Here is a 235,364-nt window from a genome sequence, read left to right as displayed (position 1 = left end):
TCTTTTTTTTGAGAGAGGGTTCTCACCAGAAGTAATGTGTGACTTATGGGTATAGGAGTGAAGCAAGTAACTTTATTCTTGGACCCACTGTCCTTAAGTCAATGATGTAGCAGAAGCCTAGTAAGGAAATCAGCTCTATCTAAAAATTCCCATCCTGTATTAGCCTACTGTCGGAGCACTTCACAATCACGAATTCCCCAGCAGGAAGAACACTTTGACAAAGAACTGCAACTTCTCCCTTGTGTCCTTAGGGCTTAGAGCCCTCCACCAGGGGAGATGGCCTGCCACCAGAATGTTACAGCAAAAGGGCCTCATAAACCATTCCTTTTTTTTGGAATGGGACAGTATGAGCACAGATGTGAGGATCTTGGAGGAAAAACGAAAGTCTTACAAAACAAGAGTTTATTAGCCATCTAATCCAACTTTCGGCGCTCTACTAAAGAAGTGTCACTGTTGAATTTACTTTCAAAAAGTATAAAAATTCAGAAATCCACTCCAGATTATAAAAAGGTCGCTCATTCAGGATGTAGCAGTCATTTTCTCTACAAGGCTCTCTGGTGAGTCATAGTCTGTGTCCTTAGAAGTGCTGAGTTGATAAGAAGTGCTGGGGAGCATAATTTCTTATATGAAATAGGAACCCTAGAGCTTTTCTCATGGTAAAGTTTAGTAATAAACTTGTGTCCAGTGTGTCCACATGGGCACCCCATGGATACAGAGGGAAAACTCAGGAAAATCTCATCTTAACAGCAGGAAAAATCACCTCTCCTTTCCTTGGGAAATTTCCTGATTTGAACTCAGGACTCCTCTAGACAAAGTGAGTAAAGCAAGAAAAAGCAAAACAGCCAACTGGGACTCCACGTGTTAGAGAAATCCTTCCCTGGCCCTCCGTGCTTGCTTCTCTGCATCTAAGGAAAGTAAGCAGGCTCCCCAAAAGGTAACCACTGGAACATAGAACTACCCCGTTAATACTTCAAAGAAATTGGGGGTAATGACTGGGGGGCATGGTGATGAAGTCAGGTGTGTCTCAAAGCCAATAGTTCTTCATGAACTGTCCCCATCTACAGGGCAAGTGTAAGTAAAGCAGATTGCAGACATCAGGGTTAAACCACACGGTGCAGAAAATAAGGGACCAGTCAGAGCACGATCCTCTCTGGAGTGTAAAATAGAGACAGAGTGGAGGCCAAAAGATTCCAGAAAGACGTCATCGAGGGATAAGTCACAAAAGGGGATTGGGAACCTTGACCAGAAGATAATGCAGGGTCTGGAAGCACCTGAGTGATGCAGGTAAGAAGGAACCTAAAGACTTGAAAAGCAGTAGTGATGGAAGAGGATGGGGCCCCAACACTGGATTATCAGGGAAGGTGGATGCCCACTGCATCCTGAAGAGCATCTGAACACGACTCCCCAAGGTCCGGTCTGATGTTTGTAACTTGAGAATGAACATCTGTGCTCGCTACCACCGTTCCCCTAGGCTTTGCGGAGCAGAGGACCTACAGAGCCATTCTCCTCAAGAGCCAGCTGAGAGGCTTGAAGGAGGCCTCTGGTCTTGCCTAGGAAAAAACAGCTTGGACGTTTGCCCAGCTGAACTGTGTGCTGTTAGTGACTGAGCCGCCAATGTTGGAACAATTTGAGTGGATTTCCTCAGGGTCCTTAACTAAAATGAACTGATGGGACTATAATCCTTGCAAAGGAGAAGCCCCCCTCCCCCCTAACCTCCTCAGAACTGGTGGCACCAGACTCTATGGTAAAGGTGGAGGCACAGTTCTAGCAACCCTCTCTGGTACGTAAGACTTTGTGGTGTGTGTCCAAAGGAAATGCCCTGCTGTGTTGCCATGCCAACAGACAACCAATCCCAGCTTTCTCACCAGTACAGCCAGGCCACTGGGCAGGGGACTGAGGTTGGTGTTGCATAGATGGAAGGGGAAAGAGGGAACACACATCCGCTGGAAGGGTGAACAGAAAATCATCATTTATCTAAATAGAATAATAGAAATGAACAAAACCTTTTAAAACAATCACAAAATTTACAAATAAATTGGTACAAAATAAATAGGAGAGATTGTAAATCTACAACATCATTTGAATTATAAAATGCATTCATTATGACAATCAGCTCATGAAACCTATACATGTCATTTGTGCTTCTTTAGGCTTATGTACACAGCTCTGAATACTGTGTTCGGAGAGCTTCACTGCTGAAAAGCATGAAATGTACACTATAACACAGTAAATGCTGAGGAGGATGAAAATCAGACACAAAGCAGGGTCTTACTTGAGGGCCAAGGCAATGCAGGCGTTGGGCCTCAAAACCATGAAAAGGTCTATAAGAAGCCCAGATGGGCAGGCAGCTTCCATGGTCCCGAGAGACGGATTCTGCAATCCAAGGTAGGAATTTAGAGGCCATCACTATTGTGGGGCCAGTTTCCCAACCTGGCTTGGGAGGTGGAAGTGAGGAAGAAGGCTCTGGTCTCACATCCATGCTGTACCGTTATACAGAATAGACCCAGTCACCAGGAAACCACCTCTCAAGCATGTCGCAGATGTACTTGAGACCCCTACCATGACGGAGACAGGCCTCCATCCTCATCCCAAACACTAGTCCATCAGGAATATTGGTGAGCCCAGTAAAAGGGACCAGGGATGCTAGGGTCAACCTAAGAGCAGCAACCTCTTTATGGCAAAAACAGAAAAAAAAAAAAGAAAAAAAACCCACTGCTTTCTCACCCCTTTAAGGGACAAGAGAACCCTAGGCTCCATGGATGAGGGGCTCTAGAAAATATCTCGTCTTAGTCACAATGTACTAACAGTAGAGGCATATGTACATAATAAATAATAATATAAAATAAAGCATATACATTTGTAGATTTAAGACTCCAGAAATAAGATAAGTCAATGGACTGATACACTCCGCCTTCACAGTAGACTTCAGACATGGGGAAGAATGAATCAGAAGCTAAGCTGGGGCTCTCAGGGGAATGAAAGTCCTGATGCCTTACTCCTTCCTACTCCAGGAGCCTGAGACCGGCTAAGCATACCAAGGGCCTGGGCCTCCAACAAAAAGGGAAGGCACACCCAAGCCCCACCAGGTCTGTAAGAATTCTTCCCAGGGTGAGCCTAAGAAGAATCTGGCCCCAAAAGAATCACTTTCCAAGTGAATCCGTGTTGGGTCAGATGTGGGCAAATACCAGAAGATACCCTGCCAGGCAAGGCAAGCCATTCTTCCAGTTTATGTTTAAACTCAACATAAGTGGGTATTCGAACTCAAAGATGTGTACTAACTCAAGTCTTTCGTATAGTATGTGTTGGAGCTGTGTACATAAAAACCTTGCTATACAAATTCCTAGAACTTTACGCTCTTGCTACTAGAACCTTTGTTTCTAAATGTTGCTTCAAGTACAGCCTGGTATTTCCCATCGGAAGATATTTACAATGAGTCTAGTGAAATGTCAGTGGCTCTAGCATACACAGAAAGATTACTTGTGTAGAGCCAACCACAAAGGTCTAAGAAGCCGAGAAAGTCCCCAGCCCAAGGCAGGAGGAAAGCTGCTCCAAGGTCTGCAATTGCTATGAACTGCCATTGCCTCCTTCTGTCCTTCGGGCTGACCAGGGACTCTGGGAATCTTCAGACAGGGCAGAAGGAAAACCAGCAGGTAAGCACTCACTGCAGGAAGAATGCCTGCGAGTGTTAGAGGAAGAAGGCCCACTGCCACAGCCTGGAGGGACGGTGACATCAGCAAGCTCGCCCTCAAATGGAGGCAAATGAACCTCATCTCAGAGTTCCCTGAACTCATCTCTCTTATCAGCCCACTTGAATACAAAAGAAATATGAAAAGATAAAGATCTGTAAATGGCCCTGAGATATAAAAATCCACTGAGTAGGTTGCTCATTGATAAATTTACATCGGAAAATTTCTGAATCACTCCAAACCACTTTCGTACTCAGTTCTCTAACTCCCTCCTAACTTTGCATTCATCTACAACTGACACAGACGTCCTTCCTTGCTGGATGGAAGCACCACGAGCGCAGAGCCTACAGTGGAACCAAGCCCAGCCCAGAAACCATGTCCTTGGAAACTGCACCGGCGCCCCAGAAGCCCCCACATCCTGAATGGCCAGCTCCGTCAACCCCCTGCAAGAAAAACCTGTCTCTGGGGTCAAAACTGGCAGGGCAATCATTCCTGCTGTTCATGCCACCAGAGAACTTGAGGCGTGACATGTGCCACGTCAACCCTCCCCTGGCAGCTGTTTCCAAGTTGAGGACCCTTCCTGTACTGGCTCAGAGGAGTCTTTCGTTGGTGATCACCCCTGGCCAGCCCTGGAGGAACCTTGGGATCTTGGCCCAGGATGAGTGAAGAGGGCCATAGATCCCTGGCTGGTTTTCAGAAGATGATAGGGTTGGGGTTTGTTCTTATTTTTGACCAGCCAGGACAGAGGCTCAATCAGCCAAGGGCCTCCTGAGGTCTGCTTCTCAACCTGAGAGAAGTGGGGGGCGGAAGCTTGTGGTCCCTGCCCAGCCCAATTCCTATTACCTCCACTCCTAGGGAAAATGCAGTTCTACTTGTACCTACCACTACTTTCCTAGACTTGGAAAGCTGATCCTTTAGTGAGATGGTACTGGGGATAGCACAGGGAAACATATTCACAGTTAATGTTCCATATTGATGTGAAGTTCTTCGTTCAACCTCTGCACAGAAGTTCCTTAAAGTTACATTAGAAAGTGGCAAGGTATCCTACTTCCTCCCACGTGGGGAAGCCAATCTTGTCAGCGTGGGCAAGGAGGGAAGTGAAGGTGAGGAAGGAGGGAAGAATGGGGTCAAGTGGTATGAAATTACGTGAGAACCATGGCTTAAACTAGTTGACTGGCACCCCATATCCATGTACATACAGATCTTAATGTTCTGTTTTCCTAAAACTTTAAATACAGGATTTTGAACTTGCCTGATAAATATGAACAGAGACCAACAAAGGGAAAGAACCTGTAGGGTAGTAGGGGGAACAAAACCCTCTCATTTATAACGACAAAGCAGACTGTCCTGAGAACATCCAGATACTAGGGATCCAGTTGCAGGTGGAACCTTTGGGATGCTACAGTGGCTAGAATCAGGAGGAGGCCCTGTCTGGTCCCACCGAGCCAGGGCCGCAGAAGCCACGGCAGACGGGGGCTGGGCCCGATAGCGAGGGCTCCAGCAGCATTCGAGACACCAGCACCCGTGTCTGCTGCAAAGCCCACTCCCCTCTACACTTAAAGCCGGCAGCCCTAGGCAAGGCTGATCTACTGGCGCTGCATTCTGAGACCTGGCCACTGCACACGGAGATCTCAAATACTCAGTGCCCTTCTCTGCCGGACTCTCCCCTTTATAGACATGACTGCACAGAACGTCTAAGCCACAATCATCCTGCTGCCCAGTGAAGCAATGAGCCAGCGCTTCTCCTTCAATAGCCTGAAGTTAGTTTCCAGAGGGAAAGCAGGGCCCGGGGCAAGAATCTGCTCACTCAAGACTGAGTGTGATCTGAAGGGTCTTGAGCTTTTCCCAAAGCAGATATTTAACTATAGCCAGGAACGATTTTCAATTCTCTGTTGTTACAAAATATGAATAATCAAAGGTAGAGAGTGGTGTACAGAAAATAAATACCAACTCGAAAGACTAAAGTTTCATCCTCTGGGCGTAGGAGCCTCTGCTGCAAAGCCATCCCTGCCAGCACTTTACAGCAGACTTTTCAAAAAGCCACCACACTGAGTAGGGATGATAGTGATGACAAGTTCTTGGTTTCTCTCTGAAGTCAAGGAGCCAGCAGCTGGAATCCCCGGCCTCTCACAGAGCTTTAGGATTCACAAAGGAACCGTGGGGGCTCTGAAAAAGACCCAACACATTAACCCTGCTTCCAGCAGCTCCTTCCAGTAGCAAGGCACCCTGAGACAGGCCGCATGTGGAAAGGCAGATCAGCAGGGACTGGGCCAAGGGGGCAGAGTTCCGAAAGTCAGAGGAACCCCGGCGTGGCAGGGCCAGGCTCCACCAACCCAGCGGGGAGGCGAGTACTGTCCAGGCCGGGAGTACGAGCGTGGTGCTTGGAGGGGGGCCGCTCCCCTTGCGAGACCCACGGTTCACTTCCTTATGGGGATAGTCCCAGTTCCCACGCCACACTGGGGTTGTGCTTGGCTAGATGCGTCTTAGAAACAGACCTGCTCTTGGATGGATCTGTTTATAAAAGGGGATACTCGGGGTGCAGGGTCCCACTAACATGAAGCTACAGAGTGGGGGCTCCATCCCATGGCGGCAGGTTGGGTGCCAGTAGTGGGCCACTCAGCCCCCTTAGGGGGCACCCCGTGACCCTCACCAAGGGGCATGGCACCCTATGAGGAAGACCCTCCGGGCGGACATCCCAGAGGAAATACTGTGATAAACGTGCCTGTGACACGGGAGCCACCACACTGCTCGTCGGGAGGCAAGCCTGGCGTGCTGCTGGGGGCTCCCCAACCCCAGCTCGCATCCTCCCAGAGCCCTACCTTGGGGGGGGGGCACACTCCTACCTTGAAGAGGGAGGAGGAACCCGCTGCCGGGCCCAGGCCTTCCCTTCAGTCAGCGGGACCCAGGGGAGAGCCCTGGCTTCTGGGCTAGGGCCTAGAAGCGCGCGGGCCGCCCTGCGGTCACTGCGTCGGAGGAGCCCAACTCGGGGTGCGGCGTGGCCCACAAAACGCACACGCCCCTTGGGCTGACACTTGGAACAGATAAGATAGTTAGGAACCCAGTCACTCAAGGAACATCTCCTGACACTAATTTCACTACGCGGGATGAATTTGGTATTAAAATAAGGCGGAGACACACGTGAAATGGCCACAACACACATTTGGCTTCTGAATCCCTGTTTGGGGCCACACCGGCCCTGGCGCACGGTGGAGGGGGCGCACGGGAGGCGGGGCACGGCGGTCCTGGGGCGAGGAGCCGGGGAGCCGGGGAGCCCAGGAGCCCAGGGGCAGGGGCGAGGAGGCGCAGCCCCGCGGAGCCCCCCGGCCCCGCCCCGCGGGCCTCCCCCGTGCCGCCCCTCGAGGCCCGGGAGGACCGCCTGCGCCCTAGGGCGCCCTGGCTGCGGGGCGCAGGGCCGGGCGCGGGGCGCGGGGGCGAGGATCCAGGCTGCAGCAAGGTCGGTCGGGATGCAGCCCGCTTGCCTCTCGCCAATGATAAACCGTGGCCTTAAAATTCATGAACATTCATTTTGGTGATAAAAATTCCTTAGAGGAGCAGAAATCACATTCCAAGCAAATGTTAAACCTCTCTGAGGGAAAGGACGCGGTTAAACGTTAACTTAAAACAACACTGAGCTCGCGGAGGCGGAGGCGGAGGCGGAGGCGGCGGAGGGGGGCCCCGGGGAGGGCGCCGTGCCGGCCCCGCCCCCCGCGGCACAGTTTTCTTCATTCATCCTTCAAGTTCCACAGCGACACGGCCGTGGGGGGGGGGGAGGAGGAGGGGGAGCAGCCAGTCCGTTGGGCTCAGGTCACCTCACGGAGTCACGGCAGAGTTTCAGACACAACAATGTACAACTCTGCAAAAGACACTGTTTAAAAACATCATCTCTTGGGAAAAAAATAAAATAAACCGCAACAATTTTCAACTTCATGCAAATTGAGGGAGGAGGAGAGTGAATAAAGATAGAAGGTACAACTGAAAAAATAAACATGATTCTATTTGGGTGGAAGAAGTTCATCTCCAAAATCTCGAATGCCATGTCCTGGCTGTTGGCGTCACACCTCTAGCTTCTGTGCCCGCCCTGGCCATCCTCCGCGGCGGCTTCCGGGAAGGGGACAAAGTCTTTGGTCTCAGGATGTTGCAGGACGCAGCATGGCACACAAGCTCACGCTAATGGGGTTCGTGGTCGGCGGGCCTGGGGCCTCGGGAGTTGGGGGGCGAGGGGCAGCGGTGGGCGCTCTAGATGGCCCCTTCACTGTGCAGGCTGTGGTTGGCCTTGTTGTGTGTCACACAGTTCTGTTCATTGAGCAGGTTGGCGGTCTCGTCTGGCAAACCGTCGTGCAGCTCCGTAAGAGTCAATTCAATTTTAGTGTTTTCACTGTCTGAAGACTGAGGGGTTTTGTCCATCCGGGATGCCATCAAGGCATTTTGGTATTGCTGTCTTGAGATCTGGGGCCAGAAGATGGTACAGAAGACAAACGAAGACAATGCTTATTTTTACGTGTTCCTATCTCGACTTCGTATTACATGTTAAAATCTCCCACCCCAGCTCCCCCAGAAAGGCCCCTCAAAGTTTTTCTAGGAAAATATCATCCTCATGTATAAACTGAGTCACCTTGCAAGTTCAAGTGAACTCTGGCGAACAAGTCAGTGTTTACTGATCTAAGCCATTTCCAAATTTTCGTCTCAAAATTTCAGAGACTGGAAAATGGAGATAGGCTTCCACCAGTGGAAGTTGGCTCGTTCTTCAGAAGACACCTTTATTTCAGACTGAGACAAGAACCCTGTCTGGGGCAGAAGAGAAACAGAGGGTTCTTCCCACCCCATCTCAGCAAGTCTTCGGAGACTCCGACCTCAGCCCTTCTGTGGCCACCCGGACTCACTGGACTCACGAGCTCACGAGGACTTGCTGAGAGAGGTTCCTCCTTTTTCTGCCTCTGGCTCTCACTCCCTGAAAAAGCCACATCTGACTTGGCAGCTCTTTTGACAGAGCCAGGGAGATAAGTGTTTTCCGGAGCCTAAGTCTCGGTTGGGCACAGGAGCTGGAGGTAGGGCAGCCCAAATGGGCCGGGGAGCCAAGCCACCTGCTGCAGCAGGTCCCCTCCGGCGGCCAGGCCCCGCCAAAGCACGCGCTCCCCTCTCACCTTAACGAACTGAAGGTCAGAGAGGGCCCGCACTGAGTAGTCAGGGATGTAGACTTGAAGGAACGAGGAGGTGAGCTGATTGTTGCTGCTCCCCAGTGTCGGCGTGACTGCGTCGATCCGGTCACTTCGGCTCAGAGAGTCTGAGTGATTCAAGCCACACGGGCGAGGAGGCGACTTGTTTTCACCTAGACACGGAGGAAAACAAACAAACAAACAAACCACCCATAACCTTTTAAGTGAGGTAGACAGAACCAACACAGTCAGCTCTTTATTTTCCAAATAATAGAAAGTAGTAATTAATAGACCAGTTCAATCAGCTTAACCCAGACGCGAGGGCTGTACAGCTCACCACCTCGACGGCGGCCTGCTGTCTGGAGGGTTCCATCAGTTCTGCTGCTCGGCCCGTTCCTGCAGGCGCACATCCTCTCTCTCTCTCTTTCTCTCTCTCTCTCTCTCTCTCTCTCTCTCTCTCTCCCTCATGCACACACAATCCCTCCCGAGTGAGTCTCTGACAGCGAGGTTCCCAGGCTGCACACCTGCGTCAGGAGCATCCCCTGGGGCTGCGAAATGCACAGGCCTCAGGCCGACTAGGCCTGAATCACAGAAGCTGCTGGATATACCACACAGGGCACAGGAGGGCAGCCCTTCGTTACTTTGCCACGAGCAAAGTACTCGAGAATGTTGGTAAATCAATACGTGTTTTAAAGGGATCAAAATAGTTCTGTGTGCTCATACCACCCCCTCTCCGCAGCCGAACCTATGATCTTTGTCTCTGACCCCAGTAAAATCCCCCTTGGGCAGCCCAAGGGTGTCTCGGTGTTTCGGGAACACTAGACGACACCAAACTCTTCAAAGGCCTGAGGGAGCATGGGTGCTGTGCTGTAAGAGGGGGTCTGCGAGGAGATGGACCGGACTCGTTTATTAAAATAAACTGAAGAGGAATTCAGCGAGTCTAGTGTTGCTGCTCTCAAAAGGCAAGTTGACCGGAGCTTCGAACGTACGTTTTGTTGAACATAACCCACCCCGCACCCTCGTCGGAGCTTCCTCCGTTTTTGCTTTTCCAATCAAATCTACTCCACAAATATTAAGTGCGTGTTCACAGAGGACAGGTCCTGACCTGCGTCGTGTCGCAGGACTGGAGGGGACCCCTCACTAGAGGAGCTGCCCTCCGCTGGTCCTGCTCTTCCGCATCTGTCATCACGCCCAGCAGCCCAGCAAAATCCCCCGTCTCGGGCTGGCGTGGCCTCCCTCGCCCCGTAGAGCTCCACCGAGGGGCCGCCATTCCTCTGCTGCTTCAAACAGCCCTTAAGTGTCTGAAGATGGTTGCGTTTGCCTTAAGCCTCTTCTTCTCCAGGCTAAACACTTCGATGTCCTTCATGCCACATGTTCTGCCACCCCTCACCCCCTTCCTGACCACCATCTGACGAATATTCCTTCCGCTCAATAAATGTCCCTCCTCAAAATAGGACCAGGACAAAACACGGCGAGTCTTCACTGAACCTTTAGCGGGCGAGTTTACTTTCTCCTAAAACCGTCACAGCACACTTCCCCTACGATTTTATCAAAACCCATTTTCTATTGTTCAAATTAAACTCAAAGTAGCCGTTCCTCTGGTTGCTTTCCCGTATCCTTGAACACAACAGGGCAAATGAATAATTTATCATGTTTTCTACTTAGCAGAAAGGAACTTTGATCAGATGACCCGATGTCGTGAAGCCTCAGATTAAAAGATGGATAATGGTTCCCACCTCATAAAGTCATGAGGATTCCAGAGGAGATAATGTATAAAGTGCTTAGCACAGCATCTGACACCTAATAAATATCCCATCAATAAGCCTTGTTACCAGTACTCTGTTTCCTGTTGGCCTCATCCCAGGCCTCTCCGCTCTGCGCTACCCACAGGACTGAGCCTTTCTGTACTTGGGAAAGTTTCACCTGGGCTGACAGATCGAACCCTCAAACCTGTTTTTTGAAACAAGGGATCCCACTGTAGCCCTGGGCTTGAGCCCCAGATCGCACCACCATTTCTATAGACAGTATTTACCCTTGGGTGTGATGATTTAAAGGTTAAGAAGGGGCACCTGGGTGACTCAGTGGTTGAGCATCTGCCTTTGGTTCAGGTCGTGATCCCAGGGTCCTAAGATTGGGTCCCGCAACAGGCTCCCTGTAAGGAGCCTGCTTCTCGCTCTCCCTCTCGCTCTCCCTATGTCTCTGCTTCCCTCTCTGTATCTCTCATGAATAAATAAAATCTTAAAAAAAAATTAAGGATAAGAAACCGAGACATGCAGAGGGCACTGTGCTTACTGATCCAACTGGGTGCATCAGCAGTTAGAGGTCAGAGGCCTTCCTTCTGAGTCTTCTGTTCTTTCCTCCTGGGGAGGATTCCAGGGCAATCTCTCGGCTTTCCCCAGGGTCTCTAGACTCCTAGTCAGCTTTCTCTCAACCCACTGCCCTTGGTTCTTGTGAGATGAGCCCTCGCTTTCATCAGGAACTCACTGCCTGGGTCCCAGTCCCAGTCTGAAGTAGACCCTGTTTCCCGGGACCCCTTCTGTAGCAGTGTGACAGGGACCCAGTGCAACCAGTGGTTCATCAACACGCAGTGAGAAAGATGAGTATTCGGACCCAGGGGAATAAAGAATTTAAGTGGCCAGCTCCCAGCTCAGGTCATATTCTGTTGCCAAATTTATGTGCCAAATTTTTATAATTATGATAAAATCTTTCCATTTTTAACCCTCTTATGCCTTCTCAGCATTGTTTTTTCTGCTTTGTAGTCATTTCGCCTAGGAATTCTTTCTTTTTATGAGTAAGCCAGAAGGATCCTATACAGAAACATTCCCAGCCTCCTCCCTTGGAACTACAAAGCATTTTGGAATAGGCTGGAAATCACTGGTTTAGCTCAACCTCCACTTATTTGGTATCATATTATTGTAATGCCAGGATCCTGAAGGCCTGGGCCCACAAAATGAATTTTTTTTTTTTAATTACAGGATCAGATAGAGTAGACACAGCTAAGAAATCTCTAAGTTTTGCAGGGAAAAGTGAAATACAAATAACATTTCATGAGCTTCATCCAAAAGTCACTTTACCTCAGCATCTGTGACATTTTGAACAGGTAGCAGATGCCAGCAAACAAAATGGGGAGAAAAAACACAAAAATACATACATATCCACAAATACATATTTTTGTGCATATGTATGTGTGTATGTGTGTGCACATGTATCTCCTGCCAGCTGGTTTGAATCAAACAGTCCTACAAATAATACCTTATCCCCAAACACCTCAAGCTTTTTCAGAGCAAAAACTTGAGGGAACGTTAGCTTCTTTCTAGGACATGTATTGTTTCTTTTACTAAATATCAGCGTTTGAGAGTTTTTGCTGAAACTGGATTATGAAAATGCCAATTTCATCAGATTTTAAGATATAAGCTGTGTAGAACAAAATAAATACAGAAAAATTGTATTACCAAAAGCTCAGCAATTTTAATTAAAGAAAGATTAAACTTTTGCCTTTCTTTTTTGCTGCTGGATGTATTAGCCAGGCATGACCAAACTCTCCTGCAGGGCAGCGACCAGCAGCTGGTGAGGAATGTGCACGGCACTAATTCAAAAACAAAGAGAGGGCCACCTGCCTGTCAGAGGGCGGAGATGCATGGGCCCCATTCACGTGGAGGCTGGAAAAAATGAACAGAACCAAGAATGCCCAGGTCTCTGCAGACAGGGCTTCTGTTCACTGAGAAAACTTCACAGTCCTTGAGGCTTTGGGGTGCATGTGTCCCATATAAGCATCCTCAGGTTTTAAGGTGCTTGGGGCCCCAAAGAACCCCCTTGGGCTGCCCTGAAAACCCTAGGTCAGCAATGTGGGCGGGAGTGGGGGGGTGCGGGGGGCAGGCAGGGAGCAGTGATGCTCCAGGTCAGAATCACCCTCACTCTGTGCAGGTCAGCATTGCTCACGCCACGGAGCCCCTGTCAGTGTCCTGGATCCTTTCCACAGCTGCTGTGGGCTTGTATTTCCCAGGACAGCTCACTCCTGAGTCAGCAAACGTGGAGTTTGAGAACTCAAAGAGAAACTGCAAACAGCTTTGACCAAATCAAGGGAACAGATCTGGCCAGCCAGGCTTTTGTGGGGGGTCAAGGGAGGCAACCGGAAGAAGTATGAAAAGGAAACATGCAGAGTTACCTGGAGAACCTGCTGCTAACAACTCTGTTCTGCTGACAACAAAGGTACGAGACAGGGACAAAGGAACTGGAAAATGGAGAAAAACAGGGTGAGACCGTATCACTAGGCAAGAAAGGAGATCTCTGCACTCAGGGCACAGGAGCAGACACCTGTTCTACTAACATGAGCGTTCACGTCCAGAAATACAAAGCCCATACGATATTAGGGAAATTAAAAAGGCATACACGCTGCTTTCCAGGAAGTGGTATACAGGGAGCCTGGAATCAGAAGAAATCCTATTCAAATGCTTCTCTACTAACCTAGAAATCTCTTAAGCCATTAATGCCCTATCGGGGTTTATAGCTCAAAATGTGCTCTTCTTAAGGATTTAAATCACAATGAGCCCCACGAAAGGCGGGGGAGCTCCATTAATCACCTGCCCCAAGAGCATGACCCAAGCCGCCTGCACCAGCAAAGCCTACAGCATCCCTACCTATGGCAAGCAGTAAGTTATTCGATTCACTGACATCTTTTGTGTCATGATAATTTTGACCTGATATTTTGAATTGTTTTGGAATACTCTGAACGTTCAAAGTATCAGAGGAAAGTAAATCAAGAGTGCTATACACAGGTCTGCTGGGAATTGGCAGACCAAAGTCATCCTCATCACTGCTTCCTCAGAGAGCCACAGGTCCATTTGATTGAAAAGTCCAATCAGCACTGCCCTACCTGGCAGGAGTCCTATTTCCTGGGCAGGGTTTTTTGTTTCTGTTTTTAAATTGCAGTATAATTGACATACAACTGGGCGGGCCTTGAAACTGATTACTGTAAGATTTTTCTAGGCAATCAACATCAATAAATAGAAATATTATCTTGAGATTATAGCACTAATTGTATCTCTCAGTGAATATACAAAATCCCAAATCTTATTTGTGAAGTCATACACTGGGCTTTTGCATTAAGATGCTATTAACGAGATCCCCTTCCTTCCTGGCATTTCCCAACGAGGCCAGTCTGCTGCAGCCCCACAGGCTTGCTGTATGCGAGACCTGCCTCTCAACATTTCTGAATGGCATTTGCCAGTATGTGAATCCACAGTTCAGTATAAATTGGGCCAATGTTTAGGTTTCAAGAAACAGTGATCAATAAGATGGTACCCTTACACTTCCTTCTTTTCAAAGCCACCTTCTAAATCTGACTCTGCTAACCCAGGGCTAATTTGAAGTTGGCTGCCAAACAACAGTTACAAGCTCAACACCCAACTCTGACACCGACATTTCCTCTGTGCTTTCAAACTTAAAAAGCACTCACATTGTATTCTTCTAACAATCACACGAGGTAGCCTTATGGTATCCTGTTAATAAGGAGGAAGCTAAGGACCTTTCTCAGAGGCAGCCAACCATATACAGTGGTCCTCCCAGACTAGTTAGGAACCTCCCTGCCTCCTCACTAGCAGTGAGAACAGAAGATCACCTTCAAGTTTACAGCAGACATGATTAAGTGGGGTTAGATAGGCCCATGTTCACACTGGTGTTAGTCAGCAGTTGACAGTGGGGAGGCTGGCCGATGTGGCCAAGCACCCTAGGGTGGGATAGTGAGAAGATGCGTCTGGGGCAGGGGAGGCTGAGGGACATGAGAGAATCCTGAACACCTCCTTGGCTTTTTAACTGTAATGTAATATCCTTGGATGCCTGGGACACTGTGTGGCCTGGTGACTGAGGTCACAAAAAGAGATCTGCCTGGAGGTATCCCCTCCCCTTTGGAGACTGGTTTCCAGAAGTGGCCTAGGTTGTTTTAGGATGGGTTATTTCTAAGTTTGGGGTTTGTAAGTTTCCTAGCATAGCATGTCATTTGGCACTGTGGCCACAAGGTGGCACTCCAGCACCTCTGTTTACCTGTCCACACTGGTCCAGCCAGGGTAAGGCAGCAAGCACATGCACACCGCAAAGCAAGCAATGCCCCAAGCCAGAGGTATTTGTGCTCCCTATTCCTACTAGGGCAGATACCAGTTGCTGGCATCTTGTGCTCAGAACACTTAGTTGACACCCTGTGGCATACCCATCATTAGCTGGCTGACTCAACTGACCAGCTGTCTAGACAAGACCCAGCTCTAGTCAATAAATACACATTTACAGCCTCATTCATCTGCAGGAAAATGCAAACTTTAAAATCTCCAGAACAGTTAACATTTTAAAGGCTCAATAACATTTAGCAGTGGAAGTAGAGCAACTGGAACCCCTGTCAGCAGAGGCAGGCTAGCAGTGTGGACTGCTACGTACTGTGGCAAACTGCAAGGCAGGAGCTACTAAAGCTGCAGATGCCATGTGGGAGCCCACAATTCCACTCCTACACATATGCCCAAAAGAAACGCACACACACTCACCAGAACACATGCACGAATGTGCACGGCCACCCAATTCATGGTAGCCCCAAACAGGAAACTACCCCCATGTCCATCAGCAATGGAAAAATACACTTCACATGATGTGACACTGCACAGCAATGAGAAGAAATAAGGTATAAAGCACACACAGCAATAATGATGAATGTGACCAGGACAACACTGGGTGAAAGAAGCCAGGCTTGATGTAATATGTCCTGTAGAAGTTCATTTACACCAAGTTCAAAAACAGGCAAAACCAGTCTACTAGCTTAGAAGTCAAGGCAGTGGTGTGGGGAACAGTTCCTAATACAGTGTGGTGGTGGGGAGGGTGGTTTGTGGGGTTAGTGATGTTTGTTTCTTGAACTGGGTGCTGCTCTACATGGAGTGTTGGCTGTGTGAAAATTCATGGGGGCAGAGACTTATGATTGGGCAGGGCAGGGGGGCATCTGGTATATGCGATATGTTTCAACAAAAAGCTCAAGAAGTTGATAAATAGGGCTAGCCGGCAGGTACAGAAAGGGGACAGGAGAAGAGTATTCTATCTTAAAGCACAACCCCGCCCAAGGGGCTGAAAAGGAGAGCTCACCTGGAGAGGCTGTGAGGGCCATCACACCATAGTAGGAGAAAGCACTGGCTTCGAATTTCATACCTTCTTTCCCAGCTTCTACTTCCACTTTCCCCTGTGAGAAGAAAAGGGGGAGGAGTGTTTTCAGTCCAGTTCCAGGAATCTCTCTGCAAATTCAATGCAAGATTTGTCCTTCCTCAGATTTTTGTCTAGAATTCCTTTCCCAACCAGCTCTGGGAAGTAAAGCCTCAAATGCTCTTTCCCACTTAGAAAAGAGGGTTAATTCATCTTAAACAGGACAATTGGATTTGGCTGGAAATGCAGAGAGAACAGTGAGGGTGTGAGGTTTCATTTCTGTGAGTCCACTTAGTATTTTCCCAGCATCCCTAGTTCATGCATGGATCCTTCAGGAGCTCTCCAGTAATAAAAACATGGTGCTCTCTCCCCATCAATTGGGACAAACACTGGGAAAGATGGGGTCTTGCAGGAGCTCAGAGCTGGAGCATCATTGGGTCTGGGTTAACACTGTTTGTGGCCATGGGCTCCAGGGATGGAGCTCACTCTGGTCTCACAAACACAGTGTGGGGTGTCTGCAGGCAGGACCTTTATGGCCCAGACCCCTGTGGGCACCACTGCACCTCTCAACTTCCACCTCACAGTCTTGGGAAAGCACCATAGCAAGCCCTTCTTCCATCAGGATAAAACCTCTCCCGGAAGTCTTCCTTTGCCTTCTCTTTCTCTAAGTTGTCTAAAGCCTCACTCGTCGGTTCCTCCAGGGCAGACTGCAGATGCCTGACTCATCCTGTTAGCCTTCGGGTCCACTATGACCCCCGCATGGTGGGTGCCCAACATGCATTTCCCAAGCCACTGGAACATCCTAGTAAGTGAGCTCCAGGTTGGGATTTCCAAGCCAAGGGCCAGAATGGCCTTGTTCACCATACCTATAGCTGCCCCTCCAGTGACAGGCTACCTTTATGGTACTTCCTTTATGATGGGTAAATAAAAATAATGGCACCATTTATTGAAGAGGAACTAGGCTAACAAGTCAGGGCTTTATTAATTCACTTAGATGCTCATAACTCATGAAACAGACACAATCACCCTCCCTTACACATCAGGAGAGGGGCTCAGAAGGATTACATGAGAGAACAAGCCCTTGACCAACGCCATGGTGCCCACTAACGCAAACTATTATTTTGATCATTCCCTATTATTATATACTAAATTCCCAGTTATGAGAGACTCTCCTCAAAGCACTTCTTCAGAAAACGCTCTACTGTCTCTCTTTTAGGTTTTCCTTCATTCAAAATACTAGTTTTATCACTCCCGGCCAACTCTCTCACTGTAGGAAGGGAACTGACAACTCCACCCATAATGTAAAATCATCCTGCAAGCAAAGGGGTGCCGGAAACCCTGACCATGCGGGGCCCGGGGCAAAGATGGTCCAGGCCACCTGTGAGTTTCCAGTGCACAAGACAGAGGGAAGCAGGGGAAGAATCAGTGGGACATGGTGGTCAACAACAAAAAAAAACCCTGTGGGGAAAAAGATCACAAGAATGTAGGAAATTCAGAGAAAAAGATTACTCCCTGTTCTTATACACATTTTGTACAGGAAGGAAAATGCAAGGAGTAAGAGTTGAGGCGAGAGAAGGGAGGGCAGGGGAGAAGTGGGGAGACAGCGGGGCCGCCAGGCTCCGGGGGTTTGCACAGGAAGCCGCGGGATGGGGCTGGAGCAGCCTGGAGAGCAGGGCAGGCCGAGGAGCTCCCTATGTGGTGGGCCAGCGAGGCAGGAAAAGGGAGTCTGGGCTCATGCTGGGCTGGGAGCCATGCAGCTGCAAGATGGCTAGGAGAGAAGCTACAAGAAGGGATCCACAGTTTGGTGAAAGCAGGAGGAGAACAAAGTGTAAGGAAGAGAGGAGGAGTCACTAATTATGACAGATGTTTGCTCTAAGGGACCCGAAGACAGGCACCATGAAGATGGATAGAAACTTCAGGAAGGCACTGCATTGGTGCTGGGAACTGGGAGTGGGACTGGGGGCAAAAGGGGACAGAAGGAGGCCTTGGGGGAAGAGTCCATCAAGAAAGGCTAAAGTGGAAGAATGAAGGTTAAGAGGAAGGTCAGGATGGAGATGGAGATGAGGGAGGGGAGGAAGGGAGAGGGAGGAGGGAAGGAGAGGGAGCGGGAGTGAGGAGCAGAAAGAGAGAAGAGGTGGTCACTAAGTGAGCCAAAGCAGAAGGCTGGGCAGCAAAGAAGAGGCAAAGTGACCGGCCTCAGAGGCAGGGTCCCTTAAGAGGAGGGGAAGAAGAGGACGGGGAGGGACAATCCTCAGAGCCGGTGAGCAATAACGCTGGACGCGCCGGGTGGTACAGATCTTCGCAATTACTTATCTACTTCTTGCTGCGCTAACCCCTGACCTCGTATCCGATAGTTCATATATACATATGAGGCTGTCTCTGTAGTCGGAAGCTCAACAGCGACATAACCCAAATTTCTACGCAGAAAATCAAGAGGAAGCATCAAATGCAGCAGAGCCTCATCATGACTCCCATCTTTGTGGGGTTCTCCACTGATCTGGACCATTTGTTTTACAAGCTACAAGACCTTCTGTATTCTGTGTGCCTGCACAATTCTTTAGAATTATCATCAGAACCAGCAGGGTAACACCCACTCCCCCAAAAGACTGTAAATAACAACTCGGGGTCTGCCTCTGGGGGAGGAGCTCTTCCGGGGGCAGTACCCACACGAGCCACGCTCGAACCCCTGCCAAGTAAACTCAAAGGCAGAGATTCCCAGCCCTTGCTGTACACTGGAAACTCCTGGGGATTTAAAAAACAAACAAAAGACCTGATGTCTGGCTCCCACTCCGAGGCATTGCGATTTAACTCATATGGGTGTAACCTGGGCATGAGGATTTTAATAAAGCTTTCCAGTTGATTCTAGCAGGCAGCAAGTTTGGGAATCCGTTGCTATGAGGCTCTATGGACAAAGGCCCCAGCTCTGGAGCTGCGTGCCCTGGCCTCTTAGGAAACTCCCCTGTAGTCACAGAGGCTGAGAGCCCGCAAATTGAACAAGGATAGCCGCATAAAGACTCAAAGCGCTGGATGCTAGCCACCTTGGTTCGTCTCCCTCTGTCCTTCGGGACACACCTGCAGGTGGAGGAGATCAGGCATCTCCCGCAGCCCGCCCAGCTGACCTTGACCAGGTTACGTGGCGGTACACAGGTCGATGCTTGCTGGCGGAGGAGTCCCAGAATTAGTGAAATCTACCTTCAGCCTCAGAGAGGAGGTTGCCAAATTTTTATTTCATATAGATATTTTGAAAAACACACCCATCTATCCACTCTAACCATCATTCTGCATCAGACCAGACATCTTAACCCCCCAAATACAGAAAATATATAATTTCAGAACAGACAGGTCTTTAAACTGAGTACATGTAATTTTATGAAGACTTTGCAGCAGCTCTCTATTTTTCACATTTGGTCTCAAACTAGTGAAAACTTTGTCAAGCAGTAGCATGAAGGAACCACGGCGCCAGACTCCTTTTACTCCATTTATAAAACTGCAACAGATTAAAGGATCCTGTGGTTCTTTCGATTCTAACTTTATAGGATTCTACAATTCCAAGTTCTGAAAACTGGACATCCCTGTATTCCTCACTACATGAGTGAAGCTTTTCTGGCAGGCGAGTTTTAGAAACATCCAGTAAACATTTTTTTATTCCTCTGTATGTGTCAATGGATCCCAAAAGTGACCCAAGTAAACCTACCAGTATGCAAATTGAAGCCATCCCCATGAGGCAATGGCCTGGCTGGCTCACGACCAATCTGGTGTCTTTCGATAATGATTGTTTCCATATACGGAAGGAGCTACATATCAATTTTACTTTTGAAACATCCACAAATTTACCAAACTCTAGCATATTGCACACACAAAAAAATCAGCACAGGACATGACGGGCTCCCAAAGGGAATTATGTCTTCATGTCTAAATCGATGAAAGAGGGCAGCCCAGGTGGCTCAGCGGCTTAGCGCCACCTTCGGCCTAGGGTGTGGTCCTGGAGACCCGGGATTGAGTCCCATATCGGGCTCCCTGCCCGATGGAAGCCTGCTTCTCCCTCTGTCTGTGTCTCTGCCTCTCTCTCTGTGTCTCTCATGAATAAATAAAATCTTTAAAAAAATAAATCAACGAAAGAGAAGGCAGGCCTCATGATCTCAGGCCAAGCTAGCTTCCCAAGTAAACTTACCAACACAAGTGCCCTACCTTTCTTTGGAAGAAGGTTATTCGGTAGCTCTCCTCTCCTCGAAGTTCCTAAGCATCCAGAAAGTACTAAAAGCAGTCTTGTGCTACACCTGGCCACAAGGTAGAAGCCTGTGCTACTCTCGTTGGCAACAAGATCAAGTGGTCAGCAGATGCCATGGACGCAGGGAGACCAAAGACTTCCTTGGGCACCATATGCTGAGCATCCACTAGGTCTCCTGCTCACCTTCAAGTTCTTGTTTTGTTTTTGTTTTTTTATACCACCATCACAAAGTATTCCATGGGGCTTGACACCTGAAGGAAGGTAACTAAATCCTGGGGTGTGAAAATGCCAGGTTAAGGTCACCAGCACTACCCCATTAAGAGGGGAAGCATGACCCCAAGAGAGTCTATTCTGCTGCTCAAACATTCCCTAGCAATTGTTTTTTAACCTGGAGTCCAGAGATGTAGTCTTGGGACTGCAAGTTCCCTTGAGGAATGTTTGTTAAATTTTTTTTTTACAATGTTGATGGTCAAAAATCAATTTACACATATTTGGGACCATCTGGTTGACCATCCTCTAACCAAATGCCATCACCAGATGTCAACCAGAGCCTTCAGGCTCACAACTGCATTACGAAGGAGTTGTTACTACCTGAATCATCATGGCTGAGCCTTGCTGCTCAATCAACTGGGAGCTTGTTAGAAATAAGCAGCATTTCAAACTCCACCCCAGCCCTACTGGATCTGCAAGTGATTCCTCTGCACATAAAAGTGTGAGGAACACTGAACTGGAGAGAGAGACACGAGAGAACCAAACATAAATAAGGACCAGTCACACCCAGTGGAAGCCAAATAACAGCACAGCATCCTGCACAAATAACTCAGATTGAATAAAGGGCTGAAGGGTCAATCATTGCTGGGCCCATGGAGACCCAAGCATGCTGAATGCAAAAGAGCCTGCATCAGAGCTTTGCCTCACTGGGACCAGTGGTACTTTCCTACCAGGCAAACAATCAATGACACATTTAAAATATCAATCACGTATCTGTTTTGGCTTATACAAATTCTAACTCAAAGAGTGCAAAAGGAGCTTATATCTAGTTTTTTTTTTTAATTTACACATATCTAAGTATAATTTGTTAAAAATAGGGTCAACAATGGGTATCCAAGTAATTTATTTTTTCTTTACAATGGGTGCTATCTGTACTTGACTCAGGATTAAAGATCTATTATTTACAGGGAAACACAGACCCTACAACTCCCAAATCCTCAAAAAAAGATTGGTACTGAAGGCTTAAAGTCTCTTCCAGTAACAGGTGAAATGGCTCTAAGTAATATCAAGGGATGTGTAAACTCCAAGATGCTACCTGCCACCTTCACAAAGGAAAAGATTTCACTCTACAGGGAAAAACCTCTTTTGACTCTATGTTAGAGGCCCTGAAAAAAGAGTGGGTGGGACAGCTGAACAACAAAAATATTCTGAGGCATGAAATCAAGCAGGAAAAGTAACATCAGAAAAAAAAAAAAGTGTTCCTTTTATTGATTCTGTAATGGGCAAAGAAAAGAGCTATTTGTTTTCCTACTATTCTTTATAGTTACTAAAATCATAATCTGGTTATGTGCTATGGAGGAGCAATCTTTTTTTTTGGCTTATTTAGACATTTTACTCCCCTCCCCCCCAACCCAACAAATCCTTCACTGTAAAATACCAACTCTATGAATTAGAAAAATGGTTTATAGTGGTTAAAATTATTGTGTACACACTCTTGACATCTCTGTATGTGCTTTCTGCTTCTTTCATGACTATATTATGGTCTCATCATATCAAAACAAGTGGTGGAGACATAAGAACTACTACTACTTTATAATTAACCAATTTGCTATGAATGTGTTTGCATAGGTAGCTTTAGCAAATAATTTCTTTAGATGCATGTGTATAAGGAGGCTGTTAGTTTAAGGATATGATTGGTTTCACAGCACTTTTTCTTTTTTGTTCACTATTCATCATGGATTTTTACAAAGATTTTTGCGGTTTTTTGTTTTCTAAAATAAAAAATGGTTGCTTAATTTTGTCAGTTGCCTGTCTGCTATCTATTGATATGAGCATGAGGATTTTTTTCCTTTACTGCTTTTCTAATTAACATGGCATATTTTGTTTTTGTTCTTAAATTAGCCCTGCATTCCTCAATAAAGCTAATTTAGTTGGTCAGTGAATAACATGTAGCTGGTCTCCAACTGTTACCTTTTTAGTTAGGAAAGCTGATGGATCGTACCATCTTGTCCCATTTGTATTATACAGAAAATGAATTCCAAGTTTCAATTTTTTTTCAAGTGATTTCTTTGAATCTAGCTGTTTTAAAGGAGAAGAGAGAATTCATTTTGTTGTTTCCCTCTTATTAACTATGCCAATAGAATACTGATTTTGTTAATCTTTTAAAAGAACCAAATATTGATTTTATTATGGACTTTAAGGCTTTCTCATTAACATTTTTTTCATTACTATCTTTATTATTTAATTTGTTCTTTTTTCAGATTGCTATTTTGTTATTTTTCTGGATAGATTTTTTCTTATTTAAGTACTCAGAATAAAATTTCTTAAAACTCTGACATACTGCATATAAAGTATTATTTAATAATGTCTTTAATGGGGACGCCTGGGTGGCTCAGCAGTTTAGCGCCTGCCGTCGGCCCAGGGCGTGATCCTGGAGCCCCACGTCAGGCTCCCTGCAAGGAGCCTGCTTCTCCTTCTGCCTGGGTCTCTGCCTCTCTCTCTCAATCTGTGTTTCTCATGAATAAATAAATAAAATCTTTAAAAAAATAATAATGTCTTTAATGAGGTTCTCTGTATTTTATGATATTCTATATATTTTCTAATTCAGTTGATACTTAGGGTTTATCAGTTTGATATTAATTATATTTTCAGCATTTCTTTAAATAGGTAATAGTATATGTGGTAATAAATTCAAATTCAAAGGGAGAAATAAATCTCCCTTTCATACTATTCCCTGACCTCTGAGTCTTCCTCCCTCCTTAGAGGCAACCACCTGTGACCTGAGTAACCTTCCAGAGAGATTCATGATGTAAAGATGTACACGAAACACCTGGGAATACATTATACACTCTATTGTGAGCCTTATGTGTAAACCTTTCTAAGAGAACTGGTCACCATTTAAAAATGGCTTAGTACTCTTCAATTATGTATTTTTAGGTCCAATTTTATTTCATTATGATCTATACGTGGTGGTTCTAGAAATTTCTACCTGAGTTTAGGAGAACATATATATGACATAGCAAATCATCTACTTTATGAAAGTCACATAAAACTTCTTAAAAAATGTATTTCCCTGCCTTTATATTCAATTTTCTCCCAATTCCTGTTAATTTTATTAGGTTAAAATATTTTTTCTTGGTATGCTTACTCTTTTATGATGGTGAAAATTATTTTCCACCAAAATTATATTCTTTTCCATTTCCATGGATACACCACATCCGTGAGTACTTGGTAAATCCTATGATTTACATGAGTCCAGAAAGGTCCCAATTATCTATAGGATAATTAAGGAGGTTCTTTTATTTGAAAACAACTCAATAAAAGGTATGATGTATTTTGTTATTTAAGACACATAGGGACAATATGCTTTTCTTTCAATGTTTATTGTGTTCTTACCACTGTCCTTATTGATTATTCCCCAATAAATTTCAGTTTAAAAATCTACTTTTTCAGATAAAACTTTAGGTTGTAGGCTTTTTATACTTACGTAGTGGAAGGTAGGTGCCCAGTAACTTATAATAGAATTATTCTTTTAATTAAGCTTACTTAAATTGCTTACTTTGAATAGACTTTATTTCATTTAGTGTTTAAACTCAGAGTGATGTGTTTCTATTTATAATTATATTCCAAACATCAATTACTTAATAAAAGAGTTTTTTCTAGTATCTGCAGAAGAGGGCACTGGGACCAGGAATGGAAGGCAGATACTACAGCTTTCTTCTGATTTAATGCTTTAAAATGCAGCAGAACATGCCCAATAGCCTGCCATGAATTGCCCAAGTTGGGTTAGTGATATTTTAGAGTGGAATATACTTTGTTAAAGGTGACAGCTGTGCTAGATCGACAGGGATCATAGTATTTCATTTTGTTATATTCCGGCACCTCAGGTAATTGGCTGGCACACAAGAACCTAATTTTCACTAAACTCCATAGTTTAAACACCTCCATAAATCCTCTTAATCCAGCAGATACACAATTTATAAAGAAACAAACAAACCCATGACATGATCAGTTCAACAATTCAAAAAAATTGTCACATTTCTATAAATACTTAACATTACGTAAGTATTTAAACACAGGTACATATACACAAATGCCTTATCAAAAATATCTTTAGGGATCCCTGAGTGGCGCAGCGGTTTGGCACCTGCCTTTGGCCCAGGGCGTGATCCTGGAGATCCGGGATCGAATCCCACGTCGGGCTCCCGGTGCATGGAACCTGCTTCTCCCTCTGCCTATGTCTCTGCCTCTCTCTCTCTCTCTCTCTGTGTGTGTGACTATCATAAATAAATAAAAATTTAAAAAAAAATCTTTAAAGATGCTTGTAAATGAACAGGGAATATGAAGTCCCTCTTCCATAAAACTCTGTTTTTAGATTTTTCAGCCAGGAAATGGCTTTGTTATAGACCAACAGAGGATTCCTGAATCGCAACTTCATACAGGCTAAGTACATAAAAATCAACAACTGAGAGACACTTAATCTCTAGTTTTACTCCTGAAATTCACCATGTCAATTCTCAAAGTCCTAAGTGAAATGTAACCCAAGGCTTACAGTGTCATTCAAAGTTTCTCTAGGTTTAGGAATATTCACATCTAGCTGTTATGAGGAGCACCAATGTTTTACTCCCTCACTACAGGACATTGACCCCCTAGAGCCCCGAGTTTCAAGTGTGTATATATCTCCAGAGAAAAAGAAAAACACAATTCAGGGTTGAAGGAGATTAAGGTTATTAGAAGAATCAGGGTATTGAATTAGAAAACCTGTAAAAAGAGGTTTCCAAGAAAGAACATATGAAAGTGACACATAACTAGTTAATGCATGGACTTTTCTACAGTTCCTTATTTCTGCCTCCAGATATCACAAGAGCACCCGAACATGGAACACGAACACAGCACTCTGCCAAGTTTCTGACATCCAGACATCTGATAAGAGTTTTCAAATAAAAAGAATCTCCTTAATTATCCTTTAGATAATTGAGACCTTGCTGGACTCAGGTAAATTGTAGGACCTATCAAGTACTCATTATACTCTTCGAATGATACCTCCAATTCATACCTAGGAAATAACCAAAAAGGAGAATGCTTAAGGGGGTAGGATTCTTGTACTGAATAAGTGCAGATGTCCTGTAAAATTAATTCTTCAGAGTAAGGAGGTATGAGAAGTCAATAAAACCAGAACTTTATTCATTGTACGGTTCATGTTGGTCTCCATGTCAAAGAGAGTGTTCTATAAAATTAAACTGTGATATAATGAGGGCCACCTATCAACTCAAGCACCAAAGCCTCTCCAGGAGGGTACAGATTGGATGGACCTTCTTACCTTATATAGTGGATTATGTTATTAGTGAGAAGGAAAAAGGTTTCCATTACCACAAGAGGCTGTGATGATTACATCAGTTCCTCTGTAGTTCAGTCTGGTTAGTAACCAGGAATAAAAATAATAAATGGATTAATTTGATGGTTTTAAGGGAAGAGATAGTAAGTTACCTCTAGGAAGTTGTAGAAGACCAAGTCCTAATGAAGAGTGGAAAAAAGAAAAGACAATAAAAAGAGGACCCCAGGAACTCATGACACTTAAATTTCAAATGCCCAACCAAGACTTGGATGCATACAGGTAACTCTCCAAACTCTTCAAAAAAACACAAACAACTGAATTCACCATTCTTTAAATGAGTGCTTCTATGCCTCAGCAATCAGTAAGTCCCCTTCAGTATTGAAAATTGAGTAACTAATGACATTGCTTTGTACTGATATAATTTTACAGAGATGAAAACAGGGGGATGAAATCCTCCCATGTATAAGGCTACCCCAGAAGTTAAGTGTATGAACCTTGACACCCATTCACCTATAGCAAAGTCTCCTCAGAACCAGAAGGATGGGTACTCAGTGAGATCAAACAACTATTGAATAATTCTTCTGACCTGCAAAATGAGAACGAAGTAGTCTACAGGTTTGTTTCGCTGGTAGAGGTAGTATTCTGGGGCTTTCTTGTTCTTCTCATCATACTTCAGTTCCTGGATGACATTGGGGTGCTTTAGCAGCCTTAGAAGGATCTTCTCTGACATCTGGGATGGGCTAAATGCTTCTACTTCTATAGATATAAACACAACTTGATATTACACTTCAAATGGATGGAAAAAAAATTATACTAGTGATTAAGGTGTTTAGAATATAAGAATACTTGGAACCAAAGCAATACAATATGGATTAACGACACTTCCATTTGGTGATCCACTGGGGGCAGATTACCTGGGAGAAATCAGAAAATGCTGAAGTCTCATATTTAAATTTTTCCTTTTCAATCTGTCATCGGTTTCAGTTCTTATAAAATTACCCTAATTTTCTGATACAAATCAAGGTCAACCAGAAGCAGGCTCCTGACTGCCAGGACACCCTTCAACAGGCCACAATAGTCTGACTGTCCAACAACAGCCAAAGGAAGAAGCAAAGGTCAGGAAGCATCTAGGTGTGGGTTAGTACCAGGTGCACAGACGAAGTGCTCCACCTCTCATTCTCCCACTCCACTACCCTGAGAAAGTCTGGGAACAAAGGAAGGCAGAGATTCAGAATAAAAGCAAGGCACGTGCACACATCAACATGCACTCCAACTTGCTAACTAAAAAAATAAAAAAATGTTTATCTGTATTTACAAGATACCAATTTTATTTCTGATAACAAAACTCAAAATTCCTGGCGTGTGGTTGGGTCCGCTGAAACTGGACTTCATGGTATCTCAGAGGCAGAGTAGGAGAACATTTAATTTTAAATTATGGTTCTTAAATGATGAACAATATTACCAGAATTAGAAAAATGAGTTAAAGATACTGTTTATATGTTTAAAAACTGTTTTAATTAGGTGAAACATAAATTCTGTGTTAGCTTCTGTGACTTCTTTGTAATAACAAAATAAGGTAGTACATTGTAGAACTTTTGGAAAATAAAGAAGAAGATAAACAGGAAAAAATAATTATCTATAAACCCACCACTCAATCATTCTGAGCAGTTGGTGAGTACTTTTTCCCAGGACCTTGCCTGCACACGTGTGTCTGTGTATATGTGTGTGTGCACAAACACAATGATAATCTTACATAATGATAAGTTTTATATTATTTTTTTCCTCACCTCACATTAAATTATGAGTATATTCCCATATCATAAATATTATATTATGAGCATTTCTATGTATCTGAACACATGTTCTTAAAGAATATGTAACATTCCATCGCACAGCTACTGTTAGTCTTCTTTTCAAAATATTTTAAGTACACTGCATGCAGCTGAAGGGCACTGGATACCCATCTTGGACACAGACGTCTTCTACAGGCCACGGGGTACTTTCAGATTTTCTCACATTCCCCCTGGCCAACAGAGCTCACCCTTTACCTAGAGAGCCATCTGGGGATGTGAGAAGGGTTAGTCACTCTCTTAAATCCATTCAACCTTGACCTTTCTGGAGCAGTCAGTGCCGGCTGGATTGGCGGTTTTAATAATGTGAACACTTGCCTCCTGGAACGAGCCCAAGTTAATCTGACTTGAAGAGGCCATCAAGAAATCCATGTCAAAGCTCTGAGAATTTCTGATTTCATTGAAATCATAAAAGATAAAGATTTAATTCTGAAAATCTATTTTTCTTCTTTCCAAATCAGAGCACCTATGTTACGACTGATGTCCAACTGTTCTTCCAAGGCAAGCTGGAGAGAGAATTACTCAACTGTCCAACACATAATGAGGTGGCGTCTGGTTTGCACTGCCAGCCTACTCCACCAGCGGCCTCTCCCCGGGACTTAGCTGGAAGCAGATGACCTGGCCTACTGTTGACATGCAGTGTGGCACTAACATTCATCCTTACCTTTCAGACCAATTTTAAGTTACTGGTCCACCCCTGGTAAATGTCTCAGAGGGTTCATGCCGACACTGAACACAGGAGAGGAGAGAATTTAAAAAGAAAAAAACAAAACAAAACAAACAAAACAAAAAAAAAAACAAAAAAACAAAACACAAAAGTGGCATTACTTATCACCCCATTTCCCAGTCTCCACCCCCAGCCCACCCCAGTCAGTGGTGGGTGAGAAACACGGTCCAGGGTTCATAGAGATCTCAAACTGCGATAAGCTGCACTTGCCTGTTGCTAGGAAACGGTGCATGGCCAGGAGAAGCTGTGGTGATATTTTAACCTTCATCTCGCTGTCTGTCTGCTTAAAGGCGGAAAAATCTTGCTTTCTTTCACGATGGGCCACTTTCTTTTTCGTTCTGTTATCAGCTGACAGAAAAGCAAGAAAAGACAAAAGGAAATGCATTCTATTAGATCAGGACTCTTTTTGAATGAAACGATAAAATCCCCTGGAAAGGCAGGACTACCTCTAGATCGCAGGCACTCTACGCATGAGTGCCACAGGGGAAGAGGAGGAGGGAGATTCCTCATCAGATCAGTGCAGCCCAGTCATGACCCAACTCAAGGTAAGGAGTAAGACGCGAGCTGACTAGCAGCAACAATAAGCATGCTTCATGAGGATCTGTAGGGCTCTTGCAAGTACATTAAGGACCAGCTGTGGACAAAACCCTCGCACAATCTGTGCAACCACACGGCAACGGTGTGCAGCTTGGAGTGCACATAGTCTCCCACTACTCGAGGTCACACCACAGGGAAGAACCACCACCGAGTGACAGATGACACAGGGAAGTGTGTCCTGCCTTTCAGACGCTCCTAGCCTCTGCTGAAACAGGGAAAACAAACACCTGAACAAAACCTCTTAAAAGAAACAAACAAAAAGGACACTTTCATAGAAAGTTTTAACAATACTGTTAGCGTCGTCGTTTCTACCCCAGACCATGAGATCCTCAAGGTCAAACAAATGTGAGGAAGGTCATCCAGAAGAGAGGTTGGCATACTTCCTTTGTAAAGGACTAGGTAATATTTCAGGCTCTGAGGACCATACAGTATCTGGCGTAACTGCTCAACCCTGCTGTTGAGCAGAAGCAACCATATGTAAATGAATTAACATGGCTGAGTGCCAATAAAACTTTATTACAGACATGAAATTTGAATTTCATGTTATTTTCGCATGCCACTAAGTAATTGTTTTTTTGATGTTTTTCAATGATTACCAAATATAAAAAACAGATAAAATTCTCAGCTTGTGGGTTCTACAAAAACTGGTGGCAGGCACTTGTGGGCTTGCAGTTTGCAAACCCCTGGTCTAGAAGGTGTCTGAAGAAAAAGAAGAAAAGAAAGAAAAAGAAGAAAAAAAGAAAAAGAAGGCTTTTTTCCCGTATTTTTCTCAACAAAGAAGTGATCAAGAAAAAACCTGGTGAAAGACAAGACCTTAATCAACTCACTCCTTTCCCAAGATTCATGGTCTGTACATTATTACCATTTCATGCCTAGGGCCAAAGAGACTAATTACCAGGCTTGTCCTGGGGAGAGGGCAATTGTAACTTATCATTTCTTCTGTCTCAAATTCTTTTCAGAATCAGACGGCATAAATCACCAAATCTCAAAAATAATTTTCTAATGGCAGATGTAGTCATCAGCCCTGATTACCTATCAGGCAATATACTGAAATATACTTTAAATATATTTAAATATACTTTAATATATTTTAGGTATATTTAAGAATATACCTAAAACCACATGTTTAGCATGTCACCCCAGTTAGGCAACACGTCTGTGTGAAATCAGTCTAATCAAGGTTTAAAAGAAGTTAACTGAAAAGCAAACATAAGATCTTATAGATGTCTTAATTATCTTTCTTATGATGAGTACTACCCCTGAGGAAACAAAAAAATATAAAGAGACACACTTGGTATTAAATAGTCATCGTAAGGAAGGATGAAAAGAATGTAAACACACAAGTAATATTCTTTACTATGTGACCTCTGACTACTCTCCAAGTGTCAAAAGGATGAAACACACAGGAACTGGTGATTTGAAAGAATGCACTGATATATATGTGAGGGAAAAAAAGATACATTTTCAAAAGCAAGTCATTACCTAAATATAAAGTTTATCCTTTGAAAGGTACATGGAAGGCTCTCATTTCTAAAATGAGGGACACTCCCTTCTAGCAGGAGTGAATAAAAATCAGTGTTTTATGCAATGCAGGCCTTGTCCCAGGTGCCCCAGGCCATCTGAACAACCCTTTTCCCTTCTAAGTCATGTTTTAAAGTCAAACAGAACAGAGCCCAGATACTCTTCTCTGCCCCACTTCTGAAAGCCCCAGATATCTTCAGGCATTGGGTCACCTTCGGCATTATCAATCTCTTGAAAGAGTCTTGCTTTCCTAAGTGAGGCTGAAGAAGAAGGCTTAAACTCCATACTCCAACAATCCAGTTGTAGACTTCAGTGAGACAAAATTCGGTTCAATACTCAGCCCAGGATCAAGTTTAATCCTTAGCAAATGCCAGCGAATCCTTCTCTCCTCTGCCCTAAGCCGAGTGACTCCTACCCCCTTCACCCATTTCTCCCTGCCCCACAAAGAAGACAGAGAGTAGCAGAGAAAGGGAAAAACACATTCTTATTGTATACCTGACCCTGTCCCGCTTCCTGTACCTACAGCTCACCACCACGGCCACAGCAAACCTACACTCACAAACCTCACGTCTATCTTAGCCCGTGGGTTCTGGAACAAGGACATTTAAACAGCTGCAATCCATCAATCTAACAAATCCTCCCCACAACAACCTGAAATATGACCTTAAGCAGAAAAATAAATTTATCTGAACAGAGCTGCCTAGTTGTGGAAAATAAAAAATTAGTAAAGAACAATTCTTTTTCCACATGTAGAATAAATGTAAAAACCAAGAATGGAGTTTTCTGTTTAGGGCAAGTAATGACCTGATCAATGGGTTAGAAGAAGCTGGCTTTTCTTTTAAAAAAATAAAAAAATAAAATAAAATAAATTTTTTTTTTAAGATTTTATTTATTAACTCATGAGAGACACATCGAAAAGCAGAGACACAGGCAGAGGGAGAAGCAGGCTCCCAACTGGGAGCCTGATGCAAGACTCGATCCCAGGACCCCGGGATCACAACCTGGGCCAAAGACCACAGGATCACAACCTGGGCCAAAGGCAGTCACTCAACCACTGAGCCACCCAGGAGCCCCAAAGCTGACTTTTCCCAAAAAACCCACAAAAATAAAACACTGCCATTAGACATCACAGGACCTGCCTCCTCTCTCCCCCTCTGACGAAGGGCCTAGAACACACTGCTAAGTGGCCCACAGCCTACACACGCAGCACATGGTTAGAGACAGGCAAATGACCAGCGAAGATGTGTGAGGACCCATGAACAAGAGGATAAGAAACTGCCGAGGTTTCAAAAACTCACACTCAGGCTACTCACTGTATAAATCTGTTTCGTCTAGAATCTCGGATTTGATGATTTCTTCAATCACGTCTTCTAAGGTGACGATTCCCAGAACTTCATAAAATGGGTCCCCTTCTCCTTCATTGTTCACTCGCTGCACAATAGCCAGGTGGGATTTACCTTTAAAGAAAAGAAAACACAGTTTAAGAAGGAATTTTCTGACCTTCCTGAACTAAGCCTCATATGTGATGATGTTAAGAATGGTGGTGACGAACACAGATACCAGGTGATCGGAGTATGCATTTGGGCATTTAAACATGGTGCGGAGATGCCACAGACAAATGGAAAAAGCTTCCTGGGCTGCTGAAAGCACGAGCGCCAAGTGGGAAGAGCCTCAGCTTCTATATACCTTGGCCTGCGCCATATGATCATCTGCTTCCTCTCAGATTTGGTCTTCAGTCACTTCAGCTCTTCTTCTCCTTCTAGCAACTGCTCCTTTACTTACAGGGAACAGTTATTGAAGTGTGGTCCGTGGACCTTTTGGGGTGCCCAAGACCCTCTTAGGAGGGGGAGGGCAACAAGGTCAAACTACTTCCAGAACACTAAAATGTTCTAGGCCTTTTGCACCGTGTAGAGATTTGAACCAATTGTACCAAGGCGTCTGAACACAAATTGAGACCGCAGTGGCAGACCATTTCCGCTACCACACATGCCCTGGGAAAGGAGGGCAATAGTTCATTTCTCTTCAGAATGTCCCAGATGAAGATGTAAAAATTGATTTAATTAAATCTTGTCCTGGAGTACTTGTTTTTTAATACTCTATGTGGCAAAATGAGACCCACCATGAAAGGCTTTGGTGGCATTCTGAAGTACAATGAGTGGCTGTCTTGAGGAAAGGCACACACACAACCGTTTGAACTGCAGGCTACTAGCTGCGTTTTTCACTGGACATCATTTTCACCCGAAGGATAAGTGCCAAACTGAGGGTACCTAGACTTGGATATTTGGCAAATACTTTCGTGAAAAGGGACAAAATGAGCCTGCAGCATTAGCTTATGATAAAATTTGAACTTTCAAGGGAAAAATCAGAATTTTGGGAAACTTGTATCCACCACGGGCTTGAAAACTCAACAAAGACCCTTCTGATGAGATAACAACTGTGATTTTTAAAATACTGAATAATGAAAGGGGTCAGCATTCCAAAGATCTGCATAACTCAGTGAGCCAGTATTTCCCAAATGATCCTGGTAATGATGTTACCAAACCATGCATAGGTAAACCATCTATTCAGAGTACAAGACTCTGATTTGTAACATCAGATTTTTCCTCTCATACCCTATTTTTAAATTTTTTAAAAGAGGTTTTTATTTAAATTCCAATTAGTGAACATACAGTATTGTAGTAGTTTCAGGTGTACAATATAGTGATTCAACAACTCCATATATCACAAGTTGCTCATCACAAGTGCCCTCCTTAATCACCATCACCTAATTCCCCCATCCTCTCACCCACCTCCCTCTGGTCACCATCAGTTTGTTCTCTATTGAGTCTCTTACTTGGTTATAATAACAGATTTTTTAAAATAAACTTTTTATACTTTGGCATAATTTTAGATCGACAGAAAAGCTGTAAAGACAGTACAGAATTCCTGTATAGCCTTCCCTCAGCTGCTCCCACTGTTAACATCATGCATTACCACAACCTGTTTGTAAAACTAAGAAACTGACATTGATAGAGCACTATTAAGTACATTCCAGACTTATTTGAGATTCCACCAGTTTTTCTATTAATGCCCTCTCTCTGTTCCAGGATCCATTCCAGAGCACCACATTGCATCTAGCTGTCATGTCTCTTCTAGCATCTGACAGTTTCTTAGTCTTTGCTTGTTTTTTATGATCCTGACAATCGAGGAGTACTGGTCAGGAATCCTGTAGAACGTCCTTTGGTTTGGGTTTGTCTGATGCTTTCTCATGATTAGAGTGGGATTCTGGGTTTTCTAGTTACATCATATCGAGGCTTAAATGATGGCCACATGACATTCTCAAGTTTCTCCACTGTGAAGTTATTAATATTTCTTCTTTTCTTCATTCTATCCTTTGGAAGCAGGTCACTAGGATTAGCCCACCCTCAGGGAAAAGTGAGGGATAGAAGTTAAGCTCTACTTCTCCTGGTGGGGAAGTACCCACATATATTATTCAGAATTTTTCGATAAGAAAGATTTCAGACCAAAGGATTTCAATTTAACAGTGCACCCAAAGTCCACTGGTATGGTTTCAGATTCTACACTGCAACTAACCTTTAAAAAAACTAACACTTGGGGAGTTTCAGCATCGTATCAAAGGAGAATATTCCCAATTGCCCAAAAAAGCTGTTAAAATATCCTTCCCCTTTCCAAATACATATCTATGTGAGGTCAGATTTTCTTCCTATATTTCAACTAAAACATATACTTCCTATATTTCAACTAAAACATCCACAGACTGGATGCAGAAGATAGGAAAATCCAACCAGGTGATAAAGATGAGGAAAGATAACACAACAATTATTGGTCATATAACAAAGGTTATTTTTGCTTTGGAAAAGTCACTTTTTTTGGAAAAGTTATTTTTAATAAAATGTTACTTATGTTAATGCAGTGGATCTATTATAATTGTCCTTCAAAAATGAATTAGTAAGTCTAGATGTTTTATATTACTCCATTTTAACATCAAATACAGTAAATATCAAGAGATAGAACCTACATAAACAAAAGTTCAAGAGTCTTCAATGATTTTTAAGAGCTTAAAGGGATCCGAATACAAGAAAGTTTAAGAACAGCTACTGTGGGAACGGCCACAAGGGCCAGGGAAGAACAGGTGCCCTGAAGTTGACCAGTCCTAGACTGGAGCCCCAGCATGGCCACTTCCTAGTCATTACTAGCTGTGTGATCATGAGGAAATCACAGAACTTTCCTGAGCCTCAGTCTCCTCATCTTTTAAAACCAGGCTAACAAAAATTGCTGTATCAGAGACAGTGTCGAGATCCAGCAAGGACAATGGCTAGGAGCCACTGAGCCATCAATAAATGGTAACTCTTACTCTCTTTTTAACATTCTTCCTCAGTTCTAAGGCACTGTCGACTTCTACCAGCTTATGTGGAGACAAGAAGAGCCACTATATTAAAAGTACACCATGATTAAAAGATGCATTTCTCAAAAACCAATATTGGTTTTCCTAATCCAAGGCACGTGAGACATCTGAAACAGATCTTTGAATTAAGCCAAGAAGAAATGATCTGATAATTTCATGACCAAATAACATTTATATTCTCTTTTTTTTTTAATTGACAGGGTGGGAATTCTTTGGGGGAGGGGTCCTTTAAATAATGTTTACTTAAAACTTCAAACTGGGGGAGTTCACTCAAACACAACCAGCTAGACGAACCAAAAATATTCTCTGGGGGCCACGTCTGATCAAGTTCCCGGCACTTACTCAGAAACTGGCTTTGATTCTGTAGGTTTGTTGGCCTTCCTCGGCTCTGCCTCAGACCCCTTTACAGGCATCAAGGTCTGAAAGCCTAGAAGTTTAGATTGTTAGACAATTAGGCATCCTAACAATTTTCATCCTTAGTGTGCTCATGTTCCAAGAATGAAAATATTTTGAGCAAATGAGACTAGGAGGGAAACTTATCAGCAAGAGATATAAACACGCATCAGGTCACGTCAGTGCTACCCTGGTCCACTCAGGCCGGTCAGTTTCTCACATCTGCTTTCCCAAGGACCCAAACATAAGCAGTTAAAAATTCTTGGTGAATGCTGTCTGTCGAAAGTTAAATTCTTTTGCTATTCCCAGCTTGTGATCATTTAAAAGGAATTTTCCAAAGCAAGGTCTAATATTAGACTTAAAATGAAGTTTCCATTCCACTGAGGCGCTATTCTCACCAAAGTAACTACCGCATAATCAGATTGTCTTGGAGCAATTCGTTTAAATGCAGATGGACATACTTGAAATACCAGCTCGATAGCACCAACAGATCTGACTGGAAAGGGCCATACTGGACTAGAAACTACTCATGTGAGTGAGGTTTCTTAGACTGAGCATTACTAGGTTTTCTTCCAAGCTCACTTAATAGGCTTTCATCCCCCCCACTTCCAGTGTTGAAACTTCTGCATCTGCCCCAGAGCCACATTCTTTTAGCTTTGCAATTTCTGGTGAGAAGTCCTGTTTTCTGAACCTTCTTCCAGGTAAGCAGTACAAAAGAGGGGAGAAAAAAAACCACCCCTCCAATGGGATCCCGCTTGGAGGAAACAGCTACACAGGGCACGTAACCCCAACCCTAACCATTTGTCACGGTGAATGCAGTCTTCAGGCTCATCCATGAGTGATCTCAAGGAAAAGGCAAACTGTCAATAAAGAGATTTTAAAAACTGGGCTCAAAAAACATCCTTTTTAACCTGAGTGTAGGAAGAATTAAGTCAGGATTAAAAGTAGAAAAGCAACTTTGGGGAAACTAATGAGAGATGGTGTCAAAAACTAGAAAAGACTATGAACTAATGGATACCTAGCTTCCAGAGACAAAAATACAGCAATCAGCAAAATATGGAAGGACAGGCATTAAATAACACCAGAACTTTTTAATATAGATAGATAAAATAAACTTGATAAACCGCATATAGAACAAATAAAGCATACAAAGGCTGTCACGATTAGGACTTGGAGAGAAAGGAAACCTTTCTGGCAAGCTGGGAGAGGTCTTGTGGTATTCCAGTCCCTTCGAACCGCTCTGACATTTAAATCCCTAGCCTCTCTTCCTCCTGTCTGGTCCTAGAAATGGAGGAGAAAGGGATCACTAAGTCAGGCTTAAGAGAACCTAAGCAGGCCTGTTTTCAGATCATAGGGTTCTATGAATACATCTCTTCTCAAATCCAGAATCATAAGCAAGTTATTATACAGTAATGACATAGATTACTCATCTTTCTTTACCTACTGTGTGCTCAAGGCAAGGTACTTGCACAGATGAACTTAGAAGAACATGTCTCCATAATGAGATGGGCTAAGTAGCTAACAATCTATCACAGTAAAATTGGCATTAAATATCTGCCTCTTCCTGCTTCCACCACCAACCAGTTTTTTATTTGAATGTGCTCAATGAATTACTAATCCAAGCCTAGCAGGGTGGCAGGATGCCACAGTGCATCTTTTAACCTTGCCACCATTCTGTGCTCCAATTTTAAAAGACAGGTACCATTCATGTGTTGATGGGAATAATGTGGGGGGGGGGTGATTAGGCTGACAAAGGGTACCTGATGACAATATGAACTCATTTGCTCTCCTACAAGGTGATGTCAGTGAGGGGAAATGGAGCAGCAGACACAATAGTTGAAATAGCTAAGGAAGAAAAGCCAAGAGAGTTGAAGTAGAATGGAATCAAGAAAAACCTGACACAGTTGTGCTAATAGAAAGTGACAGCAACCACAAAAGCAAGCACAAAGCAAACAGTCCGTGGAGTCCGAAAATACCACTCCAAAACCAAGAAGAGAACAAACAAGACAATTCAATGAGGATAAACTCTGGCCAAACACTGTATGATCATCATCACTGCTTGTTGCACGACTCTAGGGGTGCGATCAGCAGAGAACATGTGACCTGATGGTTCCCCTGAAGCTATGCAATGCTGCAGCCCCTCGCTCACCAAAGCAGAGCCCAAGAAGCATTTTGCTAGGCCTTTGTTTGTAAAGGATTCTCAGCGTAGCAAATATAAAAGTTGTAACAATTCATTAGGCAGGAATCAATAAAAGTCTGAAGAGTGAGTTCTCTGGAACTAGTGACAACAGAAATACTCTAGAAGGTGGAATTCAGGTCCCACAAAACCAAACCAAAATGGGATGGAAGGTGTTGGAATGGCCATACTGAAGTTCCCCCAAGGACATCAGTTTTTTGTATTAGCAGTGAAGACATCAGTCAGTACACTTGAAATATAAGCAGAATGAGCCTTGCTTTCCAGAAAAACAAACAAACTGATTAAGTGAGATAATGTCTATGAGCATAGTCTGTAATCCATAAATCACAATGCTGTATAAGTATCTAGTGGGGGAGAGAGACAATAAGAGGAGGAGACAATAAGACAAGAATGTCTGATTGTGTAAAACGAGCCGTGGAGAACAAAAAGCAGGGACAGAATGATTTAGTGCAGGATGGGCAGGGAAGAGTCTCACTAATAAGGGGACATCTGAGCAAAGCTGCAGGACACTGAGGAGCCAGATGAAGCAGATAAGGGGCCAGGCAGGGTGTGACAGGCAAGAGGAGTAAGAGAGGCCCTGGAGAGTGAGAGGCTGGAGGAAAAGGTAGGGAGGCCAGTGTGGCTGGAGCACAGCGAGCAAGAGGGAACAGGTGAAGAGGAGGTGCAGGTCGTGTAACTATTATGAAGACATTAGCCTTTGCTCTGAGGCAGGAGGTCACTGGAAGTTTCTGAGCAGTGACATGACCTGTGCTGTTTTAGTAGGATCTCCCTGGCTGCTGAGGTAAAAAGAGGCTTGGCAGCTGGTAGGAGGAGGATGGCAGTAGGGAATGGCTGAGGCAGGGTAAAGGGAGAGCCAGAGAAGTTATTTCAGGAATCTAAGTGAGAGGGGATGGTGGCTCGGAGCAGGTGGTAACAGTAGAGGTGACAAGTACTTAGATTCTGAGTATGTCAGATAGAGGCGGCAGGTTTTGCTGATGGACTGGATGTAGGGCAGAGGAGAGAAGAGTCAAGGCCAGCTCTAAGGTGTCTCAGCCCAAGCAATGGGAAGCAGGTCATCATTGCTGAGGAGGGCTGTGGAAGGCCCATGTTTCAAAGGGTGAAATCAGTTCCGTTGCAGACAGGTTAGGGGAGAGATACCAGCAGGTACTCAGAGAATAAAGAGAATGGGGTTTGGGAAGCCAAATTTTAAAAAATGATTTCAAGAAGCAGAGAGGACTCAAAAGTATTGAATGCAGCCAAAAACGTCACAAAAACCAATTTCAATGACAAAAGACACTCAAGAAAGAAGAATCTAAGGACTGCCACATAAGTACCATGACCAAGTCCTTGCCTGGTGTGACTTCTACTCTGACCCCTCTTGCTAACAAGTGGCCCTAACCAGAAAGGCCTGTGTCACTACAATAGAACTGGGTTTGTCCTCTCCAAGATAACACCTCCTTCTCCAAGTACTCACTTCTAGAAATGATACCATATGTTCAGTCTCCCAAGCTTAAAACTCTGAAACTGCCTTTGCCTCTTCCCTCCCTCACTTCTCTCACCTTTTTTCACTTCCTTTTTCATGAAGAATGAATTCCTAAAGTACCTAAGATGTACAAATCAGTAAGTCTTTTCACAGATATGCACACCTGCAGAACTCCCACCCAGGAGGACTAGCAGGGTCATGTCAGAACAACAGATTGAAGCAGGTGAATGAGGCAGGAGGCTGGGGTGGGCAGCCCGGAGTAGGGAATTGGGAAGTGCCTACCTACATTGAATGAACAGACACTGGGTTCCAAGGCAGGTACAGACCCACCTGTGGCCTCCCTGGTAGGACCTCCTTTCCCCAACCCCTTCTCTTTGAAGTGGATCTCCCCAAAACAGAGATCATAGTGATCCAGGAACACGTGAGCTCATGACGAGCAAGTGGCTATACCACCTCAGCACAAGAGAAGAAACGCTCCTACTTTCTTCAGCCATGGGTCTGCGTTCTGTATTTTACCAGAAGCAAACCTAGGACAGAACTCCCAAGGTCCTGTAAGATGTATAAACCATGCCACGTGAGGACAAATGAAGACCCGAGACAGTTAGCTAGAGGAAATACCTGGGCAGGGGGGGTACTTGACAGAAGTCTTGCAGTCTCCGACATGGAAAACCATCAGTGATGCCTGTCCCCTCACCCAACAGCTTGTTAACCTGCACTTGTTCCTCAATTTACCCCAAGGTTAACTGTCCCCCGAGGAAACCTTAACCCTCTCGACGGCAGTGGCCTCAGCTTTATGCATCTTTGTATCTCTCCCCTCCCAGCCCCCACCAAGCCTAGCACATCCCCTAACACCTCCTCTTCCCTGCTCCTGCAAGCCTAAGACTCACTTGGTCACAACACATGTGTCATCCCGTTCCTCGGTATTCACTTCCCATCACCTGCTGGGTGAAGGAGAAACTCAGCAGAGGAGGGCGCAGAGGCCACCAGAGCTTGGCCCTATGGCCCCCTCCTTCCACCTCTGTCTCCACACTCACCACCCAGCAGTTGACCCGGTTTCCTCCCGCCGTAACCATGATGGCTTAACTCCAGCTCTCCTCACAGTCCCAATCCTGGAGGTCCTTGTCATCGCTGCCCCAGCTTGGAATGCCTATCCAAATGGCATCTTTCCCGGGAAGCCCTTCCTGGTCCCTAAAGGTAGAAGTGAGATTTTCCATTTGTCAACTCCCACAGTGTCCTCTGCATTTCTCATAGGGCACTGTCATGTGCTGCCTCATAGTGTAGGCTGTGATCTCTCCTACTAGACTAATACTCCTCATTTCACCTCCCTCTCCCTTGGCACCTGGCTGGTGCCCACCCCACCCAACCCACCCAACAGGTAGGAAGGAGCTTCCCAGAAGAAGTGTCCACTATAGTACCTCAACCCCTGCGCTCACTGCCACAGCACACCTCTCTGGGACTACCATGCTACAGCCCCCACCACCCCCAGCCCGAGCACCTGTGTCTCGGCACTCATGTTATTTTTGACTGTAGGTAGGTCCTTCCCTTCTTTTCCCCCTGAATTCAATACCTATGAGAAAAAAAAAGAACCCTGACTTATAAGCCATGTTAGACAAACATAAGACGTTTCTCAAAATTTTTTAAGTACAACATGGGTGAATTCTTACACATGTCCTGTACATCTTCTACTGACTAGTGTGGTGACAGATACCATGTAATGAGAGGGCAGTGGTTGAACCTAAGAGGCAGCAACGTAATTTCATTTAAGGAGCTCTATCACTTAGCTATTTCTGTACCATTTAAAGCTAAACCAAAAATAACACATTTGTGTAAGTACTTCTTTTACCTTACCATCCCCACCAGAGCTAAATGCATTTTTTCCAATTGAATTTTCCCACCATAAAATACATCAGAAAAATGTGACACTGATCTTAAAATAGGCCTATATAAACAATACATGAGTATATATATAGAAGCACTTGCTGTATATAGAAATCACTGGTTTTAAGTGATAACTGCTGCTATTCTGGGAGACAAAAGCCCCCTTTTACCAAAAGTTTTACTACTTCCAAAAATTCCTGTGGCCGACCAGTAAGCAGCTGCCTAAAATCTCTCTGGAGGGACAGCTCCTCCACCCCAGACTTGTGGGGTCATCTCAGTCACCAACAACTTACTCCCAGTTAGGTCATGTCTGCCGGGCGTTGGGGGTTGGCTTACTGGGGTCGAATATGGAATTATGGTTCCCTAAAATAATCTCATGTGGGGGCTGAGGGTAGGGTTTTATTTGACATAGATAACATTTCCTAATAGGACCATTTCCTAGATAGAACTCTGAAGCTATCTACTATCTCAATAGATTATAGAGCTTTCAGAGACTGCGCCTACCATTCATTCATTGGCCACTCAAACTCAGAGTAAGGAGGTTACCACTTACTGAGGTCGTCAGCCCCTAAAGGACTTTTTTTTTTTTTTTTTTTTTTTTTTTTAAAGCAGAAGCAAAGCAAATGGCTTCCCAGAAGGTGACTGCAGGGTCCTGGGCACAGTGCAGAGCCCCCAGTAGTCAGAGCACTCAGGCCAGATTTGCCAGGGCCGAGGTCCAATGCTGCACCTATAGCTAACTTCCCTATGTGCTATTAGGATCTGCTTAACATTTAAATAGAGCTTGGTTCGACCTTTCCATTCAAACTGTAGTTTCTTATTCTATATCCCTAAAATATCTATACCTAAAAAAGAGGAAAAAAAATAGATTGAAAATATCTTTTAAGACAATTTTAAAAGGAATTGTGTCTGTAGATATCTCTACAGTATTGTTTAATTACTGACTGGTTGGATTTCACTTCTCCATACCAATCTCTCACACAGTAAGATCAGAAATAGCATAGGTTGAGAAAATCCAACCTACATGGTTCTCAGATCTTGACAGCTGTATCAGTGGAGACTTGGAGAAGGTATGGTTGCCTCGAAGAACATCCACATTCATATGTTAGGACAATTTCTGAATTATATTAAAGCCACAGATACCTGCCTGGCCAATTATAGGCATGCAAATATTTATAGAGTAAATCCACAGATTTATCTAAAACCTTTGGACATATATATTTATTTACTTTCCATACATACAAATTTCTGGGCTAAAAAAATGGTATTTCATCTGTCCTGCAACTACTGCTTGCACATTTTTAGAAGCATCTTCTGGATTCAGATTTTTGTCTGGCATTAGTTTTTAAGTTATAACTGCATCTTCTCTTAGTCATCATCATTGTAGAGACTCCATCTGTTTACAATATGCCCAATCTTATTTCTTCTGAGAATTTAATCTTGATACTTGACAAAACTTTTTAATATTAAACACCACACTCTCAAATGTGACCTACAATTTTCCCATCAAGCATATGCTCTTCCACTCATGAAATCCACATTGAGTAGAGGTTTTATTCCTGGCAGAGGACCAAACATATTGTGGTGTCTACCTTCTTAAGGAAACTATTTTTTTAAACGATAGGAAGATGATTCTTCCCATTATAAAAGGATTATCTGCTTTATAAGATGGATTATCATTATATTAGGATTTTGAGATAGCTGTACATTCATACACAGTTGTAAAAAATTATGTAAAGATCCCACGTATTTTTACCCAGTTTCCTCAATGGTAACAATTTGCAAAACTATAGCACAGTGTCACAACCTGGATATGGACACTGACGCAGTCATGATACAGAACGTGTCCATCCCACTAGGCTCTCTTGTGTTGCTCTTTTACAGCCTCACGGACATCCCCTCCCATTCCCACAAACAAATCATTTTAATACTTTCTCTGGTGAATCAAGCACTTAGTTTTCTACTGGCAGTGACACTTAAAATTTAGCTTAAATTTAAGTTTAAGCAAACGTAAAAAAAGTGGTAGCCAATAGGACAACATTTTTCAGCCAATAAAAACTTGTTTTACAAGCAACTTTTGAAAACTTAAGAGCAGGGGATGAGGAGGGTCTAATCCTGATAAGATTAGCTAACTATGCTTCCTTGGTTGAGGCACACAAGTAGGCAGCTATGGAAATGTGAATGCTCAGGTAGGACTGTTTTTTTAAGGTTAGTAGAGAAACAAGCCTGGATTTAATAAATGTCTGCACAGACACCTCTACAGCAGTATCATTTTCTAGCAGCTCCTCTTTGGTTTCTCTCAATGTGATGGAATTTTGATGTCTCAACTTGGATAAGTTAACAGTCTCCAGTAATTCAATTAAAACTAACCTAAGTTTTGCTATGAAAGGATTTCACAGATACAGTTAAAGCCCCTACTGGGTTAACTCTGAGGATGATCATCCTAAGTGAGCCTGACTTGATTAGCTGGAAGCCCTTTAAAGCAGGGTGAAGGACTTTCTGAGGACTAGGAGAAGTTCCACTTGTCAAAAACAGCTGCAAACCATGCCTCTGTGTGATCTTCCCAACTGACGATGGACTTTCTTAGCCTCCATAATTACATATGCCTGTTCCTTCTAACAAACCCCTTAATGAATATTGTGAGTGTGTGTCCATCTGTCTTCTCCCAATTCTGCTTGTTGGACAGACTCAGGGACCACACCACAAAGGGATTTAGAAAGCAGATACCAAAATAAAATTAGGATTAGACCAAGTTTTCATTTACCAAACCTGAAACAATGGATGATTGTCTATGAAGACAAACTAATATGGATGCTGTACCAGAGAGAGATGCTCAATAAACTTCCTGGTAGAAATAGCAAGTCAAGTAATCTTTTGGAACAACAACAAAAAATTAACCTAGACTAAACTGTAGTTGTATATAAAAGAAGCCAAATCCTTTCTTTCAATCCTTCCAAATGGACCTTCCTATTAAAGACAGCCATCTGGTCCTCCCACCTAAGTTAGGATTCCAGGCTGAAAACAATAGATGGGCTTTCATTCCCATACCACCACCCACTTGGTTTTCTTTTGCTTGTCTTCAGTTTTGCTGCCAGATGCTTTAGCCAAAAACCCAAAGTAAGGCAATTAATATAAGATTCCAGCCATTCTGTGACTTAATGGCCCATCCAAATGATTTGTGAGAAACTCTCGTGAATCAACAGAATAGAAACTGAAGAGTTTTTTCCATTATTCCTCTCTCCCAGAGTATTTAAAGACTTGGGATTTTCCCATCTTTTGGGGAAATATTTTTCTTATAAATAGTGAGGCATGCCGGGCATCTCCACTTCATCTTTTTTGGTGGTAACACTCACTGTACACTCACTGGAATGTTTTCCTAGTAAATGATCAGCAATGGAAAACATAGCTAAGACAAAAGATGGCTTTCAGGCAGAGATGATGGGAACCTTCTCATCTTTCCCAAGAGACAGGTAGTTTTTCTATAGAACTCTGCTATTTATTTTAGAACTAATGACTCTATTTCTGACTTGTAACCTTTGGATGATGAGGACTGACTATATTAGTAAGGTAATAGTCCGACAGATTCATAGCAGTCCATGAAACTCACGGGAGATTGCAAGAAGAGAAATATACTTCTGCTGCTAAGGCCAAATATCAGTGTTTTAATTTTATAATTTTCTCTTCTGTTCCTTCCTTATGTCTTATCTTTTTGGACCAATCATCATTTAGAACTCTGTTTTGTAGTCCAACCCTCTTGATTTCATCTCAGCTAAATTTCCTAGATGGTTTCTACAACACAAGTAGACAAGACTGGTAATGACATGAAATCCTATATAAAAATAAAATCCTCCTGTGATGTTCCTAGTGAACAAAAATTATCAAAGTCTAGACAAAGTGCAAAAACACACTGCAGATCAAGTCACACCATACATCTGCATTAGGAGCAGGCATTTTAAGGAAAGGGATAAGCAGACACCTGTTCTTTTTAAACCTGCCTAAAAAAAAAAAAACCCTGCTTAAAGGGAAACTAAAGGATGATTTTGTTAAAGAGAAACCCATCCCCCTTTTTCATTCAAGTGTCTTTTCAGGAAGTCCTTGCTGAAGACCTCAAGTAGGAATGAGGAGGTGGGCCTGCTATCACACTGTACAGTTAATATAAGTTAATAATTACGTATTATCTAGTTAATAACCAGGTGACCTACTCAGTGTGGAGTCTGTTTAGGATTCTCTCTCCTTCTGCCCCTCCCCCCATGCCTGCGAGTGCTCATGCATACACTTTCTAAATTATCTTAAAAAGAAAAAAGGAACCAATATTTTCTACTATAAATTCCTTCACGATTTCTCCTTTTCACTGTTCCCATTATCTATCTCTGAAAATTGTGTTAGAGATTTTTTTAAAGGTTTTCTTTCTTTCTTTCTTTCTTTCTTTCTTTCTTTCTTTCTTTTTTTAAAAGTTTTTCTATGAGGAAAAAAATCACCAACTAAATATTTGCCAATAGAAGCCTGGTTAAATGAACTCTAGTACACCCACACAATGGAATTACTATGCAGCTATTTAAAAAATCAAAGTAGATCTAAGTAAATTATTATGAAAAGTTATCCACAATGCATTAAGGGAAAAAACCTGAAATATTATCCAAGGTATGGTCCCACTTGTATAAATAGTGTGTATATAGAAAAATTCCGGTGAGAAATAGGTAACAGAAGCATGCTGTTCATAGTAACGTTACAAGTTTGTGTCCCACAAACAGTAATTCTGACAAAGTCTATTTTGTGTAATTCTCATCAAAAAGGAAAAAGAGATTTAGAATTGCATATAGTACATTACTGTATGTAATCTGAACAAGAGAGAATGTTTGACTAGGAATGAAAGAGAATAGAATCTTTTGTCAACATTAGATACCTCTTAAGTAAGCATCACTTCACTATTCTGCAGGCCCCAGTGCTTACTCCATCCGCTGCCTGAGTGGCCAGCTCCACCCAGATCTGGAACTGGCTTTCTGCTCCTGCAATCCATGCAAGCAGACATCGTGTCGTGCTATGACTTCTGGCACAGCCCAATGTGCTGCCCACTTCTGCCATGGGACTTCTCCTGAAGCCTATCTCTAGTTACGTGCATGCAATCCAGAATGGGGAGAAATTAATGCTCATGGGAGGATACTTTTGTATACTTTTGTATACTTTTGATACTTTTGTACTGGAGCACAGTTCTAGGAGCATTTCATAAGCTTCTCAAAATGTCCTCGGTAGGAGAGAACACCTGCTGCCTGGAGCCATAGCCAACACACTATCTCGTCCTTGAATTTCTTTCCATCCCTCCCATTTCACTTCCTTTGTCCTGAACTCGTGGCTCCCTGGGATCCCATTCCAAATAAACTTCCCTGTACACAAGCCTTTGTATTGGGCCAAAGTTCAGGCTAAGACATCATCAGATGTTAGTGGGAAGCTTTCCTACCAATGAGTTTCTGGCTTCATACATTTCATCCTCCTCTATTTCCATGATTCTAGTGCCAGGTGTGTTAGGACACATTCATACCTTGACACAATGAATGCTAGTCCTGCATGTTTGTGTCACAGTGGGCAGAAGTATTTCCCCACATCATTCCTACCCTGGGTTGGCTAGTAGTAACTTAAACATTGGAATGACCGCAAACCCAAACTAAATGTATCTGCAGCCCAACCTCCCCATAGGTGGACTCCAAAAAATGCCTGGAACCACTCCAATTATCATCAGATGGGAGAGTGAGAGAGGGTAATTCAAAGAGGCAAGAGAACAATCCCAACAAACTGTAGTTAAAATATCTGGATTTTCCAAGCTTTACAAAAACAAATGATCACGTAAACACATTTGCTACAGCCCTTCCGAGGACCCATGCATGTGAGAAGCACTTAACTCTAAGCTTTATGAGCTTAATGGTAAAGCTGCTTTCTACTATCTAGTCATCAGGTAACGGTAACAAAAGTAGACTTAACCCACAGACTGAACACTTTCTAATCTATAACCTACCACCACCCCCAGTCTAGTCTTCTCTCCTCAACTTCAGATAGAGATATGGAAATAACCCCAATTGCCTACTTGATCCTCTTCACTTGTCCTACAGACATCTCAAGTTCAACACATCTAAAACTGAATCAATCACCTTCTTCAACAACCCATTCCTCCACTTCCATTCCTCTTGTTGACTATCGGCACCAGTTTCTATCAAATGGAAAACTGTCGGTGTTGTCTTAGACTCCTCCTTTTCTGCTAGTTCCACCCTGCTATATAATAGATCGGTTGCCAAACACTGTGCTAACTTCTAAATTTAAGATTGCCTCTAAATATCTACTGAATCTCTCCCACCCCATTACCAGCTCACCTGAGTTACAGTCCTCACTACTGGTCTTTTGAATCACCTTCAAATACTGGTCTGCGACCACTTTCAAATGTCTCATACAAAGCAAGTTTGCATACATTATTTTCCTGCTTCAAATCTTTAATGGCTGCCCATTACACTGAGGACAGTTTAAATGCTTCAGAATGGCCTACAGCGCCCTCGATGACATGATTCCCAGCATCTTCTCTAGCCTTATCTCATAACACCTTTTCTCATTCTGTGCCAGAGCCCTGTGTTTGCCATTCTCAAACTAGGTGTGTGGTTTCACTGTTTCCTCTGCCAAGAACACCCTCTTCTCCCCTTGGCTACTTTCCTATTACTCTTCCTCCAAGATATAATGCAAATATCCTCTCCTCCTGGAAGTCTTCCTCACCTCGCCTATGCCAGCTGGGTTCAGTTATCCTGTTTCCACAGAGCCTTCACTAGTTCTGTCAGTGCATTTATTTTCCTGTATTTGAGTTCTCTCTCCTCTACTACACTGTGAGATTCTTGAAGGCAAGGGTTTTCTTTCATATACAAAGCCTCAGAAGCTAGCTAGCACAGTGCCTGGTATATAACACTTTCAATAAATGCAAAAAAAAAAAGGTATAAATTAATCATAAGAAAATGGGAGGGAAATGAATAGGATTAGGAAAAAATGATATTGTCTTTGCAAGCTCTTGTCGTAAGATAGTTTTTCTTCCTAGGACACAGTGGAGCAAATGAGGCCACTGACCGCTAGTTGATTGTAATTTTAGCAACTGTTTCCCAGAAGAGTGACCAATTGTTGCTAACTGATCTAAGGCCTTGTACATAAAAGACTCATTTCCTATTTAATTTAACTGAACTGATTTTATTATTTTAACTCCTATTGGCACCAACTTCTAGAAAAGTTACAATAGAATTTGTCCCCAGATAAAAGCCAGCTTTAAAAACAGGTAGAAATCAAGCCCTGTGGAGTTTGAGAATCTCTTCAAAGAATTTTCACTGTCTTCTTAAACATATGATATGAATTCAGCCTGGAAACCAAGACTCATATTCAAATATGATGGTAAAAAAATATATATATATGCATTTAGCTTACTGAATGAATGTTTAAAAGAACATGACATTCATTTGCTTAAAGATCTTCAAAAATAGACCATCCTTCTGAGGGATCTGTTCTTCAGTAAAAATAGCAATAAACATGCCTTAAGCTTTCTGGGAGAAGGTACTATAACTGCCTAATATAAGAACATCGCCTTGCTTCCTGATATAACATTCAGAGTATCTATGTCACCTTTGGTCACTGATCCTGCCTATGAAAATCACAGGTTTTACGGTTCAAATATGTATGATGGGACCCCCAGAGAATCCCATCAGTACTTAAGTGTCTTAAACTAAAATTGGACAGATCTGGGCTTGGGTCCTTTAGTTCTGGTGTGATTAACCATCTATAAGATACATAAATCCTAAGTTCACTATGAAAATTGAATGGTAAAAATGTAGACTCTAACACAGTGCTTGGCACATAGTAAGTAATCAATGAATGATAAGGACTGTGTTACTGATGAGCCTTCTGGTTCTGGAAGTTAAAAATTATCTCAGACGTACCTGGTTAATACCTTTTAATATCTATAGAAACAGGATCTTGGGATCATTGGGATTATTCAGCTACAAGTGGCTTTTGAATTATAGATTATAGGCGTCTATCAAAGAGCATAACGTATATCACCTGAGCATTCAATCCTCTGTGGGCTTGTTCTGTCTTAAAGTTCTTCAATGTAGCAACTCTACAGATAGTTCACTCTTTCTCAAAACCAAAATTTTGCAGCTAGGTGGATCAAATGGGTTACGGAGATAGTCCTCCCTCCCCTCTCACCTCTAGAAGTAGTTGCTCCCGTTTACTGGATGAGGCAGTGGGGAGGGCGGCCCATGAAGGAAGCTTGTACAGCCACTGCCTTTGTCATATTTCCTCTGTGAAGAAACAGAAGACTTCAGTTCCTGGGATTGGTTAAACTCTAGATTAGAGAACTAAGGAACTACTTTGTATTTTCCTCAGAATCTCCTCTCGCTTTGTGCATAGCGTCATGGCAGCAAAACCGTCATACGTTTCTGCATCTTTGTCAGGAAACTGGAATGATAACAAACACAGGTGGCTTGCAACACACAATCAAGTCAAGGAAGCTGGCACAGAGCAAAGAAAGACTCAAAGACTGAGGGAATGAGAAGAAGAAAAACCAATGGAAGACTAAATTATATGCCATGACGACACCAACCCTGACGTTTGCGAAGATACTGCCAAGATTACTATGTGTAAGGTCAGAAGTCGCTTAAGGTACCCTCTGGTGCTGGCCACAGATTCATTCATCAAATATTCTTACTGAGGGACACCTGCGTGGCTCAGCGGTTAAGCGCATCTGCCTTCGGCTCAGAGAGTGATCCTGGAGTCCTGGGATCAAGTCCCACATCGGGCTTCCTGTATGGAGCCTGGTTCTCCCTCTGCCTGTCTCTGCCTCTCTCTCTGTGTGTGTCTTTCATGAATAAATAAATAAAATCTTAAAAAATATATATTCTTACTGGGCACTCACTATATGTGAGGCATTATACTGAGCACTAGGGATTAAAACAAAAACACAATTTAAGGCTGTCAAGGAACTGGAAGCCTAGCAGGGAAGACAAAGCAAGTAAAGTTACAACATGGTAAATGCTCCTCTTAAGTTGACCTCCATATAACAACTTGCTGATTAGTGGACTCAATCCATTCTCCCTGTGACACACACTGACTGAGGCCCCTAGCACACTGAATGCTTCTGGCTAGTATACTACTACCTAGTACTCTACATACTCTACTGCCATAAATTAAGAAGAATGTTTACTAAGAATTGTTTATTTTTGCACCTAGACCTATTTATGACATCTGTACTTACTTGATGCTGCAACTATGTAATTTAAAAATTATAGAAACTGAGGACAACCAAAGGAGTTGTTGTTTCTATGGCAACTATGATGAACCCTCTGGAAAGAATCTGCAAAGCAGGTTGCTTAAAAAAAAATACTAGAACTAAAATAAAATTAAAAAATAAAGGAAAAAACCCCCTCAAAAACTGAGAGTGAATTATGAGTGGCCAAGAGAATTATAAAACGTGAGGAATAACCTAGAAAGATTCTGCATTAGTACAGTTTCAAAAATGCTTTGTATTGATTGTTCACTTAAAAAAGAAAAGTCAAGTTTAGAGATTTCAAGAATTAAGATATATTATAGATGCGGTTCATACACCATTCCAGGAAATACCAATCAGTGAACCCACACCCAAAAGAAGATGCCTTGGATATGTACAAAAAGAGCAGTAGAGGCACCTGGGTGGCTCAGTCAATTAAGTGTCTCCCTTTGGCTCAGGTCATGATCTTAGGGTATTGGGATGGAGCTCTGCGTCTGGCTCCCTGCTCAGTGAGGAGTCTGCTTCTCTCTCTGCCCCTGCCCCCTGCTTGTGATCTTTATCTCTCAAATAAATTAAATTAAAAAAAAAAAAGAAGAGCAGTACTGTTTTCCAATGCATGCTGCAATAAATTGATTCAGGCAAAGAACACTAATGACTGCTTAAACCATTAAGGGGAAAGGTTGATGGAGAACAGAACATTCATGTGGTGCCAAAGCACTGTTCCAAGGATTACTGCTAATCCCAAAGGGGAAAACCTATATTTATAATGGAGACAACTGACAGTCGCCACCTTAATCAAGTGATCAAATTTAACATCATTAACGGTGGAAAACCAGACTCTATGTGCTACCTGATGTGGATGCACTCTGAAGTACATTTCATTCTCTAAAAACAATCTGAATCTAATTTCCAGTATATAGGAAATATAGGATGGAGAAATTAAATGTTATCATGAAGACGCAATCATAGAAAGCCAAAATTCTTTGGACACTACCAAAAAAACTAGACTGGTTTCTTTAAAAAGTCAATGTCATTATTAATTTTGTCTGGTGTCTTATAACAACCAATTTGGTTACATAGGAAAATGTATTTTTTAGAGTTACCTGTGGTAACTCTAAACAACTGGATGTCCTGAATTTGGTTTTAAAATATCCTAAGCAAAGAAAAAAATAAATAAATGAAGCAAATGCGGCAAAATTTTGACAGTTTACTGAACTGGTGTTAGATATTTTGTGGTTCATTCCCTAATTTTCTCTCCTTTTGTACATATTTGAAACTTAGAAAAAATGGAAAATAATCAATGTCAGGAAAAAACTGGTTGGGAGAAAAGGGTTAATCTAGCTCAAAAGAGAAAAGAAAACAACCAAATCCAATACACAAATCTTGATTGAATCCTTGTCAGAAAAGAACTATAAATAGGGGCACGTGGCTGGCTCAGCATAGGACTCTTGATCTTGGGGTCGAAAGTTCAAGCCCCATATTGGGTGTAGAGATTACTTAAAAATAAAATCTAAAAAACAAAACTGTAAACAACATTTTTGGAAACTGACAACTAGAAAAATATGAGTATATATTGGGTAGAAAAATAATTTGGAGAACCATAAATTTCTTAGTGATGTCAGAATTAGGATTATATAGAAAAGGTATACTGAACATTTCAGGGTGAAGTGGTTCAGAAAAAACATTTGGAACTATCAAATCTAGGAAATAGGCATATGAATGCTTGTTATAGTAGTCTTTCAACTTTTTTGCATTTTTGAACATTTTCAAAATCAAAAGTTTTATTTTTTTTTTTAAATTTTTTTCAATTTTTATTTATTTATGATAGGCACACAGTGTGAGAGAGAGAGAGGCAGAGACACAGGCAGAGGGAGAAGCAGGCTCCATGCACCAGGAGCCCGACGTGGGACTCGATCCCGGGTCTCCAGGATCGCGCCCTGGGCCAAAGGCAGGCGCCAAACCGCTGCGCCACCCAGGGATCCCTCAAAATCAAAAGTTTTAAACAGTTTGTCAAATGACTGCAAACTTAAAAAAAATCATATATTTCAGGTATGTCTATGTGGTTTTAAAAAATTCCATCTTTCAGTTACCGTTAGTTGGTTCATTAAACAACAAAGTTAAGAGGGGAGAGGATCCAGTGGTGTGTTGATAAATATTCAACCACCAGCTCTCTGGAAAAAAGAGCCCTGACTTGTGGTATTTGCCAGTTCCCATTGTGTAAATATTCCTACTATGACTGAGTCCAAGTTACTAACAGGATGCCCCTGAACACAGAGTTGGAAAGAGAGAGTGCCACCAGTCTTTCAAGATGATAGGAGCCAGTTTCAACACACCACTGGACCCAGATCCTAAGAGAGGGACATTTCAGTGGTTACAGGGTGGGAGGAGAAGATGGCCTGCAGAAAACAAAGCCGCAAAGTTAAAATTGGCTGACAAGAATGGAGCAGAAAGAGATTTGAAGACAGAAGACAAAGTATGATAGAATCTTCCTCAAAGGATTGTTAGGAAGATTAAATAAATTACATGTAGAATATTCAGCACAATGCTTGGCATACAATGATGACTTTTTTTTTCAAGGTTTTATTTATTTATTTGAGAGAAAGTGAGCACAGAGGAAGAGGGAGAAGCAGACTCCCCGCTGAGCAGGGAGCCCAAGGCAGGGGGCCTGATCCCAGGACCCTGAGATCATGACCTGAGTCGAAGGCAGATGCACAACTGACTGAGCCCCCAGGGGCCCTGATAATGACTAACCTACCTAGCACCTCCCATTATAATTTTCTAACCTGGTTCCGCATCTGGAAGGTCATCTCATGTTTTATGAAGTCATACCATGGTCGCCTGTAGGGAGGGAGAACTGAACAGCTAGCCAGGCAACTAGCAGACACGGGTGGGAGGGGTCAACTTTCCAGTTTTGAACCTTCTAATTTTAAAGAATGTGGAATGTGAATGTATTGCTTGTCCCAAAGATAAATGAAATTAAAAGGTCTGGTTTTAGGACACGAGTCTCTTGAAAATGCTCTATTCTTCTCTTACCAGAAGCCACTACCTCGACATGTATGCCGTCAAGCACTCTTCCTCATCATTCCTAACAGAAGAATTTCCAGTTGACTTCCACAAACCCAGTAAGAAAGGTTCCAACCCAGCAAGCTGGGTGGATGGGGCAGAGGCACAGTCTCTCAAGCCCGTATGTAAGTCACAAGCTTGGGGGCCACAACAAAACTCACATGAAGGCTTCAATCACTCACAATGCCACATTTCACCTGAAATGCATTGAATCAATGAATCTTTACTGAGCGCCTTCACTGCATTCAGGTCACTAGCACAGAGATGAATGGAACACTCCAACCTTAAAGAGTTCTAATTGGGCCTCAGAAACTCTCCTTTACTAAGAATTCACCTTAGTCAACTATCTTTAGGCTGAAATTAATACTAAAAATATGTATCTAATATATACATATATAAAAATACACCCACATACACATACATACATGTAAACAGTGGAAGCAATTCTTAAAGGGAACAACATTTTCTAGGCAATTTGCTGGAAAACATATTCTGTTAAATGAATTCTGTTTTGAAACCATAAATTAGAGGTGTATTCTTCTGGGGGAAAAGGTCCCTAGGAAAAGGAAAACATTAACATGATTCATGGAGGGTAAGGCCAAGTCCCCATAGGACTCCATGTGTCCATCAGCAGGAGTCAAGTGAAGCAGCAGGTCAAGGGGGAATTTTAAGTCTTGGGAGTAGGATAATCTCCTTGCAGACCTCCTCCACCATCGAGGTCAAGTGGGTCAACTCTAGAACTCTTAGAGTTTTGGCAAGACGCTCATACTGTCTGCCCCACACAAGATGCACACAGCCTCTCCACAACTGTGCTTGGAAATCAGCAGGACTAATTCCATCATGTTCTTTATGCAAGTCACCACAAGAAGCCCAGGACTCCAAGATCATCCCTCATTTTTCATCAGTGTTGAGTGACTTCCTCACACAGGTACATTCAATAGTACTCTACTGAAGACTCAGGAGAACCCCCAGCCAGTCTCTAGAGCGCTCTCAATTTTCCAATAATTCTGTGATTCCTGTCTCTGACTTCCTTGAATTCTCAACTCTGTTGAGAGTTGGGGAACTCAGGGAGTTTGCCAGGCCTGTTTAGATTGTTCCTTCTTGTACTATGACCTCCAGGTAGTCAGCTAGGGTAATCACAGGGCTCACCTTCTCTCAGGAATCATTTTTCTGTACTATATGTTGTCTATCACCTGTGAACGGTCATTTCCTCGTACCTCGCATAGTTTTCTACTTGTTTAAGGAAGGAGGGTGGGGGTACCTGGGTGGCTCAGTCAGTTAGGCATCTGCCTTTGGCTTAGGTCATGACCCCAAGGTTCTGGGATCGAGCCCGGGTAGGGCTCCCTGCTCAGTGGGGAGCCTGCTTCTCCTTCTCCTTCTTCCCCTCACTCATGCTCACTGTCACTATCACAAATAAATACATAATAATTTTTTTATTTTAAAAAAGGAAAGAGGGTAAATGTGGTCCCCATTACTCAATCTTTCTCTGTCCTCCAATGTTCTTATTGTCCATCCTAACTTAGTCACTTTCCTCCATAGCCACTCCCTTATATTTATCTTTCGCAGTTACTGCAACCCTGCCATTATCTTAATTCTAAACATATCTTCTCCAATCACCACCTCCCACCTATTTACACCACTGTTAGCACCCCAATTCCAACAATTCTTTGCCTCATGTCTAATCCAACATACCTACTACCCTCATGCCCATTTCCCCCCTCCAATCTAGCTTTAGTTCATTCCACTATCAATCATTTTAATTAGACCCTAAACTCCCAGGTCCCTCTCACTCCCTCAAATTTGCTTGGCTAAACCACAACCTATGTTAAATCCAACTCACTAAGAAATCGTATACATTTAAAATTTTTTATTTTGTTTATTGTCTTCTATACAGTCCATGAAGGGAGGGATTCTCATCTGCTTTGTTTACTGCTGTATTCCCAAAGCCGGAAAACAGTCCCCAACACATAGAAGATACACATTAAATATTTTTGAGTGGTTTAAATCAAATCCAAAGCTCAAAATAAATATCCAAATGAGAATGCTAAAAATGAAATATATCATCCTATCTAGAAAAGCAAACTACTCCTTGCTGTGGAAGAGGCTATCATTAAAAAAGAGATGTGAAATATGTACACACTTCCATCCCCTAGCTTTTTAACTTCCTTTTAATGATTTCTTTTTAAGTGTTATACACAGTTTCAACAAGAAGGCAAACTAGAATGGGCTTCCAACATAATTTTGTAGATTCCAGACAGGTTAATGAAACATAAAAGCTGTGAGAAAAACATGAGGCAACAGAAGGCAGCCAGATTTCAGCTGGGAGGAGAGGCCCTTGCCGGCTTAGAGCAGGGGCCATGGAGAAGCCTAGGGAGGGGAGTGGAGGTGTTGCTTTCTCCAGATGGCCACTGCCGCTCACAACATTCTAGCAACAATAACAGACTGGCATGCTCAAGTGGGCTGCACTAGGGAGCAGTTATAAATATAGGTACAAACAACTGCAAAACCCTGTGTATACCTTCCACTCCCCACCCACCCTCACAGCCAAAGTACGATGATGACTATTGTCAGAGAAAGCTCTCAAGAGGCACAAGCTAGGAGAGTCCAGGGAGCCATCAACAGAGCAGAGAACTAATGCTCCAGAAAAAAAGGAACTCACAGACAAATGGATGAACTTATACCAGGGGCATAACCACTATAGAGAAAAACAACAAAAATCAAACCATCTCTATCAGCCAAAAATCAAGTTAATGGATCAGCACAGAAAAGAACAGATGAACAAAGAGCTTCAAAGAGGGACCATACTTGGAAACATGTCGCAAGAAGAAGTAGCATTAAAATAAAACCCAAGTACAAGTTAACAGAGTTAACAGTATGTGAATTTTAAGAGCTGAGATAAAGAACCCAAGAGCTGGGCTACACAGCAAAAGATCCGGTTAAGAAACTCTCCTAGAAGACAGGAGGAAGGTACAAAATAATGGAGCATGTAATGAAACACTAACAGGCAAAGGATGGCACTGCAAATGTCATTCCATCTGTGAGGCCTGGAGGTGGCGGTGGGGAGACAAGAGGATAGAATACCTAGTGAAATAATAAAAGAATTTATTAACAACAACAACAACAACAACAACAACAACAGAATTCCCAAATTTAGAAAGAGATTCAGGACTTCAGATTGTAAGGATTCAAAAAGCAAACAGAAAACTGTGGAATAGGCTTTACAACTAGTTACAGTGTAATGAAATGAAAGAATAACTCTGAGTTTTTAGGAAAAGTAAATTGTTTATAAAGGACAACCAAGAATCACACTGACTCCAGAAGGCTCAAAAGCAAATGCTGGTTCTAAGAAACTGATGGGTATTTTTCAAAGGTATGAGGGGGGAAAAAAACTTCAAAACTTACAATTTATACTTAAATTATCGTTTAAATACAAGGGTAAAATAAGTACAACTCAAGCATACAGGGCCTCAGAAGTTTTATCACATAGAGGCCTTCTCAGAAATGTTCTAGAAAGAAAACGTATTTTGGAGTAAGTAAGCCTAAGTAAATAGTATATTAAGTTTACTATTGTCTAAATAAGGTTCAAAATAAAACAAAAAGGTAAATCCCCATCAGTTCCAGAATTGAGATTATTTAGAAATCAAAGTACTTTTATTGGTAGTGGGGGCATGGTGGGGAGGAGGTTGTAGAGAGGAAGGGGAGAACATCTAAGATACTTGTCTTTTTTGAAGAATGTCAGGGGTAATACATACATCTAGAGCTTTAAAACAGGAAAAAAGACTTTCAATAGGAAAAACACAAGTATGTGTGTTATTAAATTAGGAGTGAAGGACAGCTACCAAAAGAATATAAATAGGGGTTTATAACAGGGTGGCTCTGTTAGGCATCTGACTGAATTTCAGCTATGTTGTGATCTCAGGGTAATGGTATCAAGCATGTCAGGCTCTGCATTTAGTCTGGAGTCTGGTTAGGATTCCTTTTCTCCTTCTCCTTTTGCCCCTCCGCACCATGCTCACTCTCTCTAATCAATCAATCTTAAAAAAAGAAAAACAGAATGTGTAACTTTCAAACTAGGGCAAGACTGGATTTATCCAATAGATGATAGGAAAAGGGAAAAGCAAAAATCAACAGAAAACTTGAAACAAAATGATTAAAGAGTCAAAATATAAAAATATTCTATGACTGATAATAAATGGGTTGAGCTCACTGATGTACTCAGAATGACTTCTAAACAAGATATAAGTAACATATACTCACTGTAGAGAAAACATGAAGAAGTTATTTGGGAAACAATTAGTCTAATGAATTAAAAATCATCCATAATCTTACTTTTCAGACAATGTTTTCTACCAAAATATATGTATAACATTTTGCCACAAAAATACTTTTACATATGTCTTAAAAATCTCTCCATTTTACCCAAAATATACAAAAACAATTATTTTTTTAAATTTATTTATGATAGTCACAGAGACAGACAGAGAGAGAGAGAGAGAGAGAGAGAGGCAGAGACATAGGCAGAGGGAGAAGCAGGCTCCATGCACCGGGAGCCCGATGTGGGATTCGATCCCAGGTCTCCAGGATCGCGCCCTGGGCCAAAGGCAGGTGCCAAACCGCTGCGCCACCCAGGGATCCCTACAAAAACAATTAAAAGGGATACAATTCAAAGAGATACATGCACCTCTATGTTTATAGCAGCATTTTTTTTTAAGATTTTATTTATTTATTCATGAGAGACAGAGACATAGGCAGAGGGAGAAGCAGGCTCTCTGAGGAAAGCCTGATCCGGGACTCGATCTCAGGACCCCAGGACCACGACCTGAGCCAAAGGCAGCCGCCCAACCACTGAGGTGCTCCTGTAGCAGCATTTTCTACAATAGCCAAACAATGGAAATAGCCCAAGTGTCCTGATAGATGAATGAATAAAGAAGATGTCACACACACACACACACACACACACACACAGTGTAATATTACTCAGCCATCAAAAAGAATGAAATCTTGCCATTTGCAACAACATGGATGGAGCTACAGAGTACAATGTTAAGCAAAATAAATGAGATAAAGACAAATACCATATGATTTCACACATGTGTACAATTTAAGAAAACAAATAAAAAAAAAAAAGGAAAGAGACAGACAAACCAGAAACAAACTCTTAACTACAGAGAACAAACTGATGGTTACCAAAGGGGAGGTGGATGTAGCGGGATGGATGAAATAGGAGATGGGGATTAAGGAGTGCTCTTGCCAGGCAGCCAGGGTGGCTCAGCAGTTTACCACCACCTTCAGCCTGGTTTACCACAGCCTTCAGCCCAGGGTGTGGTTGTGGAGACCCAGGATCTATTCCCATGCCGGGCTCCCTGCATGGAGCTTGCTTCTCCCTCTGTCTGTGTCTCTGCCCATCTCTCTCTCTGTGTCTCTCATGAAGAAGTAAATAAAATCTTTAAAAAAAAAAACAAAACAAAACAGGAGTGCTCTTGCCATGATGAGTACCAGGTGATGTATGGTGTTGTACACTTGAAACTACGCTGTATATTAATTATACAGGAATTAAAATTAAATCTCTCCATATTAATGCATAACCTTGTAATGATTTTTAGTGGCTAAATAGTTCTATGTTGGATAGCCATAATTGTTATATATCCATTAATCCTAATATTTCAGTGCTTCCCAATGTTTCATCTTTCATATGACATTTGATATTTCCTCCTAGTAAAATAACCCTTCCCAGACTGTCCCCTCCACAGGACATAGAGGAGGCCCACAGAGTTGATGCTGTGGTAAGGCTATCTCCTCCATCACTGGGCTCTCCCTATCTTCTCCCTATCTACTGAACAACTCCTTTTATCACATTAAAAGCCTGAAATACTTCCCACCTTTTTTTTTTTTTGTATTACTTGATTTTATTTTACACTAGGTGGTGGGCACAAAGCAATCCTCCTTAATCAAGATGACAATTAGTTTCACTCAGAACACTTTTAATAATGCACATAAAGGGCAGCCCTGGTGGCACAGCGGTTTAGAGCCGCCTGCAGCCCAGGGAGTGATCCTGGAGACCTGGGATCGAGTCCCATGTTGGGCTCCCTGCATGGAGCCTGCTTCTCCCTCTGCCTGTGTCTCTGCCCCCCTCTCTCTCTGTGTCTCTCATGAATAAATAAATAAAATATTTTTTAAAAATAATGCACATAAAAAGTATTCATCTTACAAATTTTTCTGCAATCCAAATATACAATAGCTTGGAAAACAACGTTTAGAAAACAAAAGCCAATGTAAAATGACATTAAAACAACTAGAACAGTACAGGTTTTATATGGCTCTGATTTTACAGTTTTCTTACTGCATCATCAGTGTCAGAATTCTGTTCCTTCAGTTGGCTCCATTGCTCAGGATTTAAAGAAATACCTTTTCTTCCAGGTTTCATTTCACCTTCTGGATCCATCCAGTATTCTCTAATATCAATTAGGACTTTCCCTTTAAAGTCCCGAACACTGACGTACCTCATTTTCCCAATCTGAAACACGTTATCATCTCTACTGCTGCTGCTCTGCTTAGAGGATGACAGGGCTCTTGAAGTTTCACCAGTCTTTTGGTTCTTCACAGGTTTTTCTGGCATAAACTTGCTTTTTCCTCTTTAACTTTTTGTCAACCTCACTGTCAGAATCACTGCCAGAAGAGCTTGAAGAAACAAGTCCCTTTGATTTAGGCATTGCTCCACTCTCGCCGCCGAATTGCCTTCTGCTCACTTGCTTGCAACTACTTCCCACCTTTAAAACCAAGAAACTTCTCCAGATTCCCTCTCTGTTTTGCTATCACTCCATTTCTTTGCTTCTTTTCACAGCAAAACTCTTGAAAGAATGGTTTCCATCTACTGTCTCCATTTCTTCTTCAACATGCTCCAAATCAGTCTTGTCCAATGAAACCACTCATGAAGATCTCCAATGACCTCTCATTTGGTTTAATTCAATGATCAATTCTTAGCCCTCGTCTTACTTATGATAAGTAAGTAAGTTCTTGATAAGTAACTTCTTTCTTGAAACAATCTCTCCACGTGGCTTCTACCATAACTGCCCCATCCCCACCCCCTGGCATTTAGCTCAATGGCCACTCACCCTCATTCTCTTTTGCTATTTCCTCTCATTCCAGTGACATCTTGAAGCCAGAGAATTCTTGATCTTCATTCTTAGATCTCTTCTTTTCTCCTTGGACATTGGAATAATAATCCCATTTAGTCTCAAAGCTTTAAAAATCATCCATATGCCGGGATCCCTGGGTGGCTCAGTGGTTTAGCTCCTGCCTTTGGCCCAGGGCATGATCCTGGAGTCCCGGGATCGAGTCCCATGTCGGGCTCCCGGCATGGAGCCTGCTTCTCCCTCCTCCTGTGTCTCTGCCTCTCTCTCTCTCTCTCTCTGTCTATCACAAATAAATAAATAAATCTTTTAAAAAAATTATCCATATGCCAATGATCCCTACCTGTGAATAACCTGATCACTCCTCTGAGTGAACTTCCAGATTTACATATCCAAATGCACACTTAACATCTCCACCAGGATATCTACCAAGCTTTATATAATTCTCAATATCTGTTCCTCCTTTACTGGGGTAAAGGATGCATCAATAGTCACCCAATTGTTCAAACCCAAAGCCTAGGCAGCCTTCATCCTTAACTTCTCTCTCACTTCCAATCCTCTGAAAACTAACCAGAGTTAGATCCTTTCTTTTCACCTCTCCACCCTTGGTGCAAGCCACTATTCTCTCTGACCTGAATCGCTATAATAGCTTCCTAACTGGCCTTTCTGCCTTACTCTTCCATGATCAAGTCCTCATAGAATCACCAAAATAATCCTTTGAAAAAAAAATTCTGTCACTTCCCTGCTCAAAATCCTCCAAAAACTCCCCTATCATACCTAGACTCAAAACAAATACCTTACCACAATCTGCAAGGCCTTACAGATCCCTGCTGATCTTTGGGACTTTATCTCCCACCATTCCTGGCCTGGCTTCCTCCTCTCTAGATAGATGTTGCTGATCCTTAAATATGCCAAACACATTCCTGTCTAAGGATCTCTGCTCTCCCTGCTTCCTCTTGTGGCTCATTCTACCCTGGATTTTCAGGTTACTTACTCTCCCACCTCTTTCAGGTCTTTGCTCAAATGTCACCTCCTCATGAGGCCTTCCCTGCCCCATCCTATCTATTTTTTTTTAAATGATGTATTTTTAAAAAGATTTTATTTATTCATGACAGAGAGAGAGAGAGAGAGAGAGAGAGAGAGAGAGAGAGAGGCAGAGACACAGGCAGAGGGAGAAGCAGGCTCCATGCAGGGAGTCCGATGTGGACCCAGGATCACGCCCTGGGCTGAAGATGGCGCTAAACAACCTAGCCGCCCGGGCTGCCCAGCCCCATCCTATTTAAAATAGATCCTCCCTATCCCAGTCCATATGCCCTCTGTGCTGCATGGGGCACACTTACCAGTAGGATACTATATTTCATATTTATTTGCTTAGTCTGTTCTCCACTTAGCTACAGAATGCACAAAGGCAGGGACATGATCTTAATGACACTATGGCCTCCATGCCTAGAACACTGTCTGGCACATAGTAGGGGTCTAACCTTCTTTGAGGAACACTGATTGAGTATCCACACACAATTACGCATCTGTCTACTAAGGGCTAATGATCTATCCAAAATTCAAAGTATTCAGACAAAAATATAAAAAAAATTACAAAATATTTCAGACCTAACAGTATAAAAATAAAACATCCATCCATTTGCCTACCACTCATTTTAAGGATTAAAACATTATATAGTTGAGTCTCATTAATACCCACGCCACCAAGGCAACTTAATATCAGGTTTACAAAAAACCTAAAGGGCAGAAAAATGTTTTATGATTCACTCATTATTTTTCACCTGAAAATAAAATTATTTCTGAAACAGAAAAATGGAAACAGAAAATAAAATTTTTGAAACAGAAACAGAAAATAAGGGCAGCCCAGGTGGCTCAGCAGTTTAGTGCCACCTTCAGCCCATGGCATGATCCTGGAGACCTGGAATCAAGTCCCATGTCAGGCTCCCTGCATGGAGCCTGCTTCTCCCACTGCCTGTGTCTCTGCCTCTCTCTCTCTTCTCTCTCTCTGTGTCTCTCATAGATAAATAAATAAAATCTTTTAAAAAATTATTTTACAAAGTACTCTACTAGACAGAAAATAAAAGTTATTGGACAAAGTACTTTACTAAACAAAAACCCATGGTGCAATGAAATTCAAGTTTTGGGCTGGAGAAAACAAAAGAAAGGGAAGAAGCAAACACTAGGGAAGTGGGCAGAAAGGAGAGACCTGGTGGGGTACGTACACACAATGATCCCAAGAGGAGTGAACAAGGGAACGCTGGTAACTGGGTGCTCATCATCTATCTTCCCTACTCAACACGATTGCAGAAGGATTATGAACAAAGCCTGGTTGAGGTGGCAGGTCCCAAGAAAGGACATATCCAATGACATCACAGGATGTTTAGACAGCTCTAAGTAACAACTGAGTTTGGCCTGGCAGCGTACATCAAAGTTGGTAGGAAATGTGGTATGTTTAGGACAGAGGAGCAATGAGCTGGTGGCTCTGACAGTAAGATAAATGGGAGATCTTTTCTATTAAAATAGAATAGGATGGAAAATCTTTTCTATTAAAATAATACTTAAAAGATATAATAAAGTTAAACTGGAAATGCCAAGACTCAATAAAAATAGATCTTCCAGAGCTTTATTAGCCTAAACCCCTTTATAGTAATGGGACCATAGATTAGTATCAGTAACGCAACAGAACAATTTCATACACCGTCCAATCTCTATCCTGTCCATAGTATCTAATCTACTCTACCACAAAAGCAACTGGCTTTAGAAAAAATATCTGATTCCAGTCTAAGGAGCAAAAAATAAAAAATAAAAGAATCAAGATGGGATTGGAATATCTTGGTTTTGCCGGAATGTTTAGATAGGAGCCAGATTAAATGGCCAAATAGCAATCTGATCATTAATCTGTGAAAATTCATGAGTCTTAATGGAACTCCAAAGTTGGGAAATCTTCTGAACTATATGGTACCTGTGGTGAGGAGGGCAAACGGAGGTTAAAAACTAGCCAGGCTTATCTACTTGGCCTGGGGCCTTTTTCTCATTATTTCATCTACCTAGAGAGGCATCCTTCTCTTCATTCACACAAAGATACTGTTTGTGCTAGAGATGGTCTGTGGTAAAGGATTACCATGCGTGTGATTTTCCAACAATATTTATAAAAAACATTCTATCAGCCAACCTAAATTACAAGCTATGACTATTGGACAAAGTTCCAGCAGTACATATCATACAGAAGATGCAGTTCAGGTGAAGTATGCAGAATCCTGTCACCTCTCAGGTAAAGCAACTATGGTCAAAAACTGGATAAACACTACATACAAAAAGAGGCATAGGCTTGAACTGTCTTATTACTATAAAGGGGTTTAGGCTAATAAAACAAACCTGGAATTATTCATCCAGACCTGTATTTCCAACCTAGAACCCTGCATTAGGTTTGAAATGGTAACTGTCTATTTTGGTTGAGTAAATAAATTTGTAACCCTTGAATGAAGAGAGATCAGTGATATTTTTGTGTAAGTCATATTTATACAAATGTAGTAATAGCTTTTATAACCATTATGCTCATTAGCGTATGCTCCTAAAATGTTCAAACTTCTTGGGCAGCCCGGGTGGCTCAGCGGTTTAGCACTGCCTTCAGCCCAGGGCCTGATCCTGGGGACCTGGGATTGAGTCCCACATCAGGCTCCCTGCATGGAGCCTGCTTCTCCTTCTGCCTCTGTCTCTGTCTCTCTCTCTCTCTCTGTCACTCATTAATAAATAAAATTTAAAAAAATTTCAAACTTCTTGAGACTTATTAAAATCATATCCCCAAGGCGCACCTGGGTGGCTCAGTGATTGAGCGTCTGCCTTCAGCTCAGGTCGGGATCCCGGTCCTGGGATCAAGTCCCTCATCAAGCTCCTCGCGGGGAGACTGCTTCATCCTCTGCCTATGTCTCTGCCTCTCTCTGTGTCTCTTACAAATAAATAAATAAAATCTTTAAAATAAAATAAAATAAAATAAAATCATAACCCCAAAACTTAGAAGTTTGAAGCACTTGAAGAAATCAGATATATTAAATTTCTAAGTATGGTTTGAAATGTTTAAGGAACTCTCGTCAAGTTCATAAATGGTATTAGTAGGAGAGTTTCACCTGTTAAATATAAAAAAGCATTTGAGCATCAATTTAAAAACTAGCAAATGTTAAAAAATATTTAATATTTTTTTTCTTTCTTCTTTTTTTTTTTCAAGTTCACAAAAGAACTCTTTATTATTTCAGGCAAGAAGTCTGGATGAAAGGGTTACCGTTCCCGGTAGCCAAAATCCAGGTGTTAGTGGCACTATTTCAACTTTGTAGATTCAACTTAGTCAGAAAAGGGTGCCAGGGTCCTACATTCCCCAGCTGGACAAGAAGAAGGGCAAAACTGGAAGAGACTCTAACCTATTGATACTGCTCTTGAGACCCAACACCTCATGGGCCCGTCAGCAGGTCACGGACCCACCACCGAGGGGCAGAGGCCACACTACGCTAGATATGGGAGGAGGGACGTAGGGCACCTGGGGGGATAGGCACCGACAGCTTCAGAACTCCTCAGTGAATGGATAGTCCTTGTGGGAGGCACAACTCACCAAGGCAAAGACCCTCCAGTTCCGGTTGTAGCTGAGTAAGGTGGTCATGTCCACACTGCTCAGCTCAAAGTCAAAGACCTGAAAGTTCTCAGCAATCCGTTCGGGTGTCACGGACTTGGGAATTTAAAAACTAGCAAATATTTTTAATATTAACAATATAGTAAATCCACTACAAATACTTGTAGGTTATATTTTTTTACTTTTGTTTTGCTTTTAATTTTATTTATTTATTCATGAGAGACACACAGAGAGAGGCAGAAAAATAGGCAGAGGGAGAAGCAGGCTTTCCATGGTAGATACTCAACCACTGAGCCACCCAGGTGCCCCTGTAGGGTATGTTTTAAAGGTATGAAGAATAATAAGCTTTTGACGTCATAATTTTAATAAGCTAAACTCTGACCAAAACATAAGGAACTCACGGAGCTGTCTAGCATAATAGAATCAAAGAGCCTACAAATTCCTACCCTGCTAGCTCACTTTGTGCCTCAAGGTCTTTATTTGCAAAGCCCTTGGGAGGATTGAGTTGATACATATAAAGCACTTAAACAGTTATACAGATTTCAAGTTGCTCTATAAATGTTAGCTATGATGCCTACCATCATCATTGACTGGTATCACCTGACAAGACTATGAATGCTTTGATGACAAGAACATGTCCTATTTGTCTCTATGTTCCTAGCATTTAGCTCATTGCCAGATACCCAACAGGTACTCAAATATTGTCTGAATTTAACCAACTAATCTAAAATCCTGGCTATTAGGTTGTGGGTTGCAAACTCTAATACACTAATAGAATCAATGATAAATGGCAGGAACAAAAATAAAAGGGCCAAGGGGCAACTAGGTGGCTCAGTCTGTTAAGCTTTTGCCTTTGGCTCAGGTCATGATCACAGGGGCCTGAGATCAAGCCCCAAATCAGGCTCCCTGCTGAGCAGGGAATCTGCTTCTCCCTCTACCTCTGCCCCTCTCCTTCCTTTCTTCCTTCCTTCCTTCCTTCCTTCCTTCCTTCCTTCCTTCCTTCCTTCCTTCCTCCCTCCCTCCCTCCCTCCCTCCCTCCTTCCTCTCAAATAAATAAAACCTTAAAAAGATAAAAGGACCAATAAAAGCAAAACCACAAAATTTTATCCAGTCAAAAAAATACTGTTTCTTGACATTTTTAAGAACTTACTCCAGGAGTTTCTCAAGGTCAAAAATTATATTAAGAGAAGTTCAGTTGGGACTGGCTAGCGATAGCTGATACAAATCTAGACCCTAGATCTAGAATTAGAGATTCTATAAAGAATTTGAGATTTCTCCCTAATAAATTTAATCTAACACAATTTACTGCAGAATTAATTACTTCAACTTTTTCCAACCACCAAAATTTGTTTCTGAATTAAAGTACTATACATTCTTAACCCATTCAGGACAGGCACCCTTTGAGCATTTTCCATTGCTCTTACATTTTCCAGTTTAGACTCATCTGGGGTAATTACTAGCAGTCTAGATGGAAAATTTTCCTGGCAGGGTTGTTCCACTCACAGCCATTTAGAAAGCACTGCTTGCGTCAGACTCTTATTTTCTGCTTGGATAAGGGGCTGTTACTTCAGACCCCAATTTTTCTTGGTGTCCCATAGTCACACTTCATTGAGTACAACCTGTGCTTGCTTCTACTAATAGCCTTTCAAAGTAAAAGTTTTTATCTACCCATCAAGTTAGCAGATTCACCTTTCCTTAGAGCACTGAATAAGGCCAAAGAGGCTGTTATGCCATCAACAGACATCACATGACTGCAGTAATAGTAACAGTAATTTATAATTATTGAGTGCCTATGCATGCCAGGTGCTATTTGTGTATCTTATTTCATTATTCAAGAATTCCACCAAAGAAAATTAACTCCCATTTTATAAGTCACAACACGGAGACTTAAAAACACTAATGAACATTCTCTGGGCATCTGTCTTCCCTTCCAAAGATTCTAGCTTACCCAAAACAGTTTCCTCTTACAGAATAGGGCCTTCTGAACTACTGTCCTCATTTTCTAAATTAAAAAATTAAAGGCCAAAGATTACATAGCTAAGAAGCATAGAAACAAATCTGAATTATAGTTCTGATCTCCAAATCCATTTGTTATTTTGCTAAGCTATCTATAGTTTTGTAAGGTCTTTCATAGAACTCCCTTCCACTCCAAGCTAAGGATGGAAAAGTCTGCCTGAAAAGACTATTTTGTATTGTATTTCTCGTCTCGTGTTTGAAGAAAGATAGGGAAGGAAAAAGAAGAAAGGCTATGGTAATTCTTCTTTATAACAGCAGAGCATATCAAACTCACAGGAGTCACAGTGAAAGGTTATTAAATACTGAGCCCTTTCTGGAACATTCTCCAATGTTTTCAGAACTTCAGTACACTGCTTGACTTGTAGGTAAATAAATTCAACCATTTTTCTGCAGTTCAACTCGAAATTAAAAAAAAAAAAAGATGTATTAGGGTACCCATGTGGCTCAGTTGGCTATGGATCTGCCTTCCACTCAGGATGTGCTCCCAGAGTCCTGGAATCGAGCTATACATCAGGCTCCCTGCTCAGTGGAGAGTCTGCTTGTTCTTCTCCCACTGCCCCTCTCCCCAAATCCCCCTGCTCATGTTCTCTCTCAAGTAAATCTCAAAAAATAGATGTATCAAGTGGTCTTTTTCTCTTAAAACCCAATTACAACGAGTTATCCTATAACCTGTATCAAACGGTGGTCTACTCAGCTCAGTTTGGATTGATGAACTTGCACTTACTTGTTTTAAGAAGTTCTTGTTCTAGCTTTTTTTTTCCCCCACCCAGCACAGAGCCCAGCATGGGGCTTGAACTCACAAACCTTAGATCAAGACCTGAGTTGGGATCAAGAGTTGGACACTCAATAGACTGAGCCACCCAGGCACCCCTCTCAGTCTATAATTATTTTTTTTTAATAAATTTTTATTTATTTATGATAGTCACAGAGAGAGAGAGAGAGAGGCAGAGACACAGGCAGAGGGAGAAGCAGGCTCCATGCACCGGGAGCCTGACGTGGGATTTGATCCCGGGTCTCCAGGATCACGCCCTGGGCCAAAGGCAGGCGCCAAACCGCTGCGCCACCCAGGGATCCCTCAGTCTATAATTCTTACTGGTAGGAAATACCTTCAAGAATCAACCTAGTATTCAATGTTCAATTTAACTCACTTTGAATAAATTTATTTATATCAGATTATTTAATAATGCTATCTTTAGCAAAATTTCATTTTGCTAAATTTAAAAATTTCATTTTTAAAAATGAGCTTAGAATTTTAAATGGGAACTTCAAGGAGCATTCATGTATTTAGAAATTACTAAACTTTCTGAGTTCAATAATTTAACATCAACAACTAGAAAATTTTGTTACTTGTATTTTGTATCTTGTATTTGAAACCTACAACTAAAAAAAAAAACCTACAACTATACCTTGCAATCTAAATTTATACAAAAAAGTGCAAAAGTATCCTCAAATTTACAGCTTAAAAATGTGTATAAAATAGAGCCCAAATAATGTCCTAATCAAATGAATCAACATCTTCCTAACTCAGGAAAGTATTAGGATGAGATTTACTAAGCAAATAATGCACTTAGTATGTATTAATAGTATCAATAAATCTACAAATCTATTAGGAACATTTAAAATAAAGAGGTTTATTTTATAGTTTAATATACCTGGTACCAAACTGCTTTCCAGAAAGAATACAAGACAAGGTCTATTTTTCTATACCCGGAACACTGGATTTTATCATCTTTGCATTTCCTTTAATGAAATGGATAAAACAGGTCTTGTTACATCTACTAGATTAGAGGTAACAGTTTCACATTTACTAACTACTGATATTTCTTTTGTTTATATACTTTATTTTTCTACTGGTGTGCTTATCTTAAAAAATTTAAACACTTGGGGATCCCTGGGTGGCTCAGTGGTTTAGCATCTGCCTTTGGCCCAGTGCGTGATCCTGGAATCCCGGTATGGAGTCCCACATCAGGCTCCCTGCATGAAGCCTGCTTCTCCCTCTGCCTGTGTCTCTGCCTCTTTCTCTGTGTCTCTCATGAATAAATAAATCTTTTTTTAAAAAATTTAAAAGCTCTTTATAAATTAAATATGGTGTGCATCATTTGTTTTTGCAAATATTTACTCCAGTCTGGTTGCCTTTTAATACAGTTTATGGGCTGCAGCCAAGTCTGTCAATCTTTATAAATTCTGGATTTTATGTAACCTTAGGAAGGCCTTCCCCAATAGACAGTATGAAAGAAGTATATTTCTCCTACAGTTGACTCATCTGGAATTTGCTTCAGCACAAGAAGTGGCATTGGTTTCTTTTGAATACCTTACATGCCCCTCAAATTCTAACACTCTGAGACAGGATGATCAAAAAGTTTATATGCCCCATTTGTATTTTTATTTTATAATCAAATTTAGTTAGCAGGGCAGCCCCGGTGGCGCAGCGGTTTAGCGCTCGAGTTCCCCGTGGATCGAGTCCCATGTCGGGCTCCCTGCATGGAGCTTGCTTTTCCCTCTGCCTGTGCCTCTGCCTCTCTCTCTCTCTCTCTCTCTGTGTGTGTGTCTCTATGAATAAATAAATAAAATCACTAAAAAAAAAAATTTAGTTAGCAGTCATTTGTTTTTCCAAATAGGAATACTTTTATTTTAGCCCAAGTCATCCTTCTAACTATTTGTTATCATCTGCCAACTCAATCATGTTTTTCCTAGATTACTGCATCCAAAACTAAAACTGGTATTTCAGATTTAACAATGTGAGATTTTGGGGCACCTGGGTAGCTCGGTCAGTTGAGCATCCATCCGCCATCAGCCCAGGTCATGGTCCCAGGGTCCTGGTACCAAGCCCCAGGATCTAGCCCCACATCAGGCTCCCTGCTCAGCAAGGAGTCTGCTTCTTCCTCTGCTCCTCCCTCTCCACCCACAATGCTCATGAGCTCTCACTCTCAAGTAATAAAAAAAAAAAAAAGTAAGATTTTAATGCATAACAAGGATGGTGCTTCTGCTAGGTTTCATGTTCCCTCCTAACCATGTCTAGTACTTTATTCAAACGATACTGAACCACTGTTTTTAGAATATGGTTTACAATAAATCCAGCTCTTATTCCTGATAAAAAGAATATACTTTACTCTTGTTTACATGACTCTCACGTGTCAGGGTTGATCACTCATGTAGATACACGCACAAAATTTTTTTCAAAGATTTTATTTGAGAGAGAGAGAGAACGAAAGCGCATGCAACAAGCAGGGTAGAGGGGGCAGAGGGAGAAGCAGATTCGTCACTGAGCAGGGAACCCAACACAGGGGCTCAATCCCGGAATCCCAGGATCATGACCTGAGCGGAAGGCAGATGCTTAATTAACTGAGCCACCCAGGTGCCCCCACAAAAAAATTCTTAAACATTTTCAATGATACCTAGGAAATTACAACATAAAATCTCTCATTTATTGCTGAAGTGTTAACTACTTTAACGTCATTGGAGAGCAATCTGACCACATCTACCAAAACTGCAAACGTGGACAGGCTTTGATTCAGCAATTCTACTAGGAATTTATCCTACAGATAAACTTAGACAAGTGTAAAAAAGAGTGAACAAGGGAATTCTTTGTGTCATTATTAACATTAAAAGCTTGAAAACAACTTAAATATCCTTAACAGAAAAGTAAACCAATTAGGATATATCCATACAATAAATACTGGACAACCATAAAAAAAATCCTCATTCATTTTTTTTTTAATGTACCAATACAAACCTAACCCTAAAACATATTGTGAGGAAAAAAAGGCATAGCAACATGCATGCAACATGATATTAAATGTAATAAAAAGGGGCAAAACACATTTGTGTATTTATGGAAGGATATGCAACAATTAATAGCATTGATTGCCTCCAGGGAGAAAGTACTGGCAGTAGGAGAAAGGAATTTTATTACATACATTTAAAGTTTTATATATACTGTGAATGTACTTCTTATGCAACAGAAAAAAGTAAACAGTAACATTTACCAGTTTTTTGAATGCCCTCTTTAAACTTATTTTTACTTGACAATAATGCTTTGTAGGCTTTTCATTTAATACTCACACTTTTTCATAACTTCTCTTTGGCTTAAAGTAGCTTATTTTACTTTGCTTAATAAAAGCATTCCATGACCATTGGCAAAGAGGAGATACTTACTGACCCACACCTTTTCTAAGTATGTGCAAATATTAACTAGATGTCTTCCATGTGCCAAGCATTGTACTGGATGTTAAGACATGAGATATATAGTCTCTGCTCAAAGCTATGTCACTATTATGATTTCTAAAATGAAAATCGATTTCATCTACTTGATTACAAACAATTTTGACTTAAATTGCTTATAAAAAATAGAAAACAAAATGAAAACCATGTTTAATTCTACTATCAAGAGATGATATTTATTTATTTATTTTTCCAAAGTTTTTATTCAGTTCACATTTAAAAAAAAATATTTAAGTAATCTCTGCACCCAACAAGGGGCTTGAAACTCATGACCCCGAGATCAAGAGTTGTATGGTCTTCCAACTGAGCCAGCCAGGTGCCCCCACACATTTTTAAAAAAATAAAAGTGAAGCAGTGCCTGGGTGGTTCAGTTGGTTAAGCATTTGGTTCTTGGTTTCAGCTAAGGTCATGATCTCAGGGTTGTGGGGTCAAGCCAGGTCTCTTAGGCTCATCACAGAGTCAACTTGAGAGCATCTCTCTCCTTCTCCCTCCCCTCTGCCCCTTCCCCCACTCCTGCATGTGTCTTCTCTCAAATAAAATCTTTTTTTTTTTCAAATAAAATCTTAAAGAAAAAAAAAAAGTGAGGAGGGGCACCTGGGTGGCTCAGCTGGTTTAACATTGGATTCCCAACCTCTGCTCAGGTCTTGATCTCAGGGTCTGAGTTCAAGCCCCCCACGGTGGGGGCATGGAGCCTACTTAAAAAAAAAAAAAGATATTATGTACATTATTTGGCAATACATACTGTCCACTTGAATATGTATGAACATTTTCCTATTTCAATACAGTATTAAAGTTTTAAATTTTGTTCTAAATCAAAGAAAAACGTGTATGATTAAATATCCTCCTACTTTTCTCTTACAAAACATTCCAACACATTTTTTTAGTAGTTTCTTTTGTAATTACTTCTATCTCTAATGGTTCCACCACTAGTTTTGAAATTTTGTAAGATTTAAAAATAACCTTTATCAGTGAAGGTCAAAGAGATCCTTATATTTCATGTGTCTCTTTAAAAAAAAAAAAAAGCAGCTCAAATCTCTTCTGTTTGCCTATGACAACGCCAAAGCCTGACCACAGGTGTGCTGAATATAGGACACAACAAATACCTTGAGATGAATGGCCGTAAACAAGTGTAAGCTTCCAAAAAGGTGAACAGCTCTGGTGACGATTTCTTGACTTAGCCCCTTTGGACACGGTCTGTGGGCTTCCACTCACCACGGCCATTTTCATTGCCTCCCACTTCCAGTCCTCCCTTCTCCCCATGTACTTTCTACATTCTTTATGGGTTACATCTTCGTAATCATGAGCAATGTTAATTATACCCTCATTTTTTTTCTATTAATTATAGGCCATATCCTTTTGCTTGCCACTTAAAAGATAGGATACTGACAGTCCTTTTCTAGTTAGTTCTCTCTCCCTCCTTTCCCCTCTCAACTGCTAGAATCTAAATCCACTCTTTTGTACAGGAGAGTTAATAACATTCTAATGGCTGCACCAATTTCCATTTTATGGACACACCATAATTTATCTGATTAGACCTTTTATGGAATAGATAGAAGTTGTTTCCAATTTTGCACTCTTAAAAGCTACTCTGCAATAAACATTTTTATATTCCCCTTGTAAACTGCTCCCATTTCGTCTTTAAAGATAAATTCTTATAAGTGGAACTTTCTGGGTGAAAGGTACTTTGTTAAGGCCAATCTTACAGAAAGATTTACCTGTATGATATGTGGATTACTTTTAAAAACTAGTTTTGAAAATTGATCAGAAAAATAATCATCCGTAAACTTTCATACTTCTTTTTCCCAAAGTTAAGTTTTATTAAAAGGTCTGGTTCCCATCAAGTGTAACATAGCAAAATTATTCATTACATATATGTACATCTGAGTAATTCCTCTATTCTGGAAACAAACCACAGAATTTTAAGTATTTGGATATATCTACATATTCACAAAATGGTGTTATTTATTGACAGTTTACATAGAAAAACCATTCAACTCTGCTTAACATAAACCAGTTATATTTATGACCTAAGGTATAACATGATTATTAATGCCCCAAATCAGTCACTACAGAAAGCTAAGTGAATCATATACTTCTCTAAATTTCAAAGTTGATTAATTAAAGCACACATGCACACACCCCTAATGAGACCATGGTTTGCTTTTTTTTTTTTTTTAGCTTAATATGTCTATTTTCCCCTCAGGATATTTTTTCTTTAAATGTTGTCCCTAAAAATCTAGTTACTGAGCAATACACTTTTCTTGTTCAATCCCAGTTTTTAAAAGTCTACTCAGAGGTCATAAAGCAACATGAAACTTGTCTTAATATTTTTTTTATAAGTTTGTTGGATTTTTAAGAACTTTCAGAATCTTCCTATACTTGAGTATATCAGGTTGTCTAAACTGACTGGCGTTTAGCTAAAGTTATAAACTATTAGAAGTGGAAATCTGAAAAACCAGATTTTTCAAATGCTTGGGAATATGCATTTCAGAGCCCACACTTACAGAAGTACAAGATACAAAGTACAAATTCCTTTAAGCATTTCTCATTTAGGGTGCCTGAGTGGCTTAGTTGGTTAAGCATCTGCCTAGGGCTCAGGTCATGATCCTGGAGTTCCAGGATCAAGCCCCATGTTGGGCTCCCTGCTTGGGGCGGGGGGGCAGCTTCTCCCTCTGACCCTCCTCCCTCTCGTGTTCTCCCTCTCTCTCCTTCTCTCTCAAATAAATAAAAAATCTTTAAAAAAGCTTCTTGGGCAGCCCGGGTGGCTCAGTGGTTTAGCCTTCAGTCCAGGGCATGATCCTGGAGACGGGGGATCGAGTCCCACGTTGGGCTCCCTGCATGGAGCCTGCCTCTCCCTCTGCCTGTGTCTCTACCGCGCTCACGCTCTCTCTCTTATTCTCTCTGTCTCTAAAATAAATAAATAAATAAATAAATAAATAAATAAATAAATCTTAAAAAAAAAACTTCTAATAGTTCTAATTTACAGCTAATGTGTATACAGTGGTGACGTGACCAGCAGAACTGACTTCATGAGCATAGGACCTATTTTGCTGCACGGGCCCTCATGCTCTGTTCAGTGCTCTTCTGTTACAGTCTTAAAACTGTTCATTTCTCAGCAAAGTATCCCACATTTTTATTTTGCCCTGGGTCTCACGAATTATACAGCTGGTCCTCATTGATGGTGAGGCCCATTCCATTAATATGAAGCTAAGAGAAATAAGGTTTTTCTCTAGAATGAAACATGGAAAATAGTAAAAACTAGCATCTGCCTAGGGACTGTACTTATGTAACCAAAAATATCTGGAATGCACAAAACTAATAACCAGCATTTAGAAGCAATCTCAGAGAAACAGGGCAATAACGTGATTGTTATTTAAGAGAAATTACATTATATTCAGATGTATGGACATATCTAGAAGGGTAATCCCTTAAAAAGGAATGAGAAAGAAAAAACACAAAACAGATATTATGCATACCATATCAGCCATGGATCACAAGCAAGAAATGCCCCTACCACTCTTATCCCTATCTTTGAGGAATCATTGGTTCATCAGAGCTTAAGGCCTCAAGAATCAAAATGATAAATATCTATTTTTTTCAAGAGAAAATGCAAGAGCAGGGGGAGATTTTTTTGTTTTTTAGGGGGGGTAGGGAGGGGGAGAGAGAGTCTTTTTAAAGATTTATTTTTGAGAAGAGAGAGCAGTGCTGGTGGGTAGAGGGGCAGAGGGAGAGAAGCAGACTCCCTGCTGATGGCAGAGCCCCATGCAGTACTCCACCTCACAACCCTGAGATCATGACCCAAGCCAAAACCAAGAGTCAGACGCTTGACTGACTGAACCATCTAGGCACCCCATAAAAACACCTATTTAAAAGAAAAAGCTAATATGCCAAATAACAAGTTTCAATAAATTTCAAAGGGCTAAAATCTGAGTAGTATTTTCTCTAATCACAGTGGCATGAGTCGACAAAGCAATAACAAAAAGATAACTAAAAAATTCCAAATACAGTTCTGAATTAACTATAAAGGAAACCACAAAGAAGATTTTAAAAAAGACACACACACACACACACACACAAAAAAAAAAAACCTGTAAAATGCAGCTAAAGCTGTGTTTTAATGGCAAATATATAGCCCTAAGACAAGTGGCTGAAAGATCAGTTCAAGTATCCATCTCAAGAAATTAGGAAAAGAACAGCAAATTAAACCCAAAGAAACAAGTAGTTGAGAGCAAAAAAAGAAATAGAATACAACATGCTATAGAAGGGTTCAATAGAATCCAAACTGGAAAGACCATGTAATTGGTTAAGCGGTTGGGCAAGATGAAACCAAGGAGGGGTGGGGAGGGCTGGAGAGAAACACTACTAATGAATACTAGGAAAGAAAAGGAATCCGGGGATCCCTGGGTGGCACAGCGGTTTGGCGCCTGCCTTTGGCCCAGGGCGCGATCCTGGAGACCCGGGATCGAGTCCCACGTCGGGCTCCCGGTGCATGGAGCCTGCTTCTCCCTCTGCCTGTGTCTCTGCCTCTCTCTCTCTCTGTGTGACTATCATAAATAAATAAAAAAAAAAAAAAAAAAAGAAAAGAAAAGGAATCCCAAATATAGGTCTTGCAGATATTAAAAAGATACATAAAAACCTGTTTTGAATAATTTTTAAAAGATTTTGTTTATTTATTCATGAGAGAAATAGAGATAGGCAGAGACCTAGACAGAGGGAGAAGCAGGCTCCCTCTGGGGAGCCCAATGTAGGATTCAATTCCAGGACCCCAGGATCATGACTTGAGCCAAAGGCAGACGCTCAACCACTAAGCCACCCAGGTGCCCCCTGAACAATTTTCAAGCACACATTTCAACATAGTTTCAAAAGTATATTCATTTGTAAGTTTAAATATAACAGATAAATTCCTAGTAAAACATCAAAACTAAGAAATAGTGTAGTCCTGGGGAATCTGGTTGGCTTAGTTGGTAGAGCATGCAACTCGATCTCAGGATCTTGAGTTCAAATCCCATACCTGGCAGAGAGCTTACTTAAAAATAAAATGATATTGAGGTACCTGAGTGGCTCAGTTGGTTAAGCATCCAACTCTTGATTTCACCTCAGATCATGATCTCAAGGTTGTGAGTCTCACACTGGGCTCCAAACTGGCCATGGAGCCTGCTTAAGAGTCTCTCTAGCAGCACCTGGGTGGCTCAGTTTCTTAAGCCTCCGTCTCTTGATTTTGGCTCAGGTTATGATCTCAGGGTCTTGAGATGGAGCCCAGCATGGGGCTCTGCCATCAGCAGGGAGTCTGCTTCTCTCCCTCTCCCTCTGCCCTTCCCCCATACTCACACCACTCTCTAGCTCTCGAAAATAAATAAATCTTTAAAAAGACTCTCTCTCCCCTTCCTACCCCCTCTCTAAAAAAATAATAAAACAATTTTAAAAAAATAGTATAGCCCTATAGCTATGAAATACATTAAACCCATTACTAAAAGCCATCTGCAAAGAAACTCTAGGCCCAACTGCTTCACCAGTAAACTTCCAAACATTTACACAATAGGAACTATCTTACATGAACTACTCCAGAGACAGAAAAAAAAAATTGGACTATCTCCTTCCCATTTTATGAGGCCAGTATAAAATTGGACAAGTTAAAACGAGGAATAACATACTCATCTCCCTCATTAGCAAAATATCAGCCAAAGATTTATATAAAAGGGATAATATACCCCCAATTCCAAGGATAAAAGGTTAGTTTAACAACAACAAAAAGATCAGTGTAATTCATCATAGTAACAGAATAAAGGAGAAAAGTCACATATAATCACACAACAGTAGAGATCACATTTTATAGTATTCAACATCTACCCATGATAAAAACAAAACCAGGAGCTCCTGGGTGGCTCAGTCAGTTAAGCATCCAACCCTTGATTTGGGCTCAGGTCATGATCTCAGGATCATGAGCTCCAGTCCACATTGGGCTCCTCATTCAGCAAGGAGTCTACTTGAGATTCTCCCTCCCTCTTCCTCTGCCCTGCCCCCTGCCCCTGCCCTCAAAATACATAAAATCTTTAAAAAAAATCAAATTTACAATAAGAAGGAATCTCTTAATCTGATAAAGATATCTACACAAAATCTAAAACATACATCATACTTCAAGGTGGAATAAAAGTCTTCTCTGTGAAATTGAAAAGATGACAAGGATACCCACTATAACTTTAATCCACGTTATACTGGAGATCCTAAGCAGTACATTTAGGCAAGAAATGACAGAGTATAAGGTTTGGAAAAAAAAGAAAACAGTCATCATTCGCATAGGACATGACTGTGTTCACAACAAGGATTTATGTACCAAAAATAAGAACTACCAAATGAATTCACCAATTTGCTGGATTAAAGGTCAATATACAAAAAAAAAAAATTATACTTCTATATTTTTATTAGCCACTAACAATTGTTGAATAGAAAACTAAAAAACAAAACCATTTACAATAGATTTAACAAATGAAACTCTTGAGAATAAGTCAGCAAAATAAAATCTCTACAGAGAAAAATAAAACCTCCACATACTTATTGAAATTCAAGACCACATCAATAATGGAGGGCTACTGATATGCCATGTTCAGAGATTTGGACATTGTAAAGATCATCAGTTCTTCAAGTTGAGCTATAAATTCAATAAATCACAATAAAAACTCCAGCAGATTTTTTTGTATTTGGGGAAACAGATACTAATTATAAAATTTAGATTAAAATGCAAAGGTCTAAGGAAGGCCAAGACAATCTTGAAATACAAAGTTTCGGGACTTATATTAGCAGCTATCAAGTCTTATACAGAACTAAAGTAATTAAGAGTGTGGCACTGGTACAAATAGAAATACTGACCAACTTCCTAGAACACAAAGTCCAGAAACAGACTCACACATTCATAAAGGAATCTCATATGTTGCGGGAGAGAATGTACACTCAATCATTTTGAGAACTGTGCAGATTTACTGAAACAATGAAAATATCTCCCTAGGACCTTGCTTCTCAAAGTGTGATCCAGAAACAGTACAACTGGCACCCCGTGGAGCTTGTTAGAAATGCAGACTCTCAGCCCATCCCAGATCTACTGAAGGAGAATCTACATTTTAACAAGACCCCAGGTGATTGAAGTGCACTCTATAGTCAGAGAAGCATTGCCCTGGAATCCAACAATTTTACTCCCTAGTATACACTTAGCAGAAATGCATACAAAGGTCTACCAGTATTGTCTATACAATATATTCACACTAAGACTATTAATGATGGCCCCAAACAGAAAACTACCCAAATGCTGAACAAGAGAAAATCCTATGACCACAAAATGGAATAGCATTCAGCAAGGAGAAGGAACATTCTACAACTCAAAAATATTATGCCATATAAAAGCAGTAGCCCAAAAGAATAGATCTTTTATGTTTTAATTTACATCAAGTACAAAAAAGAGAAGAAACTATCAGTATTAAAGTCAGGGTGGTGGTTACTACCTGTAGAGGACATAGTAACAAGGAGGGAATAATGCTCTTATTTCCCAACGGGCAGTTTCACATGGATGGGAAAACCCATCATACTGTATACTTGCATCTTGTATATTTTTCTGTATACACTATACTCCAATAAACAAGCGCCAGAAGGCTAAATGGATGGATTATATATTTGTGTTTCAAAAAATCTATACTAGAATGAAATACACCAAAATCCTAAAAATAGTTCTCTCTGAGAGAGAAGATTTATAATGCTTATTTTCTTTTATTCTTCTGAGTTTCTCATTTTCTACCAGTAAGGACACTAATCTATTAAATTATTTTACAAATTTTTGTGGAGGAAAATGGACAGATTACGCTTAGTGGTAACCTCCCAAGGGTTTCAGAGAAACTTTAAAGGACACTGGGGAACCACACAAGAACTAAATTCTTAGTATAACTGAATATAAACTTTTTTTTTTCCTAAAAGCTAACTTCTAGCACCTACATATGGGGCAAATTAAAACAAAATTTATTCTGTTAACTACCATAATGTTTTCCAGTTTTCAACGAGTGAGCCCACCTAGCTTAGAGAAAATGCAAACTTGCAATGCCTCAAGTTGAGCTTTGTTCAGGTTTGGGAAGAAAATATAACAGGAAATAAAAATTCCTTTTAGGTCATTAAACTACAGATATGTCTTTCATGTCAGTATTTTTGATGACCTTATTCCTCCCCCTTTTTAAACTGAGTTAACCTAATTCACATACCATACACTTAACCCATTTAAAGTATGTAATTCAATGGCTTTTAGTATATTCAGAGTTATCTATCACCATGATCTAATCCCAGAACTTCATCACCCCAAAAAGAAACCCTATGCCAATCAGCAGTCTCTGCATCTCACAGCCCCTTACCCCCACCCTTAGGCAAATGCTAATCTGGTTTATGTCTCTATGGATTTGCCTATACTGGACATTCAATAATTTTTTTAAAGACATTTATTTATTTATTTAGATTTATTTATTCATGAGAGACACACACATACATAGAGGCACAGGCACAGGCAGAGGGAGAAGCAGGCTTCCTTCAGGAAGCCCAATGCCACACTCAATCCCAGATCCCAAGATCACACCCTGAGCCAAAGGCAGACAGACGCTCAACTACTGAGCCACCCAGGGATCCCCATTCAATAATTTTTTTTTTGGAGTTGGCAAAATACAAGTTTTACAATTCTTTTTTTTTTTTAAGATTTTATTTATTTATTTGAGAGAGAGACTGGGAGAGAGCACGGAGAGCACACCAGCACAAATGGGGGAGAGGGAGAAGCAGGCTCCCTGGAGAGCTGGGAGCCCGACACGGAGCTTGATCCCAGAACCCTGGGATCATGACCTGAGCCAAAGGCAGACACTTAACCGACTGTGCCACCCAGGTGCCCCTGGTTTTACAATTCTTTTGTTAAATTTACTCCTGAGTATTTTGTTGTATTGTATATTATACAGTTTTCTAAATTTCATTATCACATTTTTCTCTGCCAATGTAATGGAAATACAAGTGGCTTTAGTATATTGTTCTGTAAGCTCCATGTCATCCCGCTGAACTCATTTATTCTAATAGTTTTACAGTAAACTCTTTAGGATTTTCAATGTACAAGAGCGTATCATCTTGCAAATAAAGTTTTACTTCTTCCTCTCCAATCCCAGTGCCTACCTTTAACCCTTTTTAAGGGTTATATATTATTCATTCTGTTATAATCACACTGAGGTGTTAAAGACTATTCTGCCTAGAGACAAGCAAGTGTTTTCAAGTTGCTCAAATTTGTTCACTCATTTTGAGTTAGTATATATACATGAGGGATACAGGTCATTTTCTGTGTAACAGAATGTACATATTTTTTATAACAAAACGAGAGCCAGAGAATAATATAGTATAATACTTACATGGAGTTACATTTGATAGCCAAAGAAAAGGGTGGAAAGTACTTATCTTTTAAAGTATTAAGTAACTTGTCAATTATGCATATTGATGTGGTTAGCCAGGCCATTCTAATTATCTTTGCCACTACAATAAATAAAACCCAGAGGGGCTTCCTTGCTCTAGATGCAAGTAAAACTATCCCCCTAATGTAAGTAGTATGCATTCACTGAGCTCCTACCCCATTGCGGGAAGCACATTTACATCAGGAAGAAAGCCACAAGCATGGCTTTGGTATAAATAAGGGACTAACCCAAAAGCTGGGTACAAGTGCCTGTGAAAATGTTTGTGTAAGAGCCACTTAAGAGGTTACAATATAATGTAGCTTCAACTTACAGGTGTAGAGCACAGAGACTACACTGTTAATAATATGGTATTTTAAACTTGAAAGTTGAGTAGATCTTAAGCAACATACAGTAAAAAAAAAGTTAACTATGTGAGGTAATGGATGTGTTAATTACCCTCTCTTGGTAATAATTTCACAGTAAATAGGTCTACCACATCATCTGGTTGTACACTTCTGATATACCAAGTATATTTGTCTATCATTCCTCAACAAATTAAAAAAAAACGTAAAAGATTATATAAACTCTAAGTCAAATATCCATCAATGGGAGTGGGGGAGGGAAGACTTTGAATGCAGACATAGGACTATAAGCATGCTATGTGTCCTGTCTATAGAAGTCATATTAAACAATTTTTATTCTCAAGGAGATATTTATTCTAACCTTCATGATGTCTAGAGGTAATATTTTCATACTAGACATTATTCTTTCCATGTTTTATTCTTTAGGCTGCTACACATTATGATACACTCAGTTTTTGTTTTAAGAGTTTATTTATTCATGAGAAACAGAGAGAGAGGCAGAGACATAGGCAGAGGGAGAAGCAGGCTCCCTGTGGGGAGCTTGATGTGGAACTCGATCCCAGGACCCCAGGGTCAGGACCTGAGCCAAAGGCAGATGCTCAACCACCACTGAGCCACCCAGGTGCCCCCTACTCAGCTGTTCTTAAAGGGAAAGGAAATAACTATAAAGTCATGTTTAGAAATCTAATGGGGGTACCAAGAAAAAAAAAAGATGTATCCTTCTTGCTTCATATTGTAGCTTTACCTCTGGATAAAATATATATTACATTGAAATATATTGAAAAATACATTACATTGATTTTACTCTCTTTTAAAAAAAAGATTTATTTATTTATTTATTTATTCATTCATTCATTCAGAGAGAGAGAGAGAGAGAGGCAGAGACACAGGCAGAGGGAGAAGCAGGCTCCACGCAGGAAGCCCAATGAGGGACTCAATCCAGGGTCTCCAGGATCACACCCCAGGCTGCAGGCACATTATGGTAATGTTCATGCAGGATATTCAGGAGCCCCAGTGTTCCCTCCCACCCCCCAGAGTGCTTTTCATATTTCAGAGTACCCATACTATATTTTTTCAAATGGTATTTCAGGGACATCTGGGTGGCTCAGTCTGCCTAGTATCTGCCTTCAGCTCAGGTCATGATCTCGATCTTGAGGTCTTGGGATTGAGCCTTGAGTGGGGCTCCCTGCTCAGCAGAGTCTGCTTCTCCCTCCCACTCATGCTTGCTCTCTCTCTCAAATAAACCAGTAAAATCTTTTTTTAAAATGGTAATTTAAAGTCAAATATAAAAGAATCTCTATTTGAGGATATAGAAAATACCAATGAATTAGTTGTATGTAGTCAAACTAAATATGTTCACTATCATGAATACATTCATCTTCCTTACTCTGAAGACAATTATTTGCCAGTAATTTTACATTTCCAAATGCTCAGTGAGGTTTTCACTCAGGTGACAAGACTTTCACTCATCTTTGATCTTGAAGAAACATTAGGCATCAAAGAAAGACAACAGAACCTGAAATCTATAGCACAATCATCACTGACGTTAAGTAACTTAGAGTTGCCTTGGTAAAAACAGGCTGAGGGAACATGGTGTAATGTTCCTTAAATGAAAGAGCAGTTCTCCAGGCCAGGAGCAAAGGTTTCTTTGTAGGGCTTGTGAGCATGCTCTGCTCCCTCTGACCTATGCAGGGACCTACTGCTCCCTGCAGCCCTCAAACCTACTTCCCCACAACTTCTCACTATACGCTCAAAATTATTTTCTCACTCTTCTCCATATCTAGCCTTCAAACCCTTTATTGTTGGTCCTAAATGAACATTTGATCATCTAAGTTTGTTTATATTTTACTACTGGTTGTTTTCATGAATGGGCTCTAGAACTAGAAAATACTCTGCAGATATAAGGACTCACCTAGAGGTATCATCCAAATTTAAATGTTTCAATACTGCAACAAGTATTACTTTTCACGTGGTTACAAGAGAAGTTCAGCACTGTCCTGTTTATCTCCTTTGTAATGGAGTGATACGGAGTCTAATTCCTTTCCTCTTGGGTCTGGGCTGACCCTACTAATTCACTAAGAACCAACAGAAATGATAGAATTTCTAAGACTAGGTCAGAAGAATGCTAGCTGTCTCACTGTGCTCTTTTGCGATGCTTCAACTCTGGCCACTCCATCTCCAAAGTCTCCCTGTTCAGATTCTCCCTCTCAAAATGCAGCCACTACACTGTAAGAGTCAAGTTACACAAAGGCCACGTGCAGGTGTTTTGGTCAACAGTCTCAGCTGAGGCCAACCTTCATCTCGTAATGCCCACAGATTCTATGAATTTCCAACAGGGCATTGTAGGGATGGCTTGCTCTGTACCCTCAAGTTTAGGGCTCCTGCTCAGAGCCCTCAGAAGGCTAGTGATGACTCAAACAGCTAGGGGCTAGAGTCTGGAGACTTCATTTAAGTATCTGATAACTGGGCTAGGATGAATTGAAGGTTGGCCTCAGCTGAAAGAAAACAAAAAAGAGAATACTATCAAAGTAATATTTGGAAAGAACACTGGTCTTCAAACTAAAATGGCCCACCTGTGACCAATACAATGAATTTTAAAAAGTCTATGTCAAGACATATCACTGTAAGCAATCTTCCAAAATACTAAAAACAAAACAAAAAACAGTCACCTACAATGGATCAAGAATTAAGGTAAGACTGGTCTCCTCATTAGTAAGACTAGATGCTAGCAGACAATAAACCAATCCTTTAAAACTCTCATAAAATTCTTTTCATCCTGGAATTCCATGCCTAACCCAAACAGCCATCACATGTGCTGTCTGAATAAAAGGACCCAGAAAGTGTATTTTCTTCACATCCTTCCATACAATGGTCCTGAAGTATATGTTCCATTCAAAATCTGCGAATATGGCAAGAAAGGAGAGGGCACGGGATTTAGAAAACAATCTAACATGGGAAAGCAATCACAGGAATTCACAGGACAATAGCTATGAAAAAGGTCTACAGTACTGAGTCCAGTTTGAGGCAAAAATGGGCTCCAGCAAGATTTCAGGGACGGGAGGGAAAATAGAACTCAACAGATTATGTAACAGGGAGTCCGAAAATAATTGAGGATAATAAAAGGCAAAGACCTCAAAGAAAAGCAATTAGGAAAAAAGCTGGGGGGGGGGCACCTGGGTGGCTCAGTCCATTAAGCTTCTGCCTTTGGCTCAGGGGATGATCCTAGGGTCCTGGGATTGAGCCCCAAATAGGATTGAGCCCCCAAACAGGGCTCCCTGCTCTGTGGGAAGCCTGCTTCTCCCTTTCCCTCTCCCTGCCACTCCCCTTTTTTGTGCTCTCATTCTATCAAATAAATAGAAGAAGAAGAAGAAGAAGAAGAAGAAGAAGAAGAAGAAGAAGAAGAAGAAGGAGAAGAAGAAGAAGAAGAAGAAGAAGAAGAAGAAGAAGAAGAAGAAGAAGAAGAAGAAGAAGAAGAGGAGGAGGAGGAGGAGGAGGAGGAGGAGGAGGAGGAAAAAGGAGGAGGAGGAGGGAAGAGGAGGAGGGAGAGGGAAAGAGGAGAAGAAGGAGAAGCAGCAGTGGCAGCAGGTATATAAGAAAGGACATGTAATTAAGGTATAATACTAGGATTAAGTAAACAATATTTATATAGCCATAATGTGAATTTAAGATATTATTTTTAAGTGATCTCTACAACCAAAATGGGGCTTGAACTCAACCCTGAGATCAAGAGTCTCATGCTCCACAGACTGAGCAAGGCAGGCACCTCCTATCCAACGTTTAGATTCAACCTATACACAAATTAAAGTAATAAAAGGTAAAAAGAAAAATGTCACAACTTTGGAGTACAAGAAGGAGAGGAAATAAAAAGGCAGCACTACTGTTCTAACTACTGAAAACAGAAAAACAATAAAGAAAAAAAATCAATGAAACCAAACTTTGGCTCTTGAAAAGGTCAATGAAATTAATAAATCTGGGATCCCTGGGTGGCTCAGTGGTTTAGTCCCTGCCTTCGGCCCAGGGCGTGATCCCGGAGTCCTGGGATCCAGTCCCATGTCGGGCTCCCTGCATGGAGCCTGCTTCTCCTTCTGCGTGTGTCTCTGCCTCTCTCTCTCTGTGTGTGTGTCTCTCATGAATAAATAAATAAAATCTTAAAAAAAAAAAGATAAATCTTCAGCAATATGAGGAAAAAAAGATCTAACACAAATTATAATATCAAGAGTGAAAAAGGATTTCATTAAAGAATCTTAAAAGGATACTAAGATATTAAAAGGGTAAGAGAATACTACAAACAACTCCACAAATTCAACAACTTAGATGGACCAATTCTTTAAAAACTCCAAACTATCGGGGATCCCTGGGTAGCGCAGCGGTTTGGCGCCTGCCTTTCGCCCAGGGCGCGATCCTGGAGACCCGGGATCGAGTCCCACGTCGGGATCCCGGTGCACGGAGCCTGCTTCTTCCTCTGCCTGTGTCTCTGCCTCTCTCTCTCATTCTGTGTGACTATCATAAATAAATAAATAAATAATTAAAAAAAAAAAAACTCCAAACTATCAAAACTCATCTAAGGTGAAATACATAACTTGAACAGTCCCAGAACTAATAAAATTGAAAAATCTCTAGGCTTAGATAGTTTCACTAGTGAATTCTACCAAATGTTTAAAAAGGAAATAACACCAATTATATATAATCTCTGCTGAAAATGAAAGAGTAAGGCACACCTCTCAACTCATGTTATGAGACCACCATTCACCTGATACCATAGCCAGAGAAAAACAGTAAGAAAACTACAGACCAGTATCCCTTATAAAAATATATGCAACATTCTGCAAAATATTAGCAAATCAAGTCCAGCAATAGATAATATACTCTGACCAAGTGGGGTTTATTCCAAGAATTCAAGATTTATTCAATATTTAGGGGGAAAAGTACCATATTGACAACCAAAAGAAAAACCACATGCTCATATCAGATGCAGAAAGAGCATTTGATAAAAAAAATCCAGTAAACATTCTTGATTAAGAACCCTCAGCAAACTGAATGTAACTGAGAACTCCAGGAAGGGCATCTACAAAAAACTTAAAATTAACATACTTAATGGTGATTGATTGCTTTCCAAGGTGCAAGACAAGGCAAGGATGATGCTCCTCTTCAACAGCATCCTAAAGTCCTACTCCATGCAGTAAGGCAAGAAAAACCAAGAAGCACAGACTGAGAAAAAAAAATTTTTCCCTATTCATGACAAGATTATCTGCATAGAAAATTCCCATTTTAAAAAACCAGAACAAAAACAAACTAGAAGAGATCACTGGTCGCCAGGGGTTGGGATGTAGGATATGACTGCAAAAGGATAGCACAAGAAGATTTTCAGGGTGGTAGAATGGTTCCGTATCTTGATCATAGTGGTTAACCAAATCTATATAGTATAGTCAGTACACCAAATAAAGTCAATTTTACATATCTTAGAAAAACAATTCTATTCCTTCTTCAATGTTATTATTCAATCATGCTGTCCTAAAGAGATCAATACAGTGAGTCGTGTTCCAAAAACTTAAAAATCAATGTAATGCCTACCATTTCCCCAACCTTCATTCCCAATAGATGTGATACATTTCTAACAAATTACTGAAGAACATTATGGTAAATTAGTCGTCTCAAGGTAGGCACATCTAATTCTGACAATATATAGTATATATAACCTGCCAATTTGCTTAAAATTTTCTGCCAACAACATTATTTTAAAGGCATAACTTAGTTAGCAAGGAGAGTAAGTGCCAGAAAGAAAAGCAGAGGGATGAAATGCCAGATGTACATGAGCTATGTACCACCACCACCAAACCCCTCCCCCAACTGGGATGATGGGTATGGAATAGGGTTTCAAAAACCAAGTGGGAACAAGCAAAGTATGCTTGATGTGGTGGATAAGTATTCAATATCCATTCTACTTCCCTTGTAGGAGGTCTACTCTGCACTATAGAGACTGGAGAATTAATGATTTCCCAGACCCCCTAACAGCTAGAGGTTCCTTTTTTTTTTTATTTATTTATTCATGAGAGACGCGGAGAGGAGAGAGAGAGGAGAGAGGCAGAGACACAGGCAGAGGGAGAAGCAGGCTCCATGCAGGGAGCCCGATGCGGGACCTGATCCCAGGACTCCAGGATCACTCCCCAGGCCAAAGGCAGGGCCACCCAGGGATCCCCCCAGCTAGAGGTTCCTGATGTCATTTAGGTTCCACAGATCATGCGCACTAATATGAATTTGAGAAGTGAAATAGAGATGAAAACAAGATTCTGCTTCTTCGGCAATGGACACAGTCAAGCCATTTGATTTTTCTGCAGCACCATTAGCACACTCTCTTAAGTGTCTAGTAAATAGCTTCACAAGTCTCAAGAGGTAAGGCATGAACCCTGGTGTGAATCCAAGAAGATGTGAGATGTCTGGGTGGCTCAGTGGTTGAGCATCTGCCTTTGGCTCAGATTGTGATCCCAGGGTCCCGGCATAGAGTCCTGCATGAGGCTCCTCACAGGGAGCCTGCTTCTCCCTCTGCCTATGTCTCTGCCCCTCTCATGAATAAATAAATAAAATCTTAAAAAAGAAAATCAAAGATGAGCATGGTTCTGGAATCAACAGCATTAGCTGAAGCTTCCTGTCCTGGTGGCTTCCTAGCCATGGCACTATGGTGCTGTTGTGTGGTCTTTACAACCCCAACTGAGCAGCACTTTTGTTGGCCCAATTTTGTGGTGTGGCTTTGGGAATTGTTCCTAAGGACTCAACCCTGCTAGCTCCATAAGGGTGGGTAACCTCTGTTTTGTTCATCAATGTGTCCCCCAAGATCCCAGAACAATGCCAGCGCACAGATGTTCAGTAAGCATTTGCGGGTTGAATGAACACAGCTAGAATCTATTTCTTCAAATCTTCCAACAATTTTGCAGTCATTTAATGCTTTATAGTAAATAAAAAGTCTTCTATTTCAGCTTGCTTTATAGTAAACCCTCTCCTGCTTAAACAGTTCCAATTTTATGTCTGCAAAGTCATAACTTACATAAAGAGGGGAGTAGCAGCTAATATCTATATAAAGTCTGAACCTTCAAAGAGACATATCTTTAGGAAGAGTCAAATGCAAAAAATCTGCCCATTAAGCAAAGTGAGATGCTAAAGACATTTGTCTGCCTCTAGGCTCTATACAGGACAGAGATCTACCCTAAAAATGTTTAAGAATGGGACCCACACTCCGTACAGGTCTGAAATTTAAGTTTTTATTACCTGAGTGGTCCTGGAACCTGGAAATCAAGCAATTAACAACAGAAGACTCTTCCTCAACCAAAGCTACACAGGATTCCCATAAAGCTCTCCTGCAAACAACAACAAAAACTCACAAAACCATAATAACAATAGACAAAACAATCTATTTACAAGCGAGAGGCAATGTATGAGACAAAGTTAGAATTCCAAAATTCAAATAATAGATTTCTCTTCAGAAAATAAACAAAAGCTGCAGTAGTCCTAGCTTTTGACCAATTAAAGGGTGAAATCAGATAAACTAGCCCCTGCTGGTATAGAAAGACCTCATCTCTCCTAGGTAACAACAAAAGTCTTAAACTTCTTTCTAAGAAGGTTTCAGCTTTACAAAGTCACATGGCAATCCTGAGGAAGTTAGGCAACAGATGTCCAGCCAAACCAAATCAACCAAACCACTCTGGCCAATGGAAATGTCTAAGACATGCCATCCTACCAAAGCTTAAACTGCATGAATTTCTCAATGTATGTAAGAAGGAAATGTAACCATCAGAAATCTAAATACTATGGTAGGTTCAAAAGGAGTATGCATAATCCATTCATTCAATGATCATTTTCTGAGTATCAAGTTTGATAAGCTAGTTACAAAAATGATTAAGACAAGGACCATGTCCTAGAAGAACAAGATACAGGATATGGGATTTACTTTTAGTCAAAAAGACCTTTTTCATAAAGACTGATTATCCTCTATCTTGCACAAACTGATCTACCCATTGGTAGGGCAGGAATCACCTGTTCTCCACTATCAAACATCCTTCCTGGAGCACATATACCTGGGGAGGCTATAATTATGACTCCCATTTTCTAGATCAGGAAACTGAAGCTCAGTGAGGCTAACTTGATTTACTCAAGATAGATCCCACAGTTGGGTAATGATAGCACACACGGAGGATCAAACCCCAGACTGACACCAAACCCTTTGCTTCTAACTAGTGGCATCCATAGGGCAGGCCTAAGAATCTGGGACTGGCAAGGAATCACACTCCTGCTCTCAAGTAGGTAGACAGTATACCACTTAACCTCCCAGGCCACCCCTCTGCACATACTCTCCCCCCTCTCCAACCTCACTGATTACTATTCTAAAAAGGAAAGGAAATGGGAGTTTGTTCCTTATTTAAGACTGCCCACCACAAAGCCTGGTACTTGAGCAAAATCTTTGATGAATAGTTTATTCTGGGAGCAAGAATGCTAAGGTATGTGACTCTTGCCCTCAGAAAGCTTAAGTTTAGTTTATGCCCAAAGAGGACTTGCTCAAATTGTCCCCATATATGTAGCATGTTCAGGGATTGCAACACAGATGCACATACATGTCAATGTGTGTGGTAGATCTAACAGCCATGGAAATGCACATATACAGAGAAAAAGCTGTAGAATTTCTCAAAAAGAAAAAAGTCCTAGTAGTTTCAATCTGCTTATTAATAATGTAATAATTCATATACCTGAGCTACATGTATCTTTACTTGATCTAGGAGGAAAAAAAATAAAAGTTTTACTAAATACAAGTAGCAATATAACCAAGACATCAATGGTTACTGGTTCAACTATTACGAACTCTTTCAAAGTAGCCTCAAGCACTTTCAAGTTATCATTTACATGCAAAAGCAAGGCTCAGGTAATTGCAAATTCCTTAAGGATACTAAGTAACACATTATGGTTCAAGTGTTTAATGTATATATGTGTGTGTGTGTATACATACATATACAAATGGTAATATACATTGAAAAAATACTCATTTTTAAAGCTAGTTTAGACTGGCCTTCCCTCTGTTCTCTCAAACTTTCCAAATTAGTATGGCTTTATTATGCGTAATGTAATTTAAGAAAAAAGTAATCAAAATTCTAAGAGTTCAAGCCAAATATAAAAGAGTGGGAGACCGGGACGCCTGGGTGGCTCAGCAGTTGAACGTCTGCCTTTGGCTCAGGGCCTGACCCCGGGTCCGGGCATCAAGTCCCACATCAGGCTCCCTGCATGGAGCCTGCTTCTCTCTCTGCTTGCGTCTCTGCCTCTCTCTCTCTCTCTCTCATGAATAAATAAATAAATCTTAAAAAAAAAAAAAAAAGAGTGGGAGAGCAACGGAATGGAGAAAATTCGATGGCACAGTTCCAATCCTGACATCACACAGCACCATTTAAAAAGTGAGGAAGTAATCCAAAAGAAATATTAATAAATATCCATTTTAATCAAGGTCTTATTTTCTTCCATTAATTCTTTCCATCCTGTTTTAGTTAGGAAGAATTTCATGAGGGGGACAAAGGAAGGAAAAGGAACATACTCTTTTATAGTTTCAATTTCCTAGAACCACAACAGAAAATATAAAAATTGGGTCTCAATCCTGGAGATCTCTTTTTACTCCTCAACTGTAATGAAGGTTCTCCAGTTCTCCATGTAGCTTGGGGGACAAGGTAAAAGAAATGAGAAAGTGGATTTGTACAAAAGGTCTTTAAGGCACTTGCACATTAAGACGAAAATACTGGGGGATCCCTGGGTGGCTCAGCTGTTTAGCACCTGCCTTTGGTCCAGGACGTGATCCTGGAGTCCCGGGATCGAATCCCCCCACATCAGGCTCTTTGCATGGAGCCTGCTTCTCCCTCTGCCTGTGTCTCTGCTGCTCTCTGTCTCTCTCTGTGTGTGTGTATGTGTGTGTGTCTCATGAATAAATAAAATCTTAAAAAAAATAAAAGCCAAAAATGCTCCCTTCACACCTCACAAATCAAAAAAGGCAAAGAGAATAGAATATCAAAATTACACTAAAGATCACCCTACTCCATTACAGAAATCCATATAAAAAGATCAGTGAGCAATGTTCTGGATGATAAAGTGGGCTCGTTCTTTCCTCAACTCTTTCACTGGCCTTGTGCCCAGTCTACCTGAAAGCTTAAGGGACAGGAAATATAGGGGCTGTTATGATTGTCATCATTAAGGTATACTGTTCTTACAATCACAAATTACCTTTTGTGAACCAGGAGCCCCAGAGTTTAACAAATCAATTGAAGAGGACATTAAAAAGTCCCAAAGTATTCGTTAAGTGTTTCATTTTCTTAGTGTAAGTCATGACTCACTTCTATTTTAAGAACCCACATATAGCAGATATTTTTTTTCTCCCCTAACATCTCAGGTAAGGCTAAATAAAAAGGTTTTATTTGCAGAAGTAGCCTCACAAAAAAAGGGAAGGAGGAAGAAAAGAAGGAAGATCACAGTTAAGTTTTTAGAAGACATAAGAGTCCCTCACCAAGTGAATACTCTTCTTCAGGAACTGTTCAGAATGGCTAAAGATAATGGAAGGTTTCCCTGCTCATCCCGACCATTTGCCTGGGCTTGAGCAAAGGGTTTTGTCTTACTTATACTGATACAGGTGAAGGGGGACTGTTAAACTTACTTTTATTAGGTTTACCTAGTAAAACTCAATATTCAGAATTAAATTTGGACCTGTCTAGTGCATGAAAAAAGCCAAGAGAACAAGAAGAGAATCACACTGTACAAAATGAATAGTATTTTTCTATAAGAACCAATGTAATTTGGCAACCAGGGTTACTATAGGGAATTTCTTACTCTAAATCCTATACCCAGGACCCCTAATCTTTTTAAATTTTTAGGAGTCAAAATCATCCCTTTTGAAAGGACTTATTCACAAGGGACTCCTGGAGCAGCTGAAGAGAATGAGCAAGTTCAGTCATAAAAATCATGAAACCCACACTTCTGGAGTATAGTCTCATTGATCAAAACTCCATGATGGTTATGATGCCGGATTCAAGAGTCTTGTTTCTAATTATGGATGGAACGATTGCTTTCCTGAATGCTATTTTTGGGTATAGTTAACAATTGCTGGAAAAAAAATAGGGAAATTAACGATCAAAAAGAATTTCAATGCAAAATACTTCAGTCAAATTAGTAAATAAAGAGCTGAAGCCTCTGGAAGCTCTAGGTAGGCTGCTGAACCTAGAAATGCCCGAAAGCTGTATGCCAAATTATATGTATCATATGAGCATTCTTCTGGGGGGAAAGTCCATACTTTTTAATAGAATTCTCAGAAAGATATACCAACTTTTAAAATAATTGTAGCCTTAGGGGATTCCTTTGAGGTCAAATGAAAGTGCTTTCATTGTATGTGTCTGTTAACTGTTATTTGGATTAGTAAGTATCCACAGGTTTTAGTCTAAAAGTTGTTAATGCCACTGACTACAGTAAGGGCTCAGAGGCCTTCTGTCCAATGCCTTTTCAATTTTCTAAGTCAATTAAGTAATCTGGTGCACACAGTGGTTCATAGCAATAGAGGCTCCAGACTTCTCTACTGCCATAGTTCAGACCTTCACACCAGTGCCTCACGGAGAAGCCAGGAGAATCTACTAGAGCTTCAATGTTGTTTATAATTTAAGAGGGAAAAAAACGATACTACCTGTAACACACATTTCATAATACAGCTGTTGGGAGTGACAATGTTGAACCAAAGAAGCTAATATTCACGATATACTGGTGCCATTTTGATGCCAGTTTCAGTAGTGATGTAATAACACTGCCAACACCTTGTTCTCACAAAATAATAACATTAAAAAACCCCAGCACCTCCCACAGGAGGCTTCTTATGTAATTACAACATGGCTAAGGACACCTGTACCTAGAAATGTTCCTTATAGAGCACCATCTCATCTCTCAATCTCTTTCCACAATTCTACCCCAACTAATCTATCTCCTCCTCCCCATCAGCTTTTTTCCCCCAAAGTAAAACACTCATCTCCCTGTTTTATCCACCCTCCTTTTCTACTAGTTCATTCACCACAAGCTAGGTCTGAGATCACTTCTCTAGGTAGAAGAAGACAGGAAAGAAAGACTACTATAGACTAATAATTTTCTATTTTTGTTTTTCACCTGTCACATGTATATGGCAGTGATCTTCGTAAACTTCTAAAATACTACAGAATTATAGTAAGGTAAACAATCACCAGTTAACTCACGAATCCTAGTAATGAATGGCCTTCCACTGAGACTCTCCTTCCTTATCATAAATACAAAAATTTAGTACCAAGTAACCAGAGTCTCAAATCCAGTCATCCCATTACTCACATTTAAGAAGCTAGAGGAGGCGGTCCTTATCATTTATCTGGTAAATAAATCTTGCAGCTTATTTTCAAGACTCTGACACTCTCTCTCTCCCCCCTCATCTTTTTCTAGTGGTTCCTTCTGCTCAGCCTTTCCCCCTCAGTTCACACTTGCCTTACTCAGCCCCATCTGTGTGTACGCTCGTGCTGAAGCCCTCCTCTATCATTCCAAGAAAAATCCTCTCTTTTATATTTTCTAGCACTTGTTTACCTGGAGATGTCTATATCCCCTTCCTCAAGAGAAAGTCTCTATCTTTGAAACTCCAGCACCTGGCAGGTACTGGAGACAGATACTCTACTACATAGTGAATAAATGTGTCCACCCACCTCTGAGATACTGATTCATATTCTCACCCTTTTTCAAGACTTTGCTCCAGATTCTGGTTTTCTCTGAAGACTTCTCTGATGCACCTCTTCTATACAATCTGCTGCTACTCTTACCATCTTAGCAGTTTTTCCTTCCTTCAACAGATAGTAGTCTCAGAGCTTCTATTACAATCCAGGCACTGCTCTTAGGCCTGGGAATAAAGCACTGAATGAAACAGATAAAAAATCCCTGCCCTCGTGGAACATACATTCTAATTGGGGAATGGTGGGGGTACACCAAACATCTCATTCAATTTGAACTTTATTATAATTCACTTCTTTTGATTCTATATTGATTCACTTGACTGTCTAGAATCCTGTGGTAAATCATCTGCAAAAAAGCCACCAATAATCCCTCCTATCCCTGTAGGCATAGTACTGCTCCTTCTATCAAAAAGGTAGAGTTTACTTCCTTTCTACCTGAACCTGAGCTGACTTGTTTTGATCAAGAGAATCTGCAGAAGTGACTGCTGTACTAGTTCTGGGCCTAGGCCCTAGGAGCTCTGACAGCTTTTACTCCCTTGGAAGCCAGATACCATGTAAAGAAGTCCAGGCCATATAGCTACTCTACAGCTAGAGAGAAAGAGTCTGAGGATGAGTAACCACATAGCAAGAGAGAAGAACCATGGCACTCTAGCTGCCAGTCAGCACAAAACCCTCAGACCTTTCAGCCCTGTCCAGCTACCAGGTCAACACAGCCACATAAGCGAGCCCAATTAAAGCCATGTGGAGCATTGGAGGAGTCATCTCTGATAAATTCCTTGCCTGCCATATCATGGCCGATAAAATGGTTGTTTTAAGCTTCTAAATTTGGATGTGATTAGGTAGCAATCATGAAGAAACTGCATTAACAGGACTATGCTCTTAACCACAGTCAAAAACACGAGTTTCTATATTTTATGACCTTTCATTAGGTCTATTAGGGTTAGGTAAAAAGTAAACATTAAGCCAATATTTGATGAATATATGTAAAACTAAATAGAGAAGATTCTAGGAAGATGGAAGAGCAACAAGAATCTATCTTCCTGGGATCCCTGGGTGGCGCAGCGGTTTAGCGCCTGCCTTTGGCCCGGGGCACGATCCTGGAGACCCAGGATCGAATCCCACGTCGGGCTCCCTGCATGGAGCCTGCTTCTTCCTCTGCCTATGTCTCTGCCTCTCTCTCTCTCTCTCTCTCTCTCTCTCTCTCTCTCTCTGACTATCATGAATAAATAAATAAAATCTTTAAAAAAAAAAAGAATCTATCTTCCTGGTAACACTTGTGGTATACAATATATAAACTTGCTGAACACACTATGGTGTACACCTGAAATTTAACATTGTGCTAACTAGACTCAGAAAAATTAAGTCATTTTTAACGTTAAAAAAAACAATTTTCAGGTACCTAGATGGCTCAGTCAGTTAAGTACCTGACTCCTGATTTTAGCTCAGGCCATGGTCTCAGCATTCTGAGATGGAGCCCAAAGGACTCTGCACACAGCACAGAGTCGCCTAAGATCCTTTCTCTCTTCCTCTTCCTCTCCCTCTCTTTCACCCTACCCTACTTACCCATGCAAAGTCTCTTCTCCTTCTCTCTAACAAATAAATAAAGCCTTTTTCTAAAAAAAATCTATTTTCCTACCTGGATAACAATTGCATCCACAGAATGAAATCTGTCTGATGTTACTATTACTATTTTGGAACTCTAAGTCTTTTGAAAGCCTGCAACTTTTAGGCAAAGACTCAAATGGTAAATTGCCATTAGTTTCAGTCAGTTTTAGCTCTTAGTACAGTAATACCTACCAATCCTCCACCCCTAGACCCTTGGCAGGCAACTCTGAGGGTTCTTGGAACAGCACACATGCAGCTTATGGTAACAAGGGTGGGCAAGAAGGACAGTCTTCCAAGGATCAGGAATCTCTGCTCCAATTGCTGAATGCTGCCCCACATCACAGAGTATAGACTCTGTGACCCCCTTGGGTGAGCAGGCCTCATAGTTGCAACCTCCCCTCACTGCTGCAAGCCTCTCCCCTTCTGGCTGAAGTGGATTGCCAGGGAATTTAAAGAGCCCAAGCCCCTTTCTCCCCTTTTGGGAGCCAGGCATTAAAGACATTAAAAAAACAACTGCATATATGGAAAAAAATAGAAAGTGACTGTGCATGTGTAGGCAAAGGCTCAGAAAAGACCTCAGCATACCTCAAGTTTATACCTCTGGCTGATCTTCAGCACAGAGACAGCTTACAATTTCAAAAAATAAAAGAACAACCAAGAAAAGAGAGCACCAGGAAAGGAGAAGAATCTACTTTCCAGAGTTACCACAAGTGATGATTCAAATGTCCAGTGTTCAACAACAAAAATCACAAGGCATAAATAGACAGGAAAGTTTGAAAGTTTGGCCCAAACCAGGGGGGCGGGGAGGAGTGGGTTTCAACAGGAACTGTCCCTAAAAAAGACTTATTGGCAAATATACTAAATATTTTAAAACAACATTCTTTTTTTTTTTTTTTTTTTTTTTTTTTTTTTTTTTTTTTAATTTATGATAGTCACACAGAGAGAGAGAAAGAGAGAGAGGCAGAGACATAGGCAGAGGGAGAAGCAGGCTCCATGCACCGGGAGCCCGACATGGGATTCGATCCCGGGTCTCCAGGATCGCGCCCTGGGCCAAAGGCAGGCGCCAAACCGCTGCGCCACCCAGGGATCCCTAAAACAACATTCTTAAAAGATGTTTAAAGAACTAAAAGATGTGGAGAAAGTATAGAAAATGATATATGAGCAAAATGGAAATAAAGAGACTAAAAACCTAAGACCACCAAAAAACAACAACAAATCTACAGCTGAAAAGTACAGTAACTGAAATTCAGTAGTGGGATTCAAAGGCAGATTTGAGTAGACAAAAGAATCCACGAACTTGAAAACAGGACAATGGAAATTATCAAGTCAAAGAACAAGAAAAACGGAAGAAAAGCAAAGAGAACTCAAAGGAACCATGGGATACCATCAAGTGGACCAACATGTGTATTATGGGAGTACCCAGGAGACTTCCCAAATTGGAGTAACATGAATATGAACATCCAAGAAGCTCAACAAACTCCACATAACATGAACTCAAAGAGATCCACACCAAAACACAGGATAATCAAACTTTCAAAAAAGAGAAGACAGAAACTCCTCAATGTAGCAAGAAAGAAGCAAATCTTCACTTACACAAAGGGATCCTCAGTAAGATTATTAGATTCCTCACCAAATTTTGGTGGTTAGCAAACTGTGGGCGGATAGAATCAAAGTATTAATATAAAAAAAAACAAAACAAAACCCTATCAATCAAGAAATCTATATCCAGCAAAACTGTCCTTCAAAAGAGAGATATGGAGACATCCCAAGATAAACAAAAACTGAGAGGACTCAGGACCACTTGAACTGCCCTGTAAGAGTCCTGAAAGCTGAAGAGGACACTAGATAATAATTCAAAACCATATGGAGACTATCTCAATAATGGCAAATACATGGGCAATTATAAGACCTAGTATTATTGTTGTGTGTTTTTTTTTAAGACTTTTTATTTATTTATTCATAGAGACACAGAGAGAGAGAGAGGCAGAGACACAGGCAGAGGAAGAAGCAGGCTCCATGCAGAGACCTGATGTGGGACTCGATCCAGGGTCTCCAGGATCAGGCCCTGGGCTGCAGGCAGCCTAAACCGCTGAGCTACCGGGGCTGCCCAGACCTAGTATTATTGTAACAATGATTTGTAACTGCACTTTGTTTTATACCTGAGTTATGAGACTAACACATTTAAATAAAAGACAATTTGCAGTGTATTACTGAATTTTGGTTTGGAACTCCAAATTTTGGATATATCATGTCATTTCCTGGTATCTACAAAGAAAATAGCGATTGAATATACAAAGGAAGTGAGAAAACAATTTCAGTACTTGAAATACACATACCCACACACAAAAGTATACATGTGCATGTACACATGTGTGGAAGTGCATACATGTATATACACACACACAAATAAACACAGAAGACAGTAATCCAGGAAATGAAGGACAAAAAGCCCTAAGGCATACAGAAAACAAATAGCATAATTATAGAAGTCTGTCTTTAACAGTAATTATTTTAAATGTAAATGGATTAAACTAGGGCACCTGGATGGCTTTGTGGTTGAGTGTCTGCCTTTGGCTCAGATCATGATCCCAGGGTCCCAGGATTGAGTCCTGCATCAGGCTCCCCACAGGGAGTCTGCTTCTCCCTCTGCCTGTGTCTCTGCCTCTCTATCATGAATAAATAAATAAAATCTTTTTTAAAAGAATGGATTAAACTCCAATCAGCAAGACAGATTAGCAGAATGGATAAAAATAGATGTTCCAACTCAATGCCATCTACAAAAGACTTACTTGAGATCCAAAGACACAAACAGGTTGAAGGTAGAAGGATGGGGGTGCACCTGGCTGCTTCAGTCAGTAGAGTGAGTGACTCTTGATATCAGGGTTGTGAGTTTAAGCCCCACACTGAGGATAGAGATTACTTAAAAATAAAATATTAAAAAATAAAAATAATAAAAGGAGCATCTGGGTGACTCAGTTGGTTAAGCATCTGCCTTTGGCTCAGGTCATGATTCCAGGGTCCTGAGACTGAGCCCTGCATCATCAGGGAGTCTGCTTCTCCCTCTCCCTTCACCCCTCCCCCTGCTTGTGCTCTCTCTCACTCTCTCACAAATAAATAAAAACAGAAAGAAAGAAGAAGAAAGAAAGAAAGAAAGAAAGAAAGAAAGAAAGAAAGAAAGAAAGAAAGAAGGATGGAAGATTATCCCTTGCTAATAACAACCAGAAAAGTGAAGATGTGGCTATACTACTCTCAGACAAAATAAAATAGACTTTAAATCAAAAAGGTTACAAGAGACAAAGGATTTTATCTATTAACGAAATATTCAATGTAGCAATAAGATATAACTATAAACTCTTATGCACCTAATGACAGACAATCAAAAGCAGGGGCACCTAGGTGGCTCATTCGATTAAGTGTCCAACTCTTGGTTTCAGCTCAGGTCATGATCTAAGGGTTGTGTGATCAATCCCCATGTTGGGCTCTGTATCTAAAATAAACAAATCTTTAAAACAAAACAAAAACAACAACAAATGAAACTGTAGTTTTTTGGCCTCTGAGAGCCATTCACTTAGGAAGCAAGGGACCACAAGGACTTCCTGTATCTAGCTCTGATGATGAGGAACTTGATGGGTAAAAAAGCTTTGAGAATTCTCAATGATGTTTTAAGAAGAATTTTGGCTTTATTAGACAAAATAGGCAGATTTAGAGGAAGAGTCGTAATTAAGTTAAACATGAGGGTGAGAAGAGGAATAACATGTTTCAGATAGAAAGGAAAAAATCAACTATTCAAATTCTTTTGGGGAAAAAAACCCAAAAAAACAGACTAAACAATTTGGAGCAATTCAGAATTCAAGGTCTGCCAACATTTCCTACACAAAGCAGGAATTTGGTTCAACTGTTGAAGAAAGAAAAGATTCTCTTTCATGTTAGAAAATATTAGCAAAATTTGGTCTTTTTGTGTTAACAGAGGCTATAATTCAAAAGAGAATAGTGATAAGATTATCACACAATTATATTTAAGTTATATTCTGGGCTTAGACTATTAGACATCTCGTTGTAGAGATTTCCTAAGCCTGTTAACACATAGGTCTTCAAAAATCACTATTAACATCAAAAAATTGTTTCCAGCAAAAACACTGTATGCAGAGACTTGGGGCCACTGCTATAGCTTAAAAGATAATAATTCCCCAACTTAATGGCTACTGGAAATTAATAAAAATCTGGGATTCTGAGGGCAGCCCTGGTGGCGCAGTGGTTTAGTGCCGCCTGCAGCCCGGGGTGTGATCCTGGGGACCCAGGATCAGGTCCCACATCGGGCTCCCTGCATGGGGCCTGCTTCTCCCTCTGCCTGTGTCTCTGCCTCTCTCTCTCACTCTGTGTCTCTCATGAATAAATAAAAATAAATAAAATTTTTTAAAAATCTGGGATTCTGATCCTTAATATATTAAGATGTCTTTAAAAGATTTTATTTACTTGAGAGAATGAGTGAGCATGAGAGAGAGCACAAGCAGGGGGAGAAGGAGAGGGAGAAGCAGACTCCTTGCTGAGCCAGAAGCCCAATGTGGGGCTCAATCCCAGAAGCCTGAGATCATGACCTGAGCCCAAGGCAGATGCGTCACTGACTGAGCCATCCAGGTGCCCCTATATAACATTCTATTTAAACTCATCTTACTGTTCAGCTTTCTTAACTTGGTCAGGTTAGCCTTGGCTATCCCATTAATTGTATGAACACACAAAATTTTAACTGTCTTCACTCTATCTATAAGGTACATTCATTTATTCATTTGTTCAATCAACAAGTGTCTACTGAGCAACAAATGCTAGTCAACAGCAGTCTGAAAATTTACTAAGTGTTGTATAAAATGACAAGGTTAGATAAAAGTGCTGTCCCTTTAAGGTTAACGTATCCATAATTACATAATAGAGCATGTACATCTACTACTTATCTGGAACATTAAGGAAAGCAAAAAACAAGTTTGTCACTGATAACATAAGAGGGACCTGGCTGGCTCAGTCAGTAGAGGATGTGCATTTAGATCTCAGGGTCGTAAGTTCAACCCCTACATTGGGCATAGAGCTTACTTAAAAATATCTATTTTATATGTGTTACATATATCATACATTTTATATATATATCACATATATATTATACACACACACACACACACACACACACACACACACACTTGAGCAAGTTTCAATCCCAGCAGCAAATTTCTAGCTCTGTTGCAAGTTCCTGCCCTACTGATTAAAGTCAGTATCTGTGTTAAACAAAGGGACACAAAAATGTGAATCTCTCTGAATTATGAAATGCCTGAAATGGTTAAATAGAACACCACAGATTGGTTATTTAAACTTAAGTAAGCTCATGTTTGAGAAACAACATTTTATGGTAAGCTTATTTGTAGAAGGCTTTCTATAACTTTGGTTTAATTAATGTTAATTTTCCATACACTCAGAAGTTTATACTGTAGTATATGTTTACTGAATATAATGCCAAGCACAAAACTGTACTGTAACTCAGTCACTGATGAGATTAAAAACATGTTCTCCAAACACTTGCCTGAAATAACAATGAAAGTATTGTCATCTAATTCAGAACTCAACATAATACATTCATATATACCAGTAGGAACACCCTTGTTTCCAGCTGCTTACAAGTTCCAGAGTCATAATTAATACACTGATGAAAACAATTACTTATATCTGAAAGCCCTAAAGCCACAAAGAACTAACTACTAATCAAGGCTTTACAGTCTTGATTACACAGGGGAATGCAGTTAGGCCTAGCAAATAACCCAAAGGGGAGCCAGTTAATCTCTCCTGCAAATTGGTAATGTTTTTCCTCTCTTCTCTGCCAAATCCTTGAAGGAACACACTTCACATACAAAGATTCATTAAAATAGCCCTAAAAATACCTCATATTCCTGAGATTTAATCATTTTCATTTACCTAACATTCAATATGTACTTACCATTGCAGGCCCTGTGCTGACACTATGATAGACTGACTGGTCCCTGTCCTTTAATGAAGGTTACGGTCTAATGGGAGAGATTCATCTAAAATAACTAGTGTAATAAATTCAATGAAGGAACCTAACAGTGCTAAGAGAGACTCAGAGAATTTAATCTAAGAATGCAAGGAATATCTTCCTGAAAAGGGGGGCATCTAAATAGACATCTGAAGGATGTCAAACAGCTTAGATTTGTTTTCTGCACATTTGCACAGCTAAATTTTTGGAGGGGTCACCAAATCAGTTCAACCATAGTTCCAGAATAGGCTATTGTAAAATACTCAGCTGGTGTATTTAAAATATAAGAAAAGCATTTATGTACCTTTGCCCTATACAATCACCATGTGAATAATATACATTGGCTGGATCGCTAGTCCCTAAAAGAGAAATTACATTAAACAGATCTAGGTCACCCCAGTCATCCCAACCAAGACCATCCTAGATCAGCCAATAGCCAACTCCCAACCAAGGTCAGCAAAGCCCCAGCCAACCATCCAACTACCACATGTGACCAAAAATGCTTACTGTATGCATATAATGTTTCCCAGGTGTCTCTTATGCAACTATATTATGGCAATAGAAAACTGATACAAAAAAATAAAAAGAAAAAACTGATACATGATTTTTTTTTCTTTTTTAACTATTCTTTTGTCTTTTCTCTGGAGACTAATGAAGGATCTGTTCTCCCAAGTAAGAGAGTAAACCAAAAAGGACTCTGATCTGGGACCCAGAAGTGAAGGCTTTAACACAGGAAAAAAAGATGAAGAAAAGTCTTTTGGTTAATTTGTGAAGATTCAAGGCAACAAGCCAATTCCGTTCTGGGTTTCTCAGAAAGGCCTCCAAAAATCTCTGAAGAACTGACAGATAACTTGATGTATTTTCGAATTCTGGTGAAGAATACAGGGAACCTGGGTGGCTCAGTCAAACATTCAAATATTGATTTCAGCCCAGATCATGATCTCAGAGTCGTGAGATCAAGCCCTTGCGTGGGGCTTTGTATGGGACATGCATGGAGTTTGCTTAAGATTCTCATTCTCCTTCTGTCCCTCCCTCTCACCCTCTTTCTCTAACAAAAGAAAAAAAAATTAAAATAAGCTAGTGAAGAATAGTAAGCAAACAAAAAGACCTATGGAAAATTCCAGGAAAAAGAAAGTCGTACTATGATCATGAGTCTTTTCTCCCGTTATTTGGCGCACAGTGAACAATCTTTACATGTTCACATTAATGTAAACACTCAACATATTAGTTTGATATAAAAAGTTAGGGAACACTTCCAAGAAAGTAACATCTAAAGACATCTGAAATCACGTCCTTAAGTTTTTGATAATTATATTTGGAGGATAAGAGAAGAGAGAAGTGTATGTATGTGTGTGTGGTGGAGAGAGGAAGTTTAAGGAAGGAAGAGCCCATCTTCCAGCATAAGAAGCCATTAAGGGCAGCCCAGGTGGCTCAGTGGTTGAGCGCCACCTTTGGCTCAGGGCATGATCCTGAGGACCCGGGATGGAGGCCCACATCGGGCTCCCTGCATGGAGCCTGCTTCTCCCTCTGCCTATGTCTCTGCTTCTCTCTCTCTCTCTCTCTCTCTCTCTCACTCTGTGTCTCTCGTGGATGGATGGATAAAAAAAAAAAAAGAAGCCATTAAGATCTGAAATGGAAGTGAATCACAGTTTAACACCAAATTTTAGAAATATCACTTTAATAGCATAAGAAACACCTCAGAGTTGAAAGTAGTTAACTTTGGGGAATGGAAACTAGAAGGAGACGGGGTTATTTTTAATTGTCAACTCTGTATCTTTTTAGGCTCTATTAATCTTGATATAAGTTAAAAATTTTCTCAATTTTTAACCTCATTAGCCTTTCTGTTCTCCCCAGATTTCTATTTTCACCACTTAGGTCTATGACAACTACTCATTTTATCCATTCATTTGTTCATTCAACTATTTATTGGGCAACTACTAATGTCTACTGTTTTTGATAAGGATACAGCAATGAACAAAAACCTAAGTCCCTGGTTCAGTAGAGGAGACAAATTAATATATCACACAATATATAATATTTTGGATATATTAAACATATAGATATGTCCAGGAATAAGTGAGAAGAGGAAAAATGTAAAATAAAAGGGACAGAGGTAATAGAGCTATTTTACCTGCAATGGTGACATTTAAGCAGACATTGGAATTCAATAAGGGAGCAGGCCATTGAGATATGTGGCAGAACAAAGGAGGTGGAGGGAGCATTCAGTACAAAGGCCTAGGCTGTAGGTGTGCTTAGTATGTTCAAAGAAAAGAAGGGAGACCAGGTTATATGAAACTTCACATACCACTATAAAAATTTTAGCTACTATTCTGGGTGAGTTGATAAACTACTGATAGACTTTCAAACAAGGAGTCATAGGAGCTAACTTATTTCTAGAAAGTTCACTTGTTGGGGTACAACCATTTCGGAAAACTGTTTGCTGAAGCTCCATGCAAGTCCCACTTGTAGGTAGGTAACATAAACGCATATGTATACTTGCCAAAGGACAGGTACCCATACATTTATAGCAGGATTCATAATAGCCAAAAGCCAGGAACTATCTGAACACCACTTAATAGAATGGATTAAAAAATTGTGGTGTATTAACACAAAGGATTAGTATATAGCAATGCAAAGAAACCATTCACCATTTCATGAGGCATCACAGATGATTCTCATGTGCACAAAGTTGCATGAAGTCAGTTACATATTGTAGGATTCCATTTACATACAGTACAACCTCAGACCCAACCAACCTGTGTTCCTGAAAGTCAAGACAGTGGTTATCCCTTGAGGACAGCGACAGGAAGGAAACGTAAGTGGCTGGTGACATTCTTTCTTGTTCTGGGTGCTGGTTATACAGGTGTGATCAGTTTCTGAAAATTCAAATTCCTAACATGTACACTTTTCAGTATGTTTGTAATGTCAGTCAAGTTCTTTTTTAAAGCTCAATCTGACTGCTGTGTGGAAAACGGGTGCTAAGGAGGCATGAACAGCAGAGGGTAGTTAGGAGGTTAATGTAATCACCCAGTTGAAGATGAAGGGGACTCTCAGGCAGTCAAGGCAGAGGTAGGGTGGAGTGGCCATCTTCTGGAAATACTCTGTACTGGAGTCAGTAGGATTCCCTGACAGATTTTAAGGGTGAGAGAAAGGAGGGAAAAAGAACACCGACATTTTTACCCCAGACAACTGGAAAAACAGAAGTGCCTTCACTGAGATGGGGAAGACTGCAGCAAATACTGATTTGGAGGACACAGAGAAACCCAACAGCTAGCTCTGAACAACTGCCATTTGAGAAGGCTCCAAGCAGAGCTGTTCAACAGAGACTGGATATAGGAATCAGGAGTTCAAGAAAGTTGGGGCTGCAGAATCAACTGGGAGGTGTCGACAAAACCACACAGATGGTATTAAAACCAAGGACTACTGCAGCCAGGTGACTAAGTCACCTTGACAGTATGTGCTCTTGTCATGGGGGGGGAGAATGACATCACACTTTGTGGTCTTCTTCCCCAAACCCTTAACATCCTGACAAATCACTCTATAAACCTGACCGGCACTCCTTCAAATTGTCAAGATGATCAAAAACAAAAGAGTCTGAGAAATTGTCACAGCCAATCAAAGCCCAAGATGACACAGGAATACTATACAGGATGCAATATCCTGACTAGATACATTATGTAAAAGCTAATGAAATCTCAATAAAATAGGGATGTCAGTTAATGATCAAGTGGCAGTATTGCCTCATCAGTGTGGCAAGTGTACTGTTGAAGAGGTTGATAAGCAAATTGTGTGCAAGGACAGGTGGTGCCAGGATGTGGGAACTCTGTATTTCTTGACAATTTTCTTGTAAACCTAAAACTCAAATAGTTTATTGGAGAAGCAAAATGGGCCTGGAGGAGATCACCTACAGGGGGAGGAGTGCAGGCAAAAAGGAGGTCAGTAGGAACCAAAGACCAAGGAGTGTTCTGGAGACTATTTGTATCATTCCTCCCATTCCCCTGTTTCTCTCTCTTATTCTTTCTTATCACACTGCCTTTTAACTGAGAGTGACCTTATTTCCACTATTCCCTCTAGAGCAGCACAGTCCAGGTAGACTTCATGGACAATGAAGAGAAATGATCTATATCTGGGCTGCCTGATGGAGTAGCTAGTAGGCACATGTGGCTATGGAGCACTTACAAAACATCTATTGCAACTGGAGAAATTAATTTAAAAAAAAATTTTAAGGAACTTTAAGATTTTATTTTGAGAGAGAGAATGAGCTGGAGGGGCAGAAGGAGAGGGAGAATCCAACCTAACTCCCTGCTGAGCACAGAGCTTGAGGTGTGGCTTGATCCCATGATCCCAAGATCATGACCTGAGCCGAAACCAAGAGTCAGTCTTCCAACCAGCTGAGCTACTCAGGTGCCCCTTTATGGGATTTTTAAATTTATATAGCCATGTACGGCTACTGGTTATGACTAGGACAACAAACTCTAGGTCCAGTATCTCTTTATTTGATCCTTTTTCCTGCCCTTTTACAAGCAACGGTATTTCTGACTCTGCTCTTGATTATCTTGGCTCCAGAACATCTTTAAACAATGTCTGCAGCCAGACTTCACTCAGTCATGGTCCCTATCTTTCTATACCTACACAGTAGGACTGTAAAAGAATAGAAGTCTCCCAGTTGAAATGACCGCCTGTAATTCACCTCTGCCTGTAATTCAGGCCTCAAAGGTCAGAGTCCTGTGATTTAAGAAAAATTCTTAAGTGTGAATTTTCTAAACAAGAGAAGGGGGGGAAAACTCCTGGTCTTAATTATAAAAAGAGCTATTAAGGGCAGCCCCGGTGGCCCAGCGGTTTGGTGCTGCCTTCAGCCCAGGGTGTGATCCTGGAGACCCAGGATCGAGTCCCATGTCAGGCTCTCTGCATGGAGCCTGCTTTTCTCCCTCTCCCTCTGCCTGTGTCTCTGCCTCTCTCTCTCTCTCTCTCTGTCATGAATAAATAAAATCTTTAAAAAAAAAAAAGAGCTATTAAAAACTTACAAATTGGGGCGCCTGGGTGGATCAGTGGTTGAGCATCTGCCTTTGGCTCAGGTCATGATCCTAGAGTCCCAGGATTGAGTCCGGGTCCCAGAGAGGAGCCAGCTTCTCCCTCTGCCTATGTCTCTGTCTCTGTCTCTCTCTCTCTGTCTCTCATGAGTAAATAAAATCTTTAAAAAAAACCTCACAAATTAAATACAAAACTATGAAAATATTCAAATTAATGATTGAATTAGTGAGATAAGTCATGTCCTTCTAAAACTAAACCATTATTCACTATATGAATGTGGTCCTAACTCACAGGTCCTACCACTTTCTTCTATTCAAGCAATTGTAAAATGTCCATTTGTACAGTGTGTCTTTATAGCCATTAGAAATAAAGACAAGATTCAATTAAGTTCTTTTCTCATTTTTGTCATGGTAGTGTAATCTATTACTGCCCACCCCCAATTAAGTGATAGGACTTCCGTAATAATAATAATGTAATAATCCAGAAGATCTAGAGTACACTTATATTTAATTCTCAAAGGTGACTGAAATAAATACAATTAAAAAAAAAAAAAGACCCACACACAGGCAACTCAAGGACCCAGAGATAAAGTCCTCAAAGCATTACAGAACTCCACTTTGAGAAACAAACTACTCCCAGTTGAAATACAAACATCCATGAGAGTGTAACTGATAAGAACTTCTCATAATTTAGCTATCAGAGGCTTTCTACCTTGCAGTCACAAAAGAACAGCTCTTAACAAAATTGCTTTCACAGAGGTTAGGGTCTTTTTAAAAAATCTTATTAGAAAGAGGGACACCTGGGTGGCTCAGTTGATTAAAGGTTAAACGTCCAACTCTTGATTCGGCTCAGGTCAGGATCTGGGCATTGTGAGATGGAGCCTCGCATTGGGCTCTACATTGGGCATGGAGCCTGTTTATTTTTTTTTCATAAATTTTTTTTAAATTTTTTTTTATTTATTTATGATAGTCACAGAGAGAGAGAGAGAGAGGCAGAGACACAGGCAGAGGGAGAAGCAGGCTCCATGCACCGGGAGCCCGACGTGGGATTCGATCCCGGGTCTCCAGGATCGCGCCCTGGGCCAAAGGCAGGCGCTAAACCGCTGCGCCACCCAGGGATCCCCATGGAGCCTGTTTAATAAAAGTCTGTGTCTCCCTCTGCACTGCCCCCTCACCAACCCCTAACTGCTGCTTCAAAAATCTCATTAGAGGGCAGCCTGGGTGGCTCAGCAGTTTAGCGGTGCCTACGGCCCAAGGCGCGGTCCTGGAGACCAGGGATAGAGTCCCGCTTCAGGCTCCCTGCATGGAGCCTGCTTCTCCCTCTGCCTGTGTCTCTGCCTCCCTCTCTTTCTCTCTCTCTCTCTCTCTCTCTCTCTCTCTCTCTCTGTCTCTCTGTCTCTCATTAATAAATAAATAAAATCTTAAAAAAAATAAACTCATTAGAAAAAGAATCCTATAATGAGTCTCCTGATACGAATACCTACCCTCAACCTTTGCATATTGATAACTGGTCAAGTTTTAATAGTCAAGACAAGTCACATGATGAGGTTACCAGCAACATCTCAGAGTAGTGCCAAGCAAGGAAGTAGTGCAATGAAAGAAGTTAAAAGGGGCCCCTATTTATTCAGCCAATAAACATTTATTAAACCCTTACTATACAGCCAAGCCTAAGAGTCCCAAGACACAAACACAAGCTTCTTCTGAAGCTTAGTCTAGTGGGTTTGAAAACTAACCAATTATACAGCAGTGTAACTCACTACATAACAGGCAAGGTCAAGCCCCAAGGTAAGCACCTAACCCAGACTTGAAGGCTTAAGGCTGAAACATGAAAGCTGAGTAGCAAGTTGCCGAGGGCATCTTGCACTGCTCTTTGATCAACTCTATTGTCACTAATCCTAAAATTAATCCATTATCCCTCCAAAGACCTTGCAAATTTGAAATAAAATTAGCATAAGCATGACTTTTTAGTTTATTCTGGACACAAAATGCTTTAAGATTTCTCTCTTCATTTCTAAACCCTTCAGCCTACTCACTGACCTTATGCTTACCAAATATTTTCATTAACCATGTTCTTCCTAATTTCTCTCTTCAAGAATTTTGAGGTTTCTCAATTTAGAGGACCTAGTGAGTTTCTCTCAAGAGAAGGGAGAATTTTGGGATCCTTGGGTGGCACAGCGGTTTGGCGCCTGCCTTTGGCCCAGGGCCGATCCTGGAGACCCTGGATCGAATCCCACGTCGGGCTCCCGGTGCATGGGGCCTGCTTCTCCCTCTGCCTATGTCTCTGCCTCTCTCTCTCTGTGTGTGACTATCATAAAAAAAAAAAAAAAAAAGAGAAAGAGAAGGGAGAATTTCACTTCAAACTAGAAGTGGCCCATAGAGTCACTAGAGGGGTTTAACACAGGGAGATGCTCTTGTCCCCCATGGTGAGAACATATTTCAAACTGCTGACTTCATTGTAATTATAATCCCCAAAGCTGTGGCTAAATTCCAGAGGGGCCAATTATAATCTACCTAAATTTTCTCATAATTTTAATTGGCTATGCCTCTATTACTTTGTAACCCTAAACTACTGCCTAACATTTACTACAAGATCACAGACCAAAGAATTTTACAATTGGAAGGCATCTTGACAGATCATTTAGTGCAGTGGTTTGCCAAGTGTTCCAGAGAAATGCTTCACAGGCCGTGCCAACAGACACTCAAATTTTAACCTGCTAAAGAATTATTAATTTGGTTTTGAGACCTTAGCATAAAGCTCCTCCTGCCTTTTCAGTGCATGTGTATATTCACAGGTTATTAGAATTGTGTCAATAGGGCAGCCCCGGTGGCTCAGCGGTTTGGCGTCACCATCGGCCCGGGGTGTGATCCTGGAGACCCGGGATCGAGTCCCACATCGGGCTCCCTGCATGGAGTCTGCTTCTCCCTCTGCCTGTGTCTCTGCCTCTCTGCCTCTCTGCCTCTCTCTCTCTCTCTCTCTGTATGTGCCTCTCATGAATAAATAAAATCTTAAAAAAAAAAAAAGAATTGTGTCAATAATGAGAAAGGCTGTAACTGATGGAGGGTTTTTAAAAAAAAAAAAAACCAGCCCACACAATCCACTCAAGTCAACCTGCTCAAGTAGGCGAGTTCTCCAGTTCAGGATTCCCACTCTGCTTAGTTCAATCCCAAGGAAAGGTGAAGTGCATCTGCTTGGCTCCTGCTCTCTCAAAGCATTACTCTGTCGCAAATTATGAATGAATTTAATAACATGTTTGGTCAGGACGGTATATTACAATTGGAGTGCCAAATCAAACTTTGGAGGTGTAGTGCCTTTTCAATGTCTAATGAGGGAAAAGCAAGCAATTGTTACTGATTCGATGTAAATCCCCTAAGACATGACTGTCAAACAACTGGTCAATTAATGCCCACACTCCTTCAGCAACAGGACATTTACTATCATCCACTCAATCATTAGACAGCTTTTATAGTAAATTATTCCTTAAATCAAACTAGGTCTTTCTTACTGGTGCTTCCATCTATTGGACTTAGGTCTAGTCCTAGAATCCTAAAGTACAAATACTTCTCCTTTACAAATATTTGGTTGTAGATTCCGCCATACCCCAAGTTCCATCATCTCCAAACCAAATATTCTTTCAATTATTCTTCCACAAGTGGCTTCTAATCATTTCACCATCCTGCCTACCACCACTAACATATTTCAGAATCTGTATCCCAGAATGGACCTAGATTCTGTTTGTATCCACTCCAGTATAGGAAAAGACCCTCATCTCCCCCAGTTCTAGGTATGGTTTTAAAATATATACCTGAGGGATGCCTGGCTGGCTCAGCGGTTGAACATCTGCCTTGGGCTCAGGTCACGGTTCCATGGTCCCGGGATCAAGTCCCACATCAGGCTCTCTGTGTGGAGCCTGCTTCTCCCTCTGCCGATGTCTCATGAATATACAAATTAATTTAAAAAAATAATACACTGAGATTTGACTTTGTTGCCACACCTGACTCAAAGTCAGCTGTCAATCAATGTCCCAAAGCACTCTCTACACCACATATCCCTCATTATCCTGTGTTTCCTTAGGCAATTGGTTTTACGGATCAAAACAGTTAAATTTCATCTTATTATAACCACCGCATGATCTTAGTTTGACAAGATGACTGAAGTCCAATTTGGACATGTACACATCCTCTAAATCTTAGATCTATTTGGGTTGTGCTTTTCTGTCGCCCCTTCCACATGAAGTAAAAGCCTGAGAAGATTACCTCACTTCAGGCTCACACATCCTAACCCTCACATCCTTCTAACCCCTCTACCTCAAGCCAAAGAGAATCATTGCCAACACACCTTCACCTAGAATTTAGCTCTCCCAAAATCACAGTCAGCAATAGGAAAAAGGAAACGTTATTGCCTGGTCTTAAAAAAAGATTCATTTATTAGAGAGAGAGAGAGAGAGAGAGAGAGAGAGAGAGAGAGAGAGAAGAAACCACCAGGGGAAGCAGGGCAGAAGGAGAGGGAGAGAGAGAACCTCCAGCAGACTCCTCACTGAGTATGGAGCAGACAGACACAGGGCTTGATCTGCAAACTCCAGATCAGGACCCTGAGCTGACCCCAGGAGTCAGACACTTAACCAACTAAGTCACTCAGGCACCCCTTACACCCTGGTCTTTCTTAAAACCCCAGAGTTCCTACAAAATTTCCCTGCTCCTTTTTTTTTTTTTTAAACTTTATTCATTTATCCATGAGACACACACAGAGAAGGGCAGAGACATAGGCAGAGGGAGAAGCAAGCTCCCCATGGGGAGCCCAATGCAGGACTCAATCCCAGGACCCCAGGATCACTCCCTGAGCCCAAGTCAGATGCTCAACCACTGAGCCACCCAGGCATCCCTCCCTGTTCCTTTTTAATAGTTCTTTTAGCTCCAGTACCATCAGCAGCAACTGCACAAAGGACATTGATGGCAGAGAAGCTCAGCTGTAAAGGGTGGTAGGACTGAAGCAGGCAGAGCCATGGGGAGACATGAGGAGCGATTCCAGGTAAAGATTCAATAAGCAAATCTACAGAAGATGGAAAAACAGCATATATGAAAGATACTGTTAGCTTAGTGACTACAAATGGGAACATGTGAATAAAAGAATGTTAGAGAGGTACACCAGTATCGCATTCAAAATATCTAAAATGCCATGCTAGAGCATCTGAACCCTGTTACAGTTGTTTGCTATCAAGTTATTGCATCAAGTTGTGATTTAATCAGAATCCTACCTTGAGAAGATGAATCTGACAACAGTGTAAGAGACTAATTAGAGGAGGAGAAACACTAGAGACAGGACCACTCAATAAATGAAAACCAACACAGAAAAAGCTGTACTGCGTGCCAGAGATACCAGTGACAACAGACCGTTACCTAAGTTCCACAGAATCTAGAAGGATTTTAAGATGCACCATTACTTTACGTGGAAGAAACAAAAATGCTGCCAAATACACTCTGGCATACTATCATCCCAATTCCATAGATGTTAAAATGTGAAAAATGTGTATTTTACAGTTAATGAAATATAGTCAATAGTTTTGGGTTTAACACAATTGGCTCAAGAGCAAGAAATCTGGTGACTTTCAGGGTATTATATACAGCAGTTTTCCTTCTTATCAAATGCATGAAATCTCTTCTTACTAATTCTCCAGACCTGTCATAGGAATTCAATGAATGCAGGTGAAAGTAACCAACTAACACTACTCCTTACATTCTCTTTAAAAAAAAAATTAAGGGGCGGGTGGGTGGCTTAGTCAGTATCATCCAACTCTTCATCTCTGCTCAGGTCCTGGATCTCAGGGTTGTGGGTTCAAGCCGCACACTGGGCTCCAGGCTGGTGTGGAGCCTACTTAAAAAAAAAAAAAAATTAAGAACAAGTCTGTTTTACAAACTATGATTTTTAACCAGGATTTCAACAGAAGCTTCTTCTCCCCTCAAAACACAGAATTGAACCCCCACACCTGATCTACCAACTAAGAATAGCTTAGTCCAAAATCACAGCATCAGTATTGTAAAAATATTTCCTAAATTATTCTGATGAACCTCTGGGTAGGAATCACTCAAAAAAAGTTAGATTCAAAATAATTAAAGCATGGGAACTTTTTCTAAGGATAACTCTAAACCAAAAAGCTGTAAATGCTTGGCAGATTTGACATGATGAAAATATAAAACTACCATAAGAAAAAAATTCCACCATAAATACAAAAAAAAGGATCAATTAGTAACATACATTAATTATAGGGACTTCTGATTAATCAGAAGATAATAAACTACCCAAAAGAAAAATCTAGGCAAAACAATAAGCAATTCATAAAAGCACAAATGGAAAAAAAAAAAAGCACAAATGGATAAAAAGAAAAATACTCAGTTTCACTAAAGTGCAAATCAGGGCAGCCCGGGTGGCTCAGCGGTTTAGCACCACCTTCAGCCTAGGGCCTGATTCTGGAGACCTGGGATTGAGTCCCACGTTGGGCTCCCTGAATGGAGCCTGCTTCTCCCTCTGCCTGTGTCTCTGCCTCTCTCTCTCTCTCTCTCTCTCTCTCTCTCTGTGTGTGTCTCTCATAAATAAATAAATCAAATAAATAAATAAAATCTTAAAAATAAAAAAGTGCAAATCATACCAATGAGCTATTTTTCACTTATCAAATAGGTAAAAATGCTAACAGATGAATAATCATCAAAATTAATAAGGCTAACTGAAGGATATGAGCATTATTTATACAAGGAAGAACCTAAAAACTCACCAGAAGTAAGTTATGGTAGAATCAAACAATGAATGCTATGCAGCTGCTAAATAAGGCAAATCTATATGTATCCATGTGTGAAAAAGGTCCACCATATACTGCTCCCAAGTTAAAAAAATTTTTTTTCACTTTTAAAACACATACACTATAATTTTATTTTTGTAAAAAACAAAACACCACCTTGCAAAACCCAACTGGCTATACTTCTATGCATACAGAAAAGGGTCTAAAAGTAAATAGACCAGGTTCTTAGCAGTGATGGCCAGAGTAGAGGGAAAGGTGGGTGATGGAGACACTTAACTCTTCCTTGATACACTGCTCCACTGTTTTAGTTTTTACAGTGAGCAAATTATTTAAGATTTCTCAATAAATTAAGAGTACCAGTTGTACACCATCACTTTCCAAACTCAGTACAAACTGTTAGCAGGACACCTTCACCCCCAGAAGTTCCACTCCCTTCCCCTCGTCTTCTGGGAGCCTTCCCAACTAGGTCCCAGGGACTAAGTGAACCCTTCTCAGGAGAGCTGCCAAGCCAGGAGCGAGTGCTGCTGCATTTCAGTCTCCTCCCTGCCTAGGAAACGGTTTGCAAACAGACTTGGGTTTTTCAGTAACAACAAACTGGAGAACCAATGTGTAACTGAACCAAATGGACAGTTCAGTAGTAAAATATTTTCTGAGACTAAGGCAACACCTGGAAGAGGTGAGAGAGAAATAAGAGCAGGAGTCAGCAAAAATTTTCTATAAAAGGATCAAATAGTAATCTCGGGCTTTGCTGGCCATATAGTGTGTCTCACTACACAACTCTTGCCAAGATAGCACCGAAGCATACATAGATGATATATAAATGACTAAACATGGCTATCTTCCAATCAAAATTCATTTGGGACACTGAAATTTAAATTTCATGTCATTTTCACAAGTCACGATGTAGTATTTTGATTTTCAACTATTTAAAATAAATCTTAAGACTGCAGGCATATAGAAGCATGTGGCATGCCACAGGCAACAGTTCACATTAATAATTTTATAAATCTCAGACTGGAAAAGAAACACAGAAGCGTTCATAAAACAATGTCTGGACTCAACATACAGAAATTCTTTCACCAGCTTTAAAACTATGTATTTAGTGAACCACAGTACCAACTGTCACTATTTTTTTAGAGATTTTTTTTTGTTTTATTTTTTTTTAATTTTTTTTTTTATTTATTTATGATAGGCACACAGTGAGAGAGAGAGAGAGAGGCAGAGACACAGGCAGAGGGAGAAGCAGGCTCCATGCACCGGGAGCCCGACGTGGGATTCGATCCCGGGTCTCCAGGATCGCGCCCTGGGCCAAAGGCAGGCGCTAAACCGCTGCGCCACCCAGGGATCCCCTTTTTTAGAGATTTTATTATTTATTCATGAGAGATACACAAAGAGAGAGGCAGAGTCATAGGCAGAGGGAGGAGCAGGCTCCATGCAGGGAGCCCAATGTGAGACTTGATCCTGGCACCCCGGGATCATGCCCTGAGCCAAAGGCAGACGCTCAACCGCTGAGCCACCCAGGCGTCCCAAACTGTCACTATTTTTAAAAGCATTCTCTCAAATAGCTGATAAAATTTACGATATTAAAAGGGATCCCTAGTGTTTGGAGAAGTGTAAATTAAAATCACAATAAGATATCACTACACTCCCACCAAAATGGTTATAATGCAAAAACTGGTGATATCAAGTATTGAAGATGTGGAAAAAACAGAACTTTCAAAAACTACTAGTGGATAAGCTGGTAACCCACTTTGGAGAACAGCTTGGTAGGGTCTTAAAAAGTCAAACATAAACAAAAAACAGACTCTTAAATAGAGAACACACTGGTGATTGTCAGAAGAGAGGTGGACAGGGGACAGGGGATGAATGAAACAGATTTTTTTTTTTTAAGTTAAACATACACTTATTATATGACCCAGCAATTCCCCTGCCAGGTACATACCCAAGAGAAATGAAAACATAGGTCCACATAAAGATATTTGTGCAAAAAAAAAAAAAAAAAAAGATATTTGTGCAAATGTTGATAAAAGTATTATTTACAATAGCCCCAAACCTGGAAGCAATACTGATATCCATCAACAAGAAAATAGATAAACAATGTGGTTTATCCATACAATAGAACACAAGTAAAAAACAGAACACAGGTGCCTGGCTGGCTCAGTTGGTAGAGCATGCGACTCTTGATCTCAGGGTTATAAGTTCGAGCCCCACATAGGGTATAGAGATTACTTAATAAAATCTTTAAAACAAAATAAAAAGGAACCAACTACTGATACGTGCAACATAGCTGAGCCTCAAAACATTCTGCTAAGGAAGCCAGGCATAAAAGCCTATATATAATATTCTGCACTCAATTCTAATATGTGGTCCCAAGCTGCCCTGATTTTGGGACCCCCTACTGGGGTCCTACTAAACCTGCCTTCATCAATCTAGAGAGAGCATTAGATTTCTCAGGCTAAGGGCTCAGTCCCACAAGACTGCACCCAACCCCCTCTGCCATTTCAGATGCCAACCACAAGTCCAGGTTGTTCCCTATTCTTCTAACCAAGAGGGTATAAATCAGAGGTTCCTACCACCCCTTTGGGGGTTTTATGGAGGCTTCATTACATAGGGCTGATTGATTAAATCATTGGCAGCCAATGAGTAAACTCAATCTCCAACTCCTCTCCCCTTCCCAGAGGAAGGTGGAGGGGTGGGACTGAGAATTCCAACCCTCCAATCACAGAGCCAGTTGCCCTAGCAACCAACCCCATCCTTAAGTGCTTTCCAGAAGTCACCTCATTAACATAAACCCAGGTGTGGTTGAAAGGCATTGGTTCAAATCTTAGACACCTTTGTCGCTCTTATCACGGAGGAAATTCCCAGGATTTTAGGAGCTCTGTGCTAGAAACAGGGAAACAACCAAATATATATTTCTTACTATATGTCACAGCATCACATTATGTGATTCCACTTACATGAAAAGGCAAATCAGAGTCAGGAGATCAGTGGTTGCCTGGGGCTGGAGGCAAAAAGCAGGGATTGACTGTAAATCAGCAGGAGGGAACTCTGGGGAAGAAAGCAAATGTTCTATAACTAGACTGGGGTGGTGGCTAAACGACTTTATAAATGTACCTTAAAAATCATTGATTCATATACTTACGATAGGCAGATTTTATGGTCTGTAAACTATACCAAAAACTATTTTAAAGCAGGGGTAGGAAGACCCCAAGTAGCTCCCTGAACCTACCAGCCTGCTAACAACTCCACCTGTCCAGATGCTTCCCTGTTCTGTGCCTTTGCTCTGAGCACTCCTAGAAGGCCTCCTTGACCGGGTACCTCCTCCTGGAAACTACTCCATCCCATCTCACTCCCAGGGAGACTGCTCCTTCCTTTGAATCTCACCAGCACTTTTCATCTTGCACTAGCTTTCAGCACTTCTTCAGTCCTGACCTTCTAATTCTGTGATAAATCCCTTAAGGAAAGAACTATTCTTTACTACTCCCTATAGATAGCAGGCACTGACTCTTCATAACACTGAGCTACAAAATCTGTGAGGTTAGGCACTAAATACAACCCTCTTCTCATTGACATGAAGAGTGGCAAAATTCTAAATCTTTAAAATTTATACTACCCCATTTCCCACCTCATGCTCCCACAAGCCATGATCTGAATACCTTCTAATTTTTCAGAAAATATTTCTGATCTATTCATTCCAGATTTTTCCAACTTAATCAAGCAAATCCAGAAATTACAAACTACATTTCAATGCTGAGCACAAACTTTTGAAATCCAAAAGTCAGAAAGACAATGGACCTTAATGAGACAAAATATGCTCCATCTACCTCAACAAAAGCCAAATCTCAATCAGCATAAAGTTCCCAAACTGGTGGGAATACCATCTCTAAAAACCTCTCTGGTAAAATCCTGATTGAGATGAAGATCCTCAGCTGTGATAAAGGCTACCTTTTAAGATGTGTTACTACTGGTCACAGACAACATGGAGACCTAGATGCTTACAAAGCTCTAGCAAATCCCAAACTTCTCAAATGCTGGACTTCAGGGGGGTGTTATTTCTCAAACAAGTGACTTCTGAAAATTATTCGTTCTTATTTTCAAAGAAGGTAAAACAATGCAATTTCTTTTTGAAATCACAATCTGCGTCAGCTGGAATTTAACCCTCCCCAAAATGATTCACGGAGATAGAGTACATAAAGGCCAAACACTGATAAGGATAAGAAAAGCTGACTCAAGACTTCAGAAAAACAAGCTCTAAAACATTGAAGCGGACGCTATAGGGGATTAAGAGCCACCTATCTACTGGTAATCTTCAATGAAGAAATCACTGAGATTTTAATAGATTCAATTTTGAGTGAAACACCACGTATTAACTATGAAAAATGCCTGAACTGAGTACACACCCTTGAGACAGAGGCTTCTGCAGCTAGGGAAAAACGGATTTGACACTTGTCTTTTGACTCAGACCTGCAAATAATAAGACATCTATGTTAAACATCTATGATTTTATTAAGTATAAACCCTCTGGTATTCAACATCTATGGTTTTATTAAATAAATATAAACCATCCCAATTACAGAGTAAGAGGTTCACCTTCAAGAGGAAAAAAAAAAGAACAGGGCATTTGTAACTTCTCACCCTTAAATGGTTGACCCTCCAAACAAGCCCAGATGGGGCTGGGAGCAGGGGCAGTGACAAAAACATCATTTTGTCCAGAGCTGCCTATGTGTCAAGTGCTTTCCATAGAAGATCTCATTTACTCCTTGCCAGAATCCTCTGAAGTGTTTTAAAGATGCAAAAACTGAGGAACAGAAAAGTTAAGTCAAATTTAACGGGGCCCAAAAGCTAGTAAGCAGCAGGGCCCAAGCTGACATTTTCCTCCTGTATCATACCACCACCTTAGGCTGAGCGGTCCACCTTGTTAACTACCTCTAACTGCCAGTTAATTAATTACAGGCCATCTGACACCAACACTACTCTATTTCTCCATTAAGAACATCCATACAGCCCAATTAAGTGAATCTCTAACTTTGAATATTACTTTATTTTTTGTATAAACTACATTACACTTGGCAAACTGCAATCTCCTTGAGGACAGGCTCAATAAATATTTGTAGAATACTTTTTAAAAACCATTAAGCCACTCTGAAGTTCATTACTTGGTATCCAAACATTTCCTTCTTTCCTTTCCTCCATTTATCCTCAAGTAGGATAAAGCATATAAACAAGGGTACACTAGTTTAATTTCTAAAAGAGAGCTCAAAAAACATGATTCCATAACCAGAAAAAAGTGCTTCCTTTGAGTTTCTACACACTTTGTCTCTTTAAGTATTTATATGTGTATTAAAATGATTTCTGTACATGCTTTATCTCCTCTATGAGACTTTAAACAACTTTCATGTGCCCATGGCATTTAGCACAGCAGATGCTGAATAAATGTTTAAATGAAGAAAATTACTATTTTTCTATATGTCTGTCATATAGATGCTCAGAACCAGTGTGGTTAATAAAAGAAAAGATTCCTACAATAATAATGAAATTCTCAGGGAACAATCAGCCTTGAATCAAAGTTGATTTCTGTCATCAGGTTCTAATTAAGAACGGCAGATAAAGCAGATGGAGAACAGCTTTAATCTTCATGCTAAGTTGATCCTACTCTGGTGAAAACACAGAAAAATTGTTTGGACAAGCCAACTGAACAAACATGATATTGGATGTCTAGAGGAAAGTCATTCTTAAAGAGTCTTCTTTCCACTAGATGGCTATCTGAATTTTTACCAAGAGAGTTAGTCAAAGGGAAAGGATCACTTAACATTGTGCATTCCAGCTAGGCCAGGGAAAGGGGGGGGTGGTAATGGGGGGGGGTCAAACACAGGGAAGGGTTTTTCCATTTTTAAAATGTTTCCCCTTTTGGAACTACTTACTTAGTCCTCTTCCCATTTTACTTACTTATATCATTTACTAAACAATGTAAAAGTATTTCCACTGAAATTATGGAATTGTGCCAAAGTTCTCATCAAAGTAGTTTAGAGTCCACTTAAACTGATTTGCCATTTAATTTCTGGTGTGAACTCTTAGGACTCCATTTTGCCCAAATAAATGTGGAAATTAACCTGCTTGAAATATTTTTTTAATGAATACCTTAAGATAAAGGTAAACATTAGTTATAAAATGCTACCAAATAATTTCTCCATTAAAGTATAATGTGTTGTGATCCATATAGTAAAACTCTATCTGAAATGACCCACTTAAGGCTATTTGTTCAAAATCATTATTTTCTACTAATGTTTATTCACTTCTGTCTGATTACAGAATAAAAAGCCCATTAAGAAATTCTGGGAAAAAAAAAAAAGAAATTCTGGGAAAATCTGAAAACTTTTTTTTGTTGTTTCTCTCCAGTCTTCTTTTTTTTTTTTTTTAAGATTTTATTTATTTATTCATGAGAGACAGAGAGAAGCAGAAACATAGTCAGAGGGAGAAGCAGGCTCCCTGCAGGAACCCAATGGGGGACTCGATCCCTGGACCCATGATCATGCCCTGAGCTGAAGGCAAAAGGCAGATGATGCTCAACCGCTGAGCCACCCAGGCATCCTTGTTTTCTTTCCAGTCTTAAAAAAAGACATTTTTTTGCACAAAGGTATTATTTAAAAATTGGTATAAAACTGTAATATATAGGGGCGCCTGGGTAGCTCAGCGAGGTATCTGCCTTCAGCTTGGGTTGTGATCTTGGGATCCTGGGATGGAGGCCCCTCTTCCAGGAATCCTAGCTCAGCGGGGAGTCCGCTTCTCCCTCTCTATATGCCCCTCCCTCACTTATGCTATCAGTCTCTCACTCTCAAATAAAATCTTTGAAAAATATATACTGTAATATATAATGTACATCATATTGTGAGAACTTTCTCATGTTGCTGATTATGCTGTGGAAGCATCATTTTAACAACTATATGATATTTTGTCACTTGAATATATCCTGTGGGACATCTGAATTTTCAATACTTTTCCGGCATGAGTAATACTTTGATCAATGTCTCTGGCCATACTTCTACATCTGAGTTAGTCCATGTCCTCAGGAAAAATAACTAGAATGGTCACAAGAATCCCAAATAAAAATGTTTATCAGAAAGGGTATATCAATCCCCACCAGCCAGCGAGAGTGCCCATCTCATACCCAGGTCAACACTGAATTTTATCAATATGAATTTTTTTCCTAATTAGTAGGCAAAAACTGGTATTCTGCTGTTTTGTTTTACATTTCTTTCATGACCAAGGTGGAACTTTCCTTCACTTTTTTTTTTTTCCTTCACTTTTTAAAACTTAAGTAGCGGGATCCCTGGGTGGCGCAGCGGTTTGGCGCCTGCCTTTGGCCCAGGGCGCGATCCTGGAAACCCGGGATCGAATCCCACATCGGGCTTCCGGTGCATGGAGCCTGCTTCTCCCTCTGCCTGCGTCTCTGCCTCTCTCTCTCTGTGACTATCATAAATAAATAAAAATTAAAAAAAAATAAATTTAAAACTTAAGTAGCTCAGGGCATCTGGCTGGCCCAGTTGGTAGAGCACACAACTCCTGAACTCAGGGTTTTAAGTTTAAGCCCCATGTTGGATGTAGTGATTACTTAAAAATATAATCTTTAAAACTTAAGTGGCTTATTTCAAGTCAGAAGTCTGTTTTTCATTACTATAATTAGACAGCCTTCTTTTAAACCTTGTAAAATTTTCAGTTGGCTCTCAAAAGATTTTATTCCTCACCACATTTGGCTATTCTTAGAGAGATCAACACTGCAAAGAAAGAGTAATATCTTTAAAACACATAAGTTTCACATAATCTAAGTTAACTTAATTTTTAAATTTTACCACTCAATTTTATAACTAAAATGTGAGTTATACTGCATCAACAAAAAAATAGTTAATCCTTAAATATAATCCTTGTGTATAAGTAAATGTTCTTTCTTTTCATATTACCAGCTTCTTGATATTATGAGAGAGATTTTCTGGCTTATCCATGAGCATATAAATATCAGTTAAAATAGTCGAATCAAATTATTCGATGTTGGGCAGCCTGGGTGGCTCAGTGGTTTAGCGCCGCCTTAAGCCCGGGAAGTGATCCTGGAGACCCTCCCTGCATGGAGCCTGCTTTTCCCTCTGCCTGTGTCTCTGTCTCTCTCTCTCTCTCTCATGAATAAATAAATAAAATCTTTATTAAAAAAAATTATTCAATGTTATATTACCAGAGCATGGTGTTGCCTATTTTGGGTTATATCATTAGATGGAGAAAGGACAATAAAAAGGTAAGATCTGGTCTGATTTATTTGCTGGGATGTTTCTGTATAGCTATATAAAATCATGTTGAGTTTAAGACATTACATTAAATGGGGAAGAAAAGATACAACACTGTAATCTCGATAGTGTTATAAATGAATGAATGAATGAATAAATAAATAAATAAATAAATAAATAAATAAATAAATAAATAAAGTGCTCTGCAGGAAAAAGATGTCAAAATGCTAACAGTAGTTTTATCTCTGGGTGAAAACAAAGATGAAGAAAAATGACATTGCTTTCAATAGTTATATAATGTTTTTTTATTGCAATAACATTATGCATTAATGTAACAACAACAAGAGATTTCAAAATAGTTTAGTTACTACACCCCCCCCCAATAACTTTTCAGTCATGATCTGCATAGTATGCAGCAGGGCACAATAGTATTCACATCACTCCTGCAAAGTAACTCTCAATATACAAAGCACCCACCAAGTTTTAAATGAAATGCAAGTAAAATTAAATGCAGGGGGTTTTTTGTTGTTTTTTTTTAAACTACTTTTACTGAGCCATTATATGTCAGGCACTGTGTTGAGCTCTTCAAAGGGATTAGTTCATTTTAGCCCTCACTACCCTAAAAGATATAACTACTCTCTCTCTCTTTTTTTAAAGATTTTATTTATTTATTCATGAGAGACACACAGAGAGAGGCAGGGACATAGACAGAGGGAGAAGCCCAATGCAAGACTCGATCCCAGGACCTCGGGATCACTACCTGAGCCAAAGACAGATGCTCAACCACTGAGCCATCCAGGTGCCTGAACTATTCTCACTGTAAAGACGAGGATTCAGAGGCTTCCAGATAAGCTAAAATCACTTGCCCAGTGTCCTACAGCTATGAAGCAGAGGAGCCAGAGTTCAAAGTCAGATGTTGGCATTTCTTCATTAATACTTCCTGAACAGAAGTAACATATTTGGTTTATGTGCAAGTTATATTGGTAAGTGTACTCAAATGAGCTCGAAACTTAGAAAAAACAGGATAACCATCTTTGCCTCTGAAAGCACACATTTAATTCTGACTATCATCTAAAAAGCACCAACCTGAAATAGCTATCACAAGCCAAAACACAAAGTCCAAGTAGTGAAGAACAAACACAATTTGCTGGAATTCAGAACAAGTCAATTCAGATTCAACAGTCTACACAGGAAAAGGAAATTGTTTTAAAGATGAGGCCATGCCAAAAATCATCCAACTTCAAAATATATTCACTTTGATTTCTTTGCTCTCCATTTAATATTGCTTTCTGAAACTAACTGTATAGAAGAATCCCAAATTCAATGTAGGAAGGAAAAAATGAAAAGCAGACTTTCTATCTTCTACCTGCATACCGTCAGTACATACCTGCAACTCTCTGTCCAAGAGAAACTATTTAGTATTGTATTCTGGATATAGCCCTGTAGCCCTAAAAATGATAGTTTTCTGACTTCTGATTGTGATAGACTAAGGATTTATTTCAAAGAAGCAAAAAGTAATGTCAAGGTGAGCAGTCAACCAGTTTACACAGCCAGATTAATTACTATGTGGCACCTTAAACCATATCAAAACTGAGCAGAAGGGGCTCCTGGGAGCTCAGTCAGTGAAGCCTCTGACTCTTTGATTTCAGCTCAGGTCATGGTCTCAAGGTCCTGATATCTAGCCCGGGGTTGGGCTCCACACTGGGTGTGGAGCCTGCTTGAGATTCTCTCTCTCCCTCTTCCTCTGCCCCTCCCTACCCACCCCCGACCCAGCTTGCACACTCTCTCTAAAAAAAATTTTTTTAAATAAAGAGAAATTAGAGAAACCAGTCAATGCTTTAAAATACGGTTTTCTTCCATTACTGCTTAATTCCAAGGACAAGTCAAGACTTTAGACCTGTAAGAAATCCTGACTGAAATAAAGGTTATCAAAAGAGCCATCTTAACTGAGAAGAAAAACCTATAACCCTAAAAATGATAGTTTTCTGATTTCCTAAAAACAGTGACCGAGCATAACTGATGATAAATGTTAATGAAAACATAATTTCCTAGTGCATGGAGTTCATTATCACTCATCCTAGCACTCAAAAACTTTCACTTCTAGACCAGTTTACCTTTCCACCCCCATCCCCCGCACTCTCTCTCCCTGGCCTTTCTCACACTCCTCCTCTCAAGAGGAAATGGCCTCTCCCACCTCTATCTCTACCAGCAGATATCCTACTCATCTTTCAAGGTCCTCTTCAAATAGCCAAATACTCCTTGAAGTCTCTTCCTCCCCCAAGTGGTTTTTAATAGCATTCTTTATTCTAAAACACCAGCTTCCCCAATAATAATTGGTAATGTCTTTCTCCTTGGCTAACACACTGCTGCAAATCCCCGAACCAAAGAGGGGGCCAAGATGCCCTCATCTTTGCACTGTCCCTGGAAGTATAGCAGCTAATATACAGCACACACAGCTCCATAAGTATTTTTCAGTGGATGTGATAGGAGACATCTAAAGACTGATTTCTATCCAGTCCCTCACTGTCTTATAAATATTTGTGATTTGTGAACTTATTAAACCCAAATTGTTAAAAAACAAACAACTTTACATATAAAATAGCACAGGGGATAAGTGTCTTTCAGCAGTTGGAGATTCAATTCCTGCTCTGTCACTTACAGAGTAATCTTGAGCAGTAATTTGGACTTTCTGAGCTTCAGTTTCCTGACTTATAAATTAGGAGTTCTAAAATCTATTTCATCGGACTGCTAAAATTAAATAGCACAATACCTGGCATATGGTAAACACTCAACAAACACAGTGATGGTTATTATTACAAGAAAACTCTCCCTTTGCTAAACCAGTTTTAATTCACAATCTAAATAAAATCTGAAACAATCACTTCTTAGTTTTAGAACTTTTTTTCTCCATAAATCTTCCATGAAAAATCTCATCACTGTCCATAAAGTTCCAGAATATAACTGGTAGGATATTGACTCAATAAACTCAATAAACTGACTCAAGAGAATAGTCAGTTAATTCAATACATACTAAAGTCATATTTTCTTCTTCACACTTACCAGTAGGAAATAATTCCATGTAATATACCAGTTGACCTTACAATGACACCACCAACATATAGAGATACTGGCCCTGTCAGCACACCCTACCCAGCACAGAACCATCAAGGCTTTATGTTCAAGTATAGAAGCAGAAGCATTTTTAGTTTCAGCACTGATACATGTAAGAAAGATACACATCTCCCACAGGGTTTCTACCAGGGGGCATGGAATACTATGATGCCCGAACACAGGTTCCTCAGGAAAGAAGTGTAGCGTTCCCTAGCACCAGGCTAACAAATCCTAGCAAGCTTACTCAAAACAGTTCTTATTTCATGTTTTCTAAAAAGGGTATTAAAATTAGTATCTCGAAACTGTAGACAAATAATCATAAAATGCACTGCAAAACATAGGTAGATTCAGTTTGGCAAGTTATTAAAAGCATGTAGGCCTATTCCAAGCCCACAGAATGATACAAACTTAAAAGAAATAATTTCCTATTGCTCCCAGGAGGAACTAATATTACAGAGGGAGAAAAAAAGGCACAAGTGTATCTTGCTTAAAGGAAGAGATGTATTCTTTTTTTTTTTTAATTTTTATTTACTTATGATAGTCACAGAGAGAGAGAGAGGCAGAGACACAGGCAGAGGGAGAAGCAGGCTCCATGCACCGGAAGCCCGACGCGGGATTCGATCCCGGGTCTCCAGGATCGCGCCCTGGGCCAAAGGCAGGCGCTAAACCACTGCGCCACCCAGGGATCCGGAAGAGATGTATTCTAATAAAATTTCTGTGAAACAAACTGCTAAGACTTTTCTAACTCTTGCATTATAATCATTTTATTGAAAAAGAGAAAGTGGCCCCTTAAAATTACTTTTCCCACATCAGTTTCAAAGGAAAATAATTTTCTGATAAAATATTAATACCATATAAAATAATTATATGGAGTTAACTTTTAAATACTTAAAAGTTAAGTATTAACTTTAAAAGTACACAGTAAGGGGCAGCCCTGGTGGCTCCTGGAGACCCTGGATCGAGTCCCACGTCAGGCTCCCTGCATGAAGCCTGCTTCTCCCTCTACCTGTGTCTCTGCCTCTCTCTCTCTCCTCTCTGTGTATTCTCATGAATAAATAAATAAAATCTTTAAAAAAAAAATAAAAGTACACAGTAAAAAATATGGTAAGACTCTGGTTTTCATATTATTTCCATAAGGTTAGGCCTAAGGCAATTTATTTAGCTAAGTTCGTTACCCGAAACTTGAGCCTTTATAACTTAAAAGCTTTTCACTGTTACCTTAACTGTATTTTCCCCTACCAAATTAATCAACTAACTACTTTCTGGACACATTTGCCTGACAACAGCTATAGTCTCTTCTTGTTCAGGAAGAATGACCATATAATGAATGAAATAACAGCACTGACCTCAGACTGACTCTTGGCCCAAAGTCCTTCCTCTGGGCTCCCACAGAAACTGCATACTTCTCTACAATAGGATTTCTCACACTGCAATCACATGCAGGAGTCCTTTCTCCCCTTCTACAGTGGGCATATAGTAGGCATCTTTCTCCAACTAAAACTAAGTTAGTATAGACTCAATAACTAAATATTATCAAGCAGATTGCCTATATTAGTAGGCCTGTTCTCAACCAAATAGTTGGAATGGATGGGTTCCCTCATCAGAAGGTACAAGTGACTAAAGTGATATACCAATGAGCCAAAGCACCACTCAGTGTCAGGTGGGAGTTTGTTGCCTATATTTAGATTTAATTCACAAGAACTGAACATTGTTGCTGGTGTGGTGTTGGTCAGAGGACAACTAAGTTCTCCAAATAGAGAGAGCAGTGGGTTTTTGCTCAAACGCCTACTACTTCAGGTCCCAAGTATGCTTCTGCTCATTGATCACATAGCCTTTGACTCTTTGGGCCTCAGTTTTATTTTTTATTTTATTTTATTTTTTTTAAAAGATCTATTTATTTATTTATTCAGAGAGAGCAAGAGAGAGGCAGAGACACAGGCAGAGGGAGAAGCAGGCTCCATGCAGGAAGCCCAACGTGGGACTCGATCCCGGGACTCCAGGATCACATCCCGGACTTCAGGCGGCGCTAAACCGCTGCGCCACCAGGGCTGCCCTGGGCCTCAGTTTTAGAGAGAGTCCCCATATTTTGCCTGTCTGTATCAGCGAAAAGGAGTTTGGTAAAGTCTTGCCTTCTTCAGCATCTCCAGAATCAGTCCACCTCTCTCATCCCAACCACCACCTCCACAGGCCCAGAGCACCAGCTCTCACCAGACTTCTGCAATAGCCACCTAATGCTAGCCCCTCTGCATCCTTTCTCACTACTCTCCAATGGATTTTCCACATAGACGACAGTGATTTTTTTCAAAATGCAATTCTAATCATGTCATATTCATAAATCCTCAATGCTTCAAAGGCAATTGACTACTCTTAGAAGAAATGCTAGAACCCTTAGTATGGCACTCATGGCTTGACTGATGCTTGCTCAGTCAAGGGATTGCTTGCTCAATCCTCTGGCTGCATTTTTGTGCCACGTCCTACCCACCAACACACACAAATTCTGTGCACACAAATCTTTCAGTTCCTTGAATATGCAATGTTACCTCCCACATTATAACATCTCTCTGTAATATTCCCTCTTCCACACCCAAATCTCCCCTCCTAACTCCTACGTATCTGTCATATCTCAAGTCACTTCCTTCCCTCACTCCCACCTGATGTGCTCTCAAGGCACTAAGCACTTTCCTCCAGAGTACGTCCCGTGATGGCAAATTGATTTGTGTGACAATTTTAAATCTTGTCTGTCTCCTCCACTAAACTGTAAGTGCCAGGAGGACTGTGACAATCTTGCTTACCAATAAGAAATAACAGTACATTTCAAAATAGAAGAGATCTTTCAAAACTTATTGATAAGAGAAAATTCTGAAAGACCAGTGTTTTTAATTGTGTATTTTCAGTGTAAAGTATTTTCAGTATTTCAGTATTTTCTTTATAAATATTTCCAAATATTTTAAAACTCCTAGCCTGTATGTAAAATCATCAGCATGTGAAACACCGGAAAACAAATACATTTTTCTAAAACACAGAAACAAAGGCATTCTGCATCAAAAGCTTTTTGCCTGCCTGAACTTAGTCACAGCTTTAGAGTACGGTGAAGCATGGCTATCAAATATAAAACCAAACCTTTTATTGGTTTATTTTAAAACCCAGGAAACTATAAAGGGATTAGTGCCTATAAAGCAGTAAAACAACGATTAAAATGTATGCCAGAGAAGGGATTACAAAACATATGACTGGGGAATTTATGGCAATGAGGTTAGTAACTATAAACTTGTTCAGAGTAAGCCAATATTTATAAGAAAAGAATCAGTTCTTTAATGGTTCACATTTCCGGTCTTAGCAACATTTACTGTAAGCAAAAAATTCTGGCATTTGACTAAGAGTTATTCGAAATACAAGCAGGAATAGATATTAAAGAAAAAATGGACACTAACACATTAAAAATGCATGTATTTAAAAACAGACAGACACAGAGAACAATCTGGTGGTTGTCAGAGGGGAGGTAGGTGGGAGAAGAGTGAAATAGGGAAGGGAATCAAAAGGTACAAATTTCCAGTTATAAGACAAGGGGATGCTATGTATAGCATAGGGAATATAGTTAATAATAGCTAACAACTTTGTGTAGTGACAGATGGCAGCTACATTTATTATGGTGATCACTTCGTAATGTATATAAATGTTGAATCACTATGCTGTACACCCAAAACTAATATAATATTGTAGGACAACTACATTTCAATTAAAAAAAAAAAAAGGAAAGGAAAGGAAAGGAAAGGGAAAAAATGTATGTGTTTAGTTCTTTCCCAGAAAAAAATATTATTTTCCCCAAGTTGGTACCTTATATTAGTATGTTGTCGGGTGTTCTTATTTGAGAAGTAAATAGCTGGAAAATAAAACTTATGTTGAGGTCCCTGGCCCTTTCTCTGTGGCATTTGAAGTCCTATCCCAGGGGTGAACCAGAGGAGTTAAGTCACACCCTCAAGCTACAGAAGACACTGAAAATTCATAACTGAAGCAGTAATTCCTCACAGGTTTTCAATTATTAATGTACTTCTGAGGCTTAACCTATCTAACCCCAGACCACTGCACAGCGGCAGAGAAAAGACCTTTAAAAACAGCACTTTAGTTGGAACATCAGCTACACCACAACTGCTTTAAAAAGTCTTCCAAGGTAGAAACTGCCCCAACAAGAGACTTTTCTGGTAATACGTATGTTCAATTAGTATCAATAAATGTCACCTAGGTATCCCTAAAAGCAAAACAGAAAACACTAAGGACAGCAATCAATACGTACAAAGAACAATCTGTGCATACTATAGAGAGGAAAAAAAATCCTGAAAGCCAGTCAAGTCAACAGTTCAAACTCTCCCAAAACACAGTATTTCTGATTCCCATACCTTCAATATTGTTCCCTCCAACTGAAATGCTCTGACCCCTACCTCAGCCTTTAGCCTTCTCCCACACTGCCCTAAGAACACCTCCATCCTCTCATTGTTAAAGCACTTCAATGTTCCCTGAAGCACCAACTAACTCATTCTTCTTCTTTTGGAGAGAGAGAGACCGCACATGTAAGCAGGGAGAGGGGCAGAGGGAGAAAGAGAATCCCAAGTAGACTCCCCACTGAGAACAGAGCCTGACATGGGACTCGATCTCACAACCCTTGACCTGAGATCATGACCTGAGCCGAAACCAAGGGGTGGATGCTTAATTGGCTCAGCCACCCAGGCGCCCCTTCCCCCTATGTTTCTAAAGGACTTATATAACATATGAAGTAGCTTTCCACTTTCTACACTGCCCTCCCTATTAGATGTCAAATATTTATGGAAACTATTAGAACTGGAGGGACATGGAGTCTGAGTCTCAATCATATCTTTATGGTAAAGCAATCAATGACCACAGAGCTGAAATGGCTTCACTAAGCAAATGTTGACTGAGCACTCAAAATGGCAAGCCTAGAGATGAACTAAATACAATTCCTAAAAAAAATAAAAAATAAAAATAAAATACAATTCCTGACCTCAATGAGCTCACAGTCCAGTAGAGGAAAATATAACTGTGAACAACAATTATCAAAAGAAAAAAAGAGATCGACGTGGTGATATATGAAGTATGAACAGGGTCCTGTAATAACAAAAGAGGGCACCTAGCTCAGCCTAAAGGTAGGTAGGTAAAGGCCTCGTTTGCAGAACTCAACATAGTTTGCATATTAGTCAAAAGAGAAGGTAAGCAGGGGAAGGACTCCTTGACTTTGGTCTTGGCAATGATTCTTTGGAATTAACACCAAAAGCACAGGTGACAAAAGCAATAATAAACAAACAGGACTACATCTAACTAAAAGGCTTCTACACAGCAATCAAACAACAAAATAAAAAAGCAGCCTATGGAATGGAAAAAAAAATAAAAACATTTGCAAACCATATATCTGATGAGCAATTAATAATCCAAAATACATAAGGAACTCCTATAACTCAAGGGCAAAACCCAAATAACTCAATTTTTTAAATGGGCAAAGGAGGCAAATAGACATGTTTCCAAAGAAGACATAGAAATGACCAAGAGATAATGAAAATGTGCTTGACATCATTACCAGGGATAAGAAAATCAAAACCGCAAGAGCTATCACTTCATGCCTGTTAGGATGGATAGATCAAAAAGTCAAAAGATAACAAGTATTGGAGAAGATATGGAGAAAAAGAAAATTCCTGTGCACTGTTGGTGGGAATGAAAATTGGTACAGCCACTATGGAAAACAATATGGAAGCTCCTCAAAAAATTAAAAATAGAAATACCATATAATCCAGCTATCTCACTCCTGGGTATATATCCAAAAGAAATAAAATCACGATCTTGAAGAGATACCTGCACTACCACATTCACTGCAGCTTTTTTCACAGTAGCCAAGATATGGAAACAATCTAAGTGTCCACCAACAGAGAAGAGATAAATGTTACACACACACACACACACACACACACAAATACTAGTCAGCCTTTAAAAAGTAGGAAATCTTGCTATTTGCAACAACACGGATGAACTGAGAGGATGTAACGCTAAGTAAAATGAGCCAAAGAAAGACAAATCTTCCATGATTTTATTTATATGTGGAATCTAAAAAAAAAAAACAACAACAACAAAAAAAAACAAAGTAGAATGGTGGTTACCAGAGGGTGGGGAGTGGTAAGAGAAAGGAGATGTTAATCAAAGAGTATAAACTTTCAGTTATAAGATAAATAAGTTCTGGAGGCCTAATGTACAACATAATGACTATAGTTTCTATCTAGTCTATACTGAAATTTGCTATGAGAGTAAATCCCCGGGGTTCTCACTACACATACACAAAAAAAGTTAACTACAGGAGGTCATAGATATGTTAATTAGGGGCCCCAGTGTGGCTCAATTGCTTGAGTGTTTGCCTTCAGCTCAGGTCATAATCCAACAGTTCTGGAATGAAGCCCCACATGGGGCTCTCTGCTAGGTGGGGAGCCTGCTTTTCCCTCTCCCTCTGCCTGCTGCTTCCCCTGCTTATGCTCTTTCTCTCTCTGTCAAATAAATAAAATCCTTTTTTAAAAAAAGTTCTTAAAAAAAGATATGTTATTTAATCTGATTGTGGTAATCACTTCACAATGTATATGTATATCTAAACATACTATACACCTAAAACATATGTAATACTTATTTGTCAAAAATAAAATTTGTCAATAAATAAAAAATAAAATACATTAAAAAGAGGATTACTGTTACCAGCCAAAGGGATAGCACATAGAAAAACAGAGGAGATAGAGGATAGAGCTCTACCTTAGTATGGCTGGAGCCTGAAAGATATGGGAGGGACAGGCTGGGAGAAGAGGCTTATTTGCCTCTTATTCTTTGGAATAAATCGGGGGAAAAAAAAAGGATGCAAAAGAAAAATCAACCTATGCTTTCTCTCTACTTGCAAAAAACTTCTACTCTATTTGAGGTAGTACATATTGGTTTTATGTTTTGTATTATTGACTAAGTGTCAATAAGAGGCAGGTAGAAAGAGGACTGGATTAAGAACCAGAAAATCCAGGTTCTAGTCCTAACTTTGTCACTACACAATTGCTCTTGGGCAAATCACTTAATGCTCATCTAGAAAATAAGATGTTTAGAGGCACCTGTATGGCTCAGAGGTTGAGCGGCTACCTTTGGCTCAGGTCATGATCCCAGGGCCTTGGAATCAAGCCCCACATCAGGCTCGCCACAGGGAGCCTGCTTCTCCCTCTGCCTAAGTCTCTGCCCTTCTTTGTGTCTCATGAATAAATAAACAAAATTAAAAAAAAAAAGATGTTTGAACTAGATTCACTACAACCTCTTCCTACCTCAAGCATCTATGTTCATGTTAGAATGGAAGAAAGAACAGACTACCATAGACAAGGATGGACAAAGGTGAAGGTGACTTTGCAGAATAATACTCTTTAAAAGGAGTAAGACGCCGGGCACCCCCGGTGGCCCAGCGGTTTAGCGCTGCCTTCGGCCGAGGGCATGATCCTGGAGACCCAGGATCGAGTCCCATGTCGGGCTCCCTGCATGAAGCCTGCTTCTCCCTCTGCCTGTGTCTCTGCCTCTCTCTCTCTCTGTGTGTCATGAATAAACAAAAATTTTTAAAAAATAAAAAATAAAAGGAGTAAGATGCCAAAAGCCCATGGATGAAAGTCTTTGGGGGTCCAGGATATGTATACAATCTCAAAATATCACCCCACAAATTACTCATTAAATATTAAATGGGGAAGGCACTTTACAATGCTGTGTTCTTGTTAAAAAAAAATTCACCTTGATTCCTATAAGGGGAAAACAAAAAAATCAGACAAACCCAGATTATAGAATATTCCACAAATCAACTAGCCTAGACCTCAAAAATGTCAATGTCATGAAAGAAAAAAAGGAAAGGGAGCTATTCTAGATTAATGACCACCTAAAAGGACAATTAAATGACCATGAACTGAATATTAAACATGTTTATATTGACATTAAGTTTCTTCAGTGTGATAGTGGTATTGTGACTTAGGAAACTATCCTTATACACTGAAGAGATACATGCTAAAGTACTTAGGAGTGAAGTGGCATGATATTTGCAACCTACTTTCCAATGACTAATGGTTCAGTAAAAAAGATACATATATTTGTATACACACACAGATACATATACATTCACATATACACACCTATGTACATACATATACATAAAAAAAGAAACACGTGGCAAGATATTAACATGGTGAATACAGGTGAGGGGTATACAGCAATTCATTGTACTGTTATTTAAACTTTTTCTGTATTGTGCTCACTTCGGCAGCACATATACTAAACTTTTTTTGTGTTGCAATTCTCCAAAATAAAAAGTTGCATAGAAAAAGATGAATTTTCCATTACTTAAGCAGAGAAAAGTAAGGTGAATCTTCCAGACAGGCAGTTTAAGAGATACAGAGGTAGCATTAGAGACTGAAAAGAAGTAAGAAATGAGATATTAATTGTGGCACATAATTATAACTGGCATGAGACTTCAGAGATCAGCAGAGCCTTAAGAAAAAAAATGAAATTTTAACTAGGTGTTACAGGCAGAGAAGAGTTTTAGATAAGCAGAACTGAGTATCATTTTATTTTATTTTATTTTTCTGAGTATCATTTTATAGGAGAGGAACATGAGCAGAAGTATTGGCCATGGTACATATACATATAAACATTTATACATATGCTGATACAAACATATATGCACATACATATACATATGTTACATAGGCAGTTATGAGATTAGCTCTTTCTGACAAAAGGTCAGATATGGGCTAGAGCCAGAGTATAAAGACCTCAGCAAATTCTGGAAGGGCCTGGATTCTATACAGTAGATATGGGGACTCTTGGAGGGTTTTCTTGTATTTTCCCCCAAAATCATAAGAGTAATGCCTGTGCAATTTAGAAAACACACCAAAAAAAATCCTATTTTTATTATTAACATTTTGTGTATTTCCTAACAATTTTTCTGAAGTTTTCAAAACTATTTGAGACCCTGTTGTTTTTTTCACTTAAATTAACCACTTCCCCATGTTTTGTAAAAACTTTATAAACAAATGTTACTCTAGTGGTACCTGGCTAGCTTAGTAGGAAGAGCATATGACTCTCAGTCTTAGGGTTGTGAATTCAAGCCCCACACTGGATGTAGAGATTATTAAAAAAAAAAAAAAAAAAAAAAAAAAAAACTTAAGAAAACTTTAAAATGCAGGGGCACCTGGTTGGCTCAGCTGGTTAAGTGTCTGACTCTTGATTTTGGCTCAGGTCATGATTTCAGGGTTGTGAGATTGAGCCCCATGTCTAGCTCCCCACTCAGCATGGAGAGTCTGCTTGAGATGCTCTCTCTCTCTCTCCCTCTGCCCCACTACTCCTCTTATGGTTGGTGTCTCTCTCTCTCTCTCTCTCTCTCATAAAAATGTTACTCTAGATGGCTGCATCATATGTACATACCTAGATTTGCTTAACCATTCCTCAATACTGGATTTTTAGATCATTAATATATATATTTTTAAACATTTCTTCTTTAAGGAAGGGGACAAGGGGCAGAGGAAGGAGGAGAGAGAGAATCTTAAGCAGTCTCCACACCCAGCACAGAGCCAAGGTAGGGTTTGATCTCACAACCCTTAGATCATGATCTGAGGTGAAATCAAGAATCTCAAACTTAACCAACTGAGCCACCAAGGAGCTCCTAATATTTTGCTGTTTTAAAAAATATTCAGTTACTTAAAAAATTAAAAGCGTAATAACCATATGATCCATCAATTGTACTTTTGGATATATAACCTAAAGAACTAACATTAGGAATTTGAATGACTATTTATACACCTATATGCACAGCTGTATTATTCACAACAGTAAAAAGGTGGAAGCAACCCAAGTGTCCATGGATGTATGAATGGATCAAAAAAAGTTAGTACATACTAACTTTTAGTACATACACACGATGAAATATATTCATCCTTAAAAAGGAAGAATATTCTAACACACACTGCAACGTGGATGAACCTTTGAGGACATTATACTAAGTGAAATAAGCCAGTCACAAATGACAAATACTATATGATTCTACTCATCCAATGTACCTAGTGTAGTCAAATTTAGAGACAAAATTGAATGGTGGTTGCCAGGGCCAGGAGGAAGGAGAACAGGAGTTGTTTAATGGGTACAGAGTTGCATTTTTGCAAGATGAAAAGAGTTCTGAAGATTGGTGTGTACAACAATGTGAATATAGGGACACCTGGGTGGCTCAGGGGTTGAGCATCTGCCTTCGGCCCAGGGCGTGATCCTGGAGTCCAAGGATCGAGTCCCGCATCAGGCTCCCTGCATGGAGCCTACTTCTCTCTCTGCCTATGTCTCTGCCTCTCTCTCTCTGAGTGCCTCATAAATAAACAAATAAAATATTTTAAAAAAAAAAGTGAAAATAATTAACACTCCTGAACCATTCACATAAAAATGGTAAATTTAATGTCATGTGTACCACAATTTTTAAAAATTAATATGTTTAAAAATTAAATATATTTACACAAGTATCTCTACATTTTAAGTTTTGCATGCATTTCTGATTAGTTCCTATGGTCAGATTCCTAGAAGCAGAGCTACAGGGGGACACAAAAAAAAAGCACCAGGTTCGGGCAGCCCCGGTGGTGCAGCGTTTTAGTGCCGCCTGCAGCCCAGGGCGTGATCCTGGAGACCCTGGATCGAGTCCCATGCCCACGTCGGGCTCTCTGCATGGAGCCTGCTTCTACCTCTGCCTGTGTCTCTGCCTCTCATTCTCTCTCTGTGTCTCTATGAATAAATAAATAAAAAATCTTAAAAAAAAAAAAAAAAGCACCAGGTTCCTGCCTGCCAAATGACTTTCCAGGAAGATTATACCAATGAACACTATCACCAACATTATAGGAGAGTGGGGCACGTGGGTGGCTCAGTCAGTTAGTGTCTGCCTTTGGCTCTGGTCATGATCCCATAGTTCTGGGATCAAGCCCTGAGTCAGGCTCCCTGCTCAGTGCAGCACCTACTTCTCCCTCTCTTCCTCACTCCTTCTCTCTCTTACTATCTCTGTCACTATCTCCATATCTCTCTCTCAAATAAGTAAAATCTTTAAAAATATATATATTATAAAAGAGTATTTGCCTCATGCCACACCCTCAATAATCTTCATTTCAATCATTCAACAATATTTATTGAGCACCTATACCAGGTCCTATTGTGAGAACAAGACAGACAAAAGTTCCTGCCCTTGTGGAGGGAGCATGAGTTTTGATGGGAGAAGCAGGCCAAAAAAAAAAAAAGTTTTCTAATGTAATAGTAAACAAAAGATACAGTATAGGGCATTCAAAAAAAAAAAAAAGAAAAAGAAATAAAGGGAAAACAGATAAGTATTGCAGGGGACAGACTGAAATTTCAGATAGGAAGCCCAGAGCCAGCCAGCCTCAATGACACGGTGAAATGTGAGTCAAGATCCAAAGGAAAGAAGAATACCACAAAGCGTCTGGGAAAGGCCATTCCCAGAAGAGGGAACTGCAATCAGCGAGGCCCTAAAGGCCAGAGAATGCCTAGAGCATCTGCAGCACTCAAGAAACAGCCAGAAGGCCAGTATGGTTGAAGCAGAGTCAGGGGGAAAGTAGTAGGAAATACAGTCAGAGAAGGTCCACATTTCATGGGATCTTGATAATTGTACACTATCATTTTTTCAATTTTATTATGGTAAGAGTGCTTAACATGAGATCTACCCTCTTAACAATTTTTTAAGTGAGAATCCCTGGGTGGCTCAGTGGTTTGGCGCCTGCCTTCAGCCCGGGGAGTGGTCCTGGAGTCCAGGGATCCAGTCCCACATCAGGCTCCCTGCATGGGGCCTGCTTCTCCCTCTGGCTGGGTCTCTGCCTCTCTCTCTCTCTCTGTCTCTCATGAATGAATAAATAAAATCTTTAAAAAAATAAAAATAAATAAAAAATAACCACAATTTTTAAAGTGTGGAATACAGTACTGTGAACTCTATGTATGATGTTATTCAGCAGACATCTAGAACTTATTCATTTTGCTTTTATCAATTGTTTTATCCTGGCTATTTGGATAAGTAAAAATACCATAGATGGATGGTGTAAACAACAGAAGCTGTGAAGTCCAAGATCAAGATGCTAGCTGATTCTGTGCATGGCCAGAGCTTTCTTCCTGGCTTAAAGATGGGTGCATTCTCACCATGTCCTCACATGGCAGAGAGAAAGTGACTTCTCTTCCTCTTCTGACAAACCCCAATAAGCCCTACCCTTATCACTTCATCTAACCCTAATGACCTTCCAAAGGTCCCAGCTCCAATACCATTACACTGGAGATTAGAGCTTCAATATAGGAACTGGGGGGGGGGGGGCACACAGTTCAATCTACAGCAGATAATATTATTTTAATCTTATGGCATTTTTTGATAACCTGGTAAGATGAAAGTTACATTTAAGGAAGATCAACTTGGCAGAGGTATATTTGATGAAATAGACTAAAGAAAGTCATCTTGGGAACACCTGGGCGGCTCAGTGATTGAGCGTCTGCCTTTGGGTCAGGTTGGGATCCCAGTATTTGGGGACCGAGTCCCCCATCAGGCTCCCTGTGAGGACCCTGCTTCTCCCTCTATGTCTCTGTGTCTCTCATGAATAAATAAATAAAATCTTTTTTTTTAAGTCAACTTGGAAGTTTCACAATAATCAAGATGGAGAGACTGATTTGATTTATTCATTCAAAATGCATTTACAGAACATCTAAAACACAGCAGGCACTAAATGAGGTATAAATTAAAGGGACTAAGGGCAGGAGTAGTAGCAGAAATGGAGAGGAAAAAAGTGTATGAGGAATTTTCAAAATATGTCAATTAAGTTTGGTAACAAGATACAGGGGGGTAAAGAGCAAAAATATGTATTGCAAGTTACTTGAGAGGAGACATAACTAATTCATCTTTGCATCCCACATAGTCATTTATACTATGACACTCAAAAAATGCTTATGGACTGAAGATGAGTCAAAGAACGTTTTCCCTTTTTTAGAGGGAGAAGGGGCAGAGGGAGAGAGAATCTCAAGCAGACCCCCACTCCCCCAGTGAGAGAGAAGCCTGACTTGGGGCTTGACTCAGATCATGACCTGAGCTGAAATCAAGAGTCAGATGCTCAACCAACTGAGCCACCCAAGTGGCCCCAAAGCAAGTTTTCTAAAGAGGGAAAAAGACCATGGAAGGCAGAGATAAAGGCAAACTCTTGGGGAACGCTGATTAGAAATGGAAGGAAGAAACCAAGAACCTAAAATTAAAAAGGAAGAAATCAAAGAAAGCCAGGAAGAGAATCAAGGCTGGGCTGTATGTATCATGCCACCAGAGCCAAGCTGGAAAGAAGAGGGGTCCTCGCCTCAGCGCCAAAAACAGCAGGGAGACGAGGAACTTGGGAACAATGACAACCAAGACATGGATCCAGCAATACAGGAAATCACTGGTGTGACAGTTTGAAGCCAGACTGTAGATCAAAGATGAATCCATCAGGGACAAGGAAAAGGAGATAAATACTCTGCTTTAAGAAATCTTGCAGGGCAGCCCGGGTGGCTCAGTGGTTTAGGGCCGCCTTCAGCCCAGGGTGTGATCCTGGAGACCAGGAATGGAGTCCTACATCTGGCTCCCTGCATGGAGCCTGTTTCTCCCTCTGCCTGTGTCTCTGCGTCTCTGTGTCTGATGAATAAATAAATAAAATATTTTTTAAAAAAGAAATCTTGCAGTAAAGAGCACCTGTGTGGCTCTGTCAGTAAGCAGCTGACTTCAGCTCAGGTCATGAACTTGGGGTCCTGGGATCAAGCCCTGCATAGGGCTCCCTGCTCAGCAGGGGGCCTGCTTCTCCCTCTCCCTCTGCCCCTCCCCCTATTTGTGTGCTCTCTCTCTCTCTTCCAAATAAATATATAAAATCTTAAAAAAAAAAGAAAAAGAAAAATGAAATCTAGTAGTAAAAGGAGAAAAGAAAAATTACCAGGTAATGATTTCCTTGGCCAGAAATGCCTGCGTTAGCCCTCTGAATGTGTGTGGAGGCAAGGCAAGCCTTATGGGAGTTTTTTATGAACATTCAACCTCACTGGGAGCCTCAATCAGGTGGGCTGAATGAGCACAGGAAGATTCCACTGATACCATGCACAAAGAAGCAGCAAATCTTCACATTTGCTACAAATTGCTGGTTTGGTAAGTGGCCTTAAGAGGTCACTGAGAAAGTAATACCCATAGAAATAACTGCTGGTCTGTCGGATTTTAGGCTAATGTGAGCTAAACCAGCTTAAGTCAATTAAGATTCTTTTTTCTGTTTGTTTAGTCTCACTATGAAACTACTGGAGGCTCTCCTCAAACATCCAGATATGTTTGGCTCTCCATTCATATTTAAGAGGCTTGTGCCTAAATATTGGTGGGAAGTTTTGTGTCAAGTGATGAGCTTCACTGAAGAAGAAACCTATCAATATGTGTACATATTTTTAAGCATCAAGGAACTGAGTAAATAATAGATTTGTCTAATGTGCATGGGACTATTTAAGAGCAAAATTGTTTCTAAGTAAAGCAAACATCAATTTCTCTTCCTAAAATGCTTCATTTTCTTGGGCAGTCAGGTAAAAAGAGTAGAAGCAAAATCCACTGTCATTATTTTACGTCATTTAAAAACAGACTTCAGGGGCGCCTGCAAGGCTCAGTCAGTTGAGCGACCAATTTTTTATTTCAGTGATCTCGGGGTCATGGGATAGAGCCCCATGTCAGGCTTTTCATTCAGCAGAGTGAGGGGTCTGCTTGAGATTTTTCTCTCTCGCTGCCCCTCTTCCTCTCTCTAAAATAAATAAATCTTTAAAGATTAAATTAGGGGCACCTAGGTGGCTCAGTAGGTTAAGCATCTGCCTTGGACTCAGGTCATGATCTTAAGGTCCTGGGATCGAGCCCCATGTCAGGCTCCCTGCTCAGCAAGGAGTCTACTTCTCCTTCTCCCTCTCCCTCTCCTGCCACTCATTCTCTAATAAATAAAATCTTTTTAAAAACTAAATTAAAATTTAAAAACTGAAAATAGGCTTTAGGGGATGCCCAACTAGCTCAGTCAGAAGAGCAGGTAACCTTGATCTTGGGGTTGTGAGTTCAAGCCTCACGTTGGGTATAGAGATTACTTAAAAATAAATTATTTAGGTCAGCCCGGGTTTAGCTCAGCGGTTTAGCGCTGCCTTCAGCCCAGGGCGTGATCCTGAGGACCCGGGATCAAGTCCCGCATCAGGCTCCCTGTATGGAGCCTGCTTCTCCCTCTGCCTGTGTCTCTGCCTCTCTCTCTCTCTCTCTCTCATGAATAAATAAAATCTTTAAAAATAAATTAATTAAATAAATTCTTTAATAAGTAATAACATATAAACAGACTTTAGGAAAGACATCCAAATGATAGCTAACTTATTCTATAAAGTTTCTGTATACATTCAGAAAAAGAAAGAAAATCACATCTTTTTATCTGTTTGAAATAATGATGTATAATAGGTGTTCAATTTTACAGGAGTACAATCAAACCCGAAAAACAAAAACAAAAATAAAAAAACCTTGATCCTCACCAAAGTTAAAATGTCTTTTTATTTTAGCAAAATGTGTAAGACTGGAAACGACCGAGTTTCAAGCGTGAGTGATTCCAAAACATTCCTTTTATTTTTTTGGCTCCTTTTAATGATCATCACTGGATTCACAGTGATGATTTCTACAAATACAAGGAAGTTTCAGTTTTCAGAATCAATCTCCAAATGAGAAGTATTTTGAGATTACAGCTTTACATTAAAAGCACAAATTTGGCTAAAATTGAACCACTTCATCAATCTTTGATTTAATAAGGACTACCAGTAAGTATCAAAAACAGCTTTATTCCAGGCAGTCCAGACACAAATCAAACTACGTTTTGTCACCTAATAACATGTTCTGAAAATAAATGTGATACAAAGTTAATTTTACTAAGCTGTAGTGCATGCACGTGTACACAAGCGTGCATACACACACACACACACACACACACACACACACCTTATGAGCTTTAAAATGCTATTCATCTTTCACCCAAATGCTAAGGATTCTAATAAGGGGGATATATAGCACAAAGGACAGCATAATTGCATTAAGACAAAATATTCCATATTTCCTAAGGGAAAAAAGCATGAAGTTCACCCAGATATACTGAGTATCACTTAATACCTACCTCAGTGGTTCAAGTTACAAAAGTTACTTTTAATAACATTTTAATGGATTTTATTTCTCTCAAAACATTACAAAATACACGTTTTAAAAAATGGGAAGCAACACAGAAAAATAGACTTCCTCCCTTAAAACCCACCATCAAATGGTAGTCATTGTTAACACTTTGGCAAATGTTCTTCTAGTCTTTGCAGGTAAATGTGTGTATACTGAACAAGGAAATAAAAAGTTCAAAGAAAAAAAACTTATGCAGATGGCCCACACACTATGATTATAAAAATACTTTACTGAACTAAGTTGCTTCCAGCTGAATCTCACCACCCTATCCAACCAATCCTATGCCACTAAAGTTTAATAATCACTGGAGTAAGAAAAATATCTCTGCTCAGAAATCAACTCTAGAGACCAAATTATTCCTGCCACACCATAAATCAGAGAGTTACACTAGTGACCAAAGGAAACAAATGTTGAAGGAGATGAGAGAGCATGCTGTCTTATTCTAGCTGTTTTTAATGTTACCTCTTAAAACCCGCTCAAATATTTCCATCCCTTGCATGATTCTCAGGACTGCCTAAGCCCCAAATGCCATTCTGCAGAGGCTTCAAGTTGAGTCAGCACATTGTTTTTATGATTGCAGATGGGCAAATGGAAAAACTGAGGCTTTGCACACTCCCATAAAGATCAGATGATGCCCTCAGTCTGTCTTTGCTAGCATGGGAAAACATTCTCCCTCTCAGATTACCAGCTCCTCACCCCACCTCAGCACCTTAGAAAAAGAAAGAAAAGAAAGAAAAGAAAGGAAAGGAAAGGAAGAAGGAAAGGAAAGGAAAGGAAAGGAAAGGAAAGGAAAGGAAAGGAAAGAAAGGAAAGAAAGGAAAGAAAGAAAGAAAGAAAGAAAGAAAGAAAGAAAGAAAGAAAGAAAAAGAAAAAAGAACAGAGTTTCATTTTGTTTCTTCTGGTTACCTGGTACCCAAAAACCTCAAGGATTATACTGATGATGGCAGTATGAAATGCAGAGTGACTATACACCAGGATTCTCCCTAGTCTCTAAAGCTGACCCTAAGGAAACCCTTGGTAAAATGGCCTAGAAAAGAAAGGCACTACAAAGCCCCTTAGATATTAAGCAAACAAACAAAAACACTCTTTTCTGTGCTCATCTCCTAGCTCAAATCCTAAATCTGAACCCAAAGCCACCTAAATATTAGATTGATTAACTTTTAAATTCCCAAGCTCCAGCCAACTGTATCTTTGGTCTCTTTGACACAATTCATACAGCCTTTTTTCCCCCCATATATCTAATTTAAAATAGAAAATTTAGCTTTTCTTTGCAAATTTCCCCAAGAATCACATTGTCAATAACCAATAGCAGGTTCTTCACTCTATACATATGAAAGTGCAAGTAAAAATGACAAATTTTTTTTAACGGAAAATATAAAATTCACAACTGTTGAATGCAACAAACAGAAAATAACCCCAAAACACTCACATGTTTTTAAAAAGCACTTTTATATTTTTCAAAAGATTTGCTTATTTGAGAGAGAGAGCATGCAGGGAAGAGGGGCAAAGAGAGAGGGAAAGACAGAGAATCTTAAGCAGACTCCTGCTAAGTGTGGAGCCCAACACTGTGCTTGATCTCACGACCCTAAGATCATGACCTGAGCTGAAACCAAGAGTCAGACACGTAACTGAATAAGCCACCCAGAAGCCTCACTTTTATATTTTAAGAACAATCTGTTAGCCAATAAATGAGTTCAGAAAGTTGCAGGACACAAAATAAAAAAATGAATCCTATATATTAGCAATCAATAATCCTGAAAATGAAATAATTAAAACAATTCCATTTTTAATAGCATTGAAAAGTTAAATTTATTCCTAAGTGTTTTGTTTAACAAAAAGATTGCAAATACACAAAACATTGGTGAAAGAAACTAAAGAAGACCTAAATAAATGGGAAGACATCCCATATTTATGGATGGAATATTTAATATTGACATTGCAATATTCCCAAAATTGAGCAACAGATTCAATACAATCTCTATCAAAATTCCAACTGCCTTTTTGTAGAAACGGACAGGATCCATGAAAAATTCATATGAAAATGTTAGGGATCCTGACAACCAAAACTGTAATGGAAAAAAAAAAAAGAACAAAGTTGGAGAATTCATACTTCCCAATTTCTAAACTTACTATAATGCTACAAGAACCAAAAACAGTGTGTCACTGGCATAAGGAAGATATACAGATCAGTGAGACAGAATGTAGAGTCCAGAAATAAATCTTCACATTTATGGTCAATTGACTTGTGACAAGGATGATATGACAATTCAATGAAGAAAGAACAGTCTTTTCAAGAAATGGTGCTGGAAAAAAAAAAAAAAAGAAGTGGTGCTGGAACTACTTGATATCAACACACAAAAAAAGTTAGTTGGACCCCTACCTCACACCATATACAAAAATTAACTCAAAATATATTAAGAGCCTAAATATAAGAGCTAAAACTATGAGAATCTTAGAAGAAGACAGAGGCATAAATAAATCTTTGTGACCATGGATCAAACAATGGTTTCTTAGATATGACAATAAAAACAAAATCACAAAAGAGGGACTCCTTGTGGGTTAGCAGTTGAGTGTCTGCCTCCGGCTCAGGGCATGATTCCAGGGTCCCAGGATCAAGTCCCACATCAGGCTCCCTGTGAGGAGCCTGCTTCTCCCTCTGCCTATGTCTCTGCCTCTTTCTCCCTGTGTCTCTCATGAATACTAAATAAAATCTTTAAAAAAAACAAACACACACACACACAAAAGAAAAAAAGAGATTAATTGGATCTCATCAAAATTAAAGACTTTCCTGCCTTAAGGTTACTATCAAGAAAATGAAAAGACAACTCAGAATGAGAGAAAATATTTCCAAATCATATATCTGATAAATATATGTGAGGTAGTACTCAGAATATATAAAAGAATTCTTACAAGTCAGGGGCACCTGGGTGGTTCAGTCAGCTAAATGTCCAACTCTTTTATTTTTTTTTTATTTTTTTTTTTTTTTAATTTATGATGGGCACACAGTGAGAGAGAGAGAGAGGCAGAGATACAGGCAGAGGGAGAAGCAGGCTCCATGCACCGGGAGCCTGATGTGGGATTCGATCCCAGATCTCCAGGATTGCGCCCTGGGCCAAAGGCAGGCGCTAAATCGCTGCGCCACCCAGGGATCCCTAAATGTCCAACTCTTGATTTCCACTCAGATTTAGAAAATCTCGGTGTCCTGAGATCAGACTCCACATCAGGCTCCACACTCAACAGGGTGTCTGCCTAAAATTCTGTCCCTCTGCCTCCCCCGGCTCACGTGTGCACATGCACTTTCTCTCCAAAATAAATAAATAAAATCTTTAAAAAAAGAATTCTTACAAGTCAATAATAAAAAGACAAATAATCCAATTTAAAAATGGGCAAAGGATCTGAAGGTATGCAAAGGGCCAATAAGCATATTGACTATTTTCTCTATTTCCATGTTCCCTTTTAGTCCATATACCTGAATATTTCTGCATGCCTATAATCCACGCAAAATAATCAGTATAAAATTTCCCATATTGCTTTATTGTTTCAACATTATCATTAAATGGTTATAATTAGTTGACATCTATAGCTTCTTTTTTTTTTTTTTAGACTTTATTTATTCATGAATGACACAGAGAGGGAGGCAGAGACATAGAGAGAGGGAGAAGCAGGCTTCCCATGGGGAGCCCAATGAGGGACTCCATCCTGGGACTCTGGGATCATGCCCTGAGCCCAAGGCAGACACTCCCCCACTGAGCCACCCAGGTGACCCCACATCTATCATTTCTTAATTCCTTCCCCTCCATGCCCTGCCTTGAAGTGTCAGACATTTATTTCCTATTGTTCATTATTTATAATGTTGCAATATACATGCAACATAAAAAGCCACTGTAGCTTTTTTTCTCTTCTTGAATTATTCAGCTGAATTAAGATTTTCAGGGGACAAAATTACTAAACCAAAGGGTAGGACATTTTAATGACTCTTGGTTGCCTTCCAAAAGTATTACAGATTTACAGTGCTATCGACAACAAAAATTTGCTATATTAGAAGCTACGGTTTTTTATGCTTTTGATATAATCAAAATTAAAAGATTTTATCAAAGTAATGTGGGATCAAAAAAAAAAAGTAATGTGGGATCTTCCCTTTAGGCTTCAAACTTTGGTTATTCAAAGCCTCCAAAATCCATGAGTACTTGCTCTATTTCTTTTAAACTTTGTTGTCTTTCTTAGTCACTTAGTCAAGGAGATTGGAGAGTTTTATTATTACTGAAATATTGTTGCCACACATTACCTTAGTTTCAGATGTAAAACATAGTGATTTTACAACCTATACGTTGCACTATGCTCACCATACAATGCTATTATAATAACACTGACTATATTCCTTAGATGTTACCCATTATGCCTGTGACTTACTCATTCCATAACTGGAAGCCTGTACCTTCCACTCCCCTTCAGCCATTTTGTCCATCCTCCCAGCCCCCTCCCCTCTGGCAACCACCAGTTTGTTTTCTGTATTTATGGGTCTATTCCTGATTTTTTGTTTGTTCATTTGTCTTATTTTTTGGATTAAGACATTGGATTAATCCACATAAAAGTGAAATCATATGGTATCTGTCTTTCTCTTATTTCACTTAGCATTACTCTAAATCCATCCATGTTGTTGCACATGGCTGAGTAGTATTTCATTACATATATTCCAGATATATAAATATATACCAGATCTTCTTTATCCATTCATCTATCAATGGATACTTGTGCTCGTCCATAATTTAGCTACTGTAAAAAATGCTGCAATAAACATCAAGGGTGCTTATATATTTTCAAATTAGTGTTTTCATTTTCTTTACTTTCTTTACTGATAAACACCCAGTAATGAAATTAATGGATCTATTTTAAATTTTTTGAAGAAACTCCATACTCTTTTGCACAGTGGCTACCCCAATTTACATTCCCACTGACAGTGCATGTAGGTTCATTTTTCTCCACATCCTCACCAACATTTGTTATTTCTTGTCTTTTTGATACTAGCCAAAATGAAGGTTTTTTAAAATTCAGTATCCTCACTCTAAGGAGGGTAGAATATGTAATTGTTCTGTTTTCCTTCAAAATATGTATGCATGTGGGTATCTTATCAAGTAACAGCAACTATTAAAACAGTAACAGAGGCTGGAATTCAATCACAAGAAAAGAAAAAAACCTGCAATCATTAGCCACTTTCAAGATTTTGACATCCATAACAACTATGAACACATATGGCTCAAGGTGTCTCTTGACTAGTAGTATGTAGTCTAAAGTAAGACCAAAAACGGAAAAAAAAAAAAAAAAGAAAGAAAGACCAAGAACAATAAAGACCAATAGCATCACCATGACAAAAAATAATGGTTAACTGAGCACTAAGCGCCAGGTACTACCAAAGCATTTTTAACATTTGTTACCACATTAATTCTATTAGGTACCCTAGGAGTTTGCAAACAACCCATTTTACTATGGAAAAAAAACTGAGGGTTAAAGAGAATAAGCTACTTGTCCAAAGTAGATTTAGGAAGAGCCCATTTTCCTTAACCTTTGCATTAGTAAGTGGTATCTTCCACACCCAGGATATAAATTCAAAGACAGAAATATTCCCACCCAGGTCTGACAGCAAGGGGGGTGGTTATGTATGAAGAAATGACGATCTCACCATCATTGCAGCAGTACTGATAGTCAGTGATAGCATCACTGTAAACGGGGGGAGAGTCAGCACCCCCATCATCTCCATCAATCCCTAAGCCAACCTAATAAACATATCATCTACAGGAGGTGCTTGTTATGAGTCCCCTAGCTCCCCCTCCAAAATGTACCACTTGAGTCCCCTCTGTATACACACTCCACAGCTGCCAGTCTGGTGAAAGAAAGAATGCTTCCTAGTGTCTTTTTCTTTTTTTAAGATTTTATATTTTGGGAAGGGGAGCACCTGAGCGACACAGTCAGTTGAGCCGCGGACTCTTGTTTTCAACTCAGGTCATGGTCTCAGAGTCATGAGATGAAGCCCCATGATGGGCTCCATGCTCAGTGCAGAATCTGCTTGGGATTCTCTCTCTTGCTCTCTCAGCTCCTCCCCTTCACTCTCTCTCCCTCTCTTTCTCTCTCTTTCTCAAATAAATAAATAAATCTGGGAAAAAAAAAAAAAGATTAGGTAGCCCTTTCTGCCTGCTCCCTTTCTGGCAGGTCCTGTCCCTGTGCTTTAATAAAAACACCTAAACCACCACCACCCCCCAAAAAAAACAAAACAAAACAAAACAAAGTTGTTTGTTTGTTTGTTTTTTTAAGTAATCTCAATACCTAACATGGGGCTCAAACTCACAACCCCGCAATCAAGAGTTGCACACTCAGGATCCCTGGGTGGCGCAGCGGTTTGGCGCCTGCCTTTGGCCCAGGGCGCAATCCTGGAGACCCGGGATCGAATCCTATGTCGGGCTCCCGGTGCATGGAGCCTGCTTCTCCCTCTGCCTATGTCTCTGCCTCTCTCTCTCTCTCTCTCTCTCTCTCTCTCTCTCTGACTATCATAAAAAAAAAAAAAAAAAGAGTTGCACACTCTACTGACTGAGCTGTCAGGTGCTCCTGATGTCTCTCTCTTTCAATGTTGGTAGGATTGGGGGTTTCTGGTTTGTGTCCCGAGAAAAAGCAGGTGAAAAGAGAATACTAAAATAAATTGTATTCAATCCTAGTCATTCATTTTCATGTATTTAGCTTAAAAAACATTCTTTATGTTCCAAGCAAAGCCTACTGGAATTGAAGTTTACTATCAATAATATGTGTTCAGGAGATAGGGCCCCTTAGAAAGAAATATACTACTTTATATAGAACCAAAGGAAATATCTAATTGGAGTCCAGAGATTTGTTTTTTAAAGTCTAATAAGCATTTCAAGAACAATAAAACCATTAATATTATGTTGGCTCAGTATATTTTGTGAGTTTTCCTGGTAACAATATTTTAAATTGTGTTTAGATTTGCTAATAATTAAAATTAACTGGTCCTTCCCAGGAGTTTGGAATGTTTCAAAATTTAAATAATTCTGAGCCCTTTGTGGGGAGGGGCAGGTAGTGTGTAATCCCCATGAAAACCAAGAGAAAAGCAGAATAAGGTCCTATTTCATCCAAAACCACACTAAGTCAAAGCCAGCATTCAACTATGGTGTCTTCTGACCTAAAAAGCTATGTTCAAGCTTCCATGGTCCTATTATCACAAATAACCTCCCCAAATCAGGTATGATTCTCTGTAAGAATTTAATTTCTATTATTTTAAATTAAAAAAAAGACACCTAGCATAGATAGATGCATGAATGGGGCACATACTTCAAATGCTTTGATGAATATTTCAATAGAAAATTTATAGACTTGTGAACAAAAAAGAGCCAAAGATGTTTCGCCCTACAGTCCCAAATTCAATTTTCCTACTCTCATAGAAGAAACAATCAAAAAGAAAACACATTTGTGGACACCTAAAACAAGTTAACTCCAAAGAAACGCCTTATATTTACCTACTAAGGCTTCAAGCAATCTCAAGACCCCTTTCCTAAAATACCCTCCTAGGCTGACCTCAACAAAGTAAAAAACTCAATCAAAGCAATAAGCTAAAATAAAATGAGCCCACATGTTCAGATTTATTTTCTGTGTAACAAAACCAGGATGTCAAAAATATTGACATCAAAATCACAGGGTAATACCCAATGGCAAACCTGATTATCTGCTTTTTCAATGACAAAACTACCGTTTACTCTGACCAGAGTACCTTTAGCTTGGGATCAGAAGGCCTGCTTGAGAGAGTGGAAGAGCTCCAGTATAGAAACAGAGACATGAGGCAGCCTGGGGGCTCAGGGATTTAGTGCCACCTTCGGCCCAGGGCATGATCCTGGAGACCTGGGATGGAGTCCCACGTCGGGCTCCCTGCATGGAGCCTGCTTCTCCCTCTGCCTGTGTCTCTGCCTCTCTCTGTGTGTGTCTCTCATGAATAAATAAATAAAATTTTAAAAAAAACAAAAAACAAAAACACAGACACATGGATTCTAATTCTATTGATGCTACTAACTAGGTAGATAGCCCTTAAGCAAGTCACTTAACTTTCTCCCCTTCTCAGGGTTTACCTTTCTTATTTATAAGGTTGACTAGACCAATGATTTTTCTAAACTCACCTAACTATAGGGTAACTGTTAACAATATGCATTTTAAGGCTCCTTCCCTAGATTCTGTTTTAGAACACCTCTGACTGAGGACTAGAACCTTATTCTTAATAAGTGATCCAAGTAGTTCCTATCATCTGGTAAGTTTTGCAACACTGGAGGAGATGATCTTCAAGGTACCTGCCTTCCACCTCTGATTCTACACTTGCTGTACTATTTCATAGTGATGATCTAAAAACACAGAATCAGGGGATCCCTGGGTGGTTCAGCAGTTTAGCACCTGCCTTCGGCCCAGGGCGTGATCCTGGAGTCCCAGGATCAAGTCCCACATCGAGCTCCCTGCATGGAGCCTGCTTCTCCCTCTGCCTTTGTCTCTGCCTCTTTCTCCCTCTCTGTGTCTCTCATGATTAAATAAATATTTTTAAAAATAAAAATAAAAACACAGAATCATAATAGTTTAATACTGTTACTGTACAAAATTACTAAACATACAAGATCATATAAGCAAATATATTCATCCATCCATCCCTGACATCATTCATACCTTTAAACACCAATAAAAACATTCTCCTAGATTCTAGGCAAGTGGAACGCTTTATTTGGTGATGAAAATAGTTTTTAACATTAAACTCTCAGCATACTGATATGGAAAGACTGGTGTTACAGGAGGAGAGAAAACTGCACACTGTACTCTCCTTTAAAGTTATCTGGTGACCCTACTTAACTAAGTACATTAAGAAAAGGCTAGAAAATAGCCTGGCTACCCCTAGCAGCTATAGAACTGCATGCTCTGCAATACTGGAATGCAATTGTTACAAAGCAAAAAGAAACAAAACAAAACAATGATAACTGGTTACTAATTCTTCAAATTCAACCCCAGTAGAGTCAACTAGGCAGCCAAGAGTCCACAGTATTTTATAAGGAAGGCTTTGTCAGGTCAGTAGAGAATCTCTTATGTCTTTTCTGCAGACAAAGGTAGCAACCTTCAATTTATCTTTTCTTCCTCTCCACAATTTTGCTTCAAGACAGTTTTTCTAGAAGTCTCATAATCTTCTAGTGGGGTTTACCTTTATTCTCTTATTTAGATTTATAAGTACAAAAGTAGCAAAAGAAAAAGAGAAAGATTGCACAGAGGGGTGGAGCTGTAAAGGATGCTCATTAGCCATTATACAGGTGGCAACAAAAATGCAAATAAAATCAAGATTAAAACACAAAACTGAATTTGAGTCCTCACTGCTAAGCAAGAGTTAAACATTACTACATGCTTTGCTATTAGAAAAACAGCTGTAGAGTATTTCATTAAAGTAGCACACTACTTACATTATAATGTAAGTATAAAACATTTCCAAAATGAAACTTGATGCTTGGCATGGAAATAGAATTCTTTAGATTTAGAATCACAGTGACCAAAAAACTGATTTGTTTTAATGGCAAAAGTGGGGAAACCAACTGTTATATACAACATCACAGAAGCACTGGCTTTAAAACCATCTATGTTTCAGTGCATTTCTGTGACTGTTGCCCAAAAAGTTCTGAAGCAATGTTTTGATAAAAGACCAAACTTCACACTCACTCAAAGCAGAAATGTAAGATCAGAATCAAGGGGACCAACTTAATGATTAACCACAGAGTCGTTAAGAGCTCAAGTTTGGTTGTCACAGACCTGAGTTAAAACCCCAAATCAACAAATTACTGTGTGACCTTGAACAAATCATGTAACCTGAGCCTCAATTTCCTCATTTGTAAAATGGAGAAAATGCTTTGCAGGGCCATTATGAGATTTAAACAAGGTAATTCATGTAAAACATGCAGCTCTGTACCTGGTACAGTAAATAAATAATAAGCTGACTGTAAAATTAGTATAATTACTGTCTTCCAACCTCAAGGAAAGCTGTTTCTAAAGAGTCAGGCAAAGTGTTCTAACCAGTAGAAAGAAGACATTCACACACACTTCTATAAAGGTAGTTTTTCATTTCTTTCCACATTGCGAACCTTTCCCCTTGTTGGTAAAGCATAACTCACACTGATGATGTCCAGCTCTATGTAGAAAAGACTTCAAGGCTGACATTCTTAGTTGGGAAGGGCAATTTTCAATGAGATCTGGATTAATGACCTATCAGTCTGAAGGAGTTACAGTTGGTATTATTAGGAGAAAGAAGGAAAGAGAAAGAAAAAGCCTTCAAACCATCCCACGCAAAAAAAAAAAAAAAACCATCCCACGCACCATTATTCAATAGAGAAAAACAAAAAACAATAAAAGTTGACTGTTCACATTATTTCAAACTGAATTGGAAAATAAAGAAAACAGTATCTGGTGAAATAGCTTAACTCACAGGAAGAAAGAATTAACACAGCTGCTAGTAAGGTTCAAGTGGCCAAACTCATCAAAAAAAGATCAAGAAAGAGAAGGTGAAAAATCAATTGTTCTTACAGTTTAAGTAAGAAACACTCAATCCTTTTTTAAGATCATGGCTGAAATTTCCCATTTGCAACCAAATGTCTTTGCCCGCTCTTCCAAACATACCGCTAACTTGAGTGTACCTTAACCTTTACTATCTTCTTAACCAAACACATCACTCTGGTTAAGGACAGAAATAAAGTCCTGCCTGTGAATTACTATTTTTCAAAAATTCATGGGAAAATACTAGTAATTCGGTTATCTAAAGGTAATGTGAGAGGTAATATTGAGGAGAAAAGGTTCCTCCTGAAAATAAACCACAGAAAATACACGGGAATATTGTTCAAGAACAACCAGAAACAAGTTTCAAAATAATGCAAATTTTGAAGTTTTGAGATAGGGGCAGGATTAATGACTTGTAGGTGAAGAGTTAAATTCTCCAAGAAAAAAGATATAGAAATGAAAGCCTTCTTTCAGCAGGGAGGACACACTAGTGTTTCAATCCATCAGTAGATATGCAAAAATTCTGAATAAAAAATAATGGAATAAATTATCCGTCTCAATATTGCAAAACCTTGCAATAGAAAGAAAACAATGTATTTCAAAGGCATTTTCAAGCATCCCAAGGTATCTTTCTGTACTAGAAATATTATTGCAAAATGAGAGAAGAGATTGGTCAGATGCTCTAATTAACAACTTAGCAGTGAAAGGATAATGACACCCCCAAAAGAAGCTCTGTCACCTAGAGATAATGGATATTTTCTTTTTACTGTTTAAGAATCCAGAAGAATCTCCTTCTGCTTTTAAATGCAAATTACCAATCTCTGAAGCACATTCTGCTCTATTCCTTTATCTGAAAATTACTGCAATGTGATCCTGTTCCAGAGAGGACACCATTCAGCCAGGAGAATGGAATTAGGGCAACCACACGCTCTGTGGGGATGTTCAGATCGCCACGTCCAGTGAGCTGTCACCACTTACACACAGCCTTTTTCCGTGGAGAAACCACTATGAGCGCTCAAAATTCTATCTGAAGAAGGAAAACTTAGTTTTGAAGACTATCAGGTCATTAAAGGTCACATACATATTTTAATACCTACACTAGCACCACAGCAATTAAACAGCTCGGCCGCCCATGGTTTTCAAATAGCAACACTAACTATTTACTGGAAACTTTTTTTAAAGACAGAATTTCAGTTAATAATAGCATGAGTTGCTATTTGCCTGTTCATTACATGGTAAAACAAACAAAAAATAACCACCATGCGCGGAAAGGTGAGCACATCAGACTCTGCACGTAGCTTCCCTATTAAAACTCCCCAGAGCATTGAGAACTGACTTGAAGACACACTTCAACTTAACATACCAAGCGATCAAGGTCAAGAAGAACACTTATAAACCAGAAAAACTCTAGCGATAAATAAACCACAATAGAGGGCGTCATCCCATTGTTAAATGTTCAAGATTTCTGCCAAAATCACACTTGGTTTGGGAAATTTATTTGTCAAGTAAATATAAACAAATAGTGAAGAAAGCTAGACAAGATAGCCTAATAAAAGGTTAACTCACCTCCAGTCTTTCCAAGTTATATATTAATAACTCTACTTTGAAAAAAAAAAAAAAAACCTCTTTTCTAGCTAAGGCAAGTCACACCCGAATGCATAAATCTTTTTGGTGATATTGGCTTAACCCATCCTCTATCCTCAAAAGGCAGAGCCCAATCTGCCCCACAGGTGGCCTGACAACCAGGAACAGAGCTACCGAAAATGCACTTCCAATCTCTGAAATGTCAGTGAATGGTTAAGGAGGAAGAAGAGGATTGTACTGAGTTTAGAGAAACTATCTCAATGTTTTTCCAAACGCCTGAGATTAGTACATGTCAACCAGATGGCACAGCATGGCATTAGCTGGCCCCGACTTGCACCTTACCCACTCAGAACTGGGGCAATGGTATGCAGCAGACCCCTCAGGACCAGAGGGCCAGCAGTATCATGCACAGAAAATAGAAAGCCTGCTTTCTGAAATGCGAAAAAGCGAGTGACGTTAGTCTCGTGCTTTAGAAAACCTAGAAGCGCCTTCTAGTTCAATCCATCCCCCAAATCCATGCCACCCTTTCAACTTTGCAATTAAGAGACAGGAGAAATTCCGGTCAACTCGCCTTGGGGGGTTGATCTGAGGGTAGAGGGCTCAAGTAGGGAGGAGGATGGAGAGAGAGAAAAAGCAAGCCAATGAAAGATACCAAAATTTCCCACCTTTCTTAAATTCTTCCAGCATAGCGTCCAACTTGGTGTCATTGAAAACAAAGTGCAAGGGGTGGTTATAAAATTTAGTGATGGTTTTCAGGGGAGTACAGTCATCTGGATCCACGAAGGCCAAGTCTTTGACAAAGAGAAGGTCCACGATGTTGGAGCGCTCCCCCTCAAATACTGGAATACGGGTGTAGCCGCTCTCCATGATCTCCGACATGGTGTTGAAGTCCAGAATGGCTTCGCCCGTGATCATGAAGCAGTCCCGGAGCGGAGTCATCACGTCCTCCACTGTCTTGGTGCGGAGCTCCAGCGCTCCTTGGATGATGTTCAGCTCCTCCTTAACGAGGTCGTTGTAGGGGTCGGTGACCCGGAGCATCTCCAGCAGTTTTTCCCGGTTATAGACAGTGCCTATCTCCTGGCCCAGGACGCAGTCCAGCAGCTTGCTCACCGGGTAAGAAGCGGGGAAGGTCATCATCATGAAAAACTTGGTGAGGAAGATGGTGTTGGCCCCGACAGCCAGGCCGTGACGGGAGCAGATGGCCTGGGGCACGATTTCCCCGAAGATGACGATGCCGATGGTGGAGACCACCACCGCCACGAGGCCTGAGCCGGCGATGTCGTCGAGCAGGATGGTGAGCGTGGTGTTGACTAGCACGTTGCCCAGCAGCAGCGAACACAGCAGGTAGTTGCCCTGCCTGCGCACCGGCTCGATGCGTTTGGCATAATTCTTCTCCTTCTCCGTGCCGCAGTTCTGCACGATGCGCAGCTCCATCGGGTCCAGGGCCATCAGCCCCAGGTTGAGGCCGCTGAACATGCCCGACAGGCACAGGAGCAGCGAAATGAAGATCACCTGCAGCCAGAAGGGCAGCAGGAACTTCTTCTCCTCGCCCACGATCATCTTGGTGTCCTCGCCGTCGTGGTAGATCCAGGTGGTCTCGGCCCACGGGGGCGGCGGGAGCCCGGCCACTCCCGAGCCGCCCTTGCCCCCGACGGCGCCGCCCGCGGACCCCGGGCCGCCGGCGCCCAGGGCTGGCGTGGAGAGCGATGTGCACAGGTAATAGGACTTGCTTTTCTCCATCTTGCGCAGCGGTTTGATCTCGATCTCAATGATGCCCGAGGTGCGGCGGTTGAGAATGATGTGGGGCAAGATGATGATATCGGAGGTGCGGATGCCGCAGCGCTGGGGGCCGCTGTCCGGCTCTGGCGGCGCGGGGCCCCCCAGCCCGCGCTCGCCCGGGCTGTGAGGCCGCCGCTCGTGCTCGGTGAAGGCGATGCGGGACCACGTCTCGTTGTTGATGTTCTGCCCGTACACCCGCAGCTTGACCCGGGTCCGCTCGCTCACCCGCAGCGCCCCCCCTTCCATGAAAGACACGTCGTTCGTGTCCTCCAGCCGCAACCCGATGATCACCGTCTCCTCGCTCTCGCCCGCTGCTGCGCAGCCGCCCGCGCCGCAGCAGCAGCTCAGCAGTAGCAGCGGCAGCAGCCGCCCCGCCGCCGCCTGCAGGACCCCCCGGCCGCGGGCGCTGAGGCTGCGGCGCGCCGCCATCTTCCAAGTGGGCAGTGCGGCGGCTGCCTGCCCGCCCGCCATCTTTACTTCGGGTTCACAAGCGCCACAGCCAATCATAGGGTGGCTGCTCCAGCTGCGGCTTCATCCTTCCCACCCGGCGGCGCGAGCGCAGCCACCGGCCCCTGGGCGAGACTGCGGCGGAGCGTCCGCTCACACAGTTCAGCACTCCGGCTCCCTGACTGACACTGACCCGGCCTCTGCTAGCTGAGGAACCTGGAGACTCGCGGGAGGGGGAAAAGGGAGGGGGAAGCGCCAGCCGCTCCCGCGAGAGGCAGGCGGACCAGCCAATCACGCGCGGGTGCCCGCCCTCCCAGCCAGGGGGCTGGAATGGGGGCGTGGTCATGAGCGGAGCCGCGGGCCAATGGCAAGGCAGGTGGGTGGGGCGATGAAAGCCACCGTCCCCCTCAGCACGCCAAGTTTCCTACTGAAAGGCGCGTGACTCTTGTGTATGTGCGAGGGGAGGAGGTGTGGCCAGCTGGGGCCCGAGAGCCACTCACAGATGAGAGCTGTACGAAAGGGGGCGGGGCCTCCAGTCGGGCTACCAATGAGAGGGGGCCGTCTGCGGGCCTGGTGCTCCCGAGGGCCCTCGGTAGTAGATGCCTGCGCCTGGGTAGGCAGTGTTGGGCTGATGTCCTGGGGCCCTGGACGGTCGGTTTTCGCGGCACCGCATTGCCGGCCGCCGCAGTGCTCAATGTGCGTGCGAGGGAGGCTGCCCCAGGAGCCCGGGAAGCCGACTGGGGAGGTCTCAAGAAGCGCGTTTGCCTGAAAGGCCGGGACACCTGCTGCGCCACCCTCCTCTACCCGTCGGCGCCGCTCTGCCCGGGATTAGCGGCGACTGGGTGGCCCCACACCTAGCGACCTGCCTCTTCTGGAGCTTCTCACTTCTCCCAACGGGATGCTCTCACGCTGCAGCTTGCGGTCGCGTGGCGCCACCTGCCGGTGACGTTTGCACCCTGCAATGCTTTCCAGGTCTGCAAACCCCAAAAGCTTTGCCGGAGAGGTGAGAAGGTTACAGTGAAGCAGTTTCCCCACCTTCCAAGTCAGGAATCCCCTCACTATACCACAGAGCTATAGTAATCAAAACAATACGGTATTGAAATGAAAAAGGCATACGGATCAATGGGATGGAATAAAGAGCCCAGAAATAGACCCATACATATATGGTTAATTTAGGAAAAGGAGCCAAGAGGAAAGGACAGTCTCTTCAATGAATGGTGTTGGGAAGACTGAACAGTTACATACAAATGAATGAAACTAAATGCCATCTTACACCACATATAAAAATTGACTCAAAATGAATTAAAGACTTGAATCTAAGATCTGAAACCATGAAATTCTGACAAGAAAAGGTAGCAAGCTCTCTGACATTGGTTTTAGTTATTTTTTTTTTTAATTGTGGATCTGACTCCAAAGGCAAGGTAAACAAAAGCGAAAATAAACAAATGAGACTACAACAAACTAAAAACTTGAAGGAAACCAACAAAACAAGAAGACAACTTGTTCAATGGAAGAAAATACTTGCAAATCACATATCTGATAAGGGTTTAGTACCCAAAACATAAAAAGAACTCGCACAACACAGCAACAACAACAACAAAAAAAGCAATTTAAAAATGGCCAGAAGGGGCAGCCCCAGTGGCTCAGCGGTTTAGCGCCACCTTCAGCCCAGGATGTGATCCTGGGAACCAAGGATCGAGTCCCACGTTGGGCTCCCCTGCGTGGAGCCTGCTTCTCTCTCTGTCTCTGCCTCTCATGAATATATAAATAAAGTCGTTTTTAAAAATAAATAAAAATGGCCAGAGGGTCTGAATAAACATTTTTCCCAGATGTTCAACATCACTCATCATCAGAGGAATGCAAATCAAAACCACAATGAAATATCACTTCATACCTGTTACAATGGCTATTACCAAAAAGACAAGAAATAAGTGTTAGGATGTGGAGGAAAGAACCTTCCACACTGTTGGTGGCAATCAACTTAGTGCAAACGCTGTGGAAAATAGTGTGAAGATTCCTCAAAAAAAATTAAAAATCAAATTACCATGTGACCCAACTATTCCACTTCTGGATACTTAGCCAAAGAATATAAAAACACTAATTTGAAAAGATATAAGCATCCTTGCATTCATAAAGGCATTACTTACAATAGCCAAGTATGGAAATACAGTGGAACAGAACTGTCATAAAAGAAGAAAGAAGGAAATCTTGCTGTATGCGACAAGATAGATAGATGTTGAGGGTATTATACTAAGTGAACTAAGTCACAGGACAAAGAAAAATACTTTGAAAAATACAAAGAAGTATGAATTCACTTATATATGGAATCTAAACAAAATGAACAAACAAAACAAAAACTCATACATACAGAAAATAAACTGATGGTTACCAGAGGCAGAAGAGGTTAGGGTTGAGCAAAATCGGTGAAAGTGCTCAATTGTATGGTGCTGATGGTAATTAGATTTATGGTGATGATCATTTTGTACATGATACACATAACATTGTACACCTGAGACTTATAGAGCAATTTTACCCCAATAATTAAAAAAAGAAGGAGCATCTGGGTAGCCCAATCAGTTAAGCGTCCAGCTCTTGGTTTTGGCTCAGATCATAGTCTCAGGGGCGTGAGATGGAGCCCTGACTTGGGCTCCGAGCTGTGCATGGAGCCTACGTGAGATATTCTCTTTCTCTCTTTCTCTCTCTCTCCCTCCCTCTCTCTCTCTTCCTCTGTCCTTCCCCCATCTCACTGGCACCCTCAATCTCTCTAAAACAAAATGATGAATAAATAAAATAATTTAAAAAGAAGACTTCTCAGGACACCTGGGTGGCTCAGTGGTTGAGCATCTCCCTTTGGTTCAGGTCGTGATCCCGAGGTCCTGGGATCAAGTCCCATATTAGGCTCCCTATGGGAGCCTACTAATAAGTCCCTTATTCCTCTGCCTGTGTCTGCCTCTCTCTGTGTGTTTCTCATGAATAAATAAATAATTTTTTTAAAAAAGACTTCTCTCATATTCTCTCTGAAAGTATATATCACTGGGCCCCATTCCATACTTACTGAAGAGGTAGGACCTAGGAATCTGAATTTCTAATAGACAACCAGGCAAGTTTGGGAAATGGAAGGGGGTAGACATCCTAAGAGACCCATAAAGGCCGCTTCTTCTTTTTAAAAGATTTTATTTGTTTGTTAGAGAAAGAGCACAGGGGAGAAGCAGAGGAAGGGGGACAAGCAGACTCTGGGCTGAACGTGGAGACACATACTGGGCTCCATCTATGCCTCCAAGATCACAACCTGAGTTGAAATCAAGCTTTGGATGTTCAACTGACTGAGCCACTCAAGTGCCCAAGGCTTTTTAATCACACTGACCAAACCCTAGTAGGTCCATGGATTGCTCAGGAGAAAAAAAAAAAAATCCTGAGGGCACTTGGCTGGCTCTTGTGAGTTTAAGGCCCATGCTGGGCATAGAAATTACTTTAAAAAATTAAAAAGAAAACTTAAAATTCAGGAGAAAAAAAAGTTCTGAAGACCTAGCTCCCTAGGACTCCCAAGCCACTGTGTCTGGAGGAGGCACTGTAGCAAAGCAACTGCCAAATTGGTCTTTTTCTTGCAACTTAAATATCCAAAATATAATTGCTATTTTCTTTTTTGTATTCTGCAAGCAGATTTTCTTCCCTTTTAGTAAACCAGTCAGACGTTTCTGGTTAATTTCTGGTAGAGGTGATAGCAATAGCCTCCTCATGGCTCCTAACTCTTCCACACCTGCCCCTTTCCCTTCTCAGCCCAGCAGCCAGAGAAGTCTTTTAAAGTCAAATCTTGTTGCTCCTTTGTTTGAGGTCGTCATCTGGCTTCCCATTTCATCACAGTAAAAGCCACAATACCTACAATACCCCACAAAGCTCGAGAGGGTGTGTCTTGCCTCCCCTGATTTCTCTGACTTGTTCACCTGCTGCTCCAGCCAGTTACTCATTCACTCCCTAGGGATGCTCCCCTTAGAGCCCGTGCATTTGCTATTTGTTTCCTGTCCCTGGGAGTCTCCTCCCCCAGATGTCAGGGTAGCCCATCAGTCTCCCTCCAAGACTGCCCAAAGGCCATCTTTTTTTTTTTAAGGCCATATTTTGAAGATTTATTTATTTATTTGAGAGACAGAGTGAGCACATGAGTGGAAGGGACAGAGAGGGAGAGGGAGAGAGAATCTGAGGCAGAGTCCTCACTGAGCACAGAGCCCAACATGGGGCTTGCCTTCGGGCTCGATCCCATGACCCTGAGATCACCACCTGAGCCAAAACCAAGAGTTAGATGCTCAACCGACTGCACCACCCATGCACCCTGAAAGCCGCCATTTTTAAAACTCACAAACACACCCTACACTCCATCTCTGCTTTATTTTCCTTAATTTTGTTTATTTGTCTCCTTCCACTAGAGCTTGAGCTCCATGAGGACAAGGATTTCTTCTGTTTTGTTCTCTCCCGTGTCACCAGGGCCTAGAACCACAGTAGATGTTGAAAATAAGAGGTGCCTGGGTGACTCAGTGGTTGAGTGTCTGCCTTCAGTTCAGGTCATGATCCCAAAGTCCTGGGATCAAGTCCTGCATCAGGGAGTCTGCTTCTCCCTCTGCCTATGTCTCTGCCTCTCTCTGTGTGTCTCTCATGAATAAATAAATAAATAAAATCTTAAAAAGAAAAAAAATATGTGTAGAATGTTTCTGGCAATCTTCCCCCTACTCCCAGTTCTTTTACTGCTATATTTGAAAAATAAGTTCAGATGAAAAAATAAAAATAAAAACCTTATTAACAGACTTGGCATGCATTTATAAATATAGCATTATCAAAATTTAGAAGCAAAAAAAAAGTTGAGATTTTTAGGGATGTCTCACCAAGATTATGGTCCTTCTAAGTCACCTGATTGAAAATGAAACTGTTTTAATTTCTTAAAAAGTGTGAGTTCAAGTGTGTTTAAGGGAGCTAAGAGGGAAGACCATTAAAGGCTTGCAAATGCTGAATGTACACTTTCAAAACAAGTGTGGAGGAGGAGGGCAGGGAAAAGCTGGCCAAAACTACAGATATTTCCTGGGCATTGTAGAGAAAGCTAGAACAGTCAGAAAAGTGTGGCATTCAGCAGTTTAGATATAAGTTAGAAATTCGGGATTTGATAGCAAAAATATAAGAAAAGACCCACTGGGACAGCTTACAATATAAAATTAACCAAGCTCAGGGGCGCCTGCGTGGCTCAGTCAGTTAAGCATCCGACTCTTGATTTCTGCTCAGGTCTTGATCTCAGGGTTGTGAGACCCAGCCTCAGTCGGGCTCACTCACTGGGAGTAGAGCCTGCTTGGGATTCTCTCTCTCCCTCTCTCTCTCTGCCCCCTCTTCTAAAAAATTAAAAAAAATAAACCAAGTTCAAATTGGGGATCACTAAGTGATGCTTACCCTGAGTGGTACCAGGGTGTGTGGGGGGGGGGACAGTCATATTCTCCATGTATACCCAAGACACAGAGCAATCTAGATATCTAAGCCAAATAAATTTTCCTTGGAAAGAAGGATCTTCCTTCAAGTTTGGGGGCTTTTTAGCTCAAGGAGTTACCCTCTCTTCAGTGAGGGACTTCCAGGGCTTCCCAGTCTGTCCATCTGCATGAATGGAGGAAAGGGCAACACTTGCTTCTAGAGATCTCTTTTTAAATCTGGAGGAAAACAAATCAATAGAACTTTGAATCCTGATAATATTTCACTTCTGGAAAGGGCTACAAAAGGCCTGAGATGGCTAAGTGGGTGCCTGACTTTGACCTTAAGCAAGTTATTCTGGTAAAGCCAGAACTTCCTAGCAAACACCTTCCCTACCTAACCCCCTCTTGCCAGAATCCTTCACTGGTTACTAAAGGGGAAGAGCAATTACACCATTCTCTCAGCTGCAAAGGATAAGTGCCCGTGTGTGTGGATTCTGGGATTTGGGACATCACTCCATCCAGACCTAAAAGTCTTTTTGAGTCTGATTTTCTTACAGATTGCAAGTAAAACATTAATAGCTCCCTATGCATTTTGTTCTTCAACATAAAGACCTAGTTTGGTAGAGAAGCTTTTTCTTTACCCCCAGAATGTTGCCTGGTTTTAGAAAAGTATTCAAAATTAGTGCTTCAGCAGCAATCTTTTAATTGCACCAAAGTAGCAGGTCTTCTGAGGAAAAACAGGAACCGGGAAAATACTGCAGTTACCTAGAATTTCCCTAGAATGAAATCTGTTCCCCCTGAAGCAAAATTGTTCACTTGTTTAAATACACAGGGGTCTTTAAGTTCAGATGAGAACCTGTCACTACAGTGGCCGAAAACAAACACAGAAGCCAGAATCAAAAATTGCATCAAATGAGCAATGCCATTTACCTTCTCTAGAGGAGAAGCTTTCTTCAGGATTTATTTCCCTCTTTTTCCAGATATTTTCTGGATGTAAACAGTGGGGGGAGGAAGAGAAATGAAAAAGTAGCTTTTTGATGGAGTTGTGAGAAAAACTTCCTCCTTTGATATGAGCCCAAGTTCCTTGGGTGTAGCCTTCCCAGGAATCCTGAGTCTCCAGTCAGGCACTCAGGTGGGTGCAAGGGAAACTCCAACTGCCCTGCCCCCTTAGCCCCAAAAAGCTCTGGGTCCCTCCACAATGGGGCCTTCAGAGCTGGACAACACCCTTTACCACCATGGCCCTTTACCCAGGGAGCCTGCCCGTCTTGATCCTTCTATGGGGCAACCCCAAGAGGTCTCCTATGCTCTGCATGGTCACCCACCTCCTTCTTCCCCTGGACCCTTGAGCTGGGCTCTACTCAGAAGAAGGTGCTTCTGGGCTAGAAGTCCACTGTTTGCTCTGCTCCTAGACCCCTATCTTCCTGACTGCCAGGCCTGCAACTACAGGATTTTCTAAAATCCTTTAGAATGTCCTTTCTCACTGCTGCTCCATCTCCATTCCAGCCTCCAGCCTGGTCTTGGACAAAGGTGAAAGAAAGATTCTGAACTTGATTATCCTTATCACTGTGTCTAAAACACTCAACCCTGGTTGTGATTTGGGGGATTTCATTTCTATGATTTTTAAATGTTGACCCACGTAAACATCATCTATTCAAATATCTGAATTTTACAACTACAGTTGGGGAGTGAGGAGGAGACGATCGATAAGGAAGAATGACATGAGGAGGCTGGTAAGTAGGAATGGGAGCTCAGGGGAAAGAATGGATCCCAAATGTACGATTCTGAGCCATCCCATGAGATTCAGACCAGCATGGGTCTGATGCTAGAGCTAGGACTTTATGATTATGACTCCAGTCATAAAATGCCAGTTTTCCCATACCAGCAGAGCTCATTCCCATGGTCTTTTTTCCATATCCTCTGAAGCTGGAGCAAGAAATCTACTCGGATAAGTCGGACCCCGCATGTATAGAAAAATAATATGCCAGACCTCAGTGGGAAAAAATTCCATTCTTATTTTCAGTTCCTCTGAGATACCTATTTTTTTTTATTTTAAACATCACTAAAGATTTATTTCTTCTTATTTATTAATACCGCATCTCAATTCTGTGTCCTCTTTAAATTTTATTTTTTTTAAAGATTTTTATTTATTTATTCATGGGAGACAGAGAGAGAGAGAGAGAGAGAGAGAGAGAGAGAGAGGCAGAGACACAGGCAGAGGGAGAAGCAGGCTCCATGCAGGGAGCTTGATGTGGGACTCGATCCCAGGACTCCAGGATCATGCCCTGGGCCCAAGGCAGTGCTGAACCGCTGCGCCACTGGGAATGTCCCCCTCTTTAAATTTTAGCTAAAGTTTTATATCTTACTTCTTACCTCATCTCTTTATTACTCTTTTACTCATTCATTCATGCATTCAACTAAATATGTTTATCTAGTAAGTTCCGGACACTGTACTAGGTGTTATGAAGATATATTACTAAATCAGAGGTTACCTTGAAACCTTACCAGTAAAGAGGCTAGGCAACATTTGCTACATAATGACCTATGCAGGATAGATCATCAAAAGTCTTAAAAAGAAGTAGAAATTGGAAAAAAAAAGAAGAAGAAGAAGAAGAGAAGAAGAAGAAGAAGAGGAGGAGGAGGAGGAGGAGGAGGAGGAGGAGGAGGAGGAGGAGAAGGAGGAGGAGGAGGAGAAGGAGGAGGAGGAGGAGGAAGAAGAAAAGAAGAAGAAGAAGAAGAAGAAGAAGAAGAAGAAGAAGAAGAAGAAGAAGAAGAAAAGAAGAAAAGAAGAAAGAAGAAGAAATCGGGCAGCCTGGATGGCTCAGCGGTTTAGCGCTGCCTTCAGCCCAGGGTGTGATCCTGGAAACCCGGGATCGAGTCCCACATCAGGCTCCCTGCATGGAACCTGCTTCTCCCTCTGCCTGTGTCTCTGCCTTTCTCTCTGTGTGTCTCTCATGAATAAATAAACCTTTAAAAAAAAAAAAGGAAGAAGTAGAAATTAAGTGGAGGAATTCAGACTTCATGGTCTTTGAGTTGGTCCTTGAAGAATAGATAGGTTTTTAGATATGTCCAATGTAAGAGGCAGTACAAGAAAGATGTGCTCGGGCTGCAATAACAAAATATCATAAACTGGGTAGCTTAAAGAGCGAAATGTATGTTCTCACAGTTCTGGAAACCTGAAGTCCCAGATCAAGGTCCTGTAGGGTTGGTTTCTGGTAAGAGCTCTCTTCTTGGCTTCCAGATTACCTCTTTGTCCACATGGCTTTTTCCTCTGAGTTTGAATGTGAAGAGAGAAAATGAGCTCACTGGTGACTCTTCTTTTAAGGACCCTAATCCTATTGGATCAGGGCCCCACCTTTGTTACCTCCTCTAACCCTAATTACTTCTTTAGAGGCCCCATCTCCAAACATAGCCATCTTTGACAGGACATCAACATATGAATTGTGGGGGTGGTGGTGGTAGAGATACAACCATTTAGTCCATGACAAAGGGATTGATAGAGAAGAAAGAGGGAAAGGCATTCTGATGAAAAGTATGACGTGAGATGGCAGAGGGAACAGCATTTCTGGAAAACCAAGCAGTTTAATTTGGTTCTAAAGCCCATCAAGGGACGCCTGGGTGGCTCAGCAGTTAAGCGTCTGCCTTCCGGCTCAGGGTGTGATGCTGAAGTCCTGGGGATCGAGTCCCACATCGGGCTCCCCGCGTGGAGCCTGCTTCTCCCTCTGCCTATGTCTCTGTTTCTCTCTGTGTGTGTGTCTCTCATGAATAAATAAATAAATCTTTAAAAAAAAATAAAAATAAAGCCCATCAAGAGGAACAGCAAGAATAATGTTGGAAGTTGATTGGGCCAGTTCGTGGTAGACCAAATGCCAACTTTAGAATTTTAGATTTCATTCTGTAGGCACTCGGAGCTACAACAAGTTACAAGCAGGAGAGCTGCACTGCAGAAGAGTAATGGACGGGATCCATGTAATGATGCTGGGGCCCTGCCAATGTAGGGATTTCACAAACTCCTGCCACACCAAGTAGAAAAAAACTGTCATGGCTTACAAAGCACTTTCCCATCTGTTATCTTGACTGACCTTCACAATTATAACTAAAAGAAACAGCATTTCTCTAACCACATGTAGGACAAAAAAAAAAAAAAAACCCAGATATAACTGTCTCGTGCCACAGGAGTCTCCAGAAAATGGGACACCACAGCCTCTGTTCTGAAGTCCACACCTGAATCACAGTGGCTGCTACTGTGGTTTGTCCGGTAATTATGAATCTTAGAGCAAACATAAGTTCTCCCAGGTTGACCTAGATTCGTGATTGCAGGGGAGACTTCCTGATATATTTTTCAAGCTTCTAAAACATAAAATGTTGACATATAATAATCACACATACGAGTGCATAACACATAAATGTAAAAAAGCTGGCCATATAATTTATCATCCAAAACAGAACCCATTTGAGAGTGAAAAAAAGGTACTATTAATAATTAACCTAGTTTGAGGCTCAAACTGGGACAGTCCCCAGCAAAGATTATGTTCAACTTGTAATAAAAGGAACCACCCCCAATTGAGAAAGACCCTCTAGATCCCTTCTAGATCACAGCCCTCTCCCCCAGCCTACCCGTAACCACTATCCTCACTTTTATAGTCATCATTTCCTTTTTCAGTTGCTATATATTTTTAATTTGGGAATTCCCAAAGGAGAGCTTGGACAAGCCCTAGGATACAACAGTATTTTACTCGACCGAGTTCCAGGGTTTCTTCCAACACTCTTCAGGCTCTTACTTCCATCATGCAAGTCATTTTAGTATCCTCAGCTTTGGATTTATCTTGTATAAAATTAGAAAAATCAGCATTGTGAAGGTGGTAAAAGGGAGTTATTTTCAGTAAAGAAACAACTCGGGGCATTTGACCGGGTTTATATCCACAATGAACCTTCCTCATTATCTCAAGAAATCACTGTTTTTAAAGGATGGCATCAGCTTTATTGGATCCCTTTACATTATTTAGAAGCAAAAATAAAAATACCTCCCTCATACCATTCCCCTCGTTAGATCCAAATGAAAGAAATCCTAAGGTTCATAAGAAAAAGAAAGTAAGGACAGTCAATAAAATATTAACTACTAAGCCTAGAAGCCCCACAAATCCTTCTGCACTTGCTGTGCAAACCTTTCCTCCCTGGCAACCTGACATTTTGAGGCTTTGCTTTCCAGGGGATGTTCATTTCATATTCACAAAGAAAGTTGTACGATGGAAGCTTGTTAACTCTGGAACAGAGAATAAACTGTCCGGCCCACCTCACCTGACACAATTAGGCCCTCAGTTATATGTCAAATTACCATAAGCAGCTCCAGCACTCTGGTTCCCTCCTGAGAGTGCCCCTGCCAGGCTCCATGTGACCTCCTTGGCTTCTGCTTGTAATGAATTAAATATATAAGTCAGATTCCTAGATTAGGCCAGAGATCTGCCATCGTTTGAACAATCATGGGGGAAAAGCCCTCACTTATAACTTTGCTGAAAATGTGCTAATTCTAGTCCTCCAACAGCCCATAACCTCAAAAGCCTCCAGGGGTCAGTAAACTTGACCAGATAGGGAGGGTGGCAAACAGACTAAAGGGACACACTCTGTGTGAAGGGGAAGCCATCACTCACTCTGGCCCTGGCAACCGTGCAGAAATGCAGGGTTCATGTGGCCAACATTTCTAATTTTCCAATAGAAGTCAGAAATTTATATTTTATGTAAAATCTTCTGATTTATAAATGTGGGCAACTAATTCGAACAATTTTAAAAGCATCTAGGTGCATAAATCTCTTTCTAAGCCCAGAAGGGAAAGTAGACTATACCAAGTTCAATACCTTTCTTTGTTACAGTTGGGGAAGGTAAACCACAAAATGGACACATGATTTTCCTATGGCCATGTAACTAGTTTGGCAGCAGAGCCAGACCCAGAAAGAATACTCCTTGCTCTCTCCTGCATCACTTCTCATTCCACAAACGAGAAGAGCCTGTAGGTCTGTTTAGGTCTGGCTTAAAATGCACCCAGAACAGTATCGATTTACTGTTGTGCTTTACTCTCTCAGGCTTCTGGATCATGTGCATGAGGCAGGGTACTATCATGAAGCAGTGGAGTAGCATTAGGGCAGAACATTTTTGTGCCAAATTGATTTTTCCCTCACCTGGAGCAATACCACAGCTACGTGGCTCTGCTCCATGAAAGGAGGGGCTAGGCTGTTCCCATTGGGGAAGGGGATTGGTACGGTCATCAGTCCAACACAAGCAAGGCTCACTCAGCAGGAGAAGATTAAGCACAAAACTTACATTCACATAACACTCCCATTAGCCTCAGTGGGAGCTGTGCTTGCAGAAGTTGCAGAGTCAGCAGTCGAATTGAGACTGGAATGAGGCAGTAAAGCTCAAGTCATAGGTTATTATTAGGATTGTACAATCCCAGCCCCATATTTGCAAAAGAGTTCATTTTTATTATCTAGTGAGATCTCCCTCTACTGACTCTTCCAGCAGGGTCTTCAAAAGGACCCTTGTTTAGACCTCAATTGTGCTGTGTGTGCAGTTGAAGAAACTTGGCAAATCTCAGAAGTTAGGACAGGTGCCAACAAAGTTTAGAAAATAGGCTTAGCTGTTTGGGTCCTGCTGGTTCACAGGGTTCAGCATATTTGATCATTAGTGATCTGGGCCTAGGACAGTGCCAGGTGGCACACAGTAGGTACTTAATAATAGTTGGTGAATAAATGAAAGACTGGATGGATAGCTTCACATTCCTTGCCAGGCTCATGTAGCAGGCCTCTCAACTTAGTAAGGCAGAATGAATCACTGCTTTGCTGCTTCCTAGGAGCCATCCAAGGAAAGGCCAAGAATCAATAAGAGAAGCAGGCTCTGCTGCTGTCTTGGCACAGAGCCATACCCTTTCCAGCCCTGTGTAGCTGGAGATGGATTGGGGGTGGGATCCTGCTTAAGCTGCCGCTGGGCTCCCTCCAGTAGGTAAGCTGAAAAGCCTCTGCAGGCTTACCTGATTTTTTTTGAAATAAATATTTGCTTATTTATTTTAGAGATAGAAAGAGAGCATAAGAGGGGGCAGAGCAGAGGGAGAGAGAGAATCCAGAAGTAGACTCCTTGGCTGAGTGAGCATTGGGCCTGACCCAGGGCTCCATCCCAGGACCCTGAGATCATGACCTGAGTCAAAATCAAGAGCCAACCACCCAACCGACTGAGCCAGCCAGGCGCCCCACCATAAGTCCATTATCTTTTAAAAAGTGTTTGTAGCTACAGAAGAATTAAGCACCTGTTTCTGTGGCTCTGCTGTCATGAAGTGTAATGTTAAAATGTAGGAAATGATTGCCAAAGGTTAACAAGTAACCTAGGTGGTAGGTAAATAGGCAGTCCCTACAATGTTTTAAACTTTTCTGCACATTTGAAAATGGTTGTGGGCAGCCCTGGTGGCTCAGCGGTTTAGCGCCGCCTTCGGCCCGGGGTGTTATCCTGGAGTCCCAGGGGGATCAAGTACTGCCTTGGGTTCCCTGCATGGAGCCTGTTTCTCCCTCTGCCTGTGTCTCTGCCTCTCTCTCTCTCTCCACCTCTGTGTGTGTGTCTGTCATGAATTTAAAAAAAAAAAAAATCTTAAAAAAAAAAACTGGTTGTAGGGATCACTGGGTGGCGCAGCGGTTTGGCGCCTGCCTTTGGCCCAGGGCGCGATCCTGGAGACCCGGGATCGAATCCCACATCGGGCTCCCGGTGCATGGAGCCTGCTTCTCCCTCTGCTATGTCTCTGCCTCTCTCTCTCTCACTGTGTGCCTATCATAAATAAATAAAATAAAATAAAATAAAATAAATAAAATAAAATAAAAATTAAAAAAAAAAAAACTGGTTGTAATACAATGTTGGGGGGAAAGCTGCCTGATGTCAAAGAGCTACAGGCAGCTTCCTAAACCATGCTGACAGCAAAAGAAGCATTGGTCTTCAGCTGTCCTGATGTCACATGCTGGTAGCAACCAGAAAGATCTAAACTAATAACAATTTAAACCATGTGTCACCTGCCCTTTCAAAGAACTCCATGCAGATGAGTAAATTAAGGCACAGAGATGTTAAATAATTTTCTCAAGGCCAAAATGCCAAGTGGAAAAGAACTATCAAGTTTGGCATCAGCCGGGGAATCCCTGGGTGGCTCAGCGGTTCAGCGTCTGCCTTTGGCCCAGGGCGCGATTCTGGAGTCCCGGGATGGAGTCCCGCATCAGGCTCCCAGCATGGAGCCTGCTTCTCCATCCTCCTGTGTCTCTGCCTCTCTCTCTCTCTCTGTCTGTCATAAATAAATAAATAAATAAATAAATAAATAAATAAATAAATAAATAAATAAATCTTAAAAAAAAATTTGGCATCAGCCTTCTGCTCATCATTCAACACAGCCTCTCTCATTTAAAGGAAAGGTAACCTCTGTGATAAGGGACGTACATTCCTAGTTGTCTATCTCACCTATTTTGAATATTTAAATAATCATGTATGGCATTTTTCTGGACAAAACACATCTACTTCATTTTATATTAATAGATATTTTGTCTAGATTCTAGACCAAATACAATTCTTACGATGTATATTTTTGTTGGAAAATAATATATAAAGTATGTTATCCTTTGGAAAAACACAACATGAATATCTACATTCCAGTTTAAACTCATCCCTCAACATCTTTTGGGGGAACTGAGAATTCAGAATGACAAATGATTGCCTAAAACCTCCTCCCTCTAAATTTAGAAAAGCCTAATAAACCAAATAACCAGAACTCTTTCTTTCTATCCTTTCCCCTCTGGCAGGCCCACCTTCTGCTCATGGATGGTGAAATATGCTTAATCCCACCTGTCCTACCTATACCATTCTAACTAATGCTGTCACTGAAATAGGTTATCCCTGGGTAGCTAATGAACTCTAGAACCACCAAAGCACTGTTTAGAATCAAGGTCACAGAGATGAATAGAACTTAAAAGATACCACTCAGTCCTCTCCTTAGACTGTAGTAGTAAGTCAGGTCCTATGGATGAACCCAGTCAGAAATCTGAGAATTTCTCCATTTTTAACAGCTTTATTAAAAGAGGACTTTGGACTATAGAATCCATTCCAGCATTCTATGAGGCATTACAATGTTTTATAAATGTTCTCATACCCCTAATAAAATATCTCTTGGGTCATGTCAGCTCCCCCTCTTGTTTTTTTGCACTGAGGTCAGAGCAATTGGTTGGGATTTTTCTCATTAAAACTCTTCATCACTTGAAGGCTGTTATTAAAGAACTGATCAGCTCCTGATGACAAGGACCATGACTTATATAAACTTACACCTTTCTATGTCCCCCTGACAAAGCCTTCAAATGTAATTGGACTTCAGTGAAATAATGTTCTCATTTCAAATGATAACATCATCCTGAAACATTCCTCAATCTCATTCTTTAACCATGGAAGCTAGAACTAAATCTAATACTTCCCTAAAAGTTTAAGCAGGACACATTATAAAGGAAAAGAAAAGGGGTAGCCCCAATAGTTCAGCGGTTTCGCACCACCTTCAGCCGAGGGCCTGATCCTGGAGACCTGGGATCAAGTCCCATGTCGGGCTCCCTGCATGGAGCCTGCTTCTCCCTCTGCCTGTGTCTCTGCCTCTGTGTGTGTGTGTGTGTCTCATGAATAAGTAAATAAAATCCTTAAAAAAAAAATAAAATAAAGGAAAAGAAAACCCACCGTGTTTACCTCTTCTACCCCTCTTTAAAAATTAATCATTCTTTTCCTCCTGGGTGTTGTTCTGTATGTTGGTAAATTGAACACCAATAAAAAATAAATGTATTATTAAAAAAAAACAAAAAGAAAAAGAAAAAAAATTAATCACTCTTTTCCTGATCAGATTTGGATTTACTACAGAGAATCACTATGTTGTCATTCTTTATGATCCAATGAGGTCAAAGAGATTCATTATTCACTTGTTTTCTTCATTCAATTGCAAAAAAAAAAAAAAAAAGTGTTTGATTTAGACCAGTTACCTTGATAGCGCTCCTACCAAATATGATTTGGCAATTTTTTGGGCATGATTAGCATAATTTCAGTAGGAGCTTTGTTTTATGAACAAACATGGTGAAAGTCCAAAAGGTGCTATGCAGGTCAAAAGGAGGATGTTTTTCCTGAAACCCTCTGCCAACTGTCATTCTCTTTGGCCAAGCCTGAAGACGGCCTCCCAGTTCCACAGCTGACCACTAAGTGGCACCAGAACTTTGAATTAGCAAAGAGAGAGAAAAACCTACTTAACCAGCCTTTAGGTCATTTGCTATGAACCTTCAATTAAAATCTTCTAAAAATAATTATTTTTTATCAATGATCTACAATATAGTGACTTTTCACTATGTATTCTTTATTATGGTCTGTGCTATGGGAGAGAGTAGATTTAAAAGACATATGTAAGTCCTTAGCCTTCTGCCCCTTCCAGTCAGCTGTAAGTTATGCCACAGCAGCCTCCAGCAACATCAGGGGAACATCTGGACTTCATACTGTCAGACTGTCCTGCAAGCGTGAATGGATCTGTGATGATACCCTGTCAAAAAGCAAACCAAAATGAAAGGACAAATTAAAGGTGTTTTGATGTACCCCAACACTCATATTTCAGTTTGACTGAGGTTGGCTTACCTGGAAGGTAGATAAAATGTTATAATTCCATGGAATCTTTGGGAGTCAGCTATCAAGGTGGCTGTCTCGCCCTGAAACTTCTAATTAAGTTTTTACTACATTTTTTAAAAGATTTTGTTTATTCATGAGAGACACAGAGAGAGAAGCAGAGACATAGGCAGAGGGAGAAGTGGGTTCCCTGTGGGGAGCCCGATGTGGGACTCGATCCCAAGACCCGGGAATCACGACCTGAGCCAAAGGCAAATGCTCAACCACTGAGCCACCCAGGTCCCCGCCCCCGCCCCATGTTTTTACTACTTTCAAGGTAAAATTCATTTAAAGCTTCTTAAAGGTGGTGCCTAGGGGAAAGTTTATTTGGTTACATTTTGTTTTATGGGAGTCCTATGTGTACATGCTCTTTACCCTTCTGGCACTGAATACCAAAATGTTGAATGCTAAATACCAAATCTTTCCTTCCCTTATTCTCATCTCCAGAAATATGTATACAAGACAAGAAGGCAAGTCCTAGATACCAGGGCCATCGTTAGCAATTGTTGATGTTCAGATGTTGAGATTGCCAACAATGGCCAGCAAGCTCTCAGGGAGAGTGACTGGAATTTTCAGAAGACAAGATGGCAGACTTTATTTTTCCTCCTTTCACCTCCAAATGAGATATTCCAACAGCAACACCAAGGGGGCCAGAGACCAACCAGGCACAAAACAAAGGCAGCAAATCAAAAGCATGGACAAGCCACCTCAAATAATGATGAATTCATTAAACATAAATGTACTCTCTTACACTTGATCGTTGGTCACTGCAAATAGAAGGTAGGACAAGACAGGCATGGGCCCTACATTCATAAAGGACAGTCTAGGGCAGCCTGGGTGGCTCAGCAGTTTGGTGCCGCCTTCAGCCTAGGGCCTGATCCTGGATACCCCGGATCGAGTCCCACATTGGGCTCCCTGCATGGAGCCTGCTTCTCCCTCTGCCTGTGTCTCTGCCTCTCTCTTTCTCTCTGTCTGTCTCTCATTAATAAATAAATAAAATCTTAAAAAAAAAAAAAAGGACAGTCTATGGACGACTCCCTTTAGTGAAGGAACCTCCCTGGCCCTCAGTTTTCACCTTTCTAGAATGAAGACGCCTGCCTGGGTCTGGGTTCCCAGAACAGGTAAGCTAGCATCCAGCAGGGGATCTCCACGCCTGGTAGAGGCCTAGCTATGCTTGTTGCTGCTGCCATGCCCTCCTGTTCATTCTTTCCTCTTCTCGCTACATTGGAATTTCTGGTCAGAAGAGTTAGCCTCTCCTCCTTTTCACCCAGGAAAATGATTTTCCGCTCTTCTTGCCATCCCAGGTTCTCTCTATGAACAGGAGATAGTGACATCAGTATTTCTTTCTAATGTACACTCTCAGTTCTAAAAGATCCCAAGACTTAAAGGGAATAAAGGTGAGATACTTTGATAAACTGTACTTTCCAGCACCAACATCCTGTGATTCTGTGAAAAGTCTAGATACAGAGAGGCAGGACAGCATACTAGGTAAGACTATCAGCTCTAAAATCCAACATGAGTTCAAATTCACTGCTTTCTAGCTGTGTGACCTTGGATTAGTACATTAATCTCTCTGAGTCTTAGATTCTTCATCTGTGAAATGAGGATGATAAAGGGTTATTGTGAGGACGAAATGACTGAACATCTTACCTGTTCAGTAAAGGCTGGTCCTCTATATTATTCCTAGTGTTGCTCACCTTGTTATTACCACCACTATGAACTGCAGCAAGACAGTGTGTACCACAATCCTGGTACTGCAGTGTTTTACTAATGTAATCCTTTGTTGTTATTGTTATTGTTGGCTACGTGCCCAGTGTGGAGCCCAATATGGAGCCTGAACTCACAACCCTGAGATAAAGACCTGAGCTGAGATAAAGAGTCCCATGCTCAACTGACTGAGCCACCCAGGTGCCCCTAATGTAATTACTTTAATAGCAAGATACACTTTCCTTGTCAAGATTAAAAGAGAAGAAGGAAGAGGATGAAGAAGAGGAGAAGAGGAGAAGAGGAGGAGGAGGGGAAGTGGGAAGAGGAGGAGAAAAGGCAGGAGGAAGAGGACAAAAGAAAGAAAAGAAGGGCTCCAGAAAGCAGTCATCACTGAGACAAACCACAGTAAGCAGCATTCTTCTGTGGTTGCAGCTGTCAGAAAGACGCAAGTGCCAGCAACCCCCACATGCTGCCTGCCTGTACTGTGCTCTAGGTCTTTATCGGAAAGGTCTTCCATAAAAAAGATATGAATGTCCTCCTCCAACTACACAAGGTTATATTTCTAGGACACGCAGCTGTCTCATTCTTTAAATCTTCCTTCACTGTCAATGATTGCCTTTTCAAAACCTTGGAACTGATCTAAAGACATTGGCACATCAGCAGGCCGAAAGAAATAAGGCAGATGAGAGAGGAGACAGTTGGGATAAACTAGTTCAAGTACATGGCACATTACCATTGGTATCTGAGGTCAAGAGTTCTCCTGTGTGCCCCCAGTGCACACTAAGAGAGAGGTCAAGGAGAGGCAGGCTGGAAGAACAGGGTCTTTGCAGAAGCCAGCCCGATTAATGGTTTTTGGTTTTTTTTTCAGCCAGAGTACACTGGAAGTGTTGTGGTTGGAGGAAACACTCCCTTTACTTGTAACAGTAATCTGCTGCCTGCTTTTCTAATGAGGATTCAGGAAACTAGGTTCCAGGAGAATTCGAATGGTGAAAACATTTCAAAATACACATTGATTCTCCCCAGCAAGGTTTTGTTATCAGTGAACTTACCAGAGTTTCAAAATACCAATAACACATTTGTGAAAGGTTTAATAGACTGAAAGTCCAAAGTCAAATTTCTCTACTTTCCAAAAAGGCATCTTCTTGGAAAAAAACAGAAAAGAAACAAAACAGAATGCTCAAGAATTTCATAAAGCAAAACCTGTCAATCACTCTTCAGCTCTAGAGGTGGCTTCTATACTTAGCTTGGGCTTGATTCATGCTAGTAATGGTGGCCAAATAAGAATACATTCAGGTTTTTGGCTCCAGAATTCCTGTCTCTTGGGAATTAAATTTTCCCAGCTACAACTTTACAGTTTTGGAGAGTGATCTCTAAATAAACTTTACTCTTAAAGACTGCTTATAATGTAACAGATGGAGGAGAAAAAGGCATAACAGTTACTTGTGTATCAATGTATGCTCAATGTATCCAAAGTTACTATAAAACCCAAGCAAGAGAAAGCAAAAATTCATGGCAAAAGATTAGAAAACCTCTGAGCCCAGGAGAAAGGGTGTGTGGGAGAATGATAAATCCTAGAACACAGTTCCAAGTGACCAAGGATCTTAGTACAAATCCACAACTGTAACTACTTCTATTTCTTGAGTTTGCATTATGTGCCAGGCATCAGGCTAACATCAGGCATACATCATTTCCACTAATCCTCACAACCTGAGGGAAAAAGTGATTATCACCCTCCTGTTACACATGGGGAGACAGAGGGTGCAGGGAGGTTAGGTAAGGTACCCAAGATCACACATGCCTGATAGAGCCAAGATCTAAACCTAGTCTATCTGATTGCAAGGCCTGTGTACTTAAACCCCATGCTCTGCCACTATCCTGCCGTGGCAGCATCAGTGTCTTCTTTCCTGGGGCTTCCAAAATTCAGTGCCTGGAGACACAATATTGTTATGACTTTGGTGAATGCTGAGAGTTGTCAGCCAAAAGAAACTTGAAACCCATCACTAAGCCTCTTCTAAATACAATATTATAAATTAACGAATGGATCAATAAAACAATTGTGATAGCATGAATACGGTGAAATGATTAAATATATAAGAGAGAAAGGCAAAGAAACAATTATACTGTCTAGTATAATTACCTATCTGCCTTCTTCATAGGGTAGTTGTGGAGATGACATGAGATAAATCGCAATAAAATGCTTTAAAAAATACTATACCAATATTTCAGATACTAGAATAATTTCAAAAATGAAACCAAAATATTTTAGAAAATGATCATTTTTGAATATAGTGGTATCCTGGCTCAGATATACATTCAGGAAATTAAGATATGATAAAAATCAGCTTTTCAAAATAGTGGAGAATTGATTTAATAAATGAAGAGGAAAATTTGAACTAGTTAATATTTGGAGAAATAGTCACACTGTACCTCAACATTTATGCTGAAATAAATTCCAGATGGTTAAAAAATTTTAATGTGAAAAGCAAAGCCTTGAAAGTGCTAGAAGAATCTGCATGACCTTGGATTAAGCAATGGATTCTTAGCTATAACACCCAAAAGCACAAGCAAACAAAAAAGAAAAATGCAACTTCACCAAAATTAAAAACTTTTGTGCATCAAAGGACACTTCCCAGAGAGTGAAAAGACAACACACAGGGCACCTGGGTGGCTCAGTGGTTGAGTGTCTCTTTGCCTTTGGCTCAGGTCATGATCCCGGAGTCCTGGGATCGAGTCCCAGGTCAGGCTCCCCAGAGGGAGCCTGCTTCTCCCTCTGCCTATGTCTCTGCCTCTCTCTCTGTGTCTCTCATGAATAAATAAATAAAATCTTTTAAAAATAAAAATAATTTAAAAAAAAGAAAAGACAACACACAGAATGTGAGAAAGTTTTGGCAGTCATATATCTCATAAGAGTCTAGTATCCAGAATATATAAAGAACTCTCACAGCTCAACAATACAAAGACAACCCAATTAAAACATGGGCAAAGGAGTCTGGGTGGCTCAGTCAGATAAGTGTGTCCAACTCTTGATTTTGGCCCCGGTCATGATCTCAAGGTTTTAAGATCGAGTTCTGTGTCAGGCTCTGTGCTAGGCATGGAGCTTCCTTAAGGTTCTCTCTGTTTCCCTGTCTCTCTGCTCCTCCTCCCTCCCTCTCCCTCTATCTAAAAAAAAAAAAAAAAAAAAAAAAAAATGGGTAAAGAATTTGAATAGACATTTCCCCAAAGAAAATATACAGATGGTCAACAAACATGTGAGAAGATGGTTAACATCACTAGTCACTGGGGAAATGCAAATCCAAACTACAATGGAGGCACTACTTCGCACTGACTAGGATGGCTGCAATCAAAACTAAAAAGAAAATAAAGTGTTGGCAAAGATGTAGAGAAACTGGAAACCTATACACTGCTGGTAGGAACTTAAAATGGTGCAGCCACTATGGAAAACAGTTTGGTTAGTCTTCAAAAAGTTAGATGTAGAATTAACATATGACCCAACCATCCACTACTAGATATAGACCCCAAAGAATTGAAAACAAGTACTCAAACAAGTACATGATTTACATGTACAGGTATGTTCACAGTAATACTACTCGCAAGAGCCAAGAGTAGAAAGAACCGAGCTGCCTGGGTGGCTCAACGGTTTAGCACTGCCTTTAGCCCACGGTGTGATCCTGGAGTCCCGGAATTGAGTCCTACATCGGGCTCCCTGCATGGAGCCCTCTGCCTGTGTCTCTGCCTCTCATGAATAAATAAATAAAATCTTAAAAAAAAAAAGAGAGAGTAGAAAGAACCTAATTATCTATCAACTGATGAATGAATAAACAAATGTGGTATATCCATGCAATGGAATATTATTCAGACATGAAAATGAAGTACTGATACATGGATAAACCTTGAAAACGTTATGTTAGGTAAAAGGATCCAGACACAAAAGGCCATATAGTGTATGATTCCACTTATATAAAATATCCACAATAGTGGATATTATAATCCAGAGACAGAAAACTGATTATTGCCAGCTTCTCCCAGGGGGAGAAGAGATAGCAGAAAGACTGCTTAATGGATATGGGATTTCTATTTGGGGCAACAAAAGTTTTCTGGAACTAGATAGTACAACTTTGTAAATGTACTAAAAGTTACTAAATTGTACATGTGATTAAAAATGTGAATTTTATGTTATATGAATTTTATCTCAAAATGTCTGAAGTACTAAAAGAAAATATAGGTGGGGCACCTGGCTGGCTCAGTCAGTGGAGCATGTAACTCTTGATCTTGAGGTTGTGAGTTCAAGCCCCAGGTTGTGTGTACAGATTACCTAAAAATAAAACCTATTAATAAAATTAAAAGAAGGGAATCTCTGAGTGGCTCAGTGGTTTAGGGCCTGCCTTTGGCCCAGGGCGCGATTTGGAGTCCTGGGATTGACTCCTGCATCAGGCTTCCTGCATGGAGCCTGCTTCTCCCTCTGCCTGTGTCTCTACCTCTCGCTCTCTCTGTGTCTCTCCTGAATAAATAAATAAAATAAAAAGAATTAAAAGAAAATATAGGTAAATTCATAACGTTCACACAGAGCAAGACTTTCTAATCATAACATAAGAGGCAGAAACCATGAAGGAAATGACTACATAAAAATTGAAAATGTGTATTCAGGAAAAATAAGCAAATAAAAAGATGACATGCTAAGAAAAAATATTCACAATATATAATAGACAATTTTTTATAGAATAATTTAAAAAGGCAAATACCACTCTAAGAGCAGATGGTTAAAGGAATTATATAGGAAGTTCAAAATGGATGAAAACATAACTGGCCAACAAATATACCAAAAGATTCAATATATGCAAAATAAAACAACACATTATAGTTTCTGCCCATTAGACAAAAAAAGGTTTTATTTTTTTAAAGATTTTATTATTTATTTATTTATTTATTAATGGGAGACACAAAAACAGAGGGAGAGACACAGGCAGAGGGAGAAGCAGACTCCCCAAGAGGAGCCCAGTGTGGAACTTGAACCCAGAACCCAGAGATCAAACCCTGAGCCAAACGTAGACACTCAACCACTGAGCCACCCAGGCGTCCCAAGAAAAATTTTTAAAAAATAATAACCAATATTAGTAAGAGAGCAGGGAAAAGGTATTATCATATATTGCAAGTAGGCATGTAGATTGGTACAGTCTTTCTGTAGCACAATTCAATTATCTTAATTTAGACTTACAATTATTTAAGGGGCACCTGAGTGGCTCAGTCAGTTAAGCATCTGCCTTCAGCTCAGATCATGGTCCTTGGGGTCCTAGGACTGAGTCCCCGTGTCAGGCTCCCTGCTCAGCAGGGACTCTGCTTCTCCCTCTCCCTCTGCCCCTCCTCCTGCTTGTGCTATCTCTCCTTCTCTCTCTCAAATAAATAAATAAAATATTTTTAAAAATTATTTTCAAAAAAACTTACAAATATTTGAATAAATTTTTCCAAGGTAGCTCTTAACCTTTTTTGTATCTGGACTCCTTTAAGAATCTAATGAAAGTGGGCACCTGGGTGGCTCAGTGGTTGAGCATCAGTCTTCACCTCAGGTTATGATCCGGGGAACCTGGGATCAAGTCCTGCATCAGGCTCCCCGCAGGAAGCTTGCTTCTCCCTCTGCCTGTGCCTCTGCCTTTCTCTGTGTCTCTCATGAATAAATAAATGAAATCTTAACAGAAAAAAGAATCTTATGAAAGTAATAGACACTCTCTTGAGAAAATACATACACACACATATAATTTTAAGGGGTTCATGGATGCCCTGAAGTCCATTCATAGGTGCACCAAGTTAAGAGTCCCTGGCTTACTGTCCAGATTGGAAAAATAAAGTTATGAAATTAATTCAAGTTATTTTATAGACATAAATATACTAGAAATTATCAATAGTGGCCAACTAAAGGAAAAATGATTTGTTTCTTGCTTTAGCAGTCTGTGGCAAGGTATGGGATGAAAGCCAAACAAACCTTTGATTCTAAAGCAGAACAGCCACTACATGTTGGCAGCGTCTCTCCAATTGGTCTGATCAGAAAATCTTGGGCAAATCGTGAATTTTTCAAGATAGCTGCTGTTTCTTTATCCACTTCAATGATTTCACCTTCCTGAAGGGTAGTAGGAAAAAAACACATATTAAGAAATGCCACTTTAGGGACACCTGGGTGAATCAATCAGTTAAGCCTCTTTGCCTTTGGCTCAGGTCATGATCTCAGGGTCTTGGGATGGAGCACCCACCTGAGGGCTCCCTGCTCAGTGGGGAGCCTGCTTCTCCCTCTTCCTTTGCCTCTTTCTTCCCTGGCTTGTATACTGTCTCTGTCTCTGTCTCTCTCTCTCTCTCTCTCAAATAAATAAATCTTTAAAAAAAGAAAGAAATGCCACTTGAATCTCAATAAAAGAAAAACATGCAAAGGTTTTACTAAGGAATGACATTTCAGGATAAAAGACTATACCTGGGGATCCCTGGGTGGCTCAGCAGTTTAGCACCTGCCTTCAGCCCAGGGAGTGGTCCTGGAGTCCCAGGATCAAGTCCCATCAGGCTCCCTGTATGGAGCCTGCTTCTCCCTCTCCCTGTGTCTCTACCTCCTCTCTCTCTCTCTCTCTCTCTCTCTCTCTCTCTCTCTCTCATGAATAAATAAAATCTAAAAAAAAAAAAAGACTATACCTTCTGACACAATATTTTCTTATATTCAGATCTTGCTGCTATTTCATGCTTATTACAAAATGGAATTGACCAGTGTCATAATCAGTTTTTCTTTGGTAGCAAAGAAAAAAGAAAAAAAAGGGGGGAGGGAATACTCATTGCTCCTGTATTCCATTTCTCCTCAGAGACAGATGTAGAAAACCATTGTTATCTGGGTTTCACTTTATTCGTCATTAAAATGAGGTTTTAAATTAAAGTCATCATTTCTAAATAAATAAATAAATAAATAAAGTAATCATTTCTAATGTGTATTCTGGTGAGTCTCAGGGTGCCTGAGGGGTTATAAAGGGCCCATGCCTTGGGAACCAGGAGTGAGCACAGGAGATTCTGGGCTATCTAATCCCTGTTCCCTTTAGATGAGCTCTGCTTTCATCCCTTCATATATATACTGGAGTTATGTAAAGCAATGTATGACACAGGGTAAGTATTGGTTTCTTAAATAAAATTTTGCTTTAAAAAAGAATCTACTATTAAAAATAGGGTGGTTTTTTTTTTTTTTTTTTTTTTTTTTTTTTTTTTTTTTTTTGAGAGCCAGTGTATCGGAGCAATGAGTTCAAAGGCCCTTCTCACTTTGATTCTGTGACTCTACAGAAGCAGGCAGGACACCAAGGGGCAGTGCATCAGTGAAAAAGCATTAACAACTCCACTGCACCAAGGGGTAGTTAAGAAACTTGAAGATGCTATTTGAACCCAAAAAATCAGGGGTGGAAAACAGTAAATCCTACTACCTTTGGAACAAATCATGACTGCATCTTCTATTTACTGAGGTCCCAGTATGTACCAATGTTCTGCTATATTATTGCTAATCTTTATTAAGATTTTATTTTTTAAGTAATATCTACACCCAATGTGGGGCTCAAACTTACAACCCTGAGATGTAGAGTCACATGCTCTACTGACTGAGCAAGCCAAGTACCCCTGTGTTATTCCTAATCTTATAGAAATTCTACACAGTAAGTGTTATCACCCCTACTCTTGCAGTAGAGCAAACTATATCTCAAAGAAGGACTTATTCAAGTTTACCCGAGAAATAATAGAGCCAGAATTTGAACCCAGGTATCTGATTCCAAAGGCTGTACTTTTCCATTTTGAGAAAATAAAGCCTGATCTGCAAAGAGTAGTAGAAATAGCACTGTGTTGTCATTAAACACTAACAGCTCCTTAATTCTATGATACAAGTGAACCACTGAAATACTGTTGCACAATACTTCTTTTCTTTTCCATCCTGCTTTTCTGTAATTCCACTAATCTGATGTCCGAAGGATGCTTCCTGTAAAAATTTTTCTTAAGGGGATGCTTGGGTGGCTGAGTTGGTTAAGCATCTGCCTTCGGCTCAGGTCATGATCCCAGGGTTCTGGGATCGAGCCTCACATCAGGTGCCTTGCTCAGCAGGGAGCCGGCTTCTCTTCTCCTGCTCCCCCTGCTTCTGCTCTCTCTCTCCCTCTCTGTCAAATAAATAAATGAAAATCTTAAAAAAAAAAACTTTCTTAGGTGTGATAGTGATATTGTGATTATGTAGGAGAATATTCTATTCTTAGGAAATGCATCCTGAAATATTAAGGGTAAAATGTCATGACGCCTGCAACTTACTTTTAACGGTTCTGTGAAAGTATATATACACACCCATGCGCATCCCAAAAGCAGAAAACTGAGAAGCAATGAAAGGTTAAGAAAAGGTAATTGGAGCAAGGGTAAGAGTTTAAGAGTTCTAGAATGTCCGAAGTCATGGAAATGTTTATTTACCTTAAATGTGAAATTTGCATCAAATATTAGTTCTTTCTCATGTCCTGTGATTCCTCCATTGTAAATCACTTGGCATCTCTCGGCTGGCCCTGTCTTAGGGAGTTTGAAGAGGCGAAATGTTGCAGAAACAAAGCGACAGTCACCTAAAACAGAATTTACCCATGGATCAGCTGCAGCACCCAAATGACTATTGGTTTGCTTAGCAGATGAAGAGCATATGTATCATAAAGGTGATTTTCTTCTTTGCAGCCATCAGTTATCTTTCTGGGCAGTTCACTTTATTTACTGAATAACTTTGAAGTGCTTTATTAAATACCAAACTTTGGGAGGTTGCTATTAAGCAGAAGACAGGATGGGTGATGACCCAGATGACCCAAAGTCTCCTTCAAATGAGACTCACTCAGTACACACTTGTTAATCACCACATGTGAACCATTCAGGGAGCAATTTTAACAATCCCCACTGCTATTTCTTACCAATCACTCTTTCCAATTCCTTGTTTTGAACTGTAATGAGATTGGCAGTGACCAAACGTGGAGGGCAGAAACCAATTTTTTGGGCAAGGACGGCAAGGTCCTTCCAGTACAAAGCACCACCGAGGCACTCACCTAAAAAAAAGAAAAATCACAGGCTAATCAACTAGGCATTCAAGAAATTACTCTTTTTTTTTTAAGAAATTACTCTTCTATAAAATTGATTAGGAATGGTATTATTAGTTGGGGCACCTAGCTGTCAAAAAAGCATGAGGCTCTTGACCTCAAAGTCATGAGTTTGAGTCCCATGTTGGGTATAGAGATTATTTAAATAAGCAAACTTAAAAAAAGGATATGGTATTAGTTAAAACATAGACCCTAAAAATAGAAAAAGGACCTGAGTGCCCCCAATATCTAGAAAGTCACAGTTAAAATGCAACATGCTAGCTAATGGCCCCTGGAAACCATTCTTCAAGACAGTCACTAATGTACTGTTTCCACCAACCTGTGATCATATTCTGGATGGATTAAGTCACATTCTGAAAAGCACTATGCTATGTGAGTAAAAACATATAAAGGATAATTTACACAGTTGTCTATTAGCTCCAGATTATCAAAAATGATGTGCTACTAGAATGATTACTACTAATATTCATAAGGCATTTTATAGTTTTTTTTAACTTATTACATCAACACATTAGAAACAACCCAAATGATTACCCATAGAGAAATTGTCAAAGTACACAACTGTACAATACAGTTGTAGGATACATACATTTAAAACATATTTTTAAACGTTTTAGGCTTAGGAAATATCCCAAAAACAGTTAGAATACTAAATTCTATATGTAGCATGCTCCTAACTTTATTATACATACATACACACACACATACACACATAGACACCCTAAAAGGATATCTACTAAAATGTTAGAGGTTATTGCTAGGTTACATGATAAGCAGTAATTTTTTCTTTTTCTTTTTGTATTTTCCAACATTTTAGCAATATTCATTTATTATTGTATGATAAGAAAAAGTTAACATCACTTATTTTTAAAGAACTGTTTTTTTTTAAATGGGATTCTTCTTTTCTTTTCTTTTCTTTTTTATTAATCTCTATACCTAATGTATGCTTGAGCTCACAACCCTGAGATCAAGAGTTCACATGCTCCCCGCACTGAGCTAACAAGGTGCCCCTAAAAGTAAGAACTTTGGATTTCATAGTCAGACTGACTACACGCATGCATTCATCTCAACTTCCAGAGACTCCGTTAAAATGACAATAACGGAAAAAACAATACAATAACACTGAGGACAGAAGGGAATGAAGGGGCTTCAGTCTGAGAACAGTTGCCATACTATGGGTTTCAAAGTATTTTTCATATCCACTATGTCATTTAATCTTCATAATAGTCCAGTAAAATGTAGATATTAATATCTACATTTGGATATTATAATAATATAATAATTTGGAAAACAATGACTTAAAGAGACTAAATTGTCCAAGGTCATACCACTCTTGAGTGACTGAGGAGCAAGGAGACAGAAGCCTCTCCCACTTAGTCCCATGTGTTCCTCCATCACAAAGGATATCAGCAGACCAGAGCTTTGTATGTGAACAAGTATCTGCCTTAAAACAAAACAAAGCAACACCTACCCCATAAAATTTTGTGTGTCCTGATTTCTTCTGGCAATTCAAGGCTAGCATAGACGTCACTGAAATACAGCTCCCCTCCATGCTGAAACAGCAGTATTAGTCCAAACAAGGTTAAAGATGACATTAGTCCAGATAGCAAAGAAAGGAATGAGGAGATAAAATCAATTTTAAAAACCAACAGAAGTACTGAGGTGATCCCTTGTGAACAAATTATAGCTGCCTCCCTATTTACAAGCAATAGCTGTGTGTCAAGATTTTCTTTCAGCGCTCTACCCAACAGACAATAAAATGACTTTCCAAGAGTGTTTCTCTCCTAAATAAAGATGCTGGGGTGCTTAAAATTTTAGCCAATCTGAACCAAATGCAGTCCCAGGCAGTTGTATAACTAACAGAAATAAAAAGCATTCCTAAATTCTTCTCCCTTAAAAATTATATAACTTTTATAATGTTATTTATTTTTATAATAATATTTTTTAAATGTCCTTAGGATCTCAGACATATGAGTGATTAGGAATTTTAAGATTGTATTTAGCAAAAAAAGGGGTGGGGGCACTCAGGTGGCTCAGTCAATTAAGCATCTGCCTTATTTCAGGTCATGATTTCAGGGTCCTGGGATGGAGCCTTACATCAGACTCTGCTCTCAGCAGGGAGCCTGTTTCTCCTTCTCCCTCTGCCTACCTCTCCACCTACTTGTGCTCGCTCTCTTGCTCTCTCAGTCAAATAAATAAATAAATAAAAATTTAAAAAGACAGTATATAGCTAGTTTCAAGGGCTCAGAGTCTAGATTGTACAATAATTTCTCTACCTTTTAGAAGTACATCTTGATGAAGATAGCAAGCTGGTCCATGACATATTAAATAAGACATTATTAAATCTTTTCTATATATTGTCTTTTGATCTCTACGACAGCTCTGTAAACCCAAAATCTCAGAATCTCATATCTTCTGTCACGAAGATGCACATCTCATGATATATGTAGAGGGTATGGAGCTCCTGCACATCTTCCTTTTAGAAAGCAGTTAACATAATAGTTCTATCATCTTTAACTTCCCAAAGATCTGAAATCCTGATAGAGATGAAATAAGCAGCTCCGAGAAACACTATATACAAGCTAGAAGAGTATATCCATAGGAATCTTTATAGTCAGTCCAAAAGTCCCTGCAGTTCCACAGATGCTATTTCTGACCATGTGCAGCAGGGAACAGGAGGAGAGACAGCAATAAGGCAAATACTTTACATGTTCAATGACAATCATGACTCTCAGATTTACTACCTTTTATGACAGGAGAGGAGAAAGACTCCATGTCTGGGGCATTCTTGCCATGCCCCTTTTTGTCATCCTTTTTTTAATGTAGGGAATAAGTTACCAGAGTTTGAGTTCTCAGCTCAAGGGGGGAAGAACAGAACAGATTCCATCTGCTCTTACTGATTTTTTTTTAATTTTATTACTGACATTTAAAGACCATTTGTCTCCCTCTTCCCTCACCTTTAGCACTCGGTACACCTCCTGCAGCACTGCTTGCTTATCTGGTACAAGGTTAATGACACAATTTGATCTAAAAAAGAACTGACGGAATGTCAGACAAATTTGCACACTACTCAGAGCTCCTCAAATCCTTCAGTCCCTAAAGATCTCTTCCATCATTTCCCAAAGCTGTATCATTCTTCCTGCCTCCCTCCTCTCTTCCCCACACTCAACTTTTCCCCCAAAAAAGGAGATGGACAAAGTGTTTAAAATTGCAATACATTGGGACGCTGGGGTGGCTCAGGGGTTGAGCGTCTGCCCTCGGCTCAGGATCAAGTTCCACATCAGGCTCCCTGCAAGGAGCCTCTGCCTACGTCTCTGCCTCCCCTCTGTGTCTCTCATGAATAAATAAAATCTTTTTTTTTTTGGAATAAATAAAATCTTTAAAAAAATAATAAAATAGGGATGCTTGGGTGGCTCAGTGGTTGGAGGCCTGCCTTCGGCTCAGGTCGTGATCCCGGGATCCAGGATCGAGTGCCGCATCGGGCTCCCTGTGAGGAGCCTGCTTCTCCCTCTGCCTGTGTTTCTGCCTCTCTCTCTTCTGTGTCTCTCATGAATAAATAAATAAATCTTTAAAAAAATAAAATAAAAAACCAATATATTGTTAGCCATATTGAGCGTGCAGGAAAAAAAAATCAGGCACGCTTATTTGTTTCTGCCCTGAGAGTCACCATGCAACAGCACAAAACCTGCAGCCAGATGCCTATTGCACCACGCACTGTTTATGTCACAGGTAAATTGGCGAAATTCCTCCAAGGCAGCTTTATTAAGGCTGTCACCTGGGCATGATTTGACAACAACTCTAAGAAAAAGAAGAAACACAGACTCCTATACTTTGCTGTGACAATAATACTAAAGATAACACATCAGTGTGTGTTCTATGAGCAGACTCAGTGGTCCTGCTCTTCTTCTGGGCTCATCCGTTCATGGATAAGTTTACAATTGGTTCTCTCCTGGGCTAGTGTGTTCTGAGGCCCTTGGGCTACAAGTGCCCGAGAGCAACTCCCTCCCTTTATCAAGTCATGAGTAACACCCCAAATCAGAGTCAGTATAGCGAAGAGTGGTGACATTTGTGTTCAACAGGAAATGGACTATATTCACAAAAATGAGGGTGTAGACCTACATAACTATATCATAACTCTCATCCTTGATTCCAATCTCCTCCAATTTCTCTATGTAGCCATGTAGAAAAGTCACATTGGGGGTCTGGAAGCCATATTTTTCCATGTGATATTCAATATACTTCTTAGCCACTTCTACCTAAAACACACAAAAACAAAAAATATTTATACTTATATATAAATTTGATAATCATTTTTTAAAAATATGGTACTTCTGGGGACACCTGGGTGGCTCAGCAGTTGAGCATCTGCCTTTGACTCAGGGCGTGATCCCGGGATCCAAGATCGAGTCCCACATGGGGCTCCTGCAGAGAGCCTGCCTCTCCTTAATAAATAAATAAAATATTTACAAAATATATGCTACTTTTTTACTAAAAATTTCCTATTACTAATGGAATATTAGTAATATATTTTTGGATAAGTGTACAAGGTTCCTCTGGGCATGTAGGACATTACATGGGAAATGTAATGTCTGGGAAAACTCAATGAGGGATAAACTCCCACTTGATACATGGATTTTTTTGTTGTTGTTGTTAATTAAGTAGGCTCCACACCCAGCGAGGGGCTTGAACTCATGACCCTGACAGCAAGCATTGCATGCTCTCCTGCCTGCGTCGACCAAGTGTCCCTTGATGTATATATTTTGCTTGAATAAACTTTTCACTCAGTAACAAAATCCATCAAGATAGGTGGCAGAGGAAGGGAAAAATCAGATTCCAATGGGTGATTATGATATTCCTATGTCAGGTCAAACCTCTGACTCTGTTCTCCCAGAAGGGCTCCTAGTTATCAAAGTTCTCAGGCTTCGGGGACAGGAAACCCTAGTGGCACAAATGAGCTTTGTATTGAGTAGCCCTCTTAGATTATCCTCAAAGACTCACAAAGGAAACAACTTCATCTCTAAAAGAATGAGATGAGAATTTCTTCCTTGTTGTCCTCCAAATCACTGCCTCACCTGACTTTCTGTCATGTCTATCCCAGTGACATGTCCTGTCTCACCAACCAGCTGACTAAGTGCATAGCAATCTCTGCCACTTCCACTGCCCAGGTCCAAAATCCAGCAGTTCTCCAGACACTCAGGGATGACCAGACCACAGCCGTAATACCTGGGAAATAGAAAACACATACATATATACATATTTTTTCCCCTAGAGACTAGAATATGTGGAATCACTACATCTTACAAATCCTTCCTTCCCACCTCCCTCCTTCCTTTCTGTCCCTCCTTGCTTTCATCATTTACTGGATTACCATTTAGGTGTTCAGTTTCCCTCACTAAACTGGAAGCTCCATGAAAACTGGGACTCTGCTTTGTTTACCATTGTTACCAAGGTTGGGCATTGTACCAGGTACTAAGACAAATAAGCCATTTACAATATTTGTTGAATAAATATATTTAGTTAGGCATTAGCTGAACATCTACTACAGGTCCAGAACTTCTGTCCCCTGGGGGTATTTACCTGGGGAGGCAACCCATGAGCACAGAAAACACTTACCATGATTTACTGCATTGGCAGTAAATGCTATAGTGGTTTAGGGAAGAGGGTGCTCAAGGATAGAAATGGCCTCACAAACCAGGCAGGCCATCAGTGAAGTGTTGGAAGGCAGAAAGGAGAGGGAAGGTGTTCCAGATCAATAATTGCATGTGAGGCAGGAGGAAGGGAAAGAGCTGGCTGGAACAGTTAGTGCATCAGAAGGAACTGGGGTTGGCTAGGAAGGGGGGACCAAACTGCACAACCTGGACAATCCAAGGTGTATAAACGTATCCTGAGTAAAGGGGGGATGGGGTTGGGGGTTTTAAACAGAGCTGTAAGATGATCAGAGCTGTGCTTTACTAGTTTTATAATAGACAAGGCAAACCAGATGGATTGGAGGAAATGGATTAATTAATTAATTCCCTAGTGACCACATTACTATCTTTTGAAAAAGCTGCTGTCTGGGATGCCTGGGTAGCTCTGTCTTTGGCTCAGGGCGTTATCCCAGTCTGCGTATGGAGTCCTACATTCGGCTCCCTGGGTGGAGCCTGCTTCTTCCTCTGCCTATGCCTCTGCCTTTCTCTGTGCATCTCTCATGAATAAATAAATAAATATATTAATAATAAAAAAAAAGTTGCTCTCTAGAGTCTTTGTGATGGGGGGCGGGGCTGGCACAGGGCACTCTACCTCAAGGTTACTTCTTCGTGTACATTCCTCAAGGCTTCCTGGATGTGCCTGGGGACCAGCCTGGCTGTAGTGACACAGGCACTGGTCTGGAGGTCCCCTGATTTCTTCAGCACCTGCCCGTAGTAGGTCTGACCAGAGGCCATGGGCAGGGTGGAGGTGGGGAGAGAGAAGAGCTGGAGATGGTCTCCACAGGGTGAAGGGTGAAGGCTTCCATGCCCACCACCACCCCCATCCCCACCCATGCAGGCCTGGTGAGGCTTTCTCCCCGAAAAGCTCTAAGCCCAAACTCTGCCCTGCACCCCCTCCTGTCCCCTCCCTGATGCTGAGGGGAAGGGCACAGGCGGCCTGGGCTCCCAAAGGCCTAGTGCTCCCCCTCAGCCGAGGCTCCTCCTTGGCCATTCCCGGCCCTCCTGCGGCACCTGCACGTCCTTCCAGATCTCCGCGTCGCGGGAGGCGGCCACTGCCAAGAGGAGAAAAGGAAACTGAAAGGCGAAGGTGCTGAGCACCTGCAAGGGGAAAGGGCTTGCGCTAAGACAAAGCGGGGGTTAGGGGGCGGGCTGGGAGCCCCGGAGGTGGTGCTTGGTGGGGGCCGGTGACTGCAGGACCTGCCTTGAGGAGCTGCACGGGGAGGCCCGGCAGGGAGGCGGGGGGGGGGGGGGCGGCGCACTCACTGTCTCCTCGGCCTCCGGATTCCAGATTTGGGTACACCTGCAACCAGCTCCCCAGGCTCCGCGCTCCGGAGGCCCCGCCCCGGGCCAGGCGGCCGGATGTCCTGCGGGGCGGGCTTCCGGGGGCTGCGCCCGGGGCTCCAGGCCGCTGCACCTGCCGGCTCGCGAGGCGGGCACCTGCCGCCGGGGGCCTCCCCGCAGTCGCCCACCTGCCCCCACAGGCCGCTCTGCTCCTGCTGGGCCGTGTCATCTCTCTCTTTAGTCTTTCCAACCAGAAAGAGGCTATTACTATACATTAGTGTATCTTCCTTTATCGCTCCGCTGTGGTTTTCATTTTATAAATCTATTTGCACTTAAATGCAGACCCATATGACTTTTACCCCCTTTGGGAATGCAATTATCTTCTCTCAATTTTTTTAAATTGAAGTCTAGTTGACATATAATGTTACAGAAGCCTCAGGTGACATAGTGATTCCATAATCCCATACGATACACGACGCTCACCACAAGCCTAGCTGCCAACTGCCACCAGTTATTACATTATTGATTATATTCCCTATGCTGTGCTTTTTTTTTTAAGATTTTATTTATTTATTCATGATGGACAGAGAGAGAGAGAGAGAGAGGCAGAGACACAGGCAGAGGGAGAAGCAGGTTCCATGCCGGGAGGACGCGGGACTCGATCCCGGGACTCCAGAACCACACCCCGGGCCAAAGGCAGGCGCCAAACTGCTGAGCCACCCAGGGATCCCCTATGCTGTGCTTTTTAATCCTCATGAATTATTCATCTTACAACTGTAAGATTGTACTTTTTTTTTTGTACTTCTTAATCCTCTTCACCGATTTTGCCCATCCCTGCCTTAGCAACCACCAGTTTGTATTTATCAGTTTATTATTTTTTTTAGATCCTATATATTAATTATATGACATTTGTCTTTCCCTGCCTGACTTATTTCACATGGCATTATACACCCTTGGTCCATCATGTTGTCCTAAATAACAAGATCTCATTCTTTTTTATAGCTGTGTAATATTCCACTATATAAATATGGAATTACATATTATTGTGTGTGTGTGTATACACACATATATACACACCACTTCTTTATCCATTCATTTACTGATGGACACTTAGTTGCTTCCATATCTTGGCTAATGTAAATAATGCTGCAACAAACAAAGGGGTGCATAAAACTTTTAGTTTTCAGGTTTTTTGGGTAAATACTCAGCAATGGAATTACTAGATCACATGGAATTCTATTTTTAACTTTCTGAGGATCCCCCATACTGCTTTCCACAGTGAGTGCACCAGTTTGCATTCACACCAACAGTGGGAGGGTTTCCTTTTGTCCACATCTTCGCCAACACTTGTTATTTCTTGTCCTTTTGAGATCAGTCATTTTGACTGGTGGTATCTTATTATGGTTCTGAATTGCATTTATCTGATGAGTGATCATGCACATCTTTTCACATCTGTTGGCCAGATGCATATCTTCTTTGGAGAAATGTCTGTTCAGGTCCTCTGCCCATTTTTTAAACAGAATATTCTCAATCTATTTTTAAAGTCAGGTTTATTGAAATATAATTTACATTCAGTAAAATTCAACTTTCTCTAGTGTACAGTTCTGTGAATTCTGACAAAGGTACACATGACAGTTAAGACCCTCTCATACTAAAATATTTCTTTATGCCCCTTTGTAGGAAATCCCAATCCCCTCCCCTACCAGCTCCTAAACCACCACAGAACTATTCTCCTGCCTTTTCCCGGATGCCATGGAATCATACTGTGTGCATGCAGTAGTTCTCAGTCTGTAAATTGTATTTAGGAAATCAACTCTGTTAAATTCATTTTTAACCTCTAGTAGTTTCTAGTCGATTGTGTTTCCTAAGTAATGTCATTCCATCCTGCCAAAAGTTTTTTTTTCCATCCCTATATTGAAAAACAGCATGGTGGGATCCCTGGGTGGCGCAGCGGTTTGGCGCCTGCCTTTGGCCCAGGGCGCGATCCTGGAGACCCAGGATCGAATCCCACATCGGGCTCCCGGTGCATGGAGCCTGCTTCTCCCTCTGCCTGTCTCTGCCTCTCTCTCTGTGTGTGTGTGTGTAACTATCATAAATAAATAAAAATTAAAAAAAAAAAAAAGAAAAACAGCATGGTCCATTTCTGTATAGATTTTTTTTTCAGTTAAGTACAGTACTGTAAATGTATTTACTTCCTTTGCAATTTTCTTAATAACATAGTTTTTTCTCTAGCTTACTTTATTGTAAATACAGTATATAGCACATATAACATACAAATTATGTATTGACTGTTTATGTTATTGATAAGGCTTCTAGCCAATAGTAGGCTATTAGTAGTTAAGTTTTTGGGGAGTCAAAAGTTATACACAGATTTTCGACTGTGCAGGTTTGGTATCCCAACCCCCATGTTGTATAAGGGCTCACTGTATTTTTCTATCTTACTTCCTTCTGTGGTCATAATAAGTATTTCTATTTATTAGGATAGGAAGAAGATATCGATATCTAAATGGGACTAAATTTACTATGTTACACTCATTTTTCAATTTCATCTGCTAATAACAATCTTCCTTGATGTTGATTAGTTGTTGTTAAATATTAATAGAAGGTGTTGTATTTTAATATTTTTAAAGATTTAAACCCATGAAAACAATCCTTGTTGGAATATTTTTATAGCTTAGAATATTTCCAACTATTAAGTGTGCAAAAATGCGTGTTTCTATAGCTATCGGTTTCTTGGCAATTGTATAATGGTAAAAACACTCTTGAATATTCATTTTCAAAATTCTGTCTCCTTGGGATCCCTGGGTGGCTCAGCAGTTTGGTGCCTGCCTTTGGCCCATAGGGTGATTCTGGAGTCCCGGGATTGAATCCCACATTGGGCTCCCTGCATGGAGCCTGCTTCTCCCTCTGCCTGTGTCTTTGCCTCTCTCTCTCTCTATGTCTCGAATGAATGAATGAATGAATAAACCAAAATACTGCCTCCATAAAATTAGTTCCTTTAGAAAAGCCTTCACTTTCTCACTCATTATTAAAGTGCTACTTTTATCTTGAAGGCAAAGATTAATGGGAGTTAAGGAAAGGGCTTTACTGTTTTCTACTTGTTCACTGTACTTACTTTAGTATGTTATCCTCAATTTGTGGGCTTTCACAAGAATCATTTGATAAGCCTAAAATCCACATAACCACACACAGATAAACCACAATAAAGCAAACCACCATCAACTTAAATTGAGTGATTCCCAATTTTCTGTCAGGAATCTAGTGTACAGCACTGATTCTGCACCTCATTGCTTGCAGCCATCATTCATTCTGATGGTCCGTGCACCAACTACAGGGGTTTTGTTTTTTTTTAAATTACCCTGGCTAAAGGACAGGCATGCTGAGTAGATCAGTAAGCTCTGTAGAGCTTTGATCTGTAGACCAAATCAGAGCTCTCATATCAAGTCATATTTTAAATATTAACAAAATAATTATCTTTCTTAAGATAAAAAATAAACATACATAGAAAATTTCATATTTGAGGTGCCTGGTGGTTCAGTCGGTTAAGCATCTACTGTCATGTCAGGTCATGGTCCTAGGGTTCTGGGTCCTGGGACTGAGCTCCTCATTAGGTTCTGTGCTCAGCAGAGAGTCTGCTTCTTCCTCTCCCTCTGCCCCTCCCCCTGCTTGTGTTCTCTCTCTTACTCGCTCACTCTCTCTCTCAAATAAAATCTTAAAAAAAAAAAGTAAAATAAAAAAAATTTTTTAAAGAAATCTTCATATCTTCTTTCCTTACCTCCAAGGATGGCCTTGTGCATACTTCCCCATATCCCACCTTGGAACTAAACTACTGGTCTGACAATTACAGAATCGTCCAGAAAGACAGATTTTGGTTCAATACACAGACCATCTTTAAAGAAGTAGAGCTTTTCAAAATGGCCAGCATCCCTAAGTAAAGGATTGCCCAAAATTGGAAGCATTCAGGCAGAAGCCAGATGACCAGCTGGATGTTTACTTGCCGGAGATGCAGTGGCAGGGGTAAATGCATTGGATTCAATTACTTCCAAGGTCCTTTCTTTTGTACTGTGTTAAATACTAGAAAATGACAAGTAGCACCCACATTTCTATTTATAATAAAAGTAACAGACAACAGAGAGCTAGACTAGTACTCAAAAGATCTATCATCAAACTCAATAACTTTGGGTAGTCATGCCCTGTCCCTGGCTATGTTTTAACCCCTGTAAAACATGGGGCCAGAATTCAGTCACTTTTGAGACCCCATACAGAGCTAAGATTCTGGGGTTGATTCTTTCTTCTTTACCAAATATTCTATGATGGTTCTTTTTTTCTTTTAATTTAATTTAATCTATTTATTCATGAAAGACACAGAGAGGGAGAGAGAAGCAGAGACACAGGCAGAGGGAGAAGCAGGCTCCATGCAGGGAACCTGACGTGGGACTCCATCCTAGGACTCCAGGATCACACCCTGGGCCGAAGGCAGGTGCTAAACTGCTGAACCATCCAGGGACCCCCCCCATATGTTGGTTCTTTAGAAAGAACTCTGGAAAGAAATTTTTTTTCTTTTTTTTTTTTTGGTTTTAATTAGAAATAAGTTAATTTTTTCAAATGCCCTTATTACAGTGATATATGATTTAATGTTTCTTATCAATGTAATGTGTTTTGCAGTTGTTACATCAATTTTGCAATTCTGGAATTATCTTAGCAATCTTCAAAAATGTTTCTCTATTAAATTGTCTGAGATTTTATTAGGATTTTTGCATCTATGTTCATAAATAAGAATTTCCTAAATTTTCTTATGCTATTTTGCTTTTAATTTTTAAAAATGAAAGTCACGGATCCCTGGGTGGCGCAGTGGTTTGGCGCCTGTCTTTGGCCCCGGGCACGATCCTGGAGACCCGGGATCGAATCCCACGTCAGGCTCCCGGTGCATGGAGCCTGCTTCTCCCTCTGCCTGTGTCCTGCCTCCTCTCCTCTCTCTCTCTCTCTCTCTCTCTCTCTGTGACTGTCATAAATAAATAAAAAATTAAAAAATAAATAAAATAAAAATGAAAGTCACAAGGGCACGTGGCTGGCCCAGTTGGTAGAGCATGTGACTCTTGACCTGGGAGATAAGTTTGAGCCCCATGTTGGGTATAGTGATTACTTAAAAAATAAAATCTTTAAAAATAATTAAATAAATAAAAATAAAAATGAAAGTCATATTAATTTCAGCAAATGAACTGGGTATCTTACTATTATTTTCTATACTTTGGGAGTATATGGAAACTCTCTGATAGTTTGGAAAAGTCTCAGGAAAGCCATCACAAGCAAATGACTTTCCTTTTTTTATTCTTTATTTTTTATGTAAGCTCTAGGCCCAATGTGGGGTTCAAACTCATCACCCCAAGATCAAGAGTGGCAAGCTCTTCTGACTGAGCCAGGTAGGTGCCCCAGACATACTCTCTTTTAAATGGCAGTTTTGTAATATTCTATCTTTAAAGGAGCCACACATTTTGATACTAGCATTCAAATTTCTAGCATCAAGCTGACAGATCATGCTTTTAAAATCTAATTGATTTATATATCTCCATTTCAATTATAAATTTACTAATGTGTACTTTTAGATTGAGTGGATACTTTACCAATTTAATTTTTAAGATTTTATTTTTAAGAAATCTCCACACCCAATGTGGAGCTTGAACTTGCAACTCCAAGATCAAGAGTCACATGCTCTACCAATTGAAAACTATCCAGGTGCCGAATACTTTTCCAATTTAATCTATAAGAACCAATTAATTATATCAAATATTTTTCAAATTCTTATCATTCATGCTCGGTTTTCTTATTCTATTTTAATTTCTTCTCTAAGTTCTAGCCACAAACTCCTTAAAAAAAAGAAAACATTTCCACCCTTTTCCCTAATATGGAGATTTAAAGCAGGATTTTTTTCCTTTATATTACTGCTTAGGTTCTATCACATGAATTTTCTTGCATAGAATTTGAATTTTCATGGGATGCCTAGGCGGCTCAGCAGTTTGGTGCCTGCCTTCGACCCAGGGCGTTGTCCTGGGGTCCCCGGATCGAGTCCCACATAGGGCTCCCTGCATGGGGCCTGCTTCTCCCTCTACTTGTGTCTCTGCCCCTCGCTCTCTGTGTCTCTCATGAATAAATAAATAAAATCTTAAAATAAAAAAAAAGAATATGAATTTTCACTATTTTAAAAATATTATCTTTCAACATATTCTCTACAACCCAGATGTTATTTAAAGAAGTATTTTTAGTTTCCATATGTTTGATCACCATTTAATTCTACCTAACCCATTATTTCCACAAGAGACATACTATCAAATTATGTATATAATTCTGACTGTTGATACTTTTTTGGCTACTTTTCTTTCATGGATTTTGGCATTACGTTCTTTAAAATGACTAAATTTGGGGATCCCCAGGTGGCTCAGCGGTTTAGTGCCTGCCTTTGGCCCGGGGCGTGATCCTGGAGTCCAGGGATCAAGCCCCATGTTGGGCTCCCTGCATGGAGCCTGCTTCTCCCTCTGCCTGTGTCTCTGCCTCTCTCTCTCTCTGTGTGTCTCTCATGAATAAATAAATAAATAAATAAATAATAAATAAATAAATAATCTTTAAAAAATTTTTAAAAAATGACTAAATTCAGTACTACTAGGTTTTATTTATTGTAAATTTTACACATACCATTAAAATTTTGATGATGAATTTTTTATCAAGTATAATGTAAGCAATCATTGCTTCTTTAATATTTGTTCCATCATGATAAGGAAAACTTAGACCATACCTTTACTTTAATTTTTAATTTTTTACAAATGTCATGTTAGATATTTCTTTGCATCTTGGATACTTGGATGATTAAACTTTGCTTTGCTTTCTAAACTGATGATCCTTTTAAAATACTGGTCCTTGGATTTTCTAAGCAGATAATCCTACCATATGATAATAATTTTATCTCCTTGTTGCTCATAATAGCTATCCTTATTTTTAATTTCTGCACTAGACATGGCCTCCAGCAAAATGCTGAATAGCAACAGTGATAGTAACATCCTCCAATAATGCCAAATGTTTTACTCCTAATATGACATTTGCTGTCAATTTGTGACCCTTCTTTTAGAAGGTGAATTAAATCCACTTACATTTAATAATTGTGATGAGTGTTATAGAATGAATGCATAACTAAATTCCTTCACACTTAGTTTTTTTCTTTTACCTTAAGTTAATGTGTATAGGTATAATGAGGGATAAATACAACCTAATATAATTAGTCAACTTGATGATATACAATATGAATTAAATTTGACTCTTACTTGCTTTTTCTTTTTCACTGAAAATACCACCATTTTCTTATGTCAGCTTTCTCCTAATTCCTTAGTGAAGTAAGAAATGAACTAGAACACGACATGGTCCCATTTAAAATTCAAAGACATTCAAAGAAATGCTTTTCAGCAAGATGAATTAAATGAACATGGGCAAATATCTAAAAACAGAAGGCTTTCACCATGGCACAACCCTACACTGCCTTTGCATTTGGCAGTAATGTTCTACAAGTGAATCTGCTGATGATTAGCAAAATTACAAAATGAACCCAAGGCCAATTAATCTAGAGTCACAAAAAAGAAATGCAGGTCAAGGCAGGAGTTTGCAGCTGGCCAGATATGGTACCATTTGCCTAATTTTCAATTGGGAATTTGCTACAGTGAATAAAATAAGTATCTCCTCTGAGTTAATAAAAAATAACAGATATTACCTATCACCATTCTGTAACCATGAGACTTCCTGAACATATATATGATCAAAAGAAGTCTTTAAAAAGAATATTAAGAGGATCCCTGGGTGGCTCAGCGGTTTGGCACCTGCCTTTGGCTCAGGCTGTGATCCTGGAGACCGGGGATCGAGTCCCACACTGGGCTCCCTGCATGGAGCCTGCTTCTCCCTCTGCCTCTCTCTCGCTGTCTTTTATGAATAAATAAATAAAATCTTTTAAAAAAATAAAAATAAAATAAAATAAAAATAATATTAATCATTCCTATGTTTTCACAGTAGAAGCCTGATTTTTGAATTTAAAATATTATTCAGCATTTGCTTAAGAATCACATTTAGATGACATAGTTTTTCAGATATAAAAGTTCTGTGGGAAAAACTAAGATCTTTTTTATTTTGCTTTAACATAAAACTAAACAGAGCAATTAAAAAATTCAGTAAGAGCATGGGTTAGTCTGCTTTAAGAGTACTTCCAAAATTCAACCACCCAGCTTCTCTTCAGAGGAAACTGTAGACCATCACAAATCTTTTCTAACTTAACTTTTGGAGAAGAAAATGGAAAATTTAAACCCACAGGACAGTAATTGAATAAAATATTTCCTTCTCAGTGTCAGGCAAAGAAGTGCTTTTCCTGCTTACAAGCCATTCTATTTCAACAGATGATTCAACTGGTCCTGTAGATCAGAAGACTGCTCAACACTAAAAATTAGAACAGAGAAGAAATTTATCTGGAATGAGCAATAAAGACCTCTCTTTGTACAATTTGTACTTTAATGCATACATACTGCTGAAGCTAAATCAAAATTTATATTGGTCCACTACAGTCCCAGAAGTTTAAACTATGAAAAAAAGGTTTGTAAAGCCAATTAGTGTAACTAATGTTGTAAGGGACAGATTTAATCCACTCAAAAAAACCCCAATATTGGTTAATGACTTTATTAGCACCTTTACTTAATAAATATTACCAGTGTAGAAAGTTTTCTATCCCTTAAGGTTGGCTTCTACACCTTGTAATTTTTAGAAAACCTTGACTAGCAATGAACTGACTTACTGCATACCTTTGAAATATACAGTTGACCTTGAATAATGTGGGAGTTACAGGAGCTGATGCCCCACACAGTCAAAATCTATGTATAACCTGACTCCCCCAAATCTTAACTACTAAGAGCTTACTGTTGACCAGAAGCCTAACTGATAATATAAACAGCCAATTAACACATATTTTGTGTTATATGTATTATAGGCTACACTCTTATAATAAAGTAAGCTAGAGAAAAAATTTTATTAAGAAAACTATAAGGAAGAAAAAATAAACATTTACAATACTGTATCGGATTTATCAAAAAAAAATCTGTGTGTTAAGTGGAACTGTGTAGCTCAAACTTGTATTGTTCAAGGGTCAACTGTACTGTTTTCTTTATATCCCAAATGAGCCAACCCAGAACACATGACAGTTTAAGGCTATGTGTCAACCAGAGTTTCACATTGATCCTAGGCCCAGAAGTACAATTCCCTGCAGTTGATCCCCCCGACTCCCCCATCTTTGGGGTTACTTACTTCTTCTGAATAGCTTCTTGCCTAAATAAGAAAAGGAAAGAGGAAAACAAACATTAAAAAATCTAAGAAAACTAGTTCAACTTATGGTGAGGTATTTGAAATAGGCAGAACGAATTTCTAGCTTATGTCACAATCTATATTTCTGTCCATTCTAGCTTAAGACTATGCTCTTGAAGCTCTGTTCACTGAGTGAAGAGTTGCTAAAAAGATGGATTCTAAGCCTGAAGAGGTAATGGCCCTCTATCAGACTGAGGGAGGTGGTGCCACTTACTATATATATGGCTCACATTCAGTCCAGGTATGTGGAGCCTAATGGTCACACACCTGATATACACACACACCAAGAATGAACATTGAGCTGTTTAAAATTTTTTTTATATAATTTGTATTTATTCATAGAGACAGACAGAGAGAGAGAGAGGCAGAGACACAGGCAGAGGGAGAAGCAGGCATCATACAGAGAGCCTGATGTGGGACTCAATCCAGGGTCTCCAGGATCAAGCCCTGGGCTGCAGGCGGCGCTAAACCGCTGCGCCACTGGGGCTGCCCGAGCTGTTTAAATGTTAAGAGTTAAATTCTCATTCATACATTTCTAATAGGTACCTAAGTAATATCAACTATATAAAATATAAAGCAAAATGAAATACAATGAAAAGCTAATTAAAATTTATCCAAGGGTGTCTGGATGGCTCAGTGGTTGAGTATCTGCCTTTGGCTTAAGTTATGATCCCAGAGTCCCAAGGGTAGAGTCTTGCATCAGGGTCTCCCTGGGGGAGCCTGCTTCTCCTTCTGCCTCTCTGTGTCTCTTATGAATAAATAAATAAAATCTCAATAAAAAAAAAAGTTATCCAAAATTGTAACAGAGAGAGTTCTCTAGATTTCAAAATCTCCTGGATGATTTACATGTAGGGCTGGCTTAAATGGGGGACTACAGGATACAGGCCACAGCTACACTTGATTTCCTAGTGCAAGCACAGACTCCCCAGGAGGGACCCTGGGCACAAGTAGTCAACAGATACTGATTGTCTACCAGAAGCATGATCCTGGCACGGGCCCTGTCCTCCTGGGGTTTAGAGTCTCTCTCTCTGAGGAGCCCCCAGATGAATAGAGAGACTCACAAAAGGCAGTCTCTGCTCTTGATCTCACCCCATACTCCGGCTTCTTCTGCAGTCGCAGCCATCTTTTCCAGAAGGAGCTCATTCTTAACTAACCCCACCTCTACTCCCAACTCCTGCTTTTATAGGAAAATATGCTGAAGCACAAAGGCAGGTGGGGTGGGGGGTGTCAATCTGTGGAAGGTGACTTTGCAACAAGCCAGCACTGGAGAGGGCATACTCACTGGTATTGAAGGTGTGTTGTTATTATTGCCATTTTCCTTAAACTCTGCATTTAAAAAAAAAGAACAAAACAAAAAAACAGACAGAGAACATTGCACTTTCTTGTAGCCACACCAATTATGTAGATAAAACCCAAATCATAAAAGGAATTGTTCCTTACATCTTCTGAGTGCAAGATGGCATCTTCCTGCAGGACCATGTTTCGAGCCGCCTGACCTAGCAGCTGGAAGACAAAAATAAAGTGGTAATGATCAAAATCTGCAAACTTCCTGTCATCTTCTCTTGCAGCTGTTATACCACCGCCCTCTCTCCTCCCCTCCCCCCATACAACTACAAATGCTCCAAATGTAACAGAGGATAATTTCCAATTTGTTCACGTTGAAAATCCAAATTCAGGGTCACTCTGGCAGTCCTGGCCTGGGCTCACCACCCGTTCCAAAGGCTACTGCTTAAGAAATCAAGGGCTCCCTGTGTAGCTTATGAGCCAAGAGCTGAAAGGAGAAGTCTGCAAAGAAAACTTTGGCTGCACAGGCCCAGTGAGAACTTTTGGTTTTTTAAAGGCAAATCTGACATTTGGGGTGGTTTGAAAGGGATGAGGGAGCAGGAACTAGGGCAGGGCTAAAAAGGAGAGCAGGAATATAGCTGTTTAGAAATGGAATGAGAGAGGGACACCTGGGTGGCTCAGCGGTTGAGCGTCTGCCTTTGGCTGAGGGCGTGATCTCGGAGTCCTGCAATCAAGTCCCACATCAGGCTTCCGGTATGGAGCCTGCTTCTCCCTCTGTCTGTGTCTCTGCCTCTCTCTGTGTGTCTCTCATGAATAAATAAATAAAATATTTTTAAAATAAATAAATAAACAGGGGATCCCTGGGTGGCGCAGCGGTTTGGCGCCTGCCTTTGGCCCAGGGCGCGATCCTGGAGACCCGGGATCGAATCCCACATCAGGCTCCCGGTGCATGGAGCCTGCTTCTCCCTCTGCCTGTGTCTCTGCCTCTCTCTCTCTCTGTGTGACTATCATAAATAAATAAAATTTAAAAATAAATAAATAAATAAATAAATAAATAAACAAACAAAAACAATCAGAAAAAAAAAAAGAAGAAGAAATGGGAATGGAATGAGAGAGACACACAGAACACAAAGAAGCCTAGGAAGAAGCTCGGGGTTGAAATGGGAAAGCACCACAGGAAGGATGGCCGGATGGGGCAGGGTAGGATACAAGGAGAAAATGTAACTGTACTTAGGGCAGTGAGCAAAGCTCCACCCACGTAGAGAATTGTGAATCACTGTGCTGTACACTTGAAACTAATATAACATTGTATGTCAACTATATTTCAATTTAAAAAGAAAGACAAAAAGGAGAAATGTGGAAGTGGATTTTGATGACTTCTGATAGCTGATAGAGGGGCCACAAGACCAAGAGACAAAAGCTGAGCTCTGATTCAGATGGCTCGCCTGTGGCCACGGAGATGTGACTCAGGGCTGTGAGGCAAGGGGAGATGGACAGAAGTCTGTGGCCTACTGTCATACTCTGCTCCAGCAGACATGAAGTCCAACCCCATAAGGGGAGCTGCTGCTATGTACATCCTACCTACCGTCCCTGTTCCCTTGGGCCAGAGAGATTCCGATGAAGAGGGGACCAATGACCTAAAATTCACCAGGAATAGCAGCATTGCTATGGCCTCCAGATAGTCTTTTTACTAATTTTCAAGTTTTAAAATTAATAAACCTATATGTGCTTCTAAGTCGAAACAGTAAAATAAGACCTTCGATCCCTGTCCCTTTCCCTACCCATTCTCCTTCCCCTATGCATAAATATTTTTTTAGAGGCGCCTGGTTGGCTCAGGTAGTAGAGCACGTGCGACTCTTGATCTCAGGGTCATGAGTTCAAGCCCCATGTTGGGCATGGAGCCTACTTAACTAAGCTAAATAAATAAATAAAAATTAAAAATATACATATACTACCTATGTACATATAATAATGGGATATATATAGTATATATATATATAATATACACACACACAGGGTTCAGCTTTCCATTGCTTCTTTCTAAAAGTGGACATACATATATACCTGTCCCCCTCCTTACTTAAAATGTAACTACTATCTGCACTCTTCCACACAGTGCTATTTTCACTTGACAAGATAGTCTAAAATGTGCAGTAATTTATACTGAATCTGTGCATTGCTCTTTTATGGCTGCTGAGCACTCTGCTGTATACATGCCCCCGTAAGATTATTCAACCAGTTGTCTTGTAGACTTTGGGACTATTTCTAGTCTTTGCTATTATAAGTAGTGCTACAAAAAAAAAAAAAAAAAAAAACAACCTATATATCTATGTGTCTTTTTGCTAGTGTATCTTTGGGATAGATTCATAGAATTATGACTGTGATTGCTGGATGAGGGGATTTTAGTTTTGCTACATATTGCCAAATTCCCCTCCACAAGGGTTACACCATTTCACACTCCTGTCCACAATGTATTAGAGTGCCTCTGGCCACTTTTAAGTGGCCAACTCCAAAGTCCTATAGACGGGAGATGGTGACAGACAAACTGATGACAGAAAGAAAAGGTTCTCACAGAATCTTCCTCATTCATTGAGTCGGTCAGTCAACAAATATTTATTAAGTGCTTATAATATGCTAGGGAGAAACATAGCCCCTGTCCTCACAGGGCTCACAATTTGGGGACACAGGCACTACCTTATGGTAACAGCTGATAGGGAAGCACCAGATGACTGGGCAGCACAGGGGGGGGGGATGTGACCCATTACAGGGATGGGTGTTCAGGGAGGGCTTCCTAAAAGAAGTGACTTCTAAGCAGAACCTAAAAGTCGAGCACAATCAGATTTACTGTTTTAGAAGCGTGGCAAGCAGAATGGACTGAAGCAGGGACTGAAGTCAGAGAGACTGGTTTGGGAGAACACTGCCATAGTCTAGGCAAGCAGTGAAAGTCGCCTGAGCCACAGGAGTGGCAGTTGAAAGGCAGGCGGCCAGGGTGGGGGAGGTGATCATTTAGAAGATAGACTCAAGGAGACTCATGATTCCTGGACTCGTGATAGCTGTTGCAATGCAGGGCCAAGGCCCTTTCTTTGATGAAAGATGTCTTCATTGGCATTCTGCATCATTTTCTTGCATAAACCAACCACGCACATCACATATCATTTAAGATGTCCGGTTTGGGTTCCTTTAAAGTGGAACAACATCTTGAGTATTTCCCCCTAGGCTTTTACCATTGGCTTGCTCATTTGAGTTGCTATTAAGCAACTCAATAGCAATCTTAGCTACTCATCTTCAACAAGTATTATTACTAAGTTGCTATTTGTTAGCTCTTCATCTTCAAGATCTTTCCAACATAGTTTTCATAGCAATTCCAATTCCCTTTTTGTTTTCATTCTGGTTCATCATTTTCCATATTATTGCATTAAATAATGCAATTACAGTAGCAAGCATAAACACAGGCTTAAGATAACAAAGGAGCCTAAAAAAGAGAACCCCCTCCCCCACAATGGACCCTTTACTCAGCACACAACTCGACTGGAGGAGTAGAGGTGCAGGCGTACACAGGAGGAGCGTGGGGATCACACATGTGGGCACAGGCTGGCATGTTCTTCCCCACTTGGTACTCCAGCCATACTGGCCTCCTCGCACACCCTGTACACACTCCCATTTCAAGACATTTGCTTTTGCCATTTCTTCTATTTGGAACTCTCTGCCTCCGGATGTCCATGTGACTGATTCCCTCACTTCATTCATGTGTCTACTCCAATGTCTCCTCCTTTAGGGAGCCCTTCCCTAACCACCCTGTCTCAGGAAAACCCTTTCATCACTCTCTACTCTCAGCTTAGCTTTTTCTTCATGATATTTATTATCACCTGTTTGTTTCATTTATTTGTCTGTCTCCTCACTAAAATGTAAGCTTCCTAAGTACAGGGACTAGTTTTGTGTATCATCCTCTACCTTATACCTGGAATAGTTCATGGCACATAGCAGACAATATTTGTTAAGTGAATGCTGTGGAAGGAGAGCTTTACATGTGGAAATTGTCAGCTAATCAAACAAAACAGCCACATGGAGACTGCTGAAAAGAGAAACAATGTTCTATGTGCTAAGAAGGATTGAAATAGAAAATTAGGCTCCATGTCCACAATGAGACCAAGAGTTTCCTTTCCCTCAGGACCAACAACAAAAGGGAGGTGCCCTGTCGCTTTGGGACAATTTGGGCCACACCAAAACCAAATCAAAAAGGTAGAGAAGAAATTCTAAGGAATATAAAGAATGTGTACCCCCCTGGAGAAGACAGTTGCCACTAGATCCCCAAAAACCATAAACAGAAGTTGTTAAGTGAAAATAAACTGTAAATACTTGAGACATTTTTTTCTCTAGGAGACTCAGATTACAGCTCAGGACACCATCAAGAAAATAAAAACAAAACTCACAGAATGGGAGAAAATATGTACAAACAATATCCGATAAGGGATAAACATTCAGAATATATGAAGAACTACAACTCAATAACAGAAAGTCCAATTTGGAAATGGACAATGATTTTCATAGACATTTCTCCAAAGATATACAAATGGCCAGTAAGAACAAGAACAATGCTCAACATCACTAGTCTTTGGGGAAATGCAAATCAAAACCACTGGGGGATACTAGTTTATACCTCTCACGATGGCTATGATTAAAAATGGAAAATGACAAATGTACCTGGAACGCTGATGCATTGGTAACAATGGAAAATAGTACACCTATTGTGCTAAACAATATGAGGATTCCTCAAAAAGTTATATGACACAGCAATTGCAATTGCAACTCAGCAATTACCCCAAATAATTGGAAGTAGGGTCTCAAATAGGTATTTATATACCAATGTTTACTGCAGCATGTTCACAAAGCCAAAAGGTGGAAACAATCACCAAATGAATGAATAAATAAAACGTGGTATATACATAAAATGGAATATTATTCAGTCCTAAAGATTAATATAATACTGATATGTGCTACAAAAAAAAAAAAAAAAACAAAGACAAAAAAAGAAAAGCAACAAGACACTCCAAATAATCTATACTTTAGTAAAGGAAATGGCAAAAATACATACTACAGAAGAAGTCAATATAATAAGATACCCAATAAAAAGATAAATCAGAGAACTGAGAGATGATGTGTGAACCTCAGAACGCTGGAATTATTTCAGTTTAACTCAATTCATACCATTTACTGAACACCCAATCTAACTCTACTATAGAAGAACCTCATGTGAAAAATACACAAGGAGGAACAGAAAGGAGCAAGTAACATTAGGGCAGTCAATGGTAACGCCATGGCTTTGTGGCCACTTAACCAGCTAATATCACATGAGAGGTGATGTCCAAGATTATGAGCCTAGAACCAGTCTGCCTAAATTTGAATGCTAGTTCTATCCCTTCCTAGCTACGTTGTAACCTTGGACAAATTCCTTTTTGTATCTTCTATATAAGAAAAGCATCTCCTCTATTAGTGAGTATAAAGATTAAGCTACATAAAACACAGTAGAGTTCAGGACACAGTAGATGCTCAATAAAAGAAGATGGATGTTCAATACATACTGGTGGTTAACTATGAACACTATATATATTTTTTAAATTTATGTATCCATACCTTGTTTCTCCTCAAGAAACACTGAAGGCAATTTATACCAAATTAAGTGCATGTGTGTGTACACATATATACACATTTTTTTAAAACAGCAGCAGAATCTAAAAGTCATTAAAAGGAGAAGGAGGGATCCCTGGGTGGCGCAGCGGTTTGGCTCCTGCCTTTGGCCCAGGGCGCGATCCTGGAGACCCGGGATCGAATCCCACGTCGGGCTCCCGGTGCATGGAGCCTGCTTCTCCCTCTGCCTGTGTCTCTGCCTCTCTCTCTCTCTCTCTCTCTCTCTCTCTGTGACTATCATAAATAAATAAAAAATTAAAAAAAAATAAAGTTCCCTATAAAAAAAATAAAAAATAAAAAAAATAAAAATAAAAGGAGAAGGAAGTAAATGTGTCTATCACTAAAACTGATCAAAGAACTTCCGTGCAACCAAGGCAAAATGTAAGACACTTGCATTGTATAATTCTTATTTGGTAAAGGCAACATAACAATTCCTCAGAGAGAGAGAGACTGTCCTCTGATAGTGAATTCTAAAATAAGCATACCACATAAGACCTCATACAAAACCTACTTGGGATCACCAAATCAGTGACTTCAGCAATAGTATTATGGTAAATAAAAAACACCTTCTTCATACAGTTATTTCTTGTAGTCATTATCAATAAAAGCTAAGGACTTAACATGAAAGGTGATTCTGTAAAGACAATCTACTGGGCCCTAAACTAATATGAATAAAGCTGCTATGAATATTCATATACAAGTCCAAAAGCTTGTAGCCATTCTGTGCTTGTTACTATAATTACATAACTTTATGAAACAATATAGAAACTGATGAAATATGAGTTAAAAGACGGTTGCTATTATTGTGAAAACTAAGGTGAAAATAACCAATACTTGTTGAAGATGAGCAGCCAAGACACATTGCTATTAATTATAAGCAAGATAATGGTTAAGGTTTATAGAAGAAATTCACAAAGATCTAAAAAGGCTTTGTGGTTTGTTTTTTTTTTTTAAGATTTTATTTATTCGAGATAGAAAGGGATCAAGAGAGGACATGAGCAGGGGCAGAGGGAGAGGAAGAAACAGACTCCCTTGCAGAGCAGGGAGCCCAAGGCTGGGCTCAATCCCAGGACCTCCGTATCATGACGTGGGCTGGGAAGGCACATGTTTAATGGAGTGAGCCACCTAGAAGCCCCTAAAAAGGCTTTGTACTCAGATTGTTTCACAGGTGTATTCAAGATGTTCCACTTTAAAAAACCAAAACAGGAACTCCTAGATAATATGTTATATGTATGGTATGTATATGTAACAAAATGAGAGGCATATTATCACTTCTCTTGGGTAAAAACCTAGAGTGTAATGGCTCGGTCATCTGAACCATTTTGTTTATCCATTCACTTGTCAATGGAAATTTGGGTTGTTTCCAGTTTGGTGCTAGCATGGATATGGTGCCATGCACATATACAAATCTTTTTGTGGACATATATTTTCATTTCTTGTGGGTGAATATCCAAGAGTACAATACTTTTTTTTGGAGACACTGTACATATATAAAACTTTCTGGTGTGAAAAAGCCATCATATAACTCCATTCGTGGAACCAGCTAAAGGATGAAGGGGAAGTCAGGGCAAAGGAGAAAGCTAATCAATGAAACAGAAAACCAAGAATGTGGCCAGAAAGACAAATCAGAAAAGAACAAATCCACAGACGATGCACAGAAGTGTGTAAGGAATCTGGGATGTTGAGGGCAAAAGCATGCGGAATTTCGGGGCTAAAAATGGATAGATCTTCACTAGAAGATAACCCCATGAAACAAATGAGGAACTGGCCAGGACCACTGTCTTATCCGCTGCTCCCAGGCGATCTCCGCCTTAAAGCACAGATTCCCACCGTTTTTTCCTCTTCCTACATCGCTAATGCCCGAGAGACTACACATCCCAGAATGCAACACGCGCCCTTAGCGGAAGAGCTCTACTATCTGGGAGCGGTTCACAGCCTACAATTCCCAGGAGGTAATGCGATCTCCTTCCCACTGCTAGGGAAGACTTGGGCCCGGGGTACCCGGCCGGAATGTCCACTCCCAGCTCACCTCAGAGCTCCGGGAGCCTTTCAGCACCTGCTTGGTGAGCGCGATCACATCCGTCCCACAGGTGTTCACCTTCTCTGTGAGGAGCCCCTTCACGGATTGACCGAATCGCGCTTGCGAATCTGGTGTCCCAGTCGCCATCACCTCAACTAGTGAACGCCTCAGCCTGGACAACGGCGAGTCGCTGGGGCCAAAAGGCATCAAAGCGGAAGGAAGCGAGGTGGTGTCTCTTCCACCGTGGGAAAAGGAAGGGACGCATGCGCCCAGCGGAGGTTGACTTTACCTAACTTTAAATTAAAATATTCACTTGGTATCCTGAGGAAGATGGGGGCCCCAGGCGGACATCTCTGGAGGGAACGGAAGACAATTTCAGTAAATCTATGGGTTAGAATCAGAAGGGCTGGAATACAGCCCTACTTCTGCATTTAGTCATGTGACTGCAAATTACTCAAGCTCTGAGTCTTGTGTTCATCAGTAAGAAAACAATGTTCAAGTCTCCAAAGGGTTATGAGCATGAATTAAAGTAATTCAGTTCAATTTTAATAAAATTTCATGAGGCAAATATCAAACTGTGCTAGACTGAGGGTAGAGAAAGAGAAGAGATACAGTGCTTTGTCTCTAGGAGCTCCCAGGCCATGTAATGAGCCACGTAAACAGCTCATAAATGGAGGCAGTGCTCAACATCACTAGTAATTTTTTATGATAAATGATCGCTCTGTTCTATTAAAAGCAAACTGTCACTTTGGAAATGAATTAATATCTGAAATGTTTCATGCAGCTCTATTTCTTTTTTAGCTAACACATAAGAGATGAGAATGGTGTCATGTTGCAAATTTTGTTCAAAATCACCTGTATTCAGTGATGAAGTTTTGGAATTATAGGTGAGGTTTGGTGGGGTGAGGTCCGGAGCTGATGACCAAGAAAGAATTCTTGAGACGTCTTTGGTGCAAAATGGTGGTTTTATTAAAGAACAGGGACCGGACCCGTGGGCAGGAGGAGCTGCTGCCCTGAAGCCTGTAAGGGGTTGCTGATTATATACCTGGGAGTTGGGAGGGGTTTGAGGATAGTGTACTCTCTAAGGAATTTTGGAAGCAAGGTTTCCAGGACCTTGAGGGGGCTAGCTATTGTTAGGAAAATGTCACTTATTACCGTCTAATAAAACCTGAGTCATGAGATTCTTCAGATGTGTATTGGTGGGCCCTGTGCTTGGAGGATGATTGCCAACACATATCTTGGGGGTTTAGAGATAAAGGGAAATTTCTAAAGGAATTTTTATGTTAAAGTAGGCTAATAGGATCCTGCAGGTCGAGCTAAGATTGCCTTGCCCTTAGCAAAGTATTAACATGGAGGCAGTTGAGTCTGTAGAGGAATGTCACTCTCCCTGTTTCAAGGACTTGTCAATGTACTTTGTCCTCAGCCAGTCCTCTGTTCCCTCATCATTCAGTATCATTACTTTCTCCTCCAAGTGTCTAGATTCATGTCTCTGTTGATTCTTTCATGTATCAGTTTTATTAAGGTACGATTTATGTGCAATAACTATGTTCTTTCAAAGTGTACAGTTTGATTAGTGGGACAGATGTACACATCTGTGAACCACCACAATTAAGATATAGAACATTTTTATCACCCCCAGAGGTATCCAGATGTCTCTTTGCGGTCCATCTGTCCCTCACTCTAGGCAACAACTGATCTGCTTTCTAGCACTATAAACTAATTTGCATTTCTAGAATGCTATGTAATTGGAATAATATAGGAAGTATGGGGATCCCTGGGTGGCTCAGCGGTTTAGCGCTTGCCTTTGGCCCAGGGCACGATCCTGGAGTCCCAGGATCGAGTCCCACGTCGGGCTCCCGGCATGGAGCCTGCTTCTCCCTCCTCCTGTGTCTCTGCCTCTCTCTCTGTCTCTCTCTCTCTCTCTCTATCATGAATAAATAAATAAATAAATCTTTTAAAAATATATAGGAAGTATTATCTTTGTCTAGCTTCTTTCAGCATGATTTTGAGAGTTATCCACACTGTAGTGTGTATCACTAGTCTATTCCTTTTTATTGCTCAGTAATACTCCATCGTTTGAATATGTCTCATTTTGTTTATCCATTCACATGGAAATGGATATTTGGGTTGTTTCCATCTGGGGGCTGTTATAAATAAAGCTGCTGTGGCATTCAGATACAAGTCCCTCTGTGGGTTGTTTTCGTTTATCTTGGATAATATCTAGGAGTAGAATGGCTGGGTCATATAAGTGTTTAACTTTTCAAGGCACTGCCAGGGCATCTGGGTAGCTCAGTGGGTTGGGCCTCTGACTCTTGGTTTCCAGTCAGGTAGTGATCTTGGAATCTTGGGATTAAGCCCTGTGTTAGGCTCTGAGCTCAGCTGGAGATTCTCTCCCTCTCCCTCTGCCCCTCTCTCTGCTCTCTTTCTCAATAAATAAATAAATATATATTTAAAAAAAAAAACTGCCAGGGTGCCTGGGTGGCTCAGTTGAGTGTCTCTTTTCAGCTCAGGTCATGATCCCAGGGTCCCATGGGATCAAGCCCCATGTTGGGCTCCCTGCACTGCGAGAAGTCTGCTTCTTCCTGTCTCTTCCTCTCCCTCTGCTCATACTCACTCTCTCTCAAATAAATAAATGAAATCTTAAAAAAAAAGCAATCTAAAAAAAAATTTAAAAAAGCAATCTGCCAAACCATTTCCCAAAGTTTTTAGCATTTTATGTTCCCAGTACCAGCGTGGGAGACTCCAGTTGCTCCACAACCACAAATTTAGGAAAAGATTGATATGTAGCCATGGTAACATACCATGTTACATACCTGTGGTAGACAGACTGGCCACTGACAGGTAGCTTCCATGATCCCCATCCCATGGTGTTCATGTGCTTGTGTGATCCCCTTCTTATACATGTGGGCAGGACCTGTGACTTGTTTCTAACCAATAGAATATGCACAAGGAATGAGAGATACATGATTGTGTATACATGATTATGTAATTGCAAATACTGTTAGAACCATCTTGCTGAGGCAGCCCGGGTGGCTCAGCGGTTTAGCGCCGCCTTCAGCCCCGGACCTGATCCTGGAGACCCAGGATCAAGTCCCATGTCAGGCTCCCTGCATGGAGCCTGCTTCTCCCTCTGCCTGTGTCTTTGCCTCTCTCCCTCTCTCTGTTTCTCATGAATAAATAAATAAAATATTAAAAAAAAAGAATCATCTTGCTGAAGTCTCTTTCCCCCTTGCTGGCTGTGAGGAAGCAAGTGACCATGTTGGAGAACTCCACGTGACAAGGAACTGCATCTAGTCACTGAGAAATGAGCCTCCAGCTGACAGCCAGCAAAAAAATGAAACACTCAAGCAAACAACCTAAAGGAACTGAATGCTACCAACAACCAGGCAAATGGGGAAATAGATCCTTACCCAGTCGTGAGCCTCCAGATGAGAACCCAGCGCTGGTTCACACCTTGATTGCAACCTTGTGAGACACTAAGTAGATGACCCACAAAAGTTGTACTTGGATTCCTGACTCACAGGGATTACAAGATAATAAGTGTGTGTTGTTTTAAGCCACTGTTTGTGGTAATATTGCTGTACAGAATAGAAAACTAATACCCCCCAGAACGTGCTTGAAATCTGTTCAATCAGTTAATGACAACTCACCTCAGTGAAAGCCTTCTGCAGATTAAGCAATCGGGATCATTTCTGAAAGTCAGTCATCCATAAACCAATTCATGCCAATAATCACCCCTCAGGGTGCCAATCAATGGACAGTAGTTTTACCCAAGTAACACTTCTTTTTTTTAATTTTTTAAAAGATTTTATTTTTATTATTTATTCATGAGAGACAGAGGGAGAGAGAGAGGCAGAGACACAGGCAGAGGGAGAAACAGGCTCCATGCAGGAAGCCAGACATGGGCCTCGATCCCGGGACCCCAGGATCACACCCTGGACTGAAGGTGGCGCTAAACCGCTGAACCACCCGGGCTGCCCCCCAACTAACACTTCTATAGATAATATCAACTTTCTAATGTCCATCGATCCCTGAAGTCCATGCTTCCCCAAAACTCTATTAGGATCAACAGTCTACTCTGCTTAGAGAGACTGACTGATCTCCTTTATAATAATAAGGAAATTCAGTTTTGTCTATTTCATATATTGAGCTATAGTCTAATCATCTTTTGACAGTTCTAGAGGCTCTACCAAGATCATTTTGAAGACCCTCATATGGCAGCATTCCAGGGACCCTCAGATCAACAAGGTGAACTTCCCTGGATCTTTGAATCTAGTGGTTAGACCTTGGGTCCATCTGGAGATGTACCATTTAGTTAGGAAATCTAGGTCTTTGTATAAGGTTGTTAGACCTTTTGTTTGGTGGTATATTGTTTGATAAATATTTTTACCATGAATATGATCATTCTGTTGCATGCTTTGCTTTTGCTGTTGTTGTTTATCTCTGTGTACAAAGCTATGTCACAAGGGATTTTGCTTTTGCCAGGATTATCTTGTTTCTTTTGAATGTATAAAGGGAGTATTCCACAGAGTATGGATGGAATCACAGGCACAGTAGTCTCAAACCCAATCTAAGCTGGCCTTTGAGGGTTAATTGTTGAGGTCTATTAGACTGGATACTGGCTGGTATTATCACATCCCTTTTGCTAACTGAAACCACCCAATCTTTTTCCACTAACTGATTAACTAATTATGAATTATCATTACTTTCTGTCTCTCATATTATTAAGTAGTAGTATAACTTTCTTAATCCAGAATCTCTATAATCTTTACCCAGTGAAGGATAATCCTAGATTGTGTTTCTATAATTCAAGAAGTGTCCATGGCCAGAAAAGAACATTTGGACATGCTAATACTCAATATTGATCCACTGTTATTGATTGACCTCTTGGTAAATGTAAGAAGTGACAGCATCAGGTTTGATATAGGTAGTCTAGTCACTCTTGTAAAATCCAATTCCTTACTAGAAGTCAAATTGTCTAAATAGCTAAACTATGGCTCTTTCTAGGATATATCAAATTACTCAAATAAAAGGATAGATATGTAACATAATAGCTGGCATGCCTTTAAAAGAATTAACTTCTTTAAAATTATATTTTAAAAGTTTAAAAAAAACTTCCTCAAAAACTTTTAAAAAATAAATGTCAAATGTGACTTACTTGATGCCTTGATAATACCTACAATAATTGCTGATCCTAAAGGTAGAAAGTCACAGTTTATACTATAGAAGCTATAATCCTGCAGACATACTTTAAAGATAATCATGGTAAACAGGCTGCTGTGATTAAAAGTTTGCATACAAGAACCTCATATAAGATGATAAAAATAATGACAAATTCACGGAGAAGTTAAAGGATTCAATTGTAAGTATATAAAATCTAGGGGCACCTGAGTGACCCAGTCAGTTAAGCATCCAACTCTTGATTTCTACTCAGGTCATGATCTCAGGCTCGTAGGATCAAGCTCTGTTTCAGGCTCCGTGCTGAGCGTGAAGCCTCCTACAGATTCTCTCTCTCTCTCTCTCTCTCTCTCTCTGCTCCACCCACCCAGCTCACATGCATGGTCTCACTCTCTCCTTAAAAAAAAAATTAAAAATAAATAAATAAGTACACAAAATCTGGCCCATGAAATTCTGAAAAGAAACATGAGGAATGATTGAGTTTAAGACCTACCAAGTTAAGATCTTCCAAAACCAGCATCATCACCTGACAGTACCAGATAAAACCCCAAGTGAACACTAGACTAAATTCTCCACGAAACACCTCATTCCAGTAGGTGCAAATTGGCCATGATATAGAACACTAATTGAAATTTTTTTCTAGGGCACCTGAGTGGCTCAATGGCTCCCAGGGGAGCCTGTTTTTCTCTCTGCCTATGTCTCTGCCTCTCTCTGTGTCTCTCATGAGTACATAAAATCTTTAAAAAAAATAATGAAGTCTCAATGTAAAAGATTGTAAAGTGAAGAATTGTAAAAAATGGAAAAGTTATAAGGGACTGGAACCATGCCTAAAGGTGATTTTGAACATCTCCACATGAATTTTGTAATTCACTTCTATGTGTGCCAGTGAGAGTCCATTTATCTTCTGAATGAGATGAAGCATTTCCATGTTGAAAAGCCACAAGTACTAAAATACTATTATACTTTGTATCTTGTACCTAACTTCTACCTATGTTTTCTACATTCCAACTGGTTGATCCAGTGGTAAGATGACACATTTAACTGAAACAATTATTTATGAATTTAAATTGTGCAAGACTTGGCCTTTACTCACGTCTTTCTAACTTCATCACTCCCCAGTCCTCTGGAGAAACACAAGATAATTTAATAGAACTGAAAAGCTGACTTGCAAGAGAGACTCTAAATTGAGGTTGCAAGATAACTTTTGCAGCAGGTAGTTTGAAGACCTCAGAAGAAGCTGAAAACCATATGGACTAGACAACTACCGCCCCAAACCCTTGGAACACAGCCCCTCCAAGTGCCACTCTCTTCATACTCTTTATTCATACTTAAAAAAAATGGATGTCAGGTTCTATCTTTATGACTGAGCATGTTCCCCTTATTAGTAACAATAACGTGTCTGAGTCTAGGCTTTTCTAGAGACAATCATCATGCTAATGTTACAATTTAGTTCCCTCAACCTATTGCCTAGTACAGTTCCTTTGAAAAACAATATACCAAAAAAAAAAAAAAAGACAGACAGACATCATATCAATAATGATAGCCTTCCTAAAGTCCTTACACTAGAAGAAGCACAAGGTACCACAAATACCCAGAGATGATATACTTCAGCTCCATCAAGGTTGATACATTCCTTGGATAGCTTCTGAGTTCTGTTTCATATGTTGCAATTAGACCCTTCACTGCCAACCCAGACAGAAGGTTAAGTATTTTGTAGGGCTAGTCCAAGGATATGACTCCCCCACACCCTCAATAGACTGTATTTCTTTACAGAGTCCAAAAGAATAAAACCATTTCTGTGAAGAGGCTTTTCTTTCTCCCCCGCTCACAATCTCCTCTATTAACAACACTTTGCATTCCTATGGTATATTTGTTACAGTTAATGAACCAATATTGATGCATTTACTATTAAATAAAGCTCATAGTTTATATTAGGGTTGACTTTTTGTGTTGTTTGGATTTTATGGGTTTTGATAGATGCAAAATATCATGTATCTACCATTACAGTATCATACAGAATAGTTTATTGCCCTAAAAATTCCCCGTACTCCACCTATTCATCCCTCCTCCCTCCCCTTGTGCCCCTGAAAACTACTGATATTTTTACTGTCTCTCTAGTTTGCCTTTCTGAAAATGTCCCCTGGTTGGAATCATACAGTATGTAGCCTTTTCAAACTGGCTTCTTTAAATAAACAATGTGTGCTTAAGCTTCCCCATGTCTTTTTGTGGTTTGATAGTTCACTTATTTTTATCACTGAATAATATTCCTTTGTATGGATGTACCAAAGTTTGCTTTATCCATTAGCCTATTAATGGTTTCTTCCAGCTTTTCGTAGTTATGAATAACGTGGCTATAAACATTTGTGTGTAGGCTTTGTGTGGACATAAATTTTCTACTGATTTTCTTAAATACCTAGGAGCACAATTGCTGGGTCATATATTTTTATGGCAATAAAATATAAATAACATAAAATTTACCATCTTAACACATTTTTTAGTGTAACAATTCAATAGTATTAGGTACATTAACAGCGTACAGATGCAACCACTGAACCTGTTTCCCTAACTTTTTCATTGTCCCAAAGAGAAACTCTGAACCCATTAAATAATTACATCCTATTTCTCCCCTCCCCTCCAGCCCCTGGTAACCTCTATTCTGATTTATGTCACTATGAATTTACCTATTCTAAATACCTCTTGCAAGTGGAATCATACAATATTTGTCCTTTTGTGTCTAGCTTATTTCACTTAGCAAAAGGTTTTTCAAATTTAATCCATGTTATAGAATGTTTTAAAACTTCATTCTTTTATTGCTGAATAATAGTCCATTGTGTGTATATAACACATTTTGTTCATCCATTTATCTGTTGGTGGACACTAGGGTTGACTCCACCTTTTGGTTATCATGAATAATGCTGCTGTGAACATTGATGTACAAGTATCTATTTGAGTCCATCTTGTCAATACTTCTGGACAGTAAGTACAGAAATGCTGGCTCAGACAACAATTCTATGTTTACCATTTTGAAGGACAACCATTCTTTTCCACAGAAGCTGCATCACTTTGCACCATCAACAATGCATGAGGTTTCCAATTCCTCCACATTTTCACCAACACTTGTTATTTTCTGTTTTTTTTTAATATCATAGCCATTCTACTGGATATAAAATGATAAGAACGTCTTCCAAAGTGGTTGCATTCCCACCAGTGATGAATAAGAGTTCCTGTTGCTCCGCATCAAGTCAGCATCTGGTATTGTCAATTTTTTGGATTTTAGCCATTCTAATATTTGTGTAGTGAGTATCTCGTTGTTTTAATTTGCAATTCCCTAAGGACATATGACATCGAGTGTCTTTTCATATGTTTATTTGCCATCTGTATATCATCTATGGTGAGATATCTGTTCAGATCTGTTGCCCATTTTTAAATTTTTTTTCTTGTTGTCAGGTTTAAAAGTTCTTTGTATATCTTGGATACGAATCTTTTATCAAATATATGTTTTGCAAATGTTGTCGTCTAGTCTGTGACTTGTTTCTTCATTTTCTTAACAGTGATTTTTATGGTGCAGTTTTAAATTTCAATAGAGTCCAACTTATTTTTTTTCTTTCATGGATTATGCATATGGTGTGTATCTAAAAAGTCACCACCAAACTGAAGGTCCTTGAATTTTTCTCTTATGTGACCTTCTGGTAGTTTTATGTTTTAGAGTTTACATTTAGGTCTATGAGTCTATGATCCACTTTTTTATAATAACTTCTGTCGAAGGTATAAGGACTACTGTGTAATTATTTCTTTCTTCCCTTTTTTTTCTTTCTTTTGCATAAGGATGTCACTGTTCCAGCATCATTTTTTAAAAAATATTTTATTTATTTATTCATGAGAGACACAGAGAGGGGGGTGGGCAGAGACACAGGCAGAGGGAGAAGCAGGCTCCATGCAGGGAGCTGATGCAGGACTCGATCCCGGGACTCGATCCCGGGACTCCAGGATCACACCCTGGGCGGAAGGCAGGTGCTAAACCACTGAGCCACCTAGGGATCCCCCAGCATCATTGGTTAAGAAAACTAGCCTTTCTCCATTCAACTGCCTCTGCTACTTGTCAAACATCTTACAATACTGATCATTCCTATCCATGAACCTGACATATCTCTCTATTTATTTAGATATTTTAAAAACTATTTTATTTACTTATTTGAGAGAGCAAAGTAAGAGAGAGAGAAAGAGAGCATGAACAGGGGGAGAGGGAGAAGCAGACTCCCACTGAGCAGGGAGCCCGACGTGGGGCTCCATCCCAGGACCCTGGGACCATGACCCGAGATTAAGGCAGATGCTTAACCAGTTGAGCCACTCAGGTGCCCCTGTTTAGATATTTTTAAGTTTGTTTTGTCACAGTTGTATTTTTATCAATAAAATATTTTATTATATATGCATACCACGTTGTATTCCTAAATAGTTTATTTTTGTTCATGTAAATGGCATTGTGTTTTAAATTTCAAATTTCCAATTCTTCATTGTTGATATATAGAGAAGCAATTGATTTTTATGTATTAAACGTGTATCCTGCAACCTCGTTATACTCCCTTGTTAGTTGCTAGAGGGTTTTTTTGTTGATTCTTTGGGGTTTCCTACATAATCATGTCGTCTGCTAACAAAGACAGTTTTATTTCTTCCTTCCCAATCTATATACCTTTTATTTTCCTTGTTGTATTGCATTGCTAGGACTTTCAGGACTATATTGAATAGGAATGGTGAGAAGGGGCATCTTTGCCTTTTTCCCAACCTCAGGAGCAAATCATCTAGTTTCTCACCATTAAATATTATATTAACTGTAGGGTTTTGGTAGCTGTTCTTCATCAGTTTGGGGGAGTTCCTCTCTATTCCTAGTTTGCTGGGAGTTCTTATTGTGAATAGATGTTGGATTTTGTCCAATGCTTTCCTGCATATATGATTTTTCTTTTTTAGCCTGTTTATGTGATAGATTACATTAACTGATTTTCTAATGTTGAACCAGCCTGAATACCTGAAATAAATCCCACTTGGCCTGGATACATAATTCCTTTCCTATATTGTTAGATTTAAGTTGCTAATATTTTGTTGAGGATTTTTGCATGTATGTTCATAAAAGATATTGGTCTGTAGCCTTCCTTCTTGTAATTTCTTTATCTGGTTTTGGTATTAAGAAAATTCTGGCCACATAGTAAGAGTTAGGAAGTGTTCTCTCTGCTTCGATACCTTGTAAGAGATTGTTGAGAACTGTCATAATTTTTTTCTTACATATTTAGTAGAATTTAACAATGAAGCCATCTGGCCTGATGCTTTCTGTTTTAAAACACTGTTAATTATTGATTCAAGTACTGTAATAGACACAGACTGATTCAGACTATCTTGTATGAGTTTTGGCAGATTATGTTTTCAAGGAATTGGTCCATTTTAACTAGCTCATCAAAATTTGTGGGCATAGACTTTATGAATAAATCCAAAGGGAGATTCTTTGAAAAGATTAATAAGGCCTCTGAAAAAATAGAAAATGCAAATTTTAAGAAATATTAATTGCCAAAAGTGACTCAAGAAGACTCAGAATTGAGGAGACCAACACCTGTGGAAGAAACTGGAAAATTATGTTAAGGAGTCATCTCTCCAAAAAAGGCATTAGTACCTGACACTTTTCATGTTACTTTGCTTTAGAACTTCAAAGAATAGATCATTTCCATGCTATTTAATCTGTTTAAGGATATAGAAAAAGACTGAAAGTTTCTCTAATAACTTTTTAAAATGAGTAAAATCATAATACCAAAACTTGACAATGCGTAAGTAGGAAAACCACAACCCATGATTAGATATGAAAAAGAAATAAAATTCTAAGTAATAAATATGTGGGAAATATCAGAAAGGGAGACAGAACATAAAGACTTCTAACTCTGGGAAATGAACTAGGGGTGGTGGAGGGGGAGGAGGGCGGGGGGTGGGGGTGAATGGGTGACGGGCACTAAGGGGGACGCTTGACGGGATGAGCACTGGGTGTTATTCTGTATGTTGGTAAATTGAACACCAATAAAAATTAGTTTATTAAAAAAAATTCTAAGTAATACACAGAGAATTCAAATCTATATTAAAAGATGCTCTAGATATGTTATTATTAATCTAGGAATGGTTGGATACCAAAAAATATATTAATATAATGCCTCTGATAAATAAGTCAGTATTTGTCACAAGTCTTTAAAATATGCATGCATTGAGGCACCTGGCTGGCTGGTTCAGCTGGTGGAGGACCTGACTCCTGATCTCAGGGTTGTTAGTTCAAACCCCATGTTGGATATGGAGATTACTTAAAAAATAAAACCTTTTAAAAAATGCATGCAGGGGATCCCTGGGTGGCGCAGCGGTTTGGCGCCTGCCTTTGGCCCGGGGCGCGATCCTGGAAACCCGGGATCGAGTCCCACGTCGGGCTCCCGGTGCATGGAGCCTGCTTCTCCCTCTGCCTATGTCTCTGCCTCTCTCTGACTATCATAAATAAATAAATAAAAAATTTAAAAAAATGCATGCAAGGGGACCCCTGGGTGGCTTAGTCAGTTGAGTATTTGCCTTCGGCTCTAGTCACGATCCTGAGGTCCTGGGATTGAGCCCCACGTCAGGCTCCCTGCTCAGCAGGGAAACTGCTTCTCCCTCCCACTCATACTTGCTCTCTCTCCCTCTCAAATAAATATATACAATCTTTTAGGGATCCCTGGGTGGCACAGTGTTTTGGCGCCTACCTTTGGCCCAGGGCGTGACCCTGGAGACCCGGGATCGAGTCCCACATCGGGCTCCCGGTGCATGGAGCCTGCTTCTCCCTCTGCCTGTGTCTCTGCCTCTCTCTGTGTGTGTGTGACTATCATAAATAAATAAAAATAATAACAATCTTTTTAAAAAATGCATGCATGGCTCTTGAGCAACAACTGCACTCTTAGGATCCTACCCTAAAAAAAAAAAAAAAAAAGGATCCTACCCTAAGAAAATATTAATGGTTATGCACAAAGCTTTACTGCAACACTATTATTTAATGTTGTTTATATGAAAAACAAAGACAAAAACAGACACAACCTAAATGTCCAATACCACAACACAGGATCAGTTAAATAAACTATGCTAGATATATGATATACAAACAATGGAATGATATACAGCCATCAAAAATAATGGAGAAAGTCCTTAAAAAGAGAAAAATATCCACACCCAAAAAATGCAGTATGGCCTCAGTTAGCTTAAAAACACATTTCAATTTTTTAATTTATTTTTAGCTATCTGCATTAGACAGATTTTCTGCAATTATCACCAGTAAACCTTATAATACAGTGATGAGGCTATGAAGCAACATTTTTTTAAAAGATTCCCATTTCTTGTTCATGATTGGGGTGAAGTATTAGAGAATCACCTCAGCATTCACTTCAGGAATAGAAAGGACCTGTTCATATTTCTTTATGAGCTGGTTGACTACTTGGCCCCTGCCTGGATCACAGGACTCAGGCCTCTTCTTGCTGGGCTGTCAAACTTTACACAAAAGGTCTTCATCCAGCCTACCCCAGCACTGATGCCAGATTCACCCTCCAAAAACACCAGTATCCCCTGTCACTCCCCTGCTGCAGAACATTCAGGGGTTTCTCCATTCTCTCTAGCCCTCCATTTCGGGGCTCTAGAGACTGATATTATGTGCCTGTCCAGCAAGCCTCCTATGTGTCTGCAGGTAGGACTGTCACCATCCCACACATTCCACTCCTTCCAGCATCCGCATATCTCTCTGCTGCTCCCCCTTCCAGTGGCACCCTTTCTCCCCCACTCCCCACGCCTCTACCAAGCAGTCCTACCTCTCTTTCAAGGCCGAGCTCAAGTCCCCTTTCTTTCACGAAGACTTCTCTGACCACCCTGGCCCATATCTCCAACCACAAATGGCCCTAAATGTCTGAACCACATTTGCACGTTTGGAGTAATGGGCAACCAGGAAGTCCAGCTTACAAGGCTTTGCCAGTTCCCCTTCATGATGAGGTCCCGTACCTGCTGCCTTCCTGCTTTATTCCAGCAGCTCACATACTAGTTTGTAGTTCAAAAAGCACAGACACTGGCAGACCACCCCCAGAGATGGGCAGAAATCCCATCTCTCATCTTTGTAAGTCTCACTCAGTGGGCCCTGGTTGCCTGTCTGAAGGCCCACCTCTTCCACGATGATTGACACCAGGAATGCCCACCTCCTTGGGGCAGTGGCTTCTCCTGGTGATACCCAATCATTGACAAATACTGATGGAGGGCAGTAGCGCTGCCTTCAGCTGAGGGCGTGATCCTGGAGACCCCAGATCCAGTCCCACGTCGGGCTCCCTGCAGGGAGCCTGCTTCTCCCTCTGCCTGTGTCTCTGCCTCTCTCCCTCTGTGTCTCTCATGAGTAAATAAATAAAACCCTTTAAAAAAAAATACTGATGGAGCCACTGAAGGTTTCCAGGAAAAGATGAGAATTTTGTCTGTCAGGAAGATCTACTAATAAGAGCTCAGAAAAACCAGGAAGCCTATTTTGGTATAATGAGGATAAGAATAAATAGTGAATGAGTACTTACTTCATGCCAGGTAGCAGTTCTGCATGCATGACTTCACTGAATCACAACCCTAAGGAGTAGATTCCATTATTATTTCCATTTTACAGAGGAGGCAACTGAAACTTAACACATTAATATAAACTTAAGTTAATATAGAATTATTATATAACCTAGCAATTCTACTTCTGGGTATATATCCCAAAGAATCAAAGAATCAAAAACAGGGACTCAAACAGATACTCGTACACACATGTTCCTAGCGGCATTATTAACAATAGCCAAAAAGTGAAAATAACCGAAGTGTCCATCAACTGATGAATGGATAAACAAGATGTGGTACAACCATACAATGGAATATTACTCAGTCATAAAAAGCAACGGAGTTCTGATACAATGTGGATGAACCTCAAAAGCATTATGCTAAGTGAAATAACCTGGGTACACAAAAAACAATATTGCAAGATTCCACTTATGTGAAATAGGCATATTCATAGAGACAAAGTAGATTAGACCTTGCAAGGAGTGAGAAGGAGGGGAAGATGGGGAGTTATTTTTTAATGGGTAGTTTCTGTTTTGGGTATGAAAAAGTTTTGGAAGTAGATAGTGGTGATGGCTGTACAACATTGGGAGTATATTTAATGCTACTAAATTTTACACTTAAGACGGTCAAAATAGGGGATCCTTGGGTGGCTCAGTGGTTTGGTGCCTGCCTTCAGCCCAGGGCCGTGATCTTGGGGTCCTAGGTTCGAGTCCCACATTGGACTTCCTGCATGGAACCTGCTTCTCCCCTGCCTGTGTCTCTGCCTTTCTGCACCCCCCTCTCTCATGAATAAATAAATAAAATCTTAAAAAAAAAGACAGTTAAAATGAGGGGCTCTTGCCTGGCCCAGTGGAGCATGCAACTCTTGATCTTGGGGTTGTGAGTTCAAGTCCCATGTTGGGTATAGAGCTTACTTAAAGAAAATTCTTTTAATTACAATGTTAAATGTATATATATATAAATGATATATTTTTATATTTTATATATTTATTATATATTTATATATAATATATATATATATATATTTTTTAGTAGGCTCCATGCCCAGCATGGAGCCCAATTTGGGGCTCAAACTTATGACCCTGAGATCAAGATCTAAGCTGAGATCAAGAGTCGAACACTTAACTTACTGAGCCACCCAGGTGCCCCACATAATATTTTGATATAATAAAAATAAATTCCTAAAAAACATCATATAGCTAGAAGGTGGCCCAGCTAGAATTTTAACCCAAACCTGTCTGACTCTAAAGCCCATGCTCTCAACCCTAGGGCTTCACTGCCTCTGGAAAGAGCAGCAAACCAGGAGTCAGGACATCTGGGTTCTTGCTGTCACTATCTTGTGTGACCTTATACGAGACTGACCTTTGAAGGCATGACATTCTTTGGCTGTTAAATAAGACTGGATAAAATATCTTTGACAGTCTCTGTTGGTAGTAACCCTCCTGACAACATCATCTGTTCATGGATTTTGATTTTACAACGTGGAAAGTCCCAAGCCTTGATTCCTGACCCAGATACCATTTGTTCCTGGTGTACTCTATGGACATTGATGAACAGGAAGCTCCAAGGAGGGAGGACCAGCTGCCTTCCCCTTACCTAGCCTCTCCCCTAGGGGTTTGCCCTGGAGTTGAGCCAGCCCTTGAGGAGGCCTCCACTCCTCCTCCCTCTCCTGATTCTGGAAGAGGGCTTGGCCCTGGCTGTGCTCCAGAATAAATTTCCACAAGGCAAGAGATAACACAGAGCCAAGGTAAAGATCAGGGCAGCTCTTAAAAAGGCCTCCTTGCACCCTAGAGTTGGCTTCCATTCTTCCACCCCATAGCTGCTTGTCCTGCTTGCTGGCACCTGGCTACCATGTGGGAACTCTTGGTTTTCTTGCTGTTCACCCTGGTCTATTTCTTATGGCCCAAGTCAAAGTGCCCTAATGCCAAGTATCCCAGGAGCCTCCCATCCCTGCCCTTGGTAGGCAGCCTGCCATTCCTCCCCAGAGATGGCCACCAGCACGTGAGCTTCTTCAAGCTACAGAAAAAATACGGCCCCATCTATTCCTTTCGTATGGGTACCAAGACTACAGTGATGGTCGGCCACCACCAGCTGGCCAAGGAGGTGCTTATCAAGAAGGGCAAGGAATTCTCTGGGCGGCCCCGAGTGGTAAGCAGTGCCCACCTATCCCTCCTCTCTCACCAGCTCCCGGGGAGGGGGGTGGTTCAGCCAAGACCATGCCTGGAATGACCCTTCCAGATCCTGTAATTCTTCCTAAAACAGACTAAAAGGGCCATGGGTGGGGATCGGCCCCTCAGTAGGCAGGAAAAATCAAAGGAAGACTTTATTTCTGGGCTTCCAGGAGGTGGGCTGTCATCTTGCCTGGAACTGGATGATGTGCTCTCTGAGTCTTGACTTTTATAACTGAGGTAGTATACGCAAAGCACTTAGCCCAGTGCCCAGCGCAGTAAGTACTCAAGTAAATAGCCTTTAGGAGTGCTACTCTTCATGTGGAAAATGGGATTAAAATGATTACTGTCTTCTATGGGAAGGTGTGAGGGAGAAGTATCCTGGGTTTTGGAGGCCAGAGATTGCTATTTCTCTGGAGCTGTCCCCAGCTGCTCTGGCTCACAGTAGAGTCAGCCCACAGTAGAGCTGACACATGGTGGCATTTCAAGGATGCCAATGATCTATCCTACTGAGCCTTCTGTAACACTCCTGGGGGAGGAGAGAAGCTAACCATCTGGGAAAACTGCCAATGCCCCATCCCAGCACCCTGCTGCTGAGTACCCCCTTGAACTCCCCAGGCAGGACCTCCCAGTCACTTATCTCTGACCAGGCCAAAGGTTGATTCATTTTTCCCTGGATAAGTCAGCTAAGTCTGCTGGCCAACGGCTTCACTCCCAGCTCTCCTCAGCAAAGAGGAAGGAGGAGGCTAGTCAGATGGGGCTTGTGGGTCCTAGCATATAAGGGGAGGCTTTGAAACCTGAAGCTTTGAAGTCCCTCTGGGAAGAGGTGGCTTGGCCAAGTCCAGACTGCATTCTCCAGTTGGGGCCTTATGGTGGGCACACGGCCTTGCAATGGAAGGGCAGAAAAAAGATGAGTGGCTGCTGTATCTGCAGCACCCCCCCCCCCCAGAGGGCCCAGAGAAAGGCAGGAGTCTGGGCAGTCTTCACCCTCTACAAGCCAACCTGCTCCTGCCCCCAGGACAGGCACCATTCAGAGTGCTTATTCCATCCACGGCTGCCTTCCCCTGGTCAGCAACTGATAAGAGAGGCTCAGAGGTCACCCTGTCATTGAACTGAACCCCAGAACCCCTGCATTCTAATTCAGGGTTCCCTTTTTTCCTTCTCATTCTGTCTCTCTGATGAAATTGGGAGTAGAGGAGTCTCAGGCCCTGCCCTAACAAGGCCTAATGGTCATGGCAGAGTAGAGCAAGGATGCCCCACATGGATGTCAGCATGGCAAGTATCTGCCTTCTCCCTCAAAAAAGGTGCAGGAGGCCCAGGGCAAGGGCAGGTCATTGATGTCTGATTCTTACAGTCTTTCTTGCTCTCCAAAGGTGACTATGGATATCCTGTCTGACAACCAAAAGGGTATCGCTTTCGCAGACCATGGTGCCAGCTGGCAGCTGCACAGGAAACTGGCACTGGCCACCTTTGCCCTGTTCAAGGATGGCAACCAGAGGCTAGAGAAGATCAGTAAGTGATGGCCGGCCCCTGGGGCCGCTGGAAGAAGGGGGGGCGGGGGGGCGGGGGGCGCGAACACAATGGAAGGCTCAATCTAGGGCTTTCTTGGCTGCTGCTGCCATCTAGTGGCCAATCTGTTCTATGTCCTGGCTAACATGGAACTGGGAGGGAGGGTGCGGCTTAATTCTCCATCTTGCCCCTCTCTCCTCTCAGTTTGTCAGGAAAACAGTTTATTATGTGATTTCCTGGCCACCCAGAATGGAAAGTCCATAGATTTGTCCTTGCCTCTCTTCCTGGCGGTGACCAATATAATCTGCTTGATCTGCTTCAACACTTCCTACAAGAATGGAGATCCAGCTCTGGAGATCATAAAGAATTACAACGATGGCATCTTGGATACTTTGGGAAGGGATCATATGATAGACATATTCCCCGGGTTGAAGGTGAGGATGAGGTCAGTCCCCACCTTCAGATTCCAGCAGTCCCTGTCCCCAACTCTTTTCAATGCCTGGCTCCAGACCCACTTTTTTCCTGACCACCTCAGCCACAATGACCTCTACCTCCTCTCTTTTGAAAACTTTGCCACTTCTCTACATAGCTTTTAACTATGCATTTTAATATTTTAATACTTGTGATAATGGCTTTCATTTATTTACCAATTGCCGTATGTCCAGTACTAAGTACTCCACATGCATTCATTATGTCATTCCCCTTTAAGGTTGAGTTTATTATCCCCGAACAGATGAGAATGCAGGCTTAAAGAAGTTAAGGAAGTTGCCCTAGGCTTCAGACTCAAGTCTATCTTACTCCTAAAGGCTGGGCACACAATAGACCACACAATCAATAGACTGATTGTAGACCCTCAATCAGTGCCTGATGTTTGATTCAATGGAGAAGGAGAGGTAGTGATGCTTCCTTTTCCCCTATTTGGAGCTGTGTTAATAATCCCATTGTGTGCCTCCGTCTTGCCTTCCATTTTGGCTGGAGGTCTGGGTTAGAGTAGAAATTCACCAGAGACTGAAAGCTAGGATCTGCCCCCTGAAGGGATTCTGGTAGCTGGAGAAGCAAAATAGAAGATGGATGGATTTGACGTTTATTTCTACTTTCCAGATCTTCCCCAACAAAACCCTGGAAAAAATGAGGAATTGTGTTAAAATGCGAGATGACTTGCTGAAAGAAATCCTTGAAAAATATAAGGTAGGTGATGCAGCAGAGGAGACCATGAGTTAGGTTGAAATGTCATGAAAACAGGGCGGGGGTCCATTTTGGACACTGTAGTATCTCTAGCACTGAGCAGAGAGAGCCAGGCACATAGGTGTTCAACCAAAAAAATGACTTAACTAATGATGAGGGGGGAGGAAGTAAGGAATTGCAGAGGATTCTAGAAGGGACCACTTACTCCCAAAATTTAAAGAGAGCCCTCCTACCTCCACAAGCTTGTAGGTCCTGCCTAGTCTCTCACTTCCAGATGGAAGAGACCTTTGAGTCTCCAGTCTGGGATGGAAGTATGGCAGGGTATTGCAGATGGGGCTCCTTCCTTACCACTGTCTCCCAACCTCACCCAACAGGAGAAATTCAGCAGCGACTCTATCACCAACATGCTAGACATACTGATCCAAGCCAGGATGAACTCCGACGATAACAGTGCTGGCTCAGACCGGGATTCAAAGCTGCTTTCAGATAAACATATTCTCATCAGCATAGGGGACATTTTTGGGGCCGGTGTGGAGACCACCACGTCCGTGGTGAAGTGGACTGTGGCCTTCCTGCTACACAATCCTCAGGTGGGCTTCCCCCTACTCTGGTCTCCCCAACCACTCTTCCCCTACAGCCAGATCCACCTATGGCCCCAGAAAGGAGGAGTAATACCCTCTGCCCTTCCATGCAAGATGACTGGGCTGCTCCACTTCTCACCCAAGTAGTAGTTGGCTTTGGCCCTAGGCTGGAGCTGCTGCTGTATCTTTTGGAAACAAAAAGCCTGGAATGCAAAGCCACCACTGGGAAGAGTGTGAGCCAGCTCTTCTGGATGTATCAATAGGATTCTTCTAAACCCATGCTTCTCTTGGGCTTAATTTAAGCATGTTTGTCACATCTATCCTGCTCTGGCCCTCAGTTGCAGAAGAAGATCCAGGAGGAGATTGATCAGAATGTAGGTTTTGGCCGCATACCAACTATGAGTGACCGGAGCAAACTCATCTTGCTAGAGGCCACCATCAGAGAGGTGCTTCGCATTCGGCCTGCGGCCCCTATGCTCATCCCCCACAAGGCTATCGTTGATTCCAGGTATGCCTTCCCTCCTGGTAACACAAGACTGCTTTCCAGCCCACCTGGGGCCTCCTCAGCCTGCTGGTCAATTCATATGCAACCATCGATCATCAATCATCCTACCCATGACTCTACTGATCAATATATCTGCCACCTACTAATACCGGCTAACTAATCCACAGATCTAACTGACCTCCCTCAGAAACTGCTTGCTGCCTTGGAGACATATGGTCTGGGATGAAAGACCAGGTGCTCCATCCTCCTACACAATCTGATAGCCACAACACACACACACATGCACCAGCTCAAAAGGCACACCCACATGCCCTGACATACATGACTGTCCATGCGCAGAGGTATTGATACATAAAAGCTAGTCAGAAAGAGAGCTGGAGACTGGCTGGATTCATAGTTACTCTGGCAGAAGCTGAGGAAAGACGAGGGGGTGGGCATGAGGACATATGACAACATTTTTCCTCCTGGGGTGTAGGGCTGAGCAGTTCGGTGAGGACAATATTTTAGACTCCCCTTTCCTCTCCCTCTTTGGGGCAGCATTGGTGAGTTTGCTGTTGACAAGGGCACAAGTGTTATCATCAATCTGTGGGCGCTGCATCACAATGAGAAGGAGTGGTACCGGCCTGACCAGTTCATGCCAGGTGAGTCCCTGTTCTGTCCTGCTCCCAAGCCACACAGCCAGCCTGGCCTCCATGCTCATCCTTCCAGCATCGTGTTCCCTCTGCTAAGCTTTCTACTAGAAAACTCCTGGCTCCAACTGCATAAACCTGTTGACAGCCCCTTTCTACCCTAGACTTACCCAAACTCTTCACAGCTGGGTTTCTCACTCTCTCCTTCCACTAATTGCAAGTGTCCCCTAAGAAGCCCTCTAGGTATATGGCTCCCATGAAGTCAGCCCCTCTCCTCATTCATTAAGACTCCCTCCTTTCCGTCCTTCCTGAATATTGCACTTCTCCTGTGTAGTTAAGGGCTACCTGAGAGCTGGGCTGTATCTCTCCTTGGGCTAGGGTTCCCCCATGTAAGGCTGTTCACCTCCTCAGACTGGGGCTCCCTGGGCAGGGCCAGGTCTCCCCCTCAGTTAGGGCAGAGCCATTCCTCTACTTACCCCTGCCTTGACCCTGGCTGACACTTCCCCATGTCCACAGAGCGCTTCCTGGACGCCACAAAGAGTCAGCTCATCTCTCCATCATTAAGTTACTTGCCCTTTGGAGCAGGACCTCGCTCCTGTGTAGGTGAGATCCTGGCCCGCCAGGAACTCTTCCTCGTCATGGCCTGGTTGCTGCAGAGGTTCGACCTGGAGGCCCCAGATGATGGGCAGCTGCCTTCCCTGGAGGGCATTCCCAGAGTGGTCTTTTTGATCGAGTCTTTCAAAGTTAAGATCAAGGTGCGCCAGGCCTGGAGGGAAGCCCAGGCTGAGGGTAGCACCTAGAGGCTGACCTAGCATCCCCTGACTCCACCCTGTGTGATCCCACAGCACAAAATCAGAGGTGTGATTCTGCCCTCCCCCACCTTTCCTCCCTCCTCCTGGCCCACACTGCCTTCTTTTCCAGCCTGCAGTCCCTGGTAATGATATGCATAAACTAAACAGTTTTTCTTCCTGGTCCCTGAACAGTTCATTCATTTGTTTATTTGTTCACTCAGTTTTAATAACAAATATTTATTGAGCACCTGCTATGTGCCACTCACTATCCCTGGACACTCAAGCTCCTTGGTTTCATACAGATTACTTTCTACTGAAGGCTGACAAATAAACATTGCAGAGACTCCTAAGTGCTTTGAAGTCACTTATACTGGGTGTTGGTGATAGGAGAGAACGGCAGAAGTGGGGGGGGGCACAGCAAGCGAGTAGTTGGGAAGGTGTAAAGATGTGGGGAAAAGCATCCAGCACTGAGGGAGCAGCAGGCAGGAAGTTTTTGAGGTGGGAGAGGTTGGTGTGGCAAGAACAGAGCAAATGAAAGGGGAGAGGAGTTCTTGATGAAGTCAGATTGGAGACAGGGGCCAAGACCCATGGAGCCTTGTAAGTAACAGGAAAGAGTTTAGGTATTTATTCCTAATATGATAGGAAGTCATGGAGGATACGGGGCTGTTAAACATGTAAGTGGGAAGGTCTGATTTGTATTTTGGGGGGCTGGTGGGGGGGAGAGAGAGAGAGAGAAAGTGTGTGTGTGTGTGTGTGTGTGTGTGTGTGTGTGTGTGTGTGTTTAGGGGCAGAGGCAGAGGCGGCAGAGGGAGAGAGAGAATCTTGAGCAGGCTCCACACCCAGCATGGAGCCTGACATGTGGCTCAATCTCACAACCCTGAGATCATGACCTGATTCAAAATCAAGACAAATGCTTAACCGACACAGCCACCCAGGCGTGCCTGGTTTGTATTTTTAAGACCACCCTAGTTGCTGAGTGGAGATTGGTCTGAGAGGGATAAGAGCTGGGGCAGGGAGGAGGTGGCTGTGCTGGTCCAGGAGAGTGAAGTCATGGAGGCTTAGCTCCTGGCCATAGCAGTGGAGATGGTGAGAATTGGTGGGATTGTTTACATATTGAAAGTGAAGCAGAAGATCTTGTTTGATCCAAAGAGGCATCACTGCGTGTACCTTGAAGATTTGGCTTTGGGGGAGTGTGTGTAACCCAACCCACCACTACCTATCCCTCTTATCTTGGTCGCCAAAGGCCAGCAGGTCTCCTTTACCTCGTCGTGTCCTGGGGTAAACACGGCCAGGAAAGCGTTCTGCAGTGCCCGGGCTCTGCCCTGCTCCCGACAGCCACCCCAGGAAATCTGTAAATGCCTCACTAGAAAATGGCTCCTGGACTTCTTTAAACCTTGGCTACTGGCCAGTTTGCCAGTGAAAGATGTCCTGAGATGCTCTGGGGAGAAACTGACCCTTGCCCATTAGCCTAGAGAGAGGCTCCAATGCCAGCTCCCTGGCGCCAGGTGGGCCAGGGTCAGGTCATCAACCCAGTCTTTCTCTTCATACTGGAGGAGGGCTCTGGAAGGGGCAAGACTGAAACCTTGCCTTATCTGGCCATGTTTTCAGAAGAAATCAACAGAGCCCCTGCAAAGAGGGAGGGACAAAGTTTTCCATTACAGCACACTTTCTCCCTTCAAAGAGCTTTGTTAATCCAGTGGTAAGAGACTATTCCTCAACTCAGTAAGGAATAGTCAACTCATTCCTCACCCCTAACTCAGCCCTGCTAAAGAGCCCATGGAAAGTTTGTGGGCAGCCATGGTTGACCAGCTCCCGTCACAAGCAGCCTGGTGAAATGCTGACACTCCTGTAGGCTGACAGGAAAGGGTTTAACTGGAAGTGGCTCCTCTCTCTCCCAGGTTTCTCTGCCCCTATTAGTTGGTCATTGGCCCAGAGCCAAGCTACCCTCGGTTTCCAAGCAGAGGGGAGCAGATCGGCTGGAAGAGAGTTAAGTATTCTCCTCTTCAACTATTGAATCAGATCATAGAGTGGCAGAAGAAAGAGAGACTAATCCTTTGTTTTGAAGATGACAAAACTTAGGGCCAGTTGGGGTAAGGGCAGGGGAAGTAACTTGCCCTAAGTCACGCAGCTCCTTAGTGGCAGGGCTGGGACCAGAACCCAAGATTTCAATGATGCAGGAAGAGGAGCCAGACATGCTTTCTCACTCAACTGGTATCCATGCAGAAGGGCTCTGGGGTGTCTGGCCAGGGGGAGTACAAAGCTGAATGTCCTTTCAGAAAATGACCTCATGACCTCAGACTCCTGCCCAAATTGTCCCTCCCCTGCCTGGAAGGCCTTTTCCCACTGACCTAACTCCTCCCATCCTGAATCTCAGAGTGCAAGCCCAATTCCAGGGTATTTCTCAAGACTCCCAGCCCACTGTGCTTGTCCTGTTTTAGCACTCAGCTTCTGCTCCATGGTACTGAATCCCATATATACCTGAGCATCTGCTTGGGCTCAAGATGGGTGCAGTATCCCCCAAGGGCACTGCCCACCCCTATGTTTCTGGAGTTCAAGACTGAATTTTCTCCTGTTCCTTATCCTGCAGATCAGCACCTGGCAAGTAGGTTAGACACAAGAGGACTGAATGCTCTAAGTCCCTGGGCTAATTGGTCCAGGGATAAATAGACTATTTCCTTATGCACAAGAAAGCTCGGATCTTTGACAAAGCTGGAAGATGTTTGCCAAGACCCCACAGTCATATTTTGAGCCTCAGAACGCGCTTACCCAGTGATATGATGGAAAATAAATACTAAACAAACAGTTCTCTGGTGCAGATGTATTAGTGTTTGCCAACTGCCATGAAGCAAACAGTCCCCATTATGAGCAATTTCAGGGCACCAATGTGATGTCACTGAATACAGAGTTGGGAATAGATGTGTGGTAGCATTATATGCTACTTACGATTACAGTGTACAATAAATACCATTGCTATATAACTCCATTACTAATAATACCATTATTCCCACCATACATAGATGTAAATAGCCTCAAGGGCACAGATAATAGTAATGTAGTAAAATAATTGGGAAATTATTAGTTTTGATTATTGATTACCTTTGTTTTTACTATAATGTATTAATTATAGGTTTCTATAGTTTTTTTTAATGGTTATTTAATAAACAGTTCACAAAAGTCCTGGACATTTAGGAAATTATTTATTTATTTACTTAAATTAAGCTCCACACCCAATGTGGGGCTTGAACTTACAACCCTGAGATTAAGAGTTGCATGCTCTACTGAATGGGCCAGGCAGGCACCCCCTAATTCCTGAAAATTTAATAATCAGCTTTTGTGAACCAAAATAGCCAGCCCTCCCAGGAGGAACGTGCTATCCTTTATCCTTCAGAAGGGTGGTTCCCCAGAGTCCCTATTTTGATGGGACCTACTCCTCCCTCTGGTACCCTTGGTGTGGGGTGGGGATGAATGAGAATGTGTGACTGCTCTGGTGCCTCTGGTGGCCATAGAATCTGAAGCAAAGGAGGAGCTCTTTCTCCAGGCACACTCCTGGGCTTAAACACCCATCTTTGGAGGACAGGAATCCAGTCGCAGAGGTAAGAGAGTCGGGAAGGACTAGATAAGGAAGTTCCAGGCCCCCTAGGTTCCTAGCCTTGGATCTTAGGCCCATTGTTAGCTTCTTGAACCCATTTCTTCATTTTTTTAAAGATTTATTTATTCATTCATTCAGAGAGAGAGAGAGAGAGACAGGCAGAGACACAGGCAGAGGGAGAAGCAAGCTCCATGCAGGGAGCCCGACGTGGGACTCGATCCTGGGTCTCCAGGATCACGCCCTGGGCTGCAGGCGGCGCCAAACCGCTGCCCCACTGGGGCTGCCCTCATTTCTTCATTTGTACAGTTGGGTGACTTCCCACCTGTGCTGTCCATTATCTAAGGCTCTGGAGAGGGTGAAAAGCAGAAAGGGCCAGGTAAGCTGGGGAGGTACAGAAGACAAGAGGTCAGGCTGTGAGGGCAAGTTGTTCCAGTGCTATCATTCACAGGCCCCGTGATCATGGGCAACTTCCTCAGCTTTCTCAAACTTCAGTTTTCTAAACTATAATATGGGTGCCTAGGTGTGTGTAGAAATGGTACCACCAACCTGAAAATGTTGCTGAAAGTCAAATATGGACCTATATAATGCATTTAGTGCCTTGATCAATACTGGCTTTACTGCCATTGCCTCCAGCCAGATCCACAAAATAAGTCCTTGTCTAAGAATGAAGAAACGAGTGTTGTTTAGACAGGTCCATCTGAAGGACAGGACCTCCCTCTCCAGCCCCCCCTTATAGCTCCAATGATCCTGCCTGCTGCCCCTCCCTCTTTCCCCATCTGGGGCATGCTGGCAGCTGGGAAGTGGGTGGGGAGCCCAGAGACAAACTTTTCATGCTTCCAACACAGAGGGTGTTTTGTAATATTTTCCAGCGGGATTGGGTTTCTCGAGACTTCTTGGTAAGAAGGCATGCAATGGAAGGTTAAACTGGTGGGGAGAGGGCTTAGAGTGAGGAGAAACTTCAGATCAAACCAAATCCTCTTCTCCCCTCCAAGTCACCCGAAAGCTCTAACTCCTGAGAATTTTACAATGTTTCCAGGAGGACTCACTCTCCCTGAGGAAGTTAACACTGATAGTGCACCACCCGCCCCAGGAGTGGGGCTATTTCAGCATTGAGGGGCTCTGGCAAGAGCGCCTGGCTAAGCATGGGGGCCTCCGGAGGCTTCTGATGAGGCAAGTGGGAAAGCAAGGGGAATAAAGAAGCTCTTGAGGAAACCGTCTGGCTCACCTTTCATTATGCCACTTGCCTGTTCATCACCTCTCTCTGGTTCTTTCTCACCTTTGAGAAGAAATCAAAAGTTCTTCACATGGCTTGTGAGCACCAAGTCTTCAGTGTTCAGGGTTCAAATCCTGGCTCTCCCACTTACGAGCTATGTAATCTTGGACAAGTTAGTCAATGTCTCTGAATGCTTCAACCCCGTTAATAAAGAAGTCCATACCTCAGATGGCTGTTTTGAAGCTAAAATGAAAAAATGTAGGTAAGATGTTTACACATGACCCAATAACATCCAGTCAATAAACAGAACAGTAAAGACAAATTAAAATATTTTTATTACCAGCTTACCAGTCTAGATTCATCTCCTGTCACTTCCCAGAATGCAATTACCTACAGAGATTAAATTGCTTACAGCTTTAGACATTTTGGCCTCCCATGTTTTTGTGTGCTTTTCAGCACCTGGCACATAGTAGGCACTCAATCTGCAAAACAAACATCTATCTAGAATTACCTTTACACCTTTCTTTACCTGGCAAGTTCAGTTGAGAGGTCCCTGCTCCAAGAAGACTGCCCTCTACCCCCAGGGGGGTGGCATTCTCTTCTGCAGCATCCTGTGCACACATGCTTCATGGTACTGTGCTACTAATACTGTTTTCATGCCTTTTCCCCCCTTGGGACCATTAGTTCTTCTCAAGAGGAACCTGGTCTAAGGCATAGTTGCATTCCCAATGCCTAGTACATGGTAGGTACTCGGTAAATGCTCAGCTTAAGGAAGGCCAGTCACTTGCCCCCAGACTGGGAACCTACATCCCAAATACCTCCCAGGACCCACTGCCCAGTAGGTTCAGGAGGATGCAGGTTTCCAGCATGTTTGGCCAACAGTCAGCCAAACCCACTTCCCACTCCTCCTAAGTCAAACCCTGCTTCCCCTCTGCCCCACAACCCCCTGGCTGAAAATGGGAGGAAACTGTAGAGAGTTTCTTGAAATTCTTGCTCATCAAAGCTACCTTTATGTGTTTCCGAGCATTGATATCATTCCCACCTGCACTTAGTTGCCTGGGGCAATAGAAAATGAGGAACTCAGTGACCCAAGAACCTGGGGTGCTGCCAGCAGTTCAGTGAGGTCTGCTCTACAGACCTAGGCATCAAATGCACATGTACAGCCTCCAGCATGCAAGAACTGAACTGGTTATTTCTGTGCCATTCAGACATTAGATTAATGAAGGCAGGAATGATGTAATCCCTAGTCATTTCCTGGGGTTTTATTTTTTTTTATTTTTAAAATATTTTATTTATTCATGAGAGACAGAGAGAGAGGCAGAGGGAGAAGCAGGCTCCATGCAAGGAGCCTGACATGGGACTCGATCCTGGGGCTCCAAATTCACATCCTGGACTGAAGGTAGCACTAAACCACTGAGCCACCGGCTGCCCAATTTCCCAGGGTTTTAGAACAAATCTGTCTCTAGATGTTAATGGTTCCTCTGAGCTTATGGGTTCCTCTTGGAGGAACCCAATGGTTTAGAAGGAACCAGGCAGCAACCATCTCACTAGAGTCACTGAGGGGCCAGAATTGTGTCCTCTGGCCAAGGGGCAAAGATGGGGGTGGGGCCTGGGCTTTCAGGTAAGAGTGTAGACTGCAGGGTAAGGCCAGGGACTAGAGAAGGCAATGCTGTCAGCATCCCCTGCTGGCCCATTAGGGAGCATTCCACTTGGGGAAGCAGGAACGCCCTCTGGGAAGCTTCCAAGATGTCCACATTGGGTTGCTTTGCCCACCTGCAGGCCATCCAAGAGGTTGTGCTGGGTGGCAGTGTTCCCCTTCCTGGGCAGAGGTAGAAGGCTATTCCTTCCCTTAGAGCAGGGATTTACAGTGGACTCAAAGTTCTAAGAGGACAGTCCTATGCAGGGGGGAAAAGGATAGTGAGTCTTAGGAAAGAATGATTGGCCCACAATGACAGAAGCTGGCACACCAGTGGCTTCCCACAAGACCTAAA

The 235,364-nt window shown here is 41.2% G+C and overlaps 4 protein-coding genes and 1 pseudogene across 8 annotated transcripts; 1 reads left to right on the top strand and 4 right to left on the bottom strand.

The window, feature by feature from the left end:
• Window positions 1–1,944: 1,944 nt before the first annotated feature.
• CNNM2 (cyclin and CBS domain divalent metal cation transport mediator 2) lies at window positions 1,945–155,378 on the bottom strand. 4 transcript variants are annotated; one of them, XM_055300214.1, is made up of 8 exons: window positions 153,594–155,378; window positions 31,788–31,931; window positions 28,567–28,704; window positions 26,366–26,535; window positions 15,953–16,046; window positions 13,005–13,070; window positions 8,828–9,012; window positions 1,945–8,132 (listed from the first exon to the last, which is right to left on the bottom strand). In XM_055300214.1, the coding sequence occupies exons 1-8, from the start codon at window positions 155,212–155,214 to the stop codon at window positions 7,923–7,925; spliced, it is 2,628 nt and encodes an 875-aa protein (XP_055156189.1). In that variant the 5' UTR covers window positions 155,215–155,378; the 3' UTR covers window positions 1,945–7,922. The 4 variants fall into 4 exon arrangements, with proteins under 4 accessions (XP_055156189.1, XP_055156191.1, XP_055156193.1 ...); XM_055300216.1 differs by lacking the exon at window positions 13,005–13,070; XM_055300218.1 differs by lacking the exons at window positions 1,945–8,132; window positions 8,828–9,012; window positions 13,005–13,070; ... (2 more) ...; window positions 28,567–28,704; window positions 31,788–31,931 and adding an exon at window positions 49,078–49,118.
• Window positions 59,472–59,880, bottom strand: LOC129493747 (activated RNA polymerase II transcriptional coactivator p15-like; annotated as a pseudogene).
• Window positions 155,379–170,958: 15,580 nt separating the features above from the next.
• On the bottom strand, window positions 170,959–189,608 carry AS3MT (arsenite methyltransferase). Of its 2 annotated transcripts, XM_055299810.1 has the most exons (11): window positions 189,043–189,603; window positions 188,791–188,831; window positions 188,372–188,499; window positions 187,165–187,315; window positions 186,212–186,348; window positions 185,050–185,119; window positions 183,564–183,645; window positions 181,910–182,041; window positions 181,434–181,576; window positions 178,960–179,094; window positions 170,959–171,159 (listed from the first exon to the last, which is right to left on the bottom strand). In XM_055299810.1, exons 1-11 carry the CDS (start codon window positions 189,287–189,289, stop codon window positions 171,055–171,057), a joined length of 1,371 nt encoding a protein of 456 aa, XP_055155785.1. In that variant the 5' UTR covers window positions 189,290–189,603; the 3' UTR covers window positions 170,959–171,054. The 2 variants fall into 2 exon arrangements, with proteins under 2 accessions (XP_055155785.1, XP_055155786.1); XM_055299811.1 differs by lacking the exons at window positions 188,372–188,499; window positions 188,791–188,831 and having other exon boundaries at window positions 189,043–189,608.
• Window positions 189,609–197,189: 7,581 nt separating this feature from the next.
• On the bottom strand, window positions 197,190–208,174 carry BORCS7 (BLOC-1 related complex subunit 7). Its single transcript, XM_055299809.1, has 5 exons — window positions 207,437–208,174; window positions 199,879–199,941; window positions 199,721–199,764; window positions 198,382–198,402; window positions 197,190–197,523 (listed from the first exon to the last, which is right to left on the bottom strand). Exons 1-5 carry the CDS (start codon window positions 207,632–207,634, stop codon window positions 197,472–197,474), a joined length of 378 nt encoding a protein of 125 aa, XP_055155784.1. The 5' UTR covers window positions 207,635–208,174; the 3' UTR covers window positions 197,190–197,471.
• A 14,776-nt stretch (window positions 208,175–222,950) lies between these two features.
• Window positions 222,951–229,119, top strand: LOC129493641 (steroid 17-alpha-hydroxylase/17,20 lyase). Its single transcript, XM_055300016.1, has 8 exons — window positions 222,951–223,351; window positions 224,745–224,883; window positions 225,085–225,314; window positions 225,982–226,068; window positions 226,440–226,655; window positions 226,985–227,154; window positions 227,689–227,792; window positions 228,297–229,119. The coding sequence occupies exons 1-8, from the start codon at window positions 223,055–223,057 to the stop codon at window positions 228,578–228,580; spliced, it is 1,527 nt and encodes a 508-aa protein (XP_055155991.1). The 5' UTR covers window positions 222,951–223,054; the 3' UTR covers window positions 228,581–229,119.
• The last annotated feature ends 6,245 nt before the right edge of the window (window positions 229,120–235,364 follow it).

Source organism: Nyctereutes procyonoides, unplaced genomic scaffold (genome assembly GCF_905146905.1).
Source record: "Nyctereutes procyonoides isolate TBG_1078 unplaced genomic scaffold, NYPRO_anot_genome, whole genome shotgun sequence".
Taxonomy (NCBI): Eukaryota; Metazoa; Chordata; class Mammalia; order Carnivora; family Canidae; genus Nyctereutes; species Nyctereutes procyonoides.
Note: the sequence above shows the minus strand (reverse complement) of the source record. Positions and strands in the feature narration are given on the sequence as shown.

What these genes read in the sequence shown, in the direction of transcription:
- LOC129493641 (XM_055300016.1), top strand. Translation starts at nt 223,055, where the DNA reads ATGTGGGAACTCTTGGTTTTCTTGCTGTTCACCCTGGTCTATTTCTTA. An exon ending in TCTCTGGGCGGCCCCGAGTG is followed by an intron (nt 223,352 to 224,744) that starts GTAAGCAGTGCC and finishes TGCTCTCCAAAG; the next exon opens with GTGACTATGGATATCCTGTC. An exon ending in CCAGAGGCTAGAGAAGATCA is followed by an intron (nt 224,884 to 225,084) that starts GTAAGTGATGGC and finishes CTCTCCTCTCAG; the next exon opens with TTTGTCAGGAAAACAGTTTA.
- BORCS7 (XM_055299809.1), bottom strand. Translation starts at nt 207,634, where the DNA reads ATGCCTTTTGGCCCCAGCGACTCGCCGTTGTCCAGGCTGAGGCGTTCA. An exon ending in CCATCTTGCACTCAGAAGAT is followed by an intron (nt 199,765 to 199,878) that starts GTAAGGAACAAT and finishes TTTTAAATGCAG; the next exon opens with AGTTTAAGGAAAATGGCAAT. An exon ending in ACAACACACCTTCAATACCA is followed by an intron (nt 198,403 to 199,720) that starts GTGAGTATGCCC and finishes TTTCTTATTTAG; the next exon opens with GCAAGAAGCTATTCAGAAGA.
- CNNM2 (XM_055300214.1), bottom strand. Translation starts at nt 155,214, where the DNA reads ATGATTGGCTGTGGCGCTTGTGAACCCGAAGTAAAGATGGCGGGCGGG. An exon ending in AGACGAAACAGATTTATACA is followed by an intron (nt 28,705 to 31,787) that starts GTGAGTAGCCTG and finishes CTTTTCTGTCAG; the next exon opens with CTGATAACAGAACGAAAAAG. An exon ending in GGCCCTCACAGCCTCTCCAG is followed by an intron (nt 13,071 to 15,952) that starts GTGAGCTCTCCT and finishes TCCATTTTCCAG; the next exon opens with TTCCTTTGTCCCTGTCTCGT.
- AS3MT (XM_055299810.1), bottom strand. Translation starts at nt 189,289, where the DNA reads ATGACACGGCCCAGCAGGAGCAGAGCGGCCTGTGGGGGCAGGTGGGCG. An exon ending in GACACACAAAATTTTATGGG is followed by an intron (nt 182,042 to 183,563) that starts GTAGGTGTTGCT and finishes TCTTTTTTTTAG; the next exon opens with GTGAGTGCCTCGGTGGTGCT. An exon ending in ATGCAAATTTCACATTTAAG is followed by an intron (nt 179,095 to 181,433) that starts GTAAATAAACAT and finishes ACTACCCTTCAG; the next exon opens with GAAGGTGAAATCATTGAAGT.